The 267921-nt window shown below is 53.5% G+C and overlaps 86 protein-coding genes across 86 annotated transcripts; 40 read left to right on the top strand and 46 right to left on the bottom strand.

Moving 5' to 3' along the window:
* Positions 1-398: 398 nt before the first annotated feature.
* On the top strand, positions 399-2201 carry amy3 (Alpha-amylase A type-3; the record flags this gene model as incomplete). Its single annotated transcript, XM_032035165.1, has 3 exons — positions 399-612; positions 742-1566; positions 1621-2201. 3 exons carry the CDS (start codon positions 399-401, stop codon positions 2199-2201), a joined length of 1620 nt encoding a protein of 539 aa, XP_031885766.1.
* A 4835-nt stretch (positions 2202-7036) lies between these two features.
* On the bottom strand, positions 7037-8617 carry xlnD-1 (3-hydroxybenzoate 6-hydroxylase 1; the record flags this gene model as incomplete). The annotated part of the gene is made up of 2 exons (XM_032035164.1): positions 7037-7103; positions 7152-8617. 2 exons carry the CDS (start codon positions 8615-8617, stop codon positions 7037-7039), a joined length of 1533 nt encoding a protein of 510 aa, XP_031885759.1.
* Positions 8618-11242: 2625 nt separating this feature from the next.
* On the top strand, positions 11243-12049 carry rnhA-0 (Ribonuclease H; the record flags this gene model as incomplete). Its single annotated transcript, XM_032035163.1, has 1 exon — positions 11243-12049. One exon carries the CDS (start codon positions 11243-11245, stop codon positions 12047-12049), a length of 807 nt encoding a protein of 268 aa, XP_031885758.1.
* Positions 12050-12223: 174 nt separating this feature from the next.
* On the bottom strand, positions 12224-15346 carry vpr-6 (Minor extracellular protease vpr; the record flags this gene model as incomplete). Its single annotated transcript, XM_032035162.1, has 7 exons — positions 12224-12359; positions 12416-12666; positions 12725-12812; positions 12866-12974; positions 13024-13133; positions 13199-15141; positions 15200-15346. 7 exons carry the CDS (start codon positions 15344-15346, stop codon positions 12224-12226), a joined length of 2784 nt encoding a protein of 927 aa, XP_031885761.1.
* Positions 15347-16869: 1523 nt separating this feature from the next.
* On the top strand, positions 16870-18970 carry xptC-1 (Dehydrogenase xptC; the record flags this gene model as incomplete). The annotated part of the gene is made up of 5 exons (XM_066150933.1): positions 16870-17071; positions 17123-17469; positions 17524-17656; positions 17712-18883; positions 18941-18970. 5 exons carry the CDS (start codon positions 16870-16872, stop codon positions 18968-18970), a joined length of 1884 nt encoding a protein of 627 aa, XP_066009824.1.
* A 252-nt stretch (positions 18971-19222) lies between these two features.
* Positions 19223-20146, bottom strand: CGGC5_v002195 (uncharacterized protein; the record flags this gene model as incomplete). Its single annotated transcript, XM_032035160.1, has 1 exon — positions 19223-20146. The coding sequence occupies one exon, from the start codon at positions 20144-20146 to the stop codon at positions 19223-19225; it is 924 nt and encodes a 307-aa protein (XP_031885763.1).
* Positions 20147-20397: 251 nt separating this feature from the next.
* On the bottom strand, positions 20398-21180 carry rnhA-1 (Ribonuclease H; the record flags this gene model as incomplete). Its single annotated transcript, XM_032035159.1, has 1 exon — positions 20398-21180. One exon carries the CDS (start codon positions 21178-21180, stop codon positions 20398-20400), a length of 783 nt encoding a protein of 260 aa, XP_031885762.1.
* A 1803-nt stretch (positions 21181-22983) lies between these two features.
* Positions 22984-24742, top strand: CGGC5_v002193 (Sterol uptake control protein 2; the record flags this gene model as incomplete). The annotated part of the gene is made up of 4 exons (XM_032035158.1): positions 22984-23061; positions 23171-23405; positions 23539-23783; positions 23915-24742. 4 exons carry the CDS (start codon positions 22984-22986, stop codon positions 24740-24742), a joined length of 1386 nt encoding a protein of 461 aa, XP_031885765.1.
* Positions 24743-24866: 124 nt separating this feature from the next.
* Positions 24867-26730, bottom strand: ATR2-1 (Cytochrome P450 monooxygenase ATR2; the record flags this gene model as incomplete). Its single annotated transcript, XM_032035157.1, has 6 exons — positions 24867-24911; positions 24973-25370; positions 25430-26110; positions 26170-26346; positions 26398-26434; positions 26488-26730. The coding sequence occupies 6 exons, from the start codon at positions 26728-26730 to the stop codon at positions 24867-24869; spliced, it is 1581 nt and encodes a 526-aa protein (XP_031885764.1).
* A 1175-nt stretch (positions 26731-27905) lies between these two features.
* YBT1-1 (ATP-dependent bile acid permease) lies at positions 27906-32417 on the top strand (the record flags this gene model as incomplete). Its single annotated transcript, XM_032035154.1, has 1 exon — positions 27906-32417. The coding sequence occupies one exon, from the start codon at positions 27906-27908 to the stop codon at positions 32415-32417; it is 4512 nt and encodes a 1503-aa protein (XP_031885640.1).
* A 364-nt stretch (positions 32418-32781) lies between these two features.
* Positions 32782-33654, bottom strand: BPHL (Valacyclovir hydrolase; the record flags this gene model as incomplete). The annotated part of the gene is made up of 1 exon (XM_032035153.1): positions 32782-33654. The coding sequence occupies one exon, from the start codon at positions 33652-33654 to the stop codon at positions 32782-32784; it is 873 nt and encodes a 290-aa protein (XP_031885642.1).
* Positions 33655-35076: 1422 nt separating this feature from the next.
* CGGC5_v002189 (uncharacterized protein) lies at positions 35077-36947 on the bottom strand (the record flags this gene model as incomplete). Its single annotated transcript, XM_032035152.1, has 5 exons — positions 35077-35298; positions 35360-35512; positions 35602-35919; positions 35979-36531; positions 36616-36947. The coding sequence occupies 5 exons, from the start codon at positions 36945-36947 to the stop codon at positions 35077-35079; spliced, it is 1578 nt and encodes a 525-aa protein (XP_031885636.1).
* A 530-nt stretch (positions 36948-37477) lies between these two features.
* CGGC5_v002188 (uncharacterized protein) lies at positions 37478-38324 on the bottom strand (the record flags this gene model as incomplete). Its single annotated transcript, XM_032035151.2, has 4 exons — positions 37478-37621; positions 37670-37720; positions 37772-37938; positions 38276-38324. The coding sequence occupies 4 exons, from the start codon at positions 38322-38324 to the stop codon at positions 37478-37480; spliced, it is 411 nt and encodes a 136-aa protein (XP_031885637.2).
* A 1292-nt stretch (positions 38325-39616) lies between these two features.
* mph1-1 (Serine/threonine-protein kinase mph1) lies at positions 39617-42854 on the top strand (the record flags this gene model as incomplete). The annotated part of the gene is made up of 9 exons (XM_032035150.1): positions 39617-40300; positions 40371-40702; positions 40757-40905; positions 40984-41661; positions 41706-41828; positions 41950-41996; positions 42049-42629; positions 42693-42780; positions 42828-42854. 9 exons carry the CDS (start codon positions 39617-39619, stop codon positions 42852-42854), a joined length of 2709 nt encoding a protein of 902 aa, XP_031885638.1.
* A 1296-nt stretch (positions 42855-44150) lies between these two features.
* On the top strand, positions 44151-44719 carry CGGC5_v002186 (uncharacterized protein; the record flags this gene model as incomplete). The annotated part of the gene is made up of 3 exons (XM_032035149.1): positions 44151-44219; positions 44276-44419; positions 44468-44719. 3 exons carry the CDS (start codon positions 44151-44153, stop codon positions 44717-44719), a joined length of 465 nt encoding a protein of 154 aa, XP_031885639.1.
* A 328-nt stretch (positions 44720-45047) lies between these two features.
* On the bottom strand, positions 45048-46881 carry aflT-3 (Efflux pump aflT; the record flags this gene model as incomplete). Its single annotated transcript, XM_032035148.1, has 4 exons — positions 45048-45707; positions 45766-46156; positions 46211-46563; positions 46621-46881. 4 exons carry the CDS (start codon positions 46879-46881, stop codon positions 45048-45050), a joined length of 1665 nt encoding a protein of 554 aa, XP_031885632.1.
* Positions 46882-48305: 1424 nt separating this feature from the next.
* Positions 48306-55961, top strand: atnA-2 (Nonribosomal peptide synthase atnA; the record flags this gene model as incomplete). Its single annotated transcript, XM_032035147.1, has 2 exons — positions 48306-49225; positions 49277-55961. The coding sequence occupies 2 exons, from the start codon at positions 48306-48308 to the stop codon at positions 55959-55961; spliced, it is 7605 nt and encodes a 2534-aa protein (XP_031885633.1).
* Positions 55962-58074: 2113 nt separating this feature from the next.
* On the bottom strand, positions 58075-58951 carry CGGC5_v002183 (uncharacterized protein; the record flags this gene model as incomplete). The annotated part of the gene is made up of 2 exons (XM_032035146.1): positions 58075-58176; positions 58235-58951. The coding sequence occupies 2 exons, from the start codon at positions 58949-58951 to the stop codon at positions 58075-58077; spliced, it is 819 nt and encodes a 272-aa protein (XP_031885634.1).
* Positions 58952-59551: 600 nt separating this feature from the next.
* On the bottom strand, positions 59552-60994 carry CGGC5_v002182 (uncharacterized protein; the record flags this gene model as incomplete). The annotated part of the gene is made up of 1 exon (XM_032035145.1): positions 59552-60994. One exon carries the CDS (start codon positions 60992-60994, stop codon positions 59552-59554), a length of 1443 nt encoding a protein of 480 aa, XP_031885635.1.
* A 3140-nt stretch (positions 60995-64134) lies between these two features.
* faeB-2-3 (putative feruloyl esterase B-2) lies at positions 64135-65430 on the top strand (the record flags this gene model as incomplete). Its single annotated transcript, XM_032035143.2, has 1 exon — positions 64135-65430. The coding sequence occupies one exon, from the start codon at positions 64135-64137 to the stop codon at positions 65428-65430; it is 1296 nt and encodes a 431-aa protein (XP_031885770.2).
* A 2341-nt stretch (positions 65431-67771) lies between these two features.
* Positions 67772-68209, top strand: CGGC5_v002180 (uncharacterized protein; the record flags this gene model as incomplete). Its single annotated transcript, XM_032035142.1, has 1 exon — positions 67772-68209. One exon carries the CDS (start codon positions 67772-67774, stop codon positions 68207-68209), a length of 438 nt encoding a protein of 145 aa, XP_031885769.1.
* Positions 68210-70995: 2786 nt separating this feature from the next.
* CGGC5_v002179 (Fujikurins efflux protein) lies at positions 70996-72360 on the bottom strand (the record flags this gene model as incomplete). The annotated part of the gene is made up of 5 exons (XM_066150932.1): positions 70996-71006; positions 71047-71542; positions 71600-71962; positions 72013-72116; positions 72168-72360. 5 exons carry the CDS (start codon positions 72358-72360, stop codon positions 70996-70998), a joined length of 1167 nt encoding a protein of 388 aa, XP_066009846.1.
* A 2368-nt stretch (positions 72361-74728) lies between these two features.
* Positions 74729-76513, top strand: CGGC5_v002178 (ATP-dependent RNA helicase MSS116; the record flags this gene model as incomplete). The annotated part of the gene is made up of 1 exon (XM_032035140.1): positions 74729-76513. One exon carries the CDS (start codon positions 74729-74731, stop codon positions 76511-76513), a length of 1785 nt encoding a protein of 594 aa, XP_031885773.1.
* A 1761-nt stretch (positions 76514-78274) lies between these two features.
* CGGC5_v002177 (putative sucrose utilization protein SUC1) lies at positions 78275-81438 on the bottom strand (the record flags this gene model as incomplete). Its single annotated transcript, XM_066150931.1, has 4 exons — positions 78275-79829; positions 79931-80602; positions 80654-80885; positions 81252-81438. 4 exons carry the CDS (start codon positions 81436-81438, stop codon positions 78275-78277), a joined length of 2646 nt encoding a protein of 881 aa, XP_066009845.1.
* Positions 81439-87000: 5562 nt separating this feature from the next.
* Positions 87001-88668, bottom strand: CGGC5_v002176 (Protein OS-9-like protein; the record flags this gene model as incomplete). Its single annotated transcript, XM_032035138.1, has 2 exons — positions 87001-88503; positions 88570-88668. The coding sequence occupies 2 exons, from the start codon at positions 88666-88668 to the stop codon at positions 87001-87003; spliced, it is 1602 nt and encodes a 533-aa protein (XP_031885771.1).
* A 2063-nt stretch (positions 88669-90731) lies between these two features.
* Positions 90732-95175, bottom strand: ANK3-2-1 (Ankyrin-3; the record flags this gene model as incomplete). The annotated part of the gene is made up of 5 exons (XM_032035137.1): positions 90732-90758; positions 90880-93133; positions 93201-93293; positions 93591-94044; positions 94161-95175. The coding sequence occupies 5 exons, from the start codon at positions 95173-95175 to the stop codon at positions 90732-90734; spliced, it is 3843 nt and encodes a 1280-aa protein (XP_031885778.1).
* A 1022-nt stretch (positions 95176-96197) lies between these two features.
* On the bottom strand, positions 96198-96828 carry CTR4 (Copper transport protein CTR4; the record flags this gene model as incomplete). Its single annotated transcript, XM_032035136.1, has 2 exons — positions 96198-96722; positions 96787-96828. 2 exons carry the CDS (start codon positions 96826-96828, stop codon positions 96198-96200), a joined length of 567 nt encoding a protein of 188 aa, XP_031885777.1.
* A 980-nt stretch (positions 96829-97808) lies between these two features.
* On the top strand, positions 97809-100875 carry FRE2-0 (Ferric/cupric reductase transmembrane component 2; the record flags this gene model as incomplete). Its single annotated transcript, XM_032035135.2, has 4 exons — positions 97809-98820; positions 98883-99826; positions 100511-100708; positions 100795-100875. The coding sequence occupies 4 exons, from the start codon at positions 97809-97811 to the stop codon at positions 100873-100875; spliced, it is 2235 nt and encodes a 744-aa protein (XP_031885776.2).
* Positions 100876-103506: 2631 nt separating this feature from the next.
* Positions 103507-105590, bottom strand: CGGC5_v002172 (uncharacterized protein; the record flags this gene model as incomplete). Its single annotated transcript, XM_032035134.1, has 2 exons — positions 103507-105237; positions 105300-105590. The coding sequence occupies 2 exons, from the start codon at positions 105588-105590 to the stop codon at positions 103507-103509; spliced, it is 2022 nt and encodes a 673-aa protein (XP_031885775.1).
* Positions 105591-115962: 10372 nt separating this feature from the next.
* CGGC5_v002171 (Heterokaryon incompatibility protein 6, OR allele) lies at positions 115963-117799 on the bottom strand (the record flags this gene model as incomplete). The annotated part of the gene is made up of 3 exons (XM_032035130.2): positions 115963-116035; positions 116088-116270; positions 116346-117799. 3 exons carry the CDS (start codon positions 117797-117799, stop codon positions 115963-115965), a joined length of 1710 nt encoding a protein of 569 aa, XP_031885597.2.
* Positions 117800-118292: 493 nt separating this feature from the next.
* Positions 118293-119964, bottom strand: CGGC5_v002170 (putative transporter; the record flags this gene model as incomplete). Its single annotated transcript, XM_032035129.2, has 5 exons — positions 118293-118561; positions 118614-118776; positions 118834-119020; positions 119076-119715; positions 119775-119964. The coding sequence occupies 5 exons, from the start codon at positions 119962-119964 to the stop codon at positions 118293-118295; spliced, it is 1449 nt and encodes a 482-aa protein (XP_031885600.2).
* A 728-nt stretch (positions 119965-120692) lies between these two features.
* On the top strand, positions 120693-124884 carry CGGC5_v002169 (Uncharacterized protein; the record flags this gene model as incomplete). Its single annotated transcript, XM_032035128.1, has 7 exons — positions 120693-120738; positions 120799-121469; positions 121529-121975; positions 122026-123750; positions 123808-124329; positions 124380-124766; positions 124828-124884. The coding sequence occupies 7 exons, from the start codon at positions 120693-120695 to the stop codon at positions 124882-124884; spliced, it is 3855 nt and encodes a 1284-aa protein (XP_031885599.1).
* A 173-nt stretch (positions 124885-125057) lies between these two features.
* CGGC5_v002168 (uncharacterized protein) lies at positions 125058-125347 on the top strand (the record flags this gene model as incomplete). Its single annotated transcript, XM_032035127.2, has 2 exons — positions 125058-125275; positions 125323-125347. 2 exons carry the CDS (start codon positions 125058-125060, stop codon positions 125345-125347), a joined length of 243 nt encoding a protein of 80 aa, XP_031885602.2.
* Positions 125348-128332: 2985 nt separating this feature from the next.
* CGGC5_v002167 (putative transcriptional regulatory protein) lies at positions 128333-130858 on the top strand (the record flags this gene model as incomplete). The annotated part of the gene is made up of 5 exons (XM_032035126.1): positions 128333-128478; positions 128538-128705; positions 128755-129502; positions 129568-129819; positions 129878-130858. The coding sequence occupies 5 exons, from the start codon at positions 128333-128335 to the stop codon at positions 130856-130858; spliced, it is 2295 nt and encodes a 764-aa protein (XP_031885601.1).
* A 168-nt stretch (positions 130859-131026) lies between these two features.
* On the bottom strand, positions 131027-132845 carry HNM1-9 (Choline transport protein; the record flags this gene model as incomplete). Its single annotated transcript, XM_032035125.1, has 5 exons — positions 131027-131843; positions 131892-132060; positions 132127-132402; positions 132473-132549; positions 132607-132845. The coding sequence occupies 5 exons, from the start codon at positions 132843-132845 to the stop codon at positions 131027-131029; spliced, it is 1578 nt and encodes a 525-aa protein (XP_031885604.1).
* A 738-nt stretch (positions 132846-133583) lies between these two features.
* AO-I-4 (Copper amine oxidase 1) lies at positions 133584-135868 on the top strand (the record flags this gene model as incomplete). The annotated part of the gene is made up of 5 exons (XM_032035124.1): positions 133584-133921; positions 134006-134582; positions 134639-134764; positions 134820-135664; positions 135721-135868. 5 exons carry the CDS (start codon positions 133584-133586, stop codon positions 135866-135868), a joined length of 2034 nt encoding a protein of 677 aa, XP_031885603.1.
* Positions 135869-137807: 1939 nt separating this feature from the next.
* XYL1 (Endo-1,4-beta-xylanase 1) lies at positions 137808-138560 on the bottom strand (the record flags this gene model as incomplete). Its single annotated transcript, XM_032035123.1, has 2 exons — positions 137808-138125; positions 138195-138560. The coding sequence occupies 2 exons, from the start codon at positions 138558-138560 to the stop codon at positions 137808-137810; spliced, it is 684 nt and encodes a 227-aa protein (XP_031885606.1).
* A 2222-nt stretch (positions 138561-140782) lies between these two features.
* CGGC5_v002163 (uncharacterized protein) lies at positions 140783-141657 on the top strand (the record flags this gene model as incomplete). Its single annotated transcript, XM_032035122.1, has 2 exons — positions 140783-140991; positions 141051-141657. The coding sequence occupies 2 exons, from the start codon at positions 140783-140785 to the stop codon at positions 141655-141657; spliced, it is 816 nt and encodes a 271-aa protein (XP_031885605.1).
* Positions 141658-143020: 1363 nt separating this feature from the next.
* Positions 143021-143283, bottom strand: CGGC5_v002162 (uncharacterized protein; the record flags this gene model as incomplete). Its single annotated transcript, XM_066150930.1, has 2 exons — positions 143021-143191; positions 143251-143283. The coding sequence occupies 2 exons, from the start codon at positions 143281-143283 to the stop codon at positions 143021-143023; spliced, it is 204 nt and encodes a 67-aa protein (XP_066009624.1).
* Positions 143284-143369: 86 nt separating this feature from the next.
* On the bottom strand, positions 143370-144422 carry CGGC5_v002161 (uncharacterized protein; the record flags this gene model as incomplete). Its single annotated transcript, XM_032035120.1, has 1 exon — positions 143370-144422. The coding sequence occupies one exon, from the start codon at positions 144420-144422 to the stop codon at positions 143370-143372; it is 1053 nt and encodes a 350-aa protein (XP_031885738.1).
* A 3053-nt stretch (positions 144423-147475) lies between these two features.
* IFR (Isoflavone reductase) lies at positions 147476-148414 on the bottom strand (the record flags this gene model as incomplete). The annotated part of the gene is made up of 2 exons (XM_032035119.1): positions 147476-148327; positions 148379-148414. 2 exons carry the CDS (start codon positions 148412-148414, stop codon positions 147476-147478), a joined length of 888 nt encoding a protein of 295 aa, XP_031885739.1.
* Positions 148415-149218: 804 nt separating this feature from the next.
* On the bottom strand, positions 149219-149879 carry CGGC5_v002159 (uncharacterized protein; the record flags this gene model as incomplete). Its single annotated transcript, XM_032035118.1, has 2 exons — positions 149219-149658; positions 149714-149879. 2 exons carry the CDS (start codon positions 149877-149879, stop codon positions 149219-149221), a joined length of 606 nt encoding a protein of 201 aa, XP_031885742.1.
* Positions 149880-151704: 1825 nt separating this feature from the next.
* tdiB-0 (Indole prenyltransferase tdiB) lies at positions 151705-153070 on the bottom strand (the record flags this gene model as incomplete). The annotated part of the gene is made up of 2 exons (XM_032035117.1): positions 151705-151816; positions 151872-153070. The coding sequence occupies 2 exons, from the start codon at positions 153068-153070 to the stop codon at positions 151705-151707; spliced, it is 1311 nt and encodes a 436-aa protein (XP_031885743.1).
* Positions 153071-154415: 1345 nt separating this feature from the next.
* Positions 154416-156354, top strand: VAOA-2 (Vanillyl-alcohol oxidase; the record flags this gene model as incomplete). Its single annotated transcript, XM_032035116.1, has 4 exons — positions 154416-155366; positions 155423-155775; positions 155826-155977; positions 156050-156354. 4 exons carry the CDS (start codon positions 154416-154418, stop codon positions 156352-156354), a joined length of 1761 nt encoding a protein of 586 aa, XP_031885740.1.
* A 1124-nt stretch (positions 156355-157478) lies between these two features.
* Positions 157479-158219, top strand: tropE-3 (Short-chain dehydrogenase/reductase tropE; the record flags this gene model as incomplete). The annotated part of the gene is made up of 1 exon (XM_032035115.1): positions 157479-158219. One exon carries the CDS (start codon positions 157479-157481, stop codon positions 158217-158219), a length of 741 nt encoding a protein of 246 aa, XP_031885741.1.
* Positions 158220-158994: 775 nt separating this feature from the next.
* Positions 158995-159453, top strand: CGGC5_v002155 (uncharacterized protein; the record flags this gene model as incomplete). Its single annotated transcript, XM_032035114.1, has 1 exon — positions 158995-159453. The coding sequence occupies one exon, from the start codon at positions 158995-158997 to the stop codon at positions 159451-159453; it is 459 nt and encodes a 152-aa protein (XP_031885746.1).
* A 766-nt stretch (positions 159454-160219) lies between these two features.
* On the top strand, positions 160220-161300 carry CGGC5_v002154 (Arylacetonitrilase; the record flags this gene model as incomplete). The annotated part of the gene is made up of 2 exons (XM_032035113.1): positions 160220-160829; positions 160912-161300. The coding sequence occupies 2 exons, from the start codon at positions 160220-160222 to the stop codon at positions 161298-161300; spliced, it is 999 nt and encodes a 332-aa protein (XP_031885747.1).
* Positions 161301-161503: 203 nt separating this feature from the next.
* On the bottom strand, positions 161504-163920 carry nit-4-6 (Nitrogen assimilation transcription factor nit-4; the record flags this gene model as incomplete). The annotated part of the gene is made up of 4 exons (XM_032035112.1): positions 161504-162425; positions 162484-163572; positions 163648-163727; positions 163864-163920. 4 exons carry the CDS (start codon positions 163918-163920, stop codon positions 161504-161506), a joined length of 2148 nt encoding a protein of 715 aa, XP_031885744.1.
* Positions 163921-165031: 1111 nt separating this feature from the next.
* Positions 165032-165731, bottom strand: CGGC5_v002152 (Uncharacterized protein; the record flags this gene model as incomplete). The annotated part of the gene is made up of 2 exons (XM_066150929.1): positions 165032-165219; positions 165287-165731. 2 exons carry the CDS (start codon positions 165729-165731, stop codon positions 165032-165034), a joined length of 633 nt encoding a protein of 210 aa, XP_066009863.1.
* A 445-nt stretch (positions 165732-166176) lies between these two features.
* On the top strand, positions 166177-166865 carry CGGC5_v002151 (uncharacterized protein; the record flags this gene model as incomplete). Its single annotated transcript, XM_066150928.1, has 2 exons — positions 166177-166231; positions 166285-166865. 2 exons carry the CDS (start codon positions 166177-166179, stop codon positions 166863-166865), a joined length of 636 nt encoding a protein of 211 aa, XP_066009864.1.
* Positions 166866-167458: 593 nt separating this feature from the next.
* CGGC5_v002150 (WSC domain-containing protein) lies at positions 167459-169115 on the top strand (the record flags this gene model as incomplete). The annotated part of the gene is made up of 3 exons (XM_032029214.2): positions 167459-167495; positions 167568-167966; positions 168028-169115. The coding sequence occupies 3 exons, from the start codon at positions 167459-167461 to the stop codon at positions 169113-169115; spliced, it is 1524 nt and encodes a 507-aa protein (XP_031891619.2).
* A 778-nt stretch (positions 169116-169893) lies between these two features.
* On the top strand, positions 169894-170805 carry arg (Arginase; the record flags this gene model as incomplete). Its single annotated transcript, XM_032029213.1, has 1 exon — positions 169894-170805. The coding sequence occupies one exon, from the start codon at positions 169894-169896 to the stop codon at positions 170803-170805; it is 912 nt and encodes a 303-aa protein (XP_031891616.1).
* Positions 170806-170998: 193 nt separating this feature from the next.
* On the bottom strand, positions 170999-172050 carry ydcF (the record flags this gene model as incomplete). Its single annotated transcript, XM_032029212.1, has 2 exons — positions 170999-171725; positions 171794-172050. The coding sequence occupies 2 exons, from the start codon at positions 172048-172050 to the stop codon at positions 170999-171001; spliced, it is 984 nt and encodes a 327-aa protein (XP_031891617.1).
* A 1003-nt stretch (positions 172051-173053) lies between these two features.
* On the top strand, positions 173054-174181 carry tdh (L-threonine 3-dehydrogenase; the record flags this gene model as incomplete). The annotated part of the gene is made up of 1 exon (XM_032029211.1): positions 173054-174181. One exon carries the CDS (start codon positions 173054-173056, stop codon positions 174179-174181), a length of 1128 nt encoding a protein of 375 aa, XP_031891622.1.
* Positions 174182-174804: 623 nt separating this feature from the next.
* Positions 174805-175655, top strand: CGGC5_v002146 (uncharacterized protein; the record flags this gene model as incomplete). Its single annotated transcript, XM_032029210.1, has 3 exons — positions 174805-175222; positions 175281-175358; positions 175417-175655. 3 exons carry the CDS (start codon positions 174805-174807, stop codon positions 175653-175655), a joined length of 735 nt encoding a protein of 244 aa, XP_031891623.1.
* Positions 175656-177017: 1362 nt separating this feature from the next.
* CGGC5_v002145 (uncharacterized protein) lies at positions 177018-178110 on the top strand (the record flags this gene model as incomplete). The annotated part of the gene is made up of 2 exons (XM_032029209.1): positions 177018-177098; positions 177157-178110. 2 exons carry the CDS (start codon positions 177018-177020, stop codon positions 178108-178110), a joined length of 1035 nt encoding a protein of 344 aa, XP_031891620.1.
* A 497-nt stretch (positions 178111-178607) lies between these two features.
* Positions 178608-179036, top strand: CGGC5_v002144 (uncharacterized protein; the record flags this gene model as incomplete). Its single annotated transcript, XM_032029208.1, has 1 exon — positions 178608-179036. The coding sequence occupies one exon, from the start codon at positions 178608-178610 to the stop codon at positions 179034-179036; it is 429 nt and encodes a 142-aa protein (XP_031891621.1).
* Positions 179037-179309: 273 nt separating this feature from the next.
* Positions 179310-180501, bottom strand: cah-1 (Carbonic anhydrase; the record flags this gene model as incomplete). The annotated part of the gene is made up of 4 exons (XM_032029206.1): positions 179310-179386; positions 179568-179773; positions 179834-180011; positions 180066-180501. The coding sequence occupies 4 exons, from the start codon at positions 180499-180501 to the stop codon at positions 179310-179312; spliced, it is 897 nt and encodes a 298-aa protein (XP_031891368.1).
* Positions 180502-183350: 2849 nt separating this feature from the next.
* CGGC5_v002142 (uncharacterized protein) lies at positions 183351-184850 on the top strand (the record flags this gene model as incomplete). Its single annotated transcript, XM_032029205.1, has 1 exon — positions 183351-184850. One exon carries the CDS (start codon positions 183351-183353, stop codon positions 184848-184850), a length of 1500 nt encoding a protein of 499 aa, XP_031891367.1.
* Positions 184851-185338: 488 nt separating this feature from the next.
* On the bottom strand, positions 185339-187410 carry CGGC5_v002141 (putative transporter; the record flags this gene model as incomplete). Its single annotated transcript, XM_032029204.1, has 12 exons — positions 185339-185610; positions 185671-185755; positions 185813-185876; positions 185947-186134; positions 186188-186388; positions 186439-186490; positions 186560-186703; positions 186759-186830; positions 186884-186951; positions 187014-187116; positions 187169-187237; positions 187292-187410. 12 exons carry the CDS (start codon positions 187408-187410, stop codon positions 185339-185341), a joined length of 1437 nt encoding a protein of 478 aa, XP_031891360.1.
* A 1175-nt stretch (positions 187411-188585) lies between these two features.
* CGGC5_v002140 (putative alpha-ketoglutarate-dependent sulfonate dioxygenase) lies at positions 188586-189742 on the top strand (the record flags this gene model as incomplete). Its single annotated transcript, XM_032029203.2, has 3 exons — positions 188586-189499; positions 189546-189625; positions 189678-189742. The coding sequence occupies 3 exons, from the start codon at positions 188586-188588 to the stop codon at positions 189740-189742; spliced, it is 1059 nt and encodes a 352-aa protein (XP_031891359.2).
* A 438-nt stretch (positions 189743-190180) lies between these two features.
* CGGC5_v002139 (Satratoxin biosynthesis SC1 cluster protein 4) lies at positions 190181-191560 on the bottom strand (the record flags this gene model as incomplete). Its single annotated transcript, XM_032029202.1, has 5 exons — positions 190181-190303; positions 190414-190702; positions 190759-191158; positions 191225-191318; positions 191372-191560. The coding sequence occupies 5 exons, from the start codon at positions 191558-191560 to the stop codon at positions 190181-190183; spliced, it is 1095 nt and encodes a 364-aa protein (XP_031891362.1).
* A 2405-nt stretch (positions 191561-193965) lies between these two features.
* Positions 193966-195673, top strand: aflU (cytochrome P450 monooxygenase aflU; the record flags this gene model as incomplete). Its single annotated transcript, XM_032029201.1, has 4 exons — positions 193966-194212; positions 194270-194979; positions 195030-195454; positions 195508-195673. 4 exons carry the CDS (start codon positions 193966-193968, stop codon positions 195671-195673), a joined length of 1548 nt encoding a protein of 515 aa, XP_031891361.1.
* An 81-nt stretch (positions 195674-195754) lies between these two features.
* ITP1-1 (Itaconate transport protein) lies at positions 195755-197588 on the bottom strand (the record flags this gene model as incomplete). The annotated part of the gene is made up of 6 exons (XM_032029200.2): positions 195755-195786; positions 195987-196122; positions 196173-196420; positions 196469-196950; positions 197001-197085; positions 197132-197588. 6 exons carry the CDS (start codon positions 197586-197588, stop codon positions 195755-195757), a joined length of 1440 nt encoding a protein of 479 aa, XP_031891364.2.
* Positions 197589-198143: 555 nt separating this feature from the next.
* CGGC5_v002136 (putative oxidoreductase) lies at positions 198144-199190 on the bottom strand (the record flags this gene model as incomplete). Its single annotated transcript, XM_032029199.1, has 4 exons — positions 198144-198884; positions 198937-198994; positions 199048-199058; positions 199116-199190. 4 exons carry the CDS (start codon positions 199188-199190, stop codon positions 198144-198146), a joined length of 885 nt encoding a protein of 294 aa, XP_031891363.1.
* Positions 199191-199708: 518 nt separating this feature from the next.
* On the bottom strand, positions 199709-201111 carry dom34 (the record flags this gene model as incomplete). Its single annotated transcript, XM_032029198.1, has 2 exons — positions 199709-200827; positions 200950-201111. 2 exons carry the CDS (start codon positions 201109-201111, stop codon positions 199709-199711), a joined length of 1281 nt encoding a protein of 426 aa, XP_031891366.1.
* A 3146-nt stretch (positions 201112-204257) lies between these two features.
* Positions 204258-207378, top strand: CGGC5_v002134 (putative WD repeat-containing protein; the record flags this gene model as incomplete). The annotated part of the gene is made up of 4 exons (XM_032029197.1): positions 204258-204435; positions 204563-204702; positions 204754-204884; positions 204936-207378. The coding sequence occupies 4 exons, from the start codon at positions 204258-204260 to the stop codon at positions 207376-207378; spliced, it is 2892 nt and encodes a 963-aa protein (XP_031891365.1).
* A 297-nt stretch (positions 207379-207675) lies between these two features.
* On the bottom strand, positions 207676-208283 carry THIO-1 (Thioredoxin-like protein; the record flags this gene model as incomplete). The annotated part of the gene is made up of 2 exons (XM_032029195.2): positions 207676-207712; positions 207769-208283. The coding sequence occupies 2 exons, from the start codon at positions 208281-208283 to the stop codon at positions 207676-207678; spliced, it is 552 nt and encodes a 183-aa protein (XP_031891639.2).
* A 2001-nt stretch (positions 208284-210284) lies between these two features.
* CGGC5_v002132 (uncharacterized protein) lies at positions 210285-211279 on the top strand (the record flags this gene model as incomplete). Its single annotated transcript, XM_032029193.1, has 2 exons — positions 210285-210504; positions 210555-211279. 2 exons carry the CDS (start codon positions 210285-210287, stop codon positions 211277-211279), a joined length of 945 nt encoding a protein of 314 aa, XP_031891635.1.
* A 670-nt stretch (positions 211280-211949) lies between these two features.
* CGGC5_v002131 (uncharacterized protein) lies at positions 211950-212855 on the top strand (the record flags this gene model as incomplete). Its single annotated transcript, XM_032029192.1, has 5 exons — positions 211950-212034; positions 212087-212121; positions 212199-212274; positions 212330-212769; positions 212820-212855. The coding sequence occupies 5 exons, from the start codon at positions 211950-211952 to the stop codon at positions 212853-212855; spliced, it is 672 nt and encodes a 223-aa protein (XP_031891636.1).
* Positions 212856-212956: 101 nt separating this feature from the next.
* On the bottom strand, positions 212957-213531 carry CGGC5_v002130 (uncharacterized protein; the record flags this gene model as incomplete). Its single annotated transcript, XM_032029191.1, has 2 exons — positions 212957-213341; positions 213401-213531. The coding sequence occupies 2 exons, from the start codon at positions 213529-213531 to the stop codon at positions 212957-212959; spliced, it is 516 nt and encodes a 171-aa protein (XP_031891637.1).
* Positions 213532-214127: 596 nt separating this feature from the next.
* Positions 214128-215668, bottom strand: rrb1 (Ribosome assembly protein rrb1; the record flags this gene model as incomplete). Its single annotated transcript, XM_032029190.1, has 2 exons — positions 214128-215407; positions 215455-215668. 2 exons carry the CDS (start codon positions 215666-215668, stop codon positions 214128-214130), a joined length of 1494 nt encoding a protein of 497 aa, XP_031891638.1.
* Positions 215669-216068: 400 nt separating this feature from the next.
* CGGC5_v002128 (uncharacterized protein) lies at positions 216069-218171 on the top strand (the record flags this gene model as incomplete). The annotated part of the gene is made up of 1 exon (XM_032029189.1): positions 216069-218171. One exon carries the CDS (start codon positions 216069-216071, stop codon positions 218169-218171), a length of 2103 nt encoding a protein of 700 aa, XP_031891631.1.
* Positions 218172-218733: 562 nt separating this feature from the next.
* On the bottom strand, positions 218734-222850 carry prp19 (Pre-mRNA-processing factor 19; the record flags this gene model as incomplete). The annotated part of the gene is made up of 8 exons (XM_066150927.1): positions 218734-218889; positions 218945-220236; positions 220295-220601; positions 221256-221686; positions 221740-222197; positions 222250-222688; positions 222741-222785; positions 222838-222850. The coding sequence occupies 8 exons, from the start codon at positions 222848-222850 to the stop codon at positions 218734-218736; spliced, it is 3141 nt and encodes a 1046-aa protein (XP_066009661.1).
* Positions 222851-223134: 284 nt separating this feature from the next.
* allB1 (putative allantoinase 1) lies at positions 223135-223714 on the top strand (the record flags this gene model as incomplete). Its single annotated transcript, XM_032029187.1, has 2 exons — positions 223135-223605; positions 223658-223714. 2 exons carry the CDS (start codon positions 223135-223137, stop codon positions 223712-223714), a joined length of 528 nt encoding a protein of 175 aa, XP_031891633.1.
* Positions 223715-223906: 192 nt separating this feature from the next.
* CGGC5_v002125 (Lysine-specific histone demethylase 1-like protein 1) lies at positions 223907-225440 on the bottom strand (the record flags this gene model as incomplete). Its single annotated transcript, XM_032029186.1, has 3 exons — positions 223907-225048; positions 225103-225151; positions 225207-225440. 3 exons carry the CDS (start codon positions 225438-225440, stop codon positions 223907-223909), a joined length of 1425 nt encoding a protein of 474 aa, XP_031891634.1.
* Positions 225441-226196: 756 nt separating this feature from the next.
* CGGC5_v002124 (uncharacterized protein) lies at positions 226197-227399 on the bottom strand (the record flags this gene model as incomplete). Its single annotated transcript, XM_032029184.1, has 1 exon — positions 226197-227399. One exon carries the CDS (start codon positions 227397-227399, stop codon positions 226197-226199), a length of 1203 nt encoding a protein of 400 aa, XP_031891370.1.
* Positions 227400-230983: 3584 nt separating this feature from the next.
* Positions 230984-232129, top strand: Acot8-1-1 (Acyl-coenzyme A thioesterase 8; the record flags this gene model as incomplete). The annotated part of the gene is made up of 2 exons (XM_032029183.1): positions 230984-231256; positions 231314-232129. 2 exons carry the CDS (start codon positions 230984-230986, stop codon positions 232127-232129), a joined length of 1089 nt encoding a protein of 362 aa, XP_031891369.1.
* A 612-nt stretch (positions 232130-232741) lies between these two features.
* Positions 232742-234748, top strand: CGGC5_v002122 (uncharacterized protein; the record flags this gene model as incomplete). Its single annotated transcript, XM_032029182.1, has 1 exon — positions 232742-234748. One exon carries the CDS (start codon positions 232742-232744, stop codon positions 234746-234748), a length of 2007 nt encoding a protein of 668 aa, XP_031891374.1.
* A 454-nt stretch (positions 234749-235202) lies between these two features.
* Positions 235203-236242, top strand: CGGC5_v002121 (Cytochrome c oxidase subunit 4; the record flags this gene model as incomplete). The annotated part of the gene is made up of 5 exons (XM_032029181.1): positions 235203-235293; positions 235418-235474; positions 235690-235848; positions 235904-236004; positions 236072-236242. The coding sequence occupies 5 exons, from the start codon at positions 235203-235205 to the stop codon at positions 236240-236242; spliced, it is 579 nt and encodes a 192-aa protein (XP_031891373.1).
* Positions 236243-236521: 279 nt separating this feature from the next.
* Positions 236522-237013, bottom strand: CGGC5_v002120 (uncharacterized protein; the record flags this gene model as incomplete). The annotated part of the gene is made up of 1 exon (XM_032029180.1): positions 236522-237013. The coding sequence occupies one exon, from the start codon at positions 237011-237013 to the stop codon at positions 236522-236524; it is 492 nt and encodes a 163-aa protein (XP_031891372.1).
* Positions 237014-237777: 764 nt separating this feature from the next.
* Positions 237778-239108, bottom strand: CGGC5_v002119 (putative 6-phosphogluconolactonase; the record flags this gene model as incomplete). The annotated part of the gene is made up of 3 exons (XM_032029179.1): positions 237778-238600; positions 238664-238773; positions 238848-239108. The coding sequence occupies 3 exons, from the start codon at positions 239106-239108 to the stop codon at positions 237778-237780; spliced, it is 1194 nt and encodes a 397-aa protein (XP_031891371.1).
* A 2256-nt stretch (positions 239109-241364) lies between these two features.
* On the bottom strand, positions 241365-242102 carry CGGC5_v002118 (uncharacterized protein; the record flags this gene model as incomplete). Its single annotated transcript, XM_032029178.1, has 1 exon — positions 241365-242102. One exon carries the CDS (start codon positions 242100-242102, stop codon positions 241365-241367), a length of 738 nt encoding a protein of 245 aa, XP_031891378.1.
* A 1005-nt stretch (positions 242103-243107) lies between these two features.
* On the bottom strand, positions 243108-244562 carry crf2 (putative glycosidase crf2; the record flags this gene model as incomplete). The annotated part of the gene is made up of 3 exons (XM_032029177.1): positions 243108-243907; positions 243957-244394; positions 244445-244562. The coding sequence occupies 3 exons, from the start codon at positions 244560-244562 to the stop codon at positions 243108-243110; spliced, it is 1356 nt and encodes a 451-aa protein (XP_031891377.1).
* Positions 244563-248633: 4071 nt separating this feature from the next.
* On the bottom strand, positions 248634-250175 carry MYB3R3 (Transcription factor MYB3R-3; the record flags this gene model as incomplete). Its single annotated transcript, XM_032029176.1, has 5 exons — positions 248634-248662; positions 248727-248844; positions 248895-248975; positions 249032-249605; positions 250099-250175. The coding sequence occupies 5 exons, from the start codon at positions 250173-250175 to the stop codon at positions 248634-248636; spliced, it is 879 nt and encodes a 292-aa protein (XP_031891376.1).
* Positions 250176-263216: 13041 nt separating this feature from the next.
* CGGC5_v002115 (uncharacterized protein) lies at positions 263217-264329 on the top strand (the record flags this gene model as incomplete). Its single annotated transcript, XM_032029172.1, has 2 exons — positions 263217-263345; positions 263481-264329. 2 exons carry the CDS (start codon positions 263217-263219, stop codon positions 264327-264329), a joined length of 978 nt encoding a protein of 325 aa, XP_031891490.1.
* Between the last annotated feature and the right edge of the window lie 3592 nt (positions 264330-267921).

Here is a 267921-nt window from a genome sequence, read left to right as displayed (position 1 = left end):
CTTCGCCCCCCTCTGCCAACCCGTCTCCACGCCTTACCACCAGAACCAGTCACTCGTTTAATCAACCCAGTTTTCCCCTTCCCACCCCTTTTCCCAATCCAGATACGGGTTTCTAGGTCGTCCGCTGCTCTCCAAATCCATTCAAGGGACTCCCATTCGCTCGTTTCGCCCGTCCATCCCGATCCTTCCTGTCTCTCTCTCTGTCTGTCGACTCCCCAAAACTCTATATCGCCGTGTTTCTGCGCGCGCCGCAATCCTTCCCGACCCAATTCATTCCTTTCTTCACGTACGTCCGCAACGCACGTCGAATCACCAAAAGTCAATCCCTAATTCACGCCTTCAAACGGCGCAGTCATTCGTTAAATTTTATAATTCAAAAACAAAACTCATTGTTCGATATGCGCACCTCAACTTTGGCTTGGGCCGCCGTCACGGCCCTCAGCGCCCTCACCCGGGCTGCTGACGTCGACGAGTGGAAGTCCCGTTCCATCTACCAGGTCATGATTGACCGTTACGCTCACGACGATGGCTCTACCGACCAGACCTGCGAGCTTTACAAGTTCTGCGGTGGTACCTGGAAGGGTCTCATGAACAAGCTTGACTACATTCAGGGTAAGACGACACGGCCCGCAGACTCACATTGCCATCATCATGATCCCCCATCAGCTTCATATGGATATACCCGATAGAGTTCACACTCACCGAGACTCACCTTGACCCAATACTGACGACGACCCTCAGACATGGGCTTCACTGCCATCCAGATCAGCCCCATCGTCCAGAACATGGACGAGAACACCGCCGTCGGCGAAGCCTACCACGGCTACTGGTCCCTCGACAACTACGCCACCAACGACAAGTTCGGCACCCAGCAGGACTTTAAGGACCTCGTCAAGGCCATCCACGACCGCGACATGTACATCATGGTCGACGTCGTCGTCAACAACATGGTCCAGAAGCTCGACTCCCTGCCCCCCAAGCTCGACTACTCAAAGTTCAACCCCTTCAACGACGAAAAGTACTTCCACCCTTACTGCAACGTCACCGACTGGACCAACAGCACCGACTACCAGGACTGCTGGCTCTACCCCTATGGTGTCGCCCTTGCCGATTTGGCCACCGAGTCCACCGCCGTCGTCACCGAGTTTGGCAAATGGATCAAGGAGCTCGTCTCCAACTACTCCATTGACGGTCTCCGTATCGACGCCGCCAAGCACGTCAACGATGACTTCCTGCCCGGATTCGTCAACGCCTCCGGTGTCTTCGCCTTCGGTGAGGTCCTGACCGGTAAGACTGAGGACTTCTGCCGCTACCAGACCAAGAACCTCCTCCCCGGCATGCCCAACTACGTCGAGTACTACCCCCTCAGCACCGTCTTCTTCGGCGGCGACCTCAACGACCTTGCCCGTCTCCGTGGCGAGGCCCGCGACGGCTGCACCGACATCTTCGCTCTCGGCTCCTTCACCGAAAACCACGACATGCCTCGCTTCGCCGTCTACGATGAGGACATGTCCCTCGCCAAGAACGCTCTTGCCTACATCCTCCTCACTGATGGTATCCCCACTGGTAAGCAAGCCCCTGATGTCTCCTACATGGTGACATGACTAACACACCCCAAAGTCTACCAGGGCCAGGAGCAGCACTTCAACGGCAACAGCACTCCCTTCAACCGTGAGCCCCTCTGGCAGTCCAAGTACGACACCTCCGCGCCCCTCTACGAGCTCACTTCCACCCTCCTCGGTGCCCGCAACAAGCTCCAGTCCCTCGACAAGTCCTTCGCCACCACCGCCTCCGAGCAGCTCTTCGTGGAGGAGACCCACTTGTGCCTCCGCAAGGGCCCCGACGGTGCTCAGGTCGTCTTCTGCATCACCAACAAGGGCGAGAAGGGCGACACCTACCAGCTCTCCGTCGGCGGCTTCAACCCCGGCGACCAGGTCGTCGAGATCACCACCTGCGGCGAGTCCACCGCCGACGGCACCGGAAACGTCACCATGTACATGAAGGCCGGCCAGCCCCGCGCCGTCATCCCCTTCGCCGCCCTCGACGGCACCAAGCTCTGCCCCAACGGCACCACCGAGGCTTCCAAGGCCGCCGACAACCAGAACAGCGACAGCAGCAGCAGCGCCGCCCCCGCCTCCTTCGGCGCCAGCCTCGGCCTCATCGCTGCCTCCGTCGCCGCCGCCGTTGCCCTCATGGCATAAGCAATGGGCCGCAGCTTCATTTGAAAAAAGAGATTGTCGATCGTCAAATGTTTTTGACATTTGAAAAGAAAAAAGGATGACGGGTGTACTGCGTGCCAGACCCAAAGAACCATGTTTGCTTTTCCGTTTATATCAATGACGCCAGTTTCGCGAGGAGTTTGGGATAATATCAGGATACCGCAACGAAGGGGAGAACATGCACATACATCATACATACCCACCCCCCATGTCAAGTTGAATTTGTTTCTTCTTCATAACGCTCTGTAATTATCTCATACCCGCCCCGGCACCTCTCCTCCCTTTCCCTCGCAAAGTTGAGAAGGCACTCATGCGTCGTTTTTTGTGGTCTGGTGAGTATAATGTATTCTCTTATCTGTCTCGCACATGTAATGTCTCTCCCATGAAAAGGTGTACGCAAGACATGATGTCTTACATGTAAGTAGATTTTCAGCAAGGGCGCAGGCTAAGTTTCGCAGTGATACCATATAATCACCTATCAAATTAAAGATTCAATATCATAAAAAATCAGTCCGATTAATTGCATGCATCATCAACACGTGAAGTCATCAGCAAATCTCGAAACGTTCAGTTTAGCACCGTCCCCAGTCATGGTTGAGTGCATAAGGTAATAGCCGGCCTCGGCAACACGGACGGACGAACCCCGGACTTTTTCCCGAACGCATAAAAAGCAAGCCTCTGCACAAAAACAAACAATCCCATTTGTCATAACAATTCCCATCCGTTCCTGTCCTCGGTTGCTACCGTGATCGGAGTCCTCCGTAAAAGACTGGATCCGAAAATGGGCCAGCTTGCCAGCGTTCTCCGTTGTAACGTGTGCAGGCGAGAAATTCCCCTGGCCTTTGCACCTTGGACGGACAGTACAACACGTGAGAGGCAAAGAAAAAAAACCGTATCGTTTAAGTGTAAAACGTGGTCCCTCTCTTTCCCTACGAGGTACAGATAACCGGGGATAAGAATAGGGGCTTTGCTTTTTTTTTTTTTTTTTTTTTTTTACTGTGGTTCTGTGGACACTCGATTTTTCAATCTGTCACGGTGACACTTCGGGTCGGACGAGTCTTCGGGCAAGTCGGGAACCAAAGTCCCCTGCCCTCCCCTTGTTCCCTTCCCCCTAGCAGACCACAGACCACACAGCGGCGCTCCCTTCCCCTGAAAAGACCTGTGGGCACTTCTCTTCTTTCCATTGTAAATGCGTGTACCATTTTGTACCTTGCATTCGGAGACGGTCAGCGGCGTGGAGAGGGGTTGCCAAGTTTACCTTATTATGCCATGTCACCCCAACCCACACGACCAAGAATCCCAGCGGGCCACTCACGCTGCATAATATTTTGTGGGAGGGACTGGGGGGACCTTTTCTCGAACCGTTCAATACGAAAAGATCGGCATCTGAGGTTTTGGTGGCAGAATGGACGTTGGTTGGCCCGATAAACAACAGAAGCGCGAGATGGGACGATGGGACGGTGCTGTGATAGCGCCGGACAGGAAGATTGATCACATTGGCATAATTGCAGATCATCGCACAACACAACGACTGAAAAACAACCCGGGAATAAGCGTATCGATTGCGGTAAGGGGAGCGCGCAAGGGGCCGCGGAAGCGTGAGAAACGGTTCCTCTCGTTCTCCTTGCATCGGCTCGCGTCGCCTCATGTCTGTCTCCCCTTCGCGAACCAAGAACCAAGTTGTAAAAAATAAAGCGCCGAGAGCAGGCAGATAAGCCCCCTCGAATGCAATGCAATCCTGATTCCTATCCGGGGACCCCGTTTCATACGGCAGTTGATCAGCTTTCGCTGGGTGCCACTGGGCTTTGCCCACCGTCGCCCGACGCCGCCGCCGCCCGCGCCCGCGGGAGCGCGGGAAGGGGGGTGGGAGCCCGTTCGTCGCTGTCCGTCGCGCCGCCGTCGTTCGCGACGGTGGGAACACACGACACAAGAGTAATGCCCACACAACTCGGCATCCGATGTCTAAAGCACATCTTCTGCCGAATAAGTATAGCGCCAAGTGGACTTCTTCTTTTCCCAAGTAAATCCCATCGCGGTCGCGCCCAAAATTAGATATCGAGAGCACCAAACGGGGGCTTAGAACGGATGATCGCGATGTTCGCTTGCTGAACTCTCTTGGGCTCCATACCTAGGCAGGTATCTTGGGGGTGCGACGGGTGGACGGGCCCCCGCTCCGCTATTGGATTGATGAGATTGGGGCATTTGCCAGAGAAACGTACTGAAATGTTTGTGCGAAATGTATTGGATTCTGAGACCCGTGGATCTGGGCCTTTGTTAATTCTTTTTCTTTTGCAAAGTGACCTTCGATCCTTCTTTTGACAACTGCGGGTGACCTGTGGGTGTGCGCGGCTGATAAGACAAACAAACATAAGCCCAGCAGCAAGGGGGGGTGATGGTAAGAGATGGGGGAGAAGAAGAAACATCGGAAAAAAAGAAATTGCCCATCTCGACAACCCCCCTCGACAACCCCCGATCGCCACATGAGCTCCCAGAAGCTGGAAAGAAAGCTGAAGGAGCTCGGACTCGGGAAGGGAAGCGACAGAGGAAGCCTTACGTGCGTTTCTGCGGTCTCCATCGGCAATGCAATGTCAATGTCGCTTTGCCGTCGTCAGCGCGTGCGCGCCCTACCTTTTGCGATCGTCGCTGGGGTTTGGTTTCTTTTTGTGAGATTGATGAACGCGATGGTCGGCCGCGCCTGCGGTCTGTGGTTCTGTGGTTCTGTCCCTCTCTTGACCGCCGTCCCGTTCACTTTCCGATATTGAACAAGGGCCGCTGCGCGCACACAGACATGCCATCTCCCGAGGTACACTACGCTGCAACGTGCTGAGATGGAGGGATGGGTACCCTCCCCATCCAGTTTACAGTGGGCTAAGGTAGGAACGCGGTATCGCGGTGGAGTTTTCTGGCGTCGTGTCCGGGCTGTATGTTTCTGGAAAGCTTCTGTCGATCCCGCGGAAACTCTTTGACCTCCTCTCCTTTCGTGTAATATGTAACATTTGCCAATGAAGTTTGGATGTTTTCTGCCGGTGGGACCTTTTGATATCTGTAAACGAGGTTGAGGGAATGTTACCAACTCATAGGAAACAGAGAGTGATCGGCAGAGATATTGGTTCGCTTTTATGGGGTGTTCTCTGCCTTGTGGGCTGCCTTGATCAAAGCTCCTCGTAGGAAAATGTCCGACGAGGCCGAGGATGAGAACCAAGAGGCGGTCTGGGCTGGTTCCGTTTGCTTCAGGGGGTCTGGACGGGCTTGAGCCAGAGACGTCTTGGGTGATGCCAGATGAGGCGTAGAGGTCTGGTTTGGGAAACGGGTTGTGGCTAGATGTTGGCTTGAAGCCATTCCGCAGTTGCAAAGCCACACAGATTCGATTGTCATCTTCAGGATCATTGGTATCGTGACAGGAACCAGACGTGATCTTGTCGTATCATGGCTTTTCGGACTACCCATGTTGTCGTCATAGACCGGCGTACCGAGACGGCATTCCTCAGCCTCACTCATGGTTGGAAACCTTCTGCTGAGCTTTAAAGAACATGGAAAACTTGGTGAAGGATGGCACGGTTGGACAAACTGTCGGACTTGTGCTACTGGAGCAAGCCGGATATATCCACAGTCGCACATGTCCACGCTGCCGGTCTCCGCGTTGCGCGAGCCATCCAGTGCTCAGTCCATCCCGCTCTCATGTAGTACCACAGTCATATATTGGCCGATACTAGGTAAACTCAATTAGCATTACCGCTGCCTTGAAGTCAATATAAGCATGGCTCGGAGAGTTCTCAGTTCACAGTGACGGCATTTCCGTTTGCGGTTATCCTTCCGCGCGCGGCTTAGTTCCATTCCACAACTGTGTCTTTGCAACTATAAAACAACAACGTCTCTTTCGATAATCCCCGCTGAGGATAAGACAAATGGCACCTTCGCTCACTTAGCGATATTGCTTCACGGGAATGCATCTAACTTTGGCTCCTCGATTGTTGGGGATACTAGCGTTGTCCACTGAGGTGGCTGACTAGGCTGCTGCGTGTTCTTTGAGAAGCGAATATGATAGCGCAGACGTGATAATACGTTGTGGACGCCAGAGACAACGGATAGTTATTCCAATTGATTAAGCAACTGGCCCGGCCCGTATGATCATTGTCTCGAAAGGTTTATGCCAGGTAGTGAATCACTCAATTCCATTTCATTGAGTCCGTCTCTGGCGTGGCTCATTGCGGTTGCTGGATCACACCTTTCTCAGGTAAGTCTTATATACTCCAACCATGGAACCAGCTTTTATCAGATGAAATCATCATGCATGCGAAATGACTTCTCCGCATCCTGCAATTTTCTCGCCGTGGCCATAGCCACCTTCTGGCAAGGTGACTAGTTGCAGCGCGTCGTGATTCGGGGCTGGCATCAAGAAAGACGGGACGCAAACCCCACAGTATAAATTTGTACTTCAAGCAACTAGAACATCGTCGAAGAGGCAATCTTTGCGGTTCATCTTTCTTGTGAATTCATCTGTGCGAAGAAACAGAGGACCTTGACGTCTGCAGGTCAAGCCGGCAACCACGACAAGTGCGTCCTGGAAAACCCATTGGTGGCAGATGCCGGTGATTCCTAATGAATACTAGACGAAATATGAAGAACGGAGATGATGGAAGAGAGGAGTTTATTCGAAGCTAATCAGATGTTGTCCACATATCTCCCTGTGTGAATTAAACTATCACGCAAGCGAGTCTAAAATTTCAGTTGCTTCTTTAACAACAACAAGAGCTGTGAGCAGTCTTGATTAAGCCACCCCAGAAAGACGCTTTTGATAATATGGAATAGTACGTAGTTTACTTCGAGTTCTCTTCAACGTTGAAACGCCCGTCCATCGGCCACGGGTCTGGGTTTTTCTTGGTTCTAGCTCGGTCAGCAATTTTAACTCAATGGATTCCGAGAACAACTTACTTCAAGTCCACACCAGGAGTCAGCTTAGCACTTCCATACCTCAAGAGCTTGTAATACCACGTGTTACCAAGTCCTACGACTCCAATCCAAGACGCCATCGTCGCCATCTTCTCAGACCTTGGTCTCCTGAGGCGAGCATACTCTTCCAGCGCAGAGGAGAACCCATCTTCTGCTCCGGCCTCTGCTTCCGTTGCCGAGCAGTGCTTGAGAAGCATGCTTGCAAGCACAGTTGCGTCCTCAATGGCAAACCCTGTTCCCTGGCCACTGGTGGGAAGCATCAACCGCGCAGCATCGCCGATGAGAACGATGTTGCTGTCGCTAGTCCACTGGATCTCGTCCTCCTTCCACACACGCTGCCGCAGAGGAGTGTGGATGATACGGTCCGAGCTGTTGAGCATCGTCTCAAAGTCGCCTGTGAAGGGGTGTTTGAGGCGCAGGTGGCGGCGGAGCATCTCAGCCGTCGTGGATGTGAGATATTGGCCTGGCGTTATGGCTGCCAGCCAAGGCTCTTGTTCCTGTTTCGTGGCTGACGGAGATGATGGCGTTGGCGCCACAGCGGGTTCAGACTCCAGAGATGCAGAGGTTGGGCCTGGTGGTGTTGACTCAGGCAGGATGAGATCCCACCGAAACATCCTCCCCGGACATGGACCAGTAGCCAGGAACCCCTCCTTGAGGAAGATGCACTGGGACTCTGTGAAGGGACGCTCAGGTGTATGTGTTGACGGCATCTTGTCTGCTGAAGAGATACCGTAGATGCCAGTGGTGCCCATGAAGTCAGGAAGCCATCTGTTTTCTGCCGTCTTTGGATCTCTGAGGTTGAGAAGGTGTCGACGAACCTGAGAGTAGCCACCATCCGCGCCAACGAGAAGGTCGACTTCGATATGTGTACCATCGGCGAAATCCACACGAGTCTGCTTACCACCAGACGAAGGTACAGCTTCGAACTGAACCGCCTTCTTGGACCACTTCAACTCACCACCTAGCTGGAGCACGCGATCGATGAGGAGAGCTTGTAAGCCAGCTCGCTCAAAGTACATCGCGCCTAGCTGGAAGTCGTGAGACCAAAACCCGTTCCTCGCGGTCTTGAGATGCGACAACTTGCAGCCCTCAGTGATCTCTCCGAACCAAAGAGCCAAGTCATCGCATTCATGGCCGTGTTTCTTGAGCGCGTCGCCGAGACCAAGGGAGAATAGGGGATGCAAGCCATTCGGGAAGAGGCCGACGGAGGCGCCGGCACGTTGGTGATGGGATGTAGTCGAGGGGGAGGATTCCGATCCCGGTCCCGTTCCCGTGCCGTTGGACTTGGAGGATGCGGTCGGGATCGGAGCTGGGGGTGGAGATTGGTCGAAGAGGATCGGACGGAAGCGGGTGCGGAGAACGGGGTGTGTAAGGAGGTGGAGCGCGAGGGTCGGACCGGCGATGGCGGCGCCGATAATGCCGACTGTTTTCGGGGCCGGAGTATTCATAATGTGGAGGGTATACGGACAGGCTGCCTTTCCTCCTACTTTCACGAACACAAGAGAGCAGTCAAAACAGAGTCGGCAGAGAAAGTCCAAGACATGTCGTTGAATTTATACACATTCCACGTCCGCAGGATCCCCCGAAGGATCACGACACATCCCTTCCCACATTCCATCCCATTTCCCTGCTCAGCTCCTTACGGAAGGAGCACCAAGATTCATAGCGCGACACGGCAGCCATCCATCCATCGTTTGAGTTCCGGTCTAGCATTCCAATCTGCTCAAGGGCGCCGTGAAACTTGCCCAATCCGTGCTGGTGGGATGCGCCACCCTGGGCAGTTTGACGCCGTAGGGCTGCATCCTTCGTAAGAAAGGCAGACGCTCGGACCGTAAAAGCGAACGTCGTAAAATTGAAGCCGTAACTGAAGGCTTGGCGTTTTCCGGCTGGGTGTAGGTAGGTTGGAGTTGTGCAACAACGACACCTCCATCCCGTGGAAGATGCAACGTTTGAGGGCTTGCACAAGGCAGCCATGCAAAGCACGCGGAAATTTTGGCCTATTGCTCCAGAATTTCTGAACAAAGTTGCATTTTGAATTCTCAGAAAACGTGTCGACGCCCCAAACTGCAGTAGGCTCCATCGCAGCCACGCCCCACCGGTACTTAGTGTTCGGATTCACCAGCCTTGCCATCAACCAATCCGATATGGTGTAGTGGCCAACATGATGCCCTCTCATGACCCTGAGAGGTTAGGCATAGCCCCGAGTTCGATTCTCGGTTTCGGAACATTTTTGCATTTTGCGGCATCCATGGATCTTCTAGCAATTTTTTATGTCCATCCGTTTGTACTGGTTTTTACGCCAGCCATTGATGCAATTCGACTTACTCTGTACGGTGGAAAACTTACACGCAACGGAATGTCATTCAGCGGAGCACAGCGTACGTTTTGCGCAAAGCCATGGGTTTTTTTTTTTTTTTTTTTTTTTTTTACGGAAGCGAAATGAGGAAACGAGGGAGGTGTCTCGAGAGCCGCCCTGGGAGCCTCCCTGGCCTTTAAAGCTGAATCGCCAACCCTCGCACACGCTTCCAAGTGACTGTTACTCTCCTTCCCTCCTCTTTCGGCCATTTGATCAGTCAAGTCATTCCAACTCTAAGTACAGACCATGCTCAACGCTCACACGCAAGGCAATATGAACACGAGGAGGAGATGGATGCCCCGATCGAAGCCAGCAGCAGCGACGTACTGCACCATTCTCTAAGGTACCGGATTTCATTCCGGTTGTTCTACCACAACCACCAGTGGCCCATCCCGGCCACCGCTTTTTAGTCGATATGCCGTAGAATCCGAGCATCGTCGTTATCCAAGCTCTATCTGGCCCGACCTCGAGCTCAGAGATTTCGACTCCGGCTTCGTCCATGTGCGCTGTCCCATAACTCAGGAAAGCTCTTATCTGCATGGGCATGCTGACTCTCTCGTCATCGCGGTCGATGGTGCTTGCCCGCACAATGGGAACGGGGCAATGGCGTCAGGGATTGGAGTCTACTTTGGCCCGGGAAACGGGAATAACATGAGCGCACGAATCCCGGATGAACTTGCTGGCTTTGCGGGACACACAAACAACCGAGCAGAGATATATGCCGTCGTCGTTGCCCTCAAGATCGCACGAGATTTGTGCGATTTCCAAGGGGCCAAGGCGAAATACAAATCCATCGTGATCAAATCGGACTTTGCGTATGTCGTTGAGTCCGTTGGTGGAGGAAGGAACGGAGAGCAGGCACACATATCGAAGTGGATTTCGAATGACTTTCGGTCGGTCAAAAACAAACCAGTGAAGAACTTGATGCTTTGGTCGGAGTTGGGCCACGAACTCATCTACCTTCGCAAGATGGGAGTCTTCGTGCAGTTTTGGCATGTGCCTCGGCATATGAACCGGGATGCGGACAAGCTTGCAAACGATGCGTTGCGCGAGGGACGCTGGCTGAATCCAGAGTTGGTCGAGAGGAAGGATCGCAACCTCTCTTTAGCGTTACAATATTGGTGGGGGTCGCATGAAGCCCACGCTCTTTCAAAAGCGATGGTGTTACTTCAATTCTTAGACAGATTGGAGGTTGTTCAATACCGAACCAAGTATGGTCGTTGAACCCAGAAGTACACACACTTACGAAGTTGACATTGCTGGCCATCGCTCTCTTCAAAAGATACCTATCGTTGACAAGCGCCACGAAAATAGTTAACGGCACAGTTCTACGGATTCTGCCTAGCCTCTACCATAGCTGGGTTTTGTGAATCCGTTTCAGTTGCCTTTCAGCCTCCCGAGAGGTGACCGACCACCAGGCCCTTCTCAAAGACCCTATTTAAGACTTCCTGCGGGTTTGGCAACGATGCCTTTCAAAGAATGAGTTCCAACACCCAGTTCATTTATGACGAGATATCCTCGCAAGGCAGAAGGTAGGGTCGTCTCGGCCCTTCCGCTTCACTTCTTCGACCACCATCCATCTGCCTTGCTTGTGAGCGAGATTCTATAAAGCCCATCTGCCGTCCTATAGAGTAGTCCAAATTTCACATCTCTAATACTTCATCATACTCGATTGTTTGTAATAAACAACAGCAAACAACACCGCCCATCATCCACAATGTCAGTCTGTGACTGCTCCGACGACGCTCTCACAGCGGACGAGGTCCACGCCAGCGTCCAGAAGTACCACCGCGGCTACGAGCCCATTTTCGACTCGGGCTTTACCTCCATCTTCAGCCGCTTCCCACAATCCCTGGCCAGCCAGTTCCACGACCTCACCCACCTCGAAGTTGACACTCTCGACCCTGAAGATGGCGGCACCAAACCCTTCGTCTACCTCCGCTGCCCGGGCCACAACAACGGCTGCGCCTCCTGCGGCTACCACGCCTGCCACATCGACTCTCTCATCGTCGCCATCTCCGGCACCGCCCGCCTCACTGCTGCCGGTAACACTGAGTCCGGGTACGGCGTCTACTTTGGCCACCAGAACCCCCACAACATCCAACGCCACGTCGACGAGGAGGACGGCGTTAGGCCGAGCGCCCAGCGCGAGGCTATCCGGGCGGCCATCGCGGGCCTCGATGCCGTGATGCCCTTTTGCGGGGGCGGCGGCCAGTGGGACTGCTCTGGCCACCCCGACGAGCCGCCGTGCATGGTCAAGCATGTCATCTTAAAGTCCGACTCGGCGTACCTCGTGGAGACCGTGGGTGGCGGACAGAATGGGGAGGAGCCGCACATGCGCAAGTGGCTGAAGAACGGATTCAAGACTGCGTCGAAGCAGCCTGTCAAGAACAAGGACCTGTGGGACGTTTTGGTGGCAAAGTTGACGGGATTGTTTGACTGGGGCGTTGCTGTTGAGTTTTGGCTTGTTTCGCGTGAGGAGAACGAGAAGGCGGCTGCGTTGGCGAGTGCTGGATGTGCGTAGGCTCTTTTGAGGCTTCGCACAAGTGGATGTCACGCATGAGGGTGCGACAGGAGGGTTTATGGTTACGTTGTGATTAGGAAAGTTGACTTTGTATTACGTCTTATGCATAATAATAATAGCCACAAGCCGGCAGATCCAGCTCGGGAAACATGGCTTGGATTACATTAGATTGCTTCACATCCTCCTGTGACGAAGTGCAGCAGTAGAGTTGCTGGGAAGGGGAAGGACCTCAATCACGGGGGTCTCGTAGATCTCCCAGTTATCCGAGGCCTTGGGGTTGCCGAACGGGACCAGGGCAGCGATGCGCATTCTGAATCCGAGTTAGAAACTTGCAGAACAAACACCATTGTAGCCAAAAACACTTACTTGTACGTGCCGGGCTTGATTTGAGAGCCGTCGGCAAGCTTGCCAAGCCACCAGGACTCGTACGGAGAGTCGCGAGGCTGGTACTGCAGCGGGTAGGAGAAGGTGTTGTTCACACTGTCGGTGGCGGGGTCGAAGTTGGGGTAGTTGACGGTGTTGTAGACGTCGAAGGAGGCGACGGAGCCGATGTACTTGTTCTCGCCGACGACGGGAGGGTAGGCCCATTCGCGTTCTTGGTACGATGGCTCATAGATCTGGGACGGTGATTAGGCACTGGATCTCAGGGTGAGAGGGGAATGTATTGAGACTTACATCCCAGCGCAGTTCGCGGGTGCCCCAGGTCAGGGCAACTTGGAGTCTGACAAAGTCCTGGGCGGCGAGGGAAAGGTCAAAGGTGAAGCTGAATTTGTGTTAGGTCATGAGATCACGAGTTGGACAGAGTTAACGACTCACCTTGACTTTTCGGAGATGAGAGTCCTGTTGAGGCCAGAAGCGATGCGGGGGTAGCCCATGGAGGTGTAGAACATGTCTACGATATCGTGCTTGATGCTGCCACCGACGCCTGTATGATGGTCAGAAAAGTCGCGATACTTAGACACCAAGAGACATACCGTAGTAGGGCACGGAGAGAACATCACCGTTGCTGGCACTGATGAGGACCTTTCCGCTCCAAATGGGAAGTCTGGAGGAGTTGAGGCCTTGGGGAATGTCGAAAGAGAACCTTGTTACAATGTCAGTTCCACCGATCTCGTCTGGGATATGTCATCACAATGAAAGGTGACTTACTTGGCAGTCTTGGTCTCGCCAGGTCCAACCTTGAAGGTTCCAGACGGCAGACCGACTACAGCATCAATCTTGAACGGCTCAATCTCGATAAAGTCCTTGATGCGAGGAACACCGATAAGCTCGGGGTTGGAAGCGGCCTCAGGGGTCCAGTACGACTCGAACCCGCCCGCAGCCTGCACCTGGAACCGGTACTCCAGCTCCGTGGTGCCCGTGTTGCTGATGTCGACCTCGTGGTACCGCGAGAAATGGTTCGTGTCGTTGAGGGCGAACTTAGTCTCCCCGGACAGCTGCGAAGTCGCGTTGAGGACGGCGACGGCGTCGATCAGGCCGCTGCCGACCTGGATCGGCGGCGCCCAGAAGCCAAAGTCGCGCGTGGTGCCGACGGACCAGGGGACCGCGCGGCCGGAAGCGATGATGCGGTTGGCCAGCGTCTTGGCGAAGCCGGCGCCATGCACGGAGCGGCCGCCATGGGCGGAGATGTATAACGCCGCGACGCCGGCGACGTACGGGCATGCCATTGATGTGCCAGAGAGATCCCTGTAGCGGCCGCCGACGAAGGGGGCGAAGATGCGGCCGCCCGGAGCGGTGACGTCGGGCTTCAGCTCGAGGTCGAAGGTGCCGCCCCAGGAGGTGAAGGTGGAGGGCTTGCCACCGCCGGCGTTGTACATGGCGACGTAGTTGCTGTTCTGGTCGAGGGAGAAGTCGGCGGTGACGTTGCCGCCGGCGATGTACGTCTTGACGATGGCCTCGCCGGCGTCCTTGGAGAGCAGGCCCCAGCGGCTCTGCGCCCAGCCGCGGCCCGAGTGGCCGAGGACGGCGCGGTCGGTGAGGTAGAAGAGCATGAACTTTGCGCCGCGCTCCTGGACCCAGCGCTGGCGTTCCCAGTCCTCGCAGCCCTCGTCGAAGCGGACCAGGGGAATGGTGTTGTTGAAGTTGATGCCCTCGGCGAGGGGCTCGCAGGCGTCGTTCTCAACGCTAATGTTGAGGGTGACAGGCACGATGGGCCAGCCGACGATGTCGGCGGGGAAGAGGTCCTCAGCGGGGCGGTAGCCGAGGATGGTGCGGTTGGACTGGCCGTCCAGGTTGAAGGTGCCGGCGAACTGGCGGGCGGAGACGATGGAGGCGTCGGCGGAGCCGATGGCGAGGACCTCCTTGCCGGAGGCGCCGCTGCTGGCGAAGAAGGGGCCGACGTCGCCTGAGTTCCCGGCGGCGATGGTCACGACGACGCCCTGCTGGACGATGCGGTCCGCGACGAGGGCCCAGGCGTTGTTGGCCCAGCCGCCGGTGGAGCCGACGGAGGCGGTGATGATGTCGACGCCGTCGGCGAAGGCGCGGAGGAAGGCCTCGATGAGGACCTCCTCGCCGGTGCCCTCGTTGGGGCCGAAGACCTTGTAGGAGTAGATGGTGGCCTCGGGGGCGACGCCGGTGAACTCGGACGACTTGCCGGCGACGATGCCGGCAACGTGGGTGCCGTGGCCGGCGGCGTCCATGGGGTCTTCGTCCGGCTGCCGCTCCTCGCCGGGGTAGGGCCAGTAGTTGTCGTCGCCGACGAAGTCGTAGCCGGCGGCGACCTTGCAGCCGGCGCCGAAGCAGCCGCCCAGGGCGGGGTGGGTGTACTCGGTGCCGGTGTCGACGATGCCGACCTTGACGCCCTTGCCGAGGATGCCCTGCTCGTGGAGCTTGTCGACGCCGGTCATCCAGTGGATGGAGTAGTTGAGCGCGGCGGCGTCGTCGCTGAAGGAGTTCCCGGTGACGACGGGCGCGAGCTGGATGCGGCTCGAGTGCCAGGCCTTGACGACCGGCAGGAGCGCCTCGAGCGAGTCGGTGTTCTCGCTGTCGGACTCGACGGCGATGCCGCTGAAGATGGACGAGTCAAAGACCTTCAGGACCTTGCTACCCGCCTTCGTCTCGATCTCCTTGACGAGGGCATCTTTATCGGCTCCCTGACGGGGGTCAGCATCACGTTGCGACTTGATGTCGTTGATAGTGGGAAAAGCTTACCTGTTCAAGCTCCAAGATGAACTTCTTGGGCTCAACAGCAGTGTCGTAAGACGGACGGACGTTCTCGTCAACAGCACGGCGGGAGATTTTGGCAACCCCCGTGCCGGCCAAGGCCAGCGCGGACACAAGCGCACTCACAACACGCATGGTCGGCTAAAACAACCAAAAAAACGAATGACAAGACCTCCAAAAACGAACGAAGAGGATCTCAGAATCCGGGCAATCGAGCTGAGTGCACAATGCCTGACCTCTCCTCCTTCCACATCATGAGTTGGCGAAAGTGGCCTTTTATGAAGACAACCCGGTCCGAGTCGGAGCCCGGCCAATCCCCTCCTCACAAGATCGTCTTTTTGCGTGATGCCATGTTGCGTTGACGATTTTCTCGTATCGAACATCGACGCGGAAGCGCGACCCCGGCAGCTTTGTCCCTTTGCGGCAGCCGACGAGGTGACATCTCCACTCCCGAGGGAACCTCACCGTGGAAGCCAAGACTCCAACCCGCCATTTGCGATGTCAAGGGCCTTGTAGCGACCTGCCGTCTTGAGCTTGGTGGTTATCTGCGCGAAGACTGATGAGCGCAGTCCATTTTTGCGTGCAGTGTTGGGGATATTAATATGCACGGGAAACCTTGCGCTAGGCGCATAGGTGCAGATGGCTTCGTATTTGAAGGGGTCTTTTGGGTCCTTTGGGGCGTCACCGGTTTTCGGAGCCGGCGGGATGGGATGATGATGATGAGGTATGTGAGGTCGGGAGGATAAGAGGTTTTGGCGAGGTCTTCGGGTTAGTCGTGGGCGAACATGGTGCTAGATTGGCGCCTCGGAACGACCCGTGGTAGGCAGTGTACATATGACTTCGAACACGTGCTGAGAGCCTGGAGAAGCCCGCCCAGTCGTCACGAAGTGGTACATGGGGAGACTCAGCACTCGACGATATGGTGCCAGCTATTCAATTAGAACGAAGAAGTGCTAATGTGACTTCAACACGGTAGTTGCAGAGTCATCTGACGATTCGATGGTATCCAGTTTTGAGTACTGGCAGCGATGAGAGAAGACCATGTTTGCTTTTCTCGAAAAATGAGGAGATTCCGTGAGCCGGCAGGGGGTATCATGCCCTTGCAGCCCTTGGTGTCTTGGCAGGAACATCTGACAATGTTACGTACAAATATGAGGTCGATACTCATTACCGACAGGATCAGACCCGACTGCGTTGAAGGTTAGCAAAACAAGTAGAATCGGCGGCATTGGGGTTTGCTGACTGCGTCTGCGAGAATCCGTAGGCAATCTTGGCATCACAGCGCGGCGGGAGGTAGGAGGCGACGCCTGTCAGACTCCCTACCCCAAAGCTGCCAAAGTCTGGCTCTTCCAATGGGGTAATTTGGGGATGACTCCCTCAGGACCGTTGTTTGGTTGCATAAATCCATCAGCCAGAGTCCGAGGTGAGGGTTGCATTTTGAGGGGCGATCCCCGCGTTTTCGTTTCTTGGTTGCTGACGGCTGAATTGTTAGTTGGGTTTTCGGAACGGAGCTTGCTGGTTGTAGATGACCGTTTAGGTAGAAGAGAAGTCTGGGCATTGCGACGTTATGGTGCTTAAAAAGACGGAGAAGTTCCTGAGATGCATGGAGGAGAGGAGGTTTCGCGATGCGGGTACCTCGCCTGCGATCTTTTCCCGTCATGATGCTTCGATCAAATGTGGCGCTTGCGGGCGTCCTCGCGATGCTGGCTGTGCCATCTGCCATCGCGAGACCGATGCTGATGGAATCTGCGACAATCCTCGAGAGAACAGAACAAGTGAGAGATGCGTATGACTATGTCATCGTCGGAGCTGGTACGGCCGGGTTGACGGTTGCCGACCGGCTGAGCGAAGACGGGAAGAGTCAGTGACGAGGCCTTTTGGAAGGTGAGGCGCTGCTTACAGTCGGCATAGACTCCGTCCTCGTGATTGAGTACTGCCACCTCAGTGAGTATTTCGCGTTGATGTCTCCTCCGAAGTTTCCCCCTGATGTCTATTTAGTATCGGACGAGGTTATCGAAGCTGGCAAAGGCCGCAATTTCAACGACCCGGGCATTCAGTACAACATCACCTCAGTTCCGCAGCCCGAGATGAATAACAGAACACAGTTTGTGTGGATAGGATGCTGCGTTGGAGGTAGTTCTGCTATCAACGGGATGGTCATGGTGCGCGGGACTAAAATCGAGTACGACGGCTGGGCGGAGTTGGGAGGCCCCGACTCGACTTGGGATTGGGACGGCGTCTTGCCGTATTTCAAGAAGGTTGACAACGCAAGTCCACAGTTCGGATGTGGGCGTCACTGATGTTGACTCCAGGCCGTCCACTTCACCCCTCCCGAGGAAGAGCTCGCCGAGGCGTTCAACATCACCTGGGACCCGGAAGCCTGGGGGATGGAAGAAAACACCAAGATCTTTGCCTCGTTCCCCGAGTACCAGAACCCGACGCTGAGTTTGTGGAATCAAAAATTTCAGACGTCAGGGACGAAAAGCTGACTGGTTCGTAGTCCCCGCCTACCAAGCCGTCAAGAAGATGCCGCGGATGGAGGTACCCCTGGACGGCGCCGGCGGCGACAACGGCCTCTTCTGGTTCCCCTCGTCCATCGACCTCAAGACGTACAGACGATCGTATTCGCGAACAGGCCACTACGACGGCATCCAGAGACCAAACTTTGACGTGATCACACGACACAAAGTCCGGCGGGTGCTTTTCGACGGAACCGCAGCAACCGGGGTCGAGTTCTTTCCCCGCGACGGCGACGGGCAATCCGTCACCGTCAAGGCCAAAAAGGAGGTCATCATCGCCGCGGGCGCCGTGCACACCCCGCAGATCCTGCAGCTCAGCGGCATCGGGCCGAAGCCGCTCCTCGAAGAGGCCGGCATCCCGGTCCTCCTGGACATCCCCGGCGTGGGCCAGAACTTCCAGGACCACGCGTACCTCAGCGTCGGGTACGAGTGGGGGAAGAACGGCAGCGGGCCCAAGGGCCCGGAGGTGCCGGCGAACGGCGACCCGTGGAGCGTCGCGGCGCCGAACCTGGGCGCGTGGATCGGCCTGCCGACCATGACGGCGGACCTCTTTGAGGAGATTGCCGCGCGATACGAGGCGCAGGACCCGGGCGCGTTCCTGCCTGCGGGCACGCACCCGACGGTGGTTGCGGGCTACGCGGCCTTCCAGAAGCTGCACGCCAAGCTGCTGCGCAGCAAGAGCACGAACATGATGTGGCTGCCACTGATGGGCGGCGCGGGCGGGATCGTGATGAGCATGCACGTGGTCAGCCACGGGACGATCAACATCGACCCGGCGGACCCGGAGGCGGAGCCGGTGGTGGACTACCGCGCGCTGAGCAACCCGACGGATCTGGACGTCATGGTCGAGGAGATTGAGTTCATGCGGCGGTACATGGACAGTCCGGACTTTGCGGAGTACGAGCCGCGGGAGACGTCGCCGGGGAGGAATGTGACGGGGGAGGCGCTGCGGAGATGGATACGGGAGCAGTATATCCCGACGAATTTCCACCCGATTGCGACGGCGGCGAAGAAGCCGCTGGAGATGGGCGGGGTGGTTGGGGAGGATCTTGTGGTGCATGGGACGGAGAGGTTGAGGGTTGTTGATGGGAGTATTATGCCGTTGTTGCCTGGGGCGAATACGCAGCAGACGGTCTATATGTTGGCTGAGAAGGTGAGTTGTTTCTGGTTGAGAAAGTGAAATCTGATGGTGTACTGACCCTATGAACAGGCGGTCGATCTGATCAAATCCAGGCAGTGAGTGAAACTGTCTGGCCGTTTGGATGTCAACGTGAGATCAAGAGCAGCAGGCACACGCATGCAGTGCTAATGAGAGCAATTGGGGCTTGTAAACAAATGACTCGCCAAATAGTTTCTCTGCTAAATAAATAAAACAACTGTTTCTTTTCTCTCTCCTTTCATCCATAACTACTAGATAGTCATACACTTTCTCCGTTACCGCCACAAACGCCGAGCACACGACCATAATCCCTCAACCACTCGTCCCCGTGCGCTAATATGCCTGCCAGTCCGTATAACGACCATACTCTTCAAGCTTGAGAGCCGAATCAACTTTGATGCGACTAAGCCAATACAACGAGACCTCCATTTTTACAGATGGGCCAAGGGGGTTTCCCAAGCCCACATTCGCCAATGCGCCCGCTTCTAAGTTCTGGTCTCGAGGAATATACCAGAACTGAACCACAGCACCGCAGTCGGCCAAGTACACCAACCCCTGACGCAGCTCCTGCCAAAGATCACAGTGCTCCGAGCAACTGCGGCCAGATTTACCAGCTTCACAAGCCTGGCAGATGACAAGAGGCCGCTGTGCTTCCATTCTGCATGTGTTATCGACGATGTACCCCGACTCAATCTTGATGATAACGTGCTTGAGCGTAGCAGGTATGCCGCCGTTTGCTGGAGATTCTATACTGTCTCGGCGTGTAAAAGAATAGACGGCATTGAGAGCGGCGATTACGCCGTATAGCTCAGCGCGGTGCTTCGTGTGACGCAAGAGCAGTTTCTCGCCTCCCTCAACGCGGTACATGGTGGGTACCGCCAGGCTGAGGTTAAAGGGGTTGTTGGGGCCAAAAAAGACGCCAATCGCGGACTTGTTGGGGCCGTTGGCGGGACACGCGCTTGCAACGGCGATGATCAAAGAGTCGTAATGCGAGGAACGACGAAGGGTGCCGGGGTCCTGTCGATAGCAGCGAAGATGGACGAAACGGCCGCCGTTGGGGTCGATGGCGGGACCGGGCGATTCGAGAAAGGCGAGGTCGCCCTGGTACACATCCACGTGGGAGTCTGGAAATCGAGGCGTAAGGCAGAGAGAGTTTATTCCAGGCACGAAGCAAGTCTCATGGTCTGAGTGGGTGGCAGTGGAAGTAGAAAGCATCATGTCGGTTATGCGCTGCACAGGGGCCTGTTGTGGTGGCATCGTGAGCTCGTCGCTGCAGATCTATCTGCGTATAGCAGCAGAAAGAAGAATGTAAGATCGATCGGAAGATGAGCTTGATACTGTGATAGTTGTGAAGAATGAGAGAAATGTGTTGAAGAGGAGGGGCGAGGGGGGTGTGAGAGGGACAAAAGAAGACCCTGTTTCCGTGCAAACGATCTTGATATCAAATGCTCTGTCAGAGCGCCGTTTGCACGAGTCCCGCGCCAACCACTCAGACAACCTCATCTGAGTCACTTCGGCTCCTTCTTCGCCGTCGGGAAAGGGCCATAAGCGTTTCTGAAGCTAGCCATCATTTCTTCTGCCGCAGCCCGTCTGGATTGCCCCGCAGCCGCAAGCTCGCGAGCCGCCTGGTTCTCTGCCTTCGGCACCAGCCAAAACTCAACAACAGAGCTCAACTTCTGCAAATCCCGCAGGCGCTGCAATACTTCCTGCCAAAGGTCGAGATTCTTTATGCTCAACCCTTGGGCAGTCACGAAGCCGTTCGCCATCCACGTCTTCATGCACGGGGACTGTCCCCGTTTGCCGCCTCCGACCGCCTCGACGATGTAGGATGAATGCGACTTGACCACGACATGCGTCAACCTGCACTGCTTGTCCACGCTTGTGGAACTACCCCAATGTCCCCCCTTCTCGCAGAACGGCTTCACGGCATCGAGGGCGGCGATGGCAGCGTGGAGCTCGGCGCGCTGATTCGTGTGCGGGGTGGCGGGTCCGGAGTCGACGCGGAAGCCTCGGGTCTCGCGGCAGCTGTCGCCGAAATACACGCCGCAGGATGAGCGCTGAGCGTCTCCGGTGCCGTTGTTCGGACAGGCGCCTGCGATGGCGACGATAATGGACGACCGGTCTGGGGCGGATGTTCCGGGGCGGCGGATGTGGTGGAATCCACGGGGGCCGGTGATGTCGAGGTGGTCGAGGTCCCGATTGTAGTCGATGGAGCGGGAGATTGGGAAGCGGCCGAAGGTGAGCTTTGCTTCGGGAAGACGAGGTGGAGGCGCGGCGGGATGGCGTATCATGCGCTTTTTGGTGTCGTGAGCGCTGGACTGGCCAATCCTGTCAGGACTGTCTCTTGGGCGCTTCCGTGAGCTGTCTCCGTGTGGAGGAGTTCCGGGATCCGGCTTTATGACTTGGCTTGGAGATATTGGTTCTCGTGAATTCGTTGACGGATGAGTATGTGCTGATTGTCGGTCTTTTGTCGAGTCTCATTACCACTTGAAGCGACATGAAGCGTAAGGACTACTTTATCCATCCGTTTCTTGAACATATGAGATGAACCTACCCCGCAACTCTGTGACGGCGGGGCTTATTGATCTCATTGGATCGTCACCGAGCCTAGAATCTGTATTCCTTTTTCTTGTGTGCCATTATCAGCGCTCACCGGATTCCACCGGTCGTCTTCTTCGGCGAGGCTTATTAGCGATCGATTCAGCTATGAGGTGATTCTGCCATGTATTGAGAACCATGTCGTGAGTAGTTCGATAATGCTGCGTCGAGAATGATTTGGTTTAACGGCAGTTATAGGTTTTTGGTCCTTCGCAGCCTCCCTGTCGATTTGATGTTCCTTCGGTGTGAGGTTACATCAGTGTAGAAGGTAAGAGCTCCTGGCTCAACCATACACTGCTGGGAGCGATAAGATAAGGAATTCGAGAAATTGTTAGTGCAGCAGCTCGTATTCTCACCTTCTCCTACCATCACCAATACGCAAAACGACCTGGATACGGTCATATCAAGACATCCGCCGTTAAAACCTCCGGCTTGGCATCAAACAAAACACTTCGTTTGCCCGCGTCGTACCAAAATCTCACCGTCATGCTTCCTACCTTCTCCTGCACGCTACTGCAGCGTCGACGATCACCGGCGTCAGCACCATGAACCAACGACCTCCCGACCTCACCAAATGACAGCTCATAGCCCTCGGGTCGTACGAAGCTCCCGATATCTTCGCACGGCTCGGTGTTCATGCCTTCGCAAACTTCTCGGGGTCGGTTCCTCAAACCGCCAGGCTGACAAGCATGGAGATGGATTTCCCTGACTGACCGTGCCGGAGAGCCGACCGCCGCAAGGATCACCGTATTTTAAGCAGTCTCAAGATGAGATGAACAACCATAGCCACGGCCACGTCCAGACCCGCGTATACTGCGACAGAAAGATGTCAAATATACCCACCCGTATTCGCTGCGAGAAAAAAGAAACCGATGAAGTTCGCACCATCGCATACTTGCTTCTCCTCAAACACGAAAAGGAAGAACTCTTGCAAGTTGCCGCATTCTTGTGCAGCACTCAATCTCAAACAAGCAAACGTTCTCCCGTCCGAGCCATGTTAAACCAAGCCGCCAAAACCTTCGGATTCGCATCATCCGTACGCCCCGCATTCGTATTCCGCCATCTCTCAGCGGCTCACTACCAGCGCCCTAGCAAGAATTCCCCGCAATCTCCCGTGGGCACCCCCTTGATCAGCGCAACGAATGCCACAAATCACTCTTCGTTGCACCGCCCTGTGGCCGCTGCGAGTCCCGTATTCGGGACCGCCCGATGCCCTCATAGGCTAACTGCTCGAGGGGGCAGGGGAGGAGCCCCCGCGGGTCGTAAAGGACCAATTTGCTCGCATTCTCTTAAAATCGCTGGCCTCTTGATTCGAGGCCCTTCGTTTCCTGAACACTCCCCCCTCCGACGGTACCACCGCTCGTATACGAACCCGAACCCGTCTCTCGCCGTCGCCGTTGACGAGGACGCCGCAACCTCACTTTCCCTAGCGATCCACCAAGGCAAAGAACGTCATTTCGCATACCGCCCAGTCGGTTGGCGACAGTCGCTGAACGATGGAGAAGCGCACCCGACGGCTTGGGCACAAGAAGTCGAGGAACGGGTGCGTGCGATGCAAAGCCCGCCGTGTCAAGGTACGATGAACTGTGATGCCGCAGGAAGGTGTACTTCAAGCAAGAAACGCTTAGCTTGGAACATGAAAGAGAGAGATGGTTTTTTGACGCGCGTTCTTTTCTTTTCCAGTGCGATGAGAACAGGCCATGCCACCGCTGCGTCGCACACGGCGCGCATTGCAGCCTTTTGGATCCTCACCCGGCCGTGACGGCACCCCTTACGCCGCCAACGACGACAACCTCAAAGCTGCCGGGAGTAGGAGGATACGTCCCGATACAAGCGTCGCATGAGACCGCGCCGACGCCAGCCCCAGCTCCGGCTCCAGCTGCTGCTGCCAGCGATGTCAGTCTTACACCCACAGCAGGTGAGTATTCAACAGGATGAACGGCGATCTGCAAGCACCCTTCTTTGGTGGTGTTATGTGCCTGTCGTTCATGTCACCCTCAACGTTCCGAGGGGCGCTTGGCTAACGAGCAAACTTTCATTCGGGAAAAAAGTGAACAGCACGTCACCATACGCAGGCGACCCGGCACTTGTCGACCCCCGTCACCAACACCACCACTCCGCCTCCTCCGCCGGCTCAGCGGCCCCGGATCCAGGGTTGGACCTCCTATCGGAGGACTGGCTGCAGAGCCTGCGCTTAATGCACCACTACAGCACTGTGACATGCAACGCCCTGCCGTCGGATGCCTGCACTGAGGAGCTGTGGAAGACGGCTATACCCGAGATGGCATGCTCCCATGTAAGTCTTGTCTTTTTTGCCTTTCTCTACCCACTGCCTACTTCCCCAGGATAACCCCCCCTCCCACGGGTTGGTCGGTGGGGAGAACTCTATCTCGATATGGGAAAACAACCCCCTAACAACCTCCAAAGAAGTTCCTCATGCACGGTTTGCTGGCCGTCGCGGCGCTGCACTACGCCCACGTCCACCCGGCCGAGCGCCGCAAGTGGGATCTCATCTCGGTGCACCACCAGAACCTCGCGCTGCGTTTCTTCGCCGCCCGCCTCAACGACATTGACAAGTCCAACTGCGAGGCCTACTTCTTCCTCGCCTCGCTCATCTTCATCGTCAGCGTCTACTCCGTCGCGCACTCTGAGACGGTCGGCCGCGCCGTCGGCCTCGGCGACGTCGCCCAGTCCTTCCGCTTCCTGCACGGCGTCAAGGGCATCCTCGACTTCCAGCCGCTCGAGGAGTGGCGCCAGAGCGGCGGTCCGCTGGACATGCTCCTGCGCTCGCCCGAGATCCCACCCGGGATGATGAACGCGGGCAGCGCGTTCCAGCGGCGGCTCGACGCGGTCACGGCGCTTGCGAGGGAGGTGCCCGCCTCGTTCCACGATGTTATCAACGAGCAGAGCGTGTGCGTACTGGCGCTCGAGAGTTTGCGGCGCTCGCATCAGATCGTCTCGGCTGCGGGCGACGGGGATGCCATGCCCGGGGGCGTGTGGGGATGGTGCGTTACGCTGCCGGCGCTGTTTATCGAGATGATTGGGAGCGGGCACGCGACGGCGCTGGTTATTCTGGCGCACTTTGCGGCCTTGTCGAGGATGTGTGAGCGGCGGGACGATTGGGCGTGTTCCGGGTGGAGTATGGGGGTCATGCTCATGGTGGATGAGGTTATCGACGACGAGTGGAGGCCTTGGATTGAGTGGCCCAAGAAGAGCATGATGGAGCAGATCAGTGTTGATGAGATGGAAGTTTGAATTGATACCCCTGTGATGCCTAATGACCTGACCCTATGGATGCTTTGCGCGCTAAAAATAATGACATTCTGAGAGATTCTACATGTGATGAAAGAGATTGGAAGCATGCCGCAACCACGACCACTTAGATTTTCCTGATCATGACAGTCTTCGTGGGGTCGGGGACAGACTATTGTCGCATGTCAGCCATCATCTCACGTAGCATCAGAAAACAAGGGAACTCCACTTACACCCGCGCCGAACTTGATGTTCTCATATCTCTCAGTCACGCCGTCCGGGAGCTTGATCTCGTAGTTGCAGAGGATGTTGGCCATAATCATCTTGATCTCGTTGACGGCGAAGAAGCGGCCGGGGCAGGCGTGGCGGCCGTAGCCGAAGGTGAGGTGGGAGGTGCCGACGCTGACGAACTGGCTGTTGGCGACGACCTCGGCGGCCTTGGAGCCGGACTCGGCGGCGTCCTTGGCTTGGCGCAGCTTGTAGTAGCGGAGGGCGTCGAAAACTTCGGCGTCGGGGAAGATCTCGTCGTCGAGGTTGACGCCGCCGGCGGGGATTTCGATGACGTTGTCCGGGGGGATGACTTGGCCGTTGGGAAGCTTGATGGCCTTGAGGACCTTGCGTGAGAAGGAGCCTATTGGGTGGTTGTTAGTTTTGTAGAAGGGGATTTTGGGCAAGGGGGGTTTAACGGACCGGCGCCAAGAGGGGAGCATCGGAGGACCTCGCGCAGGAAGCTGTCGAGCTTCTTCATGCCCTGCAATGCCGGGCTGGAGAATTGGCCGCCAGACTCGAGCAGGGCTTGCTGGACGTCATCTCGCAGGATCGGGATCAGTTCGGGCTTCGCGGCAAGCCAGTAGAGGGCGTTGGTCGTTGTCAAGGAGGTGGTGTGGATGGCGGCAAAGCTGATGCCCAGCTGGTTTTGCGCCAGCTGGCGGTTAGTCGACTGACCAAACTTTGACTGGGCGTTCATCATCCACTGGAGCATGTCGTCGGGCTCCTGGTAGTCGTCGCCGCCGGCGGCCTTGGCCTGCTTGCGGGCGTCGACGATGGGGCGGAAGACGGCCTCGGCATCCGCGATGCGGCGGTTCAGCTGCTTGACCTGGGGCAGGAAGCGGGCGAGGATGGGGCGCAAGGGACCAGGGAGGAAGGCGACGACGTGGACTGCGGTCATGAGGTCGATGGTGTAGTTGATGGAGGCGTCGAGGTAACGCTCGTCTCTGCAGAGTTCGGGGCCGATGAAGACGCGGCCGGAGGCCATGGCGATGATGCGGAGGAGTTTGGCGTTGATGTTGACTTCGGTCCATTCGGTGGATTGCGGGAGTTCGAGGCGCATGGACTCGACGACTTCGTCGGAGATGAGGGCGTTGAGGCGGGCTGAGGTTTGTGTTAGCATGGCAGACCTACGATGCATTTGGAGATGACGGGCAACCTACGCAGAGCAGGAGTCAATGAGGCCTTCACGGTGTGCACCACGAGAGGCGTGTCACTCTCGATCTTGGTGTACTTGACTTGCATGGACTCATGAATGGCCTCGTCAAAGCTGAGAACATCGTCGGGAAGCTTCCTGAGTTCGGGAAGATACTTTGGCGGAACGCAGATGGTGTCACGCTCTGCGGCAAGTTAGCGGGATGCTAAAGTAGGATAGCGCGGGGCAGACGTACTCCTCAAAGTGCTAACGCGGAAGATGCTGTCTTTGAACTGTAAGATAGATTAGCCATGTCATCAGCGCCAAAACGACCCAGAGAACTCACCTTTCGGTAACCTTCAATGTAGTAATCGGAGCCTTTTCCCGCAGCAAACTCCTTCCGCTTCTTCCATGCGCCCCCTTGTCCTCCAACCACAGGGACGTTCGCCAAGGGGTCATTCTTGAAGAAGCTCTGCGCTAACCAGGCGAAGAGGATAAAGACAAAACCCGCAGTGGCTGCCGGCAAGTGCTTCGATAAGTACTGGTCAAAGACGCCTGACGAGGCGAGGGCTTCGGTCACGTTGGCCATGATGGGTTGATGGTCGATGCGAGTCGAGACGAAGAAGAGGGGCTGGTACTACAGACGAACTGACAGGACCGTCGCCTTATGTAGTCGATCCCATCTTCTCGAAGCGCACCGCAGCATGGGATCCGCTTGAAGTCGGGACGGCATGGGCAATGGGGGTTACGTAGGACCGGCAGACGGCGTGTGGTCCGTCGCGAGCCCCTGAGGGCCAGCGCCAACAGGTCCACCGACGACGGGACATGGCTCCCCGCATAAGCGCATTTCCAGCGCCTTTGATTAGCAGCGGTGTCCAAGGATCCACTGATGTTGGTGTACACCGTACAGTAGCACTCGCGTGGGAGGGCGTTAGTTGGAACTGCGATGCTTGGATTGCTTGGTGATGCAGATCCTTGGTGTTTGGCGGGCCTTGGGGGGGACATCGGTCAAGGGTGGACGGTCGGGTTCGCGTTCGGATTGTGGGGTGTCTCGTATCCAATGGAAATTGGCCGCTGGTAGAAAGAGATGAACCGGCAGTCAGTCCGCTTACCTAAGGTCCAGGTCTTCTTTGTTCGGGAGATGGTGTGTCGGAACATTTGTATCACCACTGCCGACAGCCGAGGTACTTCCGTCCCGCCGTGCATGAACCAGAAGCCATGACCACCTCTTTTGGCCCCCAAGTGGACCATTATGTCATCAACCGCAAAAGCACACTATCGGCGTTTAATCTTGTCTTACCGGCTCCGTACCATCCCCGTTCCTGAGCAGCGGTAAATTGAAAGCGTCGGGCCCCTCCGGTTCGTCGCCTGCCTTTGTTCAAAACCGGTTCCGTGTCTTGAACAGTCGTTTTTGTCTACACCTCGATTTTCAACCGCCTGCGATATAAAATCCGGCCGAATGCGGACCATGGCCTCGCCTACACGAGACACATTGCTGTTAACCGGAGATTTCACGTGAGAGGTCAGGTGCAGCAGGATTCGGCGCAGTAATCAACTACCTTAGCGAATTGACCTGAAGCGGTGAATCGGAACCCGTACCCGTACGACCTGTACCTGTACGGCGCGTCAGTCAACAAACCTCCAACCAGCAACCTCAACGTCTCCTCTGGCTCACGACCCCGCGGCTGGAGCCTGAATGGTGCCGCAACCACGGTACCACACGTTGCAATCCTGGTCAGCCAGCTGCCACACTTCTCGCCCGTCATGGGCAGCTCTGCAAACTTTGACGATGCCCGCGACCTGGGTGGCCAACGCGTGGCCCTGTACGGCTATGCAGCCCTTCAAGATGTGCTTGGGGCTCCGGCTCTGTATGCCTTCCCGCATGCAAAGACTGGAAACGCCTCCTGGGTCTCGACGGAATCTCTCGATGCCGCCAAAGTCATGGAGTTCACCAATCTCGTTCGCGCCGCCATAGCAGCTTTCCTGTGGTGTCTGGTCGCTGCTCGTCCACTGATACGCCATAGACCGTCATGGTGCAGTGCCTTCGCCCAGGAATCACATTTTTCAAGCGCTTTTCACACCCCTCAGAAGAAGAAATGGACGTATTGGACCGTCTATCTCATCGTCGTTGCCGCAGCCGGGCTGCTCCAGGCGACTTTTGCAGCCGTGGCTCCCCCGCGGAACCTCTTCATTATATCGGACCTGATGCCTTGGGTCGGTGCAGTTCTCATCACTGCCATTGACCGGCCGTCAAAGACCCCAAAGACTCTGCTCTGCCTGTATCTCAGCATATTTGCCTGCGGTATCGTTTCGACTGCTTTCAGCTATAAGCTCCACGGTTACATCTCCATTCCCACAGTCGTCGACCCTCTGATCAGCCTTGTCGCACTCATGGGCATCGTTGCGATGCCAATGCGCGACCCCCGGCTCGGTGACGACGGCATCGCTCACTCCGACCCTAGTTACGAACTTCGCAGCCCCGAAGATAACCTCACTTTATGGAAGTTCATGACGGTATCGTGGATGGGGCCTCTAATCGCCAGGGGCTCCGAGAAGCAGCTCCACGACAAAGACGTCTGGCAGCTGCCCTTCGATTTCCAGCATGACCGGCTTCACACCCTCTTCCGCGATCTTCGTGGGTCGATGATGGCCAAGCTCATCTCGGCCAATGGCATGGATCTCATCATCCAGTCGTGCCTTGGAATCATCGAGACCGCCGCAAACCTGTCTATTCCGATCTTGCTCAAGCAGCTCTTGCAGTCAATCCAAGGCGGCGATCAGAACGTGGAGGTATCTGTTCTCTACGCAATAGCTATTCTTGCCGTCCGTCTTGCTGCTTGTCAGTCGGCGGTCTTCCAGCTATGGTATTCGAGACGCTGCTACGAGAGATCTAGAGGTGAGATGATCACCACACTCTATGCTAAGACCCTCTCTCGAAAGTACTTCGGTCAACCTGCTGCGGAGCAAATGCTTGCCGGCGACGGAGTTGCCAATGGTGATGCCAATCACGACGACGCCGACGACAGCAACGCAGACGGCGAATCTGCAAGCCGGTTTCGCAAGATCATGTCTTGGTTCCGGTCACCAAAGAAGAACAACCATAAGTACAAGAAGGTGCAAGAGCACAGACAGCCTGCTACCACGGGAAAGATCCTGAACCTCATGAGGAGCGACGTCTACGAGGTTGCCCAGCGGTTTTGGGAATTTCCCACTCTCGTCACGAAGCCGCTTCAATTTATCCTGTCCTTCGTCCTCGTTTGGCAGCTCCTCGGCTGGCCTTGTGTTTTGGGCATGGCCTGCGTCATTGTTGCGCAAGTTTTGAACACCATCTTCATCGCACAGCTTCTAAAGAAAGAGCGTCTTCGGAGGGCTGCAACTGACGCGAGGTTGCAATCGACATCCCAGTTTGTTGAAGGCATCAGACACCTCCGCTGGTATGACTGGCAATCCAAGTGGTTGGACAGCATCATGGTCACCAGACAGCACGAGCTCAACACCAGAATTGTCACGGGTCTTTGGAGGATCGCGATCGCCACCATTAACATCGCTTCCGGGACCCTTTTCCCCGTGGCTACTTTCTTCGCTTATACGTTCTTGGCTGGCAAGACTCTCACCGTCGACGTGGCCTTCCCAGCCCTTCAGCTGTTTGCCATGCTGGAAACCAGCTTCAAGGAGCTACCTAACCTTATCACCGTAGTTCTGAACGCATCTATCGCCATGGGCCGTATAGAACAATTCATGCGCGAGCCTGATAAGGATGGCGTGTACGCTGACCATTTGACCAACGACATCAAGTTCACCACGGCCTCTTTTGCCTGGCCTGGATATGAGCGGCCAGTGTTGAGAAACCTCGACCTGACCTTTCCCCAGGGTCTTACCGTTGTCTTCGGCAAGGTTGGCTCGGGAAAGTCGGCGCTGTTGCAGGCGATTCTCGGAGAACTGGATTGCCTAATTGGCGACGTTATCATCCCAACCGAGCCGATCGGCTTCTGCGCTCAATCCCCATGGCTTCAGCACATGAGCATTCGCGACAACATCTTGTTCTCGGCGCCTTTCGACGCTGCTCGGTACACCCAAGTACTTGATGCTTGTGCATTGCTTCCTGACCTGGCCAACTTCAAGCATGGCGACTTGTCTGATATGGGCGAGAATGGCATCGGGTTGTCGGGTGGTCAAAGAGCCCGAGTCGCGCTCGCACGAGCTGTGTACAGCCAGTCGCGGGTGCTACTGTTGGACGACCCTCTCGCTGCATTGGACCACAACACCGCCGAGTCCATTGTCAAGAAGCTTTTCCAGGGTTCTCTTGTGGAAGGTCGCACAGTTGTCCTTGTTACTCACAGAGTCGATTTGTGCCTCCATCTCGCTCAGCAGATGGTCGAAATCGTCGATGGTACCGCGCGCGTTTTGAGCTCGGAAGAGGCATCTAATGAAATTGCGAAATTCCTTCTCGAGGACGAAGACCAGGCGGCCCATCAAGATGAGCAGGAGAACACTATCGATGAGACTCAGCAGAACGCCGCGATCCCATCCAAGTTCATTGAAGACGAGCACCGAGCCCACGGCGGAGTCATGTTGTCTGTTTACTGGACTTATATCAAGGCGGGCAAGCTTAAGTGGTGGGGCGCGCTTGTGCTCGTCTTTGGTCTCTTCAGATTGGGCAGCCTCCTCAACTACTGGTTTCTCAAGGCTTGGGGCGAGTCGTATAACGAAGAGACCTCTGTGGAGGTTGCCTCGGCTGGCGTGGACTTTTCCCATCTCTTTGACCAGCTCCCGGATCCCGATGTCGACCTGCGCCCGTGGCTTTTTGTTTATCTGGGAATCGCGATCTTCCAGGCTCTCATCTTCACCTTATCTGAAGGTCTCGCCCTGCTCATGATCTACAAGGCCGCCAAGAGCCTGTTCCGCCGGGTTATTGAGAAAGTCAGCCGGGCCACCTTCCGATTCTACGACGTCACCCCCGTGGGGCGCCTCATGAACCGCCTCGTCTCAGATATTGGTATGATTGACGGAGGTATCATGTCTCCCCTGCAACAGGTGGCTTGGTGGTCCCTGGCCTGGTTCTCGAGTATGGTGGTCATTGCCTCCGTCACCCCGCTCTTCCTTCTCTTTTCCGTCGGAATGACTCTGTGGTTCGTTTACGTCTTCATGCGCTTCCTACCGACGTCGCAAAGTCTGCGAAGATTGGAGATGGTCTCGCTAAGCCCGCTGATGTCCAACTTTGGCATTCTCCTTGATGGTTTGGCGACGATCCGTGCCTTCAAAGCCCAGCATCACTTCCAGAACATGAACATCGTGGTCACCGACGCCTTTCAGAAGATGGACCACTTCTACTGGAGCTTGCAGGCCTGGCTGATGTACAGATTCGACGCCCTATCTGCCCTCTCAACCTTTGCGCTTACTCTTCTCGCACTCTACAAGGGACTGTCGCCGGGTTTGACGGCTTTCGTCCTCACCACCGCCTCGTCCTTTGTCGAGGCAACCCACAACCTCTGTAAGCAGTACGGTACCCTTCAGATGGACTTTGTGTCCGTTGAGCGTGTAATCGAGCTTCTTCACATTCCAGAGGAGCCCTGCGGAGACACCAAGCCTCCCGCCAGCTGGCCTCACCACGTCGACGACGTCAGCTTTGAGAACGTCACTCTGAAGTACGCACCCCATCTTGATCCCTCGCTGTCAAATGCCACCTTCACAATCCCTGGCGGATCGACTTGCGCCGTTCTGGGCAGAACAGGGTCTGGTAAGTCCACCCTGGCCCTCGCGCTCCTCGCAACGATCCACCCGTCCGAGGGTTGCATCCGCATAGGTGAGTACAAGCTGTCCGACGTAGACGTCCACTTGTGGCGGCAGAGAGTCAGCTTCGTTGCACAAGATCCGGTACTCTTCCCCGGTACGCTCCGTGATAACCTCGACCCGCTGCATCAGTACACCGATGTCGACTGCATCGGTGTCCTGCATCGCGTCTTGGGTCCCGACTGGGATCTCTACATGCACATCGAGGGCGGTGGCATGAACCTGAGCCAGGGCCAGCGTCAGCTCGTCGGCATCGGTCGGGCTGTCCTCCGACGGAGCCCAATCGTCGTGTTGGATGAGGCGACGGCGTCGATTGACAAGGAGACGGCCGCTAGAGTGCAGGAGGTGCTGAGGAACGAGTTGACGACCAGCACCGTCATCACCATTGCCCACCGTCTCGAGGCAGTCCAAGATGCCAACTACTTCATTCGTTTGGATGAGGGTAAGGTGGCCGAGCACGGGCCGACTCAAGGCTTGAATCAGTAGACGATTTGCATTCGATATTGTTGGTTTATATATATGAAGTTGGGAGATTTTGGGGGGTTTTATAGAACTCGGTCATCATCTTAGCCAGTTTGAATTTTAGTCATTTTTCACAAGCCTGGTGGCACATTTTCCCATGTAACCGATGGCGCATAGCGCAACATTCACATCATAAAAGGGAGATACCACGTTGGTTTCGTCCAGTCGCTGGATTGAAGCTATCTTCTCAACACCCGCCATGCTTTGAAGAGTTGACGTACACAAGTTGCCTTCTCGTACCCTCTATACCAAATCAAAAGAAATCATACAAAAACAGGCCCCCCAAAACGCCCCGTTTAACATTTCAGCCAGAAGGAATAAAGAGCTTTTACGCCTTGAAGAAGTCCTCGACGGCCTTGGTGAACTGGTCGGGGTCCTGGAGGGGCGCGAAGTGGCTGACGCCGGTGAGGATGGTCATCTTGCTGCCGGGGATGGCCTTGTTCAGGATGCCGGGGACGTCGAGGTTGACGGCCTCCTCGTGCTCGGCGCCGGCGATCATGACCTTTGCGCCGTCGATGCCGCCGAGCTGGGCGTCGGTGAACTGCGGCAGGGTGCCCTCCATGACGGAGACCTTGGTGGCGAACTCGGTGAAGTTGGCGCCGGGCTGGAGGGTGCCGTACTCGGTCCTGCAGCGGGAGACGAGCTCGGTGAAGACGGCGGTGTCGCTGAAGGTGGCGTTGGTCTGGTCGGGCTTGGCGGAGGCGCCGAAGACGAAAGCCTTGTTGATGGGCTTGGTGAGGGTGGCGTCGATGAGGGCGGCGAGGGTGGTGATGCCGCCGTCGGACCAGCCCACAACATTGTAGGTGCTGACGCCGGCCTCGGTTAGCAGGGCCTGGATGTCCTTGGCCATCTGGTCGTAGGTGAAGACGTCGTCCTTGTTGTAGGTGGTGCGGCCGTGGCCGCGGCGGTCGAGGGCGATGACGTAGTGGCCGTTGGCGACGAGGCGGGAGATGACGGCGCCGAAGTAGGCGGAGTAGCCGAGGCCGCCGTGGTCCATGACGATGGGGACGGCGCCGGCCTTCTCGTTGTACTTCTGGTACCACATCTTGATGCCGTTGATGGGGACCGTGGTGGTGCTGATGGGGGTGGGGAGGTCCGGGGTCGCGGGGAGGGTCTGCCAGATGGGGGTGGTCTGGCGGAGGGCGAGGCCGGAGACGGAGCCGGCGAGGGCGGCGGCGGAGAGGATGGCGTTGACCTTCATGTTGGCTAGTTTTTGGTGAAACGGGGGTTGTTGTTGGGTGGAAGAACAAGGAAAAGAATGTGGTGTGACTGGAGCTCTGGAAAAAGAGTGTGGGTGGTTTCACGAAAGTGAGGGACTGAAGTGAGAGACACTTGTTGCGATTGTGGGAAAGCAAAGGCGGTGGGTGAGGAGGGAAGAGAGAAGATCGTGAGATGAGACGGATGGGGGCCTGTTGTTAAATAGGCCGATCTATTGTTGTCTCCCGCGCGCTTCTAGAATGCCGTTCGTCCCTACAAGGAAAACGTGCCAAATGCCAATCTCCCCGTCGTCTCATTCCCCGCGGACCCGAGGGGCTGGAATTGAGTTAATTGCGACCAGAGCCATCCCGTTGCTGTGGCGGAGCCGAAGAGTCTGAAAATAGGGAAAATAGGAGGCATCGTGCAGGGATCACGACTCAAGCAGGGCGATTTAGAGTTTTTCGCACACCTCGCTGACTCCGGTGTCCGTGAACAGCTGGCCCCAGTCAGGGCCCGGTTGTCCCGGGTGTTTTCTTGAGGATTCGGCAAGATTGTTCCCAGAGAAATTGAATGATGAGGTTGAATCTTTTGTTGGCGTGATTGTGCGATTCTTTGATGAGAGCTGGAGCCAGCATCACCGAACCAGCAGGTTTCCAAGATGCAGCCCGTTTGGGGGCTATGCAGAGTTGACAGGAACTCCGAGACGGAGTGGTCCAGCCCGTAGGGCAACAGGAGAGGAGCTCGGGAGGAACCGAACGGCAGGCCGTTCATCAGTTTGACACATTCGCCGGCAGGGGTTGCCTTGCACGGACGGCGTCTGGAGTTGAGCGCCCAGCTGGGCTATACCACAATGCGTTATCCCCCATCAGCTCATTGATGAGCCTCAACGTCGCTTTCGCGCTTGTCCTTGGGGGGCTTGGCTGTGGTTTGGGTGCCGAGCCAACCGATGCTGTCCGCCAAGACTCGGCGCGGCGTTGAGGTCGGCAAGGACGAATCGAAGCTTTTCACTGCCTGTTGGTGTGGAAATCTCGCGATTTTATACTTCGTGAACTATGTACCTATCAGTCCACGCTGGCTTAATTGCTCCAAAGAGTTTGGGTGAGGCCGTTCAACCTCACGATGTTGCCAACAAGCGACAGCAAGAAGACTGTTCCGACAGCTTGAAGTATGATGCCGACACCCGAAAGCATGTACGTACAAACACAATTGTGTACAGGAATTCCAGCACATAACTTATACCTCAAGATAAAGACAAGAAAATGCAACCCCTTCTATATCGAAACGCCATGCCACTCTAATACCAATCCATAAAAAGGGAATTCATGCGACACCGTGGTTATTCCCATGTAGGTAACAAGACCAAAAACAGTACGAATGATGTTTAAACAAAAAGCCCTCCAAATGGAAATACTATCAAAGATCACGCTTATGGCTTTTCTTTCATCGGTCGCTGAAACGAGTCGGGATATTGGTCTTTCAGTTCTTGTGATTCTCGGTCTCGCTTCGTCCACTCGACCCAAAACCACGCGCCAGCCCCAAGGAAGGTGAGAACCATGAGGGGAATCGTGACTTGTAAGAATCTGTAAAGAGCAAGACTCGAGAAACTTTCTCCTTCTTGATATTTGATGATATCCGTGCTGAAAAGAGTCTGAACAATGGATTAGCACGGTAACGACATGGAACTGTCCCTACTAGACAGGCTATCTTACACTTGAGAATGTAGCTGGTAGGTAGATAAGGGTGACTATTGTTACGATGCGCACCGCGATCGTCTCTATAGCGCTGCGATTGGCCTGTTCGTACATGCTTGCCGCGAGCTTTTCAGCAGCTAGAGCAGTTTGGGTTTGAAGATGTTGGATGAGCTTGTTTGTAGAGTTGAATGTTAGCTATAAGATGTATAAGGTAGTGTTGAGAGCGGGTTGCTCAATGGTTGGTCTTGTGTACTACTCACAACTGCTTTTCGGTCTGCAAGGATCTTTACCAAAATCTTGCCACGATCGATTTGCATTCTTGTATCGCATATAATTTCATCCAACTGAAAAGCAAAGTTCTTCACCGCCTGACGGCCCGGTCTCCTTTGATTTCTAGGGAAATCTTCGTCATTTACCAGCTCTTTGTAGAACCTTTGGAGTAGTGTCATGATCTTGACGTTTGATTCCATCACCATTATGTTTTCGTTCGCCTTCTCCTCCCATCTCTGCATTTCACTCAGAAGTCCAGGGTCAAGTGTCTCGATATGACGCTTCTCCTTGAGAGCGATAGTAAGTGCCTTGAAAGATAGATTGGTTGTTAGCTTGTTTCTTTCAATCATGTAGTTGACCATCTTACCGGTTGTTCTGCCTTCTCTTCAAGATATCTCACGTGCCACCTCCATTCAGAAGTTGCCCAGCGCGCGAGTGCCAAGTGGATATCGAGAGAAGATTTGAAGCCTTGCTCTACCGAGGTAAAACTGGTTTCATATGTTCGATGTGTGTTATAGAGCTCGTCAATCCTCGACTTGATTGCGGCATGCGGGTCTGCAATCATCCACACTTGGGTTCCCTGCCCAAGGTCAAATTGATGGTGAACGGCTGCTTGACGAACCTTCCATGTAGTGGCCTGGAAAGTCTTCTTTAGAGCAACGGTTTTCAAATTGAAGCATAATTGGTATTTTCTTCCACTTCTCCCGAGTTGTGGAATGACCGAGCCAGGGATCGGATTTGACAACATCTTATATGTTCTAAATCCACTGAAACGAAGTTCTCTATCTTCCCCATGCGGCGAGGCGTACACAAGAAGGAAGTCCAAAAGCTGTGGCATGACTTGATAGAATGTCAAAAGGAAAAACAACATTTTGCTGTTCAGCCACAATGGAGCTATTGCGCTCTCCGAGAGGAAGAAGCTATAACCTGTCATTAGTAATTCTGATAACACCTAGGTTCTTCTAAGATAGCAATCGGCGGATGTTGGTATATTGGGGACTTACATGAAGCGGCAAGCGGGATCCGGTTTTGCAACCAAAGCTGTTGGCTGATTTTGGCTGGCAGGATGTGTTTGAAGAGGTGCATCGCCGAGGAAGTCGCGCAGCGCCCCTTCGTTCATGATGTTAATCTTACTGACCGTCCCTGACCCTGAGACGTCACGGACGGGAATTTTGAACTTGTTTTCATCGTGAAGGAACAAAAGCTTTCGTGACTCGTGAACTTTGCTGGCGTGCTCGTTCAGCACCGTCGTGCCGTATTCGGAGGCGGAAAGCAGATTGAAAGGATACAGATCGTACTTCTTACAAGACTCGGCAAAAGAAGGACTGTGGGCCATTGTAATGTCTGTTAGGCGAATGAGGCCGTCGCCGATCTCGATATCCAATGCCAAAAATACAAAGAAGGACCCACCGCACCAGTCTCGTCATTGTGCGGATAACAGGAACACACTACCTTCTTAAACCAAAGCGAAAACCAGCTTGAACTGTAAGCATGCACGCTGGCTGAAACCGTGGGATAAGCCACTGCCAAGGGGCTGGGTAATCAGCCTTCGGGGGGCAGACTGCTCCATATCCAATCATATTTTAATCTTTCCGCTACGGTCGGTGATCATGAGACCTTTGAAAGCCAGTGGTGTCGTATATGACCAATGAAAGCCACTGCCCGGCGTTCTATGCCCTGCAGTATGACCCAACTTGGGACATGGGCCTCGGAACCCGGTTTCGCTGGTTTGCTTTACTTCGAGCAACACGGCGCGAAATCATTTTTCGACTTATCTTCGGTGATGAGATAGGGAAGTGAGTTTATTGCTTAGCGAAGCTATGAGAACGCCATTCAAATACAAGGAAGGCGCCATCCCGGCTGCAATCAAGCCCTCGGATCAGATTCATCGTAGTCGTAAGGTATGTGGTCTGTTGGGGGAAGATCTGGTGAGTGGGATTGCCTTTCAGTTTGTAACTTGACATCCTTAGGATTCTTGTCCCGTAATTTATCTATTTGATCTCTATCGGCCTTTACAACGTTAGAAACGCACATCTTCAGATAAAAAAGGTGAATAACCTTTGTCAACTCTTTCGGAGTGTGGAAGATGTATCTGTCTTCATCAAGTTCCTGAGGCTTCTTTAAGCGCTGCCGATAATCTTGGTCGGGGAGAATACTTACATATTTTTCGTTGAATCCCTCCCCGTCCTTCAATCTATCCTTGAAGCGTGCCGTAAGCCACTTTCTCAGAGGATCCCATCTAAGATTGTACGCTGAGACCCCTTCTTTGACCCAATCAGGAGGAGGCGCAGGGAGTGAGACCCTGCGGTTTACTCCTTGGATATCGCCTGAACTCGGCCCCGCATGGGGAGGTGAGCTTTGCCCCGAAGGGTGCCTTTTCCAACTGAAGGTTTTCCTCATCTCCTTCACCGGTCACCAAGCTGGTACATAGCCCGGGCAGATCAGTCAAACTCGCGCACTTTGACCGGTTGTGAGGGTGTATGGTCCGCAGAGCAGGCTGCGAGGCAGACAGGATTGCTGATGCTAGTGGTGGCAGTGTTGCGCGTCGCAGTGATGGAAGCAACACGAGGGCGGGGTTCCTTTGTCAAGTGCACCCTAGTGCGGCGCAATTTCCAAACATTCGGGAGTCTTTGCCTTCTTATGAAGTCATGAATTCAGACGTACTAGTCACGCCGGCTTTTGCCTGGGTAATGAGGCGAACAACATCAGGCATCTTGCCGCCTGCATGGCTGGCGAGGCAGCCTCCTGCCTGGCTTATGTAGGTGAGATTGAAGCACTGTTTGGCGTTGGGTGTTCACATATATGAGATGATCGCCCGATGAACATGGCAAGTGATAGGTTATGGCCACCTTACGGCTGTGCGACCCTCCCTTTTCTCCGGTGTCTCGGAGCTTCGGTGAGCGGCTACTTGAGGGCAAGGCTCCGAGCCTCATGCCGCTCACCCACCCACTTCTGCTCAACACACTTGTACAGGGTTACAAGGATTAATACGGGGTTATTCAAAGCCTGCTTGAGAGGTTTTGAACATAAGCCAACATTGATACTCAAAAAGTGTCCAGCTTGCAGTCTGACTTGCCGCTCTTTTAATGTTAGATTCAAGCCAGCTTCATTCTCACGCAAATTCACCGAATAGCCAAGCGCTGTCTGGTAATTAAACAGGAGCGCTGGCCTCCTGACCGTGGATTCGCACCGGGACGGTGCAAAGTGTTCATCCCTGCAAGCTGCAAGCCATCACGCTTGACTGGTACGTTGGGTGGGCATTTGCATCAGCTGCCAGCGAATCATGCAGACAAGATTCTTCCAACCCCTCTTCTCATCCCCCTTCAGCCGTTGGTGGCGCCCACCTAATGGAAAACTGTAAGTCTACGGGACATCCTGAAGGCGAAGGTGACAAAAGTCGCAAGCTGAACGTGCTTGAAAGTGTCGGAAGAAAAGCACAAAAACCAAGTCATGACATTATATCATATGTTGCAGGCATAATATTTACTGATGACCTTTAAATACCTGGCGTGTAGGCTCATGGGCGAAGTGCATCAAAGGGACATGTCTAGCGATTGGACATATGACAACGAACGGCATTCAATCCTTCGCAGAGCATCAGGTCAGGATGTAAAGGCTCGAATCTCAGCCGCATGTGTGTCAGTTTGCTGCAGGTGCCGCCACTCAGTTTCGTTGGCGACCCGGATCGCGCCTTGTCCCTCGACGTTGCAGTCTCTTCCATACTTCCCACCTAGGTACTCATCACTATATTCACTTTTTCCACTTTTTTGTACATACGTGTGTACTCAGCGCCGTTCCTCGATCTGCCTCACCAATTGCTCGTCTTAATCCTTTTCCCATAACCGAAGCTTGCTGTATCATTCTTCACCTATTCCGCGCTGGTCAAGAAGCTTCGTCTGATTCAGATGCAATTTAAAGCTCAACTGTCACTCTGCGACGACAACCTTTTCTTCCCCTGTAACAGCTGATCATCTTCTTTCATCCGCCTGGGCCATCTGTGGGAAAATGAGTCGAGAACAACGGTCGGGCTTCGAGCGGCAATACGATGCAGCCTATCACGAATTTGAAGCACTCAGAAAGAAGAATACGAGGATCTCAGCTTGCGGTCAAGAGTTTGTTCTAGCAGACAATGTCACGAAGGCGCTGATGAAACAATCGCCCGCGCGTTCCGATGGTTACGATCATGACCTACATAGGCTCGGCCATACCGCATACCATCGGGAAAACTCTGCGCCTCCCCAGATGATGAAGCATGAATACCAAGAATATCTTCTTGTCTTCTACACGCTGTTGGATATTGGAGCTCCTTCGTTAGTCCATCAATTTCGCGACAGTGGCCGCAACTCAGATTTCCTGCCGATTGATATGGTAGACCTCAAACGTAACATCGACCCCCCATCTGATTTCGAGAATTTCCACCAGAAATTCTATGACAGACAGTTCGCATGGTGTCCTATCAAGCTGGAACTAGGAATGTGCCGCAAATTCCATCGATCAATCAGTCCCTTTTCGCGGAAGGCGAAGATGGAGCCGTATCGCGACGATGCAGGGGCGAGACATAACAACGCTAATTTGTACACCATTGAAGTGCTGGAAGAGCTCGTAGGACCAAATCTGCGAACGAAGATGTCATCAGCCAGGTTTGAAAGCTTCGATAGTGGTATAGACGGAAATCACTCCAAAAGCTGGGTACGTGACAGCTCTAGCCACACTCGATTGCGAACGAAGATCTGTTGCTGACATGAAAAATTACCTACAGGGATATCGCTTCGCACTGAAACAGTTCGAATACCACAAGTATGATCAATTCAGTAACGAAACACGGATGTTGAAGAATCTCAATAATCAGGATGGGATGATTCAATACATAGGTTGGTTCCAGAGCTATGAACCCGACGGAGAAGGCGGATTCCACGAATACTACAATATTCTGCTTGAACTTGCAGAATTCGACTTCTACACAGCAATACGAGAGCAGTCACCACCGATATCGTTTCAAGAAATCCATGGGTTTTGGAACACCATGTCCGACATTGCTAGCGCCCTTGCGTCCATCCACACCGTAACTCTAGACGGCCAAGACTATCTCACGTACGAGCCTTCCTTGCACCCATGATACGAGCGATACGCTGACACATATCGAAGATGGCATGGCGATATTAAACCTGAAAACATCCTTCGGGTGAACGATTGCTTCAAGCTGGCAGATCCTGGGGAAGCGAGTATGTCCATGAAATCACCGGGCATGTCACGACCGCAGCGCACGGCGACCTTCGGCGGGACGCGAACATATGGTAAGCCACCTTTCAATTATCAGGGCACCATGAATCATTCCGTTGTCTAAGACTGTATCTGATGTGTCTGCTTGACAGCCCCCCCAGAGAAGGCAATCTATTGGAATAATTCCAACTCGAACTTGCCGCAGGTAGATCAGACAAGCGATGTCTGGTCACTTGGCTGCGTACTGTCAGTCGCGGCAACTTATGTCGTTCTCGGAACCCAAGGAGTCCTGATCTACAATCGTCTTCGCCGACAAGAAATTTCTTGTCGCGAGGACAATGGGAACATTGATGATACCTTTCACGATGGATCACGTGTGCTACCCGAAGTAACTGACTGGCACAAGTATCTTCGGGAAGCCACAAGGAAAACGGACGCGTTTTCTGCAGCCGTGCTAGACATGATAGATGCACACATGCTCGTAAAGGCTGGAGAGAGATGGACGGCTCAACAAGTTTGCGCCAAGTTCGCCGAGATTTTCAGGAATAGCGAACCCCAGGACACCGAAGTTCCAGACGCCTTACAAGAGGTGCTGCAAAGCATTAACAGCGACCAGTTGGCTCTCAAGTATGAGCAACGCTTGGGAATCAAGCGCGTGAACTCCACCGACACAGCTGATAAGCCAAGAACAGCGGAGAGCTTGCCAGATGCTGGGTCGAAGTTCAAGAGCAGACAGGAGCTTCTGGAACAGGATATCTTGCCAACTGCCCAGCGTTCTCAGAACCGTCCAGGTTCAATCCGTCAATCTCGTCGCCCGTCGTCCAACTTTGGTACTATTTCGAGCTCAGAAGCGAGATATAGAATGACTGGGCAGTCGGCACCCTATTCCCGTCGGACAAGCGATGCTCAACCTCCGGCATTGAGGCCACCGATAAGCTCGAGCCAGACGTTATCGTCAGTCTCGGTACATCACAGAAGCCCTGTGACAGCTTGGATGGTAAGAACTGAGCTCGAGAAGAAGGGAACGAAATGGAGCCGCAGTATGAGAAGCTTTTCGTCATTTCTGAAGCCTCAGCCTGCATCAATGAAGGGCAAAGGAGCTACAACACTCCAACTAGCTGAGCTAGATGCCAAGCTCGAGAGAGCATTCAAAGATCGCGATATAGTAGGTCACTCGGCAATCGATTGGAATTGTAAACCGTACTCATCAAGCCCAGGTGTATCTTATTGACAACGGATCCACGATGGCTCCTCATTGGGCCGAGGCAACGCATCTTATTGAAGTTCTAGTGTGGCGCTCACTCGGCTATGACGACAACGGGATGGAAATATACTTCACCGACGCAGACACTGATCCAACCGCCAAAGTCAAAGAATCTCCAGACCAAACGGTCAAAGAATTCTTGAATGCGATGAGGGTTGCCGCGCCGAAATCAGTGAAAAGCTCGACAGTCAAGACAACTATCCAACCAGAGTTGGAACGGATCATCAATCAATACACTAGAGCGAAGACGTCCAAAATGCAGCCCCGGAAAAAGACCATCATCATATTGACTGACGGAATATGGGAAGGCATGAACAATGAATACACTCTAGACACTTATCTTATGTCGACGTTATCCAGTTTGAGAGACCTTCACGGCGATCTCGCCCACATCAAACCAGGACAGTTGCCCGGGCAGCACGACATCGAAAAGATACGTCCTGTTACCATTCAATTCGTACAATTTGGCCAAAACCAAAGGGCCACGGACCGACTTAGGCGTCTCGATGACGAGCTCAAGCTCAATGGGTACCCGTATGTATCACTTTGACACCCATATATTTCTGGCGACACGAAAGCTGACGCAACCTACAACAGTGATTTGATAGATACAGAAGGGGCCTCAGGTGATATCTTCAAGATGTTTCTCGGGAGTCTCTGCGATGATGAAGACCAAAACCCGCGAGTAAACATAGTCTATGCGCCTTCGAACCCTAGTCCAATTCCCTCTAGTCCAGAAGGTCCACTGCAGAGGCGTGACACCCGTGACACGGGATACCTCATCACACCTGTTGACGCGTCCTCTTTTCACGGTCCATCTCGTACTCCATCCTTCACCACTCAGGAAGGGAGTGCTTTTCATGCGGGGCGTTCTTCTTCTTTCCATCAGGGGGCTCTGGATGGTTCATCCAATGGCTTCGATCAAGTAACTGCGCCTCGCACATCCGACGAACCATCCAGTAGGGGGGACATACCGAAGCCAAGCATGTCCACATCTAGATGGTCAACACCGCAACAAAGTACGCCTTCGTATTCACAGATGGACCAAGGAGCCCCCTATCAATCGCCGCACCATACGGGGCATGGATCCTTTTAGTCACTTTGATTTTATGTGGGTAAACCGGCGTTAATGTTAGAGAAGAGTCTGGCCTGGCTGCTGAATTTATATTTGGGGTTAAAGAATTCTTTCGGGTTTAGAATACGACTGGCGTTGCATACGTGTAATGTTTGTACTGCATCCGGCGAGAGCACAAATCTTGAGTAATTTCATAATCTTTGATCATCAGACAATAACTATATCGATCTCTTTAGTGACACGGCAAAAGTACTCACAGTCACTATAGATCTCATGTTGTCTTTCACAAAGGCCAGTATCCTAGGTAGGTAAGTTTGCAAGTCAGATAAGAGGTTGCTAAGGAGAGCCCGAGTCAATTGCGTCCGAGCGCAGCGAGTGGATGATCACCATCTTCAGCATAAGACCTCTCTACCGCGAAACCCTTGTCATTAATCACAAGGACGTTCATCGCCCCAGATCACGACCGTTGAACTTAGCTCTACGAATTTTCCCCTCTTTGACTACGGCGAAACCCCACCTGCAATGGTGCGCCTGTGCGTTTCTCGCTGATAAGTAGAGGCGTAAGCAGTCGTGATCCTTCGCGCCGCCGATAAGAATGTGGCTTGCTTAGTCAAACCCGAATCCCGCTCTCAATTCCCCCGGCTGCCCCTTGTCCAATACAATCGGGCACACAAGCCGGGCGCCTCAAACGGCACAGTCCGGAATTCTAGAGCGGCAGCTCGTCCAACCCCGCCTTTGTGGCTTGCTGCGGAGGAATGTCGCGCCCGGCAAGCCAATGCGAATTTGGTGAGGATGGCAGTCTGACATGTCTATAAAGCCCGCGGCTTGGCCCTTTGAAGATTCGGATCCTTTGCAAACAGAAACATCAGCAACATCAGAAATCAGGAAAATTTCATCATTATTTCGTCTTCAGGACCTTCATAGACTCATTTCAAGCTTTCAAGCCACCATCTAGAAGTGCACGGACCAACTACAACATCATGGGTGTCACTCACAGCATCGCCACGGAGATTGAGATTGCTGCGCCGCCAGCAACGGTGAAGTCAGTGGTGGGTGTCAGCCTTGAGTCGCGATTTGCCATATGCTTATTTCTAATGTCTCACAGTTTCTCGACTGGCACCGCTATGATGAGTGGACCAAAGTATGGAAGATGTCCACCAAAGATGAGTCCAAGAAGCCGTCCGAGCTGAAGGAGGGCGACGTTGTCAGCACCAACCTCAAGGGAATGGCGTTCACACCAGTCATTTTGGTATGTTTGTAATTCATTTTCATATCCATCCTTATCTAACGAAAACAGGAAAACTCAAAAGAACTCTTCAGATGGAATGGATCGCTTCCTTATATTTTCTCGGGAGCGCACTCGTTTTACTTCCGGGCAAGCGAGAAGACGCCTGGAGGCACCACGATGATCCAGGCTGAAGACTTCAGCGGTCTTTTTGCGTTTTTGATGAAGCCACTTTGGGGCTTCGAAAAGAAAACCCTGGTAAACTGGAGGGAATTCGATGCGGATATCAAGAAGGAGAGCGAGAGATTGTCGAGCCAGTCATGATTGATCCTGCAGTGACCTACGTTTCGTAGCTGATACGCTAATGACGATGAAATATTTAAAGAACTATTTCTATGTTAACACAAAATTCATTCACGCAGGCAACGTTGCTTGCAGCTGATGTTGCGAAAATTGAAGAGAGTCCCCGCTGACGCATGTTGGATGAGTTGTTCAACGTTTCTGATCACCCGGGCGGATTGTCTTGTTATTGCATGACAACGACACGAGGAATGATAGAAAAGACGCCAAAGATTTAAGATGGACATTTACGTAGCTGCCTCAACATGGTATCTGCCCGAGAAAATGTAATACTCAACTCAAGCATATGGCACTACTTAGTCTCCTCATCTGTCTTGCCAGAGCTATCTTCCGTTGGTATTTTCTTCAGCCCAACCCCTGCAACACCAAGAATGCTAAGGGCAGCCATGGCAGCAGCAACCAAAAACGTCCGTGTAACGGCATGATTGTACACTTCCAAAAAGAGACTCAGCCTCTCCGGGGAAACTAGACTGGTCAACTGCGTAGCGCCGGCGCTCTGGACCTTTTGAGGGTCCACGCCAGGAATCTTGGTCGAAATGCCCGAAGCCAAGTCACTCGAAAATACAGCTTGAGCAATGGTGATAGCTGTAGTTGGTCCAAAACATTGGAAGAACAAAACAACCGCAACACCAATCGCGACATCTCCTTCAGTTAGAGTGCTTTGGACTGCAACAGCGGCTTGCTGAGTTGAGGCTCCAATGCCCAAGCCGGCAATGACTTGGAATGAGATCCACTGGCCTGCGCCGGATTGAACTCGAAGAGTTGAAAGGAGACCTGCGCCGACCGCGATCAACACTGTCCCTGCCAGCATGAACGGTTGGTAATATCCTGTCTTTGTAACGCCCCAACCGCTCATGAAAATGATCAAGATAAATGCCAAGCAGAGCGCCAAGTAGCGCACACCCGACTGCTCCGGAGTAACACCTTGGATTGCCTGAAACCATAGCGGTACCTAGTGAATCTGTCAGACCAACCGCCGCCCTCGAGAAAGACAAAGGTAAGTTACTTACGTAGTAAACCAAAGTGAAGAAAGCGCTGTCTATGCAGAATCCGAAGAAGGCGCCAAAAATAACGACGCGCATCTTTATCAATCGAGGTGGCACCAATGCCTTCTCACCCATCCACCACTGCTCTGCCACGAAAGCAATGATGAGCACTCCGGCGACTACGAAGCATGCAATCGTGCGAGCGTCGCTCCATGAAAATAAAGTACCGCCAAATTGAAGTGCGAGAAGAAATGAGGTAATCCCTGGGAGTAGAAGGACCATGCCAAGATAATCTAAACCCCGGATTTTCTGCAGCCAAGGCCGCCGTTGTTCTTGGGTTGGTGGGGGTGACTTGATCAGGAACAACGTCGCAACAGCGGGGGGAGCCGCAATTGGGAGATTGATGTAGAAGCACCTGCAGAGGTTCAGTAAATGAGTTGAAGAATTTGGATGGAAAACTCGAACTGACCATCTCCAGGTCAAGTAGCTGTTCGTGATGAGACCTCCAGCAACCGGTCCAACGACCGCCGCAACGCCGTAAACCATGCCAATAGCGCCCAAATACAGAGGTAACTTCTTCGCTGGTAAAGTTGCGGATATGAGAACCAAGCTGCCCCCTTGCAAGCCTGAAGCTCCTAGACCGGCGATGGCGCGGCCGACGATGAACACGGCTGAGCTGGGACTGACCGCGCAAATCAGAGAGCCGACTTCAAAGATACAGAGGGAGGCTAAAAAGACAATCTTAATGTTGAACTGATTGTACATGCGACCAAAAACCAGCTGAAAAGCACACAGAGTCATCTGGTACGCCGATCCATACCACTGGATTAAGTGTCAGTGCTTGGTGTTCTGATTTGCTTCAAAATGATATTCACTTACACCAACATCTTTCAGAGAACCGAAATCATCCGTGATTCTTGGGATGGCTGTTGCAATGATTCCCTCATCAAGAAAAGTGCACAAGACTCCAAAGGCGATGGCCAGCCAAATCAGAAAGGCCTTCCATCCAGGAAGATCGACTGTCTCTGTCGTTTTCTCAGAGGAGTTGGGCACATCGGATTGACTGCCGGAAGTTTTGGACTGAGCATCAGCAGGCTTTTCGGTGCGCTCATCAACCTGTTCTTGACCATGCGAAGGCATTTTGAATACGAGTTGAGCACTGACTCGGACCACGAGGAAGGGGGAACGACACCGTCGAAAAAGATTGATTAGGCAAGAGCATTCTCATTCATCACGCTCCGGGATGGGAACCATAAGAGGGCCATGTCAAGATTCCTGAAAGGTTTGCCCGGTCTCGCCCCCACTACACTGCCTGACCGCCACAGTTGGGGTGTTCACCCTAGACATGGATCAAATCCCTGTCACCAACCGCAACAGGAAGGCGAATGAGCACTAAAGACGCTGATGGAGTTGAGACACAACTAACGTTCAGCATCACAATTATGGAGTGTGACTTTTTCCCCCCTTATCGCTGACCACCCTTCTCGTGGGTCTGAAGGATCGAACTGCATGCTCTCGCCAGGCACCTAAGTAGAAGTTCTTCCTGGAGGGCTTCTTCAAGCAACGATCTCGAGTACAAGCATTGGTCCCGCCCGGCAGGAAGAAGGTAACATGCGTCAAAGCCTGGATCCCACGAACCCATGCAAGGCACAGCATGCAGCCGCCTTGCATGCATCGGCTACAAAAGAACCAATGGGTACCAGGATTATGGGCCCTGTCACGAACCTCACCTGCACCAGTCACCAATGACAAATGTCTTTTTTTCCTCACACAGTGACTGGAACGGTTAGTAACACACAACCAAAGTCAGCCTTTCCAAAGAGAGAGACATATTATCCACGCAAGACTCCGACACAGCGAATCGGATAGCCAATTCGAGTTTCCGCAAAACAAGTCGAACATTGTGTGACCACACCGGCAAAAGACAGCCGGGCACAGCGGACGAAGAATCTGTCGAGTACTCAAGTGACTCACACTATCGAATCACAAGAACACGAGGCTCTTTGATGTGATCTGACTTTTGCCTTCCGGTGGAACTATTAGTGGAATTGTGGAAGGTATCGTAACTGTGGGTATACGACCGCAGTCGAAGGATTCGAAGCCTAAGATGTCTTCACTCAGCTTCCTTTCTAGGTAAGCAACACGTTTGAGAACAAGGCCAGAACACAGCGGAGAAGACCACCTCGGGCCATAACAGAGAGGCTATGCGAAGTTCAAGCTCTTCGGGTCGCGCGGAAAGGAAGTCCGCTGGTAAGTCTCGAATAATGTGGGAGTTTATGGATGAAGGGTGGCTCATCAGCTTGAAGGATTTCGCGTGTGCCAGGAGGTTCGAATTCTGGCCCGAATGCTTGATCCTCGATATGGCTAGTGAAAGCCGATGGTCCGAATGATCGCTTTATGCACTCTTCTTGAGGCATGCATGATCTTCTGGGTGGGGGACATACCGATATATGATCGAGAGTCGCCAACATCGTCTTGGCGCCACTCCCCAAGGCTGACATCTTCCATGATAATCTTCATGCACGTTAAACTATTACACCCCAATTTGCATATCAACAGCCAAGATGTTATCTTCAGACGGCAAATGGAAGCTTGCCCCAAGGCTGCATTCCGTCAAATTTGTTTTCGATGCGCCTATTCCAGCAGACGCCCCGGCTCCTGAGGAGTTCGTTTTCGATAGCCCATCTTCCAATGGCACTCCGGGAATTCCCGAAAAGTTCACTTTCAAGTCGCCCGGTTCAATGAACGATAGTCACAAGAAAGCCAGCGACATTGACGGTCTTTCCGCATCCAGCCAACGCAGTGTCACTGAAGTCACCGAGGATGAGATTACAATACAATCGAATACGTCATCCCAGAAGGTTACCTGTGAAAAGACACAGAATCCCATCGAATCGTTCAAGAGCCCGGTGCTTCATGTTCGAGGTCCATGCTTTGACTTGAGCAACGTGGAAAGACCTATCGAGTCGGTCGTTTGTGCTGCCTGGGCTCTGGTGCTTTCGTCGCAAAACGCTACGCAAGCCGTTTGTTTTGGACTGAATTCATCGATTGCAGAGCACGATTCCAAGTCGATCTCATCTGTGGACGTGAGCGTTGCCACCAATCATACCAGCAACATTGCGGACTTTCTCGAGTATGTTGAGCAATCTATGAACAGAAACTCCGCGAACAGTGGTAAAGGATTCACCACAAACTCTCATCTGAGAACAAATGTATACCTTGTTGAGAGCCAGCGCATCGTACCGCCATTCAATTCAACGAAGTATGACTTCGTTCTCGAATGTCATATGAATGGAACCGAGATCGCCTTGGCAGCCACTTTCAATCACGAAGTCGTTTCTAAAACCTCAGTGAGATTTCTACTGAACGACTTGGAGAATGTGCTTTGGCAGTTGTCGTCCTCGACAGGGGAAGTGCAGAAGGTGGAGGACATCCAGATACTAGGCCCGACCAGCCAACGCCACCTTGTTCAGCTTAACCGACCGTGAGTACCGCATTTTGTTATCACAATGAACAACTTCTAATGCCTGTGCAGATTAACAAGAAGAGAAAACGTCTTCATCGATGGTCTCGTGACCAATCAAGCCAAACTACATCCATCCGCTGAGGCTGTTTGCGCCTGGGATGCCAGCCTCTCTTATGGCCAGCTTCAGCGATACGCTGAGAAGCTCGGCGACTCCCTGATCGACTTGGGCGTGACGCGTGGAACACTCGTTCCGATCATCTTTGAGAAGTGCGCCTACAGCATCGTCGCCATTCTTGGGGTCCTCAGGGCGGGCGGTGCCGTTGTGGCTTTGGACCCCTCACTACCCGCCGCCCGCCTGCAAATGATAATTGAAGACGTCAAAGCTTCAGTGGTGATCTCTTCAGCGAAGAGTCAACATCAGATTCCTCCGTATATCTCACGAAACAAAAGGATGGTGATAGATGAACTGTTTATCGAGAGGCTTCCACTCGCTACCCCTGAACGCTCATCTTCTGTGTCGAGGGATGTTGATGACGCTCTCTACGTTGTGTTTACTAGCGGATCAACTGGCAAGCCGAAGGGCGTGGTGGTCACACACGCTGCCTTCGCTTCGAGTGCCAAAGGATTCTCCAAGGCCATATATCTCGATTCCCCAAGTTCCCGAGTGCTACAATACTCCTCGTTCTCCTTCGACATATCCATGTTAGAGATCTTCACTTCTCTCATGGCTGGGGCCTGTCTCTGCATTCCTAGCGAGGAACAGCGAACGAACGATTTGACGGCTTGCATTTCCAGTATGAACGTCAACTGGGCTATGCTGACACCATCGGTGGCCAGCCTCATCAGTCCTGGAGATGTTCCCAGCCTCGACGTTCTCTGCTTAGTTGGCGAAGCACTGCCACAGGCCGTTGCTGATACTTGGGCTAACCACGTGAAGACCATCAACGCATATGGTCCTGCGGAATGCTCTGCCCTCACCATCGTCAGTGAGCCGAGAGTTCGAGGTGTGAAGAGCATTTCTATTGGGCGACCCGCGAATTGCGCTGTCTGGATTGTGAACGAGAGCGGACGTCTGGCACCTTTCAATGCTGTCGGCGAGATAGTCATCGAGGGACCTCCCGTTGCACGCGGCTACCTCGGCGATGACGTCAAGACGAAGGAAGTCTTTCTCAATGATCCTGAATTCCTCCGAGGAGTTGTTCGACAATCTGGGCGCTGCTACCGAACAGGCGATCTTGGCCGTCTGAATTCTGATGGGTCAATCGACTTTCTCGGTCGGAAGGACTCTCAGATCAAGATAAACGGCCAACGCGTTGAGCTCGGAGAGATAGAGCACCAACTCAAGGAGCTCTTGTATGGTGCGCAGTCATCATTTGCGATGCCGAATGCGCCGGCTTGGGACGTTGCCGTTGAGCTGCTTCAACCGAGTGGAACACAGACCACAGTACTATCAGCATTCGTTGCTTGCTCGAAATCAATGATCCAGAACTACGAATCTTTAAGCCTCCTTGTTCATGAGGCAGAGCCTGCGTGGATGGAAGTCAAATCTTTGAGCGCGCAAGCTTTGATTGAGCTCGCGGAGAGGCTTCCGACATATATGGTGCCCAAGACGGTAGTGCAATGCCACAAGTTGCCTCTGTCTCCTTCCGGGAAAATTGATCGCAAGACACTTCGCAATTTGGGCAACACCATGACCCTGCAGCAACTGATGAGTTCACCGAGTCAGGGCAACCCTCCGACGCCGCGAGCTCCCGTAATCGAGCTAGACCCTTTGGAAATCAATGTGATTGAAGACGCAGAAGATTCTTCCGAGGGTCAGATAACTCTGCTATCAGAGAGCATTCGCGCATCTGAGTCTTCGATACCCTTGTCGTCAATGTCAGACACAGCATTGAACCCTGTGGAGGTGGTGCTGCGGAAGGCCTGGGGCAAGGTCTTGAGTCTTCCCGAAGATTCAATCACTGGTGAAGACGACTTCTTCAGACTCGGTGGCGACTCAATCGGTGCCATAAAAGTTGTTGCAGCGTGCCGTCAGCTTGCAATTCAAATCAACGTTGCCAGTATTTTCAAGAACTCGGTCCTAAGGCAAATGGCCTTGGTTTGCAAAAGGACTGCGACAGGCAAGACCAACGCAGCATCAAACCATTACAACCCCTACCAGCTTGTCGATCAGTTTAACCTGGCTGAGCTGCGCGAAGAAGTCTCCTTTCAGTGCGAGGTTCAGCCTGATGATGTTGAAGACATGTATCCCTGCACTCACATGCAGGAAGGTTTGATGGCAGTCAATCTTACACGACCTGGGAGCTACACGGGCCGATGGATTCATCCTTTGCCCCAAGCCATCAACTTGGCACGGTTCAAGAAGTCGTGGGAGGATATACATGCGACTTCACCTATTTTGCGAACCCGATTTGCCATCACGGCATCTGCAGGATCTCTCCAGGCCATCATAAAGGGGCATGTGCAGTGGCTTACTTCCGACGACCTTGAGAAATATTTGGCAAACGACGACGCAAACCCAATGTTTCCTGGAGATTCACTCAACCGATTCGCTCTAGTCACTAATGTCAACGGCGATGTCACGTTTGTGTGGACTATTCATCACATGCTCTACGATGGCTGGTCTCTAGCCATGCTTTGCAACAGACTGAACGAGACATATCACGGTCGAGCGGTCAAGCCGGCCACTGACTATCGCAAGTTCATTTCCTATACTCAACAGCTTGAGTCCAGGCAAAGCTCAGACTACTGGCAAAGGGAACTTAGCGAATGCCCACAATCAACCTTCCCCGCCGCCCCAAGGCCAGGCCACCAGTCGTTCGCTCGCGCCGTTGTAAGAGATTCTCTGATTATTGACGTGGACACAGCCTCCGGCGTGACTATGTCAGCAGTGGTTCGGGCTGCGTGGGCTCTCATGATCAGTCACTTCTCCAAGTCGGATGATGTCTTGTTCGGAGCAACTGTATCGGGTCGAAACGCACCGTTGGAAGACATTGATAACATCGAAGGCCCCACGATTGCGACTGTGCCAGTGAGAGTCTCAATCAGTAAGAACTCCACTGCGCTGGAATTCCTTCGCCAAGTTCAAGACCAAGCCACAGCTATGATTCCCTTTGAACAAGCCGGCATTCAGCAGATCAAGTCTCTTAACGAGGACACAAAGCGCGGGTGCGGGTTTCAGAACTTGCTCGTTGTTCAAGCTGGCGGCGGGTGGGATGAGAATGGCCCCGGACCCCTTGGCAAGCCTATTTATCGGGAAGAATTCACTACGTTTCCGGTTACCTGCGAGGTCTGGCTTCAACCAGGCAAGGTTGAGTTTGCGACTCACGTCGACGAAGATGCGACCACTCGCGTATTCATAGCCGAAGCTATCGAAACCGTCAAGATCATCATGACTCAGCTGTCCTGGGCGACGTCTTCTACTAAGGCAGACTGCGAGCTCTCGAGACTTGCTTACGATATGCTACCGGCAGAAACTGACGGAAGGACGAGAAGAGATGACGTTTTGCCGGTGAAGATTTCTGCCACGATCAACGACCTTATTTCAGAGCAAAGCACGGCTCACCCAGGAAAGGAAGCAGTGACATCGACACTAGACACTCTGTCCTACGATTCCCTCGAGACAATGTCCTCTGCGCTTGCTATACACCTAAAAAGTTTGGGCGTTGCAACTACAGACTTCGTCCCACTCTGCTTCGAGAAGTCCGTCTGGACGGTTGTCGCCATGCTTGCGGTGATGAAGGCTGGTGCTGCCTTTGTGCCCCTGAATCCTGACCAACCGATATCACGTCTCAGAGCAATTATGAGCGAAATCAAGGCGAAAGTCGCGATCGTGTCTGCCTTCCACTATAAAGCCACCGACCTTGGCATTGCGACTACGGTGGTTGCGGATAGGAGTTCCTTAGGAGTACTTTTGCAATCCAACACCACAGGATTCGACCGATTAAACAATCCCGAAAATCCAGCATACGTCATCTTCACCTCTGGATCTACTGGAACTCCCAAGGGTGTTGTCATCTCGCACTCTGCTTTTGCTTCTGGGGCAACGGCTCATGGGAAGGCCCTCGGTATTACCAGTGACCATCGTGTCCTACAGTTTTCTTCTTACACCTTCGATGCCAGCCTCTTCGAAATTCTTACCACGCTCATACACGGCGGCACTGTTTGCGTCCCGACAGAAAACCAACGTGTCGAAGGAATACTGGATTTCGTAAAGGAGACGAACGTTAGTCTCTCGCTCCTCACGCCATCTGTGGCTCGACTACTAGCACCATCCAGTGTACCGTCCTTGAAAACCCTGATTCTTGGAGGCGAAGCCCCCGATGAGCCTCTCATTGCCAGGTGGCTAGATTCAGGGGCCAAGGTTCTCAACGCGTACGGACCCAGCGAATGTTCTGTCATTGCAACAGTTCAAGCCTGCGCCATTGGGGCAGAAGCCAGGACTATAGGGTACCCTGTAGGGTGCTCTTGCTGGGTAGTTGATGCAGACGACGTCAACACTTTGGTGGCTGATGGCGAAGTGGGCGAGCTCCTAATTGAGGGCCCAACTTTGGCCAATGGATATCTCGACGATCTACAAACATCCGCGTCGTTCATCGATAGCTCCATCTGGAGGAAGGGAACTCGTTTGTACAAGACTGGAGATCTGGTCCAAAGAACCAAGGATGGATCCTTCATCTACCATGGTCGCAAGGACTTTCAAATCAAAATCAATGGACAGAGGGTGGAGCTTGGAGATATCGAGTCCCACTTGTCTGCCTGTCGATTTGTCAAGCGTGGCGTAGTCATCTTCCCGTCCTCCGGCCCACTCGCAAAACAGCTTGTTGGCGTACTGGACATGGAGGAGGACGAGAAGGACGACGACAACGATGACGACAGAGACGACGACAGAGACGACGACAGAGACGATGACAGAGACGACGACAAGAGAAACACAGACAGTGTGGTCTACAGGAATCGTATTCGATACCGTGCCAAGGCGTTAGAAGACATCAAGCAAGAGCTATCTGAAAGGGTCCCCAGCATCATGGTCCCAAAGCATTGGGTTGACGTCGAGAAGCTGTCCACCGGAGGCTTTCCGCTTTCCATCGCTGGAAAGGCAAATAGAAAGCTAATCCTAAGTTGGATCGAGGAAATGTCTGCGCCCGATGCCCAAGCTATTGACGGCCATGCTTTAGCTGGTTGTGCAACGCCTGACATTAGATCGGACGAGGTACTCGCGTATGAACTGGCGAGCAAGATCTTCTCCCTCCTTCCCAGGGAATCATTCCATCTTCAGCGCGGCACTCCGAATCGGTTTGCAGACTTGTTACTGCATTCATCAGGCCTAGACTCGCTGAACATGATGTCAATCATGCACTTCGTTCGTTCAAAGTACCAAGTGCGGGTGAGCATTCAACTTTTGATGGATGAAAGGACAAGCGTTCGGAGCCTGGCTGAGTTCATTGCCGAAAAGCTTGCCGAAACAACAAACAAAAAGCTTGCGCCGGCACAAGCTCCGTCGCGTAGGATCGATATCATGGCTCTGATCGAGCGGCAAGAAACCGAGCTCTTGAGATGGCAACACATGTCAGATGATCTTCCTAAGAGACCTACCAGAAGCGCAAAGTTGACAATATTCCTGACTGGTGCCAACGGGTATCTGGGTACACAGATCCTGCGTCGGCTGTTGGAACGGGACGATGTAGCGAGAGTGATTACCCTTGTGCGTGGGCACACCGTCGATATAGCCAGGGAAAGGGTCATTGAAGCTGCGCGGAAAGCTCTTTGGTGGACAGACTTCCACGGAGAAAAGTTGGAAGTGTGGAAGGGCGACCTGGGGGTGCCAAACCTCGGGCTTACGGATGGAGATTGGAACACATTGGCCGACGGAAGTTCCATCGATATCATTATTCACAACGGCGCCATTGTGAATTGGAACAAAAGCTACGCGGCTCTCGAGGCCGTCAATGTCCGCTCAACCGTTCAGCTCACTGCTCTCGCAATTCGGAATCCTAACCTGAAGTTTACGTACATATCAGGGGGGAGGCAGTGCCGTTCCGCAGATGAGTTGGATGAAGACGTCGCTCGAGAGCTGTCCGAAGCGATGGGCTACAGCCAGTCTAAGTTCGTGGCGGAAGTACTGGTGAAACGTGCCGCAGAGCGTTGCCCGCCCGGTGAAAGAAATATTGCCGTATTCAGGCCGGGTCTAATCATTGGAACACCAACAGAAGGAGTGGCCAATACGGACGACTACATATGGCGTTTGACGGCGGCGAGCATAGACGTTGGCGCGTACAACTTTGACGACGAAACCGCCTGGCTGCACTTGTCTGACGCTACGACGACCGCTGCAGCAGCAATTCGTACTGCATTTTCACCAGCCTCGCCTCACAAGGCGGTTGTTCATCATGGGGATGGAATGACGTGGGGAGCCTTTTGGAGTCTGATCCAGAACATGGGCTTCAGCATCCGTTCGATGCCAGCGTCTCAATGGCTACCACTTCTCAGAAGAGACATCGAATCCAGGAATGAGGGTCATCCTCTGTGGCCACTAGCGCACCTGATGGAGGATGGGTCAATGGAATGGGATGTGCGTGTTCAAGAGCAACGAGAGGCTCCATTGAGGCTGAAGGTTGCAGTCAAAAGAAACGTGGAATTTCTTGTCCGGGCTGGGTTTCTATCGACCGGTGGTGTCGTTGCTGAAACGTCGCATGTCAAGCGTGGACCGTTTTCTCGTGCTTCATCGAGAGAGGGATGGGGTGTAGCAAAGTGATGCCGATAGAAATTCCGCATCTCCCGGGAACGTTTTGCCTATACATGCTGTGTGTCCACAGATTGTACTTGTTTCAGTTTTACTCTCATGTTATACATCCTTTATGAGGTATTGTCCACCGGATACCAAAGTTGATGCCCAACGCCTCATCAAACGTCCCCTGCGCCCTGGCAATGTTCTGATACATTCGTGCCTTGGCTTGTCCCCAAGTCGCAGTGACCATTATACAATTCCGTCATCAGACGTGTATGAAAAGTCTTGTATGGTCTGTAGGGCAGTTTGGAATGACGTATTTCGACGCTAGTCAGGTGAGAAGGCCCAGGCTTGTCCCAAGGTTTCACAAACCTATCAACGACAGCATCATTAACAAACGCCGTGTACACATCCATGCTGGGGTTAAAGGACTGGTCCGAAATGAGAACATGAACCTTTTTGACTATGGTCAGTAAACAAATCTGGCTCAAGACTGATTGGCCGCCGCCAGACTGAGTTCTGACCTTGTGAAAGGTATCCTCTTTGGAAATACCTAGCTCTAGCCGGGCGCAACACCCACGACTTCGGCTTCGTTGAGCTTGCGCAACGATCAGCGCTGTGATGTACGGATTAGGGCTCAGGTCGGCGGCAAGCTGCCTCTGAGGAACGCATCTTTTTTGACTGTAGAAGCAATGATGCTGAAGGGCCGATAAATCTATGTGCACAACAGAGAAGATAAGTCCGTTCAGAGGTGAAGGAGGGCTGAAAAAGCCATCACCTAGAAGGGGAATCATTTCGGTTTCGAATCGGAGAAACAGAACCCTAAAGGCATCAGAAGAAACACGTTATGATAAAGCTTGTGCACTTACATCGTTTTGAAGGAGGCAGATTTCAGGAGCTGACGCATGACATCTGTTTTATCGTGAAATACGCCATACAGCTCTTTGCCCCATTTCCTGGGCGGACCGTCTGACAACTCTTCACTCGTAGATCAAGATTCGAGTGCTCCATGCGACTGGAAATACTTATACGCAACTTCATTCCGAGGTCCAGGAGGCTGTTGTGTATTCCCAGTAAAGACGCAACGGAGGAGCTGAAGCTGGCGCGCCGTCCATTTGCGCGGATGAACCAAAAGGCGCTCCCGAGAGAATACGCGCGCAATGCGATGAATGGAAAGACTCGAGATATCGTTGATGTCTTCTCCTGGAAGGAGCTTTCTGTTGTAAGCTTTGCGCACCTCCGCAGAGAGCGATCGGTTTGGATTGTTCATTTCAGATCTCGAAGATAAGCCGCGAATGATCGACTAGTACGAGCAAGTTAGCAGATAGAATGTACAGTTATTTAGATCTTGAAAGTTACGATCAGTCCAAGAGAAATAAGACCAGTCAACGGTGCATGGCGGTTCGCTACAGAGTGTTATACATAAGTCAGGTTTGACCTGGTTGGAAACCTTTGCGACCTGGTCATCTCCCGAAAGACAAAAGGGTCCGGAGATTGCAAGGTCAACCTGGGTTCTATTTCGTAGGTAAGCGATGAAGGGAAAGAACTAAAGCTCGGCCATTGCAGTAGGCACAGGGTGCCATGGCACACCCAACGTTTTAGTCAAAAATTGAAAAGACATGCATATTTTGCAGTTGGTGAAGTGGCATCAAGCTAGCCCTTCTCCGTCGAGGCCGACTAGGATAATTCACTATCAACTACTAATGCGGCAGTACTCATCTGCGCACGTCGAGGAAGAGCAATCCCCCCCTTTCGTCCCCAGCACAGGATTCCAAGCTGAAGTACAGCTACCTGTATGTAGGTATTATTGGAGCTTGCAAAAGTGGTGCAAGTTGCCCCAGAGAGTGCTTTGGTACCTCGCGCAGTTTGAGTTGATGCCATCTTGCTTCGGGTCAGTGGTAGCAACCTTTATGCTAACACAGTAATATTCATCGGCCCACCCCACTGAACCGCATCTTTGTCTCCAAGCCAAGCAGGGCGGTCTGTTGATTCTGAGATGCCGAAACAAATAGGGTCTTGATGTACGGATATTTAAGATAATTCCTCAGCCATGGATGTACGTATCTGTCTGCATCTCCATTTCATTACTGTATTGTTTGAGAATCGGCGAGGCTATCCATGACAATGGACGGAGTTGGTGCTATTCCTTGGCTTTAGCTGCCCATTCTAGCAAGCTTTGGCGACAACCGTCGCCGTTGTAACGATCCGGCCATCCATGCTGTGCATAAACTCTCTTAATTTCCTAAGTGTAAAAAATAAATAAGATTAGTACACAGGTTTGTGAGTGAGTTATGACTTACTTCCACCTGTTTGTAGCTCTCGGACTCTTCATCATCATATTCTCTCGGTCCGAACACTCCTGGGTGCTGCGCGCGAGGTATGCCAAGCCACTGAAGGGTCTTGTACTTCTCCAATAGGCCATCTAGCCACTTCTCCAGGGTGAGGGTATCATCATCACAATACACTTGCCTCCACATCCGCGGATCGTTCTCTTCATACCTTCCCACTGGTTCTGGATAAACAGCCCCAGTGATGATATACTTGGTCACAGTTCCATCCATGGTATCCAGAAGCCAGATGTCACCGTCTCGATGAGCACTCGTGGTAAGTTGAAAAACCCATGGCGGAAACTCATAGAAATGGTCGTGTCCCAGTGTTTTCATCCACCCCGGCATGAAGGTTCCCGCGGTCGCTTTGGTCACGACGCTGTGGTAGTTGATAGGGAAGGTTTCGGGCGTAATCCAGGGCGATTGAGGCTCGCCATCGATATATGGGAGGTGACGGATCAAGTCGATGACTCGTTCAGCTGGGCGCATCTTGGCGGCAGCAAGAGACCCAGGGGTAATCTCGGTCCAGCCCCCTGGAGGGGCTCGTCGGATGAGGGAAGGGTCGACATGAGGCAAACTCTCGTAGAAAGATAGCAAAGCGGCGACAATGTTGTCACGCGAGTATCGGGGCTGTTCGCCCGGGAGACGAGGGTCCGCCGGGAGGTCTCGGGGGTCCGGAACGGTCTCCATCTTGGCATTTGGCTTGGCGGTCGGGCTTGAACGGCGTCAGAATCGTGAGGAGCGGGGGCATAGCACTCAAGGAACCCCGCGCCAATCATTCTGAGGGTTTAGATAAGCGACCAGGGGTCTTGTGGGGGCGGACGACCCGGGTCCGGGTGCTAGTCCGGCTCCGGCTCCGGCCGCAGTTGGTTGATGTTGCCTGTCTGTGAGATCGCTATGTGCCCTGATCTCAACTTGGGATCTAGCTTAATTAGGTCGGTATGACTTCGTACTGCTTCTGTGGGTTTTTCTTCAGCTTAAGAAGCTTTCATGCCCCTTTTTGTTTCGGCGAAAGTTGTGTTCCTACTTACTCATCGGAAGACAATTAGAAGGCTCACCCGGCAGTCTGCGTAGAATATGCTAAGGGTAATCTTATATTCCGGTGAAACGTTTGGTCACCTCACATTGTGAACACATTTGGATTGAAATTATTGTTGCTGATTTGGTTTCCAGGAACAATTGAATAATGCTTATCCATACAGGTTTATAGCTTATCCGAATCACCGCCTCTTCCCTCGTGTGCTCGGTTCCAGTGTATAAGGTATGTCCATCACATACATACTATCACTTTCAGCCACCCAACACTTCGATCAAGTCTGAGATGGCTCCATATGCGTCTAACGACGATGAAGCAATGTCAACTCCAGTCGCTAAAAAAGACAGAGCGTCCTCTGCCATAGAATTCTCCCCCTTCAGGACAATCTCCCCATTGTCACCAACAGTGAGACCGAGACTCTGCGGAAGTACACGAAGCTTTTGCTTCCCTGAACATCCCCATGATTCTCCTCCTACCACAAGCTTGATCTCCCACAGAAGCATGTGCTCCACCGTCATGCAGTATGTCAGATACGATGGCTCGATCTTCACACCCGCCGGGCTGGCAAACTTTCCGGTATGAGCATCAATCACTCGGCCGAGGACATCCAGCTTCACCCCAAGAACAGCACCCAAGTCGAGGGGCTTCTCGTTAGACCCACACGTCAATGTCAAACCTCCATCAACCGGGTTAACATCCTGGCTCGTCTTCGCCAACAACGTCTTCCACGATTTATCAGCCGAATGCGTGTCGAGTGTACCGGGGCAGATAATGCTTGTTGTCGTCTCGATTTCCACCGTGGCACTCTTGATCGTCATGACTTGTGGGACGTTTGCGATCACCTCGGAGGTCTTCTCCCAGTTGGGGATGGCGCTTAGTGTAAAGGGAATAGTTGAAGGATTGCCAAGCTGAATGACTGCCGGGCACTTCATCTCGACCGCGTAATTGAGCGATGGCACCTTTGACGAACCAAAGAATTTCCGAGTCTTCTGCTTGAAAGATAGTTCTGCTTGTTCCATGCCTGGAACCAACCGATGGCTGCTCACGCAACCTGGGCACTTGCGCGTGGTCAACTCAAAGTCGCTTATGGGCGGCCAAGGAGGTGGCTTCGAGTTGACTCTGATTGGCAGTGTCGCCTGGAAAGTCTTCCCCACCCGCTCTTTGGTACTCTTGACGGTGATCGTTGCTTCGATCCAGAACTCGACATAGCCGTGCCACTTCTTGCTGAAGCCGCTGTTGCTGTAGTGAAAAGTGCCCGGCAGCGGTTGTCCAGGAATCTCCGCCGCGCCATCGGTCTTGAGTGGCGCTTTGATAAAGTAGTCTCTCTTTTCCTTGTCTTTCAACCCCCTGTTCACGTCCTTCTCGCTGACATCTGTTGGTATCTTCAGCGAAAATGGCCAGGACAGGCTTTCTTCGGCGCCTGTGTCGATGGCGCCTTCATGTACGATGTCAGAAACATCGGACTCGTCCCAGAATGGGAAGCGGCTGCGGTAGGTGCTCTTGGAATTTCCGTTATCAGAGACCAATTTTGCTTTGGCGCGGCCTTGGAGGCGTGCGCGAACAGTGGCTGAGGCTGCGTCCAAAGGAGCTTTTCGTACGATGTGCCCGCGAATGACACTGCCTGGAAAGGACGGTACGCTGGGGTCGAGGAGTTCGATGGACAGTTTGTCGTTGTTTGCTCGCGACGTAGGAGGCATTGTGATATTGGTATGGACTCAATCGCGTTAAATTTGATTAACTACGGTAGCTGAAAGTTCATTTTACAATGAGATGTTGAGAGCATAATATGTTCAATCGAGAATGGTTGCCTAGACCTCACTGCCGGCGGCGGCATGCATCCCTGCGGCGCAGGCGATAAGCGATCAAATTAAACGCTGATCTCCCCGAGCCGGATCTTTTTTTAGGGACGGCTGATAGCGAGGATGGTCAGAAATGTAAGACAGCAGCGTCACACGAAGGGATGAGAAGGCTGGCGGGATTTTCAAAATCCCACCATCTTTATTGAGGGAAACACACGCGCAAGTTTTGATCATGATGAACTGACTGCTGTAGACCCTCAGTAGACTTTTGACTTACACCGGTAACGTCCAAGCGCCGAAAACTTGCAGGGATGACGGTATTACAGACCCAAAAGGGTAGAGTTCAAGACTGCTCCAAAATGACATGATTTACATCGAAAATACTGAGTCAGGTCCGGTTTCTACTAACAGGAAATCACGTCCAGAGATAAGGGGTTTCTCATAGGCGCACGGTGACTCAAACTGCGCGAGCTTTCTTCAGATTGTCGTGGATGATGACAATTTTTCACTTCCTAACTTCACCTGCCGAAAGTTGTCCTCCTAATTGTCCATACAATATGTCTGGCACGTACCGAGTCCGTTTCGCAGAGGCGCAATTATACCCGCTCTGTGAAATCCCCAAAGCCGACGGCTTCGAGTCTCCATTGAGCAATCCACCATCCCATCGCCCAACTCATAGCGACAAGGCGAAAGCGACGAAGAGCAGACGCGGCTGCAAAGAATGCAAGCTGCGACGAGTAAAGTGCGACGAAACCTTTCCGGTGTGTCTGCGCTGCCAACGACGGGGCACACTATGCCTGTCTGTCACTCCGCCCGCGATGCCATGGCAGACTGAAATTCCCTGGACATTGATAAGACGACCAGCAGAGCCCTGGCCCGGCGCTGTGCAACCTAACAAAAAGCTCATGAACTACTGGCTGGAAAACACAAGCCGAATGATGACAGTTACGCCAGAAGACAACCCACTATCCTTTCCATTGGTTGAGCACCTTCTCTACACGCCCTCTCTAGTTCATGCCGTTCAAAGTATCGGTGCAGGCCAGGAGGGTTTCTTCTACCAGAATGCGCTAGAGACGTGTCTTCAACAGAGGGGCCTCGCAATCCAGTCTCTACGAAAGGAACTACAGAACCCTGGTCAGATCAAGCCCGCAACAGTACTGAGTGTTTTCCTCCTTGGCGTATCCGCGTCTTGGACAGAGGACAAGCCCCTTTGCTACGGAAAAGAGCACATGTCAGGCGCTCGTACACTATTGGAAAGACTACTCAGGGACGAAGAGAGGCGACACGATCAAGTGGTTCAATACATACTTGGGTGGTACCTCTACTGGGATATGACTTGTGCCTTCGTTGCAGACCCTGGCGACTACAAGTTCTCTGCTCAAGCCGAAAGAAGCATTTTGCAAGCTGTTGAAAGTGGCCAAGAGTTTCACTCGATGACTGGAATCTCATCTGTGCTATTCTATCATCTTGCGTCTGTAGGCCGCCACTGCCGAAGAGTGGTACAAACTGGTGCTGTCGATCCGGATCTCGAGGCATATTTCGAAAGGACCCTTCTCGCCTGGAAACCCGGACACAGTGACAAAACACTGGTAGAAATGAGTCTTGCATATCGAAATCATGGCCTCATCATGCTCTATGAAATTTGCGGACGACGCGACCAACCACAAACGAACGGCGTATATCGTGGCACTATACATGTAACCAAGAACGACACACGTACTCGACATGCTATCAGATCTCTTGCTTTTGATAGTCTTGAAAGACTGTTGGAAACGCCTATTGATGCGGCATGCATTAACTTTCACTCAATGCCTCTTCTAACGGCAGGTGCTCAACTTCAGCACAACGACACCATTGTACGAGTCCAGGTTGTCGAGAGGTTCAAGGCTTTATACTCGACCAATCGAATCGCAGTCAATCAATGGGCTATTGAGTTGTTGCAGGAGCTTTGGAACTTGCGCGACAACGGCAACCCAATTTCTTGGCCAGAGTTGCTGTTGTCAAAGGACTGGACTTTGAATTTTGCTTGAGACTTTAGCACATAACTTTTTAATATGAGAACATGGTCGGTCTTTGCGCCTAAGGAATTCAACGCCAGAATGTTCTTGATTGCTCTATCAAGGAAATTTGCTCAGCCGTCTTATTAATTGCTGACGATACTCAACGGATAAGCAATCCCGGTTCCACTGACAGAGCCCGGCCACTCTCACCTGAACGACGTGACGGAGTAACCCATGTCCGCCAACTCGGCCTCCTCAGCATTCCCGAAACCCCTCCGGTCGCGAACAACCGACCTCGGCTCCGGTGCCGATAATTAGCCGAAAACTACCTGAGTCCCAAAAATTGCGCATCGCCATCTCCCACGATGTTCTACCCCGCGTGCGCACCCATCAATCTGGCAGAGCCCCTCTGAAGAAGCAACGGTCCCCGCATACTTACCCCAGACTCTCCTAGACCTGCTTGGGCAGGTGATCGACTCTACCCCAACGACTTGCTAGTCATTTTCAGCAGAGGCCAGCGTGGGATAGTCTTGCCAAGTCCAAAGGACCAACCACGTCTTAATCCGCCTGCGGGGTCCTTTTATCAATAGTCGAGCCTCAAGCACAATTGCGGATTCCATGACAAGTCACGGATAAGCACCGGTAGCAGATCGCGGTAAATCAAGATGGCGGTGCAGTTACCATTGCTCGGAATAAATAGCAGGTGAGTGTTTACAAGATTTACTGTAATGTGCAGATCTACGCCAAGAAATCTTCTGAGCAATCATTCCAACTATGGGGAACGCCCGTCGCTTACTTCTTCCAAGTCTGGTTGGCTTTGGTAGTGTCTATGGCGCCAGTGCTACGGATTGCGAATCCTTGGCAACCAGTCTCAACCTCCCGGACACCGCAATCCATGAGACAACCTTCATCTCAGCCGGAACAAACATCTCTCTTCCAGACAATCACCCATCATGTGCGATTCCCTACCAAGTCTCAGATGTCGACATCTGTCGGGTGGTACTCCTGGCAACAACCGGGCCGCGCAGCAACATCTCAATGGAAGCATGGCTCCCGCTTGACTGGAGTGGGCGATTCTTGGGAACCGGAAATGGAGGCATGAACGGCTGCATCAAATATGGTGACCTCAACTACGGAGCTTCGCACCAGTTCGCGACCATAGGGACCAACAACGGCCACGACGGAATCTCTGGGGCTCCGTTCTTTGAGAACCCTGGAGTAATTGAGGATTACGTCTACCGCGCCGTGCATCTCGAGGCCGAGCTCGGAAAGTCGATTGCCGAAGAGTTCTACGGAAAGAAACACACCAAATCTTACTACCTTGGCTGTTCCACTGGTGGCAGGCAAGGCTTCAAGGAGGCCCAGTCCTTCCCGGAGGACTACGACGGCATTGTCGCTGGTGCGCCGGCTTTCGACCTCATTGCATTGATGTACTGGACCGGTCAGCTCTTTATCAAGACCGGGACCAATGAGTCTTCCACTTTTCTCGCGCCAGCTGAGTGGGATCTCGTGTACGCGGACATTTTGAAGCAGTGTGACGGCTTGGATGGTCTTGAGGATGGCCTGTTGGAAGACCCGAATCTTTGCCAGTATCGACCCGAAGGACTCATCTGTGCTGATGACACATCGGAGGGATGCTTGACTGGCGAGCAGGCTGCTACCGTTCGTGCTATCTTCAGTCCAGTCTACGGTGCGAATGGAAGGTACATCTACCCTCGTCTCCAGCCGGGAGCAAATGCCACCGCCAGACTGCTCAACGGAGAGCCCCACCAATACCCCTTGGATTGGTGGCGATACGTCGTCTACAACAACACCGAATGGGATCTTTCTACGATTGGCCCGGAAGACTACGAAGTGGCGTCTAAGCAGGATCCGTGGGGTGTCTCCACCTGGCAAGGCGACCTGTCGGCGGCGAGAGATCAGGGGGTGAAGATTTTGCATTACCACGGCCTGCAAGACAATGCGATCAGCAGCGACAACTCTGAAAGGTACTACGACTATGTGTCTCGAACTATGGGGCTTCCTTCGTCAGAGTTGGACGAATTCTATCGGTATTTCAGGATCTCGGGCATGGCGCATTGCCGCGATGGAGATGGCGCTAGCATGATTGGGGGCAATCCGGAGACTTTGGCGTCGTACGAGCCCGATTCGAATGTGCTGGCTGCGATCGTCAGATGGGTCGAAGAAGGGGTTGCACCTGATTACATTCTCGGTAGCCGGCTGACCGAAGCTGGGGATGTCGATTTGCAGAGGAGGCATTGCAAATACCCAGCTCGGAATGTGTTCAAGGGTGAGGGTGATCCTACTCAAGCCGATAGCTGGCAATGTGTATAGTCTCAAGATATGTAGAATATGTCCATATAAGCATGCTCTCTAGATGCACTTTTGGCTACGTGAGCTACGAACGTGCGGTGACATTAAGCGGTTGCACAGGGTAGGTAAATTTGGCTCATCGTCACATGGCTCTGTTGTTTGTATTCGAAGTATACATTACGCTTTCCCAAGTGCGCGCATTCATGAACGATGACAAAGGCAGGCACAGCTATGGGGGTTAGGCTTGCAACACATGAAGTGACATGGCCTTTTTTGGGAGAATAGCAGTAAACAGCCCAGTACAATGATCAGATCAAGGAATGAAGGAGGTGTGGGAGGTAGCTGAACTTCCGGCCTTGGCGACGGTCGGACTCTGCTTCTAGAGTTAGCTGTCTTCACAGTGATCGACCTATTTGTCTTATCCCCGTCCTGGTAGAAGGGGCTTTTACCGCCGACGCTTGCCCGGGATGCGGACATCGCCCGAGTTCTCCTCGAGGTGGAGCGAGGCCAGCTGTACTGGCGCCAGTATTGGCGCGAAATCATTTCAAATTTTACAACATACTTGCAGATTCAACACGAAGAACTGATTTCGGTTCTCTATTTTTGCCTGATGTGTATGTGGGGATGTGTGCCCGAGGTTTTCTGCAGTTTTGTTGTCATCGCGGATGAACTCATTTGAAAATACCGTGCCACGCACCGGGTACTTTGAAGTCCCCGAGCTTTGACGACAGGAATTAATACAAATCCTTGACGCGCTCTGTTCAGTGTACATGCCGCAGCGAGCGATCGTTCGATGCTGAAGTATTGGACTGTCTCAACGGCTGCAATACTGAAAATCCCGTATGCGATTACTAACGTTGCTAGGTAATGCTTAGCTCTGAATATCCATTCTTACCACACCAACCGCGGAAGTCCTGTTTGGCCCCTGAAGCTTGCATGACTTGCTGCTCTTTGCTTGAAGACAACACCGATTGCCCATCAATAGCCACACTCAGGTGTTCTGTCGCCATAAAACAGGTAGACATGATGCTCTATGCGATCCTACTATGAGTGATTTGGATATAGCCAGCACGAAACGTGATCATTCTTTACCGCAGCGACCTGGCCACACTGACGCCTACCTACCGGTCTCCGGCGCGACATGGGGCATGGCAGTATTTGTCTAACTACGCTGCTGTCAACATCATTAGAGGGAAACGCGACAAAAGCTAGCGTGGATTGATATACAAATGCAGATTCGTTGTCGCCTTGAGATACTTGAAGCCTGCGGCGGCAAAGATTCCAATTAGTGTACGATGGCCTAAAGGAGCCTGTCTTGCACATCACAATCTACATTCTTGGCATCATGAGGCGAGATTCCACTTCACAGGGTCAGGGGGGCATACGAGGAAGGTAAAGACAGTGCCACTCTATGGTACATGAATGTACTAGATTAAAATTTCCCCCACATGATCAATACGCCGCATTACATATACATCCGTAAGCCAGACAGGCTTGCCGATGTACGTCAAATAGTCAACATAGCTTCGTTACAACACCATAGGGCTCAATGAAGATTGATGGCTTGTTTGCTTTGGGTTCTCAACTCAAAGCTGTTCCGGACGGATTTTACGGACACTGGCGGGAAGGCTCGGGACTTTCTTCAATGCATCGAACTTTACCGATCCCTGCACCATAAAGAGGTGAATTCCTACTTTTCTGCATCCAAATACATGCGTCAGGTCTCTGAATGCAGTAAATAAGTAAGCAAATGGCTTTTTAGAGGCTGTTTAGGGCCGACGCGGGCTCATTCTCGCGAGCGTGCAGCGTCCCTCTGAAAGCCTGCCGGCACGGAGGTGGGGGTGGAGATAAGTCAGTCACCTTGGAACCATCCCTCCTCCCCACCGGATATGCTTGCTCCTTCCGCAAGGAGAGGCTTTCCCGAACAATCATGTCGCCATTTATAGCCGCAGAATGACAAAGAATGGTCTTCACCGTCTTGGCTTGCACTCGTTTATATGACGGTTAGCATAACAACGTAGGTATGTATGGGTGTGTACCGCTTCAGGAATGTAGCAACGAAGAACAAGAAGCATTGAACCGCGAGGTCGTGATACGAGTTGGCAAAGTTCCATCTAAATCAGGAGATCTTGAGCATCTACGCATGAGCGCCCATATTGTCCAACAAACCACCTTCCCAATCTTTCATATGACGCCACGGTGGTTGGTTTTGATGTCAGTCAGACATCTCCTATGCTCGAGCTATGTAACGAGGCAGTGAAGCTGTTTGGGATGCCGTGTAGTTTCTATCATTCACGCACTGCATCATCTTCTACACGAACTTTCCAACTCAAATCTTTCCATCCTATCATCTACAATCACCATGCAGCTCTCTATGCTCCTTAGCTTCGCGTCCCTCGCGGCCGCTCTCCCCGCCGCAGTCGCGCCGGCTGCCGCGCGGGCCGTTTCCGTCGCCGACACATCTGTGGTTACCGCGCGCTCCGCCCCTGTCGTCGAAGATGCAGCCATTCATGCAGTCTTGATGGCGAGGGAGGATTTCGAGAGGGTCGTCCCTTGGCCCACTACGGCGGTCATTGGCGGCGGGCCCAGCTTCCAGTACAAGGCAGAGCCCCTGGGCAACGACCAGTTTAAGATCACCTTCTACCACAGCGCCCCTTTCAGCACCCTCACTTTCAAGTACACCGTCTACGCAGGTGATGGTGTTGTGGCGACCGAGACCCTATCCGCCGGAACCAGCTCCAAGGCCGTGGAAGTCAGCCGTGTTGGCGAGAGCTTCCGAATTGTCATCCAGTCGGTCTAAACCGCCAAAAGCCCGATGAGGGTAGCAGACTCAGGCGAGCTACCCAGGCACCAGATCACTCGCCGGATGGGTCCGATGGATTGTTGTGGGAAGGTTGTTTAATCAATCACGGATCGATCACCAGGTTATTTTTGGCTTCATCCTGTACACTCTTTGGACAATAGACTCGCTTTGATATTCTTGCAGAATATAAGTGCGCTGATTACTGTGTTTGGCCTTCGCCTGTTCTCAATCATGAAGGGGGGCGAACCACAAATCACTTCCATGGGTGACAGTCTGGTGCGAGGCAGGCCAACGTGATTGCCCTGCAACCTCCCGCATAGCATTAATTTACAGCACAGTGGACACAGTTGCCACAGCAGCATACATGCTTCGAGTAACGCCACATTCCTGTTATCGCATGTGAAGATTTGAAATGTTATGGCTAACGATTTCAGGCGTGATAGTACTTGTTGAAGGTAGCATAGATGATGTCTTTCGTCATTGAGCAGCCCAAATGAAAACTTTTTTCTGCTCACTGGTCCCTTAAGGAAGACAGACAGCAAGGAAGGAATGGCGTGCTGGATGGGTGGTGTGGAAAGAAAGGGGCACAGGAGAACACTGAAGTAACATTGTCCTGTGCTATTGATCACCACGACAGCCCTGACTATTTTATCTGTGGAAAAGAATTTATCCAAGAAAGTGGCGTCAGCGAATACACTTGTACTGTGGTGCTTGGCAAAAGTGATAACCGCAGTACGTCGCTCACAGCGTATAAACCTACTGAGACTTAATTCCTACTAATGAATTTGATCTACTTTCTGTACCGTTGTTGGTCTCCTCTTCATTCCTGAATTTGCCCATGCCCTGTTTGTAGGTTCCCCAGGACTCTCGTGCCCCATAGTCCGCATATCAAATCTTATCACAGTAGTTAAAAGGTAAAGGTCTTGACTCTGTACTACAGCCCCTACTGCTACAGCATTTGAGAAGCACAGTCATTTCCCAAGCCTGGCATTATACCGACCAAACGTCTCATCACTCCGCACTTCCTCGTACGTACCCAATTGCAGTGCGGGCTCTCGAACTGGAACAAGCGGCGCAGACTCGAAACAGAGCCCGCTGAGCGTGCAAATCAGTAGAATAGGGGTGCTCTACCAGACGCCAGCCAGATATCAAGGTGAGGTGTTTGACTTCGGCTGGTCGATATTTGCGGTGCCCAAGGGAAGGGTCACGGATCAGGGGCCCCAGGGGCTGTCGGGTCTTGGCCGAGCTCCACGGCCCGAGCATTGCTGAAAATGGCAACTAACCCCCGAGTTCTGGGAATCGACCGATGAAGAAGATTTTCATGTCCCCAACAGCTTATTGCCCGCTGTAGGTAGTCTGGCATTTCCTTGCTTGTAAGATGACCCCTTGGAAATCTGTTTCGGGGCATTCCAGGTAAAGATTCGACAGAGAAAGTAAGAAATGCATCAGATGACGATTCTGAAGAGCCGCATTTAATGTCTGTACTCTAAACAGACATTCTGAGTTTGCCTTTTATTTCCCACGACGCTAGCGCACTCACCCCGAACATGTGTTCATCTCTTAATAGAGATGGAGCATCAAGACTTCTCGAGGCTTTGTAAGCACAAGACGTTGACGAGAAGGGATCTGTTGAGTTCACGGGAGAGGCAACTTAATGTGATTGCTCAATGCTCGCAGCCATTGCCACTGTTTTCTGTGTTAGACCGCACTTTCGTTTCCATGGCAGAGGCACTTTCATAGCCTCTCCTCTATGGCCCGGTTCCTGCTGGGAGGGATTTTGCACAGCATAAGTAATGCTAAAAAGCGCCAGTGTTCAAAGCAGCTTCCAGCATCCCACGTAAATTAGGCCAGCCCGTCTTGCGTCAGCGAACCACCTTACCCATGACGTCGAGCATCCATGCCCGCTTGCATATACCAACGCCCCTCAACTGGAGTTGAAGGTTCATCTAGCGTGGTCCCAAAACCAAGGGGTTTGAAGCTCTCTGTTGTCCGACATCTCCATTCAGCTCGACGATACCACTCATCTGACATATCAACCTCGCCCCATTTCAGCAAATGAAGCGCAATATTCTTATCCACAACTAAATCTGACATCGCGCTTCCGTTGCTTGTATTCATACTTGATTCTGGTACAAATTCTTCAATCTCTGTATTTTGTTCATTTTTGGGCTCATTATCGTCGTCGCTGGATCCGGGGACCTTGTATAAAAGTGAAACTCTACATACTGCCATCATCGCTAGTGAGCTCGACCCAACTATGGGCATAGATCCTGGCAAGCTTCGCCGAGAAAGGGCGATGGGGAATATACCTAGCCATTGAGGGCCCCAGAACGATGAGAATCAGAACCGGAAGGGACAGTGTTCCGACTACGACTGCAGCGTTCTCGGGCAGACTGGTTGTATCACGCTCAAAACGTTGCCATGGGAGATGATAGTCTTATTGTGGCCATTGTCAGTGGATTGAAGTTGAAGATGGGATTGAAGCCATCTTACCGCCTAGGAAGACCATAACGAACAGAGAGTTTGACATGAGCCAATGCATAAGCGTGCTTAGTATCATGAGAGTGATCCGTGAGTCTTTGTGATGACTATGTCAGAAGCAGACTGTATTCTAATCATCAGGCCGACTCATCTAATACACATCCACCCTACTCTTGACAGAGCACCCCAGCCTCCCAATATTGCCGTCAGTCCCGTGAATAAGATAATTCTCCCGTATTCACCACTGTATCCCCAACTCTTCCCATCTCTGAACCAATCACCATCAGTTAATAAGGCCACACTCAGCGGTCCACTGATTACATTTCCAATACCCCTACCACCAGCCAACAAACCAAAGATGAACCCAGTGTCCAGCGCCGGGCTCTGAGCTTTCAGCTCCGAGAGTACACCAGACCACGTGGAGCTGAAACCGCCGGCAAAGAAGCCGTACGTGATGCTGAAGACAGCCAGCAGCGCTGTGTGGCTTGAGAAGCCCCAGAACAGAAACACAGCCAAAGCAGAACCGATCGTGGAGATGAGGATTACTGTAGTGACGCGTAGGTGGTCGCCAAGACTGCCCATGACGATGCCACCCGGGATGGAGGTGACGTTGATCAGGACAAGAAGAGCGGTGGCGACGGTGGTAGAGACGTGGAGTTGCTGAACGGCGTAGGTGGTAAGGTAGGTGTATGGGAGGAAGTAGCCGAGAGATTGCAGAATGTTGCCGATCTGCAGCATCCAGAAGGAGGGAAGGTAAATGAAGTTAAGGCTGATTCGACGGACGGCGGTAGACTGAGAGAGAGGGACGCGAGGTTTGAGGAAGTAGATGAGGGGTGCTGATAAGAGCACCTGTCGTTATGTGAGCAAGCCATGAATTTCAAGGTCTCCAGGGCAAACGTCTCATACCGTTGCGACACTCCATGCCCGAAGCGTGGTCACAGGTCCGAATCGTTGTAACAGCGCTTCCATAGCGAAGGGGATTCCAACCCCAGCTGCGGACTTTCCGGCCCACATGACTCCGTACGCCAGTCCTTTTCGTTTGATGAACCACTCATCGAGATAGAGGGTTGTGGGAGTGAACGTGAGTCCACAGCCAACAGCGCAAACCACGCCCTGCGTTGCGATCAATTGCCACACTTTGGTTGCGAAAGAGGACACGAGAAACCCAGCGACTGATAAAATCAGCCCGAGGGGACCGAACCAGCGGCGCAAACGGGGCCATCGGCTCAAGATGGTGAACGTGAAAGGCGAGATCAGGTACATGATACCCTGCACTCATCAGCACATGTTGAAGGTTTTGTTTCTCGACTTCAACGTACAGTCATTGTAGTGCCAATCACAGCTATGTTGCTGACATCACCATCAATCTCGTTTGGGTGGCTGCCGTAATATTCTTGGAATACACCAAAGGCGAGAGAGTAACCTAAGGCATCGTCAATTGCCGTGCTCCGAAGGTGTACAAGGAGTGACTCACCCCATACAGGGACTTGTATCAATGAGCATCCAGCCAAGACCAGCCATGCCTGTTTGCCTCTATCAGCGGGAGGCAGTGATGCTTGTTCGATCCCAATGGCTGTCTCTTGCTCTCCGATGGTGGAATCAGGTGAAGGTTCGTGATCGTTTTGGCCCAATCTGTGGAGCTCGGTGCTTTGGTGTTGAGTTTCCATGATGTATGTTGAAATCCGAATGATCTCGTCAATGGCTATGTGGGCATTGTGTTACTTCCATGAGCCAAGAGAATGAACAGACCGATTTTGAAGAGTGAAATACCTCAAGACATGATCTGCCAAGACCTCGAGATTGATTGGTTCGGTGTCATCGGCAAGGCGCCGCTAACGCTCCGACGTCGGGGAAAGTCCAAAACACCATGTACCAGTGAAGATGAAAGATGCAAATGATACTTGCGTAAACACATTGATGGGAACATAGAATGATTTACAGTGATATTAGTATCAAATCAACCGTAAAATGTGCTTTATCCGAAGCCTTTGTCTGCAAGCACGCCGGCGTAGCCCACGGGCATAAACAACTTAGATCAGACCAGGCGATATATACATGTAAGGCATATAGAAGCAGATTTCATAAACAGATATTAGTCTCCAGTGGTTAACTTGCAAACAATCTCGCATACTACAAGGCGTTTCTAGCTTCAACAATGCTGTGGTAGCTTTGACCGATTGTGCATGACGGTGCCCCCTCCCTGGGGAAAAGTGGCGTATGTTTGCCCGAGTTCCATTCTGATGACGTGATACACCAGACGCAATGCCCCTTCCAATTGTCGACCGAACGGCAACCCGAGAACGAAGATGGTGAAAAAAGCGCTTGAAGTGGTCCAGCTGAAGCAGAGCCATATCAGCCACCTCGATGTAGACAGAATCCAGTCGAGCAGGATCGCTGTAGAAGATGTCCGATATTGAGCCATTCTATCAAGCTCATCGTCTGTTCTTGACCTTAATCTGATGTTTCCCATGCTGGAAACCGCAGCCGTCGCCCGTAACCTGAAATATGCGATTGCTTTGCTTGTTTACAACTACAGTGGGCCTTTGAAGATGCCCTGAAAGGCTATGAGTAAAAAATCGTCATTTGGGGGGAATCGATCAAATGTTGGGAGACGTACCGATCGAGGAGAAGCTTTATGAGATACCGTGGTATGTAGCTTTGGGGAGTGATACGCGTTGTAACTTGTCACCTTCCATGTAATCTGGTGATTTCGAGAGGACGAGAAAGCCAGCGACGTAATGCGATGCGTTGAGAGGAGAGCTACTTTTTGTATGCACAACTATTTCGAATTCTCAAGGAAACACACGGGCATCCCTTGCTTATGAGTCCCATCGTTTGAGCGAAGCGCCCAAGTGCTCTTCAAAGAGGACCAACAGGCGGCTGTGGCTTATGATCACGAAAATGGTCAAAGACAGGGGGTGACTAACACACCAATACAGGTGACGCGCACCATCTGGCCCTACAACGGCCGGAATTATCTGCTCCAGGGTGGCACAGCATGCAGAACGCGTCTCACAGGTTTATTCCGGGCCTCGGATTAAATCGTTGGTGTGCGATTGTGTCACGTTGGGACAAGGCGGATGACATTGTTTTTTGTGGGCATGGGGGAGCACATGCTGCTGTTGGCGCCCCCAAGACGTCCACGTTTGCGAGGTGGCTCATGATTGGGTGGCGAGATGAGCCTTCGTTGAGGCGCGTAGGGCAGCTTGGCTGGTTGGACATGCGTGCCTGCATCTTCCTTGGCATTTAGGCGAATGTTCGAGGCGACCAACGCTACTGAATCTGTCTAGGTGGTGTTCGCGACTGAGAAGTGTGATCGGTTCGGGACATGTTCGGGTGCCCTCGGACTAAGATCTCGGGCCGCAGCGTCTTCCCTAGATGGCTAAGATAGGGGAAAAGTTGAATCCGGAATAGAACATGATCATGTATGTATATTGCAAGTTGAAGACGGTCTTAAATATCACTAGCTTGTCATCATTGTCGTTCGTCCAGTGTTGCCAGCACAAACACTGAAGTGTCGGGGTGGGGATGAAAGCGTCAGCGCCCCACTACAGAAGGCTTGTCGTTTGGGTGCATGATTTGACAGACGTCTGTCATGATTCAACTTGGTGTGCGTCTCTGGCAGCAGTGAGATGAGATGACAGTCTCAGTCACATCGAGGGATGAAGAAAAGCTGAGATGGGATTGGAATGATGTACGGCCCTGAGTACACTGTAATGTAACGGACGCATGGAAGAAGTGCACCTGAAACGATGCTGCCGAAAGAAACTCGCGGGGCAGTAACGTCCCAGTATCCACTGCGGCGGGCAGGTGGGGCAGGCGGTGAAGGATGAACCCCTAAAACCTTCCTTATCGGCACCTCCCGGCGCAGCTTATCGCTCGACGCTAAACCCAGACCAGACCAGTTTCGTCAACTTCCCTGTCGTCACTGGGAAATTTTCCCCCTTCACATCAACAACAATCACGGTCTAGATTCCCTCGCCGTGAGAAAACAACACCTCACGAATCCAATCTTCCAGACAAACATACATCAAGATGGAGCGCGGAAGAGGCAACAACAACCGTCGTCACCCCAGACGCGACAATCGCCGCGGAGGCGGAGGCGGAGGCGGCAACAATGACAACCCCGGATCTGGTGGCCGTCGCCAGCACCAGCAGCACCAGCAGCACCAGGACCAGGAGCAGCGCGAGCAGAGACCTCAGCCAGGCCCGGCTTCAATCATTCCCCAGACGGCTACACCACCCCTCACCGAGGCCGTTCCCAAGGACACACCGAGATTCGCCGATATGGTCGGCGTCCACCAGTCCCTCGTCCAGGCCATCACCGAGGACCTCAAGTTCGACCACATGATGCCCGTCCAGGCCGCCACGCTCGATGAGCTCCTCCCTCCCAAGCGCAGCGACTGCCTGGTCCAGGCCAAGACAGGTACCGGAAAGACCATCGCCTTCCTGCTCCCCGCCATCCAGACCCTTCTCACCCAGAACCGCGGCCGCGGGGGTGGCATTTCCCTGCTGGTCATCTCACCGACTCGCGAGCTTGCCATGCAGATCGCCAAGGAAGCCGAGGGCCTCCTGCAGCGTCTTCGCCAGTACCGCGTCTGCATCGCCATTGGCGGTACGAACAAGGACCGTGAAGAGAAGCAGATCCTCCAGGGCTGCGACATTCTCATCGCCACGCCAGGCCGCCTGATCGACCACATGGCCAATGAGTACATCCAGGACTCCTTCCGCAACCTCGACACCTTGGTTCTCGATGAGGCAGACCGTCTTCTCGACATGGGCTTCATGCCTGCCTTGAAGGACATTGTCCGCGCCCTGCCTGATAAGTCCAAGACGAACCGCCAGGGCATGCTCTTCTCCGCCACCATCGCCTCCCACGTCCAGCAAGTAGCAGGCCTCGTCCTCTCCCCTGGCTACAAGTTCATCTCCACCATCCCTGCTGGTGAGGCCAACACCCACGAGCGTGTTCCTCAGCATCTCATCAAGGTCCCCACCTTCGCCTCTGTTGCGCCCGCTATGGTCGGCGCCATTCGCGAGGAGGCTGCCTTCGTCGGCCCCGACAGCTTCAAGGCGATTGTCTTCGCACCGACTGCCGCCCTGGCAGATTTCTACGGAGACATCCTTGCCAACATGCCGGGCATGCCGCAGGCCTCGGTTCTGCACTCCCGCATCTCGCAAGGCAAGCGCACCAAGATCACCAACGACTACCGCGACGCCAAGACGGGCGTCCTCGTCGCCACCGATGTCATTGCCCGCGGCATGGATTTCCCCGGCGTCACCTCCGTTTTCCAGGTCGGCATCCCCGCAGACAAGGAGTCCTACATCCACCGCTTGGGCCGTACAGCTCGCGCCGGTGCCGAGGGTCGCGGAATCTTCATCGTCACCGACCTCGAGGACTTCTTCCCCCGCTGGCAGCTTAAGGAGATCAACTTTGAGCAGCGCGCTGCCGACCTCTCCTCGGCAGAGCAGGTGTACAACATCGCGGAGCAACGCATTGACGAGGCGCAGAAGGCTAAGATCTACCAAGCCTGGCTCGGCTACTACAAGAATTGGATGAAGCAGCTCAAGTGGGAGAAGGAGGACCTCGTCTCAGAGGGCAACGTCTTCGCCCGCGATGCCCTTCGATGCCCCGAGACGCCGTCCATTGGCAAGAGCACCGTCGGTAAGATGGGTCTGCGCGGCACCAGAGGCCTGGTCGTTGTGCCTGATGCCCCCAAGGGTCGTCACGGACGCGGGGGTGGTGGTGGCGGTGGCGGCGAGGGCCGCAGCGCCGGTTCCGGTGGTCGCGGCAACCGTGGAAGACGCGGCGGCAGAGATTAAGGCGTTTCTCACGATCACGATATGTGTTTAGGGCGATGAGTCGGCAGTTTGCTTTCGTTCCCCATCTTTGAGCTGTTGCTACATCTTGATACCCCCTCATACATCTTCGTACGACGGGATGGGACATCCACCTGGTATACATAGGCTGGCGTTGGGCATAGACTTGACTTTTTAGGTACGAATTGGGCGGGATATCAAAATATAGAAGGATCATTCGAAGGCCTCGCAAACATCAAGCAAAGTTCTACGTGAATTATCATGTACTGTCCATGTCTACTGAGGTCGTTTCAGCCGGTAAATCTGTGTACCGACTTCGACCCCATGCGCCGTCGTCTTTCCCTCCCGGACGACCTCAAACCCACACTTTCGCAGAACATTCTCACTGCCTACATTCCCATCATGAACATGCGCCTCCAGGAAATCTCCCCCTTCATTCTTCTCCACTCCGTGCGCCCCAGAATCTGCCTCAGTCTTCAGCCCGCCCGGAAACCTCTCCCAATACTCCTCCAAAAACGCCCTCAAAGCTTCCGTGGCGTATCCCATCCCCCACGACTCACGCGCAAAAATGTAGAATATCTGTGGGGGCGAAGTGATCCCCACGAACCCAATGACCTGCCCTCCCCCCTCTTCATCCTCTTCACGAGCGATAGAAGTCGAAGAGTGAAAGATAGAGGGTGCGGGTAAAGGTAGAACCACCGCAAACGAAAACATGCCCGGCTTCATCATCATCCTAATCCTCTCCACACTCCACACTCCGGGACTCCTCCGCCACGAGCTCCGTTTCGACGCCGGGCCTTTGCTCCCGTTAGCTGAATCACTTCCGAAGGATGTATCCGCTCCTCTGGGTCCTGCATTAAAGAGAGAAAGGGGGAGAAGAGGAAGGCGTGCGTGCGTACTTACATGTACCGCATCACCGCCGCATCAACCCTCATCCCATGCACAGCCGCCAGATCCCCCGCCCTCACGGCCCGAAGACATAGACGCGGGGTTCTGTGGATGGTGTGATGCTGGGGCGGGATAGACAATAAATCTGCCATCTCATGCAGTCGTTGGTTCTGTTCCTCAAGACGCTTTTTGGTGCTGCTCAAAGTTTGACAGAGGCAAGTACACTTAATGTCGCGAATTAAATGGACAAATATCCTCACTCAAATTTATCTTGTCCATAAAGGCAGGCTTCCCGTTTTGAAAAGGCAGTCAGCCATCGAGTCACCCGTCTTATCAATCGTGGAGTGCTGGGAGTCACCACGTAAGCTGCATCAGACTCCAACATATCGATCCTGCAACGAACGTGCCGCACACCCGGCGCACCGTCGGCCGAGACGGCGATCCACTTCGGAGATATGGGGCCGCCGTACCATGAGTTAAGAAGTTCCCCAGCATCAGCAGAACGACATTAGCAGTGACACCAAGGTTGATCTTTGACGCGTCCACGTTTATTCATCACCCTTATGATACATGTATACACTTAACAAAACATGTCGCTTAGATCTACTTCAACCAAATGAGGTCTCACTGGACCGATAGTTTGGCGAATAAGAGTACACGTAGATGCCCCCGCCCAGAAATGCTTGCATAGCCGCCGGAAGATTCCTCCCTAGATTGTTTTTTATGACATCGCCATTGACATCGCCCGACCGACCAACCGACTGCTCCCCATATTTTGCTAGACCAGATGTGTGTGAAGAGAGAGGTATTGTATAAAGAAACGAACCGGCCCGAACCGCCTGCTGAAATCCGCTGGCAAAACGTTTTTGATGACCCTTACCAAACACCGACCATGCCGCCGTTCCGGTATCCGCCACCCTTATCCCCACGTTTCCTGTTGTCGTATGGCGCGTTGTCGCCTTGTCCTGGTTGATGTGGTGGTTGTGCTTGCTGCTGTCGGTCGCCCATGTTCGGGCCGTCGACGCCACCGCCGGGGCCTTGCGGCGGGCCTCCTACGGGACCCCCGCCGGTCGCCATTCGCTCGTGCATCATCATCCCGTTGCCCAAGTCCGGGTATCCTTCGCGGTGGGTAGCATGGGTAGCGTACCCGGGTGGTGGACCCGGGTCAGGATATTCTCTTGGGCCGGTGCCGCCGCTGCCTGGGCTCCACGCAGCCTCAAATCCCATACCCATCCCCGCCATATCGGAGTTGCTTCGGGTGAGTCCGAGAGGACTCATAAGGTCGACGCTGTTGGCGTCTATCTCAACTCCACCCATGCCGCCCATCTCCCCGGCGCCGAGATCGATGCCCAGCCCCATACTCTGCATACCCGGTTGTTGGTGGTGGTGCATCGGAGGGCCGGTCAGGTCGAGGACGGGCTGGTTACCGTTATTCTCCTCGTTCTCGTCGAACACCTCTCCGACGACGGTCCCCCTCTGCTGCCCCCACCCTGGGGCCTCCATCACGCCGTGTGCTTGATTGTGCGCTGCCATCATCGCCGCGGCGACGGAACCCACGGCAGACATGGCCGGGCTGAGCTGCGTCCTCATACTCCCTGGGTTCTCGCCGGCGGCTGTAAGCAGCTTGTCGGCAAACTGTTTTCTGGAGTTGTCGCTTGCGCTGAGCGTCTTGATGAAGAACTCAATAGGGTCCAGGCTCGCTCCTTTCCTCCCACTGCCCAGCACACCCATCTCACCCGAAGTAAAGTCCATGGCCGTCTGGAATCCGACGCTCTCGCAGGCACCGAGCACGTTTACGCACCATGTGCCAATCTCGAAAATCTTTTCCATGATGCCCATCCCGTGCACTTCGACAGCCTTGCTCGGCAAACTAGCCAGGATCGACGCCGTGTCGCGGGCGACCGTGAGGGGAAATGAAAAGCACATGCTGTTTCCGCCGCCCACGCCACTGCTAGACGGCCCACTCGAGTCCGCCGGGTTTGTCCAGCTCAACAGGCCCTGTCGCATCGAGGACTGCCACACAATCAGCCGCAACCATTGCTGCGTAATCAAAAGGTCCGCCTTTTGGATGTCTGTCGGCTCCGGCCCGCCCGCATCTCGGCTGGCGGACGCCGCTCCAAACGACCCGACAAATTGCCCTTGGTGCTGATGTTGGTGCTGCGATGGCGGCGACCCCCGCGCATTCCGCGGTCGGAGGAACGCGGGAGGGAGGGATAGAAGGTTTTGCAGCGCCAAAAAGGTTGTCGCGCTGACGCGGGGATCGGACCCCTCGTTCCATGCGGTCACGAACGATTCGTCGAGAGGTGTGTACGATGAAACGAGCTGCAGGAAGCCGGCGTGAATGTCCGGCGCCTCGTATGGGTGTCGCGTCGTCGGCAGAGAGGGTGTCCTCTTGAATGTGATCGGTTTGTTGCGCAAGATCGCAAAAGACCTGCAGTCGAGGGGCCGGCGCGTTAGCAGGTGCCACGGGCTTTTCGGCGATACGCCTTTGCTGGAACAGACGCGGGACTGGGATGAGCGACTGAAACTAACCTTTCTGTAACGAAGAGAATCCAAAAGACTCTCTGCCGACATAGTGTCTCCTCCCGGCTTAGACCGTAGTACGTCGAGTCGTCCTGCAGTCCTAGATCCTGTGCGTTCGTCAACGCCTCCCGTAGGTAGTACCACGATTTCCGCGACTGGTTGATCTCAAAGAAGGATGTGCTCAGGTAAAATGACGAAATAACAGCGGAAAGCGACAAATCCTCAAGAAAGTCGTACGACTGTCTTGTCGAGATTGTTTCGTCCAGGAAGAAGCGGCCGACTACCTCCCATGATGTGGGCCCTGGGGCGCCTATGCTTTTGCCGGACATGTGCATCGAAGTAAGGGCGCACATGGCATAGACAAGGTTCTTCTCGCTCGAGGTCATCATCGGGCGGCTGATGGTCTCGCGCATGGCGGGCATGTAGATGAGGGGCATGATGGGGTAGATGTGCTCGTAGTACAGCTCGATCAGCTGGGGGATCATGTGGAAGTAGTTCCGCGTCCTCGGCCGGAGTTCGTCGCTCGAGAAGATGCCCCTGGGTTCCGGGACCTGGCTGTGTGCGGGATTCGAGGTGACGGCAGCCCAAAAGCTCGGCGGGGTCGATGCTGCGGACGCGTTGGACGAGTGCTCGTGCGATGCGGCTTCCCCAATGTCACTCCCGCTCATTCCAATGTCGACGCTGTCCACGTTCAGCGGCGGGCAAGCTGCTGATAAGCGACGCCGCACATACTCTGTAGGGCTCTCGAGGGCATTCTCTCCGTTGAATGGTCTCTGATTTGGTTGGTGGTGATGGCGTTGCTGCTGCTGCGGGTGCGTTTGTGACGACTCCTTGGCGCGCAGCTCATTAATCACCCTCCCATGCCCGCGTTTCGGGCCCCTCTTCTTTGGGACATGATCGCGCTTGCAAGTGAGAGAAGCGTGCACGCATTGCTCACAGGGAAACTTGCCATCGCATCGTATTCCTGGAAACTGTCAGTACGATGCCTTGTCTTGCGCAGTTGGGGAGAGCAGCGGCGGGGGTGAGGGGTTGAGAGACATGAAATTCCAAGTTGCTGACAGTGACTGAGGTATGTGATGGGTGTTGGTAGAGTGATGATCATGATGACGTGCAGCAACGCAGCGGCTCAAGGCGGGTTGGTACCATGAAAACGGCAAATTGACTGTCCCGGAGGCAGGCTGCTGGGAAGAGGTAGGATCGCACGAAAGTTCATGAATGCGACGGCCGAAGGGGGAGGGTAAGGAAAAAGCAAGGCAAATCAGATCAAAATGCCCGACAATAACGACGATGGTAGACGGGGCACGGAAGTTGGAACAGAACATGGGCGTACTTCTCCTTCGACAGTGGTCGCACACTGTCCTCTTTGGCGGCGCAGACGATGCTCCGGGTGCTGACTGTTGCTGATGATGCTGGTGTCGACTGCTGCTGCTGCTGCTGATTGCGCCTGGCGACTCGGCCTTGACCTCTGCAGAGCCCGCTCTGCTCGCAGCATTTCTCGCAGAATCTGTGTCGTCCATCACTTGAACATGACGCAATGAGAAGGAAAAGGGTCGAGGGGGAACGGTGCAGACAAGTAGGTCGTCACAGGGGGCTGCCGAACGTCAAAAGGATTTGAGCGAGAGATTTCGCGGTGGAGTCGAGGATTTGTGGTTGGTACGAATAGGCAGGTAGTGTGGTGGTTGAAGCAGAGCGAGCGAGCAGCACGCACCGACCGCAAATCGACTCGGGAAGCAAAGGCAAGGAATAAGTCCCAGTCAGTCCAGGGCCCAGCCTCCCCCCGGTCGGTAGCCAGAGTCCACTCGCCGTGACGCCGTCTCCTCTCTCTCTCTCTCTCCTCAGCCCCTCACCAGCAAGGGGACGGAGCTAAGGCGTAGGTAGGGTTCGACGGGAACTTGGGTGTGGATGGTGCCGGTGTCAAAGGAAGGTTCGGAGGCACGGAGGGCTGGATGGATGCCGATGGATGCGATGCGATGCGTGGATGCTTGCTTGTTCGAGCTGCACTGCACTGGAGCTGCCTGTCCTGTCCTGTCCTGTCCTGTCCTGTCTGGTGGATGGTGGTTGCCAGGTGTATGTCGCGGTCGGCGGCGGCAGCGGCAGGGCAGCGGTGGTGCTGGTGGTCCCCCCCTCCCCCTTGGCTTGGTTCAGCTATCCCACCCGTTGCGCGCGTGAGGTGCCGTGCGGTGCGGCGAATGGTGTGGTGCCTGTGAAATGCGGGGAAGAGCCAGTCGAGGGGGCGAAAGACGTATGCGATATGCGTCGAGACGGTTTGGTAAGTGCGCGCAGTAGGTAGGAGAACCTAGGGAATGGCCTGGCCGAGTCAGCTGATGTGCGGCTTGCTCGCGACCAATGGTGACTGAAAGCACCTGCGGTATGTTTTGGAGTGCGAATGCCCCGGAGGCTCGTGTGTGTGTGGTGTCTCGTCTGCTCGTGTCTTGTCCTGTTCTTGATCTGCAAAGAGCTGGATGGCCGGAGTGGTAGGGCGTGATGACTGGTTGAGGCTGCCACGGCTGCGTAGCTGAGTGGCTGCAGAAGTGCGATACTCGGTGCCGGTGGTGCTGCTGTGTCGGAGAAGGTTGTGGTGTCGTCGTTGTCGTCGTCGTCAAAGTCTGGCGTGGGAGTGCTTGGCTGGTGGAATGCATGCGTCTTGGATGAGGTGAGTCTTGGATGGGTGCCCTTCGAGAAATTCGAGAACCTACATGCCCTCGTGGCCGATGTGTATATGCGGGGGAAGCAGACGATGGGATGTTCAAGACCCAATCAAGGCAGCGTCGACATCGGATGAGGAGCAGTCCGGGCGGCGGTGCGCCTTAAAGGAGGAGTCCATCAGAGAGATATGTGATTGTCTGTGTCGTGTCGTGTCGTGTCCATGTCCACCGACTTGGGTAGGCAAGGTAGGAAAGGTGCCGCCCGCAGTCGGCCGTGAAACATCATGACCATGTCTCCATGTCTCCTCCACGTCGTCAGGTCCGTTAAGGTAGGGAGCTGCGAGCAGCAGCAGCTACTCGACTCGGTGCACCCGTGTTGCAGCTGCTAGGTGATGCTGTTGCTCCTGCTCCAGGTTGCTTGGTGGTGGTGCTGGTGGTGGTGCTATGCTATTTTGGAAGCTATCTGAAATGGAAAGTACCTTGTTCCTGCACCTGGCTCCTGCTCTACAAAGCGAGCAGTGCAAGTCACCCACAGAGCCACAGTCAGGGACCGCACGGCGCTATTCCGGCCCCTCTGGGGACGGCGCCATTCGCCTGGTCCAGGGCCAAAGGGAGGGGCGGCATGCTGCTCTGTGCTGCTGCTACACTCTCTACTTAGTACTCCCAGGGCTGCTAGCTGGTGCTGGTGCTGGTGCTGGTGCTGCCGGTGCTGCCCTTGCTAATACTGGACTGGACCTAAGGTAGGTAACCCCCGGCCCCCCTGTCCGCCCGTCGCCCGCTGATGCCAAGATCCATCAAAGTGGGAATTGGGATCTCTTTCCAGGTCCCAAAATTGATTGATTCACACTCGTGAAAGACTGGAGAGCCCACCAGAGTACCGCCGAACGGATCCAACCGCACACCCCGCCGTTTTGGGCCACACGTGCTTAGCTTCCTGCGGTATGCGTCTTAAGGTACTATGTAGCTGCCGACCCTGACTCCCAGCAGCTTGAACGGTCTCACCAGGGTTTGCATGCCCGAGAGCCTCCTTTTTCTTGTCATGTTGTTTTGGGTAGAGGCACAGGGCTTTCATCGAAGCTCAGGTCGGCTTCCATTGTCTTGTCTGAGAGAAGGGCCAAAACTCTGCTGAGAACACCACGTTTCGAACCCTTCTTTCCTCTCCCCTTCGATCCGGAAACATAGCCCGATGCGTACACTCGCCCGATGACGATGCCCGTCTCGTCCCGTCTGTGCCTGGCCTGATGACTTGTTCACCTAATCTGCATGCCATCTACACACATCGGATCTCCAACGACATCGCAACATGCCCAACCCTGGAGAGAGTCCGTCCGTCCAGCTTGCCTGCCTTGCCTGCGCCGTTGTTCTGTGCGCCGTGGTACGGGGCATCGTGTTTGTTCACACGTCAACGTCCGTCATCCCGATCGCGGCGGATCCCCCTCTCCATTATCCTCCGCCACCGCCGGCTTCCTCATTAGCTCTTCCCTACCGGCGCCGGTCGTACGTAGCCAAGGCGCGCGTTCCACACGATCCATCCCCAACAGCGTAGAACACGCGACCTCCTTTCCAGCAGGACCGAACACATGAACTGATTATCTGATCTGGACGTGCGTCTTTTCCCATTGTGCTCGGACGGCGTCTGTCAACGGCGCCTTGCATCAAGTACAAAATCCCCCTAATCGCTATCGGGGGACGCGAACTTAGAGTTTTGACCGCCGGTTTTCAGGTCAACCACCGGCCCCAATTTTTTTCTTATTTTTTTTTTTGGTTTTTCTCACTGAGTGATATTTCGACGACAGTCCATCCAAAACACCGTTGGGCTTGAAACAAGCAGCCCAGCCCGGCCAGCCTGGCTAGGCTGCAGTCGAATTGTGACAGGACCCTAGATCGGGTTTGATGTAATGGACACACAGACTCCGACGAGGGTGGTCGGTCAACTTTCGTTCGGCATGCCGGGCAGCAAATTTGTCCCGGCCGAATTTCAATGTTGCTGTACAGTACTTTCCATTTTTTGCAGTGTGTACTTCTTTTTTTGCTTGTGACAAATTGACTGCGGCTGACTAGCAGCAACATGAACAAATAACATCCACACCCCACCCCCGGCCTTTTCTTGACAGGTGCTCCAGCAGCGGGCAGCCGCAATAGTACCTGACAAGGTGACAAGGGGGGGCATCAATTCTTCACATTGTTTTCGGAGACTGCCGTGGCCCCTGATCTCCCGAAGCCCTGGAGGCTGAAAGTGTGCAATGTTTGAGGTTGAATGGTCTCCCCCAATATGCGGGGTTCGAAAAAAAGAGGTGTGCCCGTGTCCGAGTGGCCCCGTGTGCTGGTCCGATGACAGGCCGGGCCCTGTGATGATTGAGATCGGCCGAGAGATTCAGCATGGGGGCCGGTCTTGGCGAGTCGTGAGCAATGGACTCAAGGGGAAATATCAATAACCCTATGAAAAGTACACCGTATATGCGTACTTATCAGAGCAAAGGACGCCTTCTTACTGGTGGCAATATAAAAAGAAAAAAAACACATCTCCTCCCGAGCATCCGTGGAAACCGTGGGACCATAGTCACAAAGCTAGCGCTCTTCTTTAATTTCCAGAAACCATCTTTCTGCCTGCCGGGAAAGGCAAGAGATTTTCGTACCTATTTTTCGTCTTTTGTGATAGCTTCGTCCGCGTTATATGTGCGCAATTTGGAAGGGGGGTGTAGGGTGGTAGGTTCCAGGCTGTTGGTGTCGCCAGCGCCAATGCTACGTTGCCAAGTCCCATCACAACTTGACGCCAAAATATCAACAACATCCCTGGCCCGTTTTGGGGGTTTTTGTTAGAGTTTTCCTCTTCTCCCACAACTCCGGGGTATCTATTGGGCCAAGTCACATGCACGTACTATCATCTGCGCTGCTTTCATTATCGCAGCCCGGTAGTTCTGATGATCTGTGGATGTCGCGACCTGGATTTTGAGTAGTCTAGACCACGGCCGGTAAACGCCCGCAGGGGATCCCGTTGAAGAGAGGAGGAGTGTGTGGGCTTGCCCATCTGCTCTCGGGAGAGGGACTGGCGAAAAGGCAAAATGAGAGGCTGTCCCGTCGGAAAGGTACGCCCCTGACCTTGACCAAAAACCCCCCCCTCCCGAGTCCCAGGGGCAAAGAAAAAGGAAATTTTAAATTGGAACATTTGATCTGCCCAAGCATCCATCCATCGACGGGTAGCTGTAGCTGTAGGTGAGGTACATCGTGGGTTTTCCTACGTTTTTCGTCTTAGCGCGCCGCCGTTGCGCCTTCCCGGAGGAATGGGTCATATTGGCCAAACCGGGACCGGGAATGGGAATGGCCTCCTCCTCTCTCCCTTCGTGAAGTGGGCTTGGCGGGCTGGTCCCTGCTGTGATTGACTCGGGCGGGCGCAAGCTTGGGTGCTCGGGGCATGCGGCGCATGAACGGGTGAATAAAATGGGTGAATTAGCGGATATGGACGGATAGGGTCGGTAGACGAGGCTGATACGAGCTGCTGTCGACGGCCATCGGATCTGGTTCCGTCGTCTGAAGAGGCTGCGGGATACACGGGAGCCGGGCGGCGGTGCCTTGGGGTCGGTGAAGGCATTCCCGCGCAGGAAATCTCGCCCGGAGCTAGCGACCGACCAACCATGCAGGAACGAGAGCGAGCTGGGCAGTATTTTCCCCCCTTCCCTACCCTTATGATACTTGACATTTTCACTTTTCATCTGCAGGAATTACTGATGAAGCGATGGCACGTCTGAGCGCGGTGGACTATCCAACTGCCAAAACGAGAGGCACAATCTGCCTGCCTGCCCCGGACAAAGGAATGAAGGATCGTCATGATGGAAAGTTACGATGCGGAGATGGCGCACCCAGCGCTGCGGAGATGGGAGCCAACAACCTGCCAAGCCGCAGGAACACGAAGCACAAAGGGTAGCGAAAAGCACGAGCTGGGCAGCATGTTTCCGGCGTTGCGCGCGATGTGACGATGAGACGTTGACGGTCAGAACCAACTGCCGGTATCAGCTTTTTTGGCACATCCGGCATCAACACGCCGGTATCATCGGGATGCCGCTATATACCATCATATCTCCGAGTTGTCCGTCCCGACTGCCCAACGCAAAGCTGCTCGGGTTGAGCTTCCGAAGGGCAGACGCCAATGCCGAAGGATTTCTGGCCAAGAGGGCCTGGAAGGTGTTCCCGAGCCCTACACCTCAGGGGTAAAAACTCCAGGAAATACGGCTGCAACCGACGCACGCAGAGACGAGGGAGAAAATCTGACGGGAGCCAACACCGCTGGGAGACAACACGTTGGGGGCAGAAGCTAAGAGAGACAACAAGGTGAGAATCTGGGACGACGATGTTGCGTAGTGAATCTCTGCAATTCGCCTCGGTGGTGTATCGATACAGAACATACATGCCAAACGCCAATGCTATATAGAATCTTTCTCAGAGCTCCTCCTTGAAGAACTGCTCCTCGCTGCCCTCCTGCTGCTCGTCCTTGCCAGCCTTCTTCCCTTTGCCCTCCCCATCCTCGTCTTTGTGGTCAACAATGCCTCGGATCTCTCGTGGGTCGCCCGGTTGCTCAACCACCTCGAGCTTCCAACCCTTATCACCGGCAATCTTCTCCAGTTCGGCCCTCATCTCCTCCACCAGCTCCGGGCTCAGGTCCATCTTCTCGAGCTCCTCCTGGTTGAGCACCTTCACCTCCCCACCATTCGCCTTGCTCTTGGCGCTAGCGATAATCTCAACCAAAGGGCCCTGGTTGCGGCCAGGCAGGTAGCTCCGCGGGGGCGCCAGCTTGGCAGGGGGCTTGCCCTCCTCGTCCGCGTCAGCCAGCACATTGCGGGCGCCGACAATGACACCGCCCACATTGACACCCTTCTGCGCTCTATCCCTGACGTTGGGGTCCTGCTGCTGCTGGCCGTCGCCGCCGGGCTGCTGCTGCTGCTGCTGCAGCAATTCCTGCTCGCTGCCCTTGGCGCCGGGGTCCTGGCCTGCCTGACCCACCATCGCCTCCTGCGCCTCCAGCGTCTTCAGGCGGTGCCATTCGGCTTGTGCCGCGGGGTTGTCGGCGGGAATGATGAGCTGGCAGCTGATGGGGTTCGCGCTCGTTGCCCTAGGCGGCAGGAAGGCCACGTCGTCGCAGAGGCGGGGGGTGTTGACCACCATCAGGTAGGCACATGTGGTCACTTCCTTGATCCAGCCGATGCGATCGCCCTTCATGCCTGGCACGCAGTGATATTGCACCTCGATCGTGCGCTCGCGACCCGTAAGATCGCAGATTGTGCCTCCGTCCAATCTCTGGACAAGGTATCGCTGGTCACCTTTGATCTGGAGGTCCGTGTTTGCCGGCGGGTCTCCTGACTTTGTCGTCTGCTGCTGCTTCTGCTGTTGCTGCTGCTGTTGTTGCTGCTGCTGTCCCTGAGTCTGCTGGCGCTGGCTGGGCGACTTGCTGGCTCTACCCAGGACGTACTCCGCCGTGTGAGGGTCGCGGACAGGTGGTTGGCCATTCGGCACCGTGGGAAGGGCGTGAAATTGGGTGACATCGCGGTTGTAGCAGAAGCTGTAGCTCCACCAGCCCGACATGAAGTACAGGCAGTTGCCGTCGAGCTCGTTGAGCAGCTCCCATCCATGCGCGGAAGCCTTGGCCAGCTCGCGCGCCTCCTCCTGCTTCGCGAGCTCCGTCGCGGTGTGATTCTCTGGCGTCTGGGGTTCCAGGATGGGGATCGAGCAGAGATACTTGGCAGGGTTCATGTTCATGACCTCGTATCGCTCAAACACCTCGGGCTCGGGGCCGCCGTCTGCGTCGGCGGCTTCGCGGACATTCTGGGAGACGTCGGAGGCTGTCGAGAAGTCGGCGGAGTAGGCTGGGTGCGGGGGGTTCGTGCGGTCGAGCAGAGCCTGCGCTTCGTGTTCTGGGATGAATGATTCTGAGAAGACTATCTCGTACTGTTGTGCGCGATAATTAGACGTCGTTCTCCGAAAGCTTCACCTTGCGCATTGCTCTGGACGTACCTGAGGATAGGCCACGAGGTCGTCGTGGATGCTGAAGCCGGGGTGGCGGGCACCGCACAGCTGGACTGTCGCCAGCAGGACCAAATTGAGACGGCGCATGATGCCGTGTATGCTGTAAATTTCCTCACATGTAGACCAAAAGGAGGAAGTTGAGAAGTGCCGTCGTCGGTTTGGCGACCCTCAAGTTGCTTAGACGATCGCGCTGGCGCATTGGCCAAGCGGTTCGTAGCTCACAGGTGTCATCAACGGACAGGGTCCCATCGAGATAAGATAGCCGAAGTTTCTCCGCCCGGATAGGTGGGGGGTCGACCTCTGAATACGGAGGAGAGTATCACGTGATACGTTTGGAGGTCTTTGTTTTTTATTTTTCTACCTTCTGCGTGGTATCTTAGTTCATGCGAGAACCACATTTGTCGAATTATTATGTTTAATCGCTTCCATGCTTTAGTCAATGAACAAAATTGCGCTGCCCCGAACAGATTACTAGTGTCCTAGGTAGGTAGCAAACGTGTGTCCCACTTTCGGTGGCAGCACCCGGGCCGCTGTGGAGCCCAACCGGAACCCAGACCTACCAACTCCCGGAGCCGGCAATGTTCATCTCAGATTACCCTGTTCTTCCTATTCTCACCTTCTCCTTCACTACCAAAAGCATTTGTTTTGGTATTCAAGCTCAACTCATAACGCACGTTTCCTTGTGGCGATATTCATCATATTCATCAGCAAAGTGAATTGCATTCACTGAGAATAATCTGCATTAACACCCGGCACTTTGTGTATATCTTGACTACTATACATGGATATTTGTGCTCTGCTAATACGGTCTCAGCACTATCAATCGCCTGAACCAACTATTGGTCATCACGTTCTATCATCAAGGTACATCAAGAGTGTTGTGGCTCCATACCACACCACTAGCTACTTCTGCAACTCTTTGCAAACGTGTCTTTATTCACTGAAGTTAGAATTGCTCTTTGAGTCTTCAACTGATTCATCTCCAATTTCTGCATTCCTGAATGTCGTTGCATGTGATTCCTCGAGACAACGGCCGCCGGACGCGAAACAATCTTCGCATATGTCGAAATCGCCGCCGTTGCAATTTGGACAATTGTAGTAATTGCAATCCTGTGGAATGGCTAGGATGCAAATATCGCAGGATCTTCGTGAATGAACTTGAGATCTCTCGGCAACGACCTCCGGATCTGTCCCCTCATCCAAGGGCACAACTAGCCCAGGTCCGCTTTGGTTCAAAATTTCCACGACAGCAGACTTTCTCTGTCTTTTTGCCCACCAAAGCGGGGTCCGGTGGAAACAGTCCCTGTTGATGCTCGTTGCACCGGCTGCTAAGAGCTTCTTGACGACCTCCGAGTGCCCTCTTCGTGCCGCCATTGACAGCGGGGTTGATTCGTAGTAGTCCGTGGAGTTGACAGAAGCATGGTGATTCATGAGGACGTCGACCACGGCTCCACGTCCTTCTGCCGCCGCAGAAAACAATGCTGTACGACCAATCGAGTCCTTTGAATCGACGTTGACGCGAGGGTCTTCAAGAAGTAGCTTTACAAGTGACTCGTGGCCTTCTCCAGCGGCATAGTAAAGAGGAGTCTGACCGTATCTGACATTCTTGTCGTCGGGAAGAACTTCGCCTGTATCGAGGAGGCGGGAAACGATGTTTGCGAAGCCATAAAAGGATGCTATATGTAGCGGTTCCAGCCCCCTATCAGTGGCCCTTGAGATATCGGCCTTCCTTTCAAGAAGGAGGTTCACTATTTCAATCTTTCCGGTGGAGGATGCTGCATGTAGCGGTGTCCATCCGTACTCAGTAACCAATGACGTATCAGCCCCGCTGTCAAGGAGTAATTTTACCACCTTGACGTGCCCATAGGAGGATGCTGCAAAAAGCGGCGTCCATCCTCTCTTATTCGCAGTTGAGGTACTAAAACCTTTCTCAAGCAGCAGTGTCACCACCTCGGCTTGCCCATAGCAGGATGCTATGTACAATGGCGTCCGTCCTTTTTCATTTTCAACCGAGGCATTGAAACCCTTCTCGAGAAGCAGTCTTACTATCTCGACGTGCCCTTTTGATGAAGCCTTTTGTAATAAATGCATCCTTTTTTCTTTGGTGGTAGTGACTGGACTACCAGCGCCGTTTTCAAGCAGCAGTCTCACTACTTGGACGCTCCCACCAGATATTGCTTTGTGAAGTGGTGTTTGTCCCTTCTTATCTGTAATTGAGATGCTGGCACCGTTTGCGAGCAGTAGTTTCACAATCTCTACGTTTCCAACGGCGCTCGCCGTGGTTAATGGTGTCCATACCGAATCAGATGGAGCAGAGTTGACATCAGCTCCTGCTTCGATGAGTATTGTAGCTGTTTCGATGTGCCCATTTGATGCTGCGACGTGAAGCGGCGTCCTTCCTTTATTGTCCTGTGGCGAAACCTCAGCTCCATTACTGAGAAGGGTCCTGACAACCTTGCTATGGCCACGGTATGAGGCAGCAAAAAGACTGTTAGTTGCCTTGACTGAACCCGACCCGCGTGCGTTCACGTCTGCACCCAGATCAATAAGCATCTCAACGATGCATTGGTTGCCGTTATGGGCCGCAGTGTGAAGGGCGCTGCCAAATTTGGTCGCAATGTTGACATCCGCGCCCAAACTGACCAGGCACTGCACGGTTTTCCTGTTCCCGCTTTTGCATGCGGCTTGAAGAGGGCTACCATGCTTGCCGCCCTGAGAGTTGACATTTGCGCCCATGTCGACCAATGGTTTGATGATGCTACCACTGCCAAAAGCACAAGCAGTCTTTAGATACTTATCAAGACCGCTGTTTGCGATCTTCACGCCCAAGTCGACTAAACGCTTCAACACATCCTCTCTGTCATTGTGGCACGCCGCATCTAGGATCTTGTGGTAACTTCGAAGCACCAGGCTTTTGTCGACATCGAATTCCATCAAAACCTTGGCGATCATCCCGTTACGGCTATGGCAGGCGGCATGGAGAGGACTTCCATACTCTCCGCCTTGGGCGTTGACATTCGCCCCAAGGTTGATTATCGTCCTCACGGCCTTCTCATGGCCACCCCAACATGCAGCCTGCAGAGCGCTGCCAAATTGTCCACCAGTGGCGTGCACGTCAGCTCCACGGTCGACCAGCATCTTCACAATCTCCTCATTACCACCGTATGCTGCCGCGTGGAGCGCATTGCCTATGAAACCGCCTTGTGTGTGGATATCAGCACCCTTGTCGAGTAGAAGCTGCACCACTTCGAGGTTACCACGCGCACACGCTCCGTTCAGTGCGTTTCCGTAGCCACGTGTCTGCATGTGAACATCTGCTCCCTGTTTGAGCAGCATTTTCACAATACCGATATGTCCATGGGAAGATGCGGTCTGGAGTGCGCTTCCATCGAAGCCTCCTGGCGCGTTGATGTCTGCGCCATGATTGAGGAGTAGTTCCACAATTCTGATATGACCGCCACTCGAGGCCGCTGCGAGAGCATTCCCGTTTGCTTCACCTTGAATGTTTACGTTCGCATCTTTGTGTAGGAGTAGTCCAACAACATCTAGATGACCGCTCTTAGAAGCCGCTTGGAGGGCAGTTTCAAATCTTCCACCTTGAGCGTTGATGATTGCGCCCTCTTCGAGAAGTAGGCGCGCGACGTCCAGGTGACCTCTGTAGCTGGCCGCCTGGAGTGCATTTCCGTATTCCCCGCATTGGACATTTGCATTTGCGCCCTTGTTCAAGAGCAGCTGTACAACGTCCGAATGACCATTAAAAGCAGCTGCCTGGAGTGCATTCCCGCAATGACCTCCCTCTAGAGCATTGACGTCCACCCCTCTGTCGATGATCGCCCTCGCAGCCTTTAAGAGTCCACCGACACAAGCATAATACAGCACTGATCCTCTAGGGCCACCTGCCCATCCCTGGTCTGCTTCGTGCAAGAAATTCCACCGTTGGAAAGCCTTCTCTGATCGTAAAAAGTTGACTATGATTGCTGAAACGTCTTCGGATGATTCAGCGGCAGCGGCAAAGTCCAACCAGACTTGCGCGGCATATGTTGCGAAGGGATATTCCTCTGCCAACTTCCATCGATGGCCATGAATATCCCTTAGATAAACTAGGCATGCCTTTGTGATGGTTATGCTAGCATTTATTCGTTCAAAATTTTTCTGGCTCAAGAAATACTCCTTCACTGAAAAGTGCGCAAGGTGCAATTCTTGAATCGTTTCCAATTCAGTTTCAACGGGCACCACTGAAACCAAACTAGTGCAATGACGTAGAATGTCACTGTCGACAAATACTCTGCAGTTGATATCGAAACGCGGCTCTTCATCTTCGATCTCCGTGGCGACAATTTCAACAGCCTCTTTCAAAGTCAAAGGGCGTTTCGCGTGAACGATGAATTGCAAGAGGCGCATAGCGCTCCTCATGTATTTTTGTGGGATATTGTGTACGGTACGATCGTACGTCTCTTCCAAGGTAGCAGGCAATCTGTCGAGGGTGTTACCAATCTCGTTCGGACTGTAGCATTTGGCAAGGCTGTCGAGCTGGCATGCTGCCCATCGGAACCTAAGACTGAGATCAGAATCTTGCCTCAGAAAATATTTGAATTATACGGTAGATGCTTGAAACGCACATTCCTTTTGCCCCATTCCCAACTCTACGATGTATTCGCCGAAGTAGATCCTTAGACAACCTCTTCTCGGTGAAGCCAGGGTCACTTTGCGTCCTAGTCATGACATAAGATTGGATGTCAGTATCGACAGCTCCTTCGTCGAGAGAAAGACAACATTGATTTCCAATTAAGTTGGGGATAAAGCCTATAAACTCGGCTTCTCCCCGACTTGTGTATATAATTTGAACGTGTTGAAGTTGCGGATGAGAAAACACGACTTTTAGCCACGAGAGAATTTCCTCTCTTTGAGTGGACTCATCCAAGGCGTCGAGGACAATTGAGACTTTGGACTGCGCTGATAATATACTTTGGACAACTTCTTCAAGTGTGGTGGTGGTTGGCCTTTCGTACCCATCTTTGTGCTCTCGAAGCGAATTTTCGAGGTGTCCCGCCGAGTCGTGTCCGCCTTGATATAGTTGGAGGGCTAGAGATCGCAATAGTCCATTTTTGTTCTGTTTCCTGGGATCTCTGAAATCGAAGAAGAAGCTCAATATGATTAGACCGTTGTCCTCGATGAGTCGATCTAGGATCGTTGTGCTCAGAACCGTCTTGCCACATCCGGGCATGCCACAGAGCCACAATTGTTTGCAAGCCCCGGAGATCCAGTTCTTAAAGGCCGGATTCTCCAGAAGCCAAGCACCGGTTCCAGCATGCCTTAATTCTCTGGCATGGTTCGCATTCGTGTTTGGGTTAGGAGCGGCAAGCCATTTTTGGATCTTTTGGCTATGGGAGTCGAGTTTCATGGCGTCAACTGTAGCTTTCACCGAGAGTGTGGTCTCTTGTGTAGCACCCATTTTCTCATTGACTAGTAACCGGAATTAGTCCCCTTACATCTTTGATTTCCCAACAAACTTGAAGCATTATTTCCCAAGATAAGGTATTGAGATTTTGAAAAAGCCCGATGTCTAAAGACGAACTAACCTGACTGAAGGATCTCCAACGCCCGCTTAGTCTCATGAATCTCAGCAGCCGGAACGTAAGAGAGAAGCTCTTTGGCGTAAGCAGCGGCAGTGCCCGACGCGTAACGTTGCCAACGGTCGTTCTTATGAGAGTCCGAATAGTCGCAGATACCGCGTATAACGAGACATGGAAAATGGTTCATCAGACCCGCAGCTTCCATCTCAAAACAGATACAGTCTTCCCCAATATCGGCAAGGATTTGATCTCGAGCAGCGGCGTCTTTCACCAGTGTATTCCCAGATGCGATGATGCCGTAATGGATCTCGGGATCCGTTGATTCTCGTTCCTCACGTTGGACCTCTTCAGCCGTCCCGCAGCTGCGACAATCTTGACCAGTGACATGCCCATATGATGACTGGAAGAGACGGTCGTTCTCGAATCCCTGATGGGTATAGCCAGGGTTCGTTTTGGTCTTCTTGGCCATCTTGGGGTAAGCCTCCAGCATGTCTTCCAGGAAACGCGGGATTTCGGAGTCCTTGCGTTCATGAACTGACTGAATGTTCGCAAGAGCATTCAGTAGGACGCGTGGGGGTGACGCCAAAAAGCCCTTTCGCTCACGAACATCTCCAGGCTTCGCCTTCACCAAGTCGTATTGGCAAACTCCGCCTGTAGTTCCGTCAGGCTGGCTAACCACCACGTCTCCCAGGCGGATGTCATGATCCTCGTCTGGCCGAGCAATACCGCCACCAATTCCAACAAGCAGGCCAATTCGAATAGCAGGCAAAGATGAAGATAAGCTTGAGGCAGTAGCAGCAGCCGACCCTAGTCCATAGACGCCAGCCGCGAGAGACACAATCACGATGTTGTGCTCTCCTATGTGACCCCAAGTATATGAATTCGGATCGCTTGGATTTCGAGAAAAGCCATCTGGTTGTCCGTGCTGCTCGTCGAGCATGGCTTCTGCCGCCGCTCGTTCGATAGGCAGCGCTGCGATCCAGGCAATCGTGTAGAATTCTGGACTATCAAGTTTCTTCATATTGTCGGATGCCGTGGTTAATCGAGAAAATTGAAACAGAGAGATTGCAATTGAACCAGCAGACGTTGTCTCCGAAATCTGTATACGGTAGTCATCGACGAGAGTCTTGACCCGGTAATGCGATCGGACTTCGTCTTAGTATTCAGCGGCAAAGAAGGAGAACGGGGAAAAAAGAAAGACAGTGTAAACAACTGAAGATCAGGCTGTGACCCTTGAAAGCTGGGAGAGGGGCTGGTGGACTTGGCGCTTACATGCAGCTATGCCATGTTCAGGTGGTTTTCCGACAGCCAACCGGTGATCTCGTCAACAATGAACCTGCAAACCCTATTCGACAAAAAATGCACTTTCATAGCCGTGGGCAATGAGTGGCCCCCAAAAGCAAGCTCAGCCCATTGCTGTGCCACACTGAGTTGTGCTCCGCGATAAGATGGAAAGGCTGATGGCCGCATCCTTGGTTCGGAAAAATGGCGGTGCGGACTTCGATATGTCATCCCCTGATGCTTTCTGCTACTAACATAGGCTTTAAGTTTGAATCTGGCTTTCAATCAAGTCACACAAGAGACCGTCTATTCGGCTATTTCTGCCCGTGTACTTGATTGAATACTTGTACTACGAATGAAGAGGACGATGATAATGACGACGACAACAAAGCTGATCACCACTAGGAGGACGATAAAAATGATAACGACAACGACGATAACCAGGAAAGTTATAAGAACGATAACGATAGTAAAGCAGGGTAAGGTGTAGAACCACAGGAAAAGTAGGAGCTCTAGCACAGGAAAAATAGGCTAAGTATCTGTCAAATAAACGGAATCATGACCACTCAGACAGCTCAGACGCGTTCTCAAAGAACTTCGAAAAGCGTGGATTATTCCTCAAGCACACTTTCATTTACCTCATCGATTCTCTGTCGTAAATGCACCATTGAATACAACCAAGCCCATGCATGAGCTAGCGCGATAATAGTACGGCTAACAACAGGATGATTTCTGATCCATTTCCTCCCCAAGCGGGTATTGCTACTGGCAACACACAGTCGTCTCATCAATACCCTCCGCCTTGGACTGAAGCTCCTGTTCCCCGACAGTACATGAGAGCCAGTCAGTGAGGTATTTCCCGAGACCCGCGCCAATGATGATTGAAATAATGATGTACCCGTTGAAGTACATAGCCAGCAGCATAACGACGTATGCAACGCCAAACGTCACCGCGTGTAGAATGGCACGTAGAATCTGCTGGACGGGAGAAGCGCGCATGACGAATTTGCGGGAAGCTAGCGATGGGGCGGCAGTTGAGCGAGCGGAGCCCTCTTTGCCATCATCATGGTCGACGGCAGATGCGGAAGCAGCGAGAACGGCCTGTCCTCTGCGACGCATCTGAGCGAGTATAAGACTGTCGTATTTCTTGCTCATGATGCGCAGGACCTCGAGCATAACGACGAGTAGGACTACGCCAATGCAGGAAGCTGCCATCATACCGCGGTTTCGAATCTGCCATGATGACGAGAGAAAGCAGGCGTCGATCGTGTTCCAGTTCCATAGCATCTGTTACGGGAAAAAGGTGTCAGTCTATCAGTACCTAGCGAGATCATGGCACGGAAGAACGTACTGAGACCTTGCAGTCCGCCGTGTCTGCGCTGCCGTGATCCATGATGAAAACTTGCGTGAATTGACCGGAGTAGAGGCAAGATCGTGGAAGGAATCGTGTGAGAATCAGGCGTGGAGAGGATCGAACACCTTCACTTGCCGCGAGTGAGAAAAGGTTGACGGAAGATACTGTGAGGTCTTTTCAGTGCCACGAAATGATTCAGCAGACCAATATGGAATAAAGCAGGCAAGCAGGGGGCCCACGTGTCGTCTTATGTACGAATACGACCAATCCTTGGGCAGCTCGGAATAATTGTTCTTTTATTTTGAACTTACTGCTTGATCAGTTTCCATCAAAGTCGTATCCCTCCGACCCGGAACCGTGCCGGGTACCATGCATAAGGTATGCAGTATTCTGGTTCAGGTCATTTGGGGCCTCACTACCGTTCTAGATGCGTCGATGGCGTCACCGGACAACACTATCAAACCTCTTACATGCGTTCATTTTACGCTCCTCGTGGTCACTGACTGCTTTCGAGACGACAGGATTGGCTTCACGTCCGGCCGGCCGCGCGGGACCGTGGATCTGAAGAGGCAAGCCCGGTAGGCGGGGCCCCACGGGCCCGCTGATTGCGACGCTGTCAAGGAACGTTTAATCCAATCCGGCCCCTATCAAGCCAACAAACTTGCTCAAACTTGCTCGCCAAGTTTCCTATTTCTTTCCACCGTCGCCACATCTACACAAACTGTAAACCCTGTTAGCCGGTCTCCGGCTCCGTTGGTTTAGACTTGGCGAAGATTCGGATGGCGTCCGGCCTCGGTATGGTAGACTTTCGCCGATTTCTTTTAGTCATAATCAAGAGCCCAGCGCGAGATTTCTCATGTCGACTTGTGGTGGACTCACTTTCGCGTTAGGATGGTGTGGATAACCTGCAGACAGGAGAGACGGGCACAAACCATATATCCTACTGTCTGCCTCTCCAACGTCAACTAAGCCTCCGAGGCCCCTTGCCGGTTCCTACCTCCCAACTTCAGACACCCGCAATGGACGAAGAAACTTCAGCGGCAGACTCGCTGCTACACGGCGTCTTCCGCCGACAAGGCTATCAGTCCCAGAACATTAGCAATGGCGGGATTGTCGATTACTGGGGTTACGCCGGCCGTGTAGTTCCTTGTACCAACGACGCGGGAACATGCGAATACTTCGAATCCGTCTACGGTGGTCATGAGCGCGGCATGCTCTACACTGGTATCATCTGGGCAACTCTCGGCGGTATTCTCTTCGTATGGGCTATCGGGCGGCACATTTGGGCGCCACCATCCGGCGCCGAAGCCGTCGTTATGTCCACCATCACCAAGTCCGCGTCTGGCGAAGAGCGGAAGAAGCCCAAAATGGAGTCACCTGGCGCTGGTGGTCTTCGTCGCCTGAGGGCTGCGGCCACGGCCACTTGCCGCTACTACACCCTCCCGGAATCTATGCGCTTCGTCTTCGGTCGCACAACCCGACTGCAAGTTCTCATTCTGGCCATGTTGACCATCTACCTCGCCATATTCTCCTTCATTGGCATTTGGTATAAAGACTGGATGACACCGGTGAAAGGCTATGACAATCTTTACCAGAGACGGTCCTGGCTTGGGGCGTGGTCTGACAGAGTTGGTACACTCGCATATACGTTGACGCCGTTCTCCATCTTGCTCGCTTCGCGGGAATCCATCCTTTCCTTGCTCACCGGCGTGCCGTATCAGAGCTTCAACTTTCTGCATCGCTGGCTTGGCTGGATAATCGCGATCCAGGCTCTCGCTCACACGATCGGCTGGACAATCATTGAGAGTGTCTTTTACCAGCCACAGCCCCGGGTAGCCAACAAATGGATCAAGCAGTTGTACATGATTTGGGGTTGTGTTGCTAGCATCATCCTATTTCTACTCGTCATCCTGGCCACTCCATGGGGAGTCCGTCTTACCGGCTACGAATTCTTTCGAAAGAGTCACTATGTACTCGCGATGATCTACATTGGCGCATGTTGGGGTCACTGGCAGCCCCTGAAGGTTTTCAGTAGGTTTTGCCTCTTCTCTTACTTGTGTAGCTTCGACAATATGCTAATATACCATACCCAGTGGTCCCTGGCCTGGCCATCTGGCTCGTTGATCGCGGCGCACGGCTTATGCGCTCGTTTCTCATTCACTATCAGTATCTTCCGGATGGCACCATGGGCTTCCAGACCGCTCCCGCTAAGATGACGCTCATGCCTGACGCGCAGTATGGCGACATTGTTCGTCTGGATTTCTCTCATCCCCACGATGTCTGGAAGCCCGGACAGCACTTCTACATCTGCTTCGCGAAAGCCAGCGTTTGGCAATCCCACCCCTTCACCCCGCTGAATCTTCCAATTGAACGTAACGGAGCTGTCGAGCACGCTTATATCTTCCGCGCGAAGAAGGGAGAGACCCGTAAGGTTGCGCAAATGGCAGCCGCAGGAACGACGACTACACCTGTTATCCTCCAGGGGCCTTACGGCGAGGACCACACCCTCCACCTTACACTCGATGCTAACGTTCTTTGCATCGCCGGCGGTACTGGTATTACCTATGTCCTCCCTACTCTCCACTGGCTTGTTCGCCAGCCTGCGAATCCCAACCGCCGAATCGCTCTCGTCTGGGCCGTCCGTCTCCGGCAAGATCTTGAATGGGTACGCGCCGAACTCGATGCTCTCGCCAACGCAAAGAGCCACGGCATCAGCATCACCATTCACATAACACGCGAGGAGGGCGAAAGCCTCACCTCTGAGGTTAGCGAGAAGAATGTCATCGACCGCGCCCAGTCATCCTCAAGCCGGAGCAGTAGCAGCCGCGCAAATGGTCTTGCGAAGGCCTTGGAGATCCGCGCTAGTGGTAGCCACCCGAGGATGGCGGACGTTGTAGCTGCTTTCCTGTCCGAGAACATTCAAGGCCGTACTGCAGTTTTTGCTAGCGGACCGGAAGCTATGATTTCCGATCTGAGGGGCGTTGTAGCAGCGGCAAACTCTGGAGAGCAGGTCTGGAAGGGTAATGAGATGGCTGATGTAGAGCTGATCTGCGATAATAGACTAGAGTGGTAGATTGTAAATAGCAAGAGGAAACCATGTTCATATCTGAAAGACGGCACCATAACCAGTTCCTTTCTGATGACTTTAACACTTGCCAAGACAGCCACGCGGGCATGGCGGGTTATCTTTGCTTCCAGCCCACGAACTAAGATAGCCCCTCAGTCAGCTCTGCGTCTATTGCGTCAGTGCTTCGCAGACTCTCATCCTGCATCTTCATTTATCTCGGGCTGGTATTCGTTCGGTGACAAGTTCGATGAACTTCTTCTTCGGGTCATACTGTGGATCGTCAACTGCGCCAACTTGAATCACCTCATTCGTGACTTGGAACGGGACATGCCGTCATGGGGAACGGTGAACTTCCTTAGCCTCAAAACAAGGGTGGTCCCGTGCTTTCGAGTTCAGCTATCTCTTGAATGTCGAATTAGGGACACTAAGTGGCGCTTCCATCACATTGCTGAATTCATGTCAAGAATTTATTTGCAGCCAGATGCGGCATAATGTAAACTGAAAGTTTTCAGTATCGGCAAATTCACTGAAGCTTCACCAAATTAACACCAATCGTGCTTCTACGGAATCTTGATTTTGTTGCTTTCGGCCCCGAGTGAATACCTCTCGAGTATCCACCATGTTGGAAGCGTCCACACATTCCCCAAGAACTAGAGCAAGATTGGCGTTACGTGTAAGGACTGCGAGACGCAGAAGCGTGGCGATCAATTGTCGAAGGCACAGGTGCCCGTGACCTTGCAACTACTGCAGCGTGCCGTGGACCAGGATGCCAAGTGGAGGGGTATCCAGCACCTCGCAGAAGACCATGTTGTCGAATACCTAAAGGACAACCTACATTGGAGAACCGTGTCTGTGAGTTATCTTCCCATTTCTTCTCGCTCTTTTGTGGATCTGTGATTGAGGAACTATGTGGTTAACCACAAGCTTTCCACGTCTAGGTGCCTGGAGACGTGATCCCTACAGAGAATTTGTCAAAGCTCAAGGTGTTCTTCTTAAAGGGATACGCCGACCATCATTAGGATCCCGAGAGGCCTTCAGTCTACTCTGACTACGAGGAGAAGTGGGAGATTACCCAGCACAAAGTTGGCGGAGCAAGACCCCAGGGTCTGGTGGACGAGGTTCTCTTGGATGAGCTGGTCTCTTGAACGAGAGGCCCTCTAGGGTAAACTAGTCACTATCGACATCCCATGGACTACAAATAAGTACTCAGGATCAATAAAACTTCCCACTTTGTCTCCATCTGACCTTACAACTCGATGATGACTCGATCAAAAGTGCCCGTTTTTGCACCAGTAAGCTTAAAGATAGCATCTTAAGAACATTCAACAGCTTTCACAAACACTCGGGTAGATTACACGGGCTACTTTGTGCCAAATATTTGCACGTTTCTAGTCCTCGTCGCCAACCCCATCTCCATCCGCCCCATAGCAACCCTTTCCCCGCCAACCCTAACATCCACGACCTAAGTGGGGTTGACATCGTGAGCTTCACATCCACCTTCGCCCGCCCGCCAGACATGAACAACAACAACTATCAATCCTCGATAGTCTAGTGGTGAGGATATCGGCTTGTCATTCACACGATTCGGCGGGGTGCAGGGCGTGACGAGACGGTGGGAATAGCTTCATCACGCGAGAGACTGCACACACTTGGTTGAACGGGGCATGTCATTACAAAGCCCGCTACAGCAGTAATTGGAGCGATAGTGCACAGGCTACCAGGTAACAGTATCTGTCACTCGGCTAGCAGTAGCAGTGTGGTTTGCCTACCTCATACGTCCAAGCTCCACTTAGTGAGCTGCGATTCCTTGAGAATTCAGCCATTAAATCGCATAACACCGTGTTTGGGGGGGGGGGTTAGGTCCGAGTTGGATTCCGCGTTTGAGGCCAGTCTTTTCGAGATGTTCAATTCCCCTCCGAGGAGTTCTTTTTGCTTCATATCCATCTCGCTTGTCTTGACTCTTGGTCCGAATGTCGATCATTTAACTCTACTGTTGCTAGTAGATTCTTCTGTCTCATTTCGTAGTGTCAAGACCTCGAAAGGTCGGTGATGGCGTTACAAAATATCTTCATCCAGAGACCGCAGATAAAACAGCAAGCGACCCACCGTACGCTGCTACCCTCACGCCACCTCTGTCAACCGCTACCAACGCACTTAGCACTGACAAGCCACAACTAAATCGATCGTCACAGTCTCTCATCCACCCGTAATCCGCGGTCTGGAAATCACGACTACGAAGCGCTGGAAGCGTGGGCGGCCCAAACTAGAACTTGGAATTTCCGGCCGGCGCTCTAGCCGAAAGAAAACCCCGGAGCCGGAGGGCCCACATCACCAAGACCGGATCCGAGAACCGGCGGTCAGCTTCCATGTTACGGTGAACACGCAGGCCCGGAAGCCAACACCTCTTAGGTTAGAAGCCTCTACGCGAGTCAGGCAGTGGCATCGCTCGAACTTGAACCCAGCGAGAAGCCAGACGGAGCTCAGGAGAATCGCGCTAGAAGGTCCAAGTCAGTCAAGACGTCCAAGGGACTCGAGTGCCGGGGACAAAACCTGATGAAAGCGAATTTAGTAACTGGCAGACCTATTCCCTAGCATCAGGGTAGCCAAGGCATGACGGAGGGTGGAGGTCTTTCGAAATTCCCCTGCCGTATGCTCTGAGTGGTGGGCAGAATATCTAGTCGACAGAATTTGGCGCCAGTAGCGACGCGGAATACGCAAATGCATCACAATACAAATCTCGATCGGGGTCATGTATGAAGTGCAAAGGTGCTGAGCACCTGATACGGCTTTTAGCTCGTGCTATACACCCTAGGACGATCCAAGTCCTACCATCCATCCATGCATGCAGTTCCGCGTTGGAGCGTCTACCCTACCGCCCACCAAGATCCAATGTATATACAGAAGACAACGCCGCAGGGCATCCCAAGCCCTGATCACCAAGATTGGAAAATCACATTTGCCCAGAAATCAAATTCCCCAACACCTTGCAGAAAAAATCACACTCGTAGAAACAGCCTCCTTGCGGAGGTACAACGCCTGTACCGTCTGCAACGGGAGCGACATCCCCGATCAGCCGCCCACGTGCCCTTTTGAATCCGCGGACGCTTGGGTCCGAAAACGTGGCCGTATATATATACAGCAGTTTTGAAGCCCCGGTTGCACCACCGGGAGCGACTGGCTCGTTGGAGGCGTGGAATGCTGTCACCGCATAACACTGAGCCATGTGAAACGTATCCCCACCGACTGTCGAGCGACAAATGATGATAGATGATGAGATAAGACCGGCGAAAAGAAACGAGATAACCGAGAGACAAGATGTAACAAGTGGATGGGCTGAGCAATGTTGCCAAGGGTGCTTCCACCCGGCCAACATTCCAGACAGCCGTAATTGATCATGATGTCATTGCGCGATCATCGGTCGTAATAGAAACTGTCTTTTTTTCGTGTTTTCTTTTTCTTGCTCGACCTAGTAGGCCGCGTGGTGGAGGGCGATGTTGGGCAGGTGCGCGTCATGCAGAATTGGACCCGATCAGCCCAATCACTGCCTGAAGGAAGCCCAACGCCCAGACCAGCCACAATGGGGGAAGAATGTGACACGAAACGAAAAAAAAATAAATGAAGAGAATCAAATCGGAGCGATTCAAGACTTCTTAGTAGACCGCATAACTGTCGAAGCCCTCGGCAAGCGGGTCTTGGTATGTAGTGGGTGTAACCGTGTTCGAGGACGAGATGGAGAAGGCCGTCTCGTGCGACATACCGTTCATCGGCGAGTTTGAGGTAAAGGGCGAGAACGCAAATGCCTCAGAGGCAGATGAGAGCGGCATGTTGGAAACGGCCAGAAAAGAGGAGGCTTGGGTGTCAATGGCCAACTCGGGCATCGGGTATGACGCCTGAAAGTTCATGTCGTAGGACATGTTCTCGCCCATGTGGCCCAGGGAAAAGTCCATCATGGAGGGGTCAAGCTGCACAGCCTCTTCCTCGTCCTCTTCCTGGGCCTCAGCCTCGGCGGCATCGGCATCGTCGGCGGTAACAAAGACTTCCTCCATCCAGAGCTTGAGCTCGTTCATCGGAGGCCAATCACCGCCGCCCTTGCCGCCGCGCTTCTCGTCGTCGTCGCCCCGCTTGTTCTTGCCACGGGGGGTCTTGGGCTTGAAGTGGGTGCGACGCAGGTGGGCAGCAGCGTTGTAGTAGGCACCGTAATGCTTTCCAGCGACACACTGCTTGCATTTGGACAGCGGGTTGATTGCCTCCACGTTTGACTTGAGACCGGCTTTGGCCGGGTCGCGGCAGATGAACTTCTTGATGGTGCCCTCGTGCTTGGCGTTAATGTGCCTGCGCAACTCGTGGTCGCCGCGGAAGCCGTCGGGGTGGTCATTGCATTGGTCGCAGTAGACCTTGGGGTGCTTGGGACGGGTGTACGTGCCCTTGGTCACCGCAACCTTGCCCTCCTTCTTGGTAGCGGACTGGGACGGCTTGGTGGCATCGGCAGGCTTGGGCGCCAGCGCGGTGCGGGTGGCATTCTGGATCTGCTGCTGGAACACATCCTTTGCGCGGCGCTCCTGGGTTGACTTTGTAGAAGCGGTGCTGTTGGCGGAGATGGAGCGTTCCATCAGAGACGAGCCCTGAGACAAGAATTGTTCGTCCATGGGCGACTGCTGAGCATACTGCTGCTGAGAGAGGCTAGCGCCGACATAAGCGAGAAAGCTCTCGGACTTGACGTTCGGGGACGTGCTGAGGGGGGCAGAGGTGTAAAGATCCTGTGGCACAAAGTCGAGTTGCGACTGAGTCGAGTTGATACGAGCCATCTCAAATGCACCATTGAGGGACTGGCTCTCGAATTGGTGGTCGAAAGAGCTGTTTTCCCTCGTCAAAGGGGTGGTCTCCGGGGCGGATGTGCCGGAGCTCATCGACGGGCAGACCGAAGCGACCAAGCTGGCCTGAGAGTTGCGGCCATCAGCCGTCAAGAAAGCCTGCGGTTGTGGGGGGATCATGGCCGGCGAGGGGAGGCTCTCGTCTTGTGTTGCGAGGTAGTCGGCAATGTTCATGCCGACGCCGGGATCAGCGTAGGGCATGTTCTCCTCGACCCTCGGGAGATTTGACTGGCGACGATTTGAGGGCGTGCGCTGCAACGAGGGCTGGGTCGCTTGGAACAGGACATGAGGATCGTCTCTGGACTGGGTGAAGCGATCCATCATGGTGTTGGGGGTATTTGATGTCTGCAACGGAGCGATGGAGCCCTTTGCGACGAAGGGAATTGACTTTTCCGAGCGGTTGGATGTGCTTCTCGCCATGCCCGTCATGGGGACAGCGCGAGGGAGCTGCTGCGACATGACCCTCGCACGCTTGACTGGTTGTGGTGAGTCCATGTCACTGCTGCGTTCCTGGAAGCATGTTAGTACGGACGGCATGAAAAGTATAGCATCGAGCGGCGGTGGTGCTTTACCATCATTCTTGTGGCTGCGTGGGAGGAGTAGCCCATGTTGGACTTACTCCTCGGCATTGTTGATCTCCTGACTGCGGGCATGCCATTGTGGAATTGTGGTTGTTGTTGCTGCTGCTGCTGGGCGATGGCGGGTTCTACGTAGTAGTCACCTTGGGGCGGGAGCAGGTTCAGAGGATTTGTCTGAGGTGCTTGCACGGGGCCATTGTGGAGTAGGTTTTGGAGGCTTTCCAGCTCTTGCTGCTTCTGTAGCACCTGACGTTGAAGCTCTTGATAATTGAAATTTTGATTCATGTTGCTGTAGCGTCTATGGGAGGACGTCGGCGAGATGACGGAAGACGGCGGAGGATGACAGAGCTGGGGTGGGTATGCCGGGATTCGGAGTGAAGCGTGTCGGGCCTCACTGGAGCTTGGAGTAAGAAACGGTCCGAGTCAGGACTGTTGCTGGCGAAAGAGTAGTGGTGGAAGTGATGTGTGATACGAGGAGATATTGCTGCAGCCTCGTTCTGTCGATGGCACATCCAAGGGCCCCCGAGTGACGATGGTGGAGGTAAGGCGGGGTGGGATATTGTCTTGGACAACAAACGGAATTGTGTTTGTCGGTTGTGTCGAAGCAATATCGTCGTGACTCTGGTTGGGGTCTCGAGGATTGTACTCTGGTGAGAGGGCGTGTTTGTTGGAGGCGATGGACAAGGGATCTGTGGCTTCGAATGGGAAGACGATCGCAAGAGGTTTGGGGAAGGCGAACTGGCGAGACCAGTGGTTTAAAGAAAAGGACAGGATGAGCCGCGCAAAGAGCGTCCAGTCACAGAAGTGAGGCTTTGGCGTTGTCTCCACCGCAGAGAGCTGGTAATGTCGGTGGAACAGGCAAGACAGTGGTGGACAGGGACACTGAATACGCTAGAGGGGTGCAAGGGTGGGAGGGGTGGGAAGAGGTGGTCGTCGTGATGGTGTGGTGTGTGGGAGGAGGTGTGGTGTGGGAGGGGGATGGGGATGGAGGAGAGGGGAGTGTGTTGCGATGATGATGATGTGGTGGTGTGCGGGAAATGGGTGAGAGACAGCGACACGCTGCGAAGGAGGGTGTGATTGAGAGATGGGTGTGTGTGTGTGCGGTGTGCTGCTGTTGGGCAGCTGGCAGATGGCTGATGGCGGGCGGCGAGGGTCAAGAGGGTGGTGGTGGTGATGAGCTGGCGGACGTGGAGCAGGCAGGCAGGCGCTGGTGGTGGTTCTGCTGTTCTTGCTGCTGCTTGTATTAGTGGCAGTTGCTCTTTCCCTGCTGCAACGATGGAAGGTACTCTGTACTGATACTGATATCGCTGGGTGTTCTTGCTCCTGCTGGCTGCTGGGGGAAACAGCGATTGGAGGTGCTCTTTCCTGACCGGCAAAGGTGCGGTGAGAAGAATTTAGGGGGTGTGGGACCAGTGACGGCGCCTGGCAATGACGAGGGAAGGAACTCTCGAGATGCAGTTGCAGTTGCAGCAGAGCAGACAGCACCTGCCACCGCTGCGATACGGCGTACCTAAGGTACCTTGAGTCTTGGGTGCTCGAGGTGGGAATCCGGCAGTGGCGGGCACTGGACGCAACAGCAACAGTGGCGGCTGCTGCAAAGGCAGGAGCGACACCGAACCGACTGCTGAATGGGTGGAAAAGAACGAATCGAAGCGAGGAAAGAAGGTTGAAGTGGATGCAGCCCGCCCGATGTGGCCCCGCTGCAGTCGCCGATGCCAATCAAATCACTCAGACAAGCCCCTCCCAAGCCAATCAGAAGCGCTTGATCGCTGAGATAAAAACAGAGATTGGGTATCCGTAGGCAGGCAGGAACGTACCTTTTCCGACATTGCAAGCACGCCGCACCACGTTCGCTGGACAAGTCCGCCGCTGGGATGGGCCCGCCAGTCTTCAGTCCACGCCAGCGTCACACATACGGCGTTTCTGGTTTCTAAGGTAGTTGCCGCCTAGGCCAACTCCAGTCCACTCACAACGCATGGCTTCAGTCTCCTCTCATTCTCTCCCTCTTGCTAGGTATCTCGATTTCGGCTTCGGTGACGGCGACGACTGCGTTGTATTTTTGGGCCACTGCATTGTCTGCTACTGGACGGACGCAATGGTCACTGACCCAATGGCCAAACAGGGGGTGGGTACGTCCTGAAGCTCCAATCACTGCAAAGTTGGAACCTGAAGTGGTGTGTGAGGTGAGGTGGGTGGGCAATGCTCAGTGGGCACCGAACACGTCGTCTAGCGCGTGCCAGACAAGGGTGGCGGTCCTAACGAGTCCTAGGTTTCTCAAGTTCACTTCCCTACGGATACCATGGCCAACCTCCATTGCCCGGCTGCTGCTGGAGCTTTGGTGCTGCTGCTGCTGCTGCTGCTGGCTGGTCATGCTGCCGCCGTTCACCTGTTGGCGTGGTGGTGCTGGTGCTCTGCCGAGAGAGCTGTCTCCCCTCCTCCCATGGCACTCGGACTCTCTTCAACACTCGTCAGATATTGGCATCTCAGGCACCTTGCTCTTAGTCGACATTAGCTGGGCTGTCACTGTCACTCTGCCGGGCTCTAGCCTAGCCTTTCTTGCCCAAGCCATGCCAAACGCAGACAGGTGCTTCCCAAGATGATTTCCCTCTTGGGCGTCTTGGGCTGATCACCTAGCAAAATATCCTGACCTCATCTCAGCTCCCCGCCAAAGACGACAGCAAACACGAACCAGGGCCAAAATGACTGACAGACGGAACGGACTCCTCGGGAACGCCTGCTGCCCATCATCTCCCAGGGACCCAAGCAGACCCAGCCCAGGCCCAGGCCAATGTCAATCCAACGCACACTCTCTAACTTGTTTCCAAGTCCCCCACATGGGCACCGCAAAAGAAGCCGTCCAAATAATGGGCCGACATCGTGATCGACCCGAACTTTCACACGCGGGCCCACACGCCCAGCGGATCCCCCTGCCGAACAACACTTCCACGGCACTCCTCTCAGCACCTGGCTCTTCGTATGCACAGCGTCAACAAGTCAAGGTCCAGAGGCAGATCGCGATGCGATTGATGAGATGCCCCGTCCGTCCCCTCATCGCCATCCACCATCTTCGTTTTCTTCCCATCTTTGGGGCCATCTTTGGGGGGAACTCACCGGTGTTTGGACACATCTGAATGACTCTGCCACTCAATGCTGCCTCGCCAAGAGATTGCGCGTGCGTTGCTCGAACTTGTCCCAAGACGGTGTCCATCGCGCAATTGTGCGCAATGCACAATCCAGCATGTCAGTGCTCTCTAGCACATTTCACCGCACGTCTGTGTGTCCTCTTTGACCTTTGGGACAGGACGGCGGCATCAACGCATAATACACAGCCCGAACAGCAGCAACAACAACAGACCAGACCACCACGATCAAATCAAACCACACCGGCCAAACCGTCATCGTTATCATCACCAGATGCACTAAAATAAAAGAGGGGTGCGGTAGGGCCGTTGCCCAACATGACTCGTCCTGACACCGTCGACCGTTAGGTTTGCGGTTACGCGCTACTGACAGCACCAGCCGAAAGCAAAGAGCGGGAGGGAAAGACACCTTCAACCCAAAAAAACGTTGTTCCTGGCTGCTCCCGCCCGCTCAGCCGGGCTCACTAACACTCAGCCACCACATGGACGCCGCCGTCGAGATATCGTCAACGACGGCTCCGACTCTTCCAACATGGCAACTCTATTTCGTCCCGACTTCTGTAACCCGGCATCCCCTCTTTCAACCTCACGCCGCGCAACGCTCCTCGTCCTTAATTACTTCTTTTAATGGCCGCACACACCACTACAACTACAACCACTGCAAGAAAAAAAACACCATAGCTTCGAGTTCATGCGGAGCTTCCCTAGCTTCTTCCTAGTAGCCCACGAGCTCTCATCATCAAAAATCAGTCGATAAAAGGAGGTCAAAGAGCCGTTCCAATTGGCTTTTTCGGCAATAGCAAGCTGCACACCCTTCAGACATCTCATCGGGACCATGGATGATGGGTTGAGTTTGTAATTGCTCAGATGAGTGCGACAATTACTCCGTCGTGACGATGTTCTTTCTCTACATTCCCTGCATCGTGTACGATAGCATCGGAAAATCCCCCGAAATGTCGAGAAAACGAAGGGACCGTGCCAGATTGGTTCAAACATTCAAGCAAACGGCGCACACACCACCAGCTGGTGAGCTGCAGAGAAAAACAAAGTCACGCACAAGTCCGACGAGTCACAATAATCCCAAAACAATTTGTTACCATGAATTCCAGAAATGATCCCCGATACGAATTGCGTAAGGGGTCCAAGGGACTGTGTGTGGCCTGCCGTGCCGCTCTCGCGACCTGACCAACATCCGGGATAGCCAATCTGACTGATCTTCAAGTCTGGGCCGGGGACGGGGAAATCGGAAAGGGAGCCCGTCGCACGCAGAACACGCGGGATGCACAGAGACAGCCCAAAACCAAACATTGGCAGCGAGTCGCGGGAGGAAAAAGCAATGTCTCACAGAGATGACGGCAGCGAGTCGCCAGGATGAGATGGGCAGCACCAGACCAGTTGGGTTGGGGGGTTTTGCGGCGGTGCTGCGCCCAGGAAATAAGAAACAATAAACCTCACAAGCTCAGAGACCATTCCGTCATAATGGTCGATATCAGGAACATCTGGGCAGCGATCCCCATCCCAAGGCCCAGTTCATTAACTCAATTCTGTCAGCCAAATCACGCAGAAAGACAGGCCGCCTTGGCAGCCCAAAATATGCAGCCTCCCATGCCGTCGGCACGCCTCTTCGTCTTGCAGCACGGACACTTTGGCGATTCTGTCTGCGTCTGTGTCTGTGTCTCTGGGCTGCCATCCCACGCGGCCAGCATCTTGCGACAGCGATACCTCAGATATCCATTTCCATTACATGATGTTCAGGCACGGCGGTCTGTTCGCAAACACCCCTCGCCAGGGAGCGCCGTATCTGTGTGTCTCTTGAGACCACCACCACGCCAACGACCCATCAGGACGGCACACCAAACACCGCGCGTGGCTTCCTGATGCTTTACCAAGACGGGCAATGATGGACTGGCTGACCGCGCATGTGCTCTGTTCTGTATCACCTCAGCGTGGGCATTCGATTCGGCAAAAAAAGACCTCACTTGTGCAGAGGAATCGCGAGAGAAGGGAAGAGGAAAAACGCCTAACAAGCCATGCGGCGCACCTGGCGTCCGGCGGCCGGCGTCCGGATCTATGATTGACGCGATGTATGCGCCAGGAAACCACACAACACCATGCCCCCATCACCACTACCGCCATTCGACCCCAGCTAGCAGCATCTCCTGCCTGCTGCATCTCATTCCCACCCCAAAGATCCATCATCCCATTGGCAACACATCCTCCAATCCCTTGGGTTAGCCTCGTTTTGTCGTGCTGGGCTGCGGGACGGACTGGGACTGAATCACAGTGATCCAGTCGCAGTCAGTCGCAGCCTACAGGCCCGGCAGGATCCCCCACATCTACAATTCCATCCATCGCCATCAGCGCATCTGCGCGCCGGCCGCCAGCTGCTGCATGCCAATCCCACCTGGCGTGCTGTCCAGTCATCGTCTTCCTTGGAGGGAAGCAGGCTAGGTATCCCATGTTTTCCCGCAAAGCTTCCCCCAACTTTTATTTCGCAACTTCCAACTCCACTATTAACCCTCCCTGGCCCTCGCCCAATCACGTTCCTTCTGCAGGTCCAAAAGGGGAATGGCTTCGCAGGGCGAACCTCGATTGGCCACGGCTCGCTCCCGCAAAAAGTGAGGCTGCCGCCCCGCTCCCACCGAACGATTGGCTCTCCGCCGCTCCAGCGCAGAAGTGGCCGTCGGGGATCACGCCTGCTGCGGCGCAGCTGGCCTGCGCGGTCCCGTCTCGTCTCGTTTCGGTTCGTCCTCGTGGTATCTTGGTACCGTCCATCATCTCCATCATCTATCTGTTTCCAGCGTATCTCCATCTCTCCGTGACTACTCCGTCACCTCCCTGGTCACATCAACGCCTCCAAGGAACGAGAACTATGCGCTTTGTAAATGCGTACCATTTCTCTGCCAACTTCTTGGAATTTGGGACTTCCCAAACTACACTAATGCCGTTTTTCTTCGCCTCAAGTGACCTACAACACCGACTCGCGCAAGGAGGGTCCCATCAGACGGTCAGCACTTTCTCTCTCTTCCCTTTACCAAGAAGCCAGGTGGTGTGTTTGTACGTACACTATCCCGTACCAAAGAACAGGATGATCGACCCGGGCGAGGGAATCAAGCCGCAGCGTTGAAGGGATCATCCCTCACATCTTACAGACCGCCGGAGGACCTTCCATCAAGTACAACGAGGTTGGTCACCATCCAACCAACCAACCGCCAAAAAAGGACCCCATTCCATCCCACCACACAAGAGGAAAATCCATGCATCGTTTGCGACAATCTCCCGTCATCAGACGGGTGCCAGCATGTTTGGGCGTCGTCTATCCTTTCTTGTCTGCCGTTGCCGTTGCCGTTGCCGTATCCCCCAACCCACCTACCTCCATTGTAAACGCACGTCGAAAAGTGTCTTTTTTGTCGTGCTCACCTTTCCCAGTCAGATTCGTGAGAAACAAAAAAAAAAAAAAAAAAAAAAAAAAAAAAAAAAACCATGCCCATCAATTGCAGATCATCTCCAACTCCAATCCCACCAGAGCAAACCTAAACCTTTTTCACCTCCTCCCCTCAAAACGGCCCCTCCGAAGAAACTCCCCTCTTCACCGAACTCGTGCACGCACCGTAGCATTCCCTCGCACGACTCGCGCAACCAAGCGGCTCTGCTCGCTGCGAAATCACAGAGTCGCAATATGTCATCAATCCCACCTACACAGACCGCAGTTACATTTGGCAACGCTGTCTAGTGCAATTACTACCACCCAAGAATATCGATTTTCTGCCGGTCTAGACCTTTTGATCGTCCTCTACTTTTTTGCCCACCGACCGTGCTTCCCCCAGGTCGTTCCCACTTCAATAAGCCGCAAGATTGGCAAGAATAATGCCACCGTCGCCGTGACTATCACCATGCCACTTGGGCAAAAAAAAAAAAAAAAACAGTGACGATCAAATTCCTTTGCTCTACGCGACCACAACCCCGCGGCTCTTACCGCCCTCCACACCCCTCCCTCTCTTCCCCCGAAAAAAGATGCCGTCAATCAAGGAACTCCCCTGACCGCCCGCGGCACGTAAAAGCCAAATGGACGTGGGCCGCAATGCAACACCAACGGAACTCAATCCGAAAAATCGAACCTCACCTCACCTTCACTGGGAGTGCAAGCACGCCTGTTTATCGCTCATCTCATCTTTGCGCCAAGACATAAAACGCCCGGCGAGCCTTTTTCATCTTCGTTCAATAGGTGCACGATCCCATCTTTTTATCTCCGTAAAGCATATCACCCTAAAAATAACCTTTTCCCCCCTCCGCTCCAGTCTGATATGCATAATTATAAAGAGAGAGAATGGTTTGGGTGCGTGTCTGATCTTCAATCGGGAGACAGGCAAAGATCAAGAAAAATCGAAAAACACCAGACGGGGTGGTGGGCTGCTCGGCTACAGATCCAGACGGGCCAAACGGCTACTGGGTATCTAGCATCGCCTGTCTTTACTTTCTCGTGACTTTGCCGGCCGGTGACATGACACTCTCTTGCTCTCCATCTCATCCCATCCCATCACATCGGTAGCGTCCCCCAAAAAACCCAAAACAACATGCCCGTGTATGGTAAAACAGTGGACGACGACACGCGGACGATGGGCAGGTGAGCCTCCAACCTATCCAGATCATGACGCCTTTGGAAAGGAGATGTTGCTACGCTATGATCCTCCTCCCCCTCTTTTCTCCAACAACATCACCATAATTACACCCTTTGTAGAACCCTCAGACCGCGTTTTCGCATGTCATGTCATCCCAATACAGCGGCGCCGCATGAATTAAACGGCGCTGCCGTCCCGCCGCGAGGGCGTTTTGGGTTTTTGCTGCCCGGGGAGAAAGATCATGCTCTCGTCTTTGAAGAGTAGTTATGTATCTTTCCCCCTCTTTTGTTTGGTCATACAATGTGGTTTTTGGAGTGTGTGTGGTGTAAGACACGCGGACGGCTTGCGAATGAAGACGGCCTGAGAGTTGGAGTGAGGTGGTGGTGGTGGGTGGTGTTCTACAGGCCCCGCTCCGAGCCGCATCTGCAGGGTGCATGCTGCAGCGGCGCAGCGCCGGAGGCCGAGTTTCTCTCCATTCGGTTCTTGGTGTGTTGTGTTGTGGTTATGAGAGGGTATGATTTCGTATACGCACATTTGTGCGTGTTTGACTATCTGGCCATTCGTGATTTGAGAGAGTGCTGTTTTGTTTGTGGCTGCGAGCTGCGAGCTGCGAGTTGCACACCACCCACCTTCACATAGCACGGCACGAGGTAGGCAACTAATGCAGGACTTTTTCGAGCGGGAGGCAGGTTGCCTACTGCTGGGTTGCCCCGTCTGATGAGGCGTCCGAGACCCCGCGAGGCAGGCTGCGGTCAGCATTTTGGGACGAGGGGCCAATGGGATGGCGGGCTTGGCTTTTTGGGGGCGCGCAGATGCGCTCTTTGGAGATGCGGGATTGTGCAGCGGGGTAGGTAGGTAGGTATGGTTGGCGTTGGGCGACGGGTGGGAAGATGGGTGTGGCTTGGTGAGAGGATGATGCGTGTTTTGGTGTTGAGTGCAGAGCCTCACGGGGTTGATGGGCGGACTATGTTGCTGTGGTTCGCATTTGCTCGCCAGGCGGATAGGAGCAGAAAATAACCAATAATAATCATAAGTTCCTCCTGGCAAGCTACTGGGACCCTCGGCTTCACTGCATTCTTAACCCACCCCGACGCGATGCGAGGCCTTTGAAACGTTCCGCCATGAAATATGTATCCAGAAACGGCCCAGTAACTCCCACATCTGACATTATCGGTGATGAAACGAGGCAGCAATCGAACATGTTGGCTGATGTATTATCAACTGCGGGGGACCTGGTTAGATTCGGATGCGCAGTTGCGCGCTCATGAGCGCGGAAATGTGCTTATGAGCTATCTCAAGTCTCGACGGAGGTCGGGGCCTGAAGATGGATGTGACGTCCAAATTGAGAATGAGTGTGCTCACGGCGACGACAATTCCAGGTAGAGGTGGAAAGTGTCATGTTTCGTAGTTTCTCGTGGCAGCCGTTGAAAAGAGCGTCTAATAAGGGGGTAGCGATGAATGATCAGGTGCGGGTCGGTTGAAAGGCAGACCCTTCACTGCGTTCTTGACTCCCCCCAAATCGTTCCCAACTCTAAGAGGTATTGCAGTTTGCCCTCTCGCATCTCGGAAGACTGGCTCAACGTCTAGATTCAACGGTGCGTCTCGCTTTGTCGACAAGTCGAGTTCAGTGACTTGAAGATGACCCCTTCACCGAACAGTGCTCGAAATTGATGCCGGTCATGACTTTGATAGACTCCCAGTGCGCAACTGCGCCCCTGTACACGCACAAGTGCGCACGGGATATCTTCTGGGCTTTGAGTAGCGGGCGACGGGTCCGAGTCTGGCAAACCATCACTAGCGGCTGCCTTGCTGGTCATATAAGAGATTGTGTGGTTCGCCAGCGGTGCGCACGACACATAACCCTGTCTAGCGATGGCTGGTTCGATGGCTGGTTGCCTTTACTTCACTGCAATTTTAGCCCAACTCGAGGCGCTTACAACCTTCAAAGAGTGACGTTGACATTGGATGGTCTCCAGGAAGGCTATTATACAGCACTTTCATGTTACCTTCTCGTAACGAAATAAGACAGCGTTTGCATCTCAGAAATCCAAGACACCTAGCTTCGGAGAGATCAGACCAGATTCGGCCAGGTTCGACTGCGTGGCTGCGCTGTTCTGAATCTAAACTCAACAATAGAGACTTGGTCCACGATCCGAGAAGCTCCGAGTCTCTCAGCTTAGCTTGCTGAACACACGTGAAATGATACGTACGAGCGATGGTGAGATACGTTGCTTGGTATCTTGCGCAGAGTCCCGTTGTGGCACACCCTGCAGCAATGGGCTATTGGGTGCGTATTGTTGCACTGTCGTTGACTTCGGGACGTGAGGCTTCGAAGCGTGAGGCAACAATCTCACTGCATGCTTAACCCATCTCAAGGTTGTACCGGGCTGTGAAAAAGCGTCTTTGTCGTTTCATTGAGCAGGATGGCTTTTGGTTCAATTACGGGGCTCAGCGATGGAATAGGCGGACGAGATGGTTGTGGTTCGTATTGTCCGTAAGCTTGAGGCAAATGTTACACATTATCAGCGATGAGGTTATGATGAATGCCCCAGTCGTTTATGAGGGAAACAACTCAGTTTGACCACAGGCAGATTGAGTGAAAGTAGTCATGTTCCTGCGATCATGATGCACTGTGCTACGAATCGATTCATATGCTGAGATATCGCAATGCGTCGTGCCGCATTCCGGAAGACTGGTAGACAAGTTAGAAGTCTTAATAATAATAGAAGATTTCCGAAGTGCACTCAATGTATAGCCACAAGTTGATTATCATTCCTTGAACCATGGCTTTTTGGCCGGAAATCTTCTCCTCGTCAATCAACAGACAATATGAATAGGTTGGAATTTAGCGTAAAGAAGGAAAGCTTCGAGTACGCTCATCATGTCCTCCCAATCAGGCTAAACAAAACACAGTTCAGATAATGATTTCTCATCTTTGATAGCTTCGCCACGCATAAAACCATGTAAGTAACTAAGTTCCGGAAGTTAGTGATCGCCTATGTGAGGAGATGAATCGTCATTACCATTCGCCCACCAATTCGAAGTGCGTTTCAGTTTTTGTTAAACCACTCTCAGTCTTCTGGCGCACAGCAAAAAGAACGCTGCTGCCCGCAAATGCCCCTACCCGGTCACCGACCTGAACTGGGATATCCCCCAAACCGAAGTGCTTGTCCTTAGTTAAAAAGAAAGACCGACCACAGAGCGCACTGTACAATGCGTCGTTGTACAACTTTGCATCTCCGCGTAACTCATTTGAAGGCCGGTTGCTCATGTGTTCGTACTAGGCATGCCAAAGCTTATTGGCGTCAGATGGGCTCAGAGCTGTGGCCTTCTGAGATGGTCCTTTCTTCCTTATCCGAGATCCCACCAGTGTTGCGTGGAACGAATTCATCGATGGCCAAGGTTTGTCTTCGGCGGCAGAAGAAGCCTCCGAACGCCTCAAAATTTCAGTCTCGATGGATTCAAGACGGCGGAAGACAGCGGCGTTGTCGTGGAAAATCTCGTGATCGAATGTCTCCAGCCATTGGACCCTGTCCAGGAGTTTCCCTTTGAGGTACAGCTTGTCGCCCTCGAATCGAGGAGCGATCATGTCGTTGCCCCCTGCGTTATACCCATTTGGCCACAAAAGAATTCTCCGCCCCCGCATGACAGTCCAGTCAGGACACCACGTGGGCAACCCATGTATACCTTGGATGGTTCGATTGTGATGACAGAGAACTTGAAGAGTATTGGACATCTTGATTGAGACGCGCACCACGTCTCTGTAAAGCTCTTGCACCGACCTATTGTAATCTGGTTTCAGATCGGCGTCCTCGCCCATGAGGCGAAAAAGGCTGTACACCTTATCCCGGGGATCAAATGATTTGAAGCCACGGAACCTGTACAGCATATTTGCTGGATCTCGCATTCTTTCATCCAACCCATGTTTTTGGTACGCCCTTCTGACAGTCCATAGATGACTTATGGGCGTTGAAGCTATGTGCCGGACGAAGTACTGTAGCGGCTTGGGCACGATGGCGTTGAATCTGTAGTCGACCAGGACTTCAAGTGCACTTCCAAAAATGCTTTCGGGAATCTCAACTGTCCCGCAGATGAAGACAACCTCTCGATGCACAGCGAATTCCTGGACGATCCAGGCTCTGCTCCACCAGGGCCGTTTCATGAGTTCGTCCAAAGCTTTCCACGAGGCTGCTTCAGATTTGTCTTGAAGAAGTGAGGTGATGGCTCGATAGTCTTTTGGCGAAATATCTGCTGTTAGCCTTCTGAGCAGGCCAGCAATGTTTGTTGTGCCTCTCGCCTCACTTCCGAGGAAAACGACTACCCTCGAAGAATATTTGTAGATGGCCCACATTCTTTGAACCTGGGTGTTGACCTCTGAAACATTCTTCTGATTGATGCAAATCGAATCCGTCCACAACACTCGGTCAGTGTCTGGCAGGCGAAGGCAACGCAGCGCACTTTCGAGATTCGCTGTCACGCTGAAGGGCTGATCGTCAAGGTAGATCTGAGTCCTGTCGTTCGGATCGCCCCAAGTGTAGGATAGCGCTTCGTATTTCCCATTACACTGACCCAACGTAGACTCTTTCAGTTTACAGCGAACATCGTCAGTATTCCATCCAGCCAGCAAAGTGACGCAATGGAGAGCCCAGCGGTATTCTTCAGGTCCGGAAGCCAGATTCAAGTCGTCGGCTAAGTCGTGGTATGACACCAAGCTATCCGACGACGATTGCATCATCGTGTAAAGCATATGATGATAAGAGGTGTTGAAAAGAACAGGCGGTTCACCTCATCCACTCATGGAAATCAGTGCTGAGTACGACGAGCTAACACATAGCATCTCACCGCTCTTGGATAGCGCGCTTATGGGATTTATGGCGGGGTTCCTATGACGCAATGCGACTTAGTGTTGAAACGACGAGACCGCCTGTTTTCCCTGTAGCTTGGCGGCTGAATCCTGCGTATTTGATACCCCTATTTAATTAAATATTGTGGTAATAGGAGAAAGATTGATAGTTATAATATGAAGGCTAACGATAGTAGCAGCGACAATAATAATAATGACAACAATAATGACAACAACGATAACGACGACGATAACGAAGATGACAACAACAAAGACGACAACGTCGATGATAATAACGATACATATATTTGGCGCATTGAGCTTTGAATAATTGAGTTTAGTGCATCCCAACTCTGGTTGCGGTACACCCTAGGTGATTGGAGACTCAAAGACGATATTTGAAGTTTGGATCTCGATCCCCGGTCCTCTTTTCTCGAAGGTCTTCCATCTCACCAGATAAAATCGCTTTCTTCTCCTTTTCCAATTTTCTCAGGTAGAACCAATGAGTCATGACCAGACATTCCGCGACGAAGATGGCGCCAAGGGAGAAGCTATTGCCGAGTAAGTAAGGGGAGCTCCTGTATATCTGTCCCGCAACCGCTCCAGCCGAGTTTCCGATAGTCTGCTGGATGCCAATGGCAGTGGCTCGTCGATCTTGACATCTTCTGTCAGCTCGTAGAGCTCAGCATTAATGTGGAATACTCACACTGCGGGGCCATGTTGACATTGAGCCAGGCAAGATTGAGGCCAGTTCCATTGTAAACAGCAATAGTGCATACGAAGCAGGCGAAGTACTTGACGGCGTTGTTACTGACACCGATCAGAATCGCGTAGCCGACGGCGCCCAGGATGTTCGTGCCGAACAAAAACTGAATCATTGATCAGCATGATTCCGACTAAGAGTTGACACGAACCATGTAACTCACGAAACCGCATTTCCCATACTTGTCAGATAAGAAAGCGAAGGTGAAGAAGGCCAAAGCTCCTAGACAGTAGACTGGAATAGTCAAGTAATTCGCCGCCAGTGTGCCATGTCCCATGGCTCGAAGGATTGAGGGCAAAAATGTTCCAAAGCCATTAGTGAGAATGTTCTGGCAAAACTGGGTCCAAGCACTAAATTCTTGTCAGCACCGACTTGAACAGCCCCAGGCACTCGAAGTTTACCTACGATAGCCAAGTCTTTGCGTCCAAGAACGCAAGTTTGATCTCCTGCCAATCGAGCTCCTCGCTTCCCATGTAGTCCAGACGCTCCTGATGACGAACTTCCATGAGTTGACGTTCGTTTTCATTGAGAAAATACGCCTTGCGAATGTCACTAGGAAGCCCAAACCACACCGCAAAGGCGCAAAGAATGCTGAAAGCTCCTTCGACGATGTAGACCCATCTCCAGCCCGCGTATCCTCCGACACCATCCATTTGTAGCAAGCCATACGCAAGAAGCCCACCAAAGGCACCGGATAATGCTGTGCATGAAACAAGATAGGATGTACGCTTGGCCAGCTCGTCTCGTTTATAGACCATTGTGAGGTACATGTTGAGAGACGGAAACAGGCCTCCCTCGCAAGCTCCGAGAACAAGCCGACAGGCATATAACCCACCGATGTTCTTTATAAGGCCATTAGCAATTGTAGTGACCGACCAGATGATACAAAGGATGGTCAAGACGAATCGTGGTTCGAAGCGCTTGACGAGGATAACGGCAGGGACCTCGACCGGGACGTAAGTGACGAAGAAGAGAGATACGGCAGTCGAAAATTGTTGCTCTGTTGCGCCAATGTCATCAAGAAGACCTGCAACTTTTACATTGCCTAAGAGGAGGTAAGTGAGATTACATATCATAAGTGACACCGATGATGTCTGTACGTACCAATGTTTGATCTGTCAATGAAGCATGAAAGATAGACAACAAACAAAATAGGGGTAATCGCAAGATCGATCTTCTTTACAACTTTCGCCTCCTCCACTCGGTCGATCTGAAAGAGAGAGGAGCCTGCGTTGTGCTCAATAACATCTTGCTTGTCGGCCGACTTTATATTGCTTTCACCCACCAAAGGCATATCTTGGTCCGATTTCGACATGCCTCAAAATGTCAATAATAGCTGCTTGTTTTATGAACAGAAACTTGGGAATGATGGAAAAAGAAATCTAAGTTACACGACAGTCTGTCCAGAAGTTATTGTTTTCCAACGCTCAATCCAAAGATGGTGCTTCAATCCCGTAACAATCATCTTGACCCTCAATTTCGGAGACCAAAGATGCATTGACATCTTCGCATCGCGTTCCCGAGCCGCCGAGGAGAAAGTTACCTCATGACGATCTCACACGAAAATAATGTGGAGAATGTTGATTGAAGAGATGAACGATCTGATAAGCTCGATGGTTTGTGGAAGACATTCCCAGCGCCTTTCGCACCTGTTGCGATAACGGGCCAGCTTACCGAGACTGTTGGTGGTAACCGAAAATACCGAGTATCCTTGCCCGAGATGAGGAGATCTTGATGCTACGTCTCGGGGCTTATCTCAGCTGCTTCGGGTTGGCTTCCCGCTCCTCGGCCCCAATTTGGTGCACTCAGTCCCTTTGCTCGTATCTGATCTCCCCATATCGGAACGCAGCGCATCGGGGCCGGGCTCCGAGAGCGAACTCGGCGATTGTGGGGCCCTCCGGCGGTCGGTTTGCCAACGCCGACACGTGCAATAAAGGCACCAAGGTCTATGGTGATGAGGTTCATCGAATTGAACGTTTGGTTTAAGGAAATTCGGAATATCTCACCGTTTTATACGACAAGATGGGTTCACTTGGATACAGTCAAAGGAAGATCCGAATTGCGATTGGTAAGTTTCCCAGATTGGCTGCTGTAGTGTAAGAAAATGGGCGCTAACCCATCTCTAAAGATCGCGGCGGTACATTTACAGATGTACATGCCTACATTCCCGGCTCTTCTGAGGCAGAGATGGTGTTCAAGCTGTTATCGGTCGACCCACGTAATTACAATGACGCTCCGACGGAAGGAATTCGTCGTGTACTGGCACACTTCAGAGGAAAGCCACTTCCTCGCGACGAGCCGTTGGATAGTACAGACGTCGAGTCAATTCGAATGGGCACGACTATTGCGACAAATGCACTGCTCGAGCGCCAGGGTGAACGAGTCGCGTTCCTAACTACGAAGGGCTTCCGTGACCTGCTGGTCATTGGCAACCAAGCGAGGCCTCATATTTTTGACCTGAGCATACATAAGCTTCAGAATCTATACGATACCGTGGTCGAAATTGATGAGCGGGTCACAATGGAAGAGTTCCTCGAAAATCCCGAAAAGGAACCCATTGATATCAACAGCGATGACGCCCTGGTCGAGGGCCTAACAGGCGAGCCAGTCAGAATCTTGAAGAGACCCAACCCCGAAGCGATCAGAGATCAACTGAGACATCTTCAAGCCAAAGGATTCAACAGCTTAGCCATATGCTTCATACACTCTTACCTTTATCCTAATCATGAGAATCAAGTTGCCGAACTTGCTCGGTCTATGGGCTTCGAGGTCTCTGTTTCATCGGAGCTTCAGCCTACGGTAAGCCTGTTCCTGGTTTATCCGGAAGATAACAGCTACTAACAGCTAATTCTATTCAGATCAAAATGGTGTCTAGAGGAAACTCCGCGACCGCTGATGCGTACCTTTCGCCTCTCATCCGGCGTTACGTCAAGAACTTCGGCAGCGGCTTCAAGGGCGGACTGGACGCCGTGGCTGGGAAGCTTTTGTTCATGCAGAGCGATGGTGGTCTCTGCCTGTGGCAGAAGTTTTCTGGTCTGCGAGCTATTCTTTCTGGCCCTGCAGGAGGGGTGATTGGCTTTGCGCGCTCGTGCTATGACCCCGACGACAAGATGCCTGTCATCGGCTTCGATATGGGAGGAACTTCGACAGACGTCAGCCGCTTCTCGGGTACATACGATCATGTCTTCGAGACCGAGACTGCAGAGGTGACCCTGCAGACTCCGCAGCTCGACATCAACACTGTGGCTGCTGGTGGAGGTTCGATCTTGCATTGGAAGAACGGTCTGTTCGCGATTGGTCCGGATGTGAGTAGCCCAATCATTACTTTAAAGATGAGATAACTAACAAGTCACAGTCTGCTGGAGCGCATCCTGGGCCTGTATGTTACCGGAAAGGTGGTCCTCTTACGGTCACTGATGCCAACCTTTTCTTGGGACGACTTCGTCCTGAATACTTCCCGGCAATCTTTGGGCCTGAGGAAAACGAGCCGCTTGACTATGAAGCGACAGCAGATGCATTCAAGACTTTGATCGACAAGATCAACGCGGAGGAGGGAAAGTCATTCACTCCCGAAGAAGTCGCGAGTGGCTTTCTGCGCGTGGCGAATGAGAGCATGAGCAGGCCGATTCGATCATTGACTGAGGGAAGAGGTATACGGACCTCAGAACATGTCTTGGCCACCTTCGGCGGGGCTGGAGGCCAGCATGCCTGCAACGTTGCCGAGGCACTGGGCATCCAGCGGGTTGTGATCCATCGGTACTCTTCGATCCTCTCAGCATACGGAATGGCATTGGCGGACTTGACGCATGAGATCCAACGGCCTCGTGCGGCACGGCTGTCAGAGATGAAGGAGGCCCAGTTTGCCAGCGAGTTTGGGTCTCTGACTGCAGAAGCTGGCGAGACACTTGCCGCCCAAGGCTTCACAGACCAACAGATCCAGTATGAGCTGTACCTCAACCTTCGGTATCAAGGCACCAACAGCTCTCTTATGATCCAGAAGCCTAGCGACTCGTGGGACTTTTCCCGGAAGTTTATTGAACACCACGAGGAAGAGTTTGGATTTGTTCTCGACCGCGAGATCCTTGTCGAGGACATCCGAGTGCGGGCCCTGGGCAAGACTGCAGGAACGGAAAACATGAGTGTTTCTTCTGCACTCAAAGCCGTTGACATCAGGCTGGCGTCACAGAAGAAGAGTGCGAAGACGACGAGGGTTTACAGTCAGAACCAGTGGCATGAGGTAAACTTGTTCAAGCTGGAAGATCTTGAGGCGGGTGAAAAGGTGCCGGGTCCTTCGATCATTCTCGATCAAACGCAGACTATCCTCATACAGCCAGGATGGGCAGCTGTTGTTCTGCCGAGGCACCTTTTGCTCGATCGGGAAGAAACGACCCTAGAGGATACGGTCTCTGAGGATCCTGGTGTCGTGGATCCGATTCAGCTCTCCGTTTTTGGTCACCGCTTCATGAGCATAGCGGAGCAAATGGGGCGCTCGCTTCAACTCACGTCGGTTTCTATCAACATCAAAGAGCGCCTTGACTACTCGTGCGCGATCTTTTCCCCTCAAGGTGGCCTTGTCGCGAACGCACCGCACATTCCGTGCCACCTTGGCGCGATGAGCTATGCCGTGGCCTACCAGGCCGAAAGATGGGGCAACACTCTTCGCCCAGGCGATGTTCTCGTTTCGAACCATCCTGCCGCTGGCGGTTCACATCTTCCTGATGTCACAGTCATCTCTCCTGTGATTGACGAACACACCAACGAAGTTCTTTTCTGGACAGCGTCGAGAGCCCATCACGCGGATATTGGCGGTATTGCGGCAGGATCGATGCCGCCACACTCCAAGGAGATCTGGCAGGAAGGGGCGTCTTTTACCTCGTTTAAACTCGTCAATAACGGCAAGTTCGACGAGGAGGGGCTGGCGGAAATCATGTTGAAGAAGCCTGCATCCTACCCTGGCTCTTCAGGAACGAGAACATGGAGTGACAATGTCAGTGATTTGAAGGCTCAGATTGCTGCAAACCAAAAGGGTATCCGATTGATCCACGAGTCAATCAAGGAGTATGGTCTCCCTACGGTACAAGTAAGTCCAATTAGCACTTATACCCTATACAGAGTCTGAAGACTAATAAGCGTTCAGAAATACATGCTTGGAATCCAAGACAACGCCGAGAAGGTTGTGAGAAATCTTCTACGACAGGTTCATGACCAGTTTAGCGGTCTACCGCTGGAAGCAGAAGATCAGATGGATGATGGATCGAAGCTGGTGCTGAAGATCCACATCAACCGTGATGAGGGGTCCGCCAAATTTGATTTCACCGGTACCAGTCGAGAGGTGTATGGCAACCTCAATGCCCCACGAGCCATCACCTTCAGTGCAATCATCTACGTCCTGAGGTCACTCGTGAAAGAAGACATCCCTCTCAATCAGGGATGCCTTACACCAATCAATGTGGTTCTCCCAGCAGGCACTATTCTCTCGCCCTCTCTAGGGGCAGCAACTGTGGGAGGCAACGTCGAGACATCGCAGAGAGTTACAGATCTTGTGCTCAGGGCGTTCCAGGCGGCCGCCGCCAGCCAGGGAACGTGCAATAACCTGACATTTGGGTACGGGGGTGAAGTCATTGATGGCAAGGCGAGACCAGGTTTCGGTTATTACGAGGTGCGTTGGTTGAAGCTTTGCCACCGAACAGTTCTCTGACCATTTTCTAGACAATCGCAGGCGGCGCTGGTGCGGGTCCGACGTGGGCTGGCCAGTCTGGTGTTCACGTTCACATGACTAATACTCGAATCACTGATCCCGAGTCTCTAGAGCGACGCTATCCTTGTATCTTACACGAGTTCGGTATTCGGAAAGGCTCCGGTGGCCAAGGTAAGTTTTCGGGCGGAGATGGATGCATTCGTCATATCGAGTTCCGCCGCGATGTGCAAGTCAGCGTTCTAAGTGAAAGACGTTCTGTGCCTCCATTTGGGCTCTGCGGAGGGGAGCCAGGTACACCTGGCGAGAACCTCTGGATCAGGAAGGACGACTATGGGCTCCGAGAGATTAATTTGGGAGGCAAAAACACATGTCAGATGCGTAAGGGCGACCACATCATCGTAAGTAAGTGCATTGATATCCCTAATCTTTTCATATGCGATGCTGACCTAATTATCTCAGAGAGTCCAGGTGGAGGAGCGTATGGAAAGTTGGTATAAGATCAGGGCTAGGGGCTAGTTAAATATTGGGTGGTATTGCCTAACAGCACTTATTGAAAGAATAACTGACGAAGCAATTGCTTGATTTTCATATGTCTCCGCGACTATGCTTCCTGTATACTGAGTGACTCCAGTTCGGTATGATAGTAGAAGGAATCAAAATTAGAGATAACAACGACACGGACGATAACAATGGATGACAACGACGATAACAACAACAACGCCGACAACGATGATGATCATAATAATAATGATAAGAACAACGAGAACGACAATGATGACAGCTACGACGACGACGACGACGACGACGACGACAGTAACGATAACGACGACGACGACGACAGTAACGATACCGATGACGACAGTAACGATAACGATGACGGCGAAAACAATAACGGCGATAGTCGCCAGTCAGTCAGCCTTTTAGCTGAATAGCAAACTAATGTGATCAAGTCAGACTCTTGTTTTCAGAAGGACTCTGATTTGTTATTTTTGACAATATACGGTACCCCCCTGTCTTTCCCTTTTTGACGAGGAAACAAATTAAAGAATTTGCTTGGAGACCCCCATCTTTCTTGTGCCAGAGAGAGACATTCCCCTGCGTGCTTACTATTGTCGCTGTCGTCGCCGTCATCATCGTTTTCCATCTTTGTCGTCTTCCATCCGTACTTATCATCACTATTGTCCGTCGTGATCATCATTGTCCGCCGTTATCGTCCCTGAGCGCCTCTCATTATTTCAGCCCCCAATATCGGCATTCTTGTCATCGTAGTCTGAATTCTTAGCATTCAAAATGAATTAATGTTGCCACATAAATCTTCGTTGAGCACGTCGCGTTATACGATTAGATGATGGAGTTTCTTTCTTCCTCCTGACGTCTGATTTCTACTTTCGCACAGCAGGTTACTGCCTACGGTCACGCCTTACTGTCCGCCATATGAATTGGACAGAGACAATTATGAAGGCCCGCAGCCAGAGGAGCACTGAGAGATATGCATCTTGAGAGTGTATTTATTGAATCAGCTACTTCCTAGCCGGGCAGGTCCGCCTTTGAAATTTCAGCACACTCTAAAAAGTTTGAAAGTGGTGGCTGACCTTGTTGTCTTCTAAGTTGCTTCCACCTATAAATAAGAGCCATACCACTCCAATTTGATAATTCCACCGCGAACTGCGTCAAAGTTACACACCGTGGGACGAGCTATCATTTCTGTTGCATTTCCAAAAATGACACAAACTTTCGACTCAGCACAAGAAGCGTTCACAGGGCACGCCGATAAGCCGTGCCGTTTCCGACAGCCTACCAAATTAGCACGTACTTGCAATCGGCTTCCACAAGACATCCAGGACGGCAATGAAAGGCAAAATTACGCGGAATGTATTCTGCACCGTTTATGCGAAGGCAACCTCATACAGATCATCACTTATCTCGACGGCTGCAGTGTAGAATGTCTACGAAGAACGGCTCGGCTCTTCTTCAGACTCTGCCCAGAAGTCTTCCCGGATCATTACGTCGGCTGGGTGGGCGGGGCCGGCGGGCCTAGTCTAGGCCTTCAACCTACAGGTTGGCCAGCTATCAGAAGCAATGGTCTGCTGAAGGGCCTACTACAAAAAGACATGTTTTGTTTGGGATGCCGCCAAGCTCGACGATCAAAAGATTGGCCACACAGGATGTACAAGACGAAACGTCTCAAGAAGTGCTATCGGTGTCTGAAGCGGCATCCTGCTTGTCTATTTTCCATGCGCCAGAGACATCTTCCTGAATCATCTTTTCCGCATTGTATTGCGCATGAAGGATATGTGAGGTTTGCGAGCATAAAGTTCTCACGCAAAAGGAGCTGTTGAATACAAAGGGAAGGGAGTATAGCATGCTCGCTCAGTGCTTACACCCCAGTCACACCACACCCAACGGTGGCGCTGCTGGAAGCCACGACGAGAATGCAAACTACGCCCGGGCCATGCTGGTAGGAAATTGGCTTCGAGGGGAAGAGCAGTTCTTGATTCTCTCATGGCAACAACATCTTTGTGGACTTGCACAGAAGCCCTTTTCTGCGTCAGAGCCCGAGCAACCCGCAGCCGAAGCTCAAAGCGGGCCGAAACCCAATTTCTTTCGCCAACTAAAGACCTGAGTTGGAAAATTGTTTGGCACTCCCGACCTTCTCAAACCAAATACGAAAGCTATCGCCGAGTCGAATTGTCGCGCCACTGATGCAGACCAAAGCTTGGTAGAGACTGAAGAGAATGACTATTTGAACTGGTGGGGCGGCATGGAGCATCTGAGAAATCTCAATCAGCAACAGAACGGCCATCGGTTTCAGATGAAATGTTTTCGTGGCCGCTGTTCATTTGACCGGAAACACTGCGAGATCACGATATGCGAGCGGGAAATAGCACTGCCCTTTTACTTAGAGGTTGGTGAGTGTTGGTATCAGGCGTTGGATCCGGACTCATATAATCTGAGGCATGATACGGATGGATTTAATGTCTACTGGTGTGATCAGGAAGCATGCAAAAACTACTACATGTCTAGTCTTTCTCGAATGCTGAAGTACAATGAGTATGCTTATTCCCTAGAAACGGACTACACCCAGTAGCACCGAACCATAGAAATTCGACTTCAATGAATTAGCGCATTAGGGCGTCTCTTCTCTACTCGCTTGGGCCACTTCCTGCCAATCGCATTCTAAATAGGATACTTATGTTGATGACCATACGCAAATCTCAAAAGACTGTCAATGAATCTCTATAATTACTATCGTTATTGTCAACGTCATCGCCGCCGCCCGCCGCCGCCGCCGTCGTCTTCATCGTTATTATCGCCCTTTTCTTCGCTATCTTCGTACTTGTTACCGCTGTTATCCCTTATTACATATCCACCCAAATAGCAAAAGTCCATATAAATGGCATTCTCGTGCGAATTTCAAGCTGCTATCATGTCAAGCTAGTTCAGCAGTTCACTTGCTGTTGAGAGTCTTGCACATGCTGCTCACTCCACCGCCCAAGTCAGCAAAACCTGACTGAGAAATTGGATACTGAAGATACAAGATGATGTTGAGCAACAGGAACTTCGAAGAGAAGGGTCAAACTTAGATTTATCGTCTGGAGCGAAGGCCACCAGGGATGTTATTTCAATTGTTTTGAAGCAATCTGTGCATGACTCGCAACTCATGTTGACGTCACAACAATTGTGAACAGACGTTGTTGTCAAATAAGATACCCCTGGTTAATTGTGTTGCTGAGCCAAGACTTCTTCATTCAGGACCCACCATGTTTTGGGGGCCGATTAGCGTCATGATAAGGGCGTAGCGTGTGCGGTTTGGCCGGAACAGCCACCGCGTCTCGGAACTCCTCTTTTCACGCCGAGCCGCATCCTCACCCTCGATTCCGAACCGTCAACGACACGTTCCGCAGTGCTCCATATCCCTCCGGCGCCGCGTCTCGATTGGCGACCGGCCGAACGATTGGACGTTATGGGCCCAGAGGCTGATGCGGTGCCGGCAGAGGCCGCGACGCCGCAGTCGACCCGCGCCGGATCCGCTCCAGTGCAGAAGCGCGCCGCGCCCGCGACCGGCGAGGGCCAGCGCAGCAAGCGGGCGAAGTACACGCCTGTCGCTTGGTAAGTCACTGGGTGCTCGTGATATTTTAAGTCGAGTTTCTAACACGACGATCGCTTAGCAATGAGTGCAAGAAGCGGAAGCTGAAGTGCATCAAGGAGGATCATCAGACGGTATGCCGACGGTGCCTTTCCAACGGTGCCGAGTGCGTCTTCATCCCCGGACCTCAGCAGACCCCTCTCAAAGACAAAGATCGGGATGCTACTCATGAGAGGGAGGAACAACATCCGTACGTCACCGTCATCGCGTTCATCTGGCTCCAGCTGACAAGACGACAGCTCTCAGTACAAGAATCTCAGCGACGAGGTGGCCGCCCTTCGAGAACAGGTCGCCAGCTTGACATCCTCTCTTCGCGAGCTCAATGGCAAAGTTGCTCATATTAACACTCGCTCGCCAGCTGCTCTCGGTGGTCCACAGCATCCTAGCCCTCTCTACGCGAGTGAGTCGAATCGTCGCCCGAGTGAGCCGAGGGAACCTCAGTTTGTCGGACCAACGAGATCGGCGTTTAGCCTTCGCATCGCTGAGACGTCGCTCACCCGCATGCGAATTCAAACTGGCGATGAGGAACCGACGAGCCGATCTGCCTCGCCAGCTGCATCCCAGCGAGCACCTTCCGTCATATCCGAAGACCAAACAGCGTCATCTCACAAAGATTTGGACTGCCTATTGACATTAGAATTTGATGAAATCCTTCGTCTGCTTGACGTGTACTCAGAGGAAATGGAGTCAGTCTACCCCTTCACCAATATCAAAGACGTCTCAGCGAATCTACCACACATACTCTATTACGCTCGACACCTGCAGAATCCACCGGCGGACCCAAATGTCCCAGAAGAGGAGCGGCCAAAGATCGAGGAGAAGGATGTCCAGCTTGCCAAGGTCGCGATTGCTATATCGATAGTAATGGAGGCCCAAGGGCAAAATCCCATAAGCACGAAGTTGATTGACTCCGTCGAGCCCGTTGTGTGTCGAGTCTCGGGTGAGGCATTCATCGATTTGAAGGAACTGCAGATCATGACCATGTTGGTGAGCTAAATCATTCCGCGGACGAACAGCTTACTCGATGTGTGCCCACGCTGACATCGTGTCAGAGCCTCTACTGGTTCCACTGTGGTGAGGAGCTTCTAGCATGGAGGGCTATCGGCATTTCCGGCAGAGAATGCCTCGAGATTGGCCTCCATCGACGAGCGATTCTCTTGGACAACTTTAAAGATCCCAGACAGCGAGATCTTGCCGTACGATGCTTCTGGTGCGTCTACGTCTTGGATCGACGCTGGAGCTTCGGGACAAGTCTGTCTTTCGGACTCATTGACAGGGACATAGATCCGGAGTTGCCCGAGCCAGTAAGTTATTTGCCATCAACTTCCTTCGGACAGCAATACCGACTGACGGTCGCTTCAGGGAGAGAATTATCCCTACTTGAGGTGCATGGTGTCCTACGGCAGGCTTTGCTCCAAAGTATGGGAGGCACTGCCGCCCTTTGAGTCGCCATCACAATTCATACCCAAGGACACTGTCGCCTTCTTGGACTTCATGACGCAGAACTGGCTCAACTCCATCCCGGACGACCTCCGTATTCGGCATCCTAGGCTTGGACTCGCACCCCGGACTCAGCCGAGAAGCATGCATCGCCTTCGATCATTACTTTACCTACGCGGAAATCACATGCGAACGCTCATCCACCGGCATCATGTCCTCAGCACTGCCAGCATCAGGGCCGACATACAGAGTGCCAAACTAGTCACGGAGATCGCACTGGATACCATACAAGTATTGACGCACCTCAACGATACCAGCGATATCTATGCACGACAGCAGCACGCTTTCAACTATTTCCTGATGAGCGCATTAGCCGTGATCCTGCTCGCTGTATGTCACGCACCGGGTGTGTTTACTGAGCCCTGTAAGGAGAGCTTCCTGAAAGCAGTGCAGCTAGTCAAGGGATTCTCACGACACGGACATGCAAGCCGAAGGCTTTGGAAGACCATTCGAGGTTTGCTTCCAGGTGTCAAATCTCTCGGTCTTCGGAGTGATCCCGAAAAGGCAGATGCGCCCCAAGCAGGGGATGACGCGGAACAGAACGCGACCGAATCCCGGCCGGATGACCCACATCAGAACCCGGGCCCGGGCGAACGGGACGGAAGGAGGCCGGAGAACAGCGCATGGGATGCTTGGGACACAAGTCCGCAGGCTAACAGCTCAATTCCCGACATGTTCAACATGGGGAACGATCTGATGAATCTTTTCGACGCCTTTGGTCATGCCAATGGCGGTCAACCGGCGCCGCCTGATTTTCCGGTGGGGTTCTTTGGGGTCAATGAGCAAGGCATGTCGCTAGGGGATCCGGAGGAGATTTCGCGACGTTTTCAGGGATTGATTTAATTCAGCACGGTGACCAGTCCAACCATATTAATGCATAGCCCCAATTTCCATCACAAAACACCTGAGTGCGAGGACGGGGACTTGAATTGCAGCCAAGTGAAAACTTTTCATGTTACCATCTAACCAATACTTGTCAATGTCCTCCCCCTATCCCCGCGTTTCCGTCCCTTAGACGCTGATATCTGCAGGGACAGAAATGCCTGTTACCACGTTGCTATCCACCACCGGTACCTCGAACTTCTTGCGGCCGTATGAGATGTAGTAGATGATACCGAAGAAGAGCCATCCAGCCATCACAACGATCGAGTAGTTCATGTTCTGCGGCGTCACTGGCATCGCCGACGGGAACGTGCTGAAGATGATGACCACGACCATCCAGATCAAACTGATCACGTTCAATACGGGGCCCACGGTGGGGCCGAGCTTGAAGGGACCAAAGTCTGAGTGCTTGATGTTCTTGCGGCCGAACAGCATGTACGCGATGGGGACGATGTAGCTTGAGTACATTCCGATGATGGCCATGGACAGAATGGCGTTGAAGGCTGTCGTGTTGCCAATGTAGATGAAGCCAAGGAGCATCTGGAGGATAGTCACGAGCACCACGGAGTAGACCGGGATCTGTGAGTGTTTGTTGACCTTGCTCAGGTAGTGGTCGTAAGGGGTAGCTCTGTCACGGGCAAAGGCCCAGAGTGTGCGTGAGGTCGATGTGATGCCGGCGACTGTAGCGGCGATGGCAGTCATAATGATGATCAAGGACATGAATGTCGCGCCACCATGGGACTTGGTTACATCGAGGAAGATTTGCATGAAGGGATACCCGGTCGGGGTTGAGAGGAGGGCGTCGAGCGGCCCGGTGGAGAAGAGCAACACGGTGCCGTAGATGAGGCCCATTACGCCGTTGACGAGGACACTTCCCACCATTGCAATTGGAACGTCGCGACTCGCGTTGGGCAACTCTTCGGCCAAATGGCATGCGGCATCGTAGCTACGGACCGTTAGTCTGGTCTTGCATCACGGTCAGGTGCCTACTTACCCCAAGAACGGGTAGACGGCGCTAATCAGCCCGACGAGCCAAGAGATTCCGTCACTCTCCCAACCGCTAGAGTTAGTGACCTCCTTGAAGACGAAGGACGCGGTGTTCTTCGGGGCCATGACACCGAGAACAATAAGAATGGCCAGAAAGCCAGCACCATGGAGAAAGCCTAATAACAATTCTATGTTAATACGAGTTCCCACAACTAAGGGCGGACAATGTCAAAGAGTCTTACCGGACACAAGGTTGGCCGTGGGTAGAAGTCTATGTCCCCAAATGTTCATGGCCAATGCATACACAAGAATTGCCCAATAGAACAACATGCCCTGCCACCTAGCCGGGATATACGAGTCGTCGTTCAAGACGATGAGAGACTGCACTTGGAGACCGGCCGCGAAGGCGGCGGAAGAGGTAAGAACCACCTGGCCCCCCACAGAGATCCAACCGGTTGTAAACGCCGCGGCCGATCGAGTCGAGGGCGGGCACAGCGCCGCAACCCAGTGGTATTGACCTGTGAGGTAAAGTTGTCAGCGTCAACTCATTTGGATCTCTTTGGTGTTGTGTCAACCAGCAACTCTTACCTCCTGCAGTTGGATAGATGGATGCAATTTCTCCCAGCGAGGATGCGATGCATACCGTGCAAATTGTTGAAAGTATCCTTCAAAACTTATTAGCCTTCCGCTGTGGTCCAACTGAACAAGCATCATCAACTCACAAGTTATAAAACAAACAAGGGGCGCCGCCGCTGACAAGAGCCGGCGCAACAACACTCGACAGAGCCTCCCATGTTGCCATAAGACACACACATAGTGCACCCAGTGTAAGCAAGGAGAATTGCCGATTCAACTCTTGCGCGTGTCCGAGTTGAGCAAGTCGCAAGTCGTCGCCGGTGAAGATGGGCTCATTTTGGCTCTGAGAGTCGACTTTGCCAAGGGTCACCGTATCTTTCTTCATATCGGTTTCCATTATTTCACAAAACAAGCAAAAAACAACAAGACTGAAGCAAATTTTGACTAGCGATTTCGAATTGTCGCCTTACAGTCGTACGATCTACCGACTCAATCCCGGGGTTTGTCGGGCACACGTCTTTTGTTATGTATCTCCATGACCTACTCAAACTCCTCTTTGATCTTATCACCGAGCAAATCCAGATTCCCAAACCTGCGAGATTCACCAAAATGGAGACGATACCCAGACGGCGGCACCGCTGCAAGGCGTCCGGCATCTTATCTTCAGCGGGAGGCCCAATCAACTGCGGTTCAATAATCGCTGGCCAATCACAATAGCTTCCCAGGATCCCCTAGTGCCTCGATCTTTGAACAACTAACTTTTATAATAGCCTTATCTTGGCCGGGGTTGAAGATAAGAAGACTACGTGGGCGCTGCGCCTTGACTCGGAGCTGTTCCGCGGTTTCCGATGTGTTCCGGACGTGGCCCTCGGAAGGCTTTCCGACTACTGAGCCAACCAGAACTCGTGGACCATTTAATGGCCCGAACGTGCGGAAGGTCAGTCTGGTGTTTCAGTACCTAAGACATCAAAGGACACAGTTGGTTAGAGATTCATTCCGAGCGTTGCTGGTTTCTTCATAAGAACGCAATCTTGCTCAGTCTCGAAAACGAACCCTGAACAACCATCTTCGGACGCCCACAGCCTCTGCAACCTAGTTCCGAGTCACATACACACCTCCCATAATGGCAGCTATTCCGCACCCCTTGTCGGCCCTGTCTCTGGAGGAGACCAATAAGGCCCGAGACATTGTGCTCGCTGCGCACCCCGGCTCCGTCCTCGATTTCAGACAGAACTACCTGTGGGAACCACCAAAGGCTGAGGTCCTCAAGTTCCTGGACCTCGAGCACTCAGGCAAACTCACAGCATCATCACCGAGACCGGCGAGATGCGCCCAGGTGTTCTACGATGTCATTGGTGGCGCGACCAAGGCCCAGTACTTCGAGTCCATCGTGGACCTGGGTCTCGGGAAGATTGTTGATCAGAAGCTTATCGGTTCCGAGCACCAAGCGAGTTTGACCATGTACGTTCCCAGCCACGAATCTTCAACCCCCCACGCGGGTTCTGCGAGATGAATGCAACGCTAACGCGCCTGTCACCAAAAAAGCTACGAGTTCGAGGTCCTGGCTGATGCCGTCCAGCGCTCCCCCTTGTTCAAGGAGAAGATCGCTGAGCTTAAGCTGCCAGAGGGCTTCGAGGTCGTCGTCGAGCCGTGGCCCTACGGCGCCCCTGACGCCGCAGATGGCGACAACCGTTTCTTCCAGGCTCTTATTTTCGCCCGGGACACGAGAAGTGGAAACCCGGACTCCAACTTCTACGCCTACCCCCTGCCTTTGATCCCTGTTATGGATGCGCACAAGAAGGAGATCGTGCGTATCGACGAGCTTGCTACTGGTGGTAAGGGCGATGCCCTGTCCGGGAGGACACACGCCCCCACGATCATCGACCACTGCCAGGAGAGCGAGTACGTGCCTGAGCTACTGCCGAACGGCACGCGGAAGGATCTCAAGCCCTTGACGGTGCAGCAGCCTGAGGGCCCCAGTTTCTCCATCACCGATGGCAACTTGATTGAGTGGCAGAAGTGGCGCATGCGCGTTACCTTCAACCCCCGCGAGGGTGCTGTCGTCCACGATGTGCGATACGATGGCAGACCGGTCATGTACCGTCTTAGCATGAGCGATATGGTGAGTTCATCCCATTAAGACTGACCTGTTGGTTGGGGTGTGCGCTAACATGCCAGACTGTGCCCTACGCTGATCCTCGCCCGCCGTTCCACCGCAAGCAGGCTTTCGACTTCGGTGATGGTGGTTTGGGTAACGCTGTTAACAACCTTACTCTTGGCTGTGATTGCTTAGGTGTTATCAAGGTCCGTTCTATGGCAGCGAACTAACTTATGAGTCGTATACTGACATGATCAATAGTACTTCGATGGTGTTCTCATCGACGGTAAGGGTGCGGCAGTCGAGTCCAAGAACGTCATCTGCCTTCACGAGCAGGACAACGGCATCAACTGGAAGCACACCAACTGGCGCACCGGCCGCGCCGTGGTCACCCGCCGCCGCGAGCTCGTCATCCAGTTTATCATCACCCTCGCCAACTACGAGTACATCTTCAACTTCAAGTTCGACCAGGCCGCCGGCATCGTCGTCGAGGCCCGCGCCACGGGCATCGTATCCGTCGTCAACATCGACCCCGGCAAGACCAGCCCGTGGGGCAACGTCGTCAGCCCCGGCGCCCTCGCGCAGAACCACCAGCACGTTTTCTGCGTGCGCATCGACCCCTCCATCGACGGCAACGAGAACACCGTCGTGCAGGAGGAGAGCCTGCCGCTGCGCATGGACTCGCGGACGAACCCCAACGGCAACCTCTACGAGGTCAGGCAGACGCAGGTCACGACCTCGGCAGGCTTCGACGCGGCGCCGATGAACAACCGCGTCTTTAAGATCCAGAACCTCAGCAAGCCTAACCCCATCACGGGCAAGCCTGTCGGCTACAAGATCACGCCGCCGGCGACGCAGCTGTTGCTCGCCGACCCCAATAGCGTCCAGTCCAAGCGCGCGCTGTTTGCCCGCCACCACCTGTGGGTCACCAAGTACAAGGACCACGAGCTGTTCGCTGGCGGTCGCTACACCCTGCAGAGCAAGGTGGAGGTTGGCGGTGTCAAGGACGCTGCTGACAGGAACGAGGACGTGCTGAACCAGGATGTTGTCCTCTGGAGCGTCTTCGGTCTGACACACAACCCTCGTATTGAGGACTGGCCCGTCATGTAAGTGATGCAACTTATCTCATTCGCATTGGTGACTGAAAGCTAATTGATAACAGGCCCGTCGAGATGCTGCAGTTGCACATCACGCCGTCGGACTTCTTCACTGGAAACCCGGCTCTTGACGTGCCTTCAGACAAGGACATTGGATCCAAGCTGACCTCTGGATGCTGCGCCAAGGAGACGCCCATCAGAAGCAACCTGTAGAGTATTTGATGATGGTATTCATGATATTTTGTATGAACAGCGACATGTACATAAAAAGGGAGGCAAACGGTTTTGAAAGGCAGCTTTGACTGTCGATGGATTCGATGACGACGGTGTCATACTAGCCTAGATCTTTTCATAAAAGGAAGAAATTTGTTCAACAAACTGCAAGTCCAAGATCGCCGAAGATACCTACCCTGAGCTCGATCCTCTTTCTTATCACAGCCGTTGAATTTGAGTGAGCTCGGGGGAGAAAGCGTCAAATACAGTAAAATAATTCTCGACATTGTTTCATCTCAGTTCCGGTGGCTAGAGGTAGAGGGCTTAAATCGGGGAGCATTCTTTCGATTATCACCACGACTTTGAGTTTGTAGAGAAATTGAAATGAAAGTATAATGCTTTCGAAGTCGAGTACGGTGTCCTACTCAATTCTTGATCGCCGACAGGCATGTCGTGGGCCAAGACCGGTTTTGTGAGCTGAGATTGAGAGGCGCGTATGAGAGAAACGGTTCAAGTCGATTGCCTTGCATGCCAACCAGTAGCTTCCAAACAATCAACAATGCATACTCGCCCGGATGATTCTCATCCGCCTCAGGTGTTTGATGACAATTATTCTGTCTGTATCACGGACTCCTCGGGATGCGTTATCTCTCATGACTCGCATTTGGGCTCATGCGCCTTCATCCGGGTGAGTGGCAAAGCAACACATTGTCACATTCAAGATGAGGAGTTGCATGATTCACAGGCTTACCTAGCAGTGATGTTCAAGACGATAAGCAAAGATAGCGGCCCGGTGGGTGGGCGTCGGAAGGGTCTCGGAATGGGAAACACGTCAACGAACCCCCACAGAGATAAGGGCTAAGAGTCGGAATAGGATCGGAAAGCGCTGTCCATGTTTGAGCTGCGAGGCTATCAAGAGATTGTATCGGTGATGAGAAATATCGAATCAGAAATTTGTCAAAATTCAGGTTGAAAGTCCGAAGCCGGCGAAGCCGACATGCAAAGTGCAACGCTCCACGATAAGCTCACAGCATGGCGAGGACGATTTTGTAATGTTTGAATGTCGTGAATCGAAAGAATATTGACTGTCGGATCAATGACTATTGCCATGTGTCATATTTGGGAAATCGTCGGCTCGTTGCACGTTCGCTATGAGATTCCACCTTACCTGTGTTGCGAACAACCCAGAACGGCCATCTCGAGATGAGTGGGGAGCAGAGAGACGAAATTGATGCTGCCCGTCACCATCCGTGCATTCCCGAAAGTGATGCTTAAATAAATGAACCACTGCCCATCTCTCCATTCTGTAAATAGTTACCTGAGTCGGACCCTTGTTGACATCCGCTCCGATCGCCCGGCTCCGAGAGTCAAACAATTAAACCCCACAAGCCCCGGTCTCCAGGCCCGCCCCGCTTCCGACTCTCCGAACAACCGGCTCGACACCAACACGCTAGGCTGGGAGAAGGAAACATCAGTCCATCCGTCTGGTGGGTTGAATATGTTCAATTCCTTATCAGCTTTGCTATTCGCATGGCTTTGCACTACATACAGCACGGGCTCGGCATCAAAACTCACTTGAGTCATTCAGTCTGTCTCTCGGCGCACAGCATCGCGTTCGCATGAGATCGCAAACGAACCGCATCAGGATGAAACAAATACAATGATAGGGACTTGTACGATGAGGCTGATGATTGTGTAAGTCGACGCCATCATAGGCGGAATAAAATTTTATTTGCAGCATAGGGGTGTGCCCCTCGAAGAAATTCAGTGAAACGTCTGCCTTTCAACGGCTGTAGAGCCTGCCCTTCGCTTTATCACTGATCCTGTGCTCTCCGGTGAGAATCACTAAAGACATCCTCCCTAATGCCGACGATCGTGTAAATTTCCTCAACCGCTACCTCTCCATCACATGACCCCCTCACATCAGACCGAAGACTGCTTAAGCAGCAGTCTCGACAGTGATGCTGGCCTTGCCGGCGCTCTGGTAGGCCTCAGTGGCAACGATCTGGTAGGCGAAAGAGGTGCCGAGGGTCATGCCGGCGTTCTTCCAGGCGTTGAAGAAGTTGGACATGGTGACGGTTCCGCCGGTGCGCTTGTTGTCACGGATGGCCCAGAATTGCTTGAAGGTCTGGGTGCCGTCGATGGAGGGGGCGTTGGTGCGGGTGCTCTCGTACAGCTTGTAGGTGGAGCCGTCGGAGGTGACGGTGCCCTTGAGGGTTCCTGCAGAACCGGGGTTGTACTCGCCGTGGTTCTCAACCTGGAAGCATTGGGGTCAGCATCTTGTTCCTGATATGCGTGGGTGTGCTTGGGTCGAGGTGCAACTTACGACGTAGTACTCGATGAGAGGGTTCCTGGTCCAGCCGTAGATGGTCAGGTAGCTGTTGCCGTTGTTGACCGGGGCCCAGGTGCCGGAGTACTTGATGCTGCGGGAGGTGCCGGTAGCCCAGCCCTTTCCACCGACCAAGTTGCCGCCGGACTGCCACTCGACGGAGTAGGAGCCGCCAGCGCCGTTCGTGTAGGTGACGGGAGAGGCGCCGTCGGTCCAGAAGGAGTAGAAGTAGCCGTTGCTGGTGCCCTGAGAGCTGGGGGTAGAGGCTCTCTTGATCAGGTCGGTGCCGGGGTTGGCGGCGGGAGCGGCGAGAGCGCCGACGGCGGCGAGGGTGGCCGTGAAGATAGAAGCGAAGGAACGCATGTTGATCAACAAGCTGGATACGTATGTACAAAAATGTGTTTAAAAGAATGAATGGAGCGGTGGGAAAACTATGAACAGAGAGTCCGGTGAGGCAGCAGAGAGGAGGAACATCGCGAAGCTGGGAGGACGAGGCCGTCTCTTTTTCAATCAGATTTCCCGTCGATCGGTTTGTTTGCCTCGCTGGGTCAAATCAATCCACCACAGGGAGGCCGATGTGACGACAAGGGGAAAACGGAGATTCAAGTGCCGTTTACAATGGATATTGACCATCAACATGGGGGCCAGAGCGATGCGCTTTGCCCAGAATAAACTAACGTCGACCCACGTGGGTAGCATTCTTGGAACCGGTGGGTGGTCGTTGGCGAGAGCTCCCTGGTCGAGCGTTCCCCAGTCCTGTCCGATCTTTACGAGTTTTTTGGGCGGCGGAGCTGGGAGACCTGCCCAAAAGGTGACTGGATGACGGCCGCGATGGACCGATCAGGAGCTTTGCGGTTCCGCCAATCGCCGGGACGGGTTTAGGCCAGGAGTCGGATTGAGTGCCGCGTCGTCGGGAGTAAATGAGCCAAGCCGGGGCCGATGTTGCATGATCCCTGTCGGTGCTCTCCGCAATTTTGCGCAAGGGGTGAACAGTCCGGTACTGCGGCCGAGTTGGCGAGCTTGGAAGAGGTAAGCATGTCCGACCCCTATTAGCTATTTAGCCGGTCATGCCGGCTTCCTTTTTGAAGGCTGACGATGGGGTTATTTATCCAACAAATTGGGCCGTTCGAAGATGATCCCCGGAGCTCATCGTCCAGCGAGGAGGGATCTTGCACATCACTTGTGCTTAGCACAAGCTTTAAGGCTCGGGATGCTCGAGCTAGCATGCGGCCCGCTGTCAGCTCAGGAGGCGGCGGGACAAATCTCGAATTGATGATGCGAACCAAAGTTGCGCTCGCTCGGGTTGCAGTGAACGGCCAAGGTCTTTTTACCGCCGGTTGAATGCGCAAGTGCCATTGATCGGTCGGGAGGAATCTGAGGATTTTGCTTTCTGCCGGGTTTCAAGGAAAGAGACTCGCGGTTCCCAAGAAGCCGACTGGATGGCGCCATTGACGGACTGCTGCAGCTCTGTCTGGGGTACGGATCAATACCGACTCCGGCATTGAGGCACACTACCTTGTGCATTTAGGCAGTTCTGAATACCACAGAAATGCTAGCCAAGTCTTCTGGAAGCCGAGATTCTCTCCACAAGTTCACATCGCGTTTATGATCCGCTACACTGCATACGAAATTGCAGAGACTGTACCCAAACGAAGTGAAGAAACGCGAAGGCATCGCATCGTCGGGTTCATTTCCCATGGCTATTGTGTGAGGTGACATAAGCCCCTTAAACTTGGCATTCAGTTTATATGCCACTCTAAGCGCTGGCTATGTTTCAACCACAAGCCCAGCCAAACTAGACTCTTTGCGGCGCACAAATAACGGCCACAGAGCCACCACACATGAGCCACGGAGGATGACTTAACACAACAGCCCAGTGTTTAGGCTCGATATCAGGCTATCGTGTCTCTGGCCGGCGATCTCTGATCTGCATCATCACATTCCAGCGCGTGGCCGTGTCTCTCTCCAAACCTCCACCGCCACGTCGTAGTCGTAGCGCCATCCCTTTTGCCATGATCAAGTGATGTTCTCAAGCCACCCCCAGCCAATCCAAGTTGTGCGCATTCATCCCGCTAACCCCAAGCACAGCGCTGCGTTGCATTAGCGGCCTCAAGCGAGAGACCCCTACTTGCACAAGGGGCCGCCCAGCCTGCACAAACCCCGCATTTAGGCGTGCCCAGAACGTTTCCTGCTCCCTTTTTCCCCAGGCCGCACAAACCCAGAACGAGAGATCGGACGACGTCAGTGCAGCCAGTGGCACCACCCCTTTGCCGATTCGCAGGTCACCGCCGCGCGCCCCCTTTGTCGAATTACGGCTCGCTTCTCGAGTTGGGGGAAGTGAGGAGGAAGGAGGAGGCGCGGTTGCTGTCATGCCTCCTCACCAGATCAGCCGGAGCCTGCGAAATGCGGGGTGCTTCACCCGTACACTGCCGTTGCTGCGGTTGAGTTCGTGGCAGACTTTGACGGTTCAGCGTCGTTGTGGGCCTCGCGTGGTATGCGCAGGGTCTCCTTTGCCATCGGGACTGTCTATTCGGCCTAGACGCGGTTTCCAGAGCACCGGCTATTCTCGCGACTCCGCCGACGAGATGACGCTGACGAGCGGCCTTCCCCGATCCAAGGCATGCAGGGCGCACGCGACAGCGCACTTGAAGGAGGTCATCACGCCGGAGCTCCTCGAGAAGCTGCGGAAGTTTTGGTTCAAGCATCTGCATACTGAAGAAGCGTTCATCCTGCCGCAGAAGAACCAGCTGGGGCGTTGGTTCTTCTCCGACGAGAACTTTGACGAGAGCTGCGTGTTCGTATCAGCCCGCCTGCCTGCGTCCTCCAACACGTGCAACTGACTAGAGCTTTTAGGAGAAAGTTTCGTCCGGCTCTGGAGGCCCTCAAGTCGTCGAGGGCGACTTCGAGAGACATCATCGCCATCGTGAGGCCCATCACGCCACTTCAGTGGTTGAGCCTCGTCCTGCTCCTGGACCAGATCCCCCGCAATTGCTATCGTGGCGCAGAATCTTCCGTCGTCTTCAAGTTCTTTGACCCCATCGCCCGCGACATTGCCAACCATGCCATCAACGCTGGCGCGACAACGCACAACCGGACAAAGTACCGGGTAGCGTATCGCATGTGGTTCTATCTCCCGCTGATGCACTCGGAAGACCTCGCACTGCATGACTTGGCGGTGGAGCATTACCAAAAGATGAAGGACGACTTTGAGGAGCTCATGGCTGGGGACGGGGCCGCCGGAGACGACGATCAGAGGAAGTGCTGGGGAGTCTTGGCGGTACAGAAAGAGACGGCGAGAGACCTGCTTGAAACCAATTACGACTTTGAGATGAAGCATCGAGACATAATCGCCCAGTTTGGGAGGTATCCGCACCGAAACCTTGCTATGCACCGGCAGTCGACGCCCGAGGAGAAAGAGTATCTCAAGACTGGGGGTGAAACGTTCAGTGGAGGGGGATGAGTTGGCCGTTTGCTTGTCTGAACATGTAATAGTCTCTCAACACAAATCTATCTGGGTGCATGTATTGGGTCAAAGGTCGTTGTAGTTTAACTTGGGTCCTACCAAATGGCTGTTTTTTTAGTACACATAGGTAGTCTTTAACCATAATGAAATGATGCTTTGTTCATGTTATTACGTACGTCACTTTCCGTAGGCTTACAGACGTTGCGGCAATGTTCTTGAATCGTCAGAAGATATCTGAGAAGTGTCCTTGCGCGCCTCAGTTGCCCACGAACACGTAGTAATAAAAGTATGACAGTTCAAAGTCGACTCAGCAACCCGGCCATCCGCAGCCCTACCCGCAGCCAGCAGACTGCTCTAGATACTGAAGTGACATCATCCCGCTTCACAAACCTGCTGAAATGCCTCTTTTGAAGTTAACGGTTCGTCAGAACAGCTCAAGAAGGTCAAGATCAACAAGCCGAGTCAGCCACCCGTTCTGCTTGTGCCGAGCCGAGTCGTTCGCAACGCCGATTCAGTACGGGGGATGTGCCGCTTCTCAAGATTCTTCGGAACCGGCGCTGGCATCCATGCATTCCCCCATCGGTCCACCTTGGGTGACCGCACACTCAAATTCAAACTCAGCTGAAGTCACCAGATATGGCGACACCGCTCAGCCGATTTGGTTGGTAGGAATCTCAAAGTCTATAAAAAGAGACTCGAAGGGAAGCACCTACGGGACAAATTCTCTTTCGTCGAATATCTACATATGCTTTGTGTTATGGCATAACTTGTTACCTATTGATTACATGTTCTACAATTCCGCGAGAGAAATGGCGTACACTACTGTTTCCGTACACTTGCCAATCTGCGAAACTGCCGTAGTCTTACAGTGGCTCAAACGCACATAGCCAGATCTCTCGGCAGGCGCGAAGAGAGTTTGTATGACAGAAACCTTAACCCCTTGCGGGGGTCTCGGATCATGGAAACCGGACATATGCCGGTTTGGGGCCCAGAATCGGCCGGCGGCTGCGAAGTCGACTTTGGAATAACCGCACATGTGGTGGCCTCAGTCACTCGCTTTCGGAAGTCGATTCTCTCAATACGGATATGCGTTGCCCACGTTGGCCACGGAGATGAGTAAACATTATTGATTTAGTCTAAGTAGTGATATCCAACCACGCTGACACGCTGTCTATCTTTCGTAGGCTTTCAGATTCAATCTGGCCTTGGTATAATGATCCCTCCCATGAGTGTCTTCCTCCATGTGTTCGTCTCGTAGAGGACATCTTGAATTTTGTCCAGTCGCTCAACAGCAGCCTGCTTTGTACGATAGCATAGTCTCTCGAAACTGTTTGCAACCGTACTTGGCCGATTGCTTTCACTACGAGCAGCATCTCGTTGTTACCGACCGCTGCTCGCATCTCCGTGATAATTCCCATGCTCCCTTCTCAATCAAAGCGCAATTTGCACTATAGCTGGTGTTGAGATATAGCGCGAATTTCCCTTTGTCTCGTTCGGGCACCTGCCAGATGTTGACGTAGGTATACTGGGCCTAGAAGGTGGTGTGTAAGTAAGGTAATATACTTACTGTCGACCAGTATTACCACTCACCTTCGAGCATGAGCCAATGTAGGACTCAGTCATTTGGCTGCCTCAAATCCCGGGCAAGACACGTTGCTGCCGAACCGGAATGCGCAAAAGGTCTAGTGTTGAGCTCTGTGTCTGCCTTTTCATCCATTGCTCGTCGTGCTCTTTTCGTTCAGAGGCGCCTCGTCATCGGTCACCTCTCTCTGCCTTATTGACAGCTGACTCTTTTTCGAGTTTCTTCGTACAGGAGTACCGGCGGCCTGGCGCCCGTCGTAGATGTGGTCGGTGAATGTACGTCGTAACGGTGATAAAGATCCTCCTGTCTGCTCGATATCTGGCAGCGCCACCAAAACGGCGCCCTGGCCAACCATGGTGCGCTTATGGCTATCTGGTAATGTCACCGAAGGAAGGCTTTCCGGCCCCCGGCAGTTGCAGGTGCTCATTCTGGTGAATGACAGTAGCTTATTGAGCACAACGAACTCAACTTTGAGCTTCACGCTGTACACAAATGGCTTGCACATCGTCTGGATCTCAAACTTGTCGTTGTACTCTAGGACAATCAGACCTATATCGAGGAGGAATACAGCGGCGAAGAGACCCGCAAGATGGCGCACCATGTTTGCGACCGCCTTTGGTTTGATCGCGCTCAGAGGTTTTAGGCTGTAGTAGCCCTCGTAAAGGAAGAAGCCGGCGATGATGGTTTCCTGTATCGTGAAGACGACCAGCTCCACCTTCTCGTAGATCTTGAAGGGCATTGACCATTTGGCTGGGTGTTCGAAATTTGCCAGGAAGAAGATGACCGTCTCAGGGACGTGCATCGTGACCGCGTTGAATATAATCATGACGAGAATCATGCGGATCTTGCGCTGGCTGTGAACCACCAGGTGAAGTCGGGACCATAGGACGATGGCCTGCCCCGTTACCATAGAGTACCATGCGATCGGGATGATGAAGCTCGACGCCACGATGGCTCCGTGGTAGTATCCAAAGTATCGCAGGACGAAGGCGATGACGTTGATGTTGATCCCCGTGTTACTGACGATCATGCTCCAAAAGTACCGTCCCCGTCGCCGCTTGAAGGTCGTGAAGATGGAGAAGAATGTTTCGATGGTGTTGTAGTACGCTGTCGCGGCGAAGGCGATCATCACCATCGCCTGGACCTGCGAGACCGAGATGGTCCCCGTCTCGCCCGCCATTCTCTTCTCTGTCGCTCAGTACAGTACTCGGACTCGAAGGGTCGCCGGCGCCGTTCGTTCGATTCGCTTGGACGGCATCATGGAATGAACAACGGCGATCGGGGTTGTCAGCGGGAGACGGGATGGAAGATGCGATGGCGCAAAACAGGCCGTTACAGTGGCCAGATGGAATGTTTCCATGGCCACCTACTTAAGACGACTGATTGGCATCTGCAGGAGTCTGAGCGCCGGTGCGATTAAGGTTCGGGAACCACCTCACGGGGAAAAGTATAAATCTCCTCAGAGAGGCTTACGATTTGCGCCTCGGCGTTTGAGACTGGGAGGATCGCGGGTTGGAGAGCGCGTATGAACTGACTCGTCTGCATAGCGAAACCCAGAGTGAGGACGAGAGGTCGCCCTGCGAATCAGATTTCTGCCACACTTGACTTTGCTGCGACGCTGCATGAACTCTAAACCAATAGGGAAGGTCGACCATTTTGCCGTTTCCTTCATGTTGGCTCGCAGGATTCATCGAGGGTCATCTGCCTTGTGGCAGAATCAACTCGAGTGATTGGAGGAGGACGAAGGGATACCCGGGACAGACTATCTTGGCCGAACACTTCTAGTTCAGACGGCGAACGTGTTTGAAGTCTTCTAGAAGTGGAGGCTGAGATCTTGCAGTTCGAACCGGCAATCACCTGTGCGCTGATAAAGCTGGCTGTCTTCGAGAGACTGACGTACGTATGTAGATCCTGCTACGAACTGGGCCTTAGTCTCTGCTCGTGAGGTCTTTGCCTGTGGATAATGAACGGCCGACCGTATTCACAGGTTTCAAAGAAGATAACCTGCATCTTGGCATGAAACGCGGTAGACTCGCTTGCTCTCGGTCATTTTCCCACACTTCAAACTGTCCAGATGGAATCTTCAAGTCCAATTCGAGACTTGACATCTCCGTATGGTCACCCTGTGACTCCGTGACATATCGAAGACACGTTCGGTAGATGTGATTTGCCACTCTTAACCTCCCTGATAGAGCAAGACTTCAAATATCTCAACCTGTCGCACCGTATGGTCTTTGAGATGCAGTTATAGCGCATGAACCTCAACTGTCTGGAATATTTTCTATCGGAGTATTCTTGTTACGTCCGTGACGTAGTTGAAGCTCAAGAGCCGGTCTCCGGGCCACAACCTGCCGGCTGTGGAGCTACCCGTCTTGCCGGGTCGTTGCCCGAGGGGATGTCACCAACGGCAAAGTAGAGTTTCTCTCTGCATCGCCGTCGAGAAACCTTGTTGTGTGCCGACCGGCAAAATATTTAGGAACGGATGTCTCGAATGGTAACCCATCGTCTTTGAAATGTGAGACTGGACTCGGAGTACTGGGATAGATGTGGGAACTGAAATCGCATCAACTAGTTGTTCGTTGCCGAGAGAGGTTTTGCTGAACAATGAACCAAGACGAATAATGAGAGCGAGATCAGAAATCTGAAGGAACATATATGCTGGCCACGGAAAAGTTGAGGTTAGAAATGCTTCGGGCGCAGCTTAAACTTTCTGGCATTCCTGGCACGACGCGCTGCCAGCAAGCATCCTGACTATGCGAGCCTATGAAGAATAGCCCGTTGCTTGTTCATTCAGAGGACTTTACCATAGTAATGACGATGATAACGTGAGTCATGAAATGCAGCGGCATGGCAAGGACATTTGTCGGCATGATCATGAAGTGGGTATGCTGTCTTCTCGATGAGCTCAAGGGTATCGACATCTTCAGATCGACATGTAGTGGAAGAACGGCGCAAGTCTTGGAATGTTTTCTCCGCATGAAAGCGTCTATTGTATCCATTGGAAAAGGTGTTAATGTGTTCGACAAACTAACGCAAGAAACGATCTGAGTTGACCAGTAGGTTACAGGTCTTCCCGTGGCTCGTCAAGAGATTGTGTTAAAATCTTCAAAAGTGTAGAACCCTTGGCTTTGCGAGTTATTACGATCTGGGTATCCTTTATAAAATTTCATATTTTGATCAACCTGTGGTATTTTCTCGTTGTGTAGTGGGCTTTACTCTCGCATTACGCAACCACCTATGGCAACTCTCCGCTAATCCATAGCGTCAACTAATTAGTATTTCCAAGGCCTAGTTCTGCTTCGGCTCCCGACACGTTCATTCCTTCAAGATAACTGAAAGATGACTCAACTTAAAGAAGACTAACCATGCATCCTCTAGAATTGTATGCGGTACCTGCCTATACCAGCAGCGGCACTTTGCAGGTTACCCATGCGCACCATCAACGTCCATTCCAAATAACAAAAGAGCAAGGTGGCAAGAAGGTCGAGCACAGTACAATGCAATATTTTAAGTCTGCTACTGACCCATTGATGTGGTCAGCGAACCGTACAGATATGTTTCAGAACGTGGAATTTGCACGTGTGGAATCATCCCTCGTTGATTGTTGTGAATTGCCTAACGACGAGGAGCAGCGGAACGAAAAGAATATGATCCCTCACTAGATGATGAAAGTATCCCGTCACTCAAGTTGGAAGTAATCTATTGGTAATTGGTATGGTACTGGTCTTTGCCTGACATCTCGTAAAATTATCAAAGCCACGGCCAATCTATCTAGGTGACCGCCTATTATTTGGCTGATTTCAGGGGAAAAGAAGTACAGCAGTGAGCTTTGAAGCACTTGCTCCAGCTCATAGTTATGGTAAGCCGCTTCCAATTACGAACCAGTCAAAAGCATCTTTATTCTTAAATTGCCAGTCAGTGTTTTCTTGTTCACACGAACAACTAGGTGAGGCTGTTCTTATTGAGAATAGTTTCCAGTATTTGAACAACAGCTCGCATATTACATTATGGGTTTCCAAATCACTAGTGAGGTTTCTTGCGATATCATATGTCTAGTTCCGAGTTTCCAAAGCCGCAGACTGTGACTACTCCTGGTGTGAAATTCTATGTTCACTCAGAACGATATGTACGTTGTCGACTAAGCTGCTGGAAGAAAAGATAAGAGTTTAGGATGCATTTTGGCTGAAATTGACTCGGTCTGCGCAGCCAGTTACTTGGTGATTTGTAATCTAGCTAGAGACTCTTGATCAACTCCTTGATTTCCCCGTCTGAAAGTTCCTTAACGCCCAACAGTGCATTATCATCCTGCGGCCAAGGCGAAGAAAAGTCCGACCTGGAGTTTGCATACTGAATCATAGTTGCCAGCACGCCCAGGTTAAAGTTTCCAGCCTGAATCTCCTTCATCGCCCAAGCGAACTTCTCCTCCATGTCCGACTTCGTCTCCTCCCATCCATCAGACCCCAGAGCCTCCTTGCAAAGATCTGCCATCTGCCTCTGGCTCTTGTAAACAGAGTGAACATATACAGGGCGGTTCTCCGTTTCAGCGGGGTGTGACAGGGTTCCAGACACTGCTTTACCGACAGTCTCGAGGGTGGTCCACGCAATGACGTTGTTACCGTCATTCATGTAGTCGACTTTCTTCTTGTGGATGTCAATGTTCAAGAAGCCAGTGCGTAGACAGAAGTCCAAGAATGCGCCGTTGCAAATAATGCTCCAGGTCATGCTTGTCTCCTCGCACTTCTTAAGGAGGTACTTGTCGTTCGCATCCTTCTTGAACCAGATGGGCAGAGTGTGGGGCTTGGGGTTGTTGAAGTCCAAGCTGAAGTCTGAAGGGATATACCGATAGATTCCTGCTGCAGCGGCAGCGTCCATCATGCGAGTAGGGGTATCGTCCTGAACAAGAGTACAATCGACGAAAGCCTCATTGCCCTTCAAGGCGTCTGTGAGGGTGTCATGTGAGGCGTAGTCAACAACCTTGACCGTGACTCCCTCTGGAAACGACCCTTGCTTGCGTGTCAGAACGGTGACTTGGAATCCATCCTTCACCAATGCTTTGAGAACGTGGCTACCGACGTTGCCGGTTGCCTAAGCTGCAGTTAGATAGGTATGCCCATGAGTCTTGGGAGTTGAACTTACGCCAGCGATTGCTACTTTCTGGATTTTTGGTGCCATTTTTGATGTATGATGTTTTGAGATTGTGATAAAAGGGGTGCTTCACATCCAGAACTAGGCAGGCCAAAGACCGCGAGGGCCTATTTATGAGAACTACATTGTTCTTTAAATTGCTCGACCAGCTTACAAATGCTGCTGCCACCAGGTTACCTTACTGATGTTGGCCCCCAGGACTCTCTATCCCGAGTACGCGATTACGTTTCACCGCATTTGAAAGTCTCCTGTAGTTTTACATGCCGTGATTATATCTCATCTTTGCTTGGTTGTCGACGTCGTGTTTGTATAAACAGGGGTCGGACTCCCGGTTTGGGGACTGCATCCCTCCGTCCCGAGTCCGAGCGGAACTTTGTTTGTGAACGTCACATTTCCATCTCAAGTTGCGGTCCGTTGGGGCAGTTCGATATTGCCGTAATATGAAGCACACCAAAAACGCGTGTCTGTCTCAGGCCGTCCGATCTTTTCGGCTCCGTCGGCTTGCTGGAACTCTTGACACGGACGCGCGGAGGTGTTCATAAGAGTGTTTATTGGAGTACCAAGAGCATTTTGTGGATAGATAACTTTGGTGCCAATGACATGTCACTGGTGTCGGGGGAGGTGCCAAGACATTTACTTTGTGTGACAACCTCAATGACAGCTTGCAACCAGAAGGTCATTGCAGTCCCATGAAGTTGTTCGTCGAGTTTAATTAGACAATATTCACTGACCACGTGGTTATGTAATGAATTGAATTCCAAGATATCAGACTACCGCTATTGACCAGCAACCCGTCTAATGATCCCCAGAAACTTTGCTCAACCATGCAATCTAGTGGGTGTTGGTAACAGAGAAGCCCTTGATGGGGTAGTGGAAGTTGACGTGGTGAACCTCTGTCTTTCCAGAAGCGGGGACGTAAGCAGACTTGTCAGCGGCCTTGCTCTTCTCGACGCTCTCCCATCCCAAGGCCGCGACAAACACCTTGCCACCGTCGACATCCTCGACCGACATACCGCTGGCGAGGTCATTCATTCCAGGCATACCGCGGGCCTTGTCGATCTGAGCTCTCATCTCATCCTCCGACATTGACGAGCCGCTGATTGTGATGACCTCGGCAATCGGGGAGTCAATGGCGCCTCTCGGTGCGTAGGGAACAAACTTGATGAAGTATGACTTGACCTCGCCGTTGATGACAGTCTTGAAGTTGTCCATGGCCGACTTGCCCTCAGCGGAGGCAAAGAACTCGTCGCGAGCTTCCCTCGTCTTCCAGCCTGTTGATGCACGTTAACCCCGTTGTAGACTGCTTCGCTCGAGCTTTTGACTTACCAGAGATGACATCGAGGTACTGCTCGTTCTCGCTCCAGGGTCCCCAACGAGTGCGGAGGTAGCCATCGTGGGTCTTCAGAGCAAGGAGGTATGCCTTCAGGGGCTCCTTCCAATCATCGACACCGCCCTTGACGGGAATGATCTTGCGCTCGGTGACTCCAGACATGTTGTGTTTGTGTAAGTGTGGTCGATAAAAGTATATTGATAGTGTGGTTGGGTGTTACGACGAAATGTTGGAGGGCCTTTGTATTCTCTTGTTGATGATTGGTTGTGATGTTGTGATGATGAACTGAAAGTTTCTCTGGCAGTTGAAGGGTGAGAAGCTTGATTATATACTATTGAAAGACGTCTCGGTATTCTCCCTCAGGCTAATTTCTGCTCACTTACTCACGACAAGTCCATCGTGATGCAAGGCACAAAATGGACATGTCCGAAAACGATCGCACAGGGGCATGGCATGATCCTACGGACCGGCGGTCTTCGGTCGAGAGTAACACTCCATACCCGTTCTAGGGGGGCCTCCCCGAGCCGCCGGCGCTCAGCTCAGCTATCGACGTCAAAATCATGCTTACCGCAGTCGTAATCATCTGTCAAATGCAGTGGGGCTACCTGAAATGGTGATCTTCTGGAAGGATGCTATCCGCGGTTCCGGCCCGGCCTGGCGGCACCAGCACTTGCGCCATTGCGAACAGAGGGTCTTAGCTTCTCCGTGATGTTTCTCGGCCAGAGCAAGTCCTGCCAATTGAGAAGAAACCACCGAAAGAAAGGTTTCAAGCATATTTCAAAACTTCGGACGAACCAAGGTAGCTCGGAAATCGCCCTATAGAAGGAATGTGGAATGTGGCAGAAGCTCGGGTCCCTTCCGAACAATACTGCGAAGCAGAACACGGACAATGCAGCATGTGAGCATGACGTCTGTCAGGCTGCAGATCGAACGCAAGGGACAACTGGTTACCCTTTCCAGGTGTCCGATGCTTCGAAACATTGTCACGGACAAAGCCGGGGTTGGTTGGGGAGATGAGCAGGACGTCCGCAGCGATGTTTCAAAAGGTCCCGAGGGACGGGGACAGACATCTTGGTGGCCTGGCAACTGGAAGACAAGTGTTCATAACGTTCCAATAGCCTCTCGTATTCTCCAAGAGTTCGCAACTTGCGACACTAGCATTGACACGACCTGGTATCCTCAGCTTATCGCTTTCGCATCTTCCCGCCCGGCGGTACGTCTTAACGGGAGAGTCCGCACAACCGGCAGCGACGGCTACTCGCAGGATTTGAGGTCCGCTTGAGGCGGTCATCATAATCATGAAAAGACGGCCGCACGAAAAGTTTCACGGCGTATTATTACTCGTGTGTCTCAGAATTTTCGGCATACGTCCGGCTCTACTCCTGAGCGGCCCCGGGTCCTTTCCCCGGTCCGCAATACCGCGACATCTTAACGGACAGGACTTCGCACTTACGGACCGAGTTTTGAACGCGAGTGCGACGGATGGGTGAAGCATGAAGACCTCAGCCACGCCGGTATCATTTGCCCGACCGGTGCTACGAGCGTAAACCTCCGTCTAGGTGATCGATCCAGACGCGATCGACATGCGGAAGGGTCTCGCAGCATTGCATGCTACACGAGTCTACATTCTGCCCATTGACTCAGGTTCATGTCAAAATTTACTGGCGACTCTTTGAGTACTGAGAGACTGCTCATGACGGGTAACAATTGTCTGGCTAATTCAAGTTCTCAACGTCGGATGGAAATCGGCGATCAAAATCTCCAATCAAGCTTCGAGATCAACAACACATGTTCAATAACGTAAGTAACTAGATCATTCAACCATGTAGACCTCATCGCCCCTGTGGCGGCTATCCTGGTAAGTTGGGCGCTCTTGCGCCCATGCCTGCCGTGTACCAAAAGCAACCTTGCACGAAACCCCATCTTGCTGAACGCCCCATTCTTCCAATGAAATCTTGCCATCGTAAAGGTGTCGTTGGTCGAATTTTCAGTTATCTTGAACCTTTGGAGAGAAATACGAGGACATGTAGAGACCTTTGGTGCCGTAGTTGTATGATACGTATGACAATCCTCCGGGCTTGGAGTAATCTCGGCCGGGCCTATGAGCTTCAGTTAGTCACTGTATACAGCATTGAGTCGAAGGTTTCTACTCACAGCTTGGCAGTTTCGTGGGCGCCTCTGGAAAACTTCTCTGCAGACTCATCCCATCCTACATTCTGCAGGGCCTGCGTGAAGTTCTCAATCGTCTGTGCATCGCTCCGTGACGTCTGACCCCATGGCAAGTGAGCCTTGATGTCAATCCGCTCTTCATTTTGCTTCAGCTCGAACGCGAAGCAGATGCCCTTGTGCAAGTTGTGCATGTCTCTGGCATCCTTTCTCTGGTTCGCGGCCATGCCTTCCGTCTCATCGAGAAGCAGGTGCCAGACCTTCTCTGCGTATTCGACGCCTTTCATTGTTGCGTCGTCGGTCTGGGTTCCGCCAAGAGTAAGGACGTCTGCGAGAACCGCCTTTGAGTTCGATGTTGTGCGGGCATATACTTTAACTCGGGCCTTGTGGGGGTCGACACAGTCAATCGCCATCATCTCCACCGGGCAAGGCTCTTTGCATGTGGCAAGGTACTTCTGGAGCTTCTCGGATGCCTTGTAAAGCTTGTCGCCGCAGGGCTGCAGGTCGCGAATCATATCAAAGACCAGCTTTTCTGTTGTAACGTTGAGGGCGAAGTGCTTGAGGACAGGGAAGAAGTAGGCCTTCAGGAATCGCTGCGAACGCTTCATATCGTAGGCGAGGAAAAGTTGTGGGACGCGCTTGACAAAAGCCGGCATCCTCGACCGAGCAATAGCAGCCTCTTCAGGTGTGACGAACCATCTTCTCAAAATCTGCTCGTACCAGCGCATGTCGACTCCAGATGACACCTGCGAGAGTATCGGGATCATGGCAGCGCCAATCTCCCCAGCAAAAGGATCCTCATCCGAACCGGCGGAATCGCCAAGAGGCTCGAAGGTGTAGCGGATCACTCCGTCATCGCCTTTTGTGAAGTTCCACGATGGTTCAAACGTAGAACCGTCGTAAGTGAGCAGAGGTCGAACCTTGGCTTTGGGTGTCGGGAGGCCAAAGGAGGGCACCACCACGTCACGGAAGACGCGCAGGTGGTCCACCTTCTCCTCAGGTGTGTACCCCTCAGCGTTCGTGAGCAGAGTGTTCAACAGCGGCGCGCATCTATCCCACCACCACCTGTGCTTAGGGTTTAGGGGAGGGTCAATAGGAATAGTGCCTTCGGTGACAGCTGAGGGACGAGCTTTCAGCGGTGACTGAAGGCTATCGCTAGTGGTGTTGAGGATTGCAGTTGGTGCCATTGTCAAAAGATCAACAGAAGTTAATATGCGAGAGTCAAAATATTTAGGTGGGCGGTGGGTAGGGTTCAGTTGCTCTCGGATGAAATGATGTGCAGCACGAGGTTGTCTTTATAACCTAGGCGATCAAGATTCCATTTCGAGAGAGTCGCTCTTCAATGACACGGAGATATCCTGCGGACGTCACATTCCATGTCTGTCGGCTTTCAGGCGTTGACAGACAGGGAAACTCGTACGGCGACTATCGCGACTTCGGCAACATTGGCCGCGAGATACACTCGCGTTCCTCGCGTGATGAGAAATCGCAGGACTCAGGAGCCAGACTCTGGCCATGTCCGGTGCCAGATTGCGAAAACGTCACTACGACACGGCAACATCCTGGGCACTGCCCTTCCAGTTGCATGGGTATGCCTACGTTCGACCGACTGAAAGGGCAGAATTTGGCTGTTTGATCAAGGAAACTCAGCCCTTTCTTGCTGTCAAGTCCAGTTAAGCGTGCCGCTAGAGGCTGAATCACGTAGCTGGACATCTGGAACAGACATGGGATGCCCTGCTATGGTGACGTGCTTAGATCAGGCGAAACACTATTTCATGATGGAGTGGCATTTACTTCGTAATCGAAACATATACGGGTACGAATATTCGTGTAAGCCCGTCCGTCACGGCCAATTACACCCACCGGATGACGGTGTACCCAAGTCATTTCTACGAATCCCACCGCAGCCGGGCTCCCTCAGCCTCCAAAGACGGAAGGAATATGCAACTCTCGAGCGACTTTGAAATCAGATGGAACAAGAACAACAAACATTTTTGAAAAGCTTGAACTCCTTAAAGTGTTCCACAAGGCTTCCGGTATGCACCACCGGCAACTGGCGGTGGTGTCGAGATCACACCCTTAAGGCCGTGGGGATTCAGGTTCGGATATTCCCAACGGACTCGGCAAAGTTCGATACGTATATCGTCCCCCGAATTCAGTAATTTGGGTCGAACTGGATCCTCAGGGATCGGACCTCCTTCACGTGGATCATGTAACTTCAATCAAGTCATGTTCGATGAACTGTTCACATCTGTTTCTGGAACATCGCCGGCGGCGGCTTCGGGAGCCCGAACGTCCGCAATCGTGCGGTCTCCGTCATGAGCTCACCCTGAGCTACATAGCTTTGGAGCTCCTGAAAGACCCATTTTGGTCCTTTCGAGTAATAAAAGAGCTACATCCCTTCCACTCATAGCACATATCAACCATCCACTAAAATCATCCTAGACTCACTTCAAAGAGCTTCTACTCCTTCCTAGGTCTCCCAGACTTGTCTCAAGAATATCTCCATCACACTATCATTGATACCACAACATGGCGCCTGGTCTAACCAGCACAGTCAAGGACACGAATGGCTCCAGCGGGACCGTTCCAGTCCCCAGATTCCTCCCACCTGGTGTCTCCGTCGAGAAGTTCCAAGAGTTCGCCTCCCAACTGCTGCAGACTGTCGGAAAGGAGAACCTCCAGATCATCAGCAATGATACAGTGCTGGACGATGGCGATTACCTCACTGTCGACTGTTTGACTCACGACATGCACCACCTCTATGAGCGGGAGGAATTCGTTGGCAGCGCTCTCATCCACCCCAAGAATGTCACCGATATTCAAGCTATCGTCAAGCTCTGCAACGACTTTCTCGTGCCCGTATGGACCTTCAGCAGAGGCCACAATGTTGGCTACGGTGGTGCCGCCCCGAGAGTGTCTGGCAGTTTGGTCATGAACCTTGGCACACACTTGAACCGTATCCTCGAGGTTAATGCCGAGGATTGCTACTGCCTTGTTGAGCCTGGCGTGACATACCTTCAAATGCAGAAGTATCTCAACGACAACAGACTCGCCGATAAGGTCTGGCTGGATTCTCCCGAGCTCGGCTACGGATCTATGATCGGCAACGCGCTAGATCATGGAGTGGGCTTCACCCCTTACGGAGATCATTGGATGATGCATTGCGGCATGGAGATTGTTCTTGCCAATGGAGAAGTTGTTCGCACTGGAATGGGCGCCATGCAGAGCCCAGAAGGCCGCGCTCAAGCTGCAAAGGGCGTCCCTCCCCAAGACCAGCACCAGAACGAGTGTTGGCAGCTGTTCCCCTATGGATTTGGCCCCATCAATGACGGCATCTTCTCTCAGAGCAACAATGGAATTATCACCAAGATGGGCATGTGGCTCATGCCTGCAGCACCGGGTTTCACTCCATTCATGGTCACCTATGAGAAGGATGAGGATCTTGCGGCGGTGGTCGACATTATCCGCCCCCTGCGCGTGGTAAGTAGTCGGACCTTTGGTCCTGCTCAATGGGGCTCGCTAACGAATGTTTCTAGAACATGGTCCTTCAGAATGCTGCCAGTCTGCGTCACATTGCGCTCGATGCTGCCCACTACCATCCCCGCACAGAGTACACGGACGCAGGACTTGACGTTCCCCTCACTGAGGAGCAGCTTGATGCGGCAGCTAAGAAGGTCAACTTGGGACGGTGGGTCTACATCGGCGCGGCTTACGGACCCGAGCCCATCCGCAAAGCACATCTTGAGATCACAAAGAGGGAGATGACCAAGGTGCCGGGCAGCCGATGGTTCTTGCTTGAGGATCGCAAGGAAGAGTTCAGTACTCTTCACTGTCGTTCAGACACCATGCAGGGTATCCCAACGTGGGATGAGTTGAGGTGGTTGAACCAGTAAGTTGTAACCACAACCCATGAGACGTCCTATCTGACAGCGAGCGTAGCTGGATTCCCAACTGCACCTTCTTATCCTTTTCCCCGATCTCCAAGGTCGATGGCAAGTCGGCGCAGAAGCAATACGAGATGGCCAAGAAGCGCTTCGCCGAGGCCAAGATGGACTACTTCGGTATCCTTAGCATCGGAATGCGAGAGATGCGTAAGTTTCTCCAATGAGTTCCCCGGCTCGAGCCGGCATTGAAATGGTGACTGCTCACACGTGGCCGCACAGACAACATTGTATGCATCGTCTACAACCGGGAGGATCCCGACGCGCGTCGCCGTGCGCAGTGGCTCGTCCGGACCATGATCCAGGACTGTGCGGACAACGGCTGGGGCGAGTTCCGAACTCACGTTGCCCTGATGGATCAGATCGCGGACACCTACGACTTCAACGACCATGCGCTGGGCAAACTGAACCAGACCATCAAGGACGCGTTGGATCCCAACGGTATCCTGGCACCAGGCAAGAGTGGTGTTTGGCCCAAGAGTTATGACAAGTCGAAGTGGGCGCTGGGCAAGGATTATATCAAATAGACTGGAGCTGATGGTTCATCGCGACCCGGCACATTAGCACCTCATTTGTATATAGAACTGAGTATCTGCATGTAATTAACACTAAGTCCCACTCCGTTGATCTCGAATCCAATTTCCATATTGCTTACAGAACTACTATGCGCAACATTCAATTTCCTTCAAGGAGCCCAGCTCGTGCTCCTACTTTACGAAAACACTCCGGGTGCAATGCGGGTTGGCTTGATGGTGTGCTACCGGGCCCGCATCCAACAATCAGCGATTCTTCGCTTAATCAGCCCTGATGGTCTAGCGGTATGATTCTCCCTTAGGGTTGTCTTCTGCAGCTCAGACCTGGGAGAGGTCCCAGGTTCGATCCCTGGTTAGGGCCCATTACTTTTGAAAATTTGAGCTTCATCTCTGATGGATTATCAATGCTCATTTTTGCAAGCGCCAGTGGTTGGCGCTCAATTGCAGATAAGTCTGCGCTGATGAGATCCCGAAACCCTGTGAACCTCATTTGTATTGATTTCTTAAGGCGTGTTCTCTGCAGGACCTCCCAGTGTCGTTTTACATTCCGCATTCGAGTGTACCACACCTTCATAGGGCATTAATAATCATCGATGTAAACTGCGGTTTGCTGAAGCCATGTTAACAAACGTGGCTTGTCACAGCAGCGACAGGAGATATCGGCCATCCGCTCGATCTTAGGTCCATTGCGAGACCGAAACACTGGAGCACGTGGACATAGTTTCAACGGGCGATCAACGTTTTCCGCACCTCCGGTGTCCGTACACGGGCCGAGCAAACATGAGACGAAAAGCCGCATCTGCGTTGTTGCGACAAGGATGCAAGCTCATTGAAGCTTCGACATTCTCCATGCAAGCTTTAATAATAGCCTAGCATGGCCGCGAATACGGATCTGATCTGGAGCTTGTCGCCTCGGACTGAGATACGGTGCCGAATCGGATACCTCGCGACGCGTTAGAGCTACGAAAGGGACTCATCTGATGTTTCCAGACCAAAGCTTGCAGTGCACCAGCTGCTTAGCATAAGAACTGGACGCGTCGTTCAATTGTGCTCTACTAATCACACCGACACACTCCGTCCTGCACTTACACAAATTGGTGTCAATACTATTTGCCGAAATGTCTAACGGGACCACAAACAAGACCATCGCCCTCGTCACAGGGGCAAATCAAGGCATCGGCTATGAGATCGTCAAGCGATTGGCCTCGGAAAATCCAGACTATCACGTCTACATGACCGGCCGACGAAAAGACGCCATCGAGAAGTCTGCCTCAGAGCTTCAATCGGCCGGCTTGGATGTTGAGCCATTGGTCCTCGATGTCACTTCGGACGAGAGCATAACAGCTGCTGTAGAGCAAGTGCAGAACAAATTCGGGTACATCGACGTTATCGTCAATAACGCTGGAATCAATCGCGGCAAGGCCGAAGGCAACCTCCGGCAACGACTTCGAGAGGTCTTTGACACAAATCTCTTTGGAACAGTCGAGGTTACAGACGCTTTCACACCGCTCTTGGAGAAGTCTTCAAAGACTCGACGTGTCGTGTTCATCAGCTCGGGGCTCGGAAGCCTCGCGGTTCGATCGGATCCAAGCCTGGGACCCAAGCGCGACTACCTTGAGTATGGGGCCAGCAAGGCAGCTTTGAACCACGCGACCTTGACATTTGCCTCCCGACACCACGGCGACGACTCATGGAAGTTCAATACATGCTGCCCCGGCTACTGTGCTACTAGCATGACCGATTACTCCGGCCCAGACGAGGCGTCACTTGGGTCTATTCGGGCTGTTGAACTTGCGACATTAGGACCTGATGGCGTCACGGGAACGTTTTCGAATAGGCAAGGGCCGTTGCCGTGGTAAAGGGATCGAAACTCTGTGGCTCTAGCCTCAGTGACAAGCTTCAAATACACAGCTGAAAGCTAAACAATGGGTTGATTCGCGATAAGTAGCGGGTTGATGGTGAGATGTGCTTTGGGTGGATACCTCTTGGTGGCTTCATTGAAAGCCAACCAGTAGACAGATAGTTCTTAATACAGACTTCAGAGCGATTCAATGAGGGATTGACCTTATTTTCCACCGTTGACCGTGCACTAATCGCTGCTCAGGAATCCAGGTCGTGTTTTCAGACAGGACCGTCAATATTGCACATCATTTAACCAAAAAAGGCCTAGATGTTGTTGAGATCGTGAAGCTGACAGGAGCTGCATCTGCTGTGGAGTTGATAACGCAATCTGTGCCACCGATACTTGCAGGGTCTCTTAACACCAGCGTTGATTGGGCTAAACGCACGCTTGGATGTCACACAAGGGCGCGTAAAGCTTCCCCGCATCTGACACGTTTATTGACTTTAATGGTGCTTAAAGGCCCTCTCTTACTTGGCATCAACAGAAAAGAAAGATCCCAAAAGGACTCGGCATCAAGCTCAACATTTACTCGATCCACCATGACTGAACTTGAACCCACACGACGTCCTTTCAAGGGTTCATGCCACTGCGGGGAGACCCAGTACATCGTATTCCTTACCTTCCCTCATACTCTGCCTCCACCTCGCCCAACCAAAGAAAAAGGGCCACGAGCCCATCAGGAATTCTACCGATGCAACTGCACCACTTGTCAGAAGGCAGGCTTCTTCCATATGCGCCTCAACTCGGCCCCAGAGGATTTCATCCTGCTGCATCCTTTGGACCCATACAAGGATCTTGGTGACTACACAGTCTACCAGAAAGACTTGCACTTTCTCTTCTGCAAGACGTGCGGGATGCGATGCTTCATTCTCATGGGACAAGGCGAGGTTACAGAGGTCGATTTGGAGGCTCTCGGCGTCAAGTCCGACGGTGAAACCCAGGGTTATAACGTCGACGGCAAGAAGCTTACAAAGGTTTGGAGACCTTCGAAAGACAGTTGGAAAGAGGGCAAAAAGTTTGGGAGTTACCTAAGCGTCAATGGCTACTCTGTCGATGCTGGCCAGGAGGGGTTCGACTTGCGTGAGATTACCGAAAAGAAGTGGGTGGGATACCTCGATTGGCTGGAGCTGAAATCTGAAGGGTCTCAGGGGACTCGTTTCGACCGACCCTGGGAAGGAGGCGCTTATTGAGCCGAGTGGTGGACTGATTCTTCAGCAAAGGATTCGGTTGATCAGGGTCCTGTGGAGTTAGATAAATGACAAAGAAATCCTGTTGGTCTTGGCTGCTGGGCCCTCGAAGAAGTTGATAAGACCGACATTTCCCCCGTGTCCATTGAAGGATGCGAAACCATGATAAGACTCTAGGTTTGACTGTTTCGCCCTCGTACAACCGCCTCGCCTTCAGCTGGGAGGCCTGATAAGCCGTAGGATTGACCCCTGCTATCTGCCATCTCAAGTTGCGGCGGTTAAGACTCCGCCCGAGTTGCGGGGCCGCACGACGTAATATCGATGCGGACGTCTGCGGCCCGCATCCGGTTGCTTGACGCGGGGTCACCGTTCCCCGCGATAACTCGGTGGAGACCGTTAGTTAGTTGCAGATAACACCCGTGAACCATCGGGTTAATGCCGTCAGGTGTCCATCGGGCAGGGAACCGGCAGAGAGCTGAGGCCGCTTGTCCGCCATCCTCCATTATCTCTAAAGCAGAGCCAACAGAACATGGGCCAGTAATTACGGACAGCTATCTCTGGTCAACCTACTCGGGATTAGATCCATGCTATTAGCTACTGCATGTAGTCAGCCAAGGACTCGTCCATGTTGATATAAAACATGCCCGTCATCCGTTCCAAGGTCGTGGAACTAAAGAGAGTTCCATGCTTGGTCAAATTCAAAATACCCCAGATTTTCAGCTGAATTCTTCAAACATTCCCTCCTTCACTTCTCAGATCCCGAATCAACATGACTGTCCGCACTGTAAAGGTCGCCTGCACCCAGGCCGAGCCCGCTTGGGTCGACCTCCCCGCTGCCGTCGAGAAGACATGCAAGCTCATCACTGAAGCCGCCTCCAACGGCGCCCAGCTCATCGCCTTCCCGGAGTGCTGGATTCCCGGCTACCCCTGCTGGATTTGGTCGCGTCTCATCGACTTCGACCTCAACGTCAAGTACATCAAGAACTCTCTCGCTGTCGACTCCCCAGAAATGGGCACCATCCAGGCCTGCGCCAAGGCGAACAACATTGCCGTGTCTCTCGGCTTCTCTGAGAACGACAACAACTCCCTCTTCATCGCACAGGCCCTCATTGGCCAGGACGGCGAGATCAAGGTCCACCGCCGCAAGATGAAGCCCACGCACATGGAGCGCACCATCTTTGGCGATGCGTCCGGTCACTGCCTGAAGAGCGTCGGCGAGCTCCCGTTCGCGCGAGTTGGCTCCCTGGCCTGCTGGGAGCACATCCAGCCGCTGCTCAAGTACAACACTATCGCCCAAAAGGAGGAGATCCACGTCGCAGCGTGGCCGAGCGTTACCCCGCATGGAGGTGGCCCCGATATGTGGTCCATGAGCGCTGAAGGTTTGTGACGATCCCACCAATGACTAGCCACTTAATTAGCTAGTGGTTCCGAATTATTGGCACTAACTAACAACCCGAGTAGGATGCCAAACGCTCTCGCGCACGTATGCGATTGAGTCAAATGCCTTCGTGCTCCACAGCACTGCTCTGATTACCGAGAAGGGTGTTGCGGCACATGGCAGCGCCCAGGGTGCCATTATGAACAGCCCGGGAGGCGGCACGTCGGCCATTTTTGGACCTGACGGCCGTAGGCTCACGGAGCCCGTCAATGACACTACGGAGACGATTCTGTACGCCGATTTGGACATGGACATGATCCACAGGACAAAGATGTTTGCAGACTGCACGGGTCACTACAGCAGACCTGACCTTTTGAGACTGTCTGTTGACAAAGAGATCAAGGTCGTACTTAGGCTGCACAGCGATGCTGACAAGGATTCAAAATCGGAAGAGTCTGTGGTGGTGTTGTAATTGCTTCAGCGGGAATGTTTGTCAATGGGCATGTATGATGAGTTCGGCACGTAATTAATACCACCATTTCGCATTCAGTGGATCAAATTTCAAAGCTGTCAGGGGGAGAGGCTAGATGTTTGCGCTGATATTTGCGTTTCAATTTCTCTGTATCGGTGATCATAATCGTTCGCTCGGTCTATACGCACTTTTCCTTCCTAGTCTTACATTGAGTTCCCCGAAAGCCAATTGAAGTCCTCGCAATTCGCTAGCCCTTGGAAAGCCTGGAAGATGTCAACAGAGCCAACCGGATTATTGCGGTCCACGCCAAGCCCAGACACGTCCAGCGTCCCCAAAGAAGCGAATGAATTCATGTCTAGTGTTCCAAAGTCTACTGGTGCCTCTGAAGGTGCGGCCCCATACTTGTCCCATTCATACTCGAGACCGACTTGATTGGCAGCAGCGGTGCTAGAGTCGCTGGTCGACCTATCCAGCGTAGGTGCAGCGCTATAATCCCGATCAGCTCCCGGAGCGGTCGGCTCAATCTGGTAGCTGAACCCAATCGGCAGAGCTCTCATGACGCCCCAACGTTGTGCGAGAACGCGTATCACCGTGATGCTCTTTACCGCACGAACAGGCCAGGCGATTTGCAGTTCCCGCAGTAGCTCGAGGCATTGGCGGAGCCAGTACGTGCTTTGGTGGCGGAGGGCCGGGGTCCAGCTTGTGGCATTCATGAGGTGGACGATAGCTGCGCTGAGGAGATGGTGGATGATGACTGGGTTTGGTGGTGTCTCGAACCCGTGAGCGCGGCGGTAGGTCCTGACGAGCCGTGAAGTCGCGGTGGCGGCTCCGGTGAGAGACCGCAGGACGAGAAGCATGAACTCTGAGTTCTGTCCACCGGTGGCTGTCGACGACGAGGATGAAGCCTGGGAGATGGTGGCGAATATGCGCAGGAAAGGAGGCATGGTGATGAGAATCGTCATCTGGTATGCCAGGTGGAACAAGATGACCGGCTTTGGTGTTGAATCGCCGGTCAGGTGAAGTCTGTTGTCACGGGACCGGAAGAAGGCGTTGAGGGCATCTTGGCTTGCGACTAAGATGCGGACTTGTTGAGGTATTGGAAGTGACTCGAACGTAGTTGAGAAACTAAGCGACGACAGTTAGGCAAGTTCTGTTTCCCTTGATTGAGAATGAGCCGACTTACACCTGGTCCATATACTGGTCATGGAGATACCATAGCTTGCACTGCCATGCAAAGGATACTTGAGCTAGATCCGCCGTAGAGCTCTCAAAGGTTGTATCAAAGTCAGGCACATTTACCCTCCGCCAGGGCAGAGCACAGTTGCGACCAAGGATAGATATAGCTGTGCGGTCGATGATGTAAAACATCCAGAATGTCCGGATATCCTGTTCGCTTGCCTCAAGTTGTCTTGCCTCGCATTCATCAAGAGCCATGACATGCAACCTCAGATGCACGCACATACCTGCAGCCATCGAGATGAAGATCCACCCAAAGTGATCTCTGCCTAGAGCGAGAGATCTCCAGGACATCATAGAGAGACCCTGGATAACCTTGACCGTGGGGGCTAATCGACAGCAGGTGAAGGCGAGGCTTTCGGCAAACTGGCCGAAGGTGTCGCCTATCTTCATGGCATCTGGCCTGAGTGAGAAGGTTGTCCCTGTGGCGATGATGGCGCTGTGTAAGAATGCTTCGTCGGGGGCCTGGTAAGGGTACCTCTGGAGGAAGTCGATGTTCGTATACTGGGTGAACTGATGCTCTTTGTTGATGTTCTGTAAGAAAGTGTCGGCCATCTCGTGTATGAGACCTGGTTGTCGACAATACGCGAGAACATTTTCTGGCGGCACGAACTGTGCCGATGGAGGGGCTTCTTGAGCTGCCTCGAGGGCGTACTTGGATCCAGTGGTGGGGTCGTTGATGATGGTCACGCCATCGCCAACATTCGTCCTCCACAGCATCACACATAGCTCCTCCATGGCCCGTTGAGATCTCTCTTGACTTTGGGCATCCTTGCCTGTCGATGGGGTGTCATTCAAGTCACCCCGGAACTCTACTGTAGGGCCCTTGGTGGGGACAGCTTCAGCTAGCTCAGCTGCCTCGGCATCATCGAGACCTTCATGGAGGGCATCGGACTCGGGTAGTATTTGTTCACTCAGTGATACTGGTGGTGATGTCTCCTTCTCGGAGCCGTCTTGTTGCTTTTCCAGAGCCAGCAAGAGGGACTGTACTTGGGCCTCGAGGGCTCTGACATAATCCTCGTCCCAGTACTTTCGTCTGTGAAGGCTGTGTCAGTGTGACGGCATACTGGGTCTTCTGTGCCGTCTGACTGCAGCACAGATGGCAACGTACTTCCTGGGTCTCTGTTCTGTGTAAACACATTCCCTATTCTGCCTGCTGCATAGCGAACATGCAGGACGGGCTGCATCGCACTGCCGACGGTATGTAGTTAGTCACGGCAGTTCGCGAAACTAACAAGGGACCTCGCCCCATGGGGTATAGGGAAAGGGGAAACAGAGAGCATTATTAGGCAGATTGGTCTGGAAGGCGACCGATGGGGTGACCTACTTTTCGCTTCCCCGCCCTGCACCGGTCGCAAGCGAAGCTTGTCGGCTTCTGGGACATGGCTGGTCTTGGGAGAGGGAATCTTTTGCACACTGACACACACGCGAAAAGCAAGCACTGTAAGCTGATCCGGAAAACTCGCGTGCGAGTCGCTCGCCGTCCGAGGAAGACCGGTGAGAATGGCAGCGGCAGCTCACTACTTTCGGCCAACGGGGGCCTTTCTTCATTTGCTGATCGGCGCCCTTCAGTTTACAGGGCGGTCAGACTCAGGGGCAGGACTCTGGGACGACTCGAACGGGGAGCTCAGCGTTCATCGATATTTCGTCGCCACGCAAGCTTGACCTGACGTCGCCTGTCGCGAGATGTTATCGGGTGGTTGCGGGGTGGAGACCTCCGCAGGATAAGGTGCAATTAAGTAGGTGGATGTGCCATGTCAACCGTCGGGCGGTGGAGGTCGAGGTGAGGGGGATAGGAAAAGTTTAGATGTCTCAACGCGGGGGCTGACTGTCTTTGACGTGGTTGGTCGCTGCAGCTGACCTAACCAACGGAATGCGTGACGCCATGCCGTTTGTTTTCGGTCTAGAAGCTTGTCAGCTCCTTCTTCAGCTCTCTTCACCGAGCCTTTCAGCAAAGGAAGCCAGACGGCATTGCCACGAACAAGAGAGCGTTGGCAATGAGAGTCAGGGTGAGAGAGTCATGACTGTGGAGCCCGCCCCTTTCCAACCATTCCTTTTTCACAAAGCGAATACAACAAAGAAAAGAGCTTGGGCCAATGAAACTCGACAAATTTGAAAGTTGTCGGAATCAAAATGATGTTTCCGATTGGCTCATTTGATTCCGGCGATTGCGTTGAGGGAGGCAGTGATAGAGCCAGTTAGCCAACCTCAGCGCTTTCAAACGTCGACCTCAGCAGATAGTCTCAGCCTTATGTTTCATACCTCTGAATTGAGGCAGCTACACGTTAGAATAATATGCGAAAGAAAATTTATTCGCTAACTTCTAAGCATTGCAGCTGTGACTGTGAGATTCAGCAGGCTGGCGATAGAATTCCTCCTCAAGAGGAAATGAGGTTCGGTTAATACCATTTGTATGATGTTCACTAACTCTACGAGGCGTTGTGTGTAGGTCTATCGGGCTAGGAAATGAATGCCAAGTGGGAACCTGCTCTAAATTAAGCACCGGCGGCGGTCTTTGATCCAGTGGACTTGAAGAACTGCGGGTAGGCATCCCTCAACTCTCGCAAGTGACGAATCTGATGAGTCGACGCTTTCGTCTCAGGAACTGGCAGATCCTCTTCTACCAGATGCGCTGCAGTCCAACCAAGCTCTTCTGCACTCTTGCAGTTGGCGTATGAGTCATCTATGTAGCGCTGTAAGCATGGTGAAATTCGAGGGTATCATGGCTTGGGGAAGTAGGTTCAACTCACCAACAAAGTAACAGTCCTCCGGTCTGTCGATTGCGGCTTCCTTCATAGCCTTGTGGAACATGGCCTTTGCAGGTTTGCAAATGAAGGGTACTTGGCCGTAGTCGCAGTACGTAAGCCCTTCAAACTGATCCTCGATCCCTAGTAGCTTCACAACGCGCTTTCCGTGGTTGACGTATGCGTTCGTAAAGAGCCACAGTCTAACCTTGTCTCTATCGATATCCTCTAAGAGTTGCCTGAGCTCGGCGTCTGGCTTGAGAATGTTCTCCAGCGGAAGGGCGTCGTCTACTTTGGCATTGAAGTCCATGGGGTCAATCTGGTGGTGTCGCACGAGGCCCTCGATAGCCAAGCCGTAAACGGTGTAGTACTCATGGGTCAGTCTCGTGGCTTCTTCAGCTGGCAATGAGAGGTGTGTGATGAAGTATTGGTCGATGAGCTTGGCCATCATTGTGTGGATCTTGTGACCTACGAATGGCTAAGTCAGTTTTATGTGCTCGGAGATGAACTCTTCACTTACTGCGGGAGTAAAGACAGTTATCGATATCACTGAAGTTTCATCAGTACAGTACACGATTTTAGATGAGGTCGTATGCCGGATGAAGGTGCATCTGTCAGCTTACAAGAATAGCACCGGCTCATTAATAAGGCACCCCTTAAGCATGCTCACGATGACGAAGTATGTGTCAAACGGGTTTCCCGAATTAGAGTATTTGATCAATGAGTCGAGCTGATGGGATCTTTCAGTGGAGCTTTAATTCCCAGTGCAGCTCTCAGTGGGACGGCTTTAGGCATTACGCATACCAAGAACAAGGGGTTAGTTCTGTGCATCTTCACAGGTGCCATCAATACATCAAATCGATTGATGATTGACGCGTTCAATCTAGCTTTACTACATGGGACGCACCGCCGCTGACTTTGCGGGCTCTCCCGTAGCAAATGGCATACAACGTGAGTTTGCCATTACTTGCCGCAGCCATTAACAGATATTAAATTTTGGTCAGACGTTTCTCACAAGGGCATTGCCGGCCGAGCTGTCTTCATTGACTGGTACGCTTGGGCGCAAAAGCAAGGGGTCGTCGTCGATGCCTTTTCATCCCATGAAGTTCCTTTCAACGAATTGATGGAGGCAATGACCGCCCAGGGTCTCGGAAAAGACGTCTTACGACCAGGAGATATCGTAGTCCTGCGTTTTGGGTACCTCGCCCAGTATGAGTCGATGACACTCGAGCGGCGACGGGAACTCGATGAGCTCTACAAAACATGTAAGCCTGATAACATAGGCGTCAAGCCATCCGTTGAACTCCTCGAGTTCCTCTGGAACAACCAAATCGCGGCCATCTGTGGAGATACACGATCTCTTGAAGTCTGGCCATGCAAGGACACGGAGTGGCATCTGCACGAATGGCTGCTTGCCGGATGGGGGATGCCGATAGGAGAGTTGTTCTACTTGGAAGATCTCTCCCGCCTCTGCTCGTCACTCCACCGATATGTATTCTTTCTGTCGAGCTCACCGATGAATGTTAGGTCTTCTTTGTCCGTTCTCGAGGGTCTGGATGATTCTTTATCTAACCGTCCCCACTAGGTTCCTGGAGCGGTGGCCAGCCCACCAAACGCTTTGGCCTTCTTCTGATATCGCTAAATCGAAATGATGGGCTCATTTGATAAGAGCTCAAACATGCATTTCTCGTCAGGCCATGTCTGTCTTCTTGCGTATTTGTCAATTTCGTATCGGTGTTGCACTCCAGATACGAAGAGGACATTGTAGTAAAGCAGTACTCTCTATTGGTCGGAAAGGGTCGGTCGAACGGGTGGACCTGCAGATTCGGCAACAAATTAAGCATAATTCAGAAGGTGACTTCCAGGCTCTCTCGTATTCGGTGGACCCTCGTGTGATTTTACTCTATCCCACCGGCTCTTTTTGATGACGAAGAAGGCAGGTTGCATTGGCGATCTTGGCGATGCTGACGGACTGGGTACGGTTTAAAAGTCTGGATGGCGCGTTCGACAAGAAACACGATTTTCTTTTGCTCCAGAAAGTTTCTCCAAGCTTTCGATTCCATTAGATAAGACCTCGAAATGGCGAGATCATCTCTTCTAATGGTGGGCCTCTTGGTTTCAGCATCGGAGTCATATGTTTGGCCTTCCAAATACGACCATTTGGAGGACATTCTAGCCATGCATTCGGGCTACATCCGATTTGGCTTCTCTGACTGTTTGTGTTCATCTTCAACTCACTTCACGTCTATTTCATTTCATCTTAGGGTCTGACGAATAGAAATCGCAGTGGTCACGCCTTGCAGCCATGGCTCAGGTATGCCTGGGGTCCAGAATTCGGCCGAGTGGATACGTAGTGCATTCCATGACATGTCTACGTTCGACGCGGCAACTGGCACTGGTGGGCTCGATGCATCACTCATGTTCGAGCTTGAGCGGCCTGAGAACATCGGCTCTGCTTTCAACAACACGTTTGCAGCAATGTGGGATTTTCTCACGCCTAGATCCTCAGTCTCTGATCTTCTAGCTCTCAGCGTCGTGGCTGCAGCTGCGGCGTGTGACGGGCCTAAAATTCCTTTCCGAGCCGGTCGTATCGACGCAACTGAAGCAGGACCTGCCGGGGTTCCCAAGCCGGAAGATGACCTTGAAAGTACGCGCCAAACGTTTAAGAGGGCGGGCTTCAACGATGGTAAGACCACAGCCTTTTGGAAAGGCCCATATCAGTGTGTGCCCTAACAAGACGTATGCAGAGGACATGATTACAATGGTAGCATGCGGTCACAGCTTGGGCAACATACATAGTGTCGACTTCCCAGAAATGGTAGCCGGCGAGACTTCCGAAGAGAACATTGCTCATTTCGATACTTCTCCGACCAACTTCGACAACGCAGTTGTGACTGAGTATCTTGAAAACGAGACAGCTAACCCTCTGGTGGTCGGGGTGAACGACACAATGAACTCGGACAAGCGCATCTTTGGTTCCGACGGTAACGCTACCATGTCTTCTCTCTCGGATCCTGTCACATTCAAGTCAAAGTGCACCCGAATCTTCGAGCGCATGATCGATACCGTTCCCGCGTCAGTGACATTGACAGAGCCACTAGATATTGTCGATGTCAAACCCTACGTGGATCCTCCTCGGCTGCAATCGGACGGCAGCCTGCTGTTCGAAGGGCGCATTAGAGTCCGTAATAATGCGGAAACGGGTATCAACGGTGATGACCTGGAAGTATCATTGGATTACCTGGATCGCCAAGGGTCCCGAGACGCAGGTATGATTGTGGCCAGCCGCGCCCGCAGCAGGGGTGGCCAGTCGTATGGCTTCTGGGGCAACACGTTCACCTGGTTCGAATTTTCCCGATCAATCAACGCCAGCACTGGAATCAGCAATTTCAACATTCTGCTCAAGACACCTTCTACCGGTACAGCATTCATTCTTGACAATTCAAACACTGGTGGATATCCTGTGGATTCCGACTTGCTGTACCAACAAACAGATTCATGCGTCACGGGAACCGGTACGACTCGAGACTTGTCTCTGGTTATAGCTCTGCGCAAAGAGTTAGCTGGTGGAAGCACCCAACCTCTTCTGCACCTTGCCCATCGCGTCGCTCGACCAGGTGTCTTGCTCCCAAGGTTGGAAGTGGAAAGCGTGCCGTTCCTTCCAGTTCCAGGCTTGGAAAAAAGTGGTTTTCAATATTTTCGTGCCAATGCCACCCTTGACGCAAGCGGGTGGAGCACGACATTTGATATTACGATGGAAGATTCATCAGCGGGCGGCAAACATGAACTGGGTCTCTTGAAGACAAGTGTTCTGTCAGGGACTTGCACCGTTTAGAGGTACAAATAAAACAAGTGATAGGCCAATCTCGACGCCATCATTTTCCCATATTACACATCAAATACGTTCACAAATACCAACACATTTGCCATTCGTCGGTCCCCTCGCAACTAGGTTCACAGCTGTTGTCATGGTCTTCATACGGATCCATGTTGAGAATGTCTCAGTTCCAACAACGCATGCTCGGCGCTCTAGTCCGCCCCTCGAGCGCGAAGTTTCCTAGTGTGTTTCCTTCCACAAAACTCCTGCTTTGACACCGCAACAAGAATTGCCGACCTTCTTCATGCCCGGGTTTGCAAATGTGATATGCATGTCTGAAGCTGAAATCGCGTCGATACTGACGGTAGGTAGGTAAAACGCTGTAAGAGCGGTCGTTTAGATCATTCCCCGGTGTGTGACTTCTGGAATTGAAATTGACTAGAAACCTAAAGAAGCAATAAAACTGATTCAATGACATCACACTCCGGTCCAAACCTCAACAGGCCCTCTTAGCACGGATTTTGGCCCGCCGGCTCCAATTATCGCCCGCTGGCCTCCGCAGAAACTTGCCAGTATCGGGGTTTCTCATCTCTACGACGCGCCCTTCACTTGACAGCGCTCTCCACTTAGCGTATGACCGATGCACCCCACAAATTGACTTCTCTTTGGCGAAGACCAGAAAGCGTTTGAAGGATTGATTCGCACCGTTAGCCTTCTTGTCCAAACTTTCCAGAGATCACGTTTCATTCAAATCACCCTCTTTTCGTTGTCGTTTGGCATTACACGGAGTATCATAATGGCCAAAGCACCCCTTCGATGCCTATCGTTGATCATCTCCCCTTATCATGTCGGCCTTCGCGACCAAGGACCTGGAGCAGGCCCTGCCTTTCTCAAGGCATGTGGCTTATCCAAAAGCCTAAACAACCTTGGCCTACCGTTGCGTGAGATATACGTGGAGCCGGTAGACGAATTTGAAGGAGAAATTGGCCGCAGCTTCGAGATTGTCCGACGCACAGCAAGACTTGTCGCACAAGAGCGGCGGTGGAACTCGTTTCCCATCGTTCTCGCTGGAAATTGCACTTCTGCTGTCGGGTTGGCCGCCGGGCTGCATACAGTGCAAGACTTTGGAGACGCAGAACTTGGATGCGTGTGGTTCGATGTGCATGATGATTTCAACACGCCAGATACTGTCACGAGCGGCTATTTCGACTCGATGCCCATTGCCATGCTAGCGGGACAATGCTGGAAAGCAATGCTGGAGACTGTTCCCGGGCATCGCTCTATCAATTTGGAGCGTCTGGTGCACGTGGGAATGAGAGATGTGAACCACTTGGAGCGAGCACGGGTAGGAGAGGCCGGCTTCGACGTGATCTGGGGCGATACTGAGAAGAAAGTCGACTTCAAAGCAGGACTCAGCACAGTGCTGCAACGAAAGCAACTTCGTCCCACAATGGTGCATTTCGATGTCGACTCTTTGGACGTCTCTATCGGGAAAGCCAATCGGTTTGCAGCGCCTGGTGGCCTGTTGGAGCCGGACATTGTCGGCTGCTTCAGAGAGATCTCCACGGCCACTGAGCCTGTCTCTTTGACTGTGGCATCATTCGACCCGACATATGAAGGTGCTCGCAATCTTGCAGCAGTGGCTATCAAATCAGTCACAGGCTTTGTACAGTCGCTCATGGGCTCAGGTGTACTTTACAAGCCATAGCATCTCACGAAAACAATAGTTTCCAGTGATGTTGGCATTGCTGCATCAGAAATTCTATTCCATTTCCCAAACCCCTAGGAATACGAGTATCAAATCAGTACCTGAAACAAGCTATGATTCTGCGCTATAGCTTCAAGCACTCTCATCGTTTACTAGGTAGGAATTACAGTCATGTTACACTCAGTGCATGCATCTATCGATCTCGTCCTGCAGCCCCAATTGCGTTGTCAAGGTATTTCCAGGCACGTTCGACAGCCTCCGGAATATCCACATGTACGAGAAATCCTTTGCCATTGGGACCATAACCATTTACATCATCCCTGAGACGAGGCACCTCCCCCATCAGTAAGTCCACGAAACGTCCCATGTCCCATAGGCCATCTGAGGTAATGCCACGGCTTTGTTGCCCGGAGTACTGGAGCAGTGCTAGTGGATCTTGTTTTCCCTCCTCATTCACGCCAGATTTGACGTGAACCTTTGGCGTAAATGTTGGCCAGCTGGTGATGTGAGGTGTAGATCTGTGGTTCATGGCATACGTCTTCTCAAACGTTGCAACGGTCCTCTTTGACATAGTGGGATCCTGTACAACTATGATCGACCGCGGTGAGGTAATTCCACAGGCCTCAAGAACTTGCTTAGACTCGGATGCGTTTGCACCACAGTTTGTGGAACGATCTTCAACTACGACAACAAACTTATCTCGGTCATTACTGAGCACCATGGCAGCCTCCGGACCGGCTTCGAGGGCTTGAATCCCAAACCAGCGCTCGGCAATCAGCTGCAAGACGCGTGCTTCTGGTTTCCCCTGAACTTCGTCTGCGATTACGTTGTAGATTGGATGTCTGGCAACTGCGTCATACAAGAACGGGGTAGAGTGACCGATGCCGCCGCAAAGCACCAGGACTGTGCGTCTCCCGTCTCTGGGGGCATGGGTCAGTCTCCTTTTCTTGTGGACGCCCAATCTCACTGAATAGGTATTCACACTCACAGATCAATCTTTTGGTCAAGTGCAGAGTTACCAGATGGTTCTCCTCCATTGAATGCAGAGAAAACAACATCGGCCAAGGCGAGCACGGACGAAGCACAGAAGACTATGGCGTCGGTAGGTGGCGCGGCTGGTGTCACATTCCGAGGCTGGGAGGTTGGCAGCGACTCGAAGAACCGATTGACCCCTGAGACTCCATCAATTCTTTCGTCGGATAAGAATCTAGACAGAACGTTGACTGCATCAGCTGCCTCTGCCATGCTTGCGTTGAATACTCGGGCACGTTGTAACGGGGAGCGGTGTGCCGAAGCGGGTTGTTCGCAGTGGAGATAATACGTGCTGACTTATCCTGATTATCGAACATCACTGAGGTGTTTTGAAGGCCGTGCGCAGACGCTAGGCTGCTTTCAGAATCTCGTTCCGCTGGCGCTACGTTACCGCGTACGGCGATCATGGACACAAACTGAAGCAACCTCAAACTATTGATTTCTTGCATTTTCTTGGACGTTTCTTTCCGTAGGTAATATATGTACGAAAGATTCTTCGAAAGCCTTTATATAGTCCGCACCCAACCTCTTCGATTACTGCTCAGTCAAAAGAAAGGAAAATGAAACGGGAAAGAAAACAGCCAGAAAGGCAGGCAGTATCTGTTGTCGTTATGAATATCAAGTTGAAGACTACGACCATCGCATAAGCAGATCAGGTCGAGTTTCATATGTATTGTCGGGAGTTCAACCTGCGTCATCATGCTTACAACATCGGAAGTATTTTGCTAAATTAAATGAGGAGCTCTGAACAATCCCGCTCGAGACACCAGGAATTAGAGAAAAGCCCACATGCACAACACGAAAGATTTTCTAGGCCCTTTGGCGAGCATTTTGCATTCAACGCAATGGCCGATGAATTTGCATCCTTGAGTACAACTTTATGGAAGCAGGGCTGCGGAGTTTGTGAATTACTAATTGCAAGTCCGCAACCACAAAAACTCCGCTTAGCTGGCTAATTCGTGGTCTTCTTTCCTTTCCAAAGCGGGTCATTCGAGACTTGGCAAGCCTGTACGGGAATCAAGACACGCGCTTTTCAGATTTCCGCAATGAGCTAGACTAAGTAAGGCCATAAAACAGTTCCCGTAGTTTCCGCTTAAAATTCCGTCAACAGTCCGGTTACGAGTACGAAGTCAACAGACCGTACTACAAAACGGGAAGCAGTTGCTATAGTATCTTTGTCATCTGTTGTACATGTAATTTGACTTCTGTATTCAACATGTCTTCAGAAAACACCACTACAAATCGAGCTGTTGTTCTTCCCGGGGCGGGACAGGACGCAATTTTTAAAATCCGCGAGAAGCCAGCTGCAAACGCAGGAGATGCAGTCATAAAAGTCATTGCTGTCTCCGTCAGAGCCAACTCTCCGAATGTGTATCGAAACCCGAGCAGCGGACATCCTTTGCCATTTCCCTTCACCCCTGGATTTGCGTCCATCGGCAGAATTATCGACATCGGACCCGACGCAACAAGACTGAAACACGGGCAATTGGTCTTCTTTGATCCATACATACAGGCCCGGGACCGTGGTGGAATATGGATCTCCGGAATGATGGAAGGGTTTGACGAGGGCAGTCGAAAGCTGTCCCGAGGAGAGTGGCGTAACTCTACGTATGCCGACTACGCGAAGGTTCCTCTGGAGAGTTGCCGCCCGTTAAACGAAGAGAGGCTTTTGGGCAGTATTGATCAAGATGGGCTTGGGTACACAATGGAAGACTTGACACATCTCTTCAGTATGCTCGTCCCATTCGGCGGTCTTGCGGACATCGATGTCAAATCTGGAGATACTGTCATTGTCGCCCCGGCGACAGGGAGGTATGGGAGTGCAGCTGTCCACCTCGCCCTCGCTATGGGCGCACACGTCATTGCCATCGGGCGCAATGGGCCAGTTCTCGAGCAAATTGCGTCCATCAACGCTCGCGTCTCCACTGTCAAACTCACCAATGTCGTCGAGCAGGACACTCAAATGCTCCGCAAGGCTTGTCGGGGGTCAGCTGACGCCTTTTGGGACATGTCTCCATCTGGCGCAGCCACTTCTTCTCATTTTACCAGTTGCATGAACGTTCTCAGGCACGGCGCTAAAGTCAACTTGGAGGGCAGCGTTTTATCCGGTATTAATTTTGGCTACATGGACATTCTAGGCCGTGGACTTACCATCAAGGGAACGTGGATGTGCACTCCGGAGCAGACCGAAAGGCTCATCAAAATGGTAGAAACCGGAGTTCTCCCCCTTGGGAGAAAGGCCGGCATGGGGCCAGTTCATAAGTTTCGGCTGGAGGATTGGGAACAAGCGTGGGATGCCGCAGAGGAGAAAAGAGAACCGGGCGAGATAGTCATCATGCCCTGAACGCCATGACTTCACTTACCGTCGTATAGGGGCCACATCGCGAATAGTGCTCCAGAAAGTTTTCGCTCGGGCAGCCGTGCTTCCAGTCGTAATTGAGTATCCTTCAATTTTCGTATTCCAATTTTCATCATTGCCGTGTTAGGGGGAGCCATTTTTTTCAACCTCTTTGTCAGACACTGGCTCTAGGCGAAGATGGACTGATGCGATTGAACCCATTAGTTGGTATCATTCTTCTTTCCCATTCCAGTACCAAGATTGACGCGTTCGTCCCATTTTTTACCCCTTGAAAAGAAATTGATTGGCGCCGTTCCTCATCTTTCTGTTGCATCCAGCTGCTCGGTTGGATGCCGCACTAACCGGGTGGGTTGGATTAATTTCTCCGTGGGCTAGATCGGCCCACGAGAGTCTTCGTCCACCTCTACGAAGCGCTGTTTCAACCAGGGGTCAGTGTCAACTAAAATGAACCCATAATCTTCGAAGCATATATAAGCATCTCAAGCACTTGGCGATCTGCACTAGCTCCTTGGCCGACCTCACACACTCTTTCAACCACCAACTACAACCAACCACAGGGACAGGATCTCTCGTCGCTCGTTTTACTTTCAACTCAAAACTTTTTCAAGATGCGCAATTCCGTTCTTGCCGCTGCTGCCGCCCTGGCTCTGGGAGCCAAGGCCGACATCTACCCCAACTACGAGTATGGCAACATGTTCTACCTTGGCCCTACGACGGGCGGCCAGTACATTACGAAGGCTACCTATTCCATGGAGGTTCCTGCTCCTCCGAAGGACTGGGTCAAGAGCAATGAGAATGAGCGCTGGCTCTCACTGTGGATCGGTGTCCAGGACAACCCGAACAACGGCGATGTTCTGAAGATGAACTTCGTCCAACCCTTGCTCAACTGGGGTCCTGACAACACCGCATGGGGCTGCAGCGCTCCTAACACCCAATGGTGTGTCGCTGCCAGCACTTACACTCCCGACGGGCAAATCGGCCAGCCGTACGTTGAGGTTGACGAAAACGCAACCTTGGACTTTGAGAGTCAGTGCATCTGTATTCATTCGATATACACAGAACGCACCGGCTAACTCGATTATAGTATCTCTTAACTCCTCTACCGACATGATCGACCAGAAGGTCTGGTCTAAGGGAAAGCTACTCTCTTCGGAGTCCGATTGTAAGTCGATATTCGAAGCCGAATACATACGAGAAATCATCCTAACCTCGTTTCATAGCCAAGGGCATGAGGCCTGCCGTGTTCTACTCCGGCAACGAGTGCTACGGCGATGGCTGCGGTACCCTTGATGCGTACGCATACAACAACATCACCTTGGTCTTCAACAAGGCCGTTCAGAACATTGGTGACATCGTGTCGTACACCAACGCAACTCACACTGAATGGCAGACTAAGGATAACGGAATCACCTGGACAATTGACTCAATCACCATTGAGAAAGACAACCTCACAGAGTAAACGTGACGTTATTTTTGGGCCCGAAAACTCTCTGTACATGGTTGTCTACTTCATTGTAAATATCTATTCCCACTCACAAGAGCACGGTACTCGGTGGAAGTGTACAAAAGAATTGCTGTACCTTTATGGCGCGCGTTGAAAGTCTCATTCGCGTGATTGCTTCGCAGCTAGACTTGATGCACCGACAACTAGAACAGGTGTTCTTCGGGTCAATTTGGGTAACTCGAGGAAGAGTATTGAGCTTTTTGAAGCCTCACCTTTCGTTGAACTTTATCCCTTTATCCGAGACAAGAGTACTCAATAATAAGGTACTCATCCAAATTCTCCAACGTCCGTGCGGTGCGGGAAGTGGGATGCTCGCCCTTTCGGGCCCCAAGGTGGCCTTTCGCGACCAAGACTAATCAAGTAGTGCCCGACACCCGAAAGTCTACTGTACTCTTGAGATTGCGCACTAGTGTGATATTTGCCTTGTTAGTGATTGAGAGAACCATGTGGGTGCCTTCCGGCGAGTGGCTTCACCATATCCGTTGGTCTTTGCCGGTTGAAACTGTACTCGACGGGCCGGACAGTCGAGGACAAAAGTTGCACCGAAATGTTAGCCTGTGTGCTAAGATCTACTAGTCGGCGGAGCATAGAAAGACATAGTTATCTCCGGGGCTAGGCACATCGCTGGAGTTTTCGCATGCCCCATGTGGCCTGCCCAGCTGCGTGGGCCGCTCGGATGCAAAATCCGAGAAATGGAAGTGAGGAGTGGCAAGCTTCCTGTTTAGGAAAGTCGCACCTCCGACGTTCCGGTGTTAGTCTTACTGATGGAGGCCAAAGAAAACACACCGTCATTGAGGGGGCAAGCTGAGATGCTGCAGACTTGAGACAAAACAAAACAAGAGCTGTGTTGTATTACGGCTTTCTGCATTCGAGGACCTAAGTCCGAATACCCCACATCGTAGGTGGCTAGCAACGTTACCAAAATCGTGCTGTCGGTCGAAAACATTACTAGGAATTCACAAGCAGGATGGCTAGCGCTGTGGAAACTTGCATGTCATTGAGGCCATTCTTTTTCAGTCTAACCAAAGCGCGTATTTACGGCTTTGCTGGACGTACCTACGGGTGATCGGACTGGATCTCGAATTGCATTGATGCCACTTTCAGACTTGCCGAAGCAGCCAGGTGTTCGGAGTTAACAATTTTCGATCCCCATGAGCCTGCCTGAACCCGAAGCCCACCAATAGAACTTCACATTTATTTAAACGACGGTTCGCTTTTCTCTATTATCTTCACTCGCAGTAATAATCTAAGTCTTCTGCCCATTCATCAGTTGAGCAAGTTCGTTGTAGACGCACAAACTAAAGTAGCCTAACCGCAATGGCTCCTAGAATCGCCAAATACGCCAATGATCAGCCATCCGGCTTCATCAACCGCATTGAGAAGGTCGCCATTGTTGGCGTAAGTTCTGCTTCATAGAATTTATCACTTCATCACAGTCGGACTAATCGCTACGCAGGCTACCGGTACCATGGGCAAATTCTTTACCGAGGAGCTGCTCAAAGGCGGAAAGCACACAATAACCGCCATCACCCGTTACAACAGCGATTCGAAACTCCCCGAGGGTGTCATCGCAGCCAAGGTGAACTACGATGACGAGGACTCTATCGTCGAAGCACTCAAGGGACAACAATACCTCATCATTACCATGAACGTCAGCGCTCCTCAGGACACTCAGGGCAAACTCGTCAGAGCCGCAGCTAAAGCCGGTGTTCCATACGTAATGCCAAATGCTTGGTGCCCAGATCCGCAGAACACTTCTTTCATGAAAGACAGTCTCCTGGGTCACGCGTTCGAGGGGGCGGTGAAAGACATTGAAGAGCTAGGCGTCAGTGATTGGATCATCATGTCCCCAGGCTTCTGGTACGAGTACAGCTTGGGTCTTTCATCTGACCAGTACGGCTTTGACATGAAGAACAAGTCTCTGATTCTCTTTGACGATGGCAATATCAAGATCAACACCTCAACATGGTCCCAGTGCGGCCGCGGCCTTGCAGCCTTTCTCAGTCTCAAGTTGTTGCCTGAGAACGAAGACGACAAGTCTCCCTGTATCCAACAGCGTGCTAACGAGGTGTTCTATATCTCCAGCTTTTTGGTGTCCCAGCGAGATATGTTCGAGAGCGTCAAGCGTGTCACGGGAACATCGGATAGTGACTGGACTATCACACATGAGAACACGCAGGAGCGGTGGAAGGCTGGCCATGAGGCGCTGAAGAGTGGGGATAGGACTGGCTTTTCAAGGTTGATGTACACCCGCATCTTCTTTCCCTCGAATGATGGCGATGTCGAGCACAAGTATGGCTTGGCCAACGATGTGCTTGGGTTGCCTGACGAGGATCTTGACAAGGCCACTAAAGAGGGTGTCAGACTGGGTCTCTCCAAGAAGTATGCAAACTATGGAAAGCCCAAATGAAACGTTGAATTGGCGTCGTTCAAATTCATACTTCTTTTATTGTTACAATTCAGTTCATTAAACACTTACAACCCGTTGGAATTCTCTACATCAAGGCAACACATACAATACATTCAACCCGTGGGTTTCTAGACGTGCAGGCTTTCGGGAAAAAAGCTTCGGCCTCGAGCAAACAGACATTTGATTTTCTGTTGCCACGGGTCCTACTTTTAGGCTCGCGGGTCGGTCTAGACGTGCAGCTTTGTTATTGACCTGAAATTGCACAGAGAACGGGCCTTCTTGACCGCAACCCGCGGACGTCACTATTGTCGGATCCCACTGCGGCATCCCACCGGCGTTCGGACAACGCTGAATAATGCTTACCAGCAGGTGATATTTAACTCGCGGCAAACATCGATGTTCCCTAATCTCCTATCAACCACACCTACTTTACCCCCCTTACTTTCTCAGAACCTGCCAATTAAATACTGCCCATCTTTTCCGCACTTTCCGACGCCATGGAGAAGGAAAAGACGCACGAGGTTGTCCGAGTCATCGAGGCTCCTGTCTCGGAAGTGTGGGCAATCATCTCCGCGTTCGGATCGGAGAGACTCTGGTTCCCCGGCGTAGTCAAGTCAAGCCTGGACGGGTTCGGTATCGGAGCCGTCCGTACTCTTACATTCGATAACGGCACCGTCGTCCATGAGCGTCTGGAGGTGGCGGACCCCGAAACACATACCATTCGCTATCTCATCCTAGACGGCGTCCCGAACACAACGAACCCCAGAGGAACGCTACGACTTACTGGAATTGAAGGGAACAAGACGGAATTCAGTTGGACCGGGGCTTCAGACTGGACGGACCCGAGCTTTAAGCCTGTCTTGGCGGGCATTTTGGACGAGATGTTCAAAGGATGCATGGATGCTGTTGCGCAGAAGTTGAAGTAATTCAGAAGTAAGGAGGTTAAGAATTTTGCAGTGAATGAGGATTTAGATGATTAATCTATGTACAAGTGCCGAAGCAAAAGGAATTACTTCTGATTCAAAAAGAAAAAGACACCCTTTACCATCTGAAGGCAACACAATCATGATGATCGACAAGGTATTGAATGGAGCCATGTACCATTGGACAGACTCACAGCGTGGCCAACCGCGCAATTGACAGGTCACGTCGCATTACATTAGCGGTTTCGGGGGTCAGGCTTTTTTCTATCAAACCGTTTAGTCTTGGCGATCGTGGTCGTGCTTCTTGCCCTTCTTGCACGGACGCTCAGGAACTTGATCGGCGTCTTCAGCTTCTAATCCATGTTTAGCGACTGAGATGTCTCACTTGGCATTGCTTAGTCCTTTAGAGCAACAGACGGCGAATCGAGCATCATGCCTTCAAGCCTTTGGTTGGCTGGATTCCGTCGTTTCAAAGTTTGCACAAAAACAACAAAAGTTCAATTACAAAAGATATCTAGTAAATCTAGTTCGTACCTTGATCGCCAACAATCTTTTGCAGGCTAACCATGGCGTTCTCCAACAGGTTCATCTGGCCAGGGGTGTTCTGAGTGTAGCGAGAGTTGAACTTCATGATGCCCTTGGCCTTCTTGTAGGTAGTGATATCAATGTTGAGGGGGGTTCCAACAACATTCCAGGCGATAGACTCAGTGCAAGGAGGGGTGGTGAGGGATCCGGAGTACCTTTACGAGGTTAGCATGTGATTCGATGTCAGAAGTTTGGTGTGTGAGGCCTGGACGTACTGGTAGATGGTGCTCTTGGCAAGATGGCTGGACAGAGAAGTGAAGTCCAAAGGATCGGTAGCAGCGTGAGCTCCAACGGCGGTTACCTTGTCGACGTTCTTGAAGATGGAAGCAAGGATGGGGTCGGTGGTCTCGGCGACCTCGATCAGGAAGCCAACAACGGCAAGAGATGAAGTGCCTAATTCTGATCAGCAACCGAAACAAGCCACTTTCCCATGTTTTCCAAACTTACCGTTACCGGCCTCAGATTCCCAGACAAAGTGGACCTCGAGAGGGTAGTGCTCGCCGTTGAGGCGGTGCTCGCTCGGGGTGTGGAAGTGGAACTGGCGGAGAGTGTAGTTCTTGCCGCCGTTGTACATGGTTCCGTTCGCGCGGACCTCGAGGACGCCGTTCAGGTTCTCCAGCTCAGCTCCCTCAGCGTAGTTTGCGGGCCTAAAGATGATGGAGGAACCCTGAACCTGTTTGGTATTCGTCTCGAGAACGTTGATGGGGGACTGGTTCTTGCCGAGGGCGCAGGCAGCATTGTCGGCGGTGAGGGAGTGCCAGTTGAGAGGACCGTTCATGGCATCGAAACCGTAGGTGCCCTCGGCTCTCTTGAAGAGACTGGTGCCATGATGGCAGAAGGCCGAGACGGCGGGGATGAGAGAGAGAATAGCGGTGGCCTTCATTGCGACGAAAACAGAGAAAGATCGTGAGGTGCAAGTGGGAAAAAGAGTGACTGGGCTCGATGAGTTGAGTTGTGGGTGGCTCAATGAAACAACAGATCGAAGGAGCGGAAAGATCTAGAGGTAAATATACACCGGTACTGCAGAGTAGCAGTCGATCGTGGGGTCCGGAAAGCTATGACTTGACGACGCGATATTAATTTCGTGGAGTCATGATGAGGACTATCTTGGTAAAAGGCAACGTCTTGGCAGGTTTGCCTGGTCAAAACACCAAAACACCAAGCCCCCTTTGGACCTTCCTGCAAGCACTCTGCCGGTCCGCGGCTCGAGCACGAGAGTGATGACCTCTCCGCGGCCACGTGCTTGGCAATGATCAATCGCGGACGGGACCAGGGGCGCGGAGGGCAGGGGGGAGAGTCAGTACTTGGGAAACACATCACGAGAACGAAGCGCGGTGCTGGCAACAGAAGAAGCAATCACCCCTGAAAGGAAGCGCCTGTGGAAGGGCCGCCGAAGGGCTTCCCAAATCAGGTTGTCATCAAAAAGTCAAATTGGCGAGCGCTTGGCGGGAGTGCGTCGCTATGCCAGTGGAGGCAGGTTTTTACATTGACAGCGTTCCCGTGGTGTGAAGAGGGGACCGCTTCCACTTTCCGGGAGGCTGTCTGTCTGTCTATCAGCAAAAGGCCAAGACTCTCTGATCGGCCGATATCCATGGACGAACATGAGCAGCAATTCATTCGTCCAGTGACGGCCATTGACCCAGCTTGTCGGCGCCGACACCGCGGGTCAGCACGCGGCTGACTCGTGGCTCTGGGAGGCACATTCATCAATCTCTGTCAACGCTGTCAAGAATAGCCGCTTGTCTGGGATGAAGCCGGGCGATTGTTCCTGGCTAAAACCGTCCGTCCGAACTCAGCACGGCGGATATGCGAACAGAGCACGCCCTAGGTGCGTAGGGCGATGCCTAAAGGCTGTGGGAAAGGCAAGTTCCAAGACCAAGGGGTTATGAGTGTTGAGACGGCCAGGGATAAACTGTATTACTGGAGAAGAGGGCAGACGAAATTTGCACGGCTATTGCCTACGCTGTACCATACGGATAGCTACGCGACGACGGTGAGGCCAAGAACAAGGGGCAGGGCTCCGGGGTCTCCAGACGGGGAGACGCGGTTGTCTAACCACGTCTGGTATTGGTCGAGAGAGATGAATTGTGTGAGAGACAGGCGGACAGAGGAGAGGAGAGGGAGAGAGGGCGGGGGAAAGGCCCCGCGTAAGGTGAGGCCTCGTCTCGACCGACTCTCGAGACGGGCAGTACGAATAAAGCAGCAGATAAACTGAAGCCTCCGTGGTTGATGCTGGTCGAGATAAAGTTTAGGGCCCAGAATGGCTATGCCGCCAGCGCGCGGTGAGGCGTCTGATTGGAGCCTACGGGGTCTACCGGTGGCCCTAAGGAGGATCGAAGAGGGCCTACAGAGGGTCAAGAGATGAGCAGGTTCAGAGGCCAAGCCCTTGGTACCTAAGGTAAGCATCCAGGGCCCAGGGGTCGCTCGTCAGTGCACTATTTTGGCACACAGCCACGTTGGCCTGCGACTCTACCTTAGGGTACGGATCCATACGCTAAGCTCCCTAAGAGCAAGACACACTCAAGGCCTAACCACTGCACTGGACCGCTGTAACCCGGAAGAGTCTAGACGATGCCGCTGCTTGAGGTGTGGTTACCTACCTAGGTCATGTAGGTAAGGTAAGGTAAGGTGGGTATGTAGGGACCTGACCTTACGAGGTAGGTAGGCAAGGCAAGGGACACTCGGGCTACTCCGTGACCATCTTACAGTGGCCAAGTGAGCGCTAATTAGCCCGGCCCAGGGCAGACAGTCAGTCACCGTTCGTTCGCAGGTATTACCTTGGGTGAAGGTAAACATGAGGCATGAGGCATGAGGCATGAGCAGTCAGTCCAGTCCGGTTCCTCACTCACATGCTGAGGTGCTCATCTCATGTTCCATTTGCCAAGACTGCTGACCGGAGGGGGCCAGCTCGTCAAAGAGAATATGGGTAGTGTATCCGTACAATCCAACCCAATCCAATCCAATCCAATCCAGTGCCACACGTCGCTGTCTTGGCAAGAGTTCAACGTCGTCTTCTTGGCAAACATGGCTTGGCAGATATAGGTGCGGCGTTTCCTCCAAATTTCCAAGAAACTCCCAAGACTCTGGCCCAGCTTCCAAGACTCTCGTCCAAGGCCTCCAGGGCTGTTCATCGTGGGGGAAGTGCGACCGACCTGCTGGTTCCAGTCTGGCGCCGCCGTTGTTCCGCCTAGTGGCTTGGACCTTCTGCGGCCGTAGACTCTAACATTTCTTACTAGAACTACAGAGTACTATGCAGTAGGTAGGCTGCTGGGTCTAGACCTCCCGACACCATGGAACCGGCACATCACTCGCCCGTCATCTGTCGCGTCCCATCTGCTCCGCTGCCGACGGTCGGACTCTAGATTTGAGCCGTCACACTGGTCTGTATCACCTACATCGTCATTGGATGCAGCTGCATAGTGGCAGACTGCAGAGTAATAGGTAAGTGAGGTGGTTAGTCAGTCATTCCCGCCGTAGGGGCCTGCCGCCGCGTTAACGTTTTCTCTTGGCGCCCCTAAATTCAGCACTCGCGCTCCCTTTTCCGCCCACTTGATTGGGTGGCGTCTCCTTGATGCCGTGGAACCCTTGAGAACAATTCCATTTCCCGATTCATCTTTCTCCCCTTCTTACTCGGCGGACTTTCGCTTTGGCCGTTGCCTTCCCTTCCACCCACCCACCCCTCGCGGTGACAGTGACGGTGACAGTGACAGTGACGATTCCAGTCCTCAATCCATGTCGCTGTCTCTGTCCGGCCTCGCCCAGGCGTTGCCGACAGCTTCTTCCTGCACCTCACCTGCGAAGCCGCGCGCCCGACCTGCCAACACCGCGTCTCCCGCGGACTCCATCTGGAAACATTTGCCAGAGGCCGATTTCCGCCAACATGTCGTTGAACTCGAGAAGCTGACCAACTCGGTCCCTGTGGATGCGCAAACTTTTCCCCTGCCTCCGCAATCTGATCTAGCGGCAGACCACGCGAACTCAGACGGAGATGCAGCTGCGGATGCAGATGCGGATGCAGGCGCCGCAGGGGCGGACGTCGTCGGCCGAAACCCCGACAGCGTCTCCCAACAACCTCATCCCCGCCAACTGTCACTCGCTGCGGAACAGCGCCTAGCTGATGACATCGCCTACCTCATCGCCGTCGGCGAAGGGGCGCAGTCTGTCGCTGCAACCACCGTGCAGGAAAGCCGATGTCCTCAAGGAAAGGGACTCCGGGTCACCATCGCCTCGGTTGACGCGATCGAGCCCGATTCGCAGGCATTTCTCCGCGCTATTTTCCAGAGGCTGTCTACCGTATCTGCCGAGCCGTCTGCCAAGACATTACAGAGTCTCGTGGACCAAGTAACTCGGCATCATCAAACTCGCCTGCTCAACCGTCTGCGCTCATGCAAGTGGAAGAAGCCAACCTACCTTTCCCGCACCCACAAGAAGGCCCTGCATGCCGACTTCGCCAATCTGCTCCATCGCGCCCAGTTCCTCTATGCCAAAAAGGAGGCCAACAAGCGGGCGCAGCTGGAGAAAGAACTCTTGGCTCTTGCGGCACTCCTTGAAGCCTTTGAGACGACACCACCAGCCAACGACCACGAGGCGCTTGTCGACGTTGTGCGGTCTAGCTACCAAGTTTGCACCTCATCCCTGGTCGCAGATTATCTCCAACGCCTGCAGGGGGTCAGAGCGACAACTCAAATCCAAGCCTGCCTCAAAACTTTGCGCCAGGTTGAAAAGATCGCAGCCTACTACCGCATCTGTCTAAGCTTGACAGGGTTGTCTCAATCTCACGCCAAGCTTTTCCACGACGTGGACCTTCTCTTCCTGCTGCCATACGAGGCTGTGCCCATCACCACCGTCGCCTTCCAGCCGTGGGCCAAGTCGACTCACGTCCACGCAGAGGTCATCCTCAGCGTCCATCATGACCTCGAGCTCCATCGGCCGCAGCCTGGTGGTCCTCCTTGGCACCGCCCGAGATGCCTCGGCGCTTCCAAGTACTTTTGCTACCTTTGCTTCCTGTTCATCCGACATCACGGCGCCTACTTCGCGGCCAACACGCACGGGGCATGCTATGATCAGTGGACGGTGCCGGACCTCGCCGACTATCCTGAGACGATGGCCGGCCACTACAGGGAGGTATTGCGAGCGATGGATACGGAGATTCAAAACCAAACGCAGGGCGCGGCCTGGAGGCCAGAGCCCATGACAAGTAGAGAAAACTTGATAGGCATTATTGAACAGTGAACTGAAGAGAGTCACCCGCATGAAATGGGCACATACCACATGAACGATGGTCAACCTGAATTCTAATGTGGCTCAGTCTCAGGTCTTGTCCCGTTCTTCAGCTTGCGTGGCTGAATGCCTTCTCCTGTCAGGGAGCGCCAAGTCATGACAGCTGTAGGGCGTAGATCCTCCTATCCTGCGCCCGTTTGGCAGGTCGCCATGATTCAGGTGTCATCGGGGACTTTGCGGAGGTTACATGCCCGGTCCCGGCAACAGAAGCATCCACAGGTTTGCCCGAAGAAAGTCCCATGTAAACAAATTGACTGTTGCGAGTCCTCGTTATCATCATTCTTCTTCGCCAAGTGCAGCGTCTTCAGTAACTTCACGCTTGGCCCATATTCAGACTTCAGCTCTAATATCTTGGAAGCCATCTCTGCGGCCGAGCATTCTTGCGCATCGCCGATGGTGTTCCTGCTGACTCTCGTCGCCCCACAACCTCGCCTCCATCTTTAGTACTGATAAGACAGACCGGTCCGGCTCAGTCTACGCTTGTTCAAGATGTAATACTGCACGTTGGCCCAGATGCCGCAAACAACTGCGGCAGTCACCAGGCCCGTGATGACAGTCCACCCCTGGCGGTACTTGGGTCCATCGCCCTCCCGGAACAACTGCTTACCCACAATGCCAGAGCAGTTCGCAGCCATGATTAGAATGGCCATTGTGATTGAGCGCTCGCCAGCAGACTTGGCGTTCATCGAAACCCAGGCGCCATTGACGGGGTCTAATCAAGCTGTGTCAGACGCATGATCACCAAGCTTATTTCGGAGATGTGTAGACTTACGCCAAGGGAACGAGAATGCCACCGAAAGAGTCAACATAGTAAATCTCTTTGTGCGATCAGAATCAATTAGCAACAGGTTGCCAAGCTACGCATTGTCAGTTCCATTTTGCCAAGCCAAGAACACATGACGCGTTCGACTCACGTTGAAGCCCCAGAAGATCAGCAGTCCCAGGAACACCCATGGCCCGCGCACTCTTGTTTTATCGCTGTGAGGGCAAGTCAGTTTCGTTTGTCATTTATCAACGGAGCTTGGCGCAATGTCATGATGGAACGTACGCAATCCAGCCCCAGAACAGGTTGGCTGGGATCAAAATCCAGGCGCCGATGGAAACCATGGCATTGGCTTGCAGTCTGTCGTATCCCATCGAAGCAACTAACGAAGGTGCGTACGAGCTCAGAGTCGATGACGGTGACAAAGCGGCAATGGTGAATATGACGTGGGGTATCAGTTTCCAGTTTGTCAACTAACACTGGTCAGTACTGGGCGGAATAGACAGTCAAAGTCGATTGAACATACTGCTTCTCTCAACTCCGGCCAACTAACGGACTTCTTCGGGTGCGCCTTGGAAGGATCGTCAAGCATAACTCTCTTGTAGAGGATCTCCGCCTCCCGCTCGCTGAAGTATCGCAGTCCAGCCAGGGACACCGGGTTGCTGACTTGGTTTGGGAAGAAAACGAGAAAGCAGATACCGACGAGCACAGTGAAGATGCCCTCAAGCTGTTCACGATTAGTGTCTACTCTTGCGCATCGCACTCGATGTTCCTCACCAAGAAAAGCCATTGCCATCCAGCCAGATTAGCGACGCCTCTCATGTGCAAACTGCGGTTAATTGTCAGTATGTCACACGATACATCGTCAGTGTGGATTTCGACGTGGATGCTAACTTACATGCCATAGGCGATAAGACCAGAGCATGCGGCAGCAAACATATTGCCGAGGAAGAACCAAGAGAACCTCCTGCTGGTCTCCTCCTTCTTGTACCACCGGGTCATGGTGTACAGAGCAGCAGGAATAAATCCCGCTTCGCAGAGACTTTTGCAACGAGTCAGCTGAAGTTCATCAAACCAGAGAGAAGACCAAAGCATACCCAAGAAGCAGTCGAGTTACCATGAATGGACCGAGACCCTTCTGGAATGCTTGGAATGTTGCGACCAAGCCCCTATTGGTCAAGTTAGCGTTGTCGAACGTGGTGCCAAGACTGTAAGTGCCAACCATGCAATGATCTGCCCACCAATCCAAAGAGTCGGTCCTACTCGGTATAACACAAGGTTGCTGGGGATCTGGATACGATTGTCAACCTCTTATGACCGATTCGGCGTGTATATGTAGTTCTCAAACTCACCTCAAGGATAACAATGCCCGCTGACAGCAACTGTTGTCCAACATTGAATTGGTTTTGGGAGATTCCGACATCCTTCAGGAAATAGTCGGTCAGAGCATTACCCCTACGTCCTCGTCAATTCAAATTTCCACGTTTGCGACGGTCGAATTTCGTACATGTTTCCGCGGTCGAGTTGCAGGGCGAAGAAAGCAAGAATCAGCAGAGGCATAATCAAGATGTCGACCCTGCAGAGCGAGCGGGTTAGTAAAAGCTGCTTAGAACTGGATGCGCAAACTTACTTTCGGAGCAGGTGCTGCTCCTCCTCCTGCGACCAGTCAACCTCGCTGTGGCCCCCATCGCTCTGGCTCTCCGGGCTTTCAGCCACGGTCTTGATTTGCTTCTCGTCCACGATAGCCATTGCGAAGCGATTCAAAGATCCTGGAGCTTCGATGTTGGAATCGGCTGGCTAGCAAACAATGCTTGGGGTAACCTCACAGGGACTCTGGCAGTTTCTTCTGCTGACACAATTGACATGGAAATCTTTTTAAAGAGTCTGCTACGGAAAAGACTTGCATGTCGCCCCTCTGACGATCCGGTTTCTCGGGCCAGACCTCGCGTCACTGTTCCGCGTTCCACCTTCAAGTCCCACCTACGTGCAGCTTTCAACCCCAATTCCTGTGCTAATGACATGGAATGAAGCCATGAAAGCAGCATCTCCATGGAGAACTGACTAGGAGACCACGCGTTGGGTCGCCAACTTGCCGACTTTGGGTGGGTGCGTCTCCGGAAACTTGCCTGAACTGGACCGGCCGGCGCGGCCCACTGCCGTTGATGCCATCCGATGAAGCGCGCACGCCATCGACCACCACCACCTTACACGCACAAAACACACCAACAACATGCAGTTCGCTTACCTAACCCTCTGATGCAATCGGTTGTCGGGATTGCGACTGTCTTTAAAGCCAATGGAAATGCTTGATTATTGGGAGATGCCGAATTTTCAAATCTCCTACCTGTCAGTCTGGGCATCTGTCGGGCAGAGTCCGAAAGCTCATTGTACAAGAAGAACGACCCGTCCGACGTTGTTCCGCTCTGCCGCTGATCCATTTACCTTAAGGTCATTCTTAAGCGGCCCTGCAGTGCCATCCGCTGAATTTGCGCTGAGCTGTGACTGAGATGACTGAGTTCATGACTGAAGGAATCCTTCAGAGTCTGGACCCGGGATGTCCCGCATAGAGCATGATGTCTTTCGAGCAATGCCTTTGCTTTGTAGCACTCTTGGTCAGTATCAAAAAATAACTCACATCGTCAATCTGGCTCTCGCCGACGTGGAATGACATAGCCCTTAAGTATGTTTGCGTTCAACCTCGGGCCTCCCCGCCCACGAATAGGAGATTGATCCGCTCATCTGTGATATGCAGTATCAATTGCGCAATAATCATGGTTATGGTGCTCACGGGAATACATGATGACGATTTCATGATGATGTGATCAAATTGCCAATAATAAGAAGGCGCAGAACAGTCTGCTTATCGAAGAGCAGCAGCAGATTCTCTGTCGAGCGACGAAAAAGTCAACAGAACTCCCCAAACCATGGCAAATCTAGAATCCAGAAAGCACATCTCGCCCGATTCCGGGTTTCCCATATCTCTTCATCCTCATTTTCATCCCAAGATCAAAGACCACGTGCCCCCTGAGCCTGTCAGAGAGCAGATAGTTCCCGACAAGGACAGGGCTTCTTTCGCGGACCCAGACAAGAAGGCCCTCTTCTCTGCAGCCAAACGAGTGGATCTGACTGAGTCTATCGGTACTGTCCTGGAAAATGTTCAGCTGTCGCAACTTACGCCTCAGCAACTAGATGAGTTGGCATTCTTGGTGACGGAACGAGGCGTCGTCTTCTTCCGAGACCAAGACCTTACTACCGAAGGCCAGGTGAAGTTATTCGAGCATTACGGACTTCTCGACCGTCACCCGGCTCAGAAGGACGTCAAACATGTCATCATAAAAGGAAGTCGCGAGGATCATCGAGAAATACTCAAATACACACCATGGCCCTCTGGAGACTTTCACGCCGATACCTCGTTCGAGGTGAACCCTCCGTCGTATTCCTTGCTTCGCATGGAAGAGCACCCTGAAGTTGGGGGCGACACTGCCTGGGTGTCTCAGTACGGTTTGTATGATGCGCTCAGCGATGCCATGAAGAAGTTTGTCGACGGGCTGCACGCAGTACACACCTCGAGGCTGCAATATGACACGATTCTTGATCTTTGGGGCGTTGGTCCAAACCGTCCTCCCATTGATTCGCATCACCCCGCTGTCAGGACCCATCCTGTTTCTGGTCTCAAGGCGCTGAATGTCAATCCTGGTTTTGTGACAGCCTTCGCAGAGTTGAAGAAATATGAGTCCGACAAGCTCCTCGATTTCTTTGCCTATCATATTCACTCAGCTGATGACCATGCTGTGCGATGGAAGTGGGAAGTAGGCTCTATAGCCATGTGGGACAACAGGTCAGTCTAAGTCTTGTTTTCGAAAGGTGAGTGCTGACTTGACCAGATGCACAATCCATCGAGTGATCCCGGGGACATATGATGCGCCTCGAAGAGGCATCAGAACCACCGTGTTCGGGGAGAAGCGTGAGGATTCAGTCCGAATCGTCTATCCAACGTATACTGATTATTTTGTTAGCATACTTTGATCCAGCAAGTGAAAGTCGAGCCGAAAGGGAGGGAAGACGCAAGAATGAGCAGTAACATAAGCACGGGTTAGGCGAGAAAAAGGAGCTTGTGGTAGAGGCCGCACCGGCTTAAGCGTCAACTCCCTTGAATTACTGGTGACTACTACAGCAAACTCCGAAGCGGTCATATTGTGTTCGAAAACGGCATCGCTTTAAAGCGCCTGTGCTCGGTTTTGTTGAAGAATCCCAGAAATAGCGGTCCATTGTCTATCCTACATGTCTCCAAATCTGCCGGTAGCCACTGCAGTTCATAATTGTTCAGTTCCGTAGACTCTTTGGATGGGTATCAATCCATATAGCTTCGTTCATAAGTATCCGTCCCTGGGTATAGCAACCCATCGATGCGCCCTGTTGGTTCACCCTTTTCCTGGTTCCCATTTTACTTTCTAACACCCCGAGGTGTTGTCATCTCCACTTTGCCGTCCATTGGTAGGTATTGTTGCTTTGTCTTGAATTATTCCCTGGTGATCTTCCAGTTTGTTTTCACGTGGATCGCGTCGCTCGGTTGCCCCCTCGTCAGGTTTCTCTCGGATCCGCCGTCGTCGTTGCTGACTGTCTCGTGGCCATCTTTGTCGTTCTGCAAAGCGGCCGTCAGCATGATAATCTCATATGTATACAGCAAGTAGCAAAGTTGTTTCGTGTGTCAAAGCCCTTGGACCATAGCCAGAACGACAAGAGAGTGCTTACCAACTCGATCCAGGCAGTGTACTGGCCTGGTTTTGGCTGAACCTTGAGTTGATTGCTTGACCCATGCTTGTAGCCGCTTTGTTCGTTGGAGTTCTCCATAGAAGAAGACTTGTATCTCGCCCTCCATCGTACGTAGAAAGGTCGAAGCATAGGAATGTTGATGCAAAGACCCGCGAGCATCAGCTCAATGGTGCAGAGCATGAAGGTGGTGATTGAGGTACCCGTGAGGTTTCCTATCAGATCGATGGTGAATATCAGCACGAAACGAACGATGCCAATGACACAGCATCTGTTTTGGATGTCAGTATCAGCATAGATTGGATAGCAGGAAGATAGGCCACCTACGCCAGGCCGAGGGCGAAACAGGAGATGACTGCAAACTTCTCGGTCTTCCTCATTTGGAGTTGCCAGACGGTCCAGATGGGCAGTATGACAATAAACAAGTCAGTTATGACGTTGGTCATGATGATGCACTTTAGGACCAGGATTTGGTCCATGCAATGACCAATGCGCATGACGGTCCATTGTTGCGAAATGGGATCGCAAAGGAAGATGAAGAGGAACGTAAAAGTCAGAGCCCAAACAACAACGATTCCTGCGACAACGTAGATCCACCTGCTCAATTGCAAGGAAAACGCGCGGTGGTAAAACCAGAGTTGGCTGAGCTTTAAGCATGCTAAAGCCCAGAGATAGACGAGCGTGAATGCAAAAGTCACCTTGAGGATGTACTGCAGGTTGTTGACAACTGTTCAGAACATGATTCTTAGTCTCAGAGGCATATCACAACCATGGGAAAGGGTTGTCGACTTACGTTTTGGATAAACGTCGGACTCTGGATCAAAATCAAAGCCAACCCCTGATGTGAAGACGGCAACATTCAGGCCGATGGTGCTGCACGATAACAGCTACGTAGAGTCAGCAAACTCGTATTGATGTTCGTGGCATTGTGGTGACAAACGCAAGCAATGACGGCGAGAATGTCGTCTCCTCCGATCCCGATTCCCCTGAATCGACCCCATAAGCGCGCAAACACGACGGATACGAAGACGACACATAGACAGCCAATGGCTATCAAAGAGTTTCGTGCGCTTGTTGTCATCGGAATGTACTGCACTGGCGGCGTCGCCACTTCCGCGGGTGTAGCCATGATGACCGGCTGGCTTGATCTCGGTTCGACTTCGACGGATAGATAGGTGATGAGCGCAAGAGGACCAAGATATCAAGAAGTGGCCCGTTGATGGGGGAAGCACGACATAACTAGGAGATATACCGGGTCGATCAGCCCCAGCTGTTAAGAGTTGTAATGTCACGGCCGTCGCACTTGGAGGTTCTTCAGTTTCTCTCACATTTCTACCCACCCTTCAGAAGGCAATCGACGGGAAGATCTCTCTCGGTACGGCCCAGCTGACATAGAACCGGGGATCTGTTTCGCGGCGCCGAGATTTCCAGCGGCCCTGGTTCGCGGTAGGTCAAATGGCCTCGCCTCGCACTTTTACGGGTCCTTCATGTCAGGAACTGCGACACCGTGACTCGTGGGATTCCAATGACGGGCTAGTAACCCAAAATGTGATATGAAGCGACTTGGGGGGTCTGCCAGGGGGTTCGTTCACAGAAGGATTCTTGTTGGCAACAAGTTGACTGACAGCTTGTGGGTCATAGATTTTCTTCGCAGACTTGCTTCACTTCGATTGGAAGAGATCCGTCATCCCATCGGCAGTTCCATACACTACAAGCAGCAATAGACTGTTTGGTTCAATTCCTGCGGGCAGTTACTCTGGGAGGTCTTGATCGATGTCTCGTATTGCCTGAGGCGGATGCCTAGATGCCTAGACGTTGCAAGATGATCATCCACAATGTTTACCCGGCATGGCGGACATGGATTCTTTGCACAAGTGAACACTGAGCTGCAGACCCCTCTGGTAGAAAAACAAGTACATCCTCACATGCTTCGCCGGGTGCGAGAAAAATGTCGCGGTGTCTTGGCATTTGTTGGTGACAGTGGGCCTTTGAGTTTTCTTCGAATCCTACCGGCAACAGTCCCCGGTAGGCCCAGTTCCCCGGCCACCGTTGGAAATTGACGAGGATGGGGTCCCAGGACACGCCGCGTTGGTCCAACCAGACCAACCCCGAGTTTGGGAAGACATAGTGGAGGACGTCAATCAAGCGCTTCCCAATTGGTCAATGATGGGAGGCCTTTTGATGGCGCGGCCGATCATCTCCGGAACCAGCAGATTGGGCCCTGAACTCTCTGAACTTTGGGCTGACCGAGGTGACAGTAACGGTTGTCCTATCTGTCGGGACTTATCGTCGGGACCTAATAGTAGCCAGCTATCCGTAGAAGTGAAACGTTGTTAGCGCATCCTCCTGTCGGGTTTTCAGGGACCTGGGAATTCACATGGAGCCCAGAGTGGCAACCGGCGAGATACTTACTTCGTTGGGAAGACGACGTCTTGGGCCTGTATATTGGCTATTTGTGACGAAAAGCATGCTCATGGATGCATATCCCACGCAATGACAGGATTCTTCACCTGCGCTATTTGATATCATGTCAATCGCAATGAGTTCCTCGGTAATCTTTCTGTCCAAAATTCCAGAAAGAAGCACGTGTGAGAAACTGATCGAGACGACGTTCCAGCCGTCTCCAGATCGCGGGCCGTTGCGTGACTCGGCCGGGACGGGGCTGATGGTCCGTCTCTCGCTCTTTTTTTGACGCCGTTGACAAGGGCCGCAAATAGTTCTGTGCCCTCGGCGGCTGGCGAAATGGTGAAGAGAGTGTCATTGAAGGCGGATTCCAGGTGGAGTTGTCTCCGTCCCGGGCCCTGGTCCGTTCCAACCAAAACGCATAAAGCCATTTGAAGATCTGTGAACAATTTGTCCTAGCGCTGGATGCGTTGCATTACGGCAGTGTTGTCTTGTGTTTCTCGTACCTACTGCAGCGGTGTGGGATCATCAAGGACAGGACTCCTTCGCATCCATCGCGCCGCGTATCGAAAACCTACGACAGAGTTCGCTTCGCAAGACATCGCAAACCGTCTGCGGCTCTTCTATCCCTGATGATCTCCAGTATGATTGACACTCATCGTTCGAGTTCGTCTCCCAAGTTCATGCACTACGAGCCATCTCCATGGGGAGGCAGACAAAATCCCAGAAACCTGCATCGGTGTATCGTCTCAACTGGGCATTCTTCAACGGCCAGTCGCTGCACATTGTGGACCGCCCCCACAGTGATTGCGCACTAACAGCACTAGTCGACTCGTCGTCAGGGTTGTGTCCCCTTCTCAGGGGCTATCGTGGTCGTGTCTGTTCATCTCGCCGCGACGGGGCTGTGACAGCAGTCCGTCAACCACTCAGCTCGCCGTTTTTATGAATGACCCGACTGGCTGTGGACCGGATGATAAGTGGAATGCAGTTCTTGAGCTTGATACTTGACAGCCATGCGCAGTATATAGGTCTCATAGAAAACATGCGCATGAAGTCGCATTGCTGCGAGGATCGCCTTCCCCTCTTCCCCCCCAAGCGTGTGTAGATGCCACCCAGCGGTTCGCGTTCAACATGGCTGTGAACTCAATAGCCGACGGTCTCAAGGCCGCTCTGACTCCCATGGCCGTTGTCTACTTCCTTGGCCTCTATGTGGCCTACTACATCCTGGTCGCGCTGTACAACATCTCGCCTTTCCACCCTCTGGCCCGCTTCCCTGGGCCCAAGATCGCAGCCGCGAGCTACTTGTACGAGGCATACTTCGACTGGTGGCTGCTTGGAAGATATGGCAAGGTTATTGCACGGATGCACGAGCAATACGGTAAGTCATGGTAGCACTAGTCATGAACACGGTTGAGTTCTGACAGAAAGACTCGAGGCCCCATTGTCAGAATCAACCCCGATGAGCTTCACTGCTCGGACCCTCTCTTCACCGATGAGATCTATGCCGGTCCGGGTCGCATCCGCGACAAGTGGCAGCACCAGCTGAACACCGGCGGCGCCGGCCCCGTGTCCGTCACCGGCTTCTCCACCGTCAACCACGAAGTCCACCGCATGCGCAAGGGCGCCCTGTCCAAGTTCTTCTCCCGCCAGCAGATGCTCAAGCTGGAGGGCGAGGTGCAGGAGTTTGCTCAGCTTGCTATCGACAAGATGCTCAGGTCCGCTGGCAAGGAGCCCTTTGACGTGAAGGAAGCCTTCAACTGCTTCACTGCCGACATCATTTCTCAGTATGCCTTTGGTGAACCCATGGGCTTCATCGCCCAGGAGGGCTGGGAGCCCAACTTCGCCACCTGGGTCAAGTCATTCTTCAAGAGTGCTTACATGATGAGACACAATGCTCTCGGTAGAAAGATGGCGCAGGTGCTCCCTATGATGGCCGACTACATGGGTGAGGACATCAAGTCCGTCATGAGACAGATGAACGTTGTCATTCCTGGATACATCCAAGCAGCTCTGAACAACCCTGAGAACGGAAGAGTCTTTGCCGATCTAATGGAGTCCAAGACGATGCCCGAGTCTGAGAAGTCCATGTACCGTTTGTCGGGAGAGGGCTTCAACTTCTTGCTGGCCGGTACCGAGACCACTGCCGTATGTCGTGCTCCAACTTTCGAACTAGCATCATGAACTGACCGACACAGGCCACGCTCACTGTCATCACCTACTATCTTCTGGCGCAACCCACGACGTACGCCCGCCTGATGGAGGAGCTTCGGGGTGTTGACCCCTCGAACCTCAAATGGACCGAGCTTGAGCAGAAGCCTTTCCTGTGGGCCGTCATCCATGAGTCCCTGCGCATGATGCCTGGTGTTTCCCACCGATCGGCTAGAATTGCTCGTGAGGAGGACCTGGTCTACAAGACCCGTGACGGCAAGAAGGAGTGGGTCATTCCCAGGGGCACCCCCATCGGCATGACCTCCATGATCAACCACTGGGACAAGGAACTTTTCCCTGACCCTGACGAGTTCAGCCCCGAGCGTTGGTTGGTGGATGGTAAGCCCAACTACAAGCTCCAAAAGTATCTCCTTGCCTTTGGCAAGGGTAGCCGATCGTGCATTGGCGAGCAGTAAGTCATAGCTTTCCTCAAGTTTTGGGGTCTCCGTACTAACATTTACGAAGCTTGGCTTACTGCGAGGTGTACCTCATGGCGGCCCTGATGGCTTTGCGTGTTATTCCCAGGTCGAAGCTGTACAACACCACCGTGGAGGATATCTCTTACGACCATGACTTGATCGTCGTCCAGACGAAGAAGGGTTCCATTTCTGTCAAGATCCAGATTGAGTAGAGATGGTGTCAGCGACGGTGAAAGGGTTCAAGCTACGTAGTAACACGTTGTGCGTGTGTGTAATGATAATCAACACTCGTTCTATCCAGACCCAAGGAAAGCGACAAAGGAGACTGCCTGTTAGCGCCATGCCACCGGGCTCAAGTGAGGAAGCTCACAGCCGGTATCCTGATGGCTGTCTACTTCTAATAACCTCTTTGCACACTACCCATTCGACTACCTGCCTCCCGCCATCTCGGCCCCCAAGCCCTGACTGCTAATAGCATCGGGACAGAGGCCAAGCAGGTGGTCCCATATGCGGTGAAAGTCCAACCTGTCCCGAACTCTTCCACGAGCAGCTGGACGACAGCAACACCGGCCGCGGCCGCAAGGGATCTGACTAGGTTCATTGCTATACTCGCAACTCCGGGATTTCTTGGATGGAGGTCCATGTACAATGTGAGGCAAGTCTGCATCGTTGTCAGCAACAATACGTGCCGTGTGGTGGTTCCAAACTCACGTTGCTAATGCCCGTCGACGCGAGACAACAGATGAATTGCGTGATCATAATAAGGCCCAGGTTTATCTTGTACTCAACCGCCCAGCCGTAAAACACCGTTGAAGCGATTACAAATGGGAACAGATACCATGCAGTTCGGAGTCGGGCACGTTCAATCGGGAAGCTCGCAAAGTTGTGTCCAACAAAATCGCTGATGGAGATGCCATGAGACCTCGCCACGGCGGTGTAGTCATGATCAATGATCTTGCCTGCTCGGTGTCAGAATACAAACATGCAATGGGGGCGAATATACGCACCAACTGCGTATGCAGATATGAATACGGCCAAGCCATACGGCACGTAGCACAGGCCCGCTTGCAATCCATTCAGCTTGTAATTCTCCATGGCCAGGTGAGCGAGCGAGTCCTGGATACACGTGAAGCTGAGATGAACCAAGGCGTTTCCTGCAAGTATGAGCGCATCTAGCCGTCGGAAAATAATCTTTAGTTCCCGAAAAGGATTCAGGAAGGCGTGTGTTGATGGGACAAGCGCTTGGGTGTCCGGCGCGGCCACCGCTTTGTCGTCGGGAACTAGGGCTGACGATACCGGGCAGCTGACTTTTCGTTCCATCTCAATGCTATTGTTTACGGTATTTTGGCAGGTTTCGGGTAGGAAGAAGAAGAGGCAGGTCCAGCAAGCAATTCCGAAGGCGAGAAGAAGCCAGAAAGACTGATGCCATCCTATCTCATCATCCATTATGCCTCCTACGAATGGACCTACAACGGGGCCAAAGTTGACTCTTTTGCAAACGTTAGTGCAATATTTACTTAGGTGATTCCCATAGCTTACCCAGTCAGCATTGCGCTCATGTACCTTCCCCTTAAATGAGCCGGGGCAACGTCGCTGACAACCATAGCTCCGAGAGATAGAAGATCTGCTAAAGTCAGCAAGGCTCGATGACATTTGAGGTGGAAGCTCACTTGATGTTCCGGCACTTTGCATCATTCGAAAAATAAGCAGCTCGGAGTACAACCGTTGCAGTGCTAGTCCGATGCACGACACAGAGAACGTAAAAAATGAGACCAGATACACCGGTCGACGTCCAACATGATCGGCAATGTTGCTAAGCAAAGCCGGAACAAGCCCTTGAACGATGAGATAGGATGTTATCGTAATGTTTATGAACTCGATGGATACGTGTAGCTCTTCTGACAGGGTATCGATAATGGGAATGTAGATGAAGACGCTGAGAGGAGCAACAAACGCCGCCAGGGCTGCAAGCAAGACGACCCAGTGTCGCTGCGTCCTTGAGAATCCCGCACAGCGCGATTCTCTTGGTGCGGCGTGGTCTGATACGCAAATGGTGGATGATGGGCTAATGACCTCGACGCAACCTTCACCAAGGCTCGGTCGTGCTGATGTGTTGGTTTCTTTCATCCTGGGCCGGGCGAGAGAAGATGTCGACACCAAGCAATTCTCTCGACAAGAGTAAGAGGAAGCACATCATTATGGAGGCTTTTATCCATGGCTCATCTCCGGGGATGTCTTGGCTTGAGAAGACGGACGTTTTCCCAGTGTTGAGCATAGATGGCAGATGATTGCGGCTGTCTATGATAAGAAGATAAGTCATTCTTTTTTTTTTCTCCCTCTGATCATAACATACAGTCGAGCAAGCTCATGTCCCTTTCGGTCGACGTTGCGAAGACTGAGACCGAATCGGCACTCTCTATCCGGGAAATGAAGTCGACATCGAGAGGTCGTCACACGTGCCCGAGATTGTGGCCGGTGGCCGCGAGAACGCCAAGACTGTCGAACAAGGCTTTCCAGAAGTTCGCAAGCTTGACCTCGGCGGTTTCACATGCGACGGCACTTTGGTCAACGGTAAATGAAGTGTCGTTTGTTTTCTATCTCTTGCTCTATCGGTGCCGGCCTATCGGTATACGTCCCGCCGAGACAAGTCGTGAGAAAGTGAGACAAGCAATCTATTCAAGCTCAACCATCCTGGGGTCCGTCCAAGGGGCTGACAGTCGGGTCCCAACAGACTGGCGCGTACTCGTCCGTCTCGAGCGACTTCATATCCTCGTCCGACAGCTCAAAGTCGTAGACCTCGGTGTTGGCCAGGATTCTCGCGGGGGTGACGCTCTTGGGCAGGGGGATGTATCCCTTTTGCAGACTCCATCGCAGCAGGACCTGAGCCTCGGACTTGCCGTGCTTGTCGGCGAGGGCCTTGAGGTTCTTTTCGCCCCATCGCTCTCCCCTGACCAGCGGGCTGTATGCCTCGATGGCGACGTTGCGCTTCTGGAGCCACTGGACAATGTCGTTTCTCGCGCACCACGGGTGAATCTCGTATTGTGCGACGGCGATGACGCCACCCTTGCCGGCCCCACGCTCCGCCTCCAGCTCCTTGATGTGCGTCTCAAGCTCGTCAAGGTGGTGCACGCCGTAGTTGCTGACGCCGATGGACCGGACTTTTCCGGCCTCCTGAGCCTCGACAAGAGCCTTCCAGGCGCCCTTGCGACCTTGGGAACCGCCGTAAGGGCAGTGAAGCAACATCAGGTCAATGTAGTCGAGACCGGTCTCGTTAAGGGTCTTCTCAACCTGGGTCTTGGCACCATCATAGTTGATATGGCGGACCTTGGAGGTGAAGAAGATCTCGGACCGAGGGACGTCCTTGGTCTTGTGAATGGCGCTTCCGCAGCCTGCCTCATTCTTGTACGAGGCGGCCGAGTCGATCTGCGAATGTCAGATCTCCCAGGCGAGCTGTGTGGGTCAACGGTGGTCTTACATGGCGGTAGCCAACCTTCAAGGCCTCAATAACGACCTCCTCGGCCTGCTCCGGGGGGCTATACGAGTGTCAATGGTGATACTGCCGGGGCGTGTTTTCACACAAACTCACGTCTTCCAGAGCTACTCGGCTGTCAGCAATTGGTGTGCGGATAATCGCGCAAGGGGGACAACACATACACCATATCCCAGCACGGGGATTTCGTAGCCGTTGGGAAGCTTCTGCTTGGACTGGAGGGTGAGAGCGGCGGCCATTGTGTGGTTACGCGCAGCAAAGCGTTGTGGAAGTGGTCGCAAGTCAAAGTGAGGGGGTTTCAGTGGAAGGCGCAGATATCGGGACGAGTTCGCAGCCCAGCGGTTCGTCCTCCCGAATGAGGCCATTAGTCATGGGGTACTGCGCTCACTGCACTGGGACAGCTGTGTGCTCTTCCACGGGATTGCGCCTTGCCCCGTTCGCATCATTTGCTGCAGCTTCGGTGTTGCTGTGCCGAGCTCATCTCATCAGTGCCGTTATCGCACCGCTGAGGGCACTCACGAATCGCGTTTCAGTTGTTTGGGGGCCTGTTTACGTCATACGAGGGGGAGGGGCAACAGGCCATTCCAGACACAGACAGCCCGCCTGAACAGGCGGGAGCTTTACCCCGCCATTTGCCCCTCCATCACTGGAAATATTGCAAACACTTGAACATTGCTGCCAATCGCTGGGTAAATATTTTGATATCTCATAAGGTCGTAAGTAAATTCTTTTGTGTCTAAATGAAATAGTAGCCATCTCATATGATGGTCTCTTCGCCGTCGCCATCTCCTGCTGCTGCCGCGTCGTCGTCTTCGTCGTCGTCCAGGTCGTGGATGGGATACGACAGGATGGCGGCGATGCTGCCCAACATGTCGAGTCGCTGACCGCTCTCGTGGTCGCTGCTCAGAATCCTGACTTCACCACCGTCTGCCTTGACCTTGTCCACCATTCCCACGTACTTTTTCCTTGTCGGGATGTCGGAGCTGCGGAACAGGGAGTTGTTCATAATAAGAACGCCGCCGCCGGGTCCGATGGCTCCCTCATTGACGGCCTTGGAAACGGACGAAGCTCCGTACCATGCACGCCCGTCTTCCAATCGTAGCCTCTCAAAGAACTGGTCCATCAACCTCGTCTCCTTTGTGAACTTGAAATCCTTCAACTTGGTGCCCATCTCGGGACTCTTCAGGACCTCGTTGAGACTGTGGACATGGCCCGAGTTTGTGTGAATCACGATGGCCTCCTTGGCAATCGACGACAGCTTCTTGTCCGACTTGTCTCGCCCCTCGTCCTGAATGTATTTCCTGAAATCGGCGGCGACGAAGCCCGGGCTGGCGAGAAGCAACGGTCTGGGCTGATCGAAGTTGACGGTGCGAAGTAGGGAGGTGAGGATCTTTTCGTAGAAACGCTTCATGCCCTGGGATGTCTCGGATGCGGCACTGCGCTTCTTGGGGATGACACTCTCGATGCGCTGCTTCACGACGGTGCGGAACTGGTTGATGATGCAAATGTTGGCGATGCCCTCCTGCATGACGACGGCAGCCATGGCGCCATCCTTGTCGTCGGAAAGACTCTCGGAGAGGGCCTCCTTGGCGACGGTGTCCCAGCCCTCGGGCTTGCTTATCGTGAATGGACGAGAGATTTCGAGGTCGAGGGTGTGGTGTTGGCCGAGACTGACGTAGGCATTCTCAGACTTGACGGTGCCGCTGACCTGGAGTTGGCCGACGATGGGGTCGAAAAATGTGCTCTTGACGCGGATGACTAGCATGGTGTGGACTCGTTCGGAGATGGTGCTGCCTGTCTTTGTCTCCTGGACGACCTTGCGCACGGCATGGGCCATGACGAGATCGCCTGGGCTAATGAGGTTGTAGGCGTGCCACTGGAGCGACGGCGGTCAGCATTTGGTTTCGTGGGTTGCGACGCGATGCGGTGCGGTGCGGTGCATTGCGACGGGGGGCAAGGGAACAGAAAAGAACAAAAGCATCTGGCGACTTGACTTACCATATCCTCAGAGTCCTCGGGCAGAAGAGTGACGGCATCTTCGCCAATGTCCTGCGACGACTTGGTCGGGACCAGCTTCATGTTTTTGGTGGCCTGTTGGATTTGCTCCTGGGGAAGACGGCGATTTTTCGCAAAGGAGAAGGGTGAGTCGTGGATGAACATTTCAAAATATCTCGACGCAGATTGGCAGATTGCCTTAGCTTGGGCCGGCCTTGCTGCATGTGGAACAGGGGTCGGGGAGCTAAGGATGACGTTTCTCGGGCGACTTAAGACAGTCCACCCCGCTGTATCTCCGGTGCGGTGTGCCTTTCTGTCACTGAAGCACCTCTGTACGCAGTAGGCTTACCTGGGTGCCTGGGGGTCCAAGCGTCTAAGGCTCATTGTTATCTCTATCTAGGTACCTTATCGTTACTAACCTTATCGATAAGGATTGGCCCCGCCACCAACACCATCTTTGAGATGTGAAGAGGGAAGGTGTCTGGCGGAGGCTGTGTCGTTTCCTACTTGGTCTGAAGGATGAACAGCCACCGGCAATGATGCGGGGATGACCTTTTGTCGAGCAGTACAAAGTACAGAAGAGCACCTAGGCATTGGGCTGAAGAGCACCTAGGCAACAGAGTTGAGGCTTCACCGGGGGTGTGGTAGCGTTTGCTGCGTGGCCATGGATACAGCCACGTGAGGAGCTACTAAGCAAGCCCGCGGGGAGTCCAATTGGGTTTGGAGTCTTACTGGATGATCCTAGCTTACACTCTGTATGTAGGTAAGAGTCTGGAGAAGAAGAGGTTTCGGGGGGCCAGAGCTTGGTGAACAACACAACAGCAGAGCTGTGCCAGCTGAATGCTGAGTGAGAGCAATGGTCATCTGATTGCCGCAGTGGCCAGCACGATTTACAGTTTGACCTTCAGCCATCACCTTAAATCGGCGCCCTGCCCTGTTCACAGACACACCCCGCCGCCCGACGTTGTGGACAAGATTCCAGATTAGCCTCGAGGGTTCAATCGGGCAGATCATTGATCGCAGATCACCGGACGGTCATTGTCGTCGCCGTCGGTGTCGCTGCGTTGCGTTGCGTTGCCCGGCTTGAGCTCAGGGCACAGTCGGGCGGCGAATGGGCGGACGACGTCATCCATGGATGAAATGGTCCTGAATTTCAGCCGTCAAAAGTCCATCCTCTCTCTTTCTGTTCCCCATATTAATTATGCCTCCTCAAACAAGTAACAAGATACGTAATGCTACAATAAGCGATCCAAAGATGAGCCTGATGTGGATGTGGCTCAGCATGGGGTATGACCCATTGGCATGACGGAGACTGCTCTCCATTCCATGCTGACTTGCTCTGCTGATTGATACCTGCGTTCAAAGTAATCTCCCATCAACTGGTTGAGTTGGATTGGGTTGGATTGGGTCGGATTAGATCGAATCAGATGCATGCTGGCAGTGGCTGTTGACACACAATTCCGGTGCCTGGCTGCACCAGCTGGGGCAAAAGGCTAACCCGAGGTGGTGAAGAGGTGGTGGTGGAGGCGGTCGTGGCGGTCGTCCAGTGTCCTTCCACCAACGTACCTAAGGTAAGGTAGTGTGCCCGCGTAGGAAGCCTGGAGGGACGGCGCCGTTCCAAGTGGTGTCAGTCAAGTGTCAGTGTGCGTGTGTCGTCTTTGGTTTCGCCCTGAGCGTCGCAACGCAGTGCAGTGCAGTGCATTGCAGTGCAGTCAGGTACCTCACCTTCCTCTTTTTTAACATCTGAAGCCGGCTGCTGCTGCATTCGGCGCTGCTTCCCTCAGGTTCTTTATTTTCGCCCTACCTCTAGGCCTATTACCTTACCTACCGCCATCCTCTTTTCTTCTCTCATCCTGCGTTCCTCTTTTCCCTTCCATTTGCTGTCACTCTTGTCTATCGCGACCAACATCGTCGCTGTTACACCCCTACGAAGCGGCATTGGCATTGCCCTGTCGCCCTCCGGCCTCCGTCTTGCTCGGGGATTTGCGTCATATCCCGCGGGTTGGTTTGTCGATTAATCAACAGGCACGCGAAATACGACATTTGCAGCAGCTGCCTCGGCTCGCATTCTACCGCACCGCACCTTTTGTTCCCGAGGACGGAAGAAAAAAAAAAGGAAACAAAACCGTTTCTGGTTCCCCCACAGTCTGCGGCTTTGCGAGGGGAACCCATCCTGGTCAATTGCAAGGAAGCCGTGCGGATCAAGCCGCGCATCTGCACTGCTTTTCAAGGTTGTGTGTGTCACTGTCCAGTCTTGCAGGTCCAGCCAGCCAGTCCAAGTCCAGTCCCCGGCCGAGTCCTGGTTCAAAGTCATCGCTTATTATTACATCGACATTACGCACCGACCTTGCAGCTGCAGTTGAAGTTGCTGCATGGCATTTCAGTAGCTTGCGAATACCTACTTACCTTGACCTGCTTGGTTGAAAGTGTCGCAGAAAGGTGCGTCGCAGCGGTGCCCTGTCTTTCCCCGACCTCTTCTTCTATTTCACTGCGCATGTCAACCCCGTCACTTCGCCCGGAATACGCGGACTGGTTCAACCCGATCCCGCGTACTCCGTATTAGCCTCCATTTCCAAGCATCCGATTCCCACTATTCCCATTTCCCATGTGTTTTCGGCCCCGGCGTCCAGGTCCAGGTCCAGGTCCATTCCCAACCACCCGCAGCCCGCCCAACCGCCTCACCACCACCAAAAAAATTAATACCACCACACGCAACACGTTCAAACCGCGCGCGCGACTAACACACCGACCTTCAGATACCTTACTTCAATTTGTCCGAGGCGGTCCGCTTCTTCTCGTTTCCATCTTTTTTCTTTCTTGGTTTCCTGTTGCTTGTCGTATCGGAAACGACGGGAACGAGGAAGAGCGGCCTACCAACGAGAACTCGGTACCTCCCACCCCAATCTCCAATCCGCGGGACCGCACTTCTTTGTTCGTCTTGAACTGTGTCGGTCATCTACAACTCTCCGTGGGAGCGCCAATCATCCCGCCCTCCGGCCGCCGCACCCGTTCCCCCGTCCAATCCCGTTCGTGACCATCGGGTCTCTCGGATCGCTCGTATTACTTTTTTACTCGACCGTCCTGCTCTTCACTACCACCTGTTGTCCACCAGAGACAGGGCCGCTTATTCGAGATCCGCGAAAGCCACCGAGGGCACTTCTCAGCTTACCTTCCCGCGCTTACCTCGCTCACCCGCCCGCGCGCGCCCATTAGCAATTACACACATCTCAGATCACACCGACCCAGCTTTCTCCTCCACGACCCAGCTTTACGCGCGGCTTTCCCCTTGCCCACGTTGCGCATGATGGGAAATGTCGACCCCTACGTCCGCCATAAAGCTCTCGGACGCCGGCCGTCGCGATGACGGCCCAGCACCCCATCCTCTGCCTCCGGCGTCCGCCTCCGAGCCTGGTCTGCCAATCCCCGTGAGCCGTGAACCCTCTGTTACACCTCAGAAGTCGCCAGCCGCTTCAGATTCCCAGACCCAAGGTACGTAAGGCGATCTGCTCTGGAGCCACTCTTCTCATCTCTCACCGCTGGACACTCGACCCGCGGGAGCCTTTGATCGTCGCCCTTGTGGCGCAGACGTGGACGGTGGATGCTAATCGTGGTATAGGCAGCAGCTTTGCGACCTTTGCCAAGAAGACGCCTACGAAGCTGAGCCGGAGTACGACTCCGAATGCGAAGGAGCTCAAGCCCGTCAAGCCTGCCCCCGCCGCTGTCCATTCTCCAGCTGCCATTGACCCGTTATCCCAAGTGAGACGTTCCCTCGGTGCTTCTCAGGGCCACCTAGCTGACATGTTGAAGCACATTTTGATGCGAACCAACACCGACCACACTGTTCCTCCACAACTCCGGCGACCTCCAGACAGTCCTCTTCCCGACCCTGAGCAGCCAACGAAGCTTGCCGTACACGCATTCGATGCTCCAAAGAACAAGTGGGTGCCGTCAATGGGCTGGCTTTGGCGCAAGTACTGACAGGCATGTAGGAAAGTAGGGGGTTCATTCCTGAGTCGATTGAGCATGCGCGGCGGCCGGAGACGTGACGACGATGAGGAATCTGTTTTTAGCGATCAGCGCACTGAGGGCAATAATGCCCATGTCTTTTCCTCTGTCATCGGTTCCGGCTACATCCCCCATCACAAAGAGCCCCCGCGGTACATCCGCATCAAGGCGCACAACAAGAAGAACCGCGAGTTCAATCGCATGTTCCTTGCCCAAGAGCTGACAATCCCGCAACCCGAAGCAAACGACGAAAAAGGCGCGACGGTGACGACGTCGAACGGTAGCCGCCGCTCGGACAATGGCGGCGCAATTTGGGCAACCGAATTCAGCCCAGACGGCAAGTACTTCGCCGCTGCCGGAAAGGATCAAGTGGTACGGGTTTGGGCAGTGATCTCGACTCATGAAGAGAGACGGCGGCATGAAGACGAAGAAAGTGCCAACGATGCCAATGGGGAGAGGCTTAGTGCGCCTGTGTTTCGGAGCAAACCGGTGCATGAGTTCCGGGGTCACACGGGAGAGGTACTCGACCTTAGTTGGAGCAAGAACAACTTTCTGCTATCGTCATCGATGGACAAGACTATTCGACTATGGCACATCAGCAGAAAGGAGTGTCTCTTCGCCGCGAAAAGCAATGATTTCACCACATCAATTTGCTTCCATCCCACGGACGACCGGTTCTTCTTGGCGGGATCCCTTGATTCAACGCTCCGACTTTGGAGCATTCCAGACAAGGCCGTGGCCTACTCGGCGCACGTGTCAGACTTGATTACGGCAGTGGCATTTTCGCCCGATGGCAAGACGGCCATTGCAGGAGTTTATTCGGGCATGTGTATGTTTTACGATACCGACGGTCTCAAGAACGTGTCCCAACTCCATGTCCGGTCTTCCAGGGGCAAAAACGCCAAAGGCAGCAAGATCACTGGAATAAAGACCATGGTTATCGATGAGGAGGTCAAGGTGCTGATTACTTCCAACGACTCGAGAGTTCGTCTGTACAACCTCCGCGATAAGAGTTTGGACGCCAAGTTCAAGGGTCTGGAGAACACCTGCAGTCAGATTCATGCGGATTTCAGTGACAACGGACAATGGATCGTGTCGGGAAGCGAAGACAAGAAGACGTACATTTGGTCGGTGCGCTCGGCAGACTCGGAGAAGGATAAGCCTTGCGAATACTTTGACGCACACTCTGACCGGGTATCGACGGCCATCTTCGCGCCGACTAAGTCCCGCCAACTTCTCGGCGGCTCGGGAGACCCTCTGTACGATCTGTGCAACCCACCACCCGTGACGCTTATGAGCCTCGAAGAGTCCATCGCCAGCCAGGGAGGCCAATCTGATGACGACACCAAAACACAGGTGAAGAAGCCCGAGGAATCCCCTCAGTACATTGAGAAGTCAAAGCATTTTGACGGACAGATTCTGGTCACGACTGACCAATCTGGCGTCATCAAAGTGTTCCGTCAAGACTGCGCGTTCATCAAGCGCAGACATGAGAGCCGGCTAACGGGGAGTATGGTGGGTCGGAGCGGAAGCGTCGCAACTCGCACCAGCGTTGGCAGCCATAATCGTTCACGCCGGAGCTCCATCACGCGAGCCGCGGCTCCGGGTGCCTCTCAGCTTAGCTCTGATATTATTTCTTGGCGGCAAGGAATTGAGCATGGACGTCCCAGCTCGATGGTTCTCACGCCATCTCAGAGCGAGAGGTCCCTGTCGCCCAACAAAGCGGCCCGAACCCCAATCAACACGAGTGCAGCCAACCTCGCGTCAGAAGCGCGGAAGCAACCGTATGCCGGCTCACCGCAAGCGCGGCCGCAGCTGCCCGCGAGTCCGACGTCAAGCCGGGCATCCCGCGAGAGGGGTCCGTCGATCCCGCCGACGCCGAGCTTCTCGTTCCGGTCGGCGGACGAAGACGATGCTGAAAGCGATGAGCTTCGGCTGGATCCTGCAGGCGCAAGCTATTCGTTCTGGAACCTGAACCGATGGCGTGGCATCTCGTCGCTGCGCTCATCTGTATCGTTCAGCAACGTGAGCGCTGCGCAGTCACAAGGACAAGGCCGGCACAGCATGAGCACGGCGGACACTACACCGACGACGGCCAGCAACGTCACCAAGGCGTCTCGGCGCAAGAGCATCGGCCCGGGCATCTTCGACAAGACAGTCGAGGAGGAACAAAATGGCACAAGTATAGAGAAAGACATTACAGAGAAGGTCGAGGCCGATCCCCAACTGCTGCGACCTGGCGACAGCGGCCCCAACGGCCGTATCAACTCTATAGTTAGCCGCCTTAGCTCGGAGTACACCAGCGACGAAGGCGATCAGATGAATTGCCAAAAGTGCGGCAGTCGAGAGTTCAAGGCCAAGAGGGTCGGCGGGCGACAACGGCTCATTTGCGTTGGGTGCGGCAAGCTCGTCGAGGACGGTAAATGAAAAGAGTAAGTGAGTGTGAAATTTAGATGGCGACGACGACGGATGAATGAGTGTCTACTTGGATTTGATGTTCTGGGCACAACTTGACGAGGCGCATTAGTCATGAACAAGATACCATATACCCCCGTAACGGCTGAAGAGAGAGAAAGGGACGAACAACAGCATACATACATATATTTGGCATTTTATTTTGTTTTGTTTTTATTCAAGGCGATCTGGGGGGGAAGATGTAACAAGCAACGATAGGCGCAGGCTCAGGATTGGAGTACATGAAAAGTTTCCTCAAGACGTATGCATTTAATTTACTTTGGTATCTACCGAGACTCCTCCCATGCTGTTTTGCTCTTAAACTTGTGAAATCAATTTGGAGGCCACAATGAGACGTCTCACCTCAGAGACATTTTCCAGTCGGACCTCTTCCCACTTTGCCCGCCGAGGGTGTACCCCCCAGACACCGTGGACCCGTCGTCGGGCTTCTTCTCGGCTTCTTCGGCCTCCTTCCTCTTCCTCTCGGCCTCGGCCTTCTTGACGGCCGCGGCGGTGTCGTCGGCAGCCTTCTTTTTCGCCAACTGGCCCAGCTCCTGGATGGTAGTGGTCAAGCTCCGCGGATCAGCGCCGCGGATGGTGGCGCGGCCGCCGTTGTAAGGCTGACCGTTCTCGAAGAACATGAAGGTGGGCATGGCGGTCACGCCGTAGCGGCGGGCGACGTCGGTCGCAGAGTCGACATTGACTTTGACAAAGACCAAATGGCCCGGTTGGCCGTGGGTGTTGGCGAGGTTCTCGTACATGGGCTTGATTTGATGGCAGGGCCCGCACCAGTCTGCGTAGAAGTCGGCAACGAGGTACGTGTTGGCGGACTTGAGCCGGTCAAAGTCGGCGAGGTTGGAAGCGTGGATGACGACCATTTTGGATGTCGCTGCTGCTGTGTGGCTTTGTGGGTGCGCAGTTCAGTTTGGAGTTTCAATGGTGAGAAGCAAGATCCCGTGGCTCTCTGTGTGGCGTTTATATGTTCACTGGGGTTATGTGAGTTTGATCATGGCCGTCGCGATGTGACTTCAAAAAATAAAAATCCATTGAAAAGTCGCAATTGTCAGCTTCCATTTCCAGCGACTGCAGGTGGGGTCAGCCGCCGAGGAACCTTCCAGGTGCTCTCGCCCAGGGAAGGCGCTATTGGCTCCCTGAAGCTTCCGTCATTGGCCACCCAACATCCGTAATCCACGCGGAACACCTACAGAGGCTCGAGAAACACACAAAAGAGCATTTGTCACTTTCCATCCTTCGCTCTGACAGGCTCAACGAGGGTATTCTCCTGTACCTCATGCGGCCGTCTGCATGTGTTCTCCAAGATCGCAGGCGCAGTTCCACACCCCTCCCTGGTACAGGCCGCCGAACCGGCGCCTTCTGCATGCGACCCAAGTCACTGGATCTCGACGGTCTTGTGCATCGATCTACGCATAGCTGGTCACAATACTAAGGTATTGCCGATCTTGATGGTCAAGCCGGAAGGGCGCCTTTACTCGACTATGCGACAGTACAACCGCCGTCTTGACAGAGGAGGGATACCAGCACCAGAGACCGCCAGGCCATCTCTCGATCTCAACTGCGATCCTCACCATCCACTACGCACCATCCCAGTCGATATCTCATTCCGGCACTGCGATAACGACTTCTCATTCCCCCTCACTTCCCCATCCAACTTGCCTTCATTATGCGCCCATCCACTAACATCCTGTCGACGATGGATCCGTACTTCCGTCATCGGCGCACCACTTCTCCTGGATATGGTCCAAGGTTGACCAAACAGCCGCCCTGGAGGTTCTGTTTTGCAAGCGCAAAGCTGGTGAGGGTGAAGGCCCCAACTGCGGGGGGACACACAATCCTCACAGAGTCCGGGTCTGTGGACGGCCATCGTCAAGCGATGTGGCCACGACACACAACGTAAACCTCGGCCGACCCATCAGGTTCTATTTCAGTTCTCGGGCCATTTACCAATAAGTCTTGCAAACAAGAAGTCGGAAGAATGAACCAACAGCCTCTCAGCCTCCTTTGTCCCGGCGTCAGATGACCCCATGGAATGTCTCGCAAAGGTCGTAATCCCCCCATCCCCAAAGCGCCCGCCCGCCCCCAGCTCCAACCTCATCCATGGCTCTCGCCGCCCCTCCACGCAGGCCTTTCACACCTTCACGACCCTCATCGGCGCCTATATTAGCGCGAGCAAGCCGGCCCTCGAGACCTTCGAGCTGACGCCCATGTATCCTTGAACTATCCGCGGCCTGGCCCAGCCTGGTCCCTGTAGACATCTCTCGCCAAGTGGATGTGCCTGCAGATCAGGCTATCTCTAAATGACGGAGGCGCTTCCAAGTGTCAAAGACGTAATCTCATTCGATGACCGCAAGGCTTAGTGCTTCTGGCCTCGCCGGCCCCCACCTCTACAGTCGGTACAAGCTGGCTGGAAGCTTAGGGGTAACATTCAAGTGTCCATGGCAGAGTTTCTCCTGCCTCAAGCGCCGGCGGCGAGCGTCTCGCGATGCCTCTCATGGAGAATGATGGTTGTGAGCCTATGAAACAGAAAACTTGGTCTGGATTCCATACAATACCATGGTCTTAGAGGTCGATAGGAGGTTGGCTGTAACCTCCTTTCCGGAAGAGACTCTGTAGATCAGGAGACTGGCGCTGGCTGTTCAGCAAACGCGAGACGAGCATCGTAGGTAATTCATGTCTTGAAACAGGATTGGGCGACTCAAGTGTCGACATTAGCGACGCCCCGAGGTTGGATATATCCGGGGTGGTCGGCGAGTTCATATAATGTCCCTGGCCGCTGTTCAGCTTGAGTGTGGTGACCATCGTGTGTCTCTACAGTCAGCTCTTGTCGTATTCAAACTTAACGTCTCTTGAAATATCCAATAATGGCTGCTTATCAATCGTTGAACTTTGGTTTCGAGCTCGAACTCTCGTTCAACAGTAGCAAGAAGCACAAAACGTGGCTTACCATGGCCCAAGACACCAGCGCCCGTCTCACCAAAAAGGGGGTCAACAACCAGGTCAAGGAAAAGGTAGACCCAAACTACCGCAAATGGTCCATTGTTCAGGAGATCACCATCCCTCAACATCCATCCAAGAACAACTGTTTGTAAAGGGTATCCGAGACGATGAGAAAAGACTGACCGTTGATCCAGGGGCACTTGAACTGGTGTCTCCTATATTCAGCCTCGATTCCCTCTGGCTGGCAGACACGGGCAACATTTTTTCCGCCATCCAGAAGCATTCATCGATCCAAAATATTCCGCAGTGCAGCACCCACGTCCACATCAGCCAAGACGGCCAGGACTTCTCGCCGTATCAGCTAGCCGCCCTGTCCAAGGCAATTCTGACCTACGAGGCATGCTTCGACGCCTTGGTGCCCGCTGACAGAGAATCAGCATATTGGTGCCAAAGCAACCGCTGGAATCCAATAATGGCACGCTGTCAGACCATGGAAGATTGTTGGGATATCCTCGACACGGCCTCGCAGCGCGGCACATCCGCCGTCGTCGAGGCGATGTGCGTCTTCCCCGCCTCAAGCGCGTACGGCCGGGCCCACGGCAGAAAAAAGGATTTCGTCCACGGAAAGGTCTACAAGTGGAACTTTGCTCGTCTTCTCGGGAACGAAAATGGGCGAACGATCGAGTTCCGCCAGCCTTCTGGAAGCACATGCGCCGAAGACGCCATTGGCTGGGTCCTGTTGACGTTGACCTTTGTCGCGGGGGCCACCGGTGGTGGAAATTGTATTGGAGCTTTGGAAGCCGGCGGCGATGACCGGCCTGAATTTTGGCATCTTTTGTGTCATGGGGCGGAGGTTATGGGACTGGACCCTTTCTTGCTTGATGTCCTCAGTGGCTTTATCGCTCGGGCGTCAGCTTGAATCTTTCATCTTCCTGTTCAAGAATCTGGTTCCCAGTCGTCTCCATAATCACAAGTCAATCTTTAGTCCGTGTCGTCCCAATAATCCTTATCATTCGCACTCGCCCAGATGGCAAAGCTCTTTCCATACACTCATCATGAAGATTCATGCGCATCAAATTTGTTTCTGTCTTACAAATTCTGGTCACGTGGCTCAAGTTCAATGGGCATCATGTGCAGTCGGCGTCGTCCGGGCTGACCGATTGAGATCCGGAGCCTGACCTCCGCGAAGCCCACTTAGCCGACGTCCGGACTCACTCCGCATAAATCTTACTCCTGGTTTTGTTCTGGTTCGGGCCTACATCCGGCGTGCGTTGCTACCTTGAAAGGTGCAATTAATATACCTGGTGCGCCGTTGTCCCAACGGACACTAGTATCTGAGTTGGCGAGGGTCGTTTTGCTCATTCTGATTGAACGAACCAAATTGCAGTCAAGGAGAGGAAAGGTAGCTTCCGTTAAATTGTCCAGCTGATTGGGGCTTTTCCGGAAGGGAATGCAACGCAACCGTTTTCTCTTGGTACAGCTTTAGTATTTAAACTCTTAAACTTGGCATTGATGCTTGGTTTGATCGCCAAGGTCGTCAGCTGCTGTAGAAACCCATTCTCAATCTCTGTCAACAAACCATCTTCAAGATGGGCGTGATGAATCTCTTGGCTTCTGGCTTGTTACTGTTGGCTTCGGTTCAAGCCCAGAGCACTGCTCCGGCATGGGGACAATGTCAGTCTGCATTGCCTTTGGTTCCAAAACATCAGCACTAATATGGCGACAGGTGGAGGGCAGAATTGGACCGGCGCAACTTCTTGCGTGAGCGGATACACTTGCTCAGTCTTGAAGTAAAGGCCTCTGTCCACGAGAAGTATTCAATCACTGACCATAAATAGCCCTTACTACAGCCAGTGTATCCCGGGATCAAGCACACCAACAACCACATCGGCCAGAGTCTCAAGCACACCAGCCGTAACTGGCACCAGTACCCGTGCTACGACGACTTTTGTGACAGTGACGACAACAGCAGCTGGCGGCGGCGGTTCCGTCCCCACGACCCTTGTCTCGGGTTGGTACTGGATTCGTGCGGTCGCCTCGCCAAACTACCACAGCTACCTTCAAGCCAAGCCAACGGGGACGCCCAGCAAGGCCTATCTCGATTCGCCCAGCACCGCCGGTCAGTTCAAGATTGAGGATGGTCAACTGGTCCACCTCACTGGATCGTCTTCGCTGTACCTCAACGTCGAGAACCCTGCAGACAAGACCCAGCGGAAGCTCGAGACGTGGTTTGCGACCACCAAGAACACGTATGGCACGTTCGCCTTCCAGGGCGATACACTTACATGGAGCACTCCGGATATTAACCGCCCTAACCTGGCTGCCTGGCTTGTCTGCGAGAACCAGGAAGTGTTTATCAACACGGGTGCTTACTTGTACCAGACGCCGGCAGGGTGTTACGATCAGACTGTGAGTGAAAAAAAGCTCTTACTTGAGCCTTCGTTTACTAAACTGCTCAGATACACTCTTACGGAGGCTCAACCGCAGACCTTTAGGCCCTCTCCATACCAGATAGACTCGTTCCGAAATCCTCATAATTCCATTAGTTCTCATACCCGTCAAGCTCCTCGCACAAAACTTTGCTCTAGACTGTTGTCTATGCATGGCTCTCTTCGATCTTCGTTCCCAGCTCCTTCGCAGGGCTTCTCATGACAGTCTTGGTGGTCACGTTGAACCAGTGTTCTCCGACGTAAGAGACAACCCAGCCCCTGCCATCAGACAGCGTCACGTTGTCAAACTCCTTCGGCCCAAAGTGCCTCTCTCCGTGTAGCGCGCCATGGCTCGTGAAGGCATACCAGACGTTGAAATGCATGCCGTCGCCCATCGGTGTGAGGCTGAAGGTGATTTGGTTCGCGGTAGTGTGCTCGATTGGATCTTTGCAGACTGTCTCTGTGACTGTAGGAACTATGCGCGACGCGGGCATGTCTACCCGGCACAGCACAAGGCCAGAGCTGGGGGTCGGCCTGATGGTGAATTGGGCACTATAGAGATATGATGTCAGTCATTTGAACCATCGACAACTGAGCTAAAATGTACGAACAAGCTTCCTTCTGCCGGCGTCTTGCCACCGGCAAACATTTGGTGAATCTCGAAGATTGGCTCTTGGGCTTGGAGGACCGGACTGCCGAGAGCCAGGCCTGGCAGAAGGAGAAAACCCAAGAAGTTGCGCATGTTGACGTTGATGGCGAGAATGAGGTGATAGCTGTGAAGTTTTCGAATCTCTTGATTTGTCCGGGGCCTCAGACTGCTGTTGGCGGGGGTCCCTCGCCCCTTATATCCTCCATCACGTCTGTGAGAAACCCTCTTGCGCTCTTGGCAGGTGGTACACCAAAGCTGAAGCTAAACAACTCACGATGCGCCAGCGGAGATGCAAAATTTCCCACAATCTTTGCGAACGGCCGATGAAATGCCGCAAGCTTCACTTCCTCGCACCATCATGATGCCCCTGTCTTGCGAGCTCGGCGAGGCAGCCTCACCGAAGCTCCCAAAATAAGCCCACCATGTGACTATCGGAGTAATACCCGGGTGCAAACATCGAGTTGCAAGGGTTATACGAGGCTCTTCAGGGCTTCGTGCAACCAAGCAAGCCGCATCGAGATCTTCCAATCGGCTCGCTGCCCGGCCGAACTCACAGAACCCAAGAGTCTTGACATCCACGTGTAGCGACCGAGACAGGCCAGATAAATGTTCACGCACCACAGACGATGCTCGCTTCTCTTTAACAAACAAACTTTTGGTATCCCATATTTTTGACTATCCACATTCGTCTAAACGCTAATCGTACGGAAGACACTAAACTCATCTCCGGTAGCTACCAAGCTGCCAGTGATCTGAGGGTGCCAGTGCAGCTCCTTGACGTTGGACAGGTAGTGCACAAACAGCAGTTGAGGCGGTACGTCCTTGACACCGCCAGTGTCCTTGCTCTCCTCGTCGTCGAGCTCGACAGCCAAGTCCCACAGCGTGACGGTGTTATCGGCCGCCGCAACAGCGACGATGCTGTCGTCCGTGGGGTGCCACTCGACGCTCGTGATCTGCTCCTTGTGGTAGTTGAAGCTGGCGATGGGAGAGGGCTTGTCCTTGGCGGACGTCGAGCTCTGCTTCCACTGGCGCAAATCCCAAACGGCAAACTCGCCGTTGTCATCGCCAGAGGCGAGGAGATGCGTTGTCAACTTCGACCACGACATGACGTTGACATCGGCCGAGCTGACCTGCATCGTCAACGCAGGCTTCCTGCTCTTGCTGCGCACGTCCCAAACGCGAATGGTGCCGTCGCTCGAGGCGGACGAGAAGACGGACTGTTCGGAGGGACTCCACTGGATCTCCTCAACGGAGCTGGTGTGGCCCTGGAATGGCCTGGTGTCGGTGACGAAACCGCCGCCGTCGGTGCGTGTTGTGACGTAGATAAGACCGTCGTTGTCACCGGTCAAGAGCTTGCCACCAGGGACAAGAGGGGACCAGTCCACTGCGTAACCCTCGGCCTTGTGGGCGCGGATAGTAGAGACTGGCTTGTTCTGTTGGGCGGTGATGGTGGTGCCCGGGTTGTCGAAGGAGTAGAGGTGAGGAGTAACGTCATGAATGAAGACGTTGGAAGATTCGGTCATGGTCGCGGTAAGGGTCGTAGGGGGCTTGGTAGGATCTTGGTTGGGGATCTGGTGGGCGCGAACTCGGTTCGTGGTCGAGTTCAGGGGGATCGCCTTGTGTTCGAGAATGGGGTCGGAGTCCTCCTCGTCGTCGTCGTCTTCATCATCATCGGAGTCCTCCTCGCCCCTCTCCATGCGGCTCAAGCCGCTGAACTTCATGACCAATAGCTCGTTGTCGTTCGCTTTGGCGTTCTCTGCTTGTGTACCGGCGACGGAGTACATGGTGGCGGGGTAGACCTTGCGGTTGTCGCCAAGGCTGTCTCGCAGGATATCGAAGGAAAGGCACGGCCAAGGAGTGCTGATGTTGTGCAGCATCTGGTAGGTAGATGGGTCTGGCGCAAGCGACTGGCCGGGTTCGAGCTTGTTACGTCCGACGATGAATGTGCCTTGGTCAACCTCCATTGCGCCTGATCTGTCAGTCTGTGGACGGTCGAGGGGATCGCGAACTTCTTACCCTCCTTCTCCTCGGCTTCTCTCTCGGCATCTGGGCGTCCGTCAACACCAGCCTCCATGATGCCATCCTCACTCTCGCTCTCGAACTCGTCCTCGAATTCGTCCTCGAACTCGCCCATGCCGGGGTCCTTGTCGTCAATCTCCATGCCTTCAGGGCGATCGCCACCCTTGAGGGGGGCATCACCCATTTCGACGTCGGCAGCGCGCTTCGACATTATGCAGTTCTTTGGGGGATAATTAGTGTCGAAAAAGAATCGGCCGGTATGCGCTGCGAATTGTGAAAAAGCAGTGCTGCAGAAAAAAAAAATTAAGGCCCCGCGATTTGTGGCGCGTGCCAGCCGATAGGTACCCCGCGTGGCGCTAATCTGCGCCGGGAACCGTTGCGGTGTGGCTTGAATAAAATATCACGTGGCTCAGTTCCCCCGACGCGTCGCGCTTTCTATTGTCTCACTGGAGTCACATTGCCTTCGGTGTTGATTGCCCCGCCATAACGAGTGACGGCCTGGCCTTCCATCTCGACGGCATCGGGCTGCTTCTTAACCGACCATCGCACTCTCTGCTGGATCCAGCACCGCCTCTCCCCTTGACGATGTCTCCGAGAAGAGTATCGTCATCATGGCGACGCATCAAAACACCTTCAGCGTGATCTCGAATGGCGCTCCAGGCGGTGCTCCGAGTAGGCCGCCCATGACGTCGAAGCAGGCCCAGAAGCTCTACAGGCAAGCGAACAAGGTTCCTCGACGATCGAAAGCCGAGCAACGAAAGTGGGAGAAGGAGAGGCAAGAGGAGATCAAGAAAGAGCTGGAGCGGGAACGCGCTGCTGTCAAGGCAAAACAGGCACGAGATCGAAAGAAGGCAAAGGAAGAGGAGGCCCGCGAGAACCGACGACGACAAGGACATCCCCTAGTTGATTGTCGTCCCAGTCAAGATACTATCGCAAGATTCGTACGTGGGAATGGGACGAGCAGAAAGAGGGACTCGTCGGGTGAGCCGATCCCCGAAACCGAGAAACCCAACGTCGCCACCGCGACCAAGTTGGCAGATCATGCTCCCACCAGCAGCCAGTCGATACGCTCGCCCCGAAGTGCGGCTTCTCAGGAGCGCCGGGTTTCTATGCCGCCGCCACCTCGTCCCTCTCAAAAGTTCAAATCAAAACCTTCTGCGCCCACGACGTCTCAGTTCAAGACCCCGCTAGTGTTGAAGACAAATCCCGTACAAGCACCACAGCCGCCTCCTGTGTTTAAAGCGCCGGTAATTAAACCGGCTCAGGCTGGTTCTACTCATCCCACACCTGTGGAGAATCCACCGAAACCACCTCCAAAGTCAAGAACGAAACGATTCATGATGCCCAAAGGACTCTTGCCAGGCCAGCAGCCCACACATCCTAAGCCCGTTAAGCAAGAGAAACAAGACTCGGTCAAGCAAGAAAATGTTTGTCTGGAAGCTGTCAAGAAAAAGGCAGACACGGCTCAACTAGGAGACCAGAAGCCTCTCGGGCCACGTGCGCCAACACCCAAGTCCACAGATGGAAAGAAAAGCGAGGGAAAGCCCTTGAAACCGCCAATTTCGCTCGAACTAACCCCGGCTGAGACTTCAATCTCTGGGATTAAACGAGTTGCAGAGGGGCAGATGGAGCAGAGATGCAATGAGCAGGAGCCAGTTCAGCATGGCCTGGTTAAGCAGGTGCCGGTTGAGCGAAGGCAAGCAGTTGAGCCGTCAAAGATGCCTCCGCCACCAATACCCTCGCCGCAACGATCTACTTGTCTGATGCCGCCGCCGAATATGCCCCCTCCTCCAATTCCTCGATCGCGAATGACTCCCCCGAAAGTGCGCTCTTCGCAGGCGCCATCACCGCAGGAGTTGTCGCCTCAGAGGCCGCCGCCGAGCACCCAGGCCATTATCCAGGACTGCTTCGACGACGTCTTTCTGACAGCTTCGCAGTTGGCCCTGGAACTCGAGGATGATGAGCCTGATGAGAATTCACAGGCCTTCGCCCAATCTTCTCTCAAGGAATACGAGTCTCCTCGGTTTACCAGCTTGGAAAATAGTCTACCAGAGCGAACGCAACGGCATGTTCCGGCCCGGCCGGTGATCAGCGATATGGCATCACATCAGGCCAAGAAACCTCGTACTGAGGGTGTCGTCGAGTCTCACAAAAGCTCAAGAAACTCTAGACCAACTGCAAAGCCGTCCAGCGCTCGCTTCACCAGCGTGCACCACACGCCACAGACAGAACTGCCTACCACTGCCAAATTTCAGACACCTGATCCCAAGCAACGAGGGAATCAACGCTATACAGAGAAACCAAACAGGGGCTTGCCGGGTCGAGCACCTTTCGCGCGCCCGGCCCCTACGAAACCTACACCTTTCAGAGAATACGGCCAGACGACAACAAAACCCACCAGAAACGACCACCTGCACAGGACACCGATAACGCCCAAACCCAGGGGCATTCTACAGGAAATCAGTCGCAACCGCATTCCTCAGCCGAAGCCTCCGGCCGCCGCGAAACCCGTATTCGACGACTTGTTTCCCCTGATTTGTACTCAGGACTTGATGATGTCGTCGCAGGAAGTGTTGGAGATAGAGTCCCCGGCGAAGGTGGATAGTGAATCGTCCTCCGGAGGTTCGCTGGGAGGTCCCGAGTACCAACCATCACCCCTGATTGAAATGGACTTGGCGGCTATTGATTGGGATGACGACTTGGATGACTTTTGAGACGCATGGAAAAGCATTATCAAGGCGTTTAGGGGCCCCGTGAGACATAGCAGCATTTTGACAACGGACAAGTATTATAAACGATAACATTGAGCATTTCAGGGGACGGTGGTGCAGGCGTTTTATACCCTTAGAACAAGCAGGACACGAGTGAGTCTTGGAATGAATAGCATGAATTTCAGCGACATGATACCATATGGTATATTCATCCTGGTTAAGGATATCATAATCAGATTTAGCCCCTGTGGACTCTATACACAATAACCTCAGAGTGACCGAGGCCTAAAGCTATGTAATGTGGATCTCTGTCATGTATCTCTCGGTTTCCTAAGCCTTTGAGGATCTCATCTGATACTGATGGCCCCGTGGAAACCACTGACGCCCATGCAGCGTGTAAAGCAACGCAAAGTCAAACCTATACCATGATCGGGGGAATCTCCGTTCCAGTGAAGCCAACCTCCCAATTCAAACGCCGAGCCAATGCATCCCGCTAACCCGGATGACGCCAACCCTCTGCCTGTGGCTGCCAAGCCAACAATCCTTGCGATCATCGCCGCGATAATCAGAGATAAATACCAACCCAAGAGCCCTTGTTCCCAGCTTGAGTGTCACATCCATCGACCGAGCAAATGATCTTGCCCTCGGGGTTGGATGGTAAGCCCGTGTTTCGGCGCTTGGCCGTTGGTTTGCGGTTCTCGAAACATTCCTCACAGTACACCTAAATGAAGTTAGTCTCAACCTAGATTCTCTGCATATGGGGCGGGACATCTTACATGTCCACAATCCTTTAGGGCCCAGAAGTGGTGCTCGCTACGCTGCCGCTTGCCCTTGCGTGATGGATGACTTTCGCTCGCGGGGACGTCGGGATCGTAAGCGAGCTCTTCGTTGCAGCACGGACATATCACGACCATGTCAGAGCCTGTGTCTCTCGTGTAACCTGGCTTCGCAGGAGGCGGAGGCTGGTGTACGGGTTTTGGGGATTCCGCGCGGTCGAAAGCGTTATGCTCGTACTGCAGCTGAATGTTCCCGAGCGGGTTATTAAGGTCGCCTGGGTTGATCCGATTATGCAAAATGCCGAGAAGCTGAACGTCCTCCTCTTGAGCGGGAAATAGACGGAGCGGGTACAGGTGTCTCCTTAGTCCCGCAGCCAGACCACTGAATGCGCTCGCCGGGTTGTAAGGCATGAAACCGCCTCGGTCTCTGTGCTCCCGATTTCTCCCTGGAATTGGAGGCAACTGTCTGTCGGGTCGGCGGCGCGGGACTTCGGGAGAGTCATCCGTAAGGTCAATCACGTTGGGTGCGTTGCCGGCGAGGATGCTGCTGTCGCTTCGTGCAAGTGCTGGAGGGTTGCGTCCCTGCGAATTCTGCCGTCGAGGATTCACGCTTGGTCGTGGCGCATGGGATTGAACGGGACTGTCTGGCTCGTTCGTGAGGTCGATTACATCAGCTGGGCCTTGCTGGTTCTGCTGAGCTCTGCGTTGGGGTCGCTCCTGCCTAAAGTACAGTTCCAAGTCGACCAGCACATCGGGACCTGCACCTGCGCCGTTCGCGGCGTTGGCCTGTCTTGGTGCTGCCATATTGCCGGGGCGGTTGGGTCGTTGTGCTCTGTGTTCTATGAGGGGCGGCAGTCGATCGTCAAGCTCGTCTAATTCGGCAAGAAGGGCAAGCTCGAGCTCGCCTTCGAGATCAGGGGACAAAGGGTAGGAATCGGGACGAGAAAACAAGTCGGCGTATGGGTCAGCTGACGAGTCCCGAGAGGGTGATGTGTCTAGGTCTGAAAGCGGCTCTGGAGATTCGGACAGCTCCTCCGGGTCCCAATCGTGTTGTGCGTCAGCTTCAGAGTCGAAGGAGGGCGAACGCGGACCGAGTCGATCGGAGGGATTGGAGTTGTGGTCGGAATGCTCAGAGACCAAGTCCTCAGCAGCGGCAAAGAATTCGTTGTAGGCCTGAATGTCGTCGTCGTCGACTGCTGGGATATCGATATCGGAGGAGAAGGGTTCAGGCGAAGAAGGTTCAGGCGAAGTATCTAGACTCATGATCCAGTTCCAAGCCTGGTGGGTTGGCGCTAGAGATGTGTTAGTGTCCTAAGCCCGAGTAATGCGAACAGAAAGGTGCGCACGAACAAACCGTGTCGTCAAAAATGCGCAGAGCAAGGTCCAGGGAGATCCAGGCCACAGGTAGCTGTGAGGCGTACCTCTGTACGTCAGGTATGGGTCGTGGCGCTGAGTCGCGGCTTCTCGGTGGAGAAATAGGGTAGGTAGGAGTGAATCTCCTACGACGGGCGCGAAAGTTGTGCGACCATCCCGTGGGCAAAGTCGTGCGCGATCGGATTCCCAGCTGCGGAGGCGGCGAAGTTGTCGGGGGTATGGTGTTGCTGTTGAGAGCAAGTCTGGTGGACAAAGTGCACGCAGCCTCGAGATTGCCTCCAGGCTGGGTGAGAGGTGTTGTTGGTGGCGGTTGCGTTAATGTTGTTTAGATCCGAATGGATGGACGGAGCACCCGACATTGAACGCCTTAGATAAGCTCACACGGTGCAGGGGTGATTGAACCCGATAAGCTGGACCCCTCTGCGCCAACAGGGAACGTGGGTACCTGCCTGCCGAAGGGATGTCGCTAAGCGAAGAACCTTGACAGCGCCCATCACAATGACGGTGCAAATTGGCGTTAGGCCTACGGTGCTTATGTCATACCTTGGCCCCCAGGAAAGGTTACTGCCTTAATAACTCACTGAGTGTGTAATCGTCTCGGTGGTGATTCACTGGGGGCGAGAGTTATGTTAGATGCTGGGCTGTTCTCAACCAAGGTGCCTAGGTAGGCCCGGGGAATTACTGCGCACCAAGATCGACACATGGCGACGGCCAGTGCCCGGCAAATGCGCTCCGTCGCAAGACAAAATCGAGGCTATTACCCCGACAAACAACACTCCTTGTACATCCAATATGAGCCCAAGACGTCGGATATCATTTTGATAGACTTGTCCGCCCCATTACTGCCTATAATACACATGCGGCAAATCCGGATACTTCCAGCTACTTTTTATTCCGCCTTAACTCCAAACACAGAAACGACGCCATCCTCATTGACAGAAACCAGCTGCTTGGCTCCAGGGCCCCATTTCACAGACGCCGCCGCAACAGAACTCCTGAAAGGCTCCGACCATGCCTTGGAGCTCTTGATGTATTGCTGAACAGTGACACCTCCCGCACCGCCAGTGGCAAGGAACTGGCCGGTATAGTCCCACGCCAAAGACTGGACAGGTCCGCCCGTCTCCAGCGTCTTGGCTCTAGCAGCGTCTCCCTCTTTGCGCAAGTCGAAAATTGTAACCGAGCTCTGGCCCTTCGCCGTAGCCGCCAGCCAGAATCCGTTTTCTGAGAAAGTCACAGCCTCAACGGGCGCGCCAAGAGAGAACGCAGTGGCGAACTCGAGGCTTGTCGTGTGGAAGAGCTTGATCTCGCCGGAAACCGTACCAGCGGCGAAGAGGTGGCCGTCGGGGTGGAAAGCAGAGGATGTCAAAGCTGCGGCAGTCAGTGGTGGGCGCAAAGAGTTATGCGATGGGCCAACAACTTACAGGCGTCTGTGTATGCCCTGCTGACTCTTCTGAGAGCGTGAAGATCGTAAAATGCAATGCTCTTATCCGAACCAACGGAAGCAAGCAGCTCACCCGTGGGGTGAACGCTGAGCGACGTGGCAGGTCCAGCGTGCTCAGAGAGCGACGCGATTTCCGCACCGCCCTCAAAAATCTTGACGGACCCCTTGCTCGTGGCAAAGATGAGCTTGCTTCCAGTCCAGGCAGAATCGAGAACAGGCTCATTGACTGCAACCTGGCGTTCAACCTGCTGCGCTTCGACTGAGTATATCGCCGCTTGTCCATCACGGGCACCAACGGCAGCATAACTACCCTCGAGGGCAAGAGAGGAGGCTTGCGAAAGGGATGTTGATGTGGAGGCCACAGTGTCCAAGGAGGCGATATCATCGGGGGTAGCCCAGCCCTCAGGAACTGGACGCTTCTTGCGACCCTTGGACAGCCTGCAAAGTGTCAGTCAACCGTAGCAATACACTCATCCTTGGAAAGACATACTCTTGATGCTTGGCGCTGACCTTCTCGGCCAGCTCTTCGGGAAGGGCTTCGGCAGAGTCGATAGCCATTGCATCTCCATTTGTAGCACCAGCGGTGACGCTGACCTTGGACAGCGCCTCTCTGGCCTCATCCCTCTCTTTTGTCAATCTGGCGATAACTCTGACGGCGGCATCGTGTTGGTACAGAGCCGTAGCGAGCTCCTCTCTCGTTCTTGCCAGCTGCTCCTTCAAGTTGAATGTCTCCAGAGCTAGCGCATCCCACTCGTTCTGGAAGGTCGCCAGCAGCGCTGGGATGGAGGTAAGGGTCGGGGGTCGAGGTCGGACGATGTGCGACTGGGTCAACGGGAGGAGATCGTCGGCCGTCAAGGCTTCGCCGGTGACGGGCTCTGTGCCGTTCTCTTCGATGTACTTCTCGATCAAGCGCTTCTCGAAGACGGTGCCTATTCGTTGTTAGCCAGCCACATCTGTCGGGCGCAGCGCGCGACTACCTACCCGACTTCTTTGAGGCAACGGGCTCCTGGGGAGCTTCTCCCGAAACTGAAAAACGCGTCAGATACTTCCAATTGAATTGAGAAACATCGTCACTCACTTGCGCAAAGCATCTTATCAAACGTCGCGATGTAATGGCCGTTTGATGGTTCGCGTCGGCTTTTCTCTCCAAAACAAATCTTCAGCCTCGATGCCTGCCTGGTAGTAGCAGCTGGCGGTGGACCCAGAACTTCAGCACGAGCCACTCCATCACGTGTGGCTTATCGACCATATCTTATCGGCTTATCGAGCCATGATATCACACCCGTCGCGCAGTTGGCACCTCGGCATCTTTAACTCATTCTTCAGAAAGTCAATTCAGTAACAATTCGTCCCAAACTACGGAAACATAGCGAAAATGACCTCACTCCCCGACATCAGTACTCTCGTTCAGCTCTCTGGAGAAGAGCAAACCAAAGTTCTCGATCTCCTCTTCGAACCAAGCCCCGCGATTCACGCTCTACTCCTCCCCTCGTTATCCGCCGCTTCATTCGAATCCTACAACGAACTGATCGCCCATTGCCAAAAGATTTTTGAGGCACTCGTCGCCGATCCCTCCCACAAGACCGAACTTCATGCGATAATCGGATCACACCCTCGGTTGGGTGCCAAAAAGGTTGAGAGCGCTCAATCTGTCGCTGAGCAGGCCAAACTACAGACCGGCGATGGCACCGAGCTGGCTGCGCTGAACTCGGAGTACGAGATCCGATTCCCTGGTCTGAGATACGTTGTCTTCGTAAATGGGAGGGGCCGTCCTGAGATCATGGAGGACATGCGCACGCGCATCGCCCGCGGCGATATCGCTCTGGAAGAGCGCGCTGCGGTAAAAGTGCGTAGGCCGGAGCCGCCCGAAGCCCGACGTTATTTGCTAACCTGAGCAGGCCATGTGCGATATCGCAAGAGACAGGGCATCCAAACTGCAGGCGGCTTCTCATTGAATGATTGAAAACGTATCCACGTCGACGAAAGGGCCTCCGCTCGAACGAGTCCCGAACGAATAATGTCATCAGCGAGCAATAAGCGGTGCCAGGAAGGAAGGGCACCGAGGCCTGAATTCAATACGGCTAGCCCAATGTAGTTCCCCATATCTTCGGTGTCTATCTAAGCCCATCTTGTACGCCGCATGTCTCCTACAACTTCGCACTCTCCTCGAGTAACTTGAGCAGTCTTCCGACACGCTCGGCCTCTCTGTACCCGCTGACGACGGCTCCAGCAACACTGCCACGGTGCTCCATCTCGGTGTGCTCTCCGGCAAAGCCAAGGCGCCCGTCCCAGACAGGCCTGCTCAGCTCCTTGAAGTCAAGAGGACTGCGCTCGCCGTTCTCTGAAACGATAGAGGGAGTTGTTGTTGCACCACGGGAGTACTCGTCAGTCAGCCAATTAGTCAGGCTGGTGTCTGTCGGCTCTGGGGGTTGAGAGGACGGCTGGAACCGGGAAATGAGGAACTTGTGGAAGGCGGCAGCTACATCCTTCGGGTCGTGTTGCAGAAGGGCGGTGGCAGGGGTCTCTGAGAGATAGGTCAGAAGAGTTGGGCTCGGGCCCGGTAGCGACGGCGCCGCGAAGTTTGCGGTGACCAGAGTGGAAGCCTCGAAGACTTCAAGGGGCGTAGAGCTCTCGGTGACGGGCTTAGTGGATGTGGGCAAGAAGGTATAGGAGCCGGCCTTGTCGGCCTCGGGCCACCAGGCGCTAGGGTATTGAAGCAGAAGCTTCTCGAGGACGCCGACGTGGGTGCCCTTAATCGCCTCCTGAAATCGGGGTGGCAGAGCGGGACTGAAGGTGCTCTCGGAAAGGGTCTTGAGAACACCAAGAGGGATGGTGGAAATAGCCGTTTTTGCCGTGAACTTGTTGCCGTTGGTATCCGTGACAACGACGCCGCTCTCACTTTGAGATACACCCGCAATCTTGGTACCCAGCTTCACCTCGACACCCTTGGATTTGGCATCCTCGACGACCCTAGTGACGAGAGCCTGGTAACCTCCCTCGGGAGCAGCATCGGAACCTGCAAATGCCGTAGCACCCTCCCAGCCAGCCCACTTGAGCGAAGCCTTTTCGAGCTTGAGGCCCAGCGGGACCTCTAGGGATCGAGCGAGAGCAGCGGCCAGTTCCTTTGAGGATTCGTCAGAGGCTGTTGAGAAGAGAGCCGAGTTGGGTGCCAACAAGGCAGATGCCAATGAGGCAGACGACGGGGGAGACGGGTTGGGAAGCTTGGTAGAAGCCTGAGCAGCACCTAAGCCTGAACGCAGGCTGTCGGCACTAGAACTGGAAAGGCGGCCTTCATGTCATCAGCTATGGCAATTCTACTCCAGGTCAAGACGTGAAAACGAACCATTGGGGCCATAAATCACACCCTCAGCAGGCTGGGGCAGGTGAGCAGCCTACTCATCTCATTAGCCTAACGCCAGTCATGCATAGGTAATCGCATCGACTTACAACACCGAAATCCTGAGCGATATATCTAGCAGGGTTTCCTTCCCGGTAACCGTGAATCCAGCTGCATCCAACATCAACCTTGACATCTCCCTTGACCCAGGTGTTGGCACGTCCTCCGATTCTGTCTCTGGCCTCTAGGACCAGGACCTTGCGTCCCTTGCCGGCGAGCTCGCGGGCGGCAACAGCGCCGGACCAGCCAGCTCCGATAACGATGGTGTCTAGTACTTCTGCCATGATGCTGCGAATAGACATATGTACAGCCAAAGGGAACACGAGAAGATGCTTATAGAATCAGATGAAATCCGGGGTGGTGCTTCGCCTGATTAAATGAACCCCCACCAAACACCCCGCCCGTCCCCAACGCTGTAAAGGCGGCGGGGGCGGAACCTAACCCGGGGAGATGTCCGACCGGGCCGACCATCGGAACCGGCGAGGTCTTCCAGGCGCAAAGGGCCCCTCCCTCGTCTCGAGGACACACCTGAACTTGCTCCAAGTTCCGTTTCCGGCCTAATTCCGGCGATACCCAATGGCATCATATCTTGAAGTGAAGTTGTCTTCGCCAAGAGATAAGGTTTTCTGCGTATGCTGTGCTTCTTGCCCTCAACGCGCTTTTTTCCCTTTTCGTGTTGAAAAGTGCGTCTTCTACATCAAGTCATTGAGTGATTGAGAGGAGATTGAGCAAGCTAGAAAGCCGGCGAGGTTTGTATACGATCAATGACAGGCGTTGCGGCCTTTTCTCTTATTCTGTGCGAGTATGCTCACTATTTAGTCAAGTTTTGAACTTCGTTATCATCCTCACATCTTTTCGTTCTTCCTGACGTTCTTCTGACGTTCTTCTGACGTTCTCGCGTTGTTCATCAATTGCATGACCACCTTTGAAGAACGCGCTCCGCTTCAGATTGGCCTAGATCTTGCTCTTCAACTTGAGCAAGCAATATAGTTCCGAACACTCGGCGGCCTTGCGATCTAAGCTTCACCGCCTCCCCAGCATCACCGGCCAACCCACGATATCCCGTCCAGCTCATCGAGATACTCCTCATACGAGCCATCATCCTCACCATCTCGGGCCTGTGCCGACCCGCCGAAGATGGCACCAAAATCTGAGTATACGTCTTCCAGGTCGTCTTCGTCAGCCCAAGCGTACTGGCAGTCTTGGTCTGACGTCGGGAACGCCAGAGGAGCGTCGTCATCCAACTCTTCCAACATGGTCTCGGACGGCGTCAAGTTGGGCGAGCGGGCTGGGTGTAAGCGTGGCGATTTCGGCAACGTGCGTGTGGACTGCGGCGTCCTCGGAGGAGACGGATTCCTCTCCACCTGCGTCGACAGAGCACTTGGACTCGGGGTATTTATTACGCCAGGGCGCATCAAAATTACCCTCGGAGGTGGCTGTTCCTGTCTCTCGGCAAGTGCAGAAGACGGAGCGACGAACCTTGCGCCGGTGGCAAGCTGTTGGCCGTGGTGAAGCACAGCAGCATTGGCAGCCGCAACGGCAATGACGACGTCGCCCCGCTGCGTCGCCTCGTTCCGCACGCGGAGTCTCACTCTGTTCAACACGGCCGCCCGCAACATCAACGAGCTCTCACGGTTGAAGCCCGGTTTCCCGTGCTCCGGCGAGGTGGCCACCGCAGCCAGCTTGACGAACCGCTTATCGCCCGAAGCCGCACCGTCACGGTTGATGATGTGCGTCGCGGGTAGTGAGTACGGCTGGGACAGCCGGCTGGTGATTAGATGAAGTCTCAAGCGACGCTTCTTGGAGCTCAGGGCGGCCGTGTGTGGTCCGTCGACGTCTGAATCTGGCCTGCGGCGTTTTTCGAGCTTAAGCAGCGAAAGTTGTTTAGGAAAGTCAAAGTCGGCTTTCTCATGTTTCTCGCTCAAAGTAACTGCAGTGTTCGACTGCTCTCGGGCTGAGGAGGACGAGGCCTGTTCAGTCTCTGGGGTAGCCTTCGGTGAGGCCGTTGCGAGGAGCTCAAGACATTGTATCAGGGGACTCTCCGCGTCTTTTGGGGCACGGGTTTGGGCTGAATTCGAGGGGCAGCCTCCATGGTTTATGGAGCATTGCCGTGGCACCAATGATGAGAATAGGTCGCTCCCAGCGTCCGAGTCGATGGTGTCTTCGCATCCCGACCTTTCAAGCTGCCATGTCCTGAACGGTTCTAAGGTCTGGCGGTTTAGAGACCCGACTTCGAGCACCATATTTGGGCTTTCCGCGATGGTACTTTTCTGGAGTGAAAGTGTTGGTGGAAGATTTGCTGAAGTCCTAGTCCAGGCCCGCGGGTTGCACTGGAGGAGGACTCGAACGATCAAAGTCGTCTCATTCCCCACATCCGCTCACTGAGTGCTGAGCTTGCTTTCATACACATCCCACTCGAAAGAAATGACGGACAATTCAAGCGAAGGTGACTACGGAGCAAAGCGTCTCCAGAAAAAGAAGGAAGACAGCCAGAAGGAGTATCTCTTGGCCGGATAGAAAGGACCCTTATGTCAAGTGACGGGCGTGCGGGCTGAAGTGGGGAGGACGGGAGAGGCGAAAAGGCTAACTCGGGGCCGCGACTGCAAGACAAGCACGAGACCCAGTCTCCTACTTATTTTGCCGGATTCCTCTTACTACCGCCGCAGAGGCACAGAAAGTGTGGAGAGGCGGAGAAAGAGAGACATAGGAGGGAGATCAGCGTGGACCAACGGGGCGGAACCGCTCATTGGTAACCTGACCAGCGTGTCGTGTTCACACTCTGTTCCCCTCTCACACCTCCTCTTTCCTAGCTGTGTGGTGCTACTTCGCCGTACCACGCAGACCAGACTAGGCGGAGCGAAAGTTCGATATTGACTGATGTGTGGAGGAAGATGAAGCAGGGCAAGGGTCGCGGGAGGCAGGAATGGCAAAGACCTGGGGAAAAGACCAGCTTGGAACGAATGGGATGGTCGGGATGCGGCGGTCCCCCCCTGGTCATGCACCACCACCCCGGTCTGGGGTTGAGAGGGGCAGACAATGTGACATGGGCAGGAAATTGGGACTTTTTTTTCAGCCTTCAGGCTTGGGACATGCTTGAGCTGTATGCAAGTTGAAAGCCCAGGAATTCAGGTAAGCATGTTGTGTAACATTCCCAAGAGGAAGGCAGATATATATCTCATCTCTTGCCGCCCTGTTCATGGTTTCGCGTGGAAGTAGACAGTGGTTCATGATGGCTTGGCATCAGGTGAAGCTTCAGTCGGTCTTTGTTCATCGTAAATAAGTAACCCATCGATAACATTGATGAGGAAGTAAATGAGAGAAGCGCCCGCTAGGGAGGAAGAGACATGATTTCCTGCACCCCAGACTAGAGACTGCCCTCTCCGAAGTCGATGTGACACGACGATGCACGCCACACATATCTTCTAGGTAGAAGGCCAGGTGCTGACGCTGACACCTCCGAGAAACAAACCGGAGGCTCGGTGGGAGCGCGTTTGCGGGAGCAGGGGTGCTGATAGCTTGGAGGGGATAGAAATGATGCGCAGATTCAAAGGCCAATGTCTCTATCAGTGTACCCAGGAGTGGCTCTCGCCACTATCCGAAGAGCTGAGAAGCCAGGAAGAAGACACTGCATTCCTGATCATCTCGATTTTTCCCATTATATTTCTACAAAGCCCAATATACAAAAGTCATGTTTTTCTGAAATTTTTGGCGGCTTTTGGGCATCAAGCAATGTTTCTTTTTCCGCCCGTGGCTTGAGTCACCCGCAGCTCTGAGGTTTTCCAATTGCGCTCATCCAAACAAACAGCCACGCTTTCAAATATGGAGGGCCTCACTTGGCCCTGCATCTTGTTTCAAATAGCATCCCGGTTAGGAAGTCCGCAGTCGGCCATCCTTTAAAGGGCTCGATTCCGACGACTGATCAGCGAGATCACGCCTCGGTAGAGCAGGCTGTCAGCAACGGGACAAACTGCAAAGATCTGCCTCTTCGCCTCCTCGCTAGCAGTTTGACTGGCATCCACCTCGAGTACCGAAGGAGCCAGAGCAGTCGGAATGTAACAACACAAAAAGAAGCACCAAGTGCTCAGAAGGCGACGGCAGAAGCTGGTCTCACACCGAACATGTCTCTCATTTGCTCGCTCAGTTTGCGGGGAAAAGCCGTCTCCCCAGGCCTTGTCCTGCCATCGTGTTCATGCGCCTGGCCCATCACTACGGGGTGCATGATGCAGTGTGCCCGTCCAACAGAAATCATTCCGACACCGCTCATTAGCAGCACCGTTTGCTTGATGGCATACCTACTCTGAGCTGAGAAGGGGGGGAGCAGGGCGAGGCGAGGGCGTTGGACGCGGGGAGCCCGGAAGAGCATCGCGCGGTGCTCGTTTGCCCACCGAGCAGTGCATTTTCCGTACGGATGGCTGCTGTGGTCTGGTTTGGGCTGTTGGACAATGAGCGGCTAGCCACGACATGGGAGGGTCACGCGCCGTCCAGGAGAATTCTCACTAGGGGGTGATTTCGGGGTGAGAAGAGCGGGTTTTGGACTAATAATGTCGGGGACGAATGACTTTCTCGATGTGGTTGTAACTTGTAGTGTGGGCATGAATTGGGTTCGTCCGTCGGTGGCAGCCGGGCGGGCTGTGCGGTGCGTCAGTGAGTACCTGCTTACCGAATTGCCAAGGAGTCGTCGACATTGACAAGTTCTCTGCGTCTTTTCCAGCGTTCTTCTGTCAGTTGGTAAAACATACCAAGCCTTCCTAACCCAAGAAAGTCATCCAGAAGTCCGGAACGCCCGCATGCTGCAACTCCTGCGTATTGAGCCCAGTAAAGCTTGTCGAATACAGCAGAGATGGGTTCAAGACCCTCATCAACTGCCTGGCACAGCTAGACAATTAAGCCAAGACCCACTGGTCTGCTGTGTCTTCCATCAGTTGTCAAAAGCGCTGACAGTGGGCTCTTGGCCGAGGCCACACACGCCAGGCCACAAGTGTAAGGTGACAACCGACCAAAAGTTCGTCTGAGGTCGTGTTTGTTTTTTGGGTCTGTGAAGAGAAGAGTCCTGTCAGATCGAGGCAAACAGGTGGGCAATGTGTCCGCAATTAAGGGTAGCAGCGGCTTTGGCCTCTTGGGAAGAGTCGCGACATGGATGTCCAAGTACTGTCAGAGCGTCGAATGCCTTGAATGACACCGTATCTCCGGGCAATGGTGATCACTCATCAGCATCGCCGTCTTACATCAGCCACTTGGCGTGTTTTCCGTTCAGAGGTCCCCCTATCCATCTGTTGCCACCACCGTAAACACCCCGATGCACCCGGAGCAACACGGAAGCCGGCCATCATGAAGCTCAATTGACCCAGGGCCGATAATTATGGGCTTCTCACGGAGCGAGTCCGGGGGCCCCACAAACAACCACGGCTCTCCCTGGAGATCATCCTTTGCCTCCTCCACTCCAACAAGGAGCAGAATGATCCAGCGTGAGCGAGGAGCTTCCCCTCACATGGCTACCTCGGCTCCGCACCGAGAGTTTGGGGGAGCAGCTCCGGTACGCACGGCCACGGCCCCGCCACAGGCCACTTCGTCCCGAGGTTCATTTTCCACTGGACGACCGATGTCTCAAAAACAGAGACTCTGTTGGGCCAAAAACAAGGCCCCTGGAAGCTTAATTCGCAAATCCCCAAAGCTTTCATAGCTGTCAACTTTACCTGCCAGAACTCATCTCATAAGCGTGTAGAAAGATCCTCGGGTTCGTGCTTTACTTTGATGAATTGATTTTCCATTCAGCCATCCAACGCCATTCACTCTGCCGTCGCACTGTTCATTTTCTCCCTCACTCACAATGTCTGAGAAGCTTTGGTTCCAAAATGTTATGGCACTTGCCCCCCTACCGCCGCCAACTCCCGAGGGCAAAGTCAAGCGATACATGAGCCTTTGGCCAGCCTGGGTCCCTGGATCGGAGCTCGTTGGCGGCAAGGGGCGCGGATCCAAAGCAGATCCTCGAGCTGCCTACGGAGGACATGTGTACACACAAGCCCCGCTAGCTGCGTGTCGAGCGTTGGAGGAGGAGGAGCCGGCAGGGACGGGTACTCACTCAGGGGGTTTTGGACTTCATGTGAGATATCCAGTTGATTTACCAGGTGATGGCCTCGGTCACTAACTCGTCTCTCAGAGTATACAAGGCTGCTTCTCAGCGGCGGCGAGGGCCAACCGGCCTTTCGTGTACGAGGTTTCCAGTTTGTCTACCAGTCGGACGTTCTGCTCTCGCCTGGTAATAGTGCGTCAGCCGAAGGAACCAAGCAAACGACTCCAGGCCGATGACTTCAACCTCGAAGACTTAGAAAGCGAGCTCGGCGATGTCTGCTTTAGCTGTATATGCACTTTCAAACGACCAGAAGAGGGCCGGGTGAGCTCCCAGGAAGTCCCGCCACAGGAAAGGTTCGCCGAAATTCTCAAAGCAAAAGCACCTGGGGACTGGCCCAAGGCGCCTGCAGTGGACGTGGAAGAGATCAAAGCCATGTTTCCCGACGCCTCGGGTCATTTCCCCATTGTGGATATGCACAAGGTCGACTTGACTGGTTGGAACGAAGGAAAGCCGGTAACAGAACGGAGGGAACTGCTCTTCTACCGGCTGAGAGGGCCCCTCCCAGCTGACGACCCGAACCAGCATGTTCTCGTGCATGCTTTTGAGTCAGATCGCAACGGCCTTCTGATGGTGGGCAACCACATCGGCCTCGGATGGAGTCTGGGGACCGCAGCAAGCCTGACGTACGCCTTCGTTGTTCACGTCAACGTTGATGAGGCTGTGATGAAGGATCCTTCAGGGGCGGAGGACGGGTGGTGGATTCAGGAGGTTTCGTTCCCTCGTGCGGGTCAGGGGCGAGGGGCGCTCATGTGTAAGATGTGGAGTCCTTCTGGTGTTCATGTGGCTACGGGATATCAAGACGGCATCATTAGAGAGCGAAAGGTCGAAAAGGAAAAGTTATGATGACATGATGAACCACCGACGACCGGGCAAGGAATGGGGACACGCTAGCCCCAGCCGTTGTCAGGTCTTGTATACATTTTAGGCACTTACGTTAGACAGATTCTCTGGAGGTTGATAGATGGACGAGGCAATTTGGCTGTAGATGAGTTTTGCTTGTAGATGACACAAACATTCCTTTGGCGGGTTTCGCACCTGCAGTTTCCATGCTCTACCTTGTAAACTGAGGTTGTTGCTTCCTTTTCCGTCTTTGCCGCTCTTTCCCCCCTTTGCTGCAACACTGAAGGGACTGTCGATTTGGAGGGTCTGATGACCTGCGCCTTCCTAAACTGCCTTTCTGCTGGCCTCCCGGTCGACGACAAAAAAACTCACCACCGCGTTTTACAGCCAGAGTCTTTTCTCAACAACCACCCACATCATCGTTACCACCATACCACCTCGCGTTCTCTCCTATACCACGCTACTTACTCATCGGTAACCTCGAAGCTCCGTCTGCAGTCACAAAAATTTCAAACTTATCCAACATCGAATAAGCCCTTTTTTTTTCTTGTTTGTTTTGTTTCTCATTCTTCAAGTCTTCAACACCCGGCTCTCGAGGCCGCCTCCCACTCCAACATGCCGACAATCTCACCCTCTCGTCCTACCCCGCTCATTCAGAAGTCGCGCCTGATCTCCTCTATCGCAGAGCTGGAGGAGACTGTGAAGGAGACTCAGGCTGCTGCCGACCTCATCGAGACAGAAATCGCCTACAAGGACGCTGAGATCGATGGCTTGAAACGGGACAGGATCAGCCACTCAGGCTCCACGAAGCGCTTCGACGACGCTATCACACAAATCCGAGTCAAAATCCAGCAGCTTTGCGACAAGTTCGATGAAACGATCGACACATTAGCTGCCCTCAGAGACAGGCTGGAGAAGAAGAAGGCCAAGCTCGCTGCAATTGCCCCTGTCGAGTCCACCGACGCCCCTGATCCCAAGGACGATGAAGAGGCAGCGGCACTACTCGAGATCACAAGCACTCCGTGGGAACAAGTTTTCGTCACAAGCGACGACGGCAAGACTTTCGTCAGGCCGGCTATGCTTCGGGGTGTCCCATCCACACCCATCACCGAAGACGGTCCGTACTGGGTGCCTACATGGACAAAATTCGTCGACGCCATGGACGCAGATCGCCTCCAGCGCCAATACGAAGACGACATTGATGAGAGGCACGAGAGAATGCTGCATGGCCCTCTCACAGACGAGGAAAAGGAGGACTTCGACAAGCGTGACAGGAGGTACTATCGACTGGCCAATGAGTTGAGGGTGGTCAAAAGATGGTTTTGCCCTGGAAAGACGATGCATCCAAACCAGATGATGGCTAAGGAGCACATGCCCGCTGAGGGTATTTGCCAGTCGCACAACCTGTACCAAATCTGCAACGTCCTCAATCGTCTCCAGGCTTTGCATGTCCGAGGCGAGCTGGCTATGGAGCCGCTCTACTTCCTCCTTTGGCGTATGAGTGTCATCTTCGAACGGGGACCGCATACGGGAGCCAAATCTTTCTGCAGGTCTATCGTTGAAGAGGGCCATCACTCTCTCGATCCGGTTATGCGACAAGCCATTATCCGCGGCGCTCAGCATACCAACGACTACAACTTTTATGGCCGCAAGCTGGACAGAATTGGAGGCCAACCGCTTTCCAGAAAATCTCATGTACTGCTATCGACTTCGACAGGGGAACAACACGGAGCTGGAACCACTTCTGAGCCATCAACCGCAACTCCCTCAGGGCTTCGTGGGCCTCGGCTGACATCTGCATCAGAAACATATGCACCGCAAACCCCAGACACGCCGTCGCCTCGTTCGCGCCGGACTCCGACCAAGAAGCGGGTTCAGACAACTGCCCCGGAGCAAGGCCGACGCAAAAGACGAAAGTCTTCCACAACTATTCGTCAACGCACACCCGAAGACGAAGTGATCGTCGTGGACGACTTCACTCCTCCCAAGAAGATGCGACGACTCGAGTTCATAATCCCTTTGCGCCCCAGATCTTCTGTCGAAACGTTGGATTTTACCGAGAATTCTGCAGTGGCTTCTTCCTCGACGAGGGCAGCAGTTTCCACGACCGCGAAGACCTCAAGCACATCCGAAGCATCTGAGAGAACTTCTCACCGACAAGGTCAGACGAGAACAGATCTCGTCAGAATGAGTCGGCCTACCGATGTCGAGAAGCATATCGGAGCAGCGCAGGACGTGATTATGGAGGCAATGACAGAAGGCGAGGAAATGCAGAATCAGTGGCTACACATTGGTACGAGTGGCTCACAGCATATGTCGCCTGACAACTTGAACAGCGACGGCCATCCACGGGATTTGGCTGAAGGGGAACATCATACTGGAAACCAAGAGCCTGACATGTCAAGTGACAGCAGAGAAGACGAAGACATGAGCTCGTCGGGAGTTACGGAGGAGGAGGAAGGACTTCTTCCCAGGGATGAGGAGGTGCAGTTCTTAGCAGAGCATCCGAGAATGGATGTTGGCCCCAGTCCCTTCCCGCGAACGGGTAAAAAAGTTTCGCATGGGTTCATCTTCCCGTGGCTCCCTTGCACTGAGCGTGAGGCCATGGTAACGTACTACTGAGCGATGAGGAGGACGGATTTGGCTTGCTACGGAGGAGGGGAATCAAGGACGATTGGAAACAGTCTGGGTTGGCTTTTGCTCACTTGCTCAAAGATCTCAGTTTACCGTATTGAGATTATTCATGGTACGAATAGCTGGCACTCATAGACATATAGCCGTCCACTGTCGTTGTACGTTTATCTCACAAATCATGCCACTCTCATGCTCCCTTCTCATAAGCTCGGTAATGTCACCGCTCTCATTTGGTCATCTCGACATCACGTGACGTGCAATCGCTTAATGTTCCGGTTACGGTAGGCACCTCTTGGCCAGTGCTCTCTGGAGTGGATTCCCGTAGCTTACCCGACAGCCGCAACATCAAACCATCAAATCAGGCCATCGACAAATCCCTCTCTCTTCACCCAAACCCGACGTCACGAACCTCTCCTCTCCAACCCACCCAATCGCCGCCGCCATGTTCTTGCAACGCTCCGCCATCGCCGTCGCCCGCCGGGCCGCCGTCGCTCCCCTCGCCAGACGCACTTTCGCGACCTCCATGATCCGCCGTACGATCCCTCAATTGATTCCTGCCTGACTCTTGCGTCCCTCCCCCAAATCCCGAAAAAAATACACGCGAGCCCGCCATCCCGATATCACCCATACACTTCGCTGACCCGCGCGATCACACAGGCGATGCTGCTCCCAGCTCCAGCTCTACCCCCGCCAAGAACTACAAGACCCTCTCCGGTAAGGTCTCCGTCAATTGACTCGAAATTCCGTGAATTGGACCTATCCTCGGCCGGCGCGGTGTCCCTGAATGCTGCCATTGCTTCAGGCAGCCCACCCAAAAAACCAACGACACCTCCTGAACTGCGTCGAACGATGGACGGCCATGCAAACGAATTTACGAGCAAACTATTTCGAGAGAAGCAAGGAAACTAACGTCAATTGCTATGGTACAGAGGTCAAGACCGAGGACGACCTGCTCGGTCCCGGTGCCAAGCCCGGCGACATCCCCACCGATCTCGAGCAGTCCACCGGTCTCGAGCGTCTCGAGATTCTCGGAAAGATGGAGGGCGTCGACGTCTTCGACATGCGCCCCCTCGATGCCTCCCGCAAGGGTATGCGACCCATCAACCCCTCGGTATCGAACACCAAAGTCTAATGCAACCCCAGGAACCATGGAGAACCCCATCCCCGTCCGCTCTGCCGGTGACGAGCAGTACCTCGGCTGCACCGGCGCCCCCGCCGACTCTCACGTCACCCTCTGGCTGACCGTACGTCGCCCTCCCGCTGCGGCGTGTCCGATTCCGTTCCGAGCGCCTTGTGCTGACACCTCGACAGATCTCCCGCGACCGCCCCATCGAGCGCTGCCCCGAGTGCGGCTCCGTCTACAAGATGGAGTACGTCGGCCCTACCGAGGACGCCCACCACCACGGCCACGACCACCACCACGGCTACGAGGAGCCCAAGACCTTTGCCGACTTCGTCAAGCCCGAGTACCGATACCAATAAATGCACCATCTTGATGGCGAGCCTGTAGTAGCAAGGGGATCGGGGGCGAGGCGGCATCGGGTTGCTCTGGAGTGAGCACGGCAGATGTGTAGATTACCTTAGTTGTGGCTGTATAGAACCTTTTTCTCCCGACGTGATGTCCTCCGTCCGCTCCCGCGTACCCCGCTCGGACGGCTTTCCGCTTTATACTTTGTAGACGCAAGCAGCTCTGACAGCTTCAACGGTCAACTCTGCCCTGCGGACTGTAATGATGCTTGTTTGTGGTGTAGGCGAAGATGTTCACTCGGGTTCGTCAAAGCTCAACTTGATCTTTTTGCCCTTCTTCTTGCCGGCCTTCTTTTTAGACCCCTCATCCTTGGCCTCGTCTTTCGCGTCCGTCTTGCCGTCTTCCTTGGCATCGTCAACACCCTCGCCAATGACCTTGCCAGCCTTTCTCTTCTTGCTAGCCCCGATGCCAGCAACCTTGTCTGCCTCCCTCTTCTCCTCCTTGGTGACGTCTTCCTTGTCGGCCTCGTCCTTCTTCAGCTGGTCCTCGTCGACGCCCCCGTCCTTGTCCACCCTCACATCGACAACATTGCCTTCGTCGTCGACCACCAGCGGCGCGTCCTCGGCCTCCTCGCTCTCGGAGCGCTTCTTGCCCGCCCTCCGCCGCTTCGAGAGAATTGGATCGGGATCCGCGGCGTTGCCTGCTGCTTGCGCGTGCAGGGCTCGCAGGAACGGTGGGATCTTGGTGTCGTAGGAGAGGTTCTTGGAGGTGATCTTGTCTGACATGGCGGCAATGGTCGAGGCGCGGCACCGCGCGAGATATTGTGCGTCTTTTGGTCGCTGTTGTTAAAGCTGAATCCTGTCATGAAGCATCCCGATTGGGCGGGAGACAGGAGAGACAGGTGAAGAGAGGCTTGCGAGGGTCGTATACGGGGTGGTGTTGTAATTGATGGTTGCGCAGAGGTTGCAGCAGACGGGCAACGACCGTTGTTGACTTTGGGCTGCCCATGCGCTCGCTCGCTTGTACGGAGTGGTGGGGGGCGGCTCCTTAGTGGTTCAACCAGAACCATTAGCGGATGTTTGTTTGCCGATTAGCGGCCTCTCCACCGTCGTAGTGCATCCGCCTCGCTAAGTTCACAGTGGACACGCGCTACGGTTCCGGCCGTTAGCCCTGGGCCGACCCATCAAGGTCCCGACGTCGAACTCGACAGCACCTTATCTTTTCTTCTCTCATCACGGTGCAGAAACGTCACGAGTCACAGCAAAGCTACACACGATTTCGAAAGATTGATTGATGAATCTGATTCAGAATCTCACATCCAGAGGTAGCTACTCTAAAGACCAATGACCAAGGTATCTATAAAGGCAAGAACAGAGTGTAAATGCAAGCAAGCGGTGTCATGTCTGATCCAGCCATACCATGTGCCCGCCCCCGAACGCCTGTGGCCCATCTCGCCATGCAACGCCGTGCCCTTTTCCCCCCCAAATGAAAGAAGTAACGAATCCCTTTTAAAGACAAGAAAAGCGACAGACGAGACCTCGCAGCGAGCTTAAGCGATCTGCTGGACGTACTGGGGACCGAAGTCCTCACCAGTGCCAATGACCGACTTGGAAAGCGTAGCACCGGCGGTGAGCTTGCCATCCTCGCCACGGGCGAAGGCGACGATGCCGTCCTGGCCATCCTGGTTGCCGACGTAGAGGATGCTCTCGTCCTTGGACAGGCTCATCATGCGGGGCTTGGTACCTCCAGAGGAGACGGAGTCGACGAACTCGAGCTCGATGCCGCCGGCGGTGGCCTTGCAGGGGGAGCCACCGGCCGCGGCGGTCTGCTTGACCTTGAAGTGGGCGATGGAGTCGGTCTCGTTGCCCGTGACGCGGTTGGAGACGTAGACGTTCTTGCTGTCGCTGGAGATGGCGATCTCGCCCGCGGCAGCGGTGCTAGCGTTGGCGGGAGGGAAGGCGGCGCCAAAGGTGCTCAGCTCCTGGGTGTGGGCGAAACCGACGCCGGTGCCGTTGTAGGAGACCTGGAAGACCTCGACCTGGTTGGTCAACTCGCAGAGAACCATGTAGTGGGTTGCCTGCTCGGCCTTGGTGGGGTACCAGGAGCCGTGACGGGGGCCGCAGCCGGCGGGGACACTGTTGCTGTTGGAGATGACGAAGGCATCGTCCTTGGAGTCAATGATCAGGACGCGGTCGCTACCGAGGTCGTTGACGGCGAAGAAGCGACCGGAGGGGTCGAGAATGGCCTGGTGGGCACGGTTCTGATCCTGGCGCTGCGTGTTGGGACCGACGGGATCAGTAGAGTTGAGCTGCTTGAGGAGCTTCAGATCGGTGCCCGAAGAGATGTCCCAGATGTCGATGGAGCCCTGGCCGCTGTTGGATGGTTAGCTTGTGTGTTTGGTAAAGGACGTGTTTTGCTAAGGTAATTGGACTTACTAGGAGGCGCCGACGAGGCGCTTCTGGTCAGCAGTGAAGGCAAGGGAGACGACACCTCTGGAGCCAGTGCTGTTGGTGACAAACTGCAGCTTGTCCGAGGCGGCGTCATACTGCAGAGTGTGTCAGCTTGTCAACGGTCTTGGGAGATGAGATGGCAGGAGCCCAATTAAAAAGAATTACGTACGGTGAACAGACGAAGGTCGGCACTGTTCTCATCGACAGCGTAGATGAGGTTAGGCTCCTTGAAAGCCATCCAGCTGGCAACGCCAGTGTCAGTGTAGTTGTCGACGACCTTGAACTCCTTGCCGTCGTAGCTGACAATGGAGATGCGATTGGAACTGCCAACCAGGAGCTTCGCAGCAGTTCCAGCAGATGAGTTGATCTGTCGGCCAATGACAGCGGCAGAGGCGGTGGCCGCTGAGGCGAGGACAGCTGAGAAGCGCATCTTGTGTTTTAATTCGAATGGTGGAAGTGATGGGTTTATTTTGAAACGATCGTGAGATTGTGTGAAAGTGAGGGTGTGTGAGAGAGAGTGTGTGTGTGTGAGTGTGTGAGTGTGTGAGTGACGCGTGTGGTGGAAGTAAGAGGGAGGAAGAAGGAAAATTCCTCTAGGCAGCACGCGAAAGATCAGAACAACAAGGCTACCTGCCAGCTGAAAGAGAGGGTGGTGGGTGGAATGCTGAGATGGAGGAAAGAGCAGTAGAGGCTCAAGTCGGGTCGTTCCTTCTTGGTTGTTGTACTGAGAGAACAGAAGCGGCAGAAAGGGACGTTTCGTTTCCTCGAAAGCTGAAATTAAGTTTGGTCGAAAGCTGCGAATAACATACAAGATGAGACCTCATCCGAATTTCCAGGGAAGAAGGAGGCAGGGCCAACCTTATAAGTCGATCAAACACACAAGCTTAGGTAGGTAGGTTGGGCAGGCTGCACATGGTTGTTGACTCTGTGTCTCTCTAATTCATCCTATCCCATGCATTCCCTCCCAGTTGGATCCCAGCTTTCAACACCACACACCCCCAAGCCACAGGCTGAGTGAAGGGATGGGATGACAAGCCCACTGCACTGGGGACACACAGAGGACAGGCGGGCAAGCGGTCGGCCACATAGCAAACCTGGTTTCTTCACAAAGCCCCCTTTCTGCTGTCAGACTCAGACACCCCGCACACATCCAAAGATCCTTTGCCTTACAGGGCTTTCTTGTTCAAGAGATGCAAAAGACGCAATGGCAAGGGAGGCCGGGGTGGCCATGGGGGGAGCCCAGCCAAGGTGGAAATGATTGGCGAGCAAGACGCGGCAGAGACGCTCTTGTTGGTTCAGGGGGGGGGCATGTCACACGGCTTACTCGCCAGCCATGCAGAAGAAGGCAGGCCCTCTAAAAGAAAGGAGTCCTACATACATCAAATGACGAGCTGGTAGGCGCCTGTCGACCTGACCTTCAGACCTTGGCGAGAAAGGCTCTGACAATCATTTTTTGCTCATGCTGCATGCATTCCTCAAACCCGCTTGACGCAGGTAAGCATCGGCGTCAGAGTCGGATTCCAGTCTGGTCCAGTCGAGTCCGAGGGGCTCTGTCTGGTTTGGCGGATCCTGTCATCTGCGCAGCAAGCCACTTCTCGCTAACCAGCTTGGCAGACAGCAGCGACCACAGAAGACATGTAAAATTCGCTATCCGTAATAATTCCAGCAAACATCTCACTTTCTGTTCTCCTGTCCAAAAGATTGAGAAAAAGCCCCAGCTGTGTGCCACCCAATACTCTTGAAACAGGGGCATCGAACATGCCAAAGTGCTGCTTAAGGGGTTAGGTTACCAAACAGCACATCTCGGGCTCTTTCAGGCGCTGCGGTTGGGCGGGCCTGGTGGGCTGGTGGGAAGGGCTGAGCTGGGCCGCGTTTCGAAACATGTTCACCCGCCTGCGCAGCCGTTGACGGATTGGTTGAGAAACTTCCCGACAGCTGACCTCGCGCAGGCCTGCAGAGGCGGCGGTAGCCCCCAAGAGATGCTCCGGGACGACGTTTATTCTCCTGGTACGGATAGCCTTGCGTAAAGTCCCGGGCTGTTCTATTGTTCGCCCTCTACTTCGGTTTCGGTGGCCCAACTTACAGGAAACAGCTTAATTTGAAGAGCCGAAATGCAAACTGCCCTGTTCAACAACCAGAGGCCGGCACTCGGGTACGTATCTTCAGTGACCTTGACACGAAAAGTGGGTTCTCCAACCGCTGCATGGGGTATGTATCTTCTTCTACTGCCGTCAACACCTGCATCTATTCCCGGCGTGGCTGCGCTTCGACAACCAACCAAACACCAGCAACAGCACTACCACCACCATTGCAGACAACGACCGGACGAAGAGCCTCCCTCCCGCTCCGCCGCCATCCACCAGAGCCACGCGGTCTGCACACACTCGCTGTCGAGATGAGTAGCCAAGCTCGGCACTAACGCTGCAGGGGAAAGCAGGGTGGCCCGAAGATCCAACTAAGTCACCGACATGAGGGAACCGCTCGTGGCACGCTGATTCCGTTCTTCAAATGAGACTTGTGTTACGGCGCCGATTGGGCCGAATTGATCGAGCTCTTTGGGACGGGAGAAACGCTTGGTCAACGCTCAAAGCTTTATTGGTGCCGTTCAAGGCCTTTTCTAGAAATCTACCGAGCCGCGACTCAACCTTAAGGAAAACACCACCACTCACTCACATCAAGCCAAGCATCACCAGGTAATGCTGACAGCCTTCCCCACAACCTCCATGCCCCCATCCCGCAAGATATTCTCAAAAATCCATCTCCCGACATCCTCCCTCGAAATGCCATAACCCACAGCCTTGCTCTCCACCCCCGTCCTCGGATCCTCGACTCCAACCCGGACTGTCCTCCCCGGCGCCGCCCCGTCACTCAGAAACGCAGGCCGCACCGCCGTCCACGCCTCCCCGGACCCCGCCAACCGCTCCTCCATCACCTTCTTGTCCGCATGCGGCGCGCGGAGTAGGATGTGATACATCGGCACTTGCAGCACCGGCACGTCCCTCGCGAACCCGCTGATCCCCGTCGTCGAGACCACCGCCATCCGCGGCTTCCCGACGACCCCGCGCCCGCGCAACGTCTCGAGCGCCCTCAGCACCGCCGCGATGCCGTTCTTGCATACGTCCGGGTCCTCGACGGTCATCTTGCACACGTCCAGCGGGCTGCCGATGCTGAACGACACGGCGTCGACGAGCGCGTGCGGGTTGGTCGGGTTGACCAGGCACGCCGCGACGTCGTCCACGTTGTGCGCGTTGCCCTGCTTGACGACGAGGTTCGGGTGAGACGACGCCGGGAGGAGGGAGGTCAGCTTGGACGGGTTGCGGCAGAGGGCGATGCAGATGTAGCCCTCGGCGAGTGAATGTTTGAGGGCCGCGAGACCGCACCCGCCGGATGCGCCGAAGAAGGCGACGGTCTTGATGCCGGACATGTTTGGTATGGGTAGATGATGACGATGCTGGATATAGTGTCTCGCAGAGTGCAAGTGATGTGACGTGTGTGAAGCGGGATATGAAGTTGGTTGTTGGTTTCTTTGACTGAACTTGCCTGGTCTCTCAGTATATCCGACACCTTCATAATCAACGACTTCCATCGTCTTTATACATCACCGTCCGAGTCCAGACGGGCAGATTCGCAGCACTACCGTCATCCCAGTACCTTGGAACATGCCGTCTTCAAATCAGCCTTACGCCGCATCATCCACATCTCGCTCCCCTCGCGAGAATGAACCAACACCCAAAAATCAACCGCGAGATGAACTCCAGGCGCAAAGTCGGCAAGCTGTTCGTCCGTAAGTGGACTTCCCACTGGGTTGATCGACGGAGCGCACACATCCCTGTCGCTGCTCAGAGGATCCGCCTCGTCTGGGTGTTCCCTGTCCCTCCAGATGCCTTCTTGCAGGTGTTAGTGCAAGATAATGTCGCCCCACCACAAACGTGCAATCCTTAACATTTCCAAACGTCCATGCCGGCCCAAGTTCCCTCCGACGGCCAAATCCATGTGGCTTAGCTCGCGTCTTCGCTCCAAACCGCCAGAAGCTCGATTCGCGAGGCATCTGCTGTGTAGCTTCAACCCCACGATATGCTGCAGACTAATGCACCGATTGGTCCGACACCATGGTCCCTTAAGGAAATGTCACTATCAACTTTCAATCATAAATCGCTTCACTTGGCAAAGACCTCGTTGCATAGACTTCAGTTATGTCATCCTTTTGTATACCTGGTAAATCAAGTCACAAGGGCCGCCTACATATGCAATGCGGCTGCTGAACTCCTATAAGGAACGGACGGCAAGCGCCATTACCACAAAATGCCCAAGAAAACCACCAGAAATGCTCTCATTACATACAAGGAGCTGAAGCGAAACCCCGGTGAGTGCATCACGTTATCCATTAAACATTTTAAATCAAAAACCAAGTATGCTACCATGCAATGCCTTAAACCCAGAAAGCTGCTGCCATGGCGATGAGCGCAGCGAAGGCGCTGGCGCCAGCCATGGACTCGTGGCGCACACCGAGAGATGTGCCGCTTCCGCTGCCGCTGCTGCCACTGTTGCAGTCCTGCGAGAAGCCACTGCTGCCGCAAGAAGAGCCGGATCCGCTGGAGCCGGAATCACCCGATGATCCAGAACCAGATCCAGAGTCGGAGCTGGAGCCACCACTGCTCTGGCCGGGGTCGGCTCCCGGGCCGCTGTTGCTGCCTCCGGGAATCGTGGCTGCCGATGCTGAGGGTTGGGCCGCACTGCCTGAGGCCGATGAAGCGCCGGCATTCATGTCAAGACCGGTGCCGAGGAAGCTCTTCAGGATCGTGTCCTTGTCGCTGTCGACGACTGTATCGTTGGTAGCCTTGATGTTGTTGTAGTAGTAGCTCTTCTTGCTGTTTGTTCCCGGGGAGCTCTTGGCGTTGTAGCAGTTGATCTCAACGTCCTTGACCTGGGCGTAGTAGTAACCGGCGTTCTTGATGTCCTCACCATTCCAGTCAATGGCACCACCGGCCCATTCGATGGTGCCCTTGGCGTTGGTGTCGGCACCACCGGGCCAGATGGAAAGCTGCACACGGGCAGGCGTCTGGGGGTAGTCCCACTGCTGGGCGGTGGCGTTCCAGGTGTCGGAGCGCTTCTTGGTTCTGCCAACCTGGCCGTCGACGAGCCACTGAATCTCATCGGGAGTCCAGTGGATCTCGTACGTGTGCCAGTTGTTGAAAGTGTTGGACAGGGAGATGTTGCCGGATTGATCGTCTGCAAGAGTCAGTTAAGGTTGAAAGCTTAAGGCACGGGCCAGACGTACACTTGGGGATACCCTGGAAGTAGTAGTTGGTTTGGGACATCTCGAGATCCGCACCAACCCACTCGTAATCGATTTCGTCCTTTACGTCACCGTACAAGATGAAGGCAGTCACGACACCGGGGCCGCGGGAGGTCTTGATGGTGGCCTTGACACTGCCGTACCACAGGTAGGTGGTGGAGGCGAGGACGGTGCCGACACTCTTGGCGGGCATGGTCAGGAGCACGGCGCCGTTGCGCAGGGCAGGCTCGCCCTGAGCGACCCAGTCGGCCTTGCTCGGGTCGCCGAGGTACTTGCTAATATCGACAATGCCGTCCATGGAGTTCATCGACATCTTCTTGTCCTGGCATACGGGGGCGGGCACGCAGGCATCGAGAGAGAAGGACATTCGCGGGTCGCAGCCGCCGAGGCAGTAGGCACCGGTACCGCACTGGCCATATTCTGGAGGAGTCAGATCAAGTTCTCGATGTTTCGGGCAGAGGACATCTTACGGGAACAGCAAGGCGCGGATTCGGGGCACTTCTGGGTCAAGGAGCAGCTGGGAGGGGTCTGGGCGAGGACGTTTGATGCGCCGAGGAGGGCGAGGCCCAATGGAAGAACCGACAACATGTTGTGTGGTGTTTGTTGGATACAATTAAGGTATTAAGATGGGTGAGAACGAATGACTTGGGAACTCGGTGGCTCGCCAAAGAAGAGAGCGACGTCGGTTTGGGTGTCGAAGGACCCAAGAGATGTCGCCGTCCGCGGGGCGCGGAGATTGTTCGTCAGGTTCGTCAGTTGTTTGTGTTTACTGGCTGCCGCACTGCCGGTTGGAATTCGGCTGTCTGATGACGGTGACACCACGGGGACTCGCGTGTCGGTCGAGCGTGCGTCGTCTTCCGGGCTGCGGGTGGGATATCTGGGATGCCGGTTTAAATGAATTGACTTTCGAGTCCTTGTTGGGACGAATGGAACAAGAGAGTTCGGATAGGGTTCGTCCTGTGGCGGAAAGGCAAAACGGTTTCGCGGGAGACGGGATGCTTTGTTCGAAGGAGAAACAATGCGAACAATGGCCGTGTGGTGAAGTGCGCGATACAACCTAACGAAAGGGTGCAAAATGCGTATTAAGCGATAGTAGTAAAGCGATACAGCGAAAAGGCGTCAGGCTGCTGGTCGGGAACGAGTGACGACCGTGTAGACGACGATGGAGAGGGATAGAGGGATAGGGATGGAGAAGAGAGAGAGGAGGATGAGGGAAAAGGGTCGAAGCCAAGACGGCGAGAATTAATTGGGGGAAGGGATGGGGGTAGCGGGAGGAGTGGGAATGCGCGGGAAGTCAAACCAGGCGAAAGTTAGTACGTTAAGGTACCTCGCACTTTAACCTACTTCTACCTTCTACCTTACAGAGGACTGGCTCTTACGGTTAACACGGATTGACTACCAACTGCCTCCTCTGGTTCGTTGGTCGCCTTGCTCGCTACCTTAGTGCTCGTGTCCGGGCAGCCCAACTCAGGGCCAACAGCCTGCCTGGCGCTGGCGCTGGGCTAAGGTAGCATCTCTCCCTCCAACTCCGTCGGGACTAGTCATCCATTTCACTGAGGTGATGTGCGTGTGTTTTGATCGCCTCAGGGCAGTCAGTAAGAGTAAGGTGCGGATACCGTAGAGAGCATTGTCTGAGGCGAGGTGCCCCTTTCCAGTTGCCTCCCTCCCCCTCCAATGGACGTCTCCAGGCCTCCAGGGCAGTCTCAGTTCCCTCTCTCCCTTCAGTAGAAACTAGAATCTTCCCACTAATTATTGTGCTGGCAGAAGACTCCTGCTCACACATCAGCCGGGCACCTGACCGTCCATCCATTATCCATTCTTCTTCAGTCCAGCGCAAATGGAACCAATCGCTTTCCCCTCTGCAACGCCCTCCCTTGCCCGAACCGGCCAAGCGTGCTTGATTTAGGTAGCAGAGCCGTACCACCCTGCCCCTGCTGGCTGTGTTTTCCCTGCCTGCTTCCTCCGCCCTTGCGCCCCTCGCAGAATCAATGGAATCCACCAAAGAAAAATACGGGGAAACCAAGGGATGCACCAAGAAACTGGAGAATCCGCCAGTCCCCTCGTAATGAACTCGTCCGCTGATCTCTGCTTCTGATTGGCCACCCGTGGGTTTTCCCCCTCTGATCACCCCAAGATCATGTTTTTCTCTTCTTCTCCTTCTCGGGTATTCCATCCACACTCCTCTTTTGGGATTAGCCCCCCAGGGCCCGTCCACTTTTGCAATTCGATTGAGTCTTTGCCTGCAGCGATTTTCGCCCCCGTGCCGTCCTTCCCCCGTCCTGTCGTGTGTGCTCTGTGCGGCGGCGCACGGGGCATGTCACTTTTGACGTTGACTGACGATGATGTCTGCAAAAGCACCTGTCCCGTGGCTGTCAATACCTTCGGACGATATGCAGGCTTGATTGACAGGTGCTGTGCCATGCTGATGCAAAGTGCTTGGACGACGGGGGCTGAAATGAACCCGACGGCTGTACGCATCAGGATCGAATCCTCCACCACTAGCGTCGAACCTCTCAACGCCAAACAATTTCAGAATTGAAGCCCTTTATGTACACTGAACTAGCACACAAAGATGACGATTGGCAAGCACCAACTCACCAGCCAACCAACCAGCTACCTGCCGCTACTCGAGTCTCCAACCCGGTCCATTGCCCCCGGCGCCGGTGGCCGTTAACCACAAATCTCATGCAAACAAACTGTTACACAAGGCCATCCAATCACCTCGCCCTCCCCCGCGTCGAATCGCACATGCACCACCGTTGGAGGGCGGCACTTGAATCTACACTGCTTACTGCGGTGGACTGTTTGACTACATGCGACAGCTGCGAGATCGTGCGTCCCCCGTTGGCTGCGGCCAGTTGCGCCGCCGAGGCTTGCTGCGTGTAACAGGCAGATATCTGCTGTGTTCCGTCGACGAGACAAGGCGGACGTAAGGCGTTCTTGAGTTTAAGAATGAGAGGGGCATGTAGACAAAGATATGACGACAGTGATTGTTTTATGGCTTAGGACTGGCATTCTGCTTGGGTTGGGAGGTCTATGAATTTTTTGACGTTGAATGTGTGTGACTTGATGTGGAGCAAAGGTTGAGAACGCTCATGGCAAATAAACCACATCACCCAACTTGCTCGACCAAGATGACACCATACGTAGAATCTTAAACCCGTTGATTCAATAGCACTGGGAGTATGTCGTAGGGGGAAAGAAAACCAAGTTAACGGGCACGGAGAGTGTTGGTGTTGAGACAGTGATAAATAGGCCAAGTTAAGTTTGCCAGATTTAATATTGCATATAAAATAACAAAAATATTGAAATCGACAACGCCCTTCGTATAGTTCGCAGGAACAACAGGATACACATACCTCTGAAGTCAGAAAATCACTAATATAAGACAGCAATAGAAAAATGAATAAGAGAGGCAACGGACATGGTAGGCATGTACAGGAGCAGAGGCTGCTGTAGTAGCCACGACCACGAGTATGATCACTTGTCGACAACACGAAAAAGACACTCGGATGAATTCTCAACAGAATACCACACGACGTCCTAATAAATAAAATCGCACTAGTTATTGTCTCCCCTATGTCGACATTTCATTCAGCGCCTTACCTCGTGGGTTGGCCTCACACGACTAAGACCATAAGTCAGGAAGGACACGAGAAGACAGAGTCACAAATACGATAGATACTCTTATCAGGATGAATGAGTCCACACCACACCAGCAGTATCTGCACCGGGAAGTGAGTCACATTCAATTGTCAGAATTTAACAAAAAACCAGGCATTGCTGCATTCATCCTATCGACACCGCACCATGTCTACCACCGCTCCAATTTGAGTACATGTCACATTACAATGCCCCCATTCACACCATCCCATGATCACACACAATCCCTTAACAGCACAACTCGTCATATTGCTGACGTCTGTCCAGAACCAATAACAACACTTCTTCACACTAAGGGTATAGACTCATCATGAATCGAAACAATCTCACCATCTCGTCCCGGCTAATCGTCCTTGACACCACCGGCCGTAGAACACCAAGAGCGTGTCTAGGCATCCATCATCACCCGTGCTGATAACACTTGCCCGAGCCCATTACATCATCCGGTCTTCTGGATAATCATGGATCAAAGAACTTGCTTTTACGCAAGCCCCATACCGTCATCCCATGCCTAGTCGAAAGGCCCTACGCAAACATGTACGCGGACCACTCAACGGCAAACGTTCACCCGCCATCTCTCAACTTCCTTTTCGTGTTGCGCTATGAATACTCAAAGCACACTGTAATAGCCTGGTGGCCCGACCAGGCCATCCACCATACTTGCGAACTCGGACTCTCAAATGAAAAGCCATCCCACTTCCTCTCCCAGAGCCAAAGGGGACCCGGGCCAGTCCATTCATGCCACCAAGCAATCCGGACGCACACACAAAGTCGAAAGAAAATTAAAATTCCAACTTCGAAAGAAAAAGTAGGATAATAGTAAAAAAAAGGTGCAAAGGGGGAATCGTCTTTTTCTGAGTCCGGGTCGTTGAGATCGTCAGAACGAGAAAGAAACACAATTGGTATACGCCCAAGGCATGGAGACACTCCCAGCGCCGTTTCGCAGTATTGCCCGTTTCCCGAGTATCCTCAGAGCCGCCGATGAGCTGAGTTCCTCTACCGAGCATTCGGTTTGGCGTAGAGGTCTACGAATCATTTAGTACCGATGCGGCTGCGGCCGTGCCGACGCGATGTTGAGAGAGGGCATACCGGGGAAGTGCTCCTTGGCGTATTGTTCGCAGGCCTTGGCAGGTTTGCCGACCTTCTGCCCGATGACCTTCCACTTGTTGTTCTCGTACTCCTTGATGGCATTGAGGAGTGCTTGGCTCTGCATTTTGTCAGTAACATACTCAACGTAGATTCAGGGTGGCAACAAACCTCGTCCTCTGCGAACTCGGCGTAGTGCATGTCCTTGTACCAGTGCTTCTTCACACTACCCTCAGTGCGGGTGGGGAAGGTCTGCATCATGTTAGCTGAGTTCAACATATACAAATGAGGCGCGGATGATGACGAACCTTGGCAATTTCCGCCCAGGAGCTACCAGCATCTCTCATCTGCTTGAGACGGAGCTCCTCAGCTGGGGTCCAGGGGGTATTTGTCCGGCTCTTCTTAGCCGGGGGAGGAGCAGGAGCGGCATTGGCGTCTTCCGTGGGCTGGGCCTGAGGCTGAGGAGCGGCAGCAGGCGGGGCCGCGGGAGGAGGGATGGGAGTAGTGGTAGGTGGCGGCTGGGCAGCTGGCATCGGGGGCGCACTCGTGACGACGGGAGGAGCAACCGGCGCCGGAGCGGGGGCCGGGCGCTTACGGTTCCTGTTCGTCTGAGGCGGGGCCACTTGAGGAGGCGGCTGGTGCTGAGCCTGCTGCTGAGCATGTTGCTGCTGATGTTGCTGAGCATGCTGCTGGGGGTGCTGCTGGGGGTGGTGTTGAGGCTGGGCCGGAGCTTGAGAAGGCGGCTGCGGGATTTGCATCGGAGGCTGCACCGGGGTGGGGTGCTGCTGATGAGGAGCCGGGCTCTGCTGAGGCGGCGGGGCGTACTGGAATTGGGGATGCTGATCCCGACGAGACATGTCCTGCTGGTAAGGGTGCTGAGGACTAGAGGCAGGTGTTAGTGAAGTTCCATTTCGACGGGATCAACATCGTGGGTAGAGTTGATGTGACTTCTGGAGCCCCTCGCGAGGTCGTTGTGACCAAACGAGGGCGAATGTGCAGTGCATCTCACCCCGCCCGAAGGTCGTGTTGTTATTGTTGCCCGTTACACCCTCCATGTCGAGGCGAGACCAGACCAGATACCATCGAGCAAGGCCAAGAGTGGCCAGGGTAGCTCGAGTAGTGTAGTTCGTGGCCAGGTATCCTGTCCTGTATACCGATATACCAACGGCAGGTACATGGACAAGTACCCAGACAGCAGAACCGGCAGCAGGCCCAGGTCCCGGAGGAGATGGCCGTTGTGGTGGTTGGTACGCAGCCTCGCGGGGCGGAGGATGGAACGGGAAAGGGGGTGACTTTGGGGTTGGAAGGGGAGTCGGAAGCGGGAGGATACGGAGGATGTAGAGGAGGACAGGTACAAGGTGGAGGAGGTACTTACTGCATGTCGTTAGGTTGATGGGGGGTGGAGTTGGAGTAGATGTACTCCGGCACTGGGCCGACTTGCCACTGCTGCATGTTCTAGCAAACGGGCCAACGTTAGTACCGGCTTGTATCCGCTGAGTTGTTTCGCGAACGAGAGAAACAAATGTGTCGCGCGAAAGGCAGAGTCAGAGTCATGGGCCCCACGGCCAGGCGTCAAGCGCGGACGCGACACGGCCGTTTGGGTTTTGCGCGGCGAGGGTACATGACTGCGGCGCTCAAATCGCGACGAACTGCGATGAAAATTTGATGCCGGACGACGCAACCGCGCGCGCGCTCTCAATTGCCATCGCGGGCGACGACAGAGAAGTCGTCGACGAAGATGGATTGGCAATACGCAAAATGAGACGCGATGAAATGACGTGTTTGCGCCGTGGCGATGATGCGATCAACCGAGGGGAGAGATGAAAAAGGTCGTGGAAGGCGACCGCAACAAGATGAAAAAAAGACGCGATTGCTTCAAAGAGAGGCAGCAAGGCTAGCGACAATGAAGCGGAGAGCGCGCGCGCGACAATGAATGCTTTGCGACTCGACGAAGGTACAAGCGAGCCAACATGATCGGTCGGGCCAATGTGTGAAAAGCGACATAGGAAATGGGTGAAGGTACTTACGGGCAATGTAGTGGTAGTATTAACTCAAGCAGCGATGCATAAACCGACGGTTTGATGGATGGGGAATATTTTTTTCTGGTCGCTGCTCTCTGTCGGAAAAAGAGACTTGGACCAAGCGGAAGCCTGACGTACGGTCGCAAGGCAAGAAGCGGGTCACGGCACACGCCCAGGGGGGGGGGACTGACTGGAAGGGGGACGTGGACGTGGATGGGAAGGGGGAGGGGGGGGAGGTGAAGTAGAGAAGGAACGGGGTTGTTTTTTTTTTCGCAGGAGGGCGAAATAAAAAAGGAACAAAGATACAAAGGCCCGCGAGGCCGAGGACGTGTTTGCTTCAAGTACTCTTTTTTTCCCTTCTCGTTCCCTTTGGTCTGGGGTGTGTGGTGTGTGGTGGCGTGCGTATGTGTAGGGTGAGCGAAAGCGACGCGACACACAGCAAGTGACAACAGTGGCAGAGCGGAGGGGAGGGAAGAAAAAAAAAAAAAAAAAAGAGGCGGTGCAAAGTGGGCGGAAGCTGTGGATGCCGTTCAGGTAGCTAGGCAGGCAGGCAAACAAGGTTGTCCGCGGTGAACAGGAGCGGTCCCAAGGTGAGGAGGTATGGGCCCGAAAGATAGGTAGGTACTCTGTGGACAGCAGGTAGCTGCGACGCGCGGGCAGATGAATTGGCGGGCGGCGACGAAGAGAGACGCGGGAAGGATTGGATGATTTGCGTAGGTTGCGCTTCGTGTGGAGAGGAAGCGTGTGTGGTGTGCGCGCACCCACGAAAGAGAGATGTGTGAGGGAGAGAGGACGATGGGAAAGAAGGGTGCTGAGCCCTGTCTTCTGGCCTTCCGGGTAGGTAAGGTAGTGGAAGGTACGTAGTGTGAGGTAGAATCAGATAGGGTGCAGGCGAGGGAGGCAAGAAGGTGACGAGCTTCACCTCAGCCTTGAGTTCAAAAGACGGGTCAGGTTGGACCGGACCAGGTCGCGAGCTTCTCTCTGGAAGTAGCCGTAGAGGCGGGTGCAAAGGAGGGGATGTAGATGGAATGTAGAGGTGAGAATTCTCAGGTAGCAGGTAGCTCGGGAGATAAGGCAACAAGTAGACCTGCTGTAGGAGCGACCTGGAGTGATCGGGAGGCAGGCAGGTGGCCTTGCGCGGTGCGGTGGGTGCAGCGGGCGATCCTGGGTGGTGGCGGCAGTCGGGTCAAGGCTCAAGCTGTCCAGGGTTCCCGCCAGGTAGGTAGGCAAGGTAGGTAGCTAGTAGTGACTTGTTGACGTGTGTACGCAGTAAGAGCCGTGAGCGACTTTGCGACTGGCACTGGGAGGGTAAGGTAGGTGACCAAAAGGGCCCACGCGATACAGGACACAGAGACACAGAATCGACTGCTGCGTTCTCTGGACGGAATTGACGGGAGAGGTGACGACAGGCGCGATGCGGACGGCGTGTGGCTGGCCGATGCGTTTGACGTGCGTGAGAGAAAAGTCGGGTACCCGGGCGGAAGGGCAGGGAAGAAAAGGGAAGGAAGCGCCGGCGTTGTGGTGGGATACAGCAGATGGCGACGGCGCGACGACGACGGGGTTGACGTGCGGACGGCGAGGTAATTAGCAGTGCGTTGTTGGCGGGCGCGTTGGTGTTGGTGTTGGTGAGATATGCGATGCGAGGTGTGCGATGCGCGAGCGATGAGGTCAGTCGTAGGTAAAGACGAGGCAATGGGGGAAAAAAAGGACAATTGCAACTGTCTGCCTTTTGCCCCTCGACTGTTGGCTGATGGGACGGGCGTGAGGTAATTGGGTGGTGTGGTGTGGTATTCGTGGATTTGGCTGTTTGGCGCTTCGGCAGCGACGGCAGCAGCAAATGCAGTCAATGGCAAGTTGACTGCGACTATCCCGAGCGACAGTGAGCAAGGTGAGGGCGTCGGTGAACAATTGGACTGCTGGTGCAGCGGCAAGGTAAGGTAGGCAGGTAGCGAAGCGTGGAGGTGGAGCAGAGCAGCAGCGCAGCGCAGCGCAGGGCAAGCTTTGGTGCTGGTGATGGCAGCGTTGGGACTGGAGTCTGGAGTTGGGATGCTCTGTGTGTGAGTGAGGTGCCTCGCGATGGCCCAAGGATGTACCTCTGATGGAAGTAACTTCCTGGTTCTCTCACGGTGATGTTTTGGACTGGCTGCCCTCTTTTTTTTCGCAGAGAAAGTGGGTGGTGGAAGGGGTCAGGAGGGAAAATTGCTAAGGGGGAGGGGGAGCGCGAGGGAACATGGAAAAGCAACGAGGGAGGCGCGGGCTTCCCTGGGGTGTCTCTGTGTCTCTTTGGGGGGGAGGGGCACCTTCCGCTCGGGCTAGAGGGAAAGTAGATACCTTACCTACCTTACGCAATATACGCAATACGCGGCGGGGCAGCACGCGGGCAGCGGGTATTTAGGAAGGACCGAGTATTACCCGTCGTTGCCTCCTTCCCGCACAGCAAGCAGGCAGGAGCTGTGGCTGGAGCTATCTCCTGCCTCGCCCAGAAGACAAAGCACGGGCCAGGGACATCCCTCATCGCACAGGTCATCGTGCTTGTCACTCGTCACCTCGTCGTTGCTCGAAGCTTAGTGGCTGCTCCGTGCGCTGCTGGTGGCCGTTCACTCGTGACTTTTGGCAGTGGCAGCGGCGGCAGTGGGCAGTGATGGCGAGTGTGGGCTGTCCTCCAGTGTCTTCCACCAGTCTCCCTCCAGGTTGACACCATCAACCCAATCCAATCCAATCCAATGCATGGAATCCGTCAACCGTCAGTGCAATCGCCGTCAGTGCTATCCATCGCCTCATCATCGGCCATTGCCACGAAATCACTGGCGCATTCTTTGGTGCCAAAATTGACAGCCGCCTTCCTCCGGGTTTTGATGACTGAGGCCCCGTGTTTCCTTCTGCGGGGAAGCCCAGCCACGTTCATCATCCAACCTGTGACCCAACCAAATCCTGAACCAAGCAATCGCATAATCGACCCGCGCCACTTTAATTCCTGCTTGCCTGACGTGGGCGGCATGAATTTGTCCTGGACGGCCAGGCACCAAGGGCAGACAGTACCAAAGGAGAGAAAAAAAAAAAGATAACACGAGGCCCGGAGAGGGGGAGGAGAAAAAGAGTTCATCACAGCCTCATCAACCCCCAAGTTTTTGGCGTTGAGGTTTTTCAACATGCTCAATTATCACCGACCCAAATATCACTACTGCGCGCATCTACATCCACAGTCCACTGCGATATAGCTCAATTGTGCCCTGTGCTGTCGTCGCATTTCTCTTGGCACCACCCCGACTTGTATCCATGTACCGTCTGCATGCCTCAAGTACCCAAAGCTCCCTTCATGTACCTGCTGTTAGCGGTACTGCTGGTGGACACCGACCAAGAGATCGGACCTCAGACGGTACGTACAGAACCTGACGAGAGGTCAGGTACATCTGCCTACAGATCTCCATGTACCTTTGGCAAGCCCTGCAAGACCATCACCAAAACCTCAATGACATTGTACGCCTGGACTACAGCAAGTTGGTTGACTTTGGCCTGCATGTACTGATGATGATGCAGCTGTCCGTTGCCGTTTGTGCTTGAGTCCGCGCAATACCGGCTGCTCGAGCGAACGACCGTTTTGAAACAGCGTGAGGATGGCCGACTTCTGGCTTCAATTCTATGATTGCGCTGGATCAATTGCGCGATGTGAGCTGACTGTGCCCATATAATCAGCCTCATGATCCCGCGTCCTCGCCATCACAGATGGCTCCCGGACGCAGACAAAGCCCTCCCACCGGCTTGTACCCACCTGTCAATCTCATCCATCCCCCAGATCATCCGCTCTTCATCGTCCCTCGGCCAAAATCCCATCAGCCGAGGCATTGAAGCAATCCCATCAAGCAGTCGTCTTATTCATCGCAATAGGGGCACACAGGCACATGGGAATTAAGGTGACGCCGGACCATCCGACGATCCCGCGTATTGCGGAACCCGCGGGCCCTGGACTGCTTTCGTAATCACGGAACACGGAGACTGGCGCCAACCCAGCCAGCTAGCCCACGGCAACGGACCGAAGGCCCGATTATTCCCAAGTCACATCGGGCGACGGGCGAAAAGCGGAGCTGCAGGGCCGGGGCGGCAGGGTCTGCTTCAGCGCGCACGGTTGCATCGGGTTCCGGTCGGGGGAGGCCAGTCTCCACTCCTTGCCGAGGCCAGATCGCAGCATACCGAGCAGCGTGCCGAGAGAAACGGGTCCGCCGAGGACCCCCTCACAATAATACTCGGGGTTTAAGAACCGGGCCCGCTCCAGTGTCTCCTCTCAAGTGCTCTGCCAAGTTCCAACACCAACCACGGTGCGGCGGCCACCGCGAGAACGAACGAGAGACCGATTGCCAAACCCGAAGGCCACCTCAGCTCCCGCCCAGCCAGCCGCTGTTCCCGCATACGAAGCACAATTAAGCATGGCGAGGCTCCAGAAAAGCAACGCTGCAAAGAGCCTCCAAGACAAAAATTGTTTCAAACACCGAAAGAGAGGCGACGAAACATGGTGGCTCTGTAGAAACCCCCCCCCGTCCTGCTGCCCCAGATCGTACCAGGTTGCAAGACGAAAAAGAACCCCATGACATCCCGAGATGGGAGAACCCCCGGGTCCGGATTTGTTCGCCAAGCTCATTTGATGGCAACCTAGAGCCCCAGACGCCAGGCATCAAGAGACGAGCGGTCAGCAACACAATACAGATGCCACCTAAAACGGCCTCAGAAACCCTGACCTGGCCCATCTTGTCTACTGCCATCCGGTCTATCATCTTCATGCGTGCGTATGCAACATAAGGCCAGCAAGGCCCTGTGACGCCATGCACCTTCTTCCTCCGTCGCCATACCTTGCATGTTCGTTCCCAACATGGACAGAGTTTATGCCTTCTCGGCTGGTTCGCGATGATGCACCCCGGCACTGAAACGGTGCAGGTCGCAGGGTTCCGGCACCACGCGTTTGAGACCTGCGGCTCTTCAGAGCGAGAGGCACAAGACACTGGGGGAGACGGAATAACTGCGCGCATGGAGACCCTGGTCTCGGCCAAGCCGTCGAATGTGAATCGGAACGCTGGCCAGTGCCCGTCGCGCGCTGGTTTTGTCGAGTCTGTCGATGTTTTCCCAAAGTTCACTCTTAAAAAACATGGGATGATTGAATTTTCATGCGATGCCAGTGAGACGGCCGACGACCAGATGATCCAGCGCGACGATCCGTGGCGAAAAAGACACTGGACAGGGACAGAGGCAGTTCCAGAGATAGAACACGCTGTTGGAAGTTTCCGTCGCAATTCTTCTCTTGCGTGCTCAGCCCCCTTTTGCCAGTTAATCGGAATCCGTGGAATAACGAAATAAGGGAGCATCGCAAGGAACGCCCTGACGCAGCGCGGAATCGGGCTCCACAAGGCTGGGCTTTGGTTCACATCCACACTCGGCCGAGCGAGCTGCCACTTGCGGACGGTACACCGTTAGTTCCGGGTCTCCGGACATTGGTGAACCAGAGACAGACGCTGGACGGTTCTCGCCCACTCTCCCGTTATTAGGCGACGATCGCTACATGTAGCCTCGTCGCCAGCGGTTCCGAAATCTTGGACGGCCGTCTGAGAGCGGACGGTGTCGAAGCCGGGACCTGTAATTTCGCAGCCTTCGCCTCCCGCTCCCAGCAGCGGGCGCGTTTTTCGTTTTGCAGGACAGGACCGTTGCGTGTGGAGCCGCTGGAATCCATCGGTCGAGAGATCAGACGAAAGATAGTGCCGCCAAGCTTCTGTCAGGGAACCGGGCGTGACGGTTCATCTAGTCGAGCCCGGTACGGTCCCAGCGCCAGTGTACCGGGCGGATCTTGACGCGAATCCGAACCAGACGGTCGCGATTAATGCCGTGGTATTTCTTGCCTCCCACGCATCCTAATTCCACCAACCACACGCAACGCAAGCCACCGATGACATTCGGTTGATGGGCGTTCCGAAGATCATCACCACCCATCAAACGGTGGAGAGATGAGATGGCAGAGCGGCAGACAGGCGCAGGGGCGTGACATTTCGACGATTTCTCTCACACGGAGTTGGAAACTAACAGTGAAAAGAAACTCGGCCTGCAGCTGCACCCCTAGCCGGATAGATCTGGTCGCGGGCATTCGACGAACTCATTTGACGGGTTGTGGGCGATCGCTTCGATCCCCCAGGTATTCCGAAGGCGAATTGGGGTCGCTGACGAAGAGCTTGTTGCCCGCTGATGACCCGGATGATGGCCTTCCCGCCCCGTGACATGTTACTCTCCGTCTTGGTGGTTTGGAGGGGTGAGGCCCTTTGTTTCTGACCTCTCTTGGCCGTAGGGTCTCGAAGGCCGGGGTTGTTGGGCTGACAGGTGGCATCGATTGGTGAAGGCTCCATGTTGGTTGCAACTTGCTTGTTTGACGACCCCAGATGACGGAAGCAAATAGGTACCGGGGACTTAACGGTGGTTGGCATTGGCATTGGCGGCTGGCGCTTGACTTTTGAGAGGACAATCAATTATGGTTTGCCGCCGAAGTAAGTGGTGCGTGGCTCTGCAGAAAGCATAACGGCACCGCACTGGCCGGAGCTGGCTCTGGTGCACATGCTCCGTACTGTAGGTAGGTATTCTTCAACAACCTACGTACGGGCGGACGGGCGGGCGGGTGAATCATGGGCTCGCAATATGCGTAGCGAACGAACGCCGCTCGTCAGGGAAATCGGCCACGGGAAATTGGGGGCCGCGAAGTGCCGCTGGGCTGTGCAAGGCGTTTTAATCCCATCTCCTCTGCCTGCTGGAGATTTATTTTAATGATCATTTCCGAGTGAATGCACCCAGGGGACGGCCTGTTTCTGTCGAGCGCCGTGGCGGCCAACAATGTTTCCGCAGGCGTTAGAAGTAGAGTGATTTTAGTATCCGTAGTAGGGCTCGATCTGTGATGGATGACATTGAGGGCCTAGTCTGACTCGGGGGACCCGTCCGTCAGGTTAGGCAGCGCACCACCAGACCGGTTTGACAGGCAGGGCGCAAAGGTCAGACGAATTTTGAGTGAGGATGAGCAGGGTGAAGAGGAGGTCCGAGAACGACGAGACCGAGGGTTGGCTCAGACGGGTTGATTTTTTCTTTCTTCCTGTCTTGGGAGGGTTTGGAGGAGTCGACGTCGTGTTCTCAGACCTTGGTCCCGCCGACCCAGACTCTCGGCCGCGAATGTTGGGGCCAGGAGTCTGGAGATGGGCGCACGTCTGCTACCGTCCAAAAGAGATGCGCGGCTGATATGAGGACAGGCTCATTGACGGGGGCACCTGAGGGAGAGGAGACGGAGGCTCCATTGTTGACGGTGGATGGGACCATGGATGGTGTTCCAGTAGGAGGGGGAAGGGGAGTACCCTGCACCTCAGGATTGTAGCGTACAATACAGTAGTAAAGTACTGCGGTATGTATCCGTACTGCGTAGAAGAAGCCAACAAGGGAGGCAGCAGAGGCGGTGGAAGAAGTCAGACAGTCCGAGCCAGATTCAGATTCAGCAGAGATCTCTCGAGAAACAAATAAGGTTTCCTGCATTAGGGCCCCTCTGTTGTTTCTCAGAATCCATGTTCGTCCCGTCGAGCGAGGGGAGGGGCGGTCGGCTGTCTGTTCGCGGCGTGTCGTAGGGCACCTGGGGGGGAGGTGGTGTGTTTGGGTTGAGCCCTGCCGATTGTGTGCGGCGTGGTAATGATGACTGGCCACGGTGGTGGTGGTTGACGACGTCGTCGGGTCGGGAGGGTGGAGGATGGTGGCAGTCGGGTAGGACGGGCGTGTGTTGATTGAGGCAAGTCACGACCTGAGTGGTGATGCGTGGTGGTGAGTGGTGGTGAAGTGGTGGAAGTGGGCGGTGGGTGATGGGGGTGGGCAGAAAAAAGAGCCAAGGGCGACCAAGAGGGAAAGGGCTGATACGTGGGTGAAATTGCGCCTGCTTGTTAGCGAGTTTCAAGGGCCGTGGGCCCAGGGCCGCCCGCGACTGAGAAACTCGAGGATGGAGCGTCTGGGGATCCCTGGCGCGCAGCTGGACAGGACAGGACAGGACAGGACAGTGGACTGTAGAAACCGACTATCCTTTAATTGTGCTGTCGTTACGAAAACAGGTGAAGCGTTTTTATTGCCCTCTCCACATCTTGGCGGGAAAGTGGTGTGTTCTCAATCAAGACGCAGCGAAGGGCTCAGCCAGGGCTGGTAAAAGGATCCAGTGAGGACAGATTCTGTCAGTTTTGTTCAGCAGGGCCGGGGGATTATTTTGGCAGATGTTTCCTGCCACTATATTGCCTACAGAATGCGGTCCTGCATGTGCTAATTCATCTCTTCCGGCCCTGGCCGCATGTTTATCGAGCGTTATGAATAGCAGCAGCTGAGCAGACACGCCCGCGTGACACCACCCACCTGTGCTGTGCATCGCCGGGGGATTGATAGGGCCTCACATAAGGTACGGAGACTTTTAAACACCCGATTGCGTCAAAGAATGCAGTGCAAGTGCACTATGGTGTGTGCAGCTATAGAATATACCTGGGGATACTGTTTTTGGGTGCATCGCCAGGGACGCTCCAAGGTTCAATGCTGGCAGGTGCGATGGAAAGGTAGGGTAGCCAATATCGACAAACATGCAAATGGCTTAGCTAAGCCTACCTTACCCATCCAGGAACACTAAGGGTATTGGTGACAATGGATGGCTGTCAGTGGTCCAATCACGGTCGGGCGAGGAGAGCACTGGGCAGTCTCAGAACACTGACACACACACACACTGAGGCGTCGTCACAGAGGGACGAACAAGAAACAGCCTCATGTTTCGATGCCGATGCGTCACTGTCGTTGGCGAGGGAGATCACACACTCATCTCACTCACTCTCTCGTCATTCCCCTCACCCCGTATGGAAGTGGAAGTGGAAGTACAGGCCACTTTGTTCTAACTCCTTCTTCCCGCTCCTGGTACTTGCGAGGTAGGTAGTATCCGTCCTGAGTAGTGAGTAGTGCTACAGAAGGTCGCAGGCAGGCCGAGGGAAGGGGCCAGACTTCAAACCAAACAGCTGGGTAGAGTTGATAATGGAGCTGTATTAATGTGCAGCATTCAGCAAGCCCACTACACAAGGCAATGCGAATGGAATGCAATGGCGGGCGGCTCGGGCGCTGGTTGGTTTTCCCAGGTCGCAATCTTCCCGTTTTGGAGGCTCTTACGGTGCGACGGAGACAACGAACAGGGGTTCTCGGCCCCGCCGCACCGGTGCAGTGTGGTGTTCATCGCTCGGGCTGTGGCTCAAAATCGGGGCTTCACCCACTGAGTGAGGGCAGTGGACCACTGACAGGGGTAATGAGGTGGGGCACCGGCCATCGCGCTAGGCCGTTCCTGACTAGACCTGTTTCGGCCTAGTGCCCATCTCCTCTTGACGCTGCTGCAGGCATCTCTCAGGGGCGGCCGCGAAAACGGGCCAATGGCAGCGCCTGGCGCGCCTCTGTAACACCTCGACGGGTACCATGCAGAATTAGCCATCGCTCGACCCCGCCGTCAAACGTCAGACAGACATCCTCACACAACCTTCAGACACGAGCGACCACGATACGATGCCCAGCAGCACCCAGCACCAAGCACCAAGCACCCAGCACAACAACAGCACCGCACGCACAAACACCCAAACCAACACCAGGTGGTTGTTGACGAAAGCCTTACGCAGTGCCTGCTGCCAATGCTGTAATGCACGGCCGTTGGAACTTGCCGTACCTTAAGGAAAGGTACGACGACGTCGCCCGCAGCACCGCACCGCACCGCACCGCACGCACCGTCCTCTGTCCACCACCACGCCGTATCACCACCTCGGAATTCCCAAGAAACCCGCTCAGTACCCCGTCCTTTGCTTGAACGGGCACATGCCGCGAATGTATGCAACCTGTACCCGCCGACTCCCTACCTGATCTCACTTGACCTCACGCATACGTACTACCCTCCTCGCACATACCAACGTTCAACGCTCAACGGCATCCATCGCCGTCCGCCTCGGCCAGCAGACGGCCGTTACGGCACCGCAGCGCCTCGGTTCTTCGACTCGATCCCTGTCCTGTCCTCACCAAAGACACCTCCGTTCACGACAACCAACCCTTCCTATCCTCGCGAAACATGCTCCTCCACGAGATCGACGTCGACAAGACGTATGCTTATCGCGACTTGAGACCAGACGCCCGCCCCAAATAGTAACGCCCTCTTCCTTGTTGCGAAGAACCACCCGACCCAGCCTGACGGTGCCGACTTTGTCGTGGTTTCGTCCACCATGGTTTGTTCCCGAGTCAAGAAAGGCCCTGCCAAACATACCTTCGGCCATGCCATGTCTTGTCATGCCACGCCATCCTATTCCTATATGCCCCATTTATACAATGCCCTTCATACAATTGCGCCTCAGCCGCTTTCCCACCCGCTCGCTCGGCATGCTTGCGAGAGAGAGTTTGCGAGAGACGGGAATCAGAATCGGACTCAGACTCACCCTTCACCAAGTCATGAACAGATCCACCGCCCATGTGCCGTGACCGAAACCAAGACCGACCGGTGGGTAACCAAGATGCTTGCAAACCTGACTTTTGGGATGCGTGCTACGAATACATGCCAATACCAGAGCCGGACTTGGAACTAGAACTGGATCCCGTTTTGAGGCTCTGATGAATCTGAATCTGCCTGCCTGTCCTAGATGGAGTCGTCAGGGCGGGCTCAGACCAGGTTTCTTGAGCCGCCCGACACTAGACTAGAAGTCACATCAATAACGGAAAAATGAAGAAACAAACTGGAGGCGAGACACCGCTCTTTTCGGTAGCCGGACGCTACGCTGCGCGGTCTTTTCAGTCGTTTTACAAGTTTTCCCATGTTCCAGGTTCACGAGAAGAGCCTCCTCCTACTCCTCTCTGCTCCTCTCCGTCCCGTCCGTCCCCTCTCTGAGTCTGGTCTGGTCTGGTCTGGTCTGGTCTGTTCTCATTCCAGCCATGGTCTGCCTCCAAGGGACCTGGAGTTGTTCATCTTCAACGGGCCCCCGGAGGCTTGGTAAACTTGGTCTATGCTTCAAGTCCTAGTCCTGGTCCAATGGCCGTATGTATCCGAGCCTCCGGAGGGCTACATCTTGTTGCGGGCAATCATCCACGTATTGGCCGGTCGAGTGGCTGCTCACTTCTCAATCCATCACCACCGCCGCCAATTTGAGACGCACGTTCGTCTCTCACCGGATCCATAATCTCGCACCCATGGCCGGTCTTGGTCTGGGTCTGGGTTCCTCGTCTCCTCTTCCTGCCTCGAACAGGGGTGTGGCCCGGACAGGGTGTGGCTTGCACAAGCGTGCTGGGCGTGTCTGGTGTCTGGTGTCTCTCATTCTCTTCCCCCCCTCTTCCCAGTCCAACACCCCTCGTCGCCCTCGAAGGGAAGGAAAAAGGGAAGAATGGGGATGGCAGCAGGCCAGCGGATCAGACCAAACGTTATGCTCTGCTAATTCTGTCACATCCACCCCATCTTCTCCAGGGTCTGCTGGCATCACTGCTCAATATCTGCAACAGGGCTAGACTTGACGGTGTGCTAGACCCCTGCCCTGGATGTACCAGCGCCCGAACATCATGAGGCAATGTTTGCCATGCCCGCCCGCTCTCTCTTCTCTTTTCGTGCGTGTGCGTGTGGGTAAGGCCAGGCCTGCTTGCTGGCTTCGTACCTCGTACCTTGCAGCTCTCATACTGCGGTAGACAAGATGCTTGTCTCTTTTTTTTTTTTTTTTTCCCGTTCCTCTCTCTGCCTGCCAGCCAGTTGCCAGACCAGACGGGGACTAGTAGACCTAGACCAGACCACCACCACCACCACCAACGGCTGAGAGGCTGCATTATTACTTTATCCTCCCCTCTCCCCCCGTCTCGATCGTTTTCCATTCTTCCTGTTTACTTTCTCTCCCTACTTTGGGTTCATCATCAACATCCCTTTTTTTCGTCTTCTTGAAGCGCAGTTGCGTGTCCTTCTTTTCTTCTCCCGCAGCTAGGGTTTTACTTTCCTTCATTGTCAACTGGCTTGGCTGCACACACTCATTTGACTACGCTTCTAGAACACCACCTTTTTTGTCAATATACTTGACCTATCCGGTTTATTCAAACGAACGACTTCACTTCTTTGGGTCTCCCTTTTACAGCGCCTTACCCCTTCAACCAACAAAACGCTTATCCGTTTCCTCTCCTTGACGGATCTGCAGAAAGCCGACTTCGTTGTTGCGAGCTTCCGGCCTGGGAATCACCTCCATTTTCGAAACCACCCGATTTAAACCTTCGATTCTCTATAGCAGCAAGCTTCTGCTCACCCCCCTTTCTTACAAACCCAGCTTCCAGGACGACGCGAAGATTTCAACAGATTCTTTCCAAGGGAAACCAACCAACAACTCACCAACAAGCCTTCAGAGCTTCACACTTTCTTACCATCGAACTCATTGCCCGTCAAACGATTTTACGAGGAAAAATGTCTCCCACGATGCAACTCGCGCCCCACACCACCACCTACACTCCCACCTCTGATGCCATGGACCGTCACGAGTACGGCGTTACCAAGAACCGCAAGGCGGCTTCGACTGGAGGAGGCCGAGCATGGAGCGAGGACGAGGTACGTGACACCAAGCTGGGGAAGGGAGCTTACACACACGTATACCACCACCCCCTTACGTGGCTGTGTGGCCCCAAGCGTCCCTTCGTCTCGGCATTATGTGTGGTTTGATGACTGTTCTAACACGAGAAACAGGAAGTTTATCTCCTCCAGACTCGTCTCCAGAAGATGCCCTACAAGCACATTGCCGCTCACTTGAAGAAGACCGAGCTGGCTTGCCGCCTGCACTACCACCAGCTTAGCCACGGCAGCAACCGCCGCAAGCAGCGCACGACTTCGGTCTCGTCTGGTTCCTCCGCGAACCACTCCCCTGTCATGCAGCCCACGATGCCCTCCCCGATCCGAGAGTCGACTCCTCGCTCCGTTTCTCCCCCGGGCAGCTCGCACAGCTTCGCGCCTGTCTCGCCCGCTCCCATGCAACTGCCCAGCATCATGGGCCACGGCGCCTCGCCGCGTCTCCCCGCCATCCTCCCCAAGCCGGTGTGCATGACTCTGCCGCCCCGTACCGCCTCTCCCTCGAGAGGATATCCCACTCCCCTCCCGGAGCCTCACAGCGCGGCCCTCCCCTCCGCCTCCTTCCAGTCCATGTCCAGCAGCCTCCCCATGACGCCCCCGCTGCGTCTGGAGTGCACGCTGCCCGCCCCTCAGCAACCTCCCGTCAACCACCAGCACGTTGATATGAACCGCCTCCAAAACGTATACACTGCCCACCGCGCCTCCTTCTGGGCCGCCGTCGCCAACGACTACGGCCCGGGTGCCAACCCCGTCGTCCTCGAGTCCGCTTGGAAGAACGGCTCCTGCTGCAACCAGGCTAGCACGCCCATCACCCCGACCTCCAGCCCGGATAACATGGAACGTGACACCTACGGCAAGCCCCAGGACAAGACTCGCATCTCTGCGATTCTCGGCATCGACGCCAACCCCCGCTCTCCCCGTGAGCGCGAGCTCGTCAGGCGCATGGAGGAAGAGAGAGTCGGAGCCTAGATAATCATCATCATCATGGCCTTCCGCACTCCAAGGACAAGAAATTCTCTTCTATCAGTGTATTACTTCATACCTTTTTGTGTCTGATTCTTGCTTGAGGTTCTGCTTCTTCCTGATGTGAGCACAAGAAGACTTAACAGCATCGAGCCACACAGCCCTGTTCTTCGCTTCTGCTGGCCGACTCCTTCGGGAGTCTGATCTATTTTCTGACGCTTCTTCTGTTGTCCGTTTTTTGGTCTCTTTTTCACTTTTCCACTTTTTCGGTTGTCAAGTTGCTTTTCGCGCCAATTTCGAATTCCACCACACACATCGCACACGAACACACATACGACTGGGAGGCTGCAGGGGACGGTGGGTGACATTCGGCGCAGGAAAAGGAGGGGTGGTCTGCGGACTGGGGAACAGAGTCTGCATTTCTTTTTCTTTTTCAACAACAGGTCCCTTATCCCAAGGGATCATCAGAGTCTACTCGACTCATGCGAGGGTTATCTTGGTGCCAGCAATTGAGCGGTTGGGCTGGCTGGCGGCGACGGCGACAGTGCGGAGGCATTTTACCTTTCTTCTTTTCATCTTCTCGGGGAGGCATCTTTTTACCGACACCCATTGCAGAAATGAAGTGATGACAAAACAAATCCACACACACGCACACACACCTCGCATGCATACAAACATGGCTTTCATCGTCCATTGCCCGTATGGCTTGCGTTTTTTTGTACACTAGAGCGGTTAACCCATCCGGGGCTCCGCAAGAGGGAACTATCATGCAGACGACGATTGTGTTTTTTCTCAATTTTTTTTACTTTTTCAAAACGGCGAATTGAAGGAATCAGAGTTTTGAGAAACAACTTTCGCTCTCTCGTGCGTGCATGTGTTCTGTGTCCGCCCATATCCCCCTTGCTACAATGATGCTACAACTAGTGAAGAGAAAACATGAGCCATGGCGGTGAGATGACGATGATCAGTCGCAAGTCGTCTAAGCGTGGCGTTTGGCACTTGAATCCTTCCACACATCAAAGAGACTGGACGATTAAATCGAGGGTGTCAAGATACTGTGCTATCTTTAGGTGCCGGCTTGAGACCAGTGCTATCGTTGAGTTTTTGGAGTGAGAGGGTGCTTTGATCAAGTTCCAGGACTTGCTTCAAAGATCAAAACGTCCCTACATCAAACGGTTTTTGGTTGATGAGTGAGAGGGAAGGAGAGAGCATGCGGCTACATCGGCAAATATTCCCACGGGAAAATACTGCTTGGACACTATATTCCAGACAAAAACTACGTACATGGTGTTGGTGTGTGAAGTTCACGGTGAGTTTGGGAAACGATCAACAAGAGGTGGGTGTGCGTGACATGCTTTTGAGAATCGGGATGAAGATACGTATATGTGGCTGATGGAGCTCGATGAAGCGATTCAAGCCTGCGGCATGTACGTACGGACACATGGTTTTTCGTATCCCTCGCCTCCTGATGCGCAAGTCTCGGTTACAACCCGTCGCAAGGTGTCCGCTCACCACCACACGGCACCACACCCCCCAACCACGTAAACCTTCTTTTCTCCAATCTCTTGAAGCATAAATGGTTTTGGCCTTGTTGGAACAGTCGACCGCCAAGCATTGTCCCTGGAAGCACAGCTCGAGAGGGTGGAAGCTTCGTAATGGGCTGCGCCATCCGTCTGGACTCCGAAACGTGGGATTTTGCTCGCGGTAAAAGAGAGTTGGACGGATAGCTCGGACGACGGCAACGAGTTTACGGTTTTGATTTGTTTTGGCAGATGGACAGATGAACTGCCCTCCCTCCGTCCCCCATTGGTACTTTTCCGACAGCCCGCATGACTTCACTGCCATGATCTGGTCCGGCCGTCGATCCAAACAGAAGAGTCAAACAGAGTGTCATCCCATCCTTGGCCCCTTTGACTTGGTTTAGCCAGATGCTTTCGTCAGGGTGATGCCCGCTCACCGGTGTCCCAACCCTCTGTTACGCAACACGACAAGGTCTTGGCGCGGGCTGCGTTTCCTCTACCTTGGGACGGAGAGGTCACGGAAAGTTTCCATGGCCAATTACGTTACTTTTCAAAGTGCTCTTGGATGTGTGTGCAAGTCGTGAGAATATGCACAAGCGCCGCACGCGATACACACGAGTGCAGCAGTGAGAGGGGGGCGGAAACGAGGATGCATCAATACTGCAACGCCCAGACGCGGGCTGAGGTCTCTCTTGAGATCTTTGAGCTAAGCTTGGATGCGGGGAAGCGGGACAGGCGGAGAGTCCGTCGAGATGCAGCTGGTTCGCGGCGTTCGACACCGAAGATCGGACCGCCCAGACACGTAGTCACGATGCGAGTCTGCCACTGGGTTCGCCAAGTTGCCTCTCACTCGGGCTGGCTCTGGAACCCGGCGGTCTCTCGGGCGGGATGCCTACGCTTCCCCGAGTGAGCAGCCTTGCAAGCAAGCAAGCGCTCTGGATGAGTCTTACGACTACCTATGTTCAAGTGTTGCTGCGAATGGCTGTTGCAGCAAATGCCCTTCTGCCAAGTCTCCAAATCCAGAAAGAACGACTGGGTGCTTAAAAGACCCCACCTGCTGTAACTAACACAACACTGAAATACCTTTGCCGTGATTGGACGCTGCTTCTGTGGAGAAGACTCATAGCTGCAGCACATCTCCCACAACTTCTGGACGACGACACTGGACGCCATTCAAAAACAACGTATGCATCTACTTTCAGATGCTTACAACAGCACAACGCCCAAAAGACTCTTGCGGCTAGCTGATGCCGCTAAAAGGAGCTAAGAAAGACAGGACGCTCCGCAAGCAAAGTTGTTTGCTGTCTGGCTCCTCCTCATCGGCTCAATGCCATCCAATCAACCCACTCCGCCGTCCGTACTCCCAGCTCGTTAAGCTACATGCAGGTCTAGCAACATGAATAACCTACGGTTTCGTGATGCCGATGGCGGAGTCGGGCAACAATACTGCGTATGTCGGAGAGAACGCCGTAAGAAACAATGCTGCTCGTCTTCAAGCGTCGACGATGGCATCTTGACTTCAGATGCCTTGGAATCCGAGCGTCGACTCCGGAATAGCCAGTGCTATTTCCGCAACTCATCTCCCGTCTCCCAATTCCTTTTTCCGTGTCCCTCTCCCCCGTTACCCCTCCATCCAATCCAATTCTCCTACTCATGGACCAACAAAAATAAAAGTCAATTGACTTTGGCTGCTCCCCACTCCCGCCCGCGGACAGCACCCCGATTCCCCCCTCCGATGAAAGCTGGGATCACCCGACGACTCTGGACCCGGCCTCGAGCGCGTCGGCAGCTCTCCCAATAGAAATGCACACAATAAGCAGCAGCTCCAGGTTTTCCAAGGGGGGATCTCTCCCGAGCGGATCTGTCCCCCCGACCTTTGGTGGGGGAGGGAGAGCGCCGTAGCCTGTGATGCGAAAGTCGGGTGCTTCTCCCCCGCCTTTGGAGAGCTTTCCTCTCTTTCCTCTGCTGTTTGTTGCTGCGAGAAACAGAGTTCAAATAAAGTCACTGCCCCCCCGTTCGCCTCACCATCGTCCCACACGATTCTACCTAGTAGATGCCTCCTTCATAATACCCCACGA

This window comes from Colletotrichum fructicola, assembly GCF_000319635.2.
Source record: "Colletotrichum fructicola Nara gc5 chromosome Unknown KSG_Nara_v1_contig01, whole genome shotgun sequence".
NCBI classification, from domain to species: Eukaryota; Fungi; Ascomycota; class Sordariomycetes; order Glomerellales; family Glomerellaceae; genus Colletotrichum; species Colletotrichum fructicola.
This window is presented reverse-complemented; position numbering and strand designations above follow the sequence as displayed.